This window comes from Muntiacus reevesi, chromosome 1, assembly GCF_963930625.1.
Source record: "Muntiacus reevesi chromosome 1, mMunRee1.1, whole genome shotgun sequence".
In the NCBI taxonomy this organism is placed as follows: Eukaryota; Metazoa; Chordata; class Mammalia; order Artiodactyla; family Cervidae; genus Muntiacus; species Muntiacus reevesi.
Window position 1 is genome coordinate 239,791,744 of NC_089249.1, and position 257,491 is coordinate 240,049,234.

The following is a 257,491-nucleotide window of genomic DNA, read 5'->3' on the forward strand; positions in this document are numbered from 1 at the left end:
CAAATTTATTAGGATCCATATCTGGGCTGGATGAAGCACAAGATGGATGAAGCGCAAGCTGGAATCAAGACTGCCAGGACAAATATCAATAACCTCAGATATGCAGATGACACCACCCTTATGGCAGAAAGCGAAGAAGAACTAAAAAGCCTCTTGACGAAAGTGAGAGAGAAGAATGAAAAAGCTGGCTTAAAACTCAGCATTCAGAAAACTAAGATCATGGCATCCGGTCCCATCACTTCATGGCAAATAGATAGGGACACAATGGAAACAGTGACAGACTTTATTTTGGGGAGCTCGAAAATCACTGCAGATGGTAACTGCAGCCATGAAATTAAAAGACGCTTGCTCCTTGGAAGAAAAGCTATGACAAACCTAGACAGCATATTAAAAAGCAGAGACATTACTTTACTAACAAAGGTACGTGTAGTTAAGGCTAAGGTTTTTCTAGTAGTCATGTATGAATGTAAGAGTTGGACTATAAAGTTGAGCACTGAAGAATTGATGCTTTTGAACTGTGGTGTTGGAGAAGACTCTTGAGGGTCCCTTAGACAGCAAGGAGATCCAACTAGTTCATCCTAAAGGAAATCAGTCCTGAATATTCATTGGAAAGACTGATGCTGAAGCTGTAACTCCAATACTTTGGCCACCTGATGCGAAGAACCAACTCCTTGGAAAAGACCCTGATGCTGGGAAAGATTGAAGGCGGGAGGAGAAGGGGACAACAGAGGATGAGATGGTTGGTTGGCATCATCAACGTGATGGACATGAGTTTGAATAGGCTCTGGGAATTGGTGGGGGACAAGGAAGCCTGGCATGCTGCAGTCCATGGGGTTGCAAAGAGTCAGACATGACTGAGTGACTGAACTGAACTGAAATTTACATTTTAATATAACTCAATGTGATCATCACAGTAAAATTATAAATGTAAGAAGTACACAAGAATTTCACTTGGGAAAGCACTGTCTAGCAGCATGCACAAAGATGACATATTGCCACATCGACAGGCACATAAATGAAACTGGTAATAATTGTTCATATGGCAAGTTCAAACAGTGACAGGGGAACAGTGAAGTGAATGGGTCCCAACTACTCTGAGACCTAGTGGTGGTACTCAGGCTGGGCCACAGTCAAATGATGCAGCAGGGGGCCAGGCTGAGGGCACAGCAGCTCCTCCTAGGGTTTCCACTGGGTGGTCACAGAGACGGTCTTTGCACACAGATGTAGCTGTCACATGTTATTTTTTGAGTTCTAGCTCTTTATTCCATTCAACTCTGGTAGTGTCTGTCAGGCGATCAGAGAAAAACTAAGCCACCCAATTCTGGGGGCTGCCCCCACGTTTCCTGTGGAGTTGATGTGAATTTCCTACATGAAGTTCTCAGGGACTTTCACACTAGAAAATAGCAAGCCTTTCTGTGGATCAATGATGTACTTGGTGCTCTCATGAAGCTAGGAGAGAGGCAGAGGCTCCTGAGTTTCAAGTTTTCAGTGAGATGAGTTACCAAGTTGCAAGAGGCACATGGCTTATGCACCTGTTGTGGCTGCTGTAGTCACGTGGTTCTTGCTGGGCTGGCGTTGCCACCTGGCGGCTCAGCTTGTGCTGGCCCTGCTGTCCCCTCACCACCTGGAGATCCCTTACCATCACCCCTTGGTGCCTAGAGTAGCTGAACCGGGCCATCTTACTCAAGGCGTGGCATCTCTGGCCTCTAAGAGACTGCAGCTGGAGCCCTGGCCCTGACTTTTCCTCCTGGAGGCATTTGTAGGCTGTACCCAGAGAAGTCACATTCATTGTTAACCTGCTCAGCTTGGCGGGCAGGGTTTTATCTATGTCAAACCAGTCAATAGATCCTCTTTCCTCATAGATCTGGTTGAGACAGCAGCATTCTTCCTGGGTTTCAGGCAGTTGGTCACAATTGGCTTTTGGGGCAAAACCACTTGTGTTGAGAGGGACATGGGTCTCTTTTTCTTCTTCCACAATGAACAAACACTTCTGCCCATTGGCCAGGAATTTCAAGTTTTTAGGCAGCACCATGAAGAGTGCTTGGCCTGGTTAACTCAGGGAAGTCTGAAATTCTGAACACAGGACAGAGCCGACAGCTTTGTTTTTTTATTCACATGTGATCCAAGAAAGCTAGACAAGAAACCTCTGCTACTAACCAAAGGAAAGAGACTAAGTTTCCACGTAAGTAGAAGTTCTAAAGAGGAGGAAATATCCAACAAATACAGATACTATAGCAGCTTTTCCAAATAACGCTTTATAATTAATTATGAAGATCATTTTCTAAGAGATCAGAACCTCAGAACACTATGAACTATTATTTGAAAATACAAAGAAGGTTGCACCTTTCATAGTCTGTTCTTCTAGTATAATAAGTTTCATTTCTAATGACAAATTTTTTAAATTTAGGATTTTTTTGTTGTATTGTTTCTTTCTTTGTGGTATAGTTCTTTTTTCCTTTGGCCGCACCATGCAGCATGTGGGATCTTAGTTCCCTGACAGGGATCAAAACTGTGGTCCCTGAGGTGGAAGCCCAGAGTTCTAACTATTGGACTGCCAGGGAGTTCCTCTTTTTGTGGTATAATTAACCCATACTGAAGTTCAGAGTGTTAAATGATATTGTTTGATGAGTTTTAAGAAATGCATAACCATATCAGAATACATGACATTTCCATCAAATGAGAAATTTCCTTTATGTTCCCTCCCAGCTAATCCACTCACTGAGACAAACGCTGATTTCTTACACCATAAAATTGTGTCTATTTCAGAACATTGCATAAATGAGGTCATCTAGATTTTACTAACACTAAGCAATACCACACTGTCTTGATACTGCAGCTTTACAAAAAAACATGAAATTATGTAGTAAGTTCTCCAAATTTATACTTCCTTTATAAGAATTTTTGGCTATTTTAGGTCTTTTGCATCATCATATGAATTTTAAAATCAGTCTGTCAAATTCTACCAAAAAAAAAAGTTGTCTACTGAGATACTGGCAGGGATTGTGTTGAATGTATAGACCAATTTAGAAAGAACTGATATCTTAACTATATTGAGTCTTCTAACCAACAAATCGGATTATATCTCCATTATTTTTGTCCTTTTTATTGCTCTCAGCAATGTTTTACAGATTTCAGTGTATAGGTACAATACTGTACACATTTTATTAGCTGTATTCATATTTCATATTTCTAATGCTATTGTAAGTACTGCTTTTTAAATTTCAATTTGTGTTTTTAGTATGTGGCTGTAATTTGATCTTGTATACGATGTCCTTGCTAAACTCACTTTTTAGTTTTAATAGCTCTTTTTGTAGATTACTTATGATTTTCTACATAGATGAGCATATGATGTATGAATAAGGAGAATTAAACTTCTTTCCCAAATAGGATGTCATTTTACTTTCTTGGCTTATAGTACCAGCTAGGGCCTCCAGTACATTACTGAATGAAAGTAATAGAAGAAATCATCCTTTTCTTGTTCTTGATGTTAGAGGAAAAATGGTTCATCCCTTTCCATTAAGTATGATGCTAGCTCTTGATTTTGCACTTACTATTATCAGAATAAGTAAATTTGTTTTCACAGATGTTGAACCTTGTCAAGTACTTTTTCTACATCTTCTGAGATACCATATTCTTTTTTAGTTTATTACTGTGGTGACTTCCATTGACTGAATTTCAAATGTTAATACAACCTGGCACTTCTGAAATGAAACCTACTTGCTGCTGCTGCTGCTGCTGCTAAGTCGCTTCAGTCGTGTCTGACTCTGTGCGACCCCATAGACGGCAGCCCAGGAGGCTCTCCTGTCTCTGGGATTCTCCAGGCAAGAACACTGGAGTGGGTTGCCATTTATTTCCTTTTCCAATGCATGAAAGTGAAAAGTGAAAGTGAAGTCGCTCAGTTGTGTCTAAGTCTTCGTGACCCCCATGGACTGCAGCCTACCAGCCTCCTCCATCCACGGGATTTTCCAGGCAAGAGTACTGTAGTAGGCTGCCATTGCCTTCTCCAAAAACCCACTTAGTCTTGATGTATTATCTCACTTATATAATGAAGGAATAATTTTGCTAAAATTTTGTTTAGAAATTCAAAATCTATTTTAGTGAGGAATATTGCTCTGTTTTATCTTCTATATCATCTCTGGTTTGTATCAGGGTAATGCTGGCCTTCTCAACTTTTATTTTTGTTTATTTTTTCTAATTCTTCCATTTAATCCTTGCTGAACTCAATTATTTCCTTTCTTCTGATTTATAATGGGTTTCACTTTTTTCCTTTTTCTAATTTCTTAAGGTGGAAACTGAGTCATTGATTTATGACCTTTCACCTTTTCCAATGTACACATTTAGCACTTTATAGTTCCCTCCAAGTATTGCTTCAGAGGCTTTTCAAAAATTTAGATCTATTGTGTTTAATTTTCATTCAGTTCAGAATACTGCATTTTCTTTCTAATTTTTTTTTAATGACCTCATAGTATGACTAACCTTGGTAAATGTTCTGTATGCAGATGTGTATTCTTCCATTGCTGGGTAAAATGTTCTACAAATGTTAGTTAAGTCAGGTTGGTTGATAGTGGTGTTCAATTCTATCTACTATATCCTTGCTAACTGTTTATTACCTTATTCTATTAATCATTAAGAGAGGGATTAAAAGCTCCAACTGCAACTGAATTTGCCTGAAATCAACAGTTAAAACAACAGTAGTGAGGGACTTTCACACCCCATTCATCAATGGACATATCAACCAGACAGAAAAACAATAAGGAAACACAGGCCTTAAATGACACGAGACTGGATGGGCTTCACTGATATTTATAGAGCATTCCTTCCAAAAGCAGCAGAATACACATTCTTTTCAAGTGCACATGACACATTTCGCAGGATTCAACACATGCTGGACCACAAAGCAAGCCTTGGTAAAATTAAGAAAACTGAAATCATATTAAGCCTCTGTTCTGACCACAATGCTATGAGATTAGAAATCAACTACAAGGGAAAAAAAACCCCAAAACACAAATACCTAGAGTCTAAACAATATACTATGAAACAACCAATGGATTGTTGAAGAAATGAAAGAGGAAATCAACAAATACCTAGAAACAAATAAAAACAAAAGCACAATGATCCAAAGCCTAGGAAATGCTGCAAAAGCAGTTCTAAGAGGGAAGTTTATAGCAATACAATCTTACCTCAGGAAACAAGAAAAAATCCCAAATAAACAACCTAATCTTCATACCTAAAGCAACCAGAGAAAGAAGAATAAACAAAACCCAAAGTTAGTAGAAGGAAAGAAATCATAAAGGTTAGAGCAGAAATAAATGAAATAGAGACAAAGAAAGCAATAGAAAAGATCAATGAAACTAAAAGCTGGTTCTTTGAAAAGATTAAAAATTGATAAACCTGTAGCCAGACTCATCAAGAGAAGAAGGGAGAGGGCTCAAATCAATAAAATTAGAAGTGAAAAACAAAAAATTACAACTGGCATTGCAGAAATATATAGTCTAATAAGAGACTACTACAAGCAACTATACATCAATAAAATGGACAATCAAGAAGCAATGGACACATTCTTAGAAAGGTACAATCTCCCAAGACTGAAGCAGGATGAAATAGAAAATATGAACAGACCAATAATAAGCACTGAAATTGAAACAGTGATTTAAAAACTTCCAACGAACAAAAGTCCAGGACCAGATGGCTTCACAGGCAAACACTATCAAACATTTAGTGAAGAATTAGCACCTATCTTTCTGAAACTCTTTCAAAAAATTACAGAAGAAGGACCACTCCCAAGCTTCTGCTCTTGAGGCCACCATTAACCTGATACCAAAATCAGACAAAGATACCATTAAAAAAATAAAATTACATTCCAACATAACTGATGAACACAGACACAAAAGTACTCAACGAAATACTAGCAAACCAAATCATACACCATGATCAAATGAAATTTATCATAGGGATACAAGGATTTTTCAATATCTACAATCAATCAGTGTGATACATCTCATCAACAAACTGAAAAATAAAAACCATAAAATCATCTCAATAGATCCAGAAAAATCTCTTCACAAAATTCAACACCAATTTATGCTTAAAAACTCTCTAGAAAGTGGGAATAGAGGGAACTTACCTCAACACAATAAAGGCCATATATGACAAACCTACAGCTAGCATTAATCTCAATGGTGAAAAGTTGAAAGCATTTCCACTAAATTCAGGAACAAGACAAGGATATCCATTCTTGCCACTTTTATTCAACATGGTTTTAGAAGTCCCAGCGATGGCAGTCAGAGAAAAAAAAAGAATCCAAATTGAAAAAGAAAAAGTTAAACTGTCACTGTTTGAAGATGACATGATATTATACATTGAAAACCCTAAAGATGCTACCAGAGCTCATCAAAAAATTCAGTAAAATTGCAAAGTATAAAATTAAAACACAAACATCTGTTGCAATAGTACACACTAACAATGAAAGAACAGAAATTAAAGAAATAATTTTATTTACCACTGCATCAAAAAGAATAAAATTCCATAGAGATAAACCTACCTAGGGAGGCATAAGAACTGTAGTTGAAAAACTCTGTAGTTGAAAAACTCTAAGAGGCAAATAAAGTAAATTGAAGATGACACAAACAGATGGAAAGATATACCATGCTTTTGGATTAGAAGAAAAAATATTTTTTAAAAGACTATACTTCCCAAGGCAATCTACAGATTTAATGCAAACTCTATCAAATTACCAATGGCATTTTTCATTGGTAATCTGATAGAACTAGAACAAAAAAAAATCTTAATTTGTATAGAGGCACAAAAGACCCCAAATAGTCAAAGAAATTTTGAGAAAGAAAAATGAAAGAAAAACAAAGCTGGAGGAATTATGCTTCCTGACTTCAGACTACATTACAAGGCTACAGTCATCAAAACACCATGGTACTGGCACAGAAACAGAAATACGTATCAGCAAAACAGGAAAGTCCAGAAGTAAACCCATACATCTATTGTCAATTAATCTATAATAAAAGAGGCAAGAATATACAATGGAGAAAAGACAGCCTCTTCAATAAGTGGTGCTGGGAAAACTGGACAGCTACATGTAAAAGAATGAAATTAGAACATTCTCTAACACTATATACAAAAATAAACTCAAAATGGATTAAAGACTTAAGTTTAAGACCAGATACTATGTAACTCTTAGAGGAAAACATAGGCAGGACACTCTCTGATATAAACTGCAGGAATATCTTTTTTGATCCATCTCCTAGAGTAATGGAAATAAAAATAAACAAATGGGACCGAATTAAACTCAAAAGCTTTTGGACAGCAAAGGAAACCATTAAAAAAAGAAGACAAGCCACAAAATAAGACAAAATATTTGCAAACACTTCAACTAACAAGAGATTAATCTCCAAAATTTACAAACAGCACAGGTGGCTCAAAATAAAAAAAATACTCTAATCAAAAAATGGGTAGATTCCTTAATAGACCTTTCTCCAAAGAAGACATAGAGATGGCCAAAAGTCACATGAAAAGATGCACAACATCACTAAATATTAGAGAAATACAAATCAAAAGTACAATGATATATTATCTCACACCAGTCAGAATGACCATCATTAAAAAGTCTACAAGTAAATGCTAGAGAAGGTGTGGAGAAAAGGGAACCCTCCTACACTGTTGGGAATGTAAATCTGGGCAGCTGCTATGGAGAACAGTATGGAGGTTCCTTAATAAACTAAAAAACAATACAAATGAACTTATACAAAAACAGACTCACAGATTTTGAAAACAAACCTATGATTACCAAAGGGGAAAGATGGGGGGAGAGGGATAAATTGGGAATTTGGGATGAACATATACACACTACTATACTTAAAATAGATAACCAACAAGGAGCTACAGGGAACTCTGTTCAATATTCTGTCATAACCTAGACAGTACAAGAATTTTAATAAGGATATATGTGTATGTATAACAGAATCACTTTGCTGTACACCTGAAACTATCACAACATTGCAAACCAACTGTAGTCCAATGTAAAATAGAAATTTAAAAACAAATATTTGTACAGGAAAAAAATAACCTATCCATGTCTCTAAAGTGTCCTTTTCATAGGCAGCATATCGTTAGGCTGGGTTGTTTTAGTCAATATAATAACTTTTATTTAATTGGTGTGTTTGGACTGTTACATGATAATTTATATTGTTAGATTAAGTCTATCATCTACATTTTATTTCCTATTTGTCCTATCTGCTCTTTTTTTCTGCCTTCTGTTGGATCAAGTGAATGTTTGTCCTGATTCCTTCTATCCCCTTTTGGATTATTAACTATAACTGTGTTTTGTTACTTTAGTGGTTTATTTAGCATTTGTAGTATATACCTTTAGCTTCTCCCAATCTACAGGCTTCAGCAATATGTGAACTGTGAACTTCCAGATGTTCAAGCTGGTTTTGGAAAAGGCAGAGGTACCAGAGATCAAATTGCCAACATCTGCTGGATCATCGAAAAAGCAAGAGAGTTCCAGAAAAAAACATATTTTCCTGCTTTATTGACTATGCCAAAGCCTTTGACTGTGTGGATCACAATAAACTGAGGAAAATTCTTAAAGAGATGGGAATACCAGACCACCTGACCTGTCTCTTGAGAAACCTGTATGCAGGTCAGGAAGCAACAGTTAGAACTGGACATGGAACAACAGACTGGTTCCAAATAGGAAAAGGAGGACGTCAAGGCTGTATACTGTTGCCCTGCTTATTTAACTTATATGCAGAGTACATCATGAGAAATGCTGGGCTGGAAGAAGCACAAGCTGGAATCAAGATTGCCGGGAGAAATATCAATAACCTCAGATATGCAGATGACACCACCCTTATGACAGAAAGTGAAGAGGAACTAAAAAGCCTCTTGATGAAAGCAAAGGAGGAGAGTGAAAAAATTGGCATAAAGCTTCACATTCAGAAAACTAAGATCATGGCATCTGGTCCCATCACTTCAAGGAAAATAGATGGGGAAACAGTGGGAACAGTGAGAGACTTTATTTTGGGGGGCCCCAAAATCACTGCAGATGGTGATTGCAGCCATTAAATTAAAAGACGCTTACTCCTTGGAAGGAAAATTATGACCAACCTAGACAGCATATTTAAAAGCAGAGACATTACTTTGCCAACAAAGGTCCGTCTAGTCAAGGCTATGGTTTCTCCAGTAGTCATGTATGGATGTGAGATTTGGACGGTAAAGAAAGCTGAGCACCAAAGAATTGATGCTTTTGAACTGTGGTGTTGGAAAAGACTCTTGATAGTCCCTTGGATTGCAAGGAGATCCAACCAGTCCATCCTAAAGGAGATCAGTCCTGGGTGTTCATTGGAAGGACTGATGTTGAGGTTGAAACTCCAATACTCTAGACAGCTCACGCAGAGTTCATTCATTGGAAAAGACCCTAGTGCTGGGAAGGAGTGGGGACAGGAGGAGAAGGAGACAACAGAGGATGAGATGGCTGGATGGCATCACCAACTCGATGGACATGGGTTTGGGTAGACTCCAGGAGTTGGTGATGGACAGGGAGGCCTGGCGTGCTTCGATTCATGGGGTTGCAAAGAATCGGACATGACTGAGCAACTGAACTGAACTGAATATACCACTTCATATATAGTATAAAAGTCTTACAGTAAGTACATGGTCATGTTTTGCCATTATATGAACATATGACCCCTCCAAAGATTGGCTTGGCCTACCTCTGGCAAGTACAATAGTGGATGTGACACTCTTCAGACAGCCATATCTGGGAGCTCTCCAAGAATCTCCTTACATAAGGAATCCCAAAGCAATATGAGGCATTGAATTTCCTGTTGATCATCTCAACAAAATCTGGAGCCAGTATCTGTTGGTACCACCTGCAATAGGGTATCAATCAGGACACAGTTCCTAAGGGACTATATTTCTAGATGTTTCAATTTTAGAGGGCCAGAGCTTAGGAGGGTCACTGAATGCATAGTATCAATGGCTTTACCTATGTTCTTCAGATTCTGATTCTCTGAGCTCTTTTAAAAATCCATGATTCAATTTCCATGTTTATCAACAAGCTATCTCATTTCTAGGATTTAGGAGAGCTCCTTTCTGAACATCAAAAATTAGAATTAAATCTTTATCAATTAAAAGTGACTTTTAAAGGAGATTTTTTTTCAATAATTAAATTTGGCTAAATAGAAGGGGAGTACCTTTGAGCAGGCATCAAAACCCATAAAATAATAATAGTTCAAGAAACAGTCTACAATGGAAAGAGGGGCAGTCTAACACAGTGGTTAAGTGTATAGACCCTGGCATCAGAATATCTGGGTTTGAATTATGATTTCTGATGAGTGGAAACCAAGTTACTCTTTGTTTTGCTTTTACTCTTAATATCTCGACTTTCTCTTCTATATAAAGGAACTAAAGACAGTTTTTCTGTTTTTCTTTTAAAGATGGAAAATGTGTGCTGATCTTTAAAGCAGTTTTCTGGCTTTAAAATATTGACACCAGCCTTTGCATAAAGATGCTCTTCTTCAGTTTGGTGACGATTCTGAGAGGAGGTTGTGGTGACAATGGCATGCACTGGTAAAAAGACAGGCAATGATGAGTGTGCTGCCTATTACCAACAAGGTGATGAAGCTTCAGGTGGTGAGAAAGTAGTTCAGTCCTTTAGGAGACTGGAGATGATCCTGGATAATCATCTCAAGGATTACCTGAGATCCCTCACAGCTCTAAATTCACAAAACTAGCTGCTGGACAGTAACAGTGACTTCCTAGAGAATTCTATGAATTTTCAATCTCCTTACCAAGTCAGAAATTCAGTATTTCCCTATCACAGAAACATATTAAAACCTCTGTAATTCAGTTAGAGGACCAGCCATAAGAATGCAGAACCCTCAAGTTGCATCATATGTTGTACCACTGAAAGTCCTCATCAAAAATGATTGAATGGGTTCCTCCGGGGCTACTGCAGATAAGGACTCAAACATTGAGAGACTTAACCAGCACAAGAGGAAGGTGAAATTCCTGGCTATAACTACATGAATAGAAATGATACTAACCTGGCTGTGCCTGGTGTGTAAGTATTATGATGTAGCGCTGGCAATAACAAAACAAAAATGATACCTAAAATATTAAGAATCAACGTGGGGAGGTAGGTCAAGAATTCATCTGCAAAGATAACATAAAGAGAATTTTATGGGTATTTCATGCTCGTGATTTTTTTCCAAATTGATTTTTATATGAGTATGAACTAGGAATCAAGGGGTTTTGTTATGTCTTTGCACATGGATTTCCAAATGTTCCAGCATTGCCTATTGAAAAGACTACCTTTTGTCCATTGAGTTACCTTGACAACTTTGTTAAAAATCTGTTGTATGTGTGGTTTGATTTCTAGATTATACTATTTCATTGACGTATCTATTCTTATGACAATACTATGTACTCGATTACTCTAACTTTATAATAAGCCTTGAAATCAGGTAATACGAGTTTTCTTTCTTCTCAAAGATATCTTGTTTATTCTAGGTCTTTTACATTTTCATATAAATTTTGGAGTCTGCTTGTCAAATTCTACACAAATGCCTGCGGAGATCTTTTCTGTGGGTGATTGCAATAAATATATAGATCAATTTGAGGAAAGTTCATACCTTATCAATATTGAATCTTTTCATCTGTAAATGTAGAGTATCTCCTTGTTTACTTAGATACTTTGTGAAGCCCATTTATCAGGTCTAGTAGATGCTTAAAAATTAACCTACTTTTCAGCCACCTCATGAGGCATGCAGGATCTAAGTTCCCCAACCAGGAATCAAACCTGTGCCCTCTGCATTGGGAGTGTGAGCACTGGCTCACCAGGGAAGTCCTTAGAATTTTAAATGGCTTTTGAAATCTTCTGTGTAGAAGGCTATGTTGTCTGCAAATAAAGACAATTTTATTTTCCTTTCCTGACTATACTCCACTCACCTATTCCACCTCACCCCCTGTCTTTTTGCTTTCCCTACTGCACTGGCTAAGATCACCAGTACAATATTCACCAAGGAAAGTAGAGCAGACATCTTTAACTTTTTACCAATCATGAGGCAAACAGTCTTTCACTATTAAATATACTAACTTTAGATGTTCTATAGATGTCCTTCAACTATTTGAGGAAGCTGGCCTTTATTCTGTTACTGGGTTTTATTCTAAATGGATATGTAATTTTTGTCAAATAATTTACCCCTATATATAGAAATGACCATATAGTTATACTTTCTAGGCTCTTGGTATATGGAAGTATACCAAAATCTTTTCTTTGTATACTGAACCAACTTTGCATTCTTGAATGAAACACTCCTTGGCCATGATGTACCTTTTTTAAAAAAATATTTCTAGATCTGATTTGCAAATAGTCTATTAAAAATGGCTATGGCTATGTTCAGGAAAAATACTGGTCACTTAGAATTTTCTTGTAATATCTCTGGCTTTAGCATCAAGATAATGGTAGTCTCATAAAGTATGTCATGGAGCCCTCCTCTTTTCTGGAATAGATAATATAGAATTGGCTTTTTTTCTTATTTAGTTGTATTCAAATCTTTTCAATAACTTAAAGTCTCTGAGGAACGTGAATATGCTTATGATTTCCTTTTCTTGCCTAACTGTACTGGCTAGCTCCTCTAGTAAAATGCTGGGGAGAAAAAGAACTGGTAAAGGTCAAACAAGAAGGCAAAGTGCTAAATCTGAAATGAAATTTTATAGAAATCTATTATCAGATCAGTGAGGCTGCCAGGGAGCTGTGACGGTGGAAGGATCAAACGGGAAGTCTATAAGGTGGGAACTGTGAAACTGTTCAAACCTACATAAGGTCCAAAGCTGTCACTATATAAAACACCCTCCTCACTAAATTTCCCTATATTCTCAATATGATCCCTAGTCTTTCTCATGCCTCCATAGGAGCAGTTAGGACATGTTTCAAGAGGAAATTTCAGAGTAGCTCAACCTTAGACCTTCTATCCAAGATATGAATGGTCAGTTATATCTGATGTCAGTGCTCTCAACTCAGTGTTCATAATGAGATCAGAAATTTGCCCACACAGGTTCCACATCCCTCTCTGTCAGGTATGCCTTCTCCCCCTGCAGAAATTCTCATTCAGTTTTATAATAGATAATTCAGCCATGCAGGAAACAGATAAGGTGGGCAAGAAATGTGAAGGAATCAAGTGGAAACTGAGGGATAAAAGATAAAAAGAACTCATGTTAACTGAAAATGTTCTCTACACTGTACCTCTATTTACCAGTAAGAAAAAATATTCAGATAGGTAAAACAGGCTTGCCTGAAGTCATACAATCTTTTGAGTAGTTGAGCCAGGATTAAAACCCAGACAATGTGGTTCAGTACCAAAGTCTTTCCACAATACCAAATTTTCAGTAAGGAAAAGTAAATAGACGTTTCAAGAGGAGTAGGAGAGATGGTCAAGAAGCAACAGTTTCAAAACGATCCTTCCAAAAATACACATCAACTTATATGCTTGAAATGGGAAAATGTGCAACTATCACCTTTGCTGAATCTGATCAACCTATCCTTCCATCTTTGTATAAGAATTTTACATGTATCTTTAGGGGTCATGCTAAGCCCCTCACCCCACTTTTTTTTTTTTGGTCGCACTGTGCAACTTGATCTTAGTTCCTTGACCAGGAATTGAACTTGGGCCACAGCTGCGAAATTGTTGAGTCCTATTATTAGGGAACTCCCAAGCCTTTCCTTGTTAATGCAGTTTCTTGGAATTGATTTTTTTAAATCAAGCATTCTTCATGTCCTTTATAGGGAATTAATGTATATGACCAAAATGATGCCAAGTTAATATTAGCAATCTCACAATGTTTATTGTTATGGGGCATAATAAGGAATATGTACTTTGACAACATTATATACATAATTTGTTCTACTAACCATTCAATTCATCACTTTCAAAGCTCTACATGCTATGGTGAAAATGGCCTTCATTAATGTAATAATTTTCCATCATGTCTGCTGAGTTAGGTATCACCACACTACAGATATGTATTCTTTTGTAAATTTTTCTCTATAAAGATGCTGTCAACAAAGTTATCAAATTAATCAAGTTCCTGTTATGTATTAAGCATTGAGCTAATACTGAAAGCTTGTCTGTGTTTTTAGTTCACTATGATTTTTACCACTGCTATGAATTCTCTGATGTACAGTGAGTTGTGATTTCTGGATGAAAGCTTTCCCACATACAGCACACCGATAGGGTCTTTCCCCAGTGTGAATTCTCCGATGTAAAACAAGATCTGACTTCTGAGAAAACGCCTTTCCACATTCAGCACATATGTATGGTTTCTCTCCTGTATGAATCCTCTGATGACCTGGGAGGTGAGACTTTTGAGAGAAGGCTTTCCCACATTCAGTACAAACATAAGGTTTTTCTCCTGTGTGTATCCTCTGATGTCCAATTAGATGTGATTTCTGACAGAAGGCTTTTCCACATTCATTGCATTTATAGGGTTTTTCTCCAGTATGCGTTCTCTGATGTATAATGAGCTGTGACTTTCGGGAGAAGGTCTTCCCACAAGCAGTACATTCATAAGGTTTCTCCCCAGTATGAATTAACTGGTGTGTAATGAGTTCTGTCTTTCTGCTGAAGGCTTCCTCACACTGAGCACATTTGTAGGGTTTCTCCCCGGTGTGAATTCTTTTATGTATAATGAGATGGGACTTCTCACAGAAGGCTTTCCCGCATTCAGTACACTCATAGGGCTTCTCTCCAGTATGAGCTCTATGATGTATAATCAGTTGTGACTTCTGGGAGAAGGCCTTACCACACTCTCTACATTCATAAGGTTTCTCTCCAGTGTGAATTCTCTGATGTATAATGAGGGGTGATTTCTGGGAGAAGGCTTTTCCACATTCACTACATTCATATGGTTTTTCTCCAGTATGAACTCTCTGATGTATAATAAGAGATGATTTTTGAGAGAAGGCTTTTCCACATTCAGAACATTCATAAGGTTTCTCCCCAGTATGAGTTCTCTGATGTACAATGAGGTGAAACTTCTCACTGAAGGCTTTCCCACATGCACCACAATCATATGGTTTTTTCCCAGTATGAATCCGTTGATGTACAATGAGCTGTGACTTCTTAGCAAAGGCTTTTCCACATGTAACACACACACAGGTTTTCTCCTTGGTTTCAACATTCTGATAATGAATAATGGATTGTTTCTTGCTGAAAACGTTTCCATGCTCAATATCATTACAGGGAATTACTCCATCGTGAATCTTCTCAAGGTTAGAATTGGCCACACTGTGGATGAATGATTTTCCACATCCAAAACTGTCATCAAGGTTTCTTCTTGAATTGTTCTTATTACAACTAGGTAGGTCAATATTAGACTTCAAATTCTTTTTACAGGCATCATAGTTATAGGGTCTTTGTCTTGAAGCATCTGACTCTATGCACTCTTGAAATATTTTCCTCAGTGCATCATATTTGTAGTCTGACTCTACAGTCATTGGTTTGTTGTTGATGACTGTTACTTTCGTGGAAAGTCTGTTTTCCTGACATCTCTGTAACTGGCCATCACTTTGACAGACTTTTAAAATGGAGTATAATGAACCATCCTTTGTGACTCCTTTCAATATCTTATTATGGAAGGAAACAGACCCCAAAATACATGATTGGGGGTTGTCAAGGTTACTCTTTCTGTCTAAAAGAAAGGAAAATTAAAAAGTCATAAAGGATAATTAACAGAACACAGAGGAGTATAAAAAATGATTGATCTAATAAAGGTGATGAACCCAAACAGGGATGAGATGCCATTTCAGAAGACAGTAAAACATACACTATGATCAGGGGAATGAATAGACAATGATGTTAAAGAGAAATATTCATGAAAAAATTAGACCTGAAGGAGACAGAAAACTATCTGAGTTATTATCACTCTAATCTTGGATTACTCTTTTAGAATCTTCCCATTTCTCCTGCTTTCAGAGTGTAAATGCTTTTCACCATTCAAATTCATTTATTTTATAAACCATCTGCTATACACTTGGCTAGTATTATCCTGCCACCTCTAGCTGAAGAAACAAGGTCTCTTCTGTACTCAAAATATTTTATCTCCTCTCATTCTACTTTCCTAATTAACAACTAATATAAACAAGAGAAAAACCCAAAATCATGTTGTGGATTCAGTATCAGAGTCACACCAAGAATCCAAGCTTGAATTGCACTGTTCCTTCTATATATTATCAAATAAAACTAGTAAAGTTCTCCCAGAAAAGCTGTATTTCCCTGTCTTCCAGGTTTTGTTCATATATTCTTCTCGCCCACCTTCATCAACAGTTTGCCTTTGCCACTCTTTCTCATCATCATCAATATTCAATTTATCGTTCAAAGCAGCTACAGATGCGTGCTCTGAAAAATGCCTTTCAAATTCTGTTGCATTTCTTTAGACTCTAATTTTCTCTGAAATTTTAAAAATAGTAGCAGTATTTGACATTTAATTTTGTAATGCAACCTGTGTTTTTAGAAGAAATTTGCCTTCTATTGCCTATTAAGCCTTTTCATAAAATGCATTAAATATATAAAAAAATATACATTTAATACAAAAGATATACATGTAGAATCAATAAGAAAAAGCTATCCCCTATGAAGGTTCACAATTATTTAATTGATTAATTATTTGTTCAGTGTCTACTAAATTTTCAGCACAGGAACAAAGAGTAAGAGAATTCACTAAGGATAGAAACATAAGCCTCAGACATCAATCAACCAAAATAAAAACAAAACAAGCAAACTGATATTTCACTTACCTAGTCGCCCATCTGTCTGAACTTCATATGGACAGATCCAATTTGGTATGTCTCTTTTAATGATCCATGGATCTTCTCCTTGCTCCAACTTGGAAATGACATCTGGTTTGGAAACTGGATGCCCTATTAAATAGAAATCAGAGGAATTGGGAGAAACTGCACAGAAGGCAAAAGAGAAGATGCAGTTTAAGCAGGCCTACAATGAAGAGGTTCATTTAACCTTCAGAAAGTAATGACCTCCATCGGGGAAGGTATTAAGATCATCAAAGTCATTATACACACGTCAGGAACCACCTAACTATAGTGACTGGTAAGGAAAGGTACTTGACTGGTCAAGTCTGAGTTATACAGGGAAGTCACTCTTACCCATTGAGACCAGGTGGCTATAGTTCTCCAGCATCACATCCCTGTACAGGGTCTTCTGAGCAGGGTCTAGCTGCTGCCACTCCTCCTGGGTGAAATCCACAGCTACATCCTTGAAAGATACTAATCCCTGTAACAGTAATATTCCTGTTCAATCTAAAGTCATCATTCTTATCATTTCACCTATAACATGCAAAACTATACCTACACTTAGTTTTGTATCAGAGTATTTGGGAGAATCAGTGTCAAATCCTGCCTTTAACAAGAGCCAGACAGGACAGGAAAACAAAAGAGGTAAATCATAAAATGCCTACCTAATACCAATGGTAATTTAGTAAGTGATAAAGCAGCATTAAAATAGCTGAAAGGAAGATGTATTAGCCAATGAATAGTACTGAAACAACTGGAAATCTCACAGGAAAAGAATAATGTTGAATCCATATGTGAGAAACTGAACTGTATACCCTGGAAATTCGTAAGTTGAAGTTCTAACCCCTAGAACCTCAGAATGTGACCTTATTTGGAAACAGGGCCATTGCAAATATTATTAGTTATATGAGGTCATTAGGGTGGACCCTAACCCAATATAACTGATATCCATAAAAAAAGGAGATGTTTGAACAGAGTCACACACACATAGAATGAAGGCAGTATGAAGACACTTGAGGAGAAGATAAGTTATCTATAAGCCAAACAGAGAGACTTAGAACAGATCCTTCCCTCAAGCCCTCAGAGGGAACCAACCCTGCTGATGAACTGAATTTTGATTTACAGCCTCTAGAACTCTGAGATAAAAAATTTCTGTCATTTAATCCATGCAGTTTGTGGTATTCGGCTAAGCCAGTTCTAGCTGTCATAACGAAGTATATCAATTACAATACAATGATATCTTATGCCTTGGAAAAGAGAAATATATATATATTCTGAATGAAGAAAAATTTTAATTTAAAAAATACCAAAAACTATAAAATAACAACAAAATCTGGCAGGATTTTCATTAATAATTATAGAGAAGGATTTTTAAAGTATAACACATAAAAAATTTTTGAGAAGAGTCACATTTAGAGAGTCAGAGAATGTCAGTTACTGAAGATTCTAACCGTATCTCCTCATTTCATAGGAAAGAAATCTTAAGCTTCTTCTAAATCTAACAATTCTCCTACATATATGCAATAGCTAGGAATATAACGAAATACATCAGTTAAAATAGCAATATTGAAAAAGAACACACTTAAGAAATATGCAGGAAACATTTATGAAAAAGCCAAAACAAAGTATTGACATGACACTGAAATAAAGGACTTGGGTAACTGTAGAGCCATAGACGTTTCTGGAGGGTAAACTAATGATTTTAATCATGTCACCATTATGTATGTTCACAATCAGTCAGTTCAGTTCAGTTCAGTCGCTCAGTCGTGTCCGACTCTTTGCGACCCCACCATGAATCGCAGCACGCCAGGCCTCCCTGTCCATCACCAACTCCCAGAGTTTACTCAAACTCACGCCCATCGAGTCGGTGATGCCATCCAGCCATCTCATCCTCTGTTGTCCCCTTCTCCTCCTGCCCCCAATCCCTCCCAGACATCAGGGTCTTTTCCAATGAGTCAACTCTTCGCATGAGGTGGCCAAAGTACTGGAGTTTCAGCTTCAACATCAGTCCTTCCAATGAACACCCAGGACTGATCTCCTTTAGGATGGACTGGTTGGATCTCCTTGCAGTCCAAGGAACTCTCAAGAGTCTTTTCCAACACCACAGTTCAAAAGCATCAATTTTTCAGCGCTCAGCTTTCTTCACAGTCCAACTCTCATATCCATACATGACCACTGGAAAACCACAGCCTTGACCAGACGGACCTTTGTTGGCAAAGTAATGTCTCTGCTTTTAAATACGCTATCTAGGTAACAAAATGTCTTTTTTAAATTTAATTTTATTTTTATATAATTTTTAAAAGTTACTTTCCATTTACAGCTATTACAATATATTGGCTGTTCTTCATGTTTTACCATATATCCTTAGGTCTATCTTACACCCATTAGTTTGTACCTCTCTCCCTCCCATCCCAGTAATGCAACCACCGCAGTTGGTAACTACATGTTTATTCTCTATATCTGTAAAGTTGTTTCTTTTTCATTTTATTCACTAGTTTATTGTACTTTTTAGATTCTACATAAAAATGATATCACACTGTAAAAAAAATATATATGCTATCTAGGTTGGTCATAACTTTCCTTCCAAGGAGTAAGTGTCTTTTAATTTCATGGCTGCTGTCACCATCCACAGTGATTTTGGAGTCCAAAAAAATAAAGTCTGACACTGTCTCCACTGTCTCCCCATCTATTTCCCATGAAGTGATGGGACCATATGCCATGATCTTAGTTTTCTGAATGTGAAGCTTTAAGCCAACTTTTTCACTCTCTTCTTTCACTTTCATCAAGAGACTTTTTAGTTCCTCTTCACTCTCTGCCATAAGGGTGGTGTCATCTGCATATCTGAGGTTATTGATATTTCTCCCGGCAATCTTGATTCTAGCTTGTGCTTCCTCCAGCCCAGAGTTTCTCATGATGTACTCTGTATATAAGTTAAATAAGCAGGGTGACAATATACAGCCTTGACGTACTCCTTTCCCGATTTGGAACCAGTCTGTTGTTCCATGTCCAGTTCTAACTGTTGCTTCCTGACCTGCATACAGGTTTCTCAAGAGGCAGGTCAGGTGGTCTGGTATTCCCATCTCTTTCAGGATTTTCCACAGTTTATTGTGATCCACACAGTCGAAGGCTTTGACATAGTCAATAAAGCAGAAAGAGATGTTTTTCTGGAACTCTCTTGCTTTTTCGATGATCCAGCGAATGTTGGCAATTTGATCTCTGGTTCCTCTGCCTTTTCTAAAACCAGCTTGAACATCTGGAAGTTCACGGTTCATGTATTGCTGAAGCCCGGCTTGGAGAATTTTGAGCATTACTTTACTAGGGTGTGAGATGAGTGCAACTGTGTGGTAGTTTGAGCATTCTTTGGGATTGCCTTTCTTAGGGATTGGAATGAAAACTGACCTATTCCAGTTCTGTGGCCACTGCTGAGTTTTCCAAATTTGCTGGCATATTGACTGCGACACTTTCACAGCATCATCTTTCAGGATTTGAAATAACTCAACTGGAATTCCATCACATCCACTAGCTTTGTTCGTAGTGATGCTTTCTAAGGCCCACTTGACTTCACATTTCACGATGTCTGGCTCTAGGTGGGTGATCACACCATTGTGATTATCTGGGTCGTGAAGATCTTTTTTGTACAGTTCTTCTGTGTATTCTTGCCACCCTTCTTAATATCTTCTGCTTCTGTTAGGTCCATACCATTTCTGTCCTTTATCGAACCCATCTTTGCCTGAAATGTTCCCTTGATATCTCTAATTTTCTTGAAGAGATCTTTAGTCTTTCCCATTCTGTTGTTTTCCTCTATTTCTTTGCATTGATCGCTGAGGAAGGCTTTCTTATCTCCCCTGGCTATTCTTTGGAACTCTGCATTCAAATGGGTATATCTTTGCTTTTCCCTTCTCTTCTTTTCACAGCTATTTGTAAGGCCTCCTCAGACAACCATTTTGCCTTTTTGCATTTCTTTTCAAGGGGACAGTCTTAATCCCTGTCTCCTGTACAATGTCACGAACCTCCGCCCATAGTTCATCAGGCACTCTATCAGATCTAGTCCCTTAAATCTATTTCTCATTTCCACTGTATAGTCATAAGAGATTTGATTTAGGTCATACCTGAACGGTCTAGTGGTTTTCCCTACTTTCTTCAGTTTAAGTCTGAATTTGGCAATAAGGAGTTCATGATCTGAGCCACAGTCAGCTCCTGGTCTTGTTTTTGCTGACTGTATAGAGCTTTTCCATCTTTGGCTGCAAAGAATATAATCAATCTGATTTCGGTGTTGACCATCTGGTGATGTCCATGTGTAGAATCTTCTCTTGTGCTGTTGGAAGAGGGTGTTTGCTATGACCAGCGCATTCTCTTGGCAAAACTCTATTAGCCTTTGCCCTGCTTCATTCTGTACTCCAATGCCAAATTTGCCTGTTACTCCAGGTGTTTCTTGACTTCCTACTTTTGCATTCCAGTCCCCTATAATGAAAAGGACATCTTTTTTGGGTGTTAGTTCTGAAAGGTCTTGTAGGTCTTCATAGAACCGTTCAACTTCACCTTCTTCAGCATTACTGGCTGGGGCATAGGCTTGGATTACCGTGATACTGAATGGTTTTTCTTGGAAATGAACGGAGATCATTCTGTCATTTTTGAAATTGCATCCAAGTACTGCATTTCAGACTCTTTTGTTGACTATGATGGCTACTCCATTTCATCTAAGGGCTTTCTGCCCACAGTAGTAGATATAATGGTCATCTGAGTTAAATTCACCCATTCCAATCCATTTTAGTTTGCTGATTCCTAGAATGTCGACATTCACTCTTGCCATCTCCTGTCTGACCACTTCCAATTTGCCTTGATTCATGGACCTAACATTCCAGGTTTCTATGCAATATTGCTCTTTACAGCATCGGACCTTGCTTCTATCACCAGTCACATCCACAACTGGGTATTGTTTTTGCTTTGACTCCATCCCTTCCTTCTTTCTGGAGTTACTTCTCCACTGATCTCCAGTAGCATATTGGGCACCTACCGACCTGGGGAGTTCCTCTTTCAGTATCCTATCATTTTGCCTTCTCATAGTGTTCATGGGGTTCTCAAGGCAAGAATACTGAAGTGGTTTCCCATTCCATTCTCCAGTGGACCACATTCTGTCAGACCTCTCCACCATGACTCGATCATCTTGGGTGGCCCCACATGGCATGGCTTAGTTTCATTGAGTTAGACAAGGCTGTGGTCCTGTGATCAGATTGGCTAGTTTTCCATGATTATGGTTTCAGTGTGTCTGCCCTCTGATGCCCTCTCGCAACACCTACCATCTTACTTAGGTTTCTCTTACCTCGGACGTAGGGTATCTCTTCACGGCTGCTCTGGAATCTAAATGATTTGTATTATTTAAAGCTATTTTTAAGGGTTTTTCCCTAATTATTCTCTTATTATCAAATACTGCTTTCAGAATGAAAAAAATTAAACATCAACATTCCCTGGTTAAAAAGATTCCTTTGGTTCCATCTATCTATCTATCTATCTATATATATATATATATAAAACTACTCTCATCTCAATCATCTCAATCTTAAGGTTTCTCTCATCCCACACCATCAACCTACCACACATTTAGTTTGTTCCCATAACAATCCCTTTAGTTTTCCCACTTTACATATGAGATAACTGAGGATTACTGTGGCTAAATCACTTTGTGCCAGAGGTTACACTAAATATATATGACTGATCAACTGTCAGATTTAAAAGCAGGTATCCTGACTCAATACTTTGGTTTTTTGGCCACTGTACTCCATAATACCTTCCTTGATACTGCAATTAAGACCTTTTATATTTTATTACACTAATACCTCCTTTAGACAAACTTTCCATGAAACGTCTCCACCTTTAGTTCAGTTCAGTTCAGCTGCTCCGTCATGTCTGACTCTTTGCGACAACATGAATCGCAGCACACCAGGCCTCCCTGTCCATCACCAACTTCCGGAGTTTACTCAAACTCATGCCCATCGAGTTGGTGATGCCATCCAGCCATCTCATCCTCTGTCGTCCCCTTCTCCTCCTGCCCCCAATCCCTCCCAGCATCAGGGTCTTTTCCAATGAGTCAAAATACTGGAGTTTCAATTTCAGCATCAGTCCTTCCAATGAACACCCAGGACTGATCTCCTTTAGGATGGACTGGTTGGATCTCCTTGCAGTCCAAGGGACTCTCAAGAGTCTTTTCCAACACCACAGTTCAAAAGCATCAACTTTTCGGCGCTCAACGTTCTTCACAGTTCAACTCTCACAACCATACATGACCACTGGAAAAATCATAGCCTTGACTAGATGGACCTTTGTTGGCAAAGTAATGTCTCTGCTTTTTAATATGCTATCTAGGTTGGTCATAACTTTCCTTCCAAGGAGTAAGTGTCTTTTAATTTCATGGCTGCAGTCACCATCCGCAGTGATTTTGGAGCCCAAAACAATAAAGTCTGACACTGTTTCTACTGTCTCCCCATCTATTTCCCATGAGGTGATAGGACCAGATGCCATGATCTTAATTTTCTGAATGTTAAGCTTTAAGCCAACTTTTAGTTTTCCTCAAATTCTCAGCCTTTTCTACTTTTGCAAATGCTGTTTCCCATCCTCATCCTACTGCCTTCATGATCCAAAGTTCAATCATTTTTTAAGCCTCTTATCCTTGCTTTCTCTATAAAGCCGGCTGCTCTTCCTTCTCCACTATAAAAGTTCCTTGCTCTCATGTCTATTATAGAGCTTTTATGTATTATTGTTAGTGTCCACATCTGTTTGCTCCATTTTTCTCTGTATTCTTCCCAAGAAAGAACCATGCCTAAATTTTGAGTTATTTCACAGCTAGCCAGCATCTGTGACATATACTGAATATTCAAGACATGTCTGCTAAAAAGGAATGAATGAAAATTATAGAGAATAAAGTTCATACTTAGTTAAAAATGGTTTTGCACACTTTGAATAATATTCTTATGATCTAAAGAACAGTAACATGAGAAAGATAATAAATGTAGAAAATAGAGGAAATCCATTCTGATAAGCAAATTCATAAATGTAATGCTAACATTCTAATTTTGCTTTATCAATAACACTAGAATGCTTTAATATACTACATATGTATAAATTTTGTTAATTTCAAGTAAAATACAGCACATAATCAGTGGAAATGTATCAGTGGAAAATTATATTTTTTGTATCAGTTACAAGCAATTTTTACAGTTTGAGTGACTGAGACAATGGAAGAGATGGAGGAGATGGAAGGGGAATAGGTGTTAGAGGGAGAAAAGATAGATGTGTGTGAAAATGATGATTTCTACTTCTGGACTATGTGGAAAAAATAGAAATCTTTAATCCTAAAGGAATAAGCAAGTTATTAGCCATGGTAGTTGAATCTATTGGGCCAATAAAAAATCCATACTCATCTTCAGAACATATTCAACTTCAGAACATCAGGGACCTCTGCTTTCCAAAGCTTTGAAAGACAATTATATATTTTAAAAAATCATTTATTTATTAATATTAATTGTTTAGATTCCATCTATTCATACAAGAAGGTAAACTTCATATAAAGTTATGATTATCTTTTTTATTGGAATATAATTGCTTTACAATGTTGTGTCACTTTCTGCTGTATAGTGAAGTTAATCAGCCATATGTACACATATATTCCCTCCCTCATGAATCTCTTTCCCACTTTCCCCCAGTCTGACCACTTTAGGTCATCACAGAGCACTGAGCTAAGCTCTCTGTGCTATACAGCAACTTCCCACTAGCTGTCTATTTTACACACAATTGTGTATACGTCAATCCTACTCTACCAATTTGTCTCACCCTCCCCTTCCCACCCCATGTCCATTTTCTACATCTGCATCTCTATTCCTGTCCTGCAAACAGGCTCATCTGTACCATCTTTCTATTAACAGATTCCACAGAGATACATTAATAAATGATATTTGTTTTTCTCTTTCTGACTTAGTTCTTCCTATGACAGACTCTAGGTCCATCCACATGACTACAAATGACTCAGTTGTGGATCTTAGTTCCTCAACCAGGGACTGAACCTGTGCCCCATTCAGTAGAAGCTCAGAGCTCTAACTACTGCAAGGGAATTCCTGACAATTATAAGAACTACTTTTTGAAAGAAATGAATATTTTGGAGACTGTTCAAAACATATCTACTCTGTATTATCTAGGCTTTGTTGATAGATAAAACTGGACAACAGGAAGCCTCTATACTCTATCTAGTCCTTTAAAGCAGAGGTCAACAAATTTTTTTAGCAAAGTAGATATTTTCAGCATTTCAGGCCATATGGTGCTTATCCAACTCTACCACTGTAGTACAAAAAAAGCCACAGACAATATGTAAACAAATGACATGGCTGTGCTGCCAGTAAAACTATTTACAAAACAGAAAACTGAATTTGCCCCACAGGCAACAGTCTGATGACTCCAGCTCTAAAGGATAAAGTTAGAGAGTTAAGCTATGATGCTATGATAACTTCCTTCTAAAAGAAATCACTCTATGATGCAGTTACAAATTTATTATTGCATTTACCACAGGAGTGTTGGTGAGAACACTGCATATCCCATTATTGAAAGGAAGACCCAAAACTGAAAGTTGTTTTAGTTTTATATGGCAAGAAATAATTTCTTCCTATGGGAAATGTATCTTCTTTCTCCTTAGAGGAGTGCAAATCATGTAACTGATAATGTCAGCAAAAAGATAAGAAAAACTGTACACCAACTTTTAAAGTGGTTTCAAGCCAAATTATCTGCATATTACCTAGCAATTCTTTCTAGGTCTGGATCTTTATTTTGGTTATCTTTCCCTGATCTAAATTTTAGCTCTCTTCACTTTCCATTTGATTGCTCTTAGAACCAAAAAAGGAAATTTAAAAAATTAAAAATTAAAGCAACTAACCTGGGACTTCATCTTTTTCTGCTCTCCTCTAAAATGGCAAATGCCTAAAAAGGCAAAATTGGTGATCAGAAGGGTATTTTCACAGATCGGCTGCAAAATGCAGCTTCTATATTCACCAATCTAGAAACAACAACCAAAGAAGTTAGGTAGATGATAACCAAACCTGTGGGAGAAGATAGTTTGGTCTTCACAGAAAAATCAGCAAGTATATGTAAAGTAAGCTCTCTTGTAACTACATACTTTGATCATACAGAACTTGAACAAGGTTTTTTAATTGTATGGATGTGAAGATATGTTTCTTTTTGATTTATTAACAACTTATCCGCCCCTCCCCCCGCTGCCATTAACTAGCAATTCCATTCACAGGAGTTCATAAGGCAACACACACACACACCAAGATAAACACACACACCCCCCTCCCAAGATAAGTTCCCCAGTAATGACCAAATCAAAAACTGAGAAATTTTTCCCTTATTCCCCAGAAAGGAATAAGCAGCTAACATCTAACCTCCCAAGAGCTCTTATATTTTCCTTGCAACTCAGCAGATACTCCTGCCAATCAATATGTTTAAACTTTTATTGTTGATTTCCAACAGTATGGATGTCTGCATATAAAAACGGCAGTAAGTTGGGACCACTGATACAAGGGAATATACCCTAATACAGGAAGGTACATACGTGGTAAATCCTTCTCAGTCCCACAAGGAGTTAGGTAGACAAGATTTAACTGGTTCAGAGAACCTGAGTACTCCTGCCACAGGGATACTGTTTTATATGGGGTATTCTAAGCTTTGTCAAAATAGATCTGTAAGGAAACAATTGGGAGAAATAGTCATACTTACCTCCAGGCACCCAGCAGGTGTTCAATAAATGTTTCCTGAATAAAATATAAAATTATTTCAATAAATTTAGATAAAGTAGGACAAAAATCGTAATTTTCATAATAATCCTATCCTTTCTGACTTGTTTGTTACTGTTTCAGAATGATCATTTTTGTTAGGGCTACCAGGTTAAGGGCATAGTGACAGGGTGAGAAGGGATGTGACCTGAAAAGTTGCCTATGACCTGTGGAAATTTTAATGTATGTAAACTAGGCTATCATCCAAAATACCCTGGTCATTACTTCTCCCTCCAAATCTCTGAATCCTGGGGCCTAGCAATCACAAACTCCACAAAACTCCCCCATGCCCACCACATCACTGACTGCCACACGGAAGCCCTAATCTTTTAGTCCACAGCCTCCCTCATCAATCACTGAGTCTTCAGAGTCCCCTAGATCCCTGACCCTGTCAACACCAGTCAGTCCCCCTACACACCATTTCTGATCCCACAGATAATCCCATAACTGACACACCGTTATCCAATTAATAATCTTACTGCTAACCCCATCCCTGACTCCCAAATAAACCCAACCCTAATCCTACATACACCTTCCCTAGTGACTTTGTCAGTCTCCAATCACTGACGCTCACGGACCCCTCTCATCCCATTACCAATCCAAAAGACACTCATCACCACACATGTCCGCCTTCTGACCTGCAGTTCCAGAAACGCCCAGCACGGCTCAACCCAAGACGGCTGTCACATCCACAGCGGTGAATTCTCTCGCTTCCTGTGCGGGGCTCCCCAGCGTGCACTGTTCCGTACAGCGGAGTTTTACCCCCTCTGCACCCTGGGCGGCTTTGTTCAGGAGGCAATATGGCCACTCCCGCGCTATGTGTCTCAGTGGGAGCCGCCATCTTGCTAGATTGGTCAGTTCCGTACAAGCAGAGGAATTCAGTTTACTCAGAGCGTTTGTCTGGGCTGTACCACAGAGGCAGCAAGGGGAGGGGGGAAAGATAACATAAAAGAGGATTATACAAACCTGTAACGTACAAAATTTTGCAGAGAGATCTTACAGGATTGGGTAAGAAGTGTGAGTGATAATGTCCTCCATTAGAAGGCTGCATTTGGTAAAAGACGAAAAACTTGGAATAGTAAAATATTCTCACTAGCGACTTCACTTAAAAGTGTTTGTAAATGGCGCAACCCTATACCAGGAGATTCTACTTGCTGAGAGGGGTGAAAATGTGGAATGGAAATTCCACTGTGGGGGAAACCCGCCAAAGTGGTGGAAGAGTTCACCGAGGAGCAAGGAAAGAGGATACACATTCATAATGAAATTTACGTTAAGAACGATTATAAGGAATTCTCTAGGGTACACTACTACTGCAGTAACAAGTTGCAGAGGCCGAGTGAAGAAAATAAAAATGAGAGAAGTTGAAGGGAAAGGAGGCCTCTGTCTTAATGAAAGAAATAAAAAAGTCACAGTGAGATATTATTTCTCTTCTATTACCTTGTTTTTTAAAAACAGTATTCTAAGTTTGGAAATACAGAGTGTTAGTAAGAATGCCATGGGAACTTGGAATTCTCATATATTACTGATGGGACAGAAAAAATGACATAGCCCTATTTAGTGCTGAGCTTCCCTTGTGGCTCAGCTGGTAAAGAATTTGCTTGCAGTGCTGGAGACCTAGGTTGGGAGGATCCCCTGGAGAAGGACAAGGCTAACCACTCCAGTATTCTGGTCTGGAGAATTCCATGGTCTGTATATTCTATGGGGTCGCAAAGAGTCGAACACAACTGAGGAGTTTCATTTTCACTATATAGAAGACTTGGCAATAGGGGCTTCCCAGGTAGCAGCAGTGGTAAAGAATCTGCCTGACAATGTAGGAGACCCCAGAGATGCAGGTTTGATTCCTAGGTCAGAAAGATTCCCTACTGTAGTAAATGGCAACCCAGTCCAGTATTCTTGCCTGGAAAATTCCACAGACAGAGGAGCCTGGTGGGCTACAGCCCATGAAGTGGCAAAGGGTCGGACTTGACTCATAACTATATGTATTTGTTACCTATTGCTGTGTAACAAGTTACTAGAAAGTAGCAATTTGAAACTATAAATGTTGTAGTTAACTGTTTCATTGCTTCTGTGAGTTGAGAATGTAGGAACAGCTGAGCTGGGTGGTTCAGATCTAGTCTGTCAAGAGGTTGCTGCACTCAAGCTGTCCTTAGCCAGGGCTGTAGTTATTTCAAGGCTAAATAACTGTAGTTATTTAAACTAAATTTCAAGGTTATGCTTCTAAACTCAACGAAGAAGCTGGTGATAAACCTCAGAATTTCAATTTCAAAAAAAAAAAAAAAAAATTTCAATTTCCAGGCTCAATTGCCCATCATGAGGGCATTTCCTTTAGCTACTCAATTATTGTCATGACATGGTGGGTCTTCCCTCTCTCAGGCCTGCCTCATAGTATATAAGCTGGCTTCTATGCAGACCAAATGAGTCAAGGGAAAGACAGTGAGAGAGCACACACAAGACAGACACCATAGTCTTCTTATTATAACCTATATTAGAAATGACATCTCAGTACTTCTGTATTCTATGTGCTGAAAGTGAATCATTAAGGGTGCCCGCAAACAAAGGAGTGGGAATTAAGCTCTACCTCTTAAGAGGAGGATTAACAAAGTCTAAAACCACAACACTACATGTAAGTTTCTGCACCTGAACTCAGAAACTCCATTCCAGGAATATATCCCAAATATACATTGCCCCCCCAAAAAAATAGGTTACTCATTGCAGCACTATTTTTAATACCTAAAAACAACAGTCAACCCAAACATTTGCCAACAAGTCCAGCTGTATAAATTACAGTATACACATAAAACAGTACTATTCAGCTGTGAGAGACAGAAATATCTCTATGTACTACTATGGAGGTAAAGAGGATATAATGCTCTATGAGGGGAAAAGGTAGAAAAAATGAGATTAGCTTGTTGTTATCATTTAGTTTCTAAAATGTGAATATGTATATAGTTAATTCTTCTTATTTATGGTAGCTATGTTCAATTAAGTTGCTGCAAACACGGAACTAGTGAATACCAAACCATATCTCCAGAGGGAAATAAATCAATATAAAACAGATTACAATCTTAAATTACAACTCTGTATAATTAAGATTATAATCTTAAAAACAACTCATGTTGGTGGATTCTATTGTCTTTATTTTACCAGAAAAGCAAAGTTCAAAAGAGTTAAGTAATTTGCCTGAGGTCCAATGACAAAGGCCAGAGTTATATTCAAACCCTGTCTGACTGGCCCCAGAGCTGGAGTTTCTTGCACTACATTGCATTGCCCCTACCATCCTCATCATCTGTTCACCTCTGTGTAAGACCTGGAACAAGAATGCAGAGCATTCCCTTGTTTAAACTCAGCTGGGAATGTGTGCACGGGGCAACTCAAATTTTTGGTACTCTGGGCATGTCTGCCTGTGACTGAAAAAGCACTAAGTTTGATTTTTGAGGTTACAAATACATTTTAGCAAGTAGGTGAATTTGTAGATACAGAATCTGTGAATAATGAAGATCAACTGTATATGTGCTTACCTTAAAAATAAAAAGCAAATAATGGAAAAATAAGTCACTGAATAAAATATAATCTACAAAAGGTATTATTAGTTATCTTTTGAAATATAGCAACTTACCCCAAAACTGAGTGATTTTAAACAACACACATCTATTGTTTCACAGTTTCTGTGAGTCAGAAATCTGGACATGGATTATCTGAATCCTCTGCTTTGAGGTGTTCTACAAATCTATAATCAAGGTATTGATCCAGGCTGGGGTCTCTCATCTGAAGACTCAAATGGGGTAATATTCATTTCCAAGCTCAATTACATGCTTGTTGGTAGAATTTAATGCCTCAAAGATTGCTGGACTAAGGGCATTCATGTCCTTGCTGATTGTTGCGAGGAAGCCACCCTCAATATCTTGCCATGTAGGACTCTCCAACTTGCAACTTGCTTATCTAGGGAGTCAAGAGAGGAGGCTGTAAGCAAGATGGAAGTCACAATCTTTTATAACCTTATTACATACATGACATTCCCTCAATGGTGCCATATGCCGTTGGTTAGAAGCTGCTTACTTATGCAGAGTATTTTATCAGGAGGTGGGACTCATTGGTGGCTATCTTAGACACTTCCTACCCCGGGGAGGAAAGAAATATGATAGAAGGGACACAGATCACATCTTATATTCTTTGAATATACATACCATCGTTCTGTTGACTTGACTATGTAACCACAAAAAATTTTACATATTTATAAAACAAAATTAAATTTGATAAACCAATTCCAAATTTCTGCTTCTGACCAAAGTGAAGTAAGAGGGAATGGATAGGAACGTTCACCTGAACCAATGGAAAAACCAGACAAGTGTATGAAACAATGATTTTAAAGGCATTAGACATCAGGCTGTGAAGGGCAGTGACCCTTGAGAGTTGGGAAACAAATTGAGGTGACACTTCTGATTGTCCAGTTTACTGCCTTGAGAACATTTCCAGGTATGACATGAAAAGCGAGTCCAGGCAGGGGCCAATAGACTTCCAGAATGGTAGAGAAAGAACTAACAGTACAGAGAGACCAAGGCAGCTATAGTCATAGAGTACAGATCAAAGAGGAGAAAGCTGCACATGATGAGAGCTCCAGAGACTTGCAGAGGGTCCACTTCAAGTATTCAGGAGAGTACTGGTCAGTGCATGTATATGAGGGAAATTAGCATCTGGGAAAAGAGACTCTGGAGGTGAAGGAGACAACAAGGAGTAACTGGAGTTCAAGATTAAGCCAACATTAATGCCTGTTCCCATCAGCCAGACTGGAAAATTTCACAATTCACTGGGAAGAATACACAGAAAGATCTTGCCTCAATAGTGGGAAATCATTAGTTCTACCTTTAACTCTTACTCTGACACCAGTTAACAACTGTTTCCAAGTTACTTAGCTGAAATACAGAAAAAAGCATCAAAATAGGTACTGGAACACTAAAGTACCTATCATCCAACACAGTAAAATTTACAATATCTGCCACCAAATCAAAAATTATCAGGCATGTATAGAAACTGGAAAATGATACTCATAATGAAGAGAAAAATAAACCAAAGGAAAAACAAAACAGTTCAGAATTTAAAAAGATGTTGGAAATTGTAGAACTATATATTAAGTTACTACAGATCTTACACTCATTAAAACAATAATGTGAGAATATTATGAACTTCAGCCTCATAAATTTGGCAAGGTAGATGAAATGGACCATTTCTTCAAACACCAAAACTCAACTAAGATTAAACAGATCTTTTGCATGACTCCATAACTAGAATTCTACCAAAATTTCAGTATTCCAAACCACTTTATCAGGAAATTGTTGCCAAAACCATACCAAGGCAGTACAATTAAAAAAAAAAAAAAAAACTACAGACCAATGTCTCCCATGAACTTAAAACATAAGAATACTCAATAAAATATTAACAAACCAAATCCAGTAATATAGCAAAAGAATTATACACTGTGACCAAGTATAATATATTTCAAGTATTCACAGCTAGCTAAAAAATGAAAATTAACCAACAAGATACAAAGAAAAAGTAAATGATTATGTCAGTTGACAGAGAACAGGCATTTGCTAAAAATCTAGTACACATGCATGATTAAAAAACACAAAACAAAAAACCTCTCAGCAAAATAGTAACAGACAAGAATTTTCATAATTTAATGAAGAGCATCTACCAAAAAAAACTCCACAGAAAATATAATACTTAATGATGAAAGACTGAATGATTCCACTCTTAGACCAGGAACAAGAGAATGAAGTTTGCTATCACCATTTTACTTCAACATAGTAGTGGAAATTCTACCCACTAAAATAACACAAGAAAGCAAAATTAAGTGTACAGATCAGAAAGTAAAGAAATTAAACTGTCCCTACATACAGATGACATAAATGATTGCTTATGTAGGCAATCCAAAGGAATTTACCAGTGTTATGTCTAAAACTAGTAAGTGAGTTCAGCAAAGGAACAGGATACATGATTCAAAAGTCAATCACATTTCTATATACTAATAATAAAAACATTAAAACAGAAAGGAAAACATTAACACCATTTTTAATCACTCCAAAGAAATAGAAACACTTAGACTTACACTTGTCAAACATGTAGGATCTTTGGGAATAAAATCACAAAATATCATTAAAAGAAATAAAATAAATAGACATACCATGGTCACTGATTTGAAGACTGTAGATAGTAAAGATATTAATTACTCTCAAATTGATCTATAGATTTAAAGCAATTTGTCTTAAAAATGACAGCAAGTTATTTTTTGTAGACTTAGACAAAACTATTTATATGGAATTCTTTAAAGAACTAAAAACAGTGGTCGCTTCAGCAGCACATATACTAAAATTAGAACTAAAAACAGAGTTACCATATGATCCAGCAATCCCACTCCTGGGCACACATCCAAAAAAGATGAAAACTCTAATTTGAAAAGCTATATGAACCCTAATGATCAGAGCAGCACTATTTACAATAGCCAATTCGCGGAAGCAACCTAAATGTCTGTCAACAGATGAATGGATAAAGAATATATGGCATGTATGTGTGTGTGTGCGTGCATGCGTAAAATGAATTGGAATATTGCTTATCCATAAAAAAGAATGAAATAATGCCACTTGCGGCAACAAGGATGGACCTGGAGATTATCAAGTGAAGTAAGTCAGAGACAAATATCATAGGACATCACTTTTATGTGGAATCTATAAAAAGATACAAATAAACTTATTTACAGAACAGAAAAAGACTCACAGACATAGAAAACAAACTTACAGTTACCAAGGGGAAAGAGAGGAAGGAATAAATTAAGAGTTTAGTATTAACAGATAGATACAACTATATATTAAACAGATAAACAAGGACCTACTGGGAACTAGGGAACTAGATTGTCACAGGGAACTAGATTCAATATCATGTCATAACCTATAATGGAAAAGAATCTGAAAAAGAATATATTTATATATACACATATATATAAATTAATCACTTTGCTGTACAACTGAAACTAACACAACACACAACACTCAACTACACTTCAATAAAAAGTTGGTTTTTGGGGGGGAAAAAAACTTACATGGACAGGAACAGGCCCTATTATAGCTAAAATAATCTTAAAAAGAATAAAGTGGAAGGAATTATTCCCACAACTTCTATTAAACATTGTGTTGGAGGTTCCAGTTAGCACAATAAGGCAAAAAATATATTAAAACTATTTAGTTTGGAAAGGAAAGAGTAAAACCACATTCATTTGTAAATAACATCTTTCATGTGGAAAATCTAATGCATTCTACAAAGAAAATGGTACTAGAACTAATCAGTAAACTTAGAAAGGTTGAAGTATACTAGATCAATATGCAATAATTAGTTTTACTTCCATATATAATCAATAAATAATCAGAAATTGTGGGTGGAGGAGAGGGTGAGATGTATGGGGAGAGTAACATGGACACTCACATTACCATATGTAAAATAGACAGCCAGTAGGAATCTGCTGTCTGGCTCAGGGACCTCAAACAGGGGCTCTGTGTCAACCTAGAGGGTGGATAGGGAGGGAGATGGAAGGAGGCTCAAGAAGGAGGGGACAGAGGTATACCTACAGCTGAGTTATGTTGATGTTTGACAGAAAACAATAAAATTCTGTAAAGTAATTATACTTCAATTAAAAAATAAACAAATTTTTTTTAAAAATGAGATAATAACATTTTAAACATCTAAGACAAATTTTTAAATATGAATGATTTGGGGGCAAATTTGACAAGAGATGTGAAACACCAATACACCGAAAACTATAAAACAATACTAACAGAAATTAAAGAAGACTTAAAAGAGCTATATGACATTCATGTGTCAGAGTCCCATTGTTATAATGTCAGACTCTGCAAATTGAGTTATAGCTTCAGTGCAACCTATTCAAAATGGCAGCAAGCTTTTGAGAAGAAACTGACAAGGAAAGAAATAAAACTGTCCCTATATAAAAAGGACAGTTTTATATTCATATGGAAAGGAACAGTACCAAGAATTGCCAAAACAGTTTTGAGGAAAAAATTAAGTTTACAGATTAACACTACCTGATCTCAAGACTTATTATATACATGCTACAATAACCAAGAAAGTGTGGTAAAATGTATAAATGAAACAGAATAGAATAGTTCAGAAATAGATCCAGCTGATATAATCACAAAGACAATTCCATGGGGGGGAAGAATAGCCTTTTCAACAAATAGTGCTTGAATAATTGAATATCTATAATTTAAATTGAATCTTACTCCATTCTTCATACTACATACAAAAAAAAAATTCAAAATGGCTTGCAGTCCTAAATATAAAATGCTGCAGTCCATGGGGTTGCAAAGAGTCGGACACAACTCAGCAACCGAACAACAAAAACTATAAAATTCCTAGAATCAAATATAGAAGAAATCCTTTGAGACCTAGATGGGGCAAAAATTACTTAGATAACACCAAAAGCATGAACCATAAAATAATAAAGGGTAAACTGGACCTCTGGTCTTCAAAAGACACAATTTAAGAGAGTGAAAAGACAAGCCACAGACTAGGAGAAAGTATTTCCAAATCATACATCTAATAAAGAACCATCAGCTAAAATATATGAAGACCTCTAACAAGGAAATTATTTAAGACTGAGCAAAGACTTAAATATGCACTTCACCAAAGACATACTGATGTCAAATAAGCACAAGAAAAGATGCCTAACATCATCACTTATCAGGGAAATGCTAATTTAAGAGAGTGAGATAGCATTAATTACTTACTAAAATGACTAAAATTTTAAAAACTAATTATTACCAAGTACTTGGAAGGATATAGAGAAATGAACTTTTACACACAGCCAGTGGGAATGTAAAATGCTGCAATCCCTTTGGAAAACAGGCACTTTCTCAGGTTAAATATTCACTGACTATATGGTGCAGCTATTCCATTTTTAATGTTTATCCAAGAGAATAAGTATTGGGCATGTACACATACAACATACAATACCCAAGACATAAGCGTGCAGACATCTGTAGAGGAATGCTCATAGCTTCATCTGTGAAAGCCAAAACCTAAAATTAATCAAATGTCCATCATAGGCAAATGGATAAACTATCCATACAGAAGAATACTAATCAGCAATAGAAAAGAATGAATTCTTGATATACACAGAAAATTAAAAATTAAATTCAAAATAAGTGTGCTGAAAGAAATCATAATAGTGCATACATTATGATTCTACTTACATCAGACTCTAGAAAATGCAAATGAATATATAGTGGCAGAAAAGAGGGTTAGTGGTTGCCTGGGGATGAGGCAGAGAGCCAGTCAGGGAGGAGGAATTTCCAAAGGATAAGAAGAAACTTTGGGGGATGATGAATGTTTTCATTATCTTGATTGTGGTGATGGTTTCACTGGTGTATGCATAAGCCAATGTTATCAAAACAAATGCAATTTATTATTTGTCCATTAAACCTCAAGAAATCTGCTCTTTTAAAAATGCTATAGCCTTAAAATGCCCTATATTATCTTCTTCAAATTTTTGGACATCATTATAAACCACTTCCCCTGATTCATTTAACATCAGACATTCTGTTCTTCCTCAATTCACTTTCACCTTAGGACTTTTGAGAATGCTCCTCTTACTAGTATATAGATTTGTCACTACTCTCACCAATTACTATAGCAAATAAGACATATTTAGATTATCTCACCAAAATGAAAACACCTTTTTCTTCTGGTCTTCTCACCTTTCTTACTCCCAGCTTACCCACACTTTAAAAGCTTTGTGATGTATGGAATTTTGGAATGTAATTTCACAAAGATTATTAAACCAGTAAAACTGTTCATTTACTCTATCATTTAGTTGTTCAGCAAGTACTCAAAAAACACCTATTTGTCATGTACTCTTCTAGAGCTTGAGCTGTATCATCTTAATACAGCTAAATATTCCTGACCCATTTGTGCCTAAATGATACCAAATTGAACAAACAATAAACAAAATAAGTTACAATATGATAAAAGTACCATTTAAAAAGTGAAATAATCAAGGAAAGTTGGGATTGCTTAGGAGACCATTGCTGTATCACACATGGAGGTCTGCTAATCTTAAGAGAATTCTGATATAATCAGTCATCTAAGAACATAGACTCATAACACACTGTAATTCTGCAGTGATAAAATACTATATAATGGAACTTCCCTGGTAGTCGGTGGTTGAGAATTCACCAGCCAATGCAAGGGACACAGGTTCAATCCCTGATCTGGGAAGATTCCAAATGCCACGGAGTAACTAAGCCTGTGGGCCGCAAGCACTGAGCCTGGACTCTAGAGCCCACGAGCCACAACTACTAAGCACACATGTCACAACTACTGAAACCCATGCACCCAAGACCCTGTGCTCAGCAACAGGAAGCCACCACAATGAGAAGCCCACACATTGCAACTAGATAGTTGAAACTCAAAGCAACTACAGAAAGTCCATGCACAACAATGAAGACCCAGTACAGACAAAAAACAAACAAACAAACAACAACTATACAGTGATAATTACAAGTGAATGTTCCCCAAGTCTACCAGAAGAAAGAATAATGAAGATTAGAGCAGAGATAAACAAAACAGACGATAAAAACCGATAGAGAAAATTAGTGAAACAAAGAGTTGGTTCTTCAAAAAGATCAAAAAGATTGTCATTTAACTAGAATGACTAAGAAAAAAGAGAAAAGATTCAAATAACTAAAATCAGAAATGAGAGGACATTACAAATGATTTTATAGAACTAAAAAGAGATTGTAGGAGAGAACCACTAATATGAACAACTGTACACTAACAAATAATCTGGATGAAATAGACAGATTCCTACACACTCAAAGCTTACCAATACTAAATTATGAAGAAAATCTGAATAAAGTTAAACCCATTAAGGAGACTGAATAAGTAATCAAAAACCCTGCAACAAATAACCCTGACTACAACTGTTGCTGACACTTTCCTCTACATTAGAAGTCAAGGAAACATGAATATCATACTTCACACTTGCTAGAGATGAAAGGTTCTGAAACCCAAAGAAAAGCAAGATCTAGACAAGCAAGAGTCTCAAAGATCAACATAGGCTAGAAGATCAACATAGTATAGACTGATCTTTAAGAAGCTGAAAAAAAAAAACAACAACACAATATGAGGAAGTCATTATACGCAAATCATGTGTGTGTGTGTGCTAAGTTGCTTCAGTCATGGCCAACTCTGCAACCCCATGGATTGTAGCCCAGCAGGTTCCTCTGTCCATGGGATGCTCCAGGTGAGAATACTGGAATGGGTTGCCATTCCCTCTCCCGGGGGATTTTTCTGACCCAGGAATCAAACCACATCTCTTATCTCTTCTGCATTGGCAGGCGGGTTCTTTACCACTAGCACACCTGGAAAGCCCCAAATCACAGAACAAGAAAATGAAGAAAAGGGGGGGGGGGGGAATAAAAGCAGAATAAAGAGAAGAAAGAAGAAAAGAAGAAAGCAGAAACATCTAGAGCAGATAAATATACACAAAAGTACTTCAGAACATGACAGATTTATCAGCCTTGTCTCCCAAGACAATAGAAATAAAAGCAAGAGCAAACAAATCCAACATAATCAAACTTATAAGCTTTTGCAGAGCAAAAGAAGCCATAAACAAAGTGGAAAGATTGGAAGAAAATATTTGCAAATGATGTGACTGACAAAGGCTTAATTTCCAAAAGATATATACTGCTCATATAATTCAATAACAAAAAAAAGAGACAACTGAATCAAAATATGGACCCAAGACCTAAACAGACATTTCTCCAGAGAAGACATACAGTTGGCCAACAGACACATGAAAAGATGCTCAACATCACTAATTATTAGAGAAATGCAAATCAAAACTACAACAAGGTACTACCTCACACCAGTCAGAATAGCCATTACTAAAAAGTCTACAAGCAATAAATGCTGGAGAGGGTATGGAGAAAAAGAAACCCTCTTACACTGTTGGTGGGAATGTAAATTGGTACAACCACTAAGGAAAACAGTATGGAGGTTCCTTTTAAAACTAGAGCAGAGTTGAAATATGATCCAGTGATCTCACTCTTAGGCACAAACCCAGACAAAACTATAATTTGAAAAGATTCATATGCTCATAACAGCACTACTCACAACAGTCAAGACAGGAAAACAACCTAAATGTCCACTGACAGATGAATGGATAAACAATACACACACACACACACACACACACACAATGAAATGCTCAGTTCAGTTCAGTCGCTCAGTCATGTCCGACTCTTTGTGACCCCATGAATCGCAGCACACCAGGCCTCCCCATCCATCACAAACTCCGAGAGTTTACTCAAACTCATGTCCATCGGTGATGCCATCCAACCATCTCATCCTCTGTCGTCCCCTTCTCCTCCTGCCCCCAGTCCCTCCCAGACATCAGGGTCTTTTCCAACGAGTCAACTCTTCGCATGAGGTGGCCAAAGTATTGGAGTTTCAGCTTCAACATCAGTCCTTCCAATGAACACCCAGGACTGATCTCCTTTAGGATGGACTGATTGGATCTCCCTGCTGTCCAAGGGATTCTCAAGAGTCTTCTCCAACACCATAGTTCAAAAGCATCAATTTTTCGACGCTCAGCTTCCTTCACAGTCCAACTCTCACATTCATACATGACCACTGGTAAAACCATAGCCTTGACTAGACAGACCTTTGTTGGCAAAGTAATGTCTTTGCTTTTTAATATGCTATCTAGGTTGGTCATAACTTTCCTTCCAAGGAGTAAGCGTTTTAATTTCATGGCTGCAGTCACCATCTGCAGTGATTTTGGAGCCCAAAAAAATAAAGCCTGACACTGTTTCCCCATCTATTTCCCATGAGGTGATAGGACTAGATGCCATGATCTTAGTTTTCTGAATGTTAAGCTTTAAGCCAACTTTTTCACTCTCTTCTTTCACTTTCATCAAGAGGCTTTTTAGTTCCTCTTCACTTTCTGCCATAAGGGTAGTGTCATCTGCATATCTGAGGTTATTGATATTTCTCCTGGCAATCTTGATTCCAGCTTGTGCTTCTTCCAGCCCAGCATTTCTCATGATGTACTCTGCATATAAATTAAATAAGCAAGGTGACAATATACAGCCTTGATGTACTCCTTTTCCTATTTGGGACCAGTCTGTTGTTCCATGTCCAGTTCTAACTGTTGCTTCCTGACCTGCATACAGGTTTCTCAAGAGGCAGGTCAGGTGGTCTGGTATTCCCATCTCTTTCAGAATTTTCCACAGTTTATTGTGATCCACACAGTTGAAGGCTTTGGCATAGTCAATAAAGCAGAAATAGATGTTTTTCTGAAACTCTCTTGCTTTTTCGATGATCCAGCAAATGTTGGCAATTTGATCTCTGGTTCCTCTGCCTTTTCTAAAACCAGCTTGAACATCTGGAAGTTCTCGGTTCACATATTGCTGAAGGCTGGCTTGGAGAATTTTGAGCATTACTTTACTAGCATGTGAGATGAGTGCAATTGTGAGGTAGTTTGAGCATGCTACTCAGCCATAAATGGAATGCTACTCAGTTATAAAAAAGAACGAAATAATGCCATTTGCAGAAACACAGACGCAACTAGTAAGTCAGAAAGACAAATACCATAAGATATCACTCATGTGGAATCTAAAATATGACACAAATGAACTTATCTAAGAAACAGAAAATTCTGCTTTGTGGAAAATTCTTCAAGAGATGGGAATACCTCATTTGCCTCCTGAGAAATCTGTATGCAGGTCAAGAAACAACAGTTAGAACCAGACATGGGACAACAGACCAGTTCCAAATTGGGAAAGGAGTACGTCAAGGCTGTATATTGTTACCCTGCTTATTTAACTTATATGCAGAGTACATCAAACAAAATCCAGTTTTGATGAAGCACAAGTTGGAATCAAGATTGCCAGGAGAAATATCAATCACCTGAGATATGCAGATGACACCACCCTTATGGCAGAACTAAAGAGCCTCTTGATGAAAGTGAAAGAGGAGAGTGAAAAAGCTGGCTTAAAACTCAACATTCAAAAAATGAAGATCATGGCATCTGGTCCCATCACTTCATGGCAAATAGATGGGGAAACAGTGGAAACAGTGACAGACTTTATTTTGGGGGGCTCCAAAATCACTGCAGATGGTGACTGCAGCCATGAAATTAAAAGATGCTTGCTCCTTGGAAGAAAAGCTATGATTGACCTAGACAGCATATTAAAAAGCAGAGACGTTACCTTGCCAACAAAGGTCCATCTAGTCAAGGCTATGGGTTTTCCAGTAGTCATGGATGGATGTGAGAGTTGGACTATAAAGAAAGCTGAGCACCGAAGAATTGATGCTTTTGAACTGTGGTGTTGGAGAAGACTCTTGAGAGTCTCTTGGACTGCAAGGAGATCAAACAAGTTCATCCTAAAGGAAATCAGTACTGAATATTCATTGGAAGGACTGATGCTGAAGCTGAAACTTCAATACTTTGGCCACCTGATGTGAAGAACTGACTCCTTGAAAAAGACCCTGATGCTGGGAAAGATTGAAGGCAAGAGGAGAAGGGGATGACAGAGGATGAGATGGTTGGATGGCATCACCAACTCGATGGACATGAGTTTGAGCAAGCTCCAAGAGTTGGTGAGGGACAGGGAACTGGCATGCTGCAGTCCATGGGCATGCTAAGAGTTGGAGTCGACTGAGTGACTAAACTGACTGAAGTGAAGAAACAGAAATAGACTTACTGTCATAGAGAACAGACTTGTGGTTGCTAAGGAGAGCTGGGGGTGGGGTAGGGAGGGATGGGTTGAGAGTTTGAGAACAGCAGATGTAAACTCTTATATATAGAATGGGTAAACAACAAGGTCCTACTGAAGTGCACAGTGAACTGTACTCAATATCCTGTAGTAAACCATAAAGAAAAAAAATATCAGCCTTACAAACCAGAATCAACTTCAACCATTCCATCCTGTTCACTTTCTACCATGAGCATTTAACTCTATGATTCAAGTCATCTAGACAGGTCAAACCACCTTGTAGGTATAACTTCTGCTTATTCCAAAAGATTAATAAAAGAAAATGAAAAAGAGGGAGAAAAGAGAGAAGAAGAAAAAGGAGAAAATAAATTAGAGACTAAATCAATCAGAGAACAGTGACAGAGAAAGAAAAGATGTATAGGAGTTTAATTTTGGACACAAGAGAGAAATTAAAATGAAAAAGAACAACATCCAGATACAGATTGGAGATCCAATAAGAAAGAAATTCAGATGAATTCCATTTCCAGATGTGAAACAAGTTCCATATCATCTAAGGATTGATATGATTCCTTGCTGAGTTGTTCTCGATCATACTGTTATTAGAAAAAAGAAAGACTTACAGTAGTAGGCTAGAAAAGGATGACTCAATTGAGTTTAAAAAGCTTTATGAAAAAATTATAACTAAATATGAAAAACTGAAAGCATAGCTACATGATACATATATGGAACTGATAGATCTTAAATTGCAGTTGGAAAAGGCCACGCAGAGACAATAAAGATTTCCATATAGGTCACTACTAGAAATTGGGAGAAACTGGGGACAAAGAGCTCTAAAAAGAATTGATATGGTGGTTTAGTTGCTAAGTTGTATCTGACTCTTGCAAACCCATGGACTGTAGCCTGCCAGGCTCCTCTGTTCATGGGATTCTCTATGCAAGAATACTGGAGTGAGATGCCATTTCCTTCTCCAGGAGATCTTCCTGACTCAGGAATCGAACCCGGGTCTTCTGCATTGCAAGCAGATTCTTTACCAACTGAGCTATCTGAAGTGAAAGAAGAGCTCAAAATGTTACCAGACCTAAAAGCATCCAACCAGAGGCTAAAAGATGAAAACAGGGTCTTAATTGGTCATAAGCAAAATTTCCAAACTAAATGAAAAGCAGCAAGTGATGGAATTACACATATTCAGAACCCAGTGGACCATAACTAAAAATCACTGGAAACTGGGAAGAATCCTTGAAGACTATCATTTTTTAGATATCCTGTCCAATTAGGTCACCACAGATCATTGAGTAGAGTTCCCCGTGATATACACAGGTTCTCATTAGCTGTCTATTTTATACATAGTAGTGTATGTATGTCCATCCCACACTCCCAGTATGTCCATCCCAACCTACCCACCCCTTCTCCCCTTGGTAACTATAAGTTTGTTCTCTATAGCTATGATTCAAAGACTCTTGTTTTAATATTTCAATATATAAAAATACATTCACATCTGGATTAGGGAAGTAAATAACTAAAACAGTGCAAACTGCAAAAGACAAAAAAAAGAATTTGGGATTGGATATGGTGGAGGAGAATGAAAGCACATACGAAAAATTAAACTTAAAATTCAAGAATGAGACAGGGAAATACTTCTAAGTAAATAAAAGGATTTTTGTTTTTTGGGTTTTGTTTGTTTGTTTTGGTCTCCCAAAAAGACACCAATGCTGAGTTGAAAATAGTAGCTGTTGAATTAGACAGATCACTCCTAAAGGTAACCCAGGCAGCAGTAAAGAAATCTGTCAACAGGCCCAAAGTGCTCTCAACATTAGACACACTTCTCACTTGGTTGAGGTTGCCTACCAGGTGTTTAATAACTGAGATATAGAGGGTTAAAGGGTTCGGAGGCAAATCCACCTACTAGTTGTGAGGCACAAAGTAGATGGGCCCCCTGCCCCCCAGGGTAAAGCAATTGGAGATTCATTCCCTATGGATTGAAACTCCAAAAGGAGAATAGCAGGACAATCAAGGGAGAAGGCTGGGCCCTGCTCAGATCAATTACTTTCATTCTTGAAGTCAGGAGATCTCCATGACCACACACGCACAGAAAGGCCCCTTGGAGGCCAAAGGGGAGTTATGTCAAGGGATGTTCTACCAGATGCCTTTCAGAAAAATCCATCTTGGTTAAGAGATGCATGCACACACATGGGAGGATCCTGAGATATACCAAATATGGACTGTAAACCAGGCAAATCAAAATGATTGGTCAAAGGAGACTGGAAGAAATGCCCCATAAATGTGATTCAAACTGTCACGAGGTCATAACTCAGCAACTTTCTCTCCCTGATTCTGGCTATGTGTCTATCCACACATACTGTACTCTTTTTCCTCCTAATAAATACTTCACTTGCTTTACTACATTCCATCTTTGTAGGAATTCTTTTCTGCAAGGCTGAAGGCCAGGGCCATTGTCACTGACCACTGATCTAGTGGTTAGGATCTGGTACTTTGACTGCTGCGACCCAGTTTCAATTTCCGGCTAGGAACCCAAGCCCCGCTCCAAGCCACTGCATGTCGAGGCCGCCTAAGTGATCGGATGTTGTTACCCTTCAGTGTTAACCAGGTGGGAAGGGAATCTGGACTAAGTGCCCATGGAGATTCTCAACATGGTGAGTAGCCCCCTCCGCCTCCATTAAGGGATAGAAAGTCAAGGAAACTAGTACATGATCAGTGCCACATGTAAACAAGAAGAACACTGGAAAGGAGAATGCCCTCAGCGCCCCCAAAGGGGGTTAGAAAGGGCAGATCCCAGCCACTACTCTCAAATGCAGATGGTCCAAATATATGAAGAATGATGGGGCCAGGGGCTCCTAAGTCGGCACTCCAACTGACCCCCTAGAAGCCCCATCTGAGACTGGTCATAGAGGGAAATTCTGTTGAGTTCTTAGTCCATACTGGTGCCACCAGTGTTCTCATTTTTAAATACCAGATAAGGCAAACTCAGTTACAAGAGTTGTAAAATTATTGGAGTATCAGGGAAGGCCCAAGAACAGGTTCTCACAGAGTTATTAAAATGCAAACTGGACAAATACAGTCTCACCCATTCCTTCCTATACATCCCCAAATGTCCTATATTCCTGATAGGAAGGGATATTCACCTACTGGGAGACAAACTGGAGACTGGCATTCCCCTAGACAATGGGCACAAAATGTAAATGTTAATGGCTGAGGACAAACTTCTCTGGACATATCTAAACAATTAGATCAAACTGCTAAGGGATGGTCTCTTTGCCTATAGGCAGTAGCAGCTACTGGCTAAGGCAGGTTGAGAATTTAAATGTTTTGACAGTCAATCATCATATGAAATGCACACCAGTTTCAAGCATTAATAAGCTCCAAGGGAACAGAATGGGTTTCCCAAGTGGCTCAGTGGTATAGAATCTGCCTGCCAATGCAGGAGACACCCCTGGATCAGGAAGATCCCCTGGAGGAGGAAGTGGTAACCCACTCCAGTATTCATGCTGGTAAAATCCTATGCACAGAGAAGCCTGGTGGGCTACAGTCCATGGGGTTGCAAAGAGTTGAACATGACTGAAATTGTTATTACCCAGAAGGTCAATTCAAGTTCAGGCTATATTTTTGGGCAAATCAGTGGTTACTATAAAACCTCAGGAATTCCCTGGCAATCCAGTGGTTAGGACTCAGCACTTTCACTGGGGCATGGTGTGGCAGAAACAAACAAAAATCTGTCAATTTTGCTGTACACTAAATCCTGTCACCTAACCACCTACAGAAATAGGGCCCTTGAACATGAGAGTATAGAAACAATAGAATCAGTCTATCCCAATTGCCTTAACCTAGGAAGTGAGTCTCTGAATGCTGAAGAGGATGGGTGAGGGGAAAAGGCTAGTGGGATATGCGGTAACCTCCCAGACCCAAATCATAAAACCAAGAGACCTATGCCCAGGGACTTTGGCCCAAAAGGTGGAGCTGATGACCCTTACCTAAAACTTAGAGCTCAGGACAAAGAAGATCTTAAATATTTACACAGATTCCTGATATGCATATGCCATCCTACCCAGACATGTAGCTATTTGGAGGGGAAGAGTAATGCTTACTGCAGAGAATAAACAGGCAGTACATGTCTCAAGCATATTGAAGCAGTGAAAAGTGAAAGTATAGTCACTCAGTTGTGTCCAAGTTTTTGTGACCCCCATCAACTGTAGCCTACCAGGCTCCTCTGTCCATGGGATTTTCCAGGCAAGAGTACTGGAGTGGGTTGCCATTTCCTTCTCCAGAGGATCTTCCCAACCCAAGGATTGAACCCAGGTCTCCCACATTGTAGGCAGACGCTTTACCGTTTAAGCCACCAGGGAAGTCCCTATTGAAGCAGTACAATTCTTATAAGTAAAACTGTCATAAGTAGTACAGCTTCCAAAAAAGGTAGCAATGATTCATTTTTGGAGTCCCCAAAAGGAGGATGCAGAGGTAATAATGGTGTACATAACAACATGGTGGACATAACTGCCAAAGTGAAAGTTGCTCAGTCATCTGACTCTTTGCGACCCCATGGACTACACAGTCCATGGAATTCTCCAAGCCAGAATACTAGAGCGGATAGCCTTTCCCTTTTCCAGAACTGCCAAAAAGGTTGGACCTAGAGCCAGTAACGTGGCAACTAACCCACATACTTTGAATGTCAGATTATTCCCCAATCTACACAAAAAAGAATTATACAAAGCCCCAAATGGGGCTTCAATAGGGATTTGGGGAGTCATGGGTGGCTAGTTAATGCCCTAAACTGTAGCTTGCCAAGCCATCAGGGAGGACCATTAAGGCTCGCACTATGGGAAGGAAGTCCTATATATCAATTATTAGCCGGTTGAAATCATGGAGACCCTAGCCATGAAAAACATAAATCGGTTGGGTAGTTGACACTTGCCCCACTGGCACAACAAATAACTCCAACACCAGAGGCCCCAGAGACCCCCAAAAAAGACCTATTCAAACCAGAGGGACATACCCTGGAGAACACTGACAGACTGATTTCATTGTCATGCTGAGAGTATCAGGCAATTTCAGATATAAGCGTTCCCATCTAGAACTGAAAGGAAAGCTGAAACGACTAAGGCATTACTAAAAGAAATAATCCCCAGGATTGGGCTCCTAGGAGCCCTACAAAATGATAACAATTCAGCATTTGTGTCTCAAGTGATGAAGGGGATAGTGTGATAGTGGACCTTATACTCATCAGAGAGATCCAATCAAACCTTGAAATGGTCCTTAGCAAGCAAACTATGCCAGCAAACTCAAGAAAACTGGATTAAGGCGCTTCTGATAGCTTTGCTCCACATATGGTTAGTTCCAGGTAGGGATGAGTTAAATGCATTTGAACTTATGTATGATAGATCCATTCCCCAAGTCCAAGAAGGGACACGTAACCCCCTTGGAACGAAACAACTCAAGTTCTCCAGGTAGGAGAAACCGTGAAAGGTCTCACAGAATATGGTAACCAGGAGGGCCACACACACTGACCTGGCCCTATACCCCTTTGGGCCAGGAAACTGGGTGTACCTAAACACATGGAAAACCAGCAGCCCAAAGAACAGCTCACTCCTAAGTGGAAGGGACCCCGGAGTGATCCTAACCATCCATTCTTTCTTGAAGTTGTAGGGGAGACACTCTGTGGGTACATCACACTTGAATGAAGAGGGATCCTGAGACCCAGCCTCCAGAGAAATAACCCAAGACAACAGAACCAACCTCCCCCACTCCCCCACCCCTGACAATGACCCTTGTGAACCACTCTCCAACCTGAAACTCCTTTTCTGAAAAATGGCAAAAGATAAGTTAATCCTATATGCCAAGCAGCAGGGATTTTAGGACAACTGGATTGCCCTTGATTATCAGTTAGCTAACCAAGAAGGAGTCTGTGAGAGGGTCAAAATGTCATGTTACTTTTACATCAATATAAGTGGCCTTATCGAAGAAAGTGTAGACAGGCTACTAGAAAACCAACTTGGTTTTTTAACAAAAGCCATGGGCTTCCTTGATGGTAAAGAATACACCTGCTAATGCAGGAGATGAGGGTTCAGTCCCTGGGTTAGGAAGACTTCCTGAAAAACAAAATGGCAATGCACTCCAGTATTCATATCCTGGAAAATCCCATGGACAGATGAGCTGGGGCGGGTTGGGGCTGCTGCGTGGCGGGAGCTACAGTCCATGGGGTGGCGGCAAAAGAGTCAGAGATGACTTAGTGACCAAACAACAGCAACAAAACAAGCCCTCACCTACATTTCCTGGGCCTCTTAATAAGTACTGTCCTCTTGCTGACATTTGGGCCATCTATTTTAAATTGTCTACTGTCCTCAGTCTCTAAAAGATTAGAATCTATAAAACTTCAACGGGCGGTCGCTCAGGAATATGGAGAGTCAGGACTGAAGCCCGTTAATATGACATATATATCTCAAGGCAGCACAGACGCCCTGCTCTTCCACACAGAAAACAACAGCCAAACTCAGCAACAGTTACAGAAATCAGACCATCCATCGCCCCTCAGTTCCCCTTAAGCATGAGGACAAAGTCAAAAGACAGAAAAGAGATCTGCCCTCAGTAAACGCCGCTAGGGTCCCTGGGAAAAATAAAAGGGAATCTAAGCTGTAAGGTCTAACCTCTTCTTTTGTGCTTAATCTAGTTTCACTTACCTGTATAGGACACTCTGCAGAGGCCTTGCACATGCAGCTCCCGGTGCAGAACCGCTATGCTGAACCCCAATTCTGCTTGTGGTGAGCAGAAGCCTGCACAGGCCCTGCAACCCAAGATGGCAGCGGCAGCGTTGGAACAGGCCTTCACCTGACCCGGGAGACTGCTCCAGACCCGCGAGAACTCACCTAGCCTCCGAGAACACCGCTGGGCCGCAGGCCACCCCTCCCACCACTGACAAGAGCCCTAGAAAGCAGCACCATTAACGGTCTTTCCTGGAGAACTGGGCTCCACGTGTGCCCCGCAATACCAGGCTGCACCTCTCATTCTCTCACCGAAAAATGGAGAGGTGCAACCAGGTGCTTCCTTTACTTCTGAAGTGGACCTTCTTGCTGCTGTCTCCAAAGGACTGGTAACACATCTTCATTAATATTGAACTGCTCTGAGGAGGAAAACGTTCCCCAAGCATTCTCAAATTTTTCTCTTTAAGTATTACTCATGGTCATCATATTTGTGTAATCAGTATAAATTTGTGTGTGTGTATGTTCCTAGGGATTATCCCACTCGCTCAGTACTAACTTCAATCATTGTTAGCTTCGATTTGCAGGCATTTTAAGGAAGCCTCTAAGATGTATCTCTCATTTTGTAACTTCATACTCACAGGCCCACAAGGAAAGGCCTTGGACTCAAACTCAAATTCCAGAGTTAAGTCCTTAAATTTCTAGTGAAATATGATCCTGCCGGGAGCATTCTTAAAATAGAGTAAGTCCTTAAGGTTGTCAGCGTATGGCGCCTGTGCCTCGTTCTCACGGAGGACACAGGCGCCGAAGCACGGTGAAATCAGACAGAACTAGCCGGGACCACACCTCAGGCGCACCTCGCCTCGCGTTGCGCATGTGCAGCATGGCAGCGCGGGCATTCTGGGAGATGTAGTTTGCAGTCGCAGGGAACCTGCTCTAGAGATCCCAGCGCGTGGCGGCGTCTTCTGTGCCTGTCTGTGTGCCCTCCAGGTCCTGATGATGGTGGTCCCCAGACAGGATTGAGTCAAGAGGGGTCAAGCCGCTCACTTAGCTGGCCTTCTTCGGGCTGCAGGTTGAGCTGTGTGGAGAAAGAAGGCATGGGTGTGAGGGAGCTGTGGTGAACAATGGGTCTCAGCCAGGCTTTGGGGTAGAGGCGTGGACCTGTTGCACGAAGGGGGACCCCTTCCAGGGCCTGAAACTGGGATCCTGTCTAACACTTGAAAATGAATTGTCCGAGGAGACACATATGCTGACAAAGTGAGAGATTTTATTAAGAAAGGGCACCTGGGTGGAGAGCGGTAGTTTAAGGGAACCCAGGAGAACAGCTCTGCCATGTGACTCTGCAGTCTCAGGTTGTATAGTGATGGGATTAGTTTCTGGGTTGTCTTTAGCCAATCATTCTGACTCAGAGTCCTTCCTGGTGGTGCAAGCCTTGTTTAGCCAAGATGGATGCCGGCGAGGATTCTGGGAGGTGGTTGGAACATATGTTGTCTCCTTTTGACCTTTCTTGAACTCTTCCGGTTGGTGGTGGCTTATTAGTTCAGTGTTCATTCCCAGGACCTCCTGTCGTTAAATAGCTCATGCAGATGGTTACTATGGTGCCTGGCTAGGGTGGGCGGTTTCAGTCAGTGCACCTCACCTAACAGACCGGCATGTGTCAAAAGCTACCGTGACCTTTCCCAGCCCGAGTTCATGAGTCCCAGGTGAGTGGGCTCCTGGGATTGGACAATATGGGGGCTCTGCTGGTGTGGCGCCCCAGAGAGCAGCCTGTTGTGGCCGGGGCATGCAAGTGTTTGACTCCACGTTGAGAAGCGCACTCAGGGATGTGAAAAGAAAACCAAGCTTTACTGAAGGTCTGAAATGTTGCTGGTGGAGTTGTTCAGTGAGTGAGTCCTGTTGGCAAATTTGTGAGTAAGTTAAGGCAAATTTGGCCTTGGAGTACAGAATGAAGCAGGGCAAAGGCTAATAGAGTTTTGCCAAAAGAACACACTGGTCATAGCAAACACCCTCTTCCAACAACACAAAAGAAGACTGTACACATGGACATCACCAGATGGTCAATATCAAAATCAGATTGATTATATTCTTTGCAGCCAAAGATGGAGAAGCTCTATACAGTTAACAAAAACAAGACCGGGAGCTAACTGTGGCTCAGATCTTGAACTCCTTATTGCCAAATTCAGACTTAAATTGAAGAAAGTAGGGAAAACTACTAGACCATTCAGGTATGACCTAAATCAAATCCCTTATAATTATACAGTGGAAGTGACAAATAGAGTCAAGGGATTAGATCTGATAGACACAGTGCCTGATGAACAATGGACGGAGATTTGTGACACTGTACAGGAGACAGGAATCAAGACCATCCCCAAGAAAAAGAAATGCAAAAAAGCAAAATGGCTGTCTGAGGAGGCCTTACAAATAGCTGTGAAAAGAAGAGAAGGGAAAAGGAAAGGAGAAAAGGGAAGATATACCCATTTGAATGCAGAGTTCCAAAGGATAGCAAGGAGAGATAAGAAAGACTTCCTCAGTGATCAGTGCAAAGAAATAGAGGAAAACAATAGAATGAGAAAGACTAGAGATCTTTTCAAGAAAATTAGAGATACCAACGGAATGTTTCATGCAAAGATGGTCTCAATAAAGGAAAGAAATGGTATGGACCTAACAGAAGCAGAAGATATTAAGAAGAGGTGGCAAGAATAACAGAAGAACTATACAAAAAAGATCTTCACAACCCAGACAATCACGATGGTATGATCACTCACCTAGAGCCAGACATCCTGGAATGCAAAGTCAAGTGGGCCTCAGGAAGCATCACTACGAACAAAGCTAGTGGGGAGGATGGAATTCCAGTTGAGCTATTTCAAAAGATGATGCTGTGAAAGTGCGGCACTCAATATGCCAGCACATTTGGAAAACTCAGCAGTGGCCACAGGACTGAAAAAGGTCAGTTTTCATTCCAGTCCCTAAGAAAGGTAATGCCAAAGAATGCTCAAACTACTACACAATTGCATTCACCTCACACCCTAGTAAAGTAATGCTCAAAATTCTCCAAGCCAGGCTTCAACAGTACGTGAACCATGGACTTTCAGATGTTCAAGCTGGTTTTTAAAAAGGCAGAGGAACCAGAGATCAAATTGTCAACATTCGCTGGAACATTGGAAAAGCAAGAGAGTTCCAGAAAAACATCTATTTCTGCTTTATTGACTATGCCAAAGCCTTTGACTGTGTGGATCACCACAAACTGTGGAAAATTCTTCAAGAGATGGGAATACCAGACCACCTGGCCTGCCTCTTGAGAAATCTGTGTACAGGTTAGAAAGCAACAGTTAGAACTGGACTTGGAATAACAGACTGTTTCCAAATCAGGAAAGGAGTACATCAAGGCTGTATATTGTCACCTTGCTCATTTAACTTATATGCAGAGTACATCATGAGAAACGCTGGGCTGGAAGAAGCACGAGCTGGAATCAAGATTGCTGGGAGAAATATCAATAACCTCAGATATGCAAATAACACCACCCTTATGGTAGAAAGCGAAGAAGAACTAAAGAGCCTCTTGATGAAAGTGAAGGAGGAGAGTGGAAAAGTTGGCTTAAAGCTCAACATCCAGAAAACTAAGATCATGGCATCTGATCCCAACACTTCATGGGAAATAGATGGGGAAACAGTGGAAACAGAGACAGACTTTATTTTTGGGGGGGGGGGCCTCCAAAATCACTACAGATGGTGATTGCAGCCATGAATTAAAAGACACTTCTTGGAAGAAAAGTTATGACCAATCTAGACAGCATACTAAAAAACAGAGACATTACTTTGCCAACAAAGGTCCATCTTGTCAAGGCTATGGTTTTCCCGGTAGTCATGTATGGAGTGAGAGTTAGACTATAAAGAAAGCTGAGCACCAAGAATTGATCCTTTTGAACTGTGATGTTGGAGAAGACTCTTGAGAGTCCCTTGGACTGCAAGGAGATCCAACCAGTCCATCCTAAAGGAAATCAGCCCTGAATATTCATTGGAAGGATGATGCTGAAGCTGAAACTCCAATGCGTTGGCCACCTGATGTGAAGAACTGACTCATTTGAAAAGCCCCTGATGCTGGGGAAGATTGAAGGCGGGAGGAGAAGGGGACAACAGAGGATGAGATGGTTGGATGGCATCACCGACTCAGTGGACCTGAGTTTGAGTAAATTCCGGGAGTTGGTGATGAACAGGGAGGCCTGGTTTGCTGCAGTCCATGAGTTAGCAAAGAATCAGACATGACTGAGAAACTGAACTGAACTGAAGTCCTGTTGGACTCTGGGACCCCATGGATGCCAAGCTTCCCTGTCCTTCACTATCTCCCAGAGTTTACTCAAACTCTTATCAATGATGAGTTAGTGATGTCATCCAACTGTCTCATCCTCTGTTGCCACCTTCTTCTCCTGCCCTCTATCTTTCCCAGCATCAGAGTCTTTTCCAATGAGTCGGCCCTCCCCATCCAGTGGCCAGAGTATTGGAGCTTCAGCTTCAGCATCAGTCTTTCCAGTTAATATTCAGGGTTGATTTCCTTTAGAATTGACTTATTTGATCTCCTTGCTGTGGAAGGGACTCCCAAGAGTCTTCTCCAGCACCACAATTCTATTCCATGCTCAGTCTTCTTTATGGTCCGACTCTCATCTGTACATGACCACTGGAAAACTATAATTTTGACTAGAGGGACGTTTGTTGGCAACATGATGTCTCTGCTTTTTAATATGCTGTCTAAGTTTGTCATACCTTTTCTTCCAAGGAGCAAGGGTATTTTAATTTTGTGGCTGCAGTCACAGTCCACAGTGATTTTGGAGCCCAGGAAAATACTGTTTCCATTTTTTACCCCATCTATTTGCCATGAAGTGATGGGACCAGATGCAGGTGGAGTGCTACCTGCCTTACCAAGGGTATCTAGCCTTAACTCCACAGCAACCCGTAAGTCAGTTTTTCAAACTATGGGTTGAAACCCAGTACAATAGTAAGTGGGATGAAATCTTTGTTAAGACTAATAGTTTTTTATTTGCCAGTTCTTTTTAAAAGTTGGGTTAAATTAAAAAAAATAAAAGTTGGGTTAAATTTTAAATAGAATAATTTGCATGTAAATCACAGAGAATAAAATATAAAATTTGTTGTATACCATGCCATCAAAATATAAGACATTTTAATATCCCCAGAAAATTCTGCCCCTTTCCAATCAATCCTTTCCCCTGCATGCTGAGAAACAACCTATTTTCCAATTTGTATCTTTATAGGTTAATTTTGCCTTTCTGGAACATTGTATAAATGGAATCTTGTATGTGACCATTTTAAAAAATAAAATACTGTAAAGTATTACATATGTATCCCTTGTGATAAGCATTGTTTTATGAAACATACTACAGCTACATATATATTTTTTTCAATGACTAGCATCTATGATGAAGAAGGCAATGGCACCCCACTCCAGTATGCTTGCCTGGAAAATCCCATGGATGGAGGAGCCTGGTAGGCTACGAGTCCGACAGGACTGAGCAACTTCACTTTCACTTTTCACTTTCATGCACTGTAGAAGGAAATGGCAACCAACTCCAGTGTTCTTGCCTGGAGAATCCCAGGGACGGGGGAGCCTGGTGGGCTGCCGTCTATGGGGTTGCACAGATTCGGACACGACTGAAGTGACTTAGCAGCAGCAGCAGCAGCAGCATCTATGAGCCAAGCCCTCTTCCTGGTTCTGGGAATACAATATTAATCAGACAAAAACCCTTACCTTTATGAAATTTTATTTTAGTAAGTAAAGATAGTCAATAAACAATAAGCACAATATATCAGTAAGTTACATAGTATAGTAGAGGTGATGTGTTGTACACAAAGAAAAAGTAGATGGGGTAAGGGAAATGGGGAGAGGATTAAGTTTAGATTGGTAGGCAGGGAGGCCTCCTTGATCTTTGAGGAAAGTCTTAATGAAATAGTGGAAGTATGCTGGGCAAAGGGAACAATTAGCATGCATGTGTGCACCCACATACATCCCTACTTTAAATTAGGTTGTTTTGTAAAATATATTTGTTTCCTTAATTTTTTAAAAGTGGGGGGGGGGGGGCCAGGGGGAGAGTAAAGTAACTAGTAGAACACAGTGATTATTTCCAGTTTTACTGAGGCTCATTAAGGTGAAGTGATTTGCTCAAGGTCAAATAGCCAGCAGGTAAATCCTAGCCCAGATATTTGTCTTCAAATCTCCTATTTCTTACAACATCTCCGAATCTAAAACACAGCATTTGACTGAACTCTGCTCCTCCTCAGCTGAAACCACAGGGACCTGCATCTCAGTTTTCCTGGGGAATATTCCAGAGAGAGTGCTGAATGAATCTCACCATGTGCACATTGTATTTCCAAGACTATTGATGTCCTTGCCGGTTCCTGGGTCCTGCTGAGAACCTGATATTGTGCATCCTACCTTCAAACTCTAGCCTGTCTCTATTCCTGTAGCCCTGGTTAGAGTCCACAGAAGGCGTGATTAGAGGGTCAGAGAAGGTGTACTGATGTTGAGGTATACTCAGCTACCATTTACATTTTGATAAATATCTGGCAACATTGTTTTTGATCATTACAAATTTATTTGGGATATATGTATCTATTTGTTTAATCAGTTCTTTAATTTGTTCCAACTTTCAGTTTGTTAAAAAGTGCTAGGACAAATATCCTTGTAGCTAAATCTTAGTGCAAATCTATGGTTTTCTCTCAGTGAGGTCTGGAGGACCCAGGGGACATTTTCCCTCAGTGGCTTCTTCAACCCCGTTGATCCAGCTGTGTGTGGGTTGCCATGGTCACCTGTGTCAGGGTTTATTTACTTATCTAGGACATGTTGCATGGCTTGCAGGATCTTAGTTCCCCAGCTAGAGATTGAACTTGGGCCACAGCAGTGAAAGTGTCAAGTCCTGACCATTGGACTGCCAGGGAATTCCCTATTTTTTTTTTTCTTTTTACGAAGTATGAATTATAATGAAACATAGGGCATCCTAAAGAACTCTGAAGTATAAAATAAACTTTTTTCCTGTTATTTTCTTTTGCATATATAAAGGACTTCTGCTACTTCTTGATCAATGAGAGAGTATGTAAATATATTGTTATTTACATAAAGTATATAAATATGAGATAGAGATCATGGGAGAGTGAGCAAAAGAAAACAGTCAGGGCCTCTTATAACACTCATTATAATTTAAATAGTTGTTTTGGGGGGCTAAATTACCTCCTCTTACAACTGTTAATTGCCCCCCCAATCCATATGTTGAAGCCCTAACCCCCCAGTGCCTCACAATGTGACTGCATATAAAGAACTCCCATTGAAAACAAAAATAACTCAGTTTAAAAATAGACATGGGATCTGAAGAGACATTATTTCATACAAAATATACAAATGACCAATAAGCACATGAAAAGATGCTGAACATCATTGGCCATCAGGGAAATACAAATCAAAACCCCAGTGAAATACCATCTCATACCCACAAAGACAGCTGTAATTGGAAAGATGGACAACAGTAGCTGTTGGAAAGGATGTCTAGACACTGGAAACACTCATACTCTACAATGCTGACAGAAATGCAAAATAGTGCAGCTGCTTTGGAAAACTTTGAAATGTACACTTTAAATAGGTGAATTAGATGTATGTGAATTAAATCTCAATAAAGCTGTTATATAAAAATGAAACCAAGATATGAACACTGGGTATACTTGCTGCTATTGGAGTGTCAGTTTCTGGCCCTCCCAGCTGAGAGAGCAAAGAAACATATATGTTTATATTAACCCATGCATGTAAGCATACCTATACATCTCTCTATATGTACTCATCTGAGTCTGCATGAAGCTAAACATCATTTCATACTGACATCTCCAAATCTAATCCAGTATCATGTAGGTCATTCTAGTCTTCCCCACTAGCTTAACAGTAATCTCTCACTCCAGGGTTTCACCATCTGCCCTTCATTTATTTAATTGTTCAGTTCCAGTATACATGTGTAGTAGCTTTAGGATTACTAACCTGAACCCCTGTGGAAAACAACTTTAGCGACCAGAGTACACGGCTTATATGTAGTTTACTTGACTCTAGTCTCACTTCACTCATTTCCCAAGATAATTGGGACAATACCTTTTCCTCTCACCCTATTTGGTGAGGTTATTGCATAAATATGTAATATATTTTATTTTATCAAAGTTTAAATTCCATTATGAGATTCCCCCTACTGCATAAATTATTTTTTAAAATTGAACATAATGTTCAAGGTTTTTGCTGTAAAGTTTCTATGGGTTTTGACAATTTCATAGTGCCATGCATATCCATAGTTATAGTGTCATGATATTAAGTATGGTATTAATATAATAATTAATATCATGATACAAAATAGTTCAACACCTTAAAAAACTACTGTGCTTCACCTATTCAACTCTCTCCTCCTCTCTCAACATCCCTGAAAACCACTGATGTTTTTACTCTCTGTGTAGTTTTTCCTTTTTCATAATGTCATGTCATACAAATGGAATCATGCGGCAGCATGTTGCCTTTTCAGACTGACTTATTTCATTTAATAATATGCATTTAAGAGTCATAAGCAATTATCCTTCAATTAAAAAATAAATTTTAAAAAGTCATAAGTTTTTGTGAAAACAAGCTCATTTCTTTTTGTCACTGAATAACACTCCATTGTATAGATGTGCCAGTCATTTTTAATAAACTTGATTCTTTAGAGCAACTTCAGGTTCACAGCAAAACTGAAAAGAAAGGACAGAGTTTCCCTACATAGGCACAGCATCCAATAGTCTTAACATCCTACCAGAGTGGTACATTTATTACAATTGGTAAACCTACATGAGCAGATTATATTCACTGAAAAGTCCATAGTTTCTATAATGGTTTACTCTTGCTGCCATATATTCTACAGGTTTCCACAAATGTATAATGACATGTATCTACCATTATGGTATCATAGAGAATATATTTACCCACCTGTAAAATCTTTTATTCTCTGCCATTGCTTCCCTCCCTCCCCCTAACCCCTTGCAACCACTGATCTTTATTACTGCTTCCATAGTTTCACCTTTTCCAGAATGTCATATAGTTGGAATCACACAGTATATAGCTTTTTCAGATTGGCTTCTTTCACTAAGCAATATACACTGAAGTTCCTTCCATTCTTTTCAAGACTTGACAGGTCATTTCTTTTTAGAGCTGAATAATATTCCATCATCTGGATGTGTCATTTCCCTTCAGTTCTTAGTTTATCATATATAGGTGTTGGATTTTGTTGAATACATTTTTTGCCTCATATCTTGATCTCATGGTTTTTCTGATTTAGTCTGTTAATAGGATGAATTACGTTGATTCATGAGTATTGGACCAGTCTTGCATTCTGGGAATGAGCTCCCAGGCTTGCAGATATTATGTTGGTTTCTCAGTGTTTTGAACATAAGCAAAGGGCAGGAGGACACTGTGTCATAAACTCTGGAAAGTAGCCTAACTCTGCTGCTTGTACAAGTCTATGATTTAGAACCCCGAGATCACACTTCCTGTTCAATGGGGAGTGAAGTTCTGTTTGCAATGAAGACAATCAAGCACCTACACTTCAGCTTGCCTCGTATTTTCATGACTCTCTAAATGGCTGTTCTCCTCCAATGCCCTGAATGTAACTGTCAGTTTTGACATTCATTTACCCTCTGGTACTATTGGAATCAGCTTTTGTCATTCAAGTTTAAAAGTTTCTGTCTCTGGACATCTGGGAAGGTAGTGTGGCTCAATGGTTAAGAGCACAAGTTTGGTCCCTGCTTCAAATTTTTTAGGTATATGTGTAAAAGTGGAATTTCTGGATCACGTGATAATTCTGTGTTCCATTTTTTTTTGGGAACCACCATACTGTTTTCCACAGTCACTGATGATCTACAGTTTTAAGTTCAGATTTTTCTAATATAGCAGAAAGAAAAAGAAAAGAGAACAACCAGAAGTAAAATTGACCTTCCCTCATGGAGCCAGATATATACACTTTGGTTGAAGACTAAAAGTAGTTTTGCCCTTTCACTGATATAAGAGTGTTACTTCTTATATTATTTAAATTTTAAGTACTAACTAACAAAAAGCTTAAAATGTACAGTCTTTGTATGTTCTGGTTATCCATCCATTAGGTGGTCCTTGGGTGCTGAATCATTGAAAACTCCTGGGTAAAATGCTGAACAAATGTGTATCCAACTTATTTGCAACCTCTTCCAGGAACCTTCCCTGCCCCTGAACTGCTGGGAGGTTCTTTCTGTCCCCGGAGTTCCAAAGGTACTCCTGGTATCCAACACATACCACATTGGTCCTCTTTCACGCTCCGGTGCTCCCCCAGTCTAGACTAGAGCCTCAGAGGATACACTTACTCACCAGTGTCTCCCGCAAAGCCTGGATGGCTTTGGCATTTTGCCTTTGGCTGCATGTCTGGCGGCTGCTGGGAACAAAGGGTCAGTTTCAGGACCTCAGATCGGCCTGGCCTAGAACAGTGGATACACAGCCCCCATCGGCCCACTTCTGAGAGGCTCCCAGAACTCCAGCCCAAGATCCTTTATTCCCCTTGGCTTTCCATTCCACCCTTTCCTGCCTGGGCTGTCTGCATGCAGCAGGCCCAGGGAGTGCATATTGATCTGTTTTCATTTATCTTGGGATTTCCTTATCAACGGGGTTCCCTGGTAGCTCAGCTAGTAAAGAACCTGCCTGCAATGTGGGAGACCTGGTTTGATGCCTGGGTTGGTAAGATCCCCTGGAGAAGGGATTGGCTACTCACTCCAGTATTCTGGCCAGGAGAATTCCATGGACTGTATAGTCCCATGGGGTCGCAGGATTTGGACTTTTACTGCCTCTCAACGGGATTCGCATACTTGGGTTTGACTCCAAGTGAACCCCAAGTGAAAAAAAACTGAATTTTACTATCCAAAATAAGCACTATTAACATTTAATGTATTATCCTTCCATATGTGTGTAGACACTTACAAAATTGTACAAAGTTTATATGTGTATCATTAGAGTTTTACTTAGAAGTACCCCTAGACACCTATTTCATTATATTCAAATGGCTCGATTATTTCCCTTTGCATGCTAAGTTGCTTCAGTCGTGTCCGACTCTTTGGCAGCCCTGTGGACTGTAGCCCGCCAGGCTCTTCTGTCTATGGGATTCTCTAGGCAATAATACTGGAGTGGGTTGCCATGTTCTTCTCCATGGGATCTTTCCAACCCAGGGGTCACATCTGGGTTTCTTACATCTCCTGCATTGGCAGGTGGGTTCTTTACCACCAGTGCCACCTCCTATTGGAAGGCCTGGTTGGTTTTCAGTTTTTCAGCGATATAAACAATGCTGAGATAAACTCCGGCTCCCAGATTATTTATAGACTCATAGAATGCAATCTGAATTTTTTCCACACGGGGGAGGCCAGCTACTGTGAGCAGGCAAACTAAGATTCAAAAAACAACTAGAAAGTTCTTATTATTTTGCTTTAGGGATGGGTTGGGGGATGTGTGGTTATGTGGCACACAGAAGCTCACCCCAACCTTGTAAAGCTGGTAGTAGTATTTTCCTCATTTTATAGATAAGGAAACTGGGGGACGTGTATGGATTCTCACCAACCAGTGAGTGCCAAGGTGGAATCCAAAGCTGTCTCCTGATTCTGTATAAGTGGCTGTCTTTCCTTCTCAGCACCTCCAAATGGAGAACGGTGTGTTATTCTCCCTACATTCAGTTCAGCTCTAGACACTGTGCTGGGGACACTCCGAGGCATGCAGAAATGAATTAGAGGATCCAAGACCCTCAGGAGGTCATTATCAAGTGTGAAGACAGACTTAGACATAAGAAATGGAATGGCTAAATGCCCACTAGAATAGAGAGCCCTGGAAGGTGGGAAAGTCCATTTGACAGTGAGACCAGGCACAGCTTTGTAAAAGAAGTGTGATGCCAATAAGAGCTAAGGTTTATTTAGTATTTACTCTGTAGGAGGCACTGTGCTTAGAGCTTCATATGTATCATTTAACCAGAAGTTCCTCATGGATCTGGACAGCATCAATGTGCTTTTTATAGGGAAGAAAATGGATGATTAGAGAGGCTAAGAAATTGGCTACTTGTGTCAGAGCCCTTCAACTCAAATTCTTAATGTGTATTTGGCAGGACCTAGAAGGATTGATAAACCCTTAATAGCCAGAGCTAGGAAAGAGACTTCTAGGAGAGGAAACAGAGAAACCAAGTCTTGGAGGCAAGAAATACAAGCACATTTTGGAATGCAAAAGGATCGGTGTGCCTAGAATGTGAAAGAGGAGGGATGTGAAAAGATAAAAATTAGAGGGAGAAAACAGCCAGGTTGGAGAAGTCTGTGAAGAGCAAACCAAGAAGATCCTACTGTGTTTAATATTGGTAGGAACCAACCAAAAGAGAATGACATCAACTGTGCTTTATTAAGATACATATGGTGTATTGCATAAGGGAACAAGGAGACTATTAGGAGATTTTTTAAATAATCGTGGCCAAAGGTAATCAGAGGAGAAATGAGAATCAGAAGACATTACTGAGATAAACTCCACAAGATCTGGCCTCTTATTAGACACTGGGGAGAGAGAGAACCCTGAACAGTTTCCACCCTTAGGCAACTGGGAGAATGTGGCGTGTACACCAGCAGGGGGTGCTGTGGGGAGGGACGGTCTCTTCATGTACAGGTTTGAGGAACCTCAGGGACCTCTGGGTAGAGGGGAGTTGGGAGCAGAAAGCTGGTGATTTAAATGTGGTACCCTTGGACCAAAAGAAATGACTGGGAGTGGCCAGGGAAAATCCATACTTAAGATTCAGCAGGCATTGTTCATACCCTGATAACCTGCATTTCTACTGTCAGATTTCTGCCGTAGAGATATAAAATCACATGCGCACAAGAAAGTGTATGAAGGATGTTCACAGCATCGTTGCTTGTAGCAGGGAAATGTGGAATGAGGGGAGGAATGAGCAAATAAGCCATAAAACAGCCACACTCTGCAGTGGTTAAAAATTAAGTAGATAAAAAATGCTAACATGGACAGATCTCTACAACATATAGTGGGTGAGAAAAGCAAGTTGTAGCACAATAATAACGTGTACATCTACTTATGAAAAAAAGAAGAAAAGAATCCAAACCAAAAAATGTTGTCACATATATTTTAAATGGTGTGTGGGTATGTGTGTGTACACAGAGAAAATTCTGGAAGGAGAAACATACTGTTAGTTAAGCTGTAGGAGAAGAGTCATGACAAAAATGAAGAGCAAGAGGAGTGAATGGGATTTTCAGCCTTAGTTGCCAAGTTTTAATTTTATAAGAAGAATGCAATCATAATTACATGAATAAAAATTCCCAAACTATTAAATATATATATTCAAACTATTAAATATATATATATATATTCAATGGGAATAAGAGAGAATGGAAGAAACAGGGACATAGTCCAAGGCTCTGGATAAGGCAATATTATTGTAAACACTGGGAGAAGTTTCTGAAAGTGCAAAGTGGAGAGGGGATCACGATTCTTACCGACTCTGCAGAGGCAACCAGCAGGATGAGACTTGTGAGCTCAGAGAGATTTCAACACCTCTCAATTATAACCACAAGCTCCTGTGTCCCTGAAAGGTCACCATGTCCCACCACTAGCCTTGGAATGAGATGGTGTTTGTTCTGTTCTTTCCGGAGTTGTAAATATCCTATGACTTCTCATCCAATTTTTGTGTTTGCACATGCCCTCCCTTTCCCAGAAATTCCAGCATTCTTGGTGTTGTCATTCCAGTCCTTCAAGCTGCCCGTAAAATCCACTTCCTCCCCTTCTGATCCTGGCCAATTCTTGCCTCATCTCTGGTCTCCCATTCAAAAATATTCCCACTCCTGTTTACTTATATGAACACTGTGGGAGGCCTTTTACAGAACTTAGAGTCACCTGGTGATAGATGAAGCTAATACTAATTGAGTATATAGAGGTCCTAAACATCATAGAAAGTATATCATTTAATTCCTCCAACAATCAAGTAGGTATATACGATTACAACCTCATTCCTTAGTGTGTGGTGGTAAGCATGTGGTGGGTGAGTGTTAAGACAAACTAGTTGAATGGGGGGCATAGAGTTTGGGGGGCTGGGGTGGAAGGGACTAGATGAGGGGATAACTTCTTAGGTGCTGGAGTGGGAGTTGGAGGAAGTTCAATTTACCAAGTGCCTTTCTAGCCATGATTTCATTTGGTGTCACCACAGTGATCTAATGATGGGGATCATTAGGGAAAATAATGAGTCAAGCTTTAATTCCTTAAAGTGGCAATCACTGGGTCAAAGGCTTTGGGGGCTTATTAACCCATCGTGCTGCCTTAAGTGTGTCTACAAGGGGGTGGACGCAGACCGGATGGGGGTTCTCCGTGGCCTCTTTTGGCCCGGCTCTTTAGTGATCATCAGATTTCTAGCAGCCACTCCTCCCAGTCTGGAAACTCTTGGCCAGGCACCCTCTGCTCTCCAAGCCCGCTCATCCCAGGAGATAACGCTAAGTGACAGAAGAGCCAGTTTCCTAGGGTTAATAAATAGGCTGTTTATATCTAGAGGCAGTCACGGGGTAGGCACAGACAGGCTGGGAGGTCACGCTCTGGCTCAATGTGGAGAATTCTGATAAACATTCTCCCAGTGAGCCTTCTGAGATGCAAGAACAGCTCTGGGGTCATTGCCCTTGCAGAGCACCAAGGTCCCCACACCTCACTCCCTCCTCCTTTCTCCCCTCTCCCTTCCTCTTTCCTGTCTTCTGTAATGGAGAGGGGATACATCTTCACTGTAGACACACCCCATAACTTGGGGCAGGTCATCCATCACTCTGAGTCCCAATTTTTTCCCTTATAATATGAGGGTAATGACAGAGCCTTCCTTGCAGGAGGTACGGGAAGGTCCCTAGCCCTGTGTCTGGCACACACAGTGAGTATTTTCCCCCTCCACCCCATCCTTTCCCCTAATCCTGGTCCCCGCCTTTTCCCTTTCTAATATATTCTCCTGATTTGGTCCCGCCCTCACCTCCACCGCAGGCACTTCCACCCCCTCTGACTGTGCTTCTGGGTGGATGGGAGAGGCAGCCAAGCTTCGCCCTGAGGAGGGCTGACCACTGTGGGGCCAGTCTGGCCAGGCCAGCCTTGGCACTTACCACAAGGCCACACCCCAGCCTCTCCACTTTTAGTACACAGCCCACAGGATTCGGGGGTGGAGGGAGTATGTAGAAAGGGAGAGGCCGAGATATTTTACTCTTCGGCTTATTACTTATTGCCCTCAGTATGACTCTTCCAGTGGCTTCATGGTCAGAGATCATTGAATAAGCTGCTGTGTGGCTCTGAAGTTCACTTTCACTCTCTGGACTCAGTGCAGCGTTGGGAGAAAAGAGGAGAGTACCAGGCCCTGGAGCCAGATTGTCTGAGCTGGACCCTCATCTCTACCACTTACTGGCTTGGGTTACTAACCTCTCTATCCCCCACTTTCCTTGATTTTAAAACCGAATTTATATTATATGTGTTTTATAGGGTTGTTATAAGGATTAAGTAAATTAATCTGTTTAAAACACTTAGAACAGAGCCTAGCCCATAGAAGGCACTCAGTTAATCTTAGTTCAGCCATTCTGTGTAAATGGGGAAGTAAAGCAGGGGGTGTGTGCACAAGGGAAAAGCAGGACACCCTCTCAGGGTATTCCAAAGTCCTGAAACCTCACAGCCTGCCTCCGTGTTGACCTCTGGATAAGAACATTTCAGGAGCTTGTACACAAAGTACTTAACTATCCCAGAGAGACCCTAGGAAACTGGACAAAGAATTTCAAAGCCAGATGGAGCCCTTAGAGGTCATGTGGTCCAGCTTCTAATGGTTCAGAAAGGGCAGGGAGCACCAGAGAGACTACAAGGACTGGTCTGAGATCACAGAGCAGTGCTGAGTTGTAGAAATGTGGGTGGTGATTTGAGGGGGCAATGGGGCAGTCAGATGCTGAGGGTCAGAGCCCCAGCCTCCATGCCCTCAAGGATGCTTGGTTCAGGAATGGACTGCATGGCTGGGATACTTGCGGTCATCACTGGCATCTTTAATAATAATGATAACCATGGGAATATATCCCACACTCTGCACCAAATGTTTTCTCATGTATTCTCTCATCCACATAAAATTTCCATTTTACAAATGAGGAAAGATGTCTTTCTCAAATAACTAGAAAAGGGCAGATCTGGGGTTTGAATACACATTTCTCTGATGCCCAAATCAGCAAGAGTCTTCTATGCTTCCCAGTGCCTAATTGGGAGCTTGAACACACAGCTCTCAGAAACAAGGATCTTTGGCTTGTCTGACAGAGCTGGCCAAGCAGATAACAGGAGTGGATGAGCCTGGACTACCAGCCATCTTTTCAGTCCTGTCTATTCTGATCCACAAGCCTCAAGGAGAGCCCAAACCCTGTGTGAGAGAGGTGGATCCTTTCTTTCAGGGGCCCTGCCTTGATGTTGTCTGTTCCCACTAATTTTTTTTTTTACAACTTTGAAAGATTATAATATATTCTCCAGAAAACACTCAGCAGTACAAAAGCCCTCCCTGAGCCCTCCTACCCTGTCATAGGTCCATCACTGGTGGAATGATCCAGAAATTCTTGAGCTCTGGAAAGGTCCCTGGTTGGTCCTGAGGGAACACAGGTAGTTATAGAAGAAAACCCTGCTCAAGTAAGGTTCCTGATGCCTGGAGAATTTTGAGGGCAGATCACTTCAAACTCAACTATGAGTTTCCCACATTTCTTGGACATTTTGGGGGAGGAAGAGCTCTTCTCTAGGAAGTTTCTGCTGCATGCCAGGCTTGACATCCTTGAACATGATGGATATGGTCCTGCTGTCTAGACTTGGGGGAGAAGCAGGAGCAGGTTTTTGGAAGAGGCGAGGAAATAGGGCTTAGAACATGGAGTGAAGCATCAGGACCTGACTTGCTCAGACTTCATTCAGGGCAGGATTACAAACAGACGGAAAGTGGGAGAAGAAGCAAGCAGGGGGTAGCCTGAAAAAGAACTTTACCTCTCAAAAACATAAAGTCTATACAGTAGCTGATATGAATTTGTCAATTTAACATTAAGAAGCACAAGAGCAGGGTAGGTGGTAGTGGGAACGTCTGTTAGTAGAGTCTAAGGACCTAAGACACTGGGAGTCCAAGGAACTAGGTGATCCCCAAGGACACTTCTGGGCTGATAGTCTCATGAGGTTGAGAGATCAAAGCCTGGGAAGTAGGACAAGACCTGATTCTGACCCAGATGCCCTAAAATCTTTTGGAGTTCATTGTGAAGGCCAGGTTATTTCCCATGGATCACAGAGCCTTAAGGAAAAGGAACTTGGTGTCCAGACCTCAGTTAGGCTTTCAGTTTCTGGGTCAGCTCACCCTGATCCTTCTCCCTGGCCCTTTTCTCACCCTCATCTGCACTTCACTTCCTGAAAAGACAAAACTTGTTGAGCTGCACCTCTCCCCTATGGAGGGTGGGGAGGGGAGGCTTTCCCCTCAATAAAGGCAAAGTACACTGGACACTCCCAAATCTATGTCTCTCCTTTCCTTTTTCTCATTAGTTCATTCATTCACTCTTAAGCAATTATTAATTAAATACCCTCTGTGTGTGCCTGGTACTTTTCTAGGGGTGAAGTTATAGTAGAGAATAAGACATAGTCTCTGACATCATGCTGTTTACATTCTAGGTGGAAAAAGAATGGGCTAGACCATAAGTAGGTAAATAAACCAGTGAGAGCATTTAAAATTGTGAAACGGAATAAAAGAATAGCAAAACATGATGCAGCGGGGAGCTTTCTTCTGTCTACTGTCCTCAAAATAAAGTCCAAAGCTGGAAATTCCACTCCATCTGCCCCTACTTACCTCTCTAGCCTTTTACCTCTTGTCTCTTTTCATCTTGAGCTCTCTGTTTTAGCCATGAAGAATCTGCGTATCAAAGTTGGAAGGGGCCAACAGCCCCTTGACCTGGTGGTTCTTTTAGCTTCAAACACTGTCTCTTTTCACTACCTCTCTCATGTCTCTCACCCAGCTAACTCCTGCTCCTTCTCGGCTTACTAGCTACTTCCAGCTGGAAGCCGGTCCTGCTCCCACGAATCCAGATGCAATGCCTTTCTCTGTGCTGCACTTTCTCCTTCGAGAGCATCCATCGTCCTCTGCAGCCAGTTTGCTGTTTTCTCCACACCAGACTGTGAGCTCCTAGAAGACAGGAATCATATTTTGCTCTCCCTGAATCATAGAGGCCTCAACAGTTGGCACAGTGCACAGAACATAGCAGATGATTAAGAAACACCTGTTGAATTAATTAACACTTCATTTAGTACATTTTGTTATTGTTATTTAGTTGCTAAGTTGTGTCTGAGTCTTTTGCAACCCCATGGACTATAGCTACCAGGCTCCTCTATCCATGGAATTTCCCAGGCAAGAATACTGGAGTGGATTGACATTTCCTTTGCCAGGGGATCTTTCTGACCCAGGGATTGAACCCAGATCTTCTGTATTGGCAGGCAGGATTCCTTACCACTGAGCCACCAGGGAAGCCCTTAGAATGTTTAAAAGCTCAGCAATACGATGAAAAGGCATCGATGAAGCATGGCTTTGGAGACAAAGAATTAACTGGGAAAAAATATAACCATTCCTCAGTCCTTTCTGGAGTTCATATTCCAGCATCTTTCAGCTCCAATACTTTACTAGAGCCTCCTAAAAGGCTGACCAAGCAGGCAGGACAGAAATTATTGACCCTACTTAACAGCTAGGGAAGGTCACGTCCAAGAAGGGTGAATGTACTTCATCAGAAGTTACTCAGCCAGGTGGTGGTAGAGTGTGTCTGGATAAGGTTGGGGCCCCAGAGACATCATACCCGATCTCTGCATCATGGAGGGAATGTGGATGGAGGTGCTCATAGGCCGACTCCGACCCAAGTGTCCTGGCTCATCTAAAACTCAAAATAACTGCTTCAGGGTGGCAATGATGGTTGCCACAAAGGAGAAGACATCGCAATTGACCCACAGTCTACCCTCACTCTGTAACACAACTCCGACTAGGCAGATTCTCCACGCCACCCTTCCACTTGTCCTTAGGGACTCCTCCCTGGGGTCAGTTCATGAGATACTGTATACTCATCGACTGACTAGGATGGAGAAAACCTCAAAGTCTAACTTCCTCATTTCATAGTTGGGAGAGTCAGGGCTCAGAGAGATGTGATTAGTCTCTGGCATGGATAAATGTAGGACCAGGAGTCCAGACTCTTGGTCCAAAACTTTCTCAAGTATCCCCTTGACATGACCCTCTGTGTTGGGAAAGGGGTGATGATGCTGTGGACCTAATCTAGCCATTTGTTAGCTGTGGTCATGGTGGGGAAAGAGAGGCAGGAGGGGTGATGGGCTACCCACCCCATCCAGTTGTGCTACTCTAGAGTTTATTCATTCCCCAGTCCTCATTGGTTTTATGCGTTGTCGGTTAACCATAGGAAGTAGAATATGGGTAGTCCACTGTTTAGTGACTGTTTATGAAGATCATTATTCCTCCGGGAAAGTCTCCCAGCCAAACAATAACAGAGCGGATGGAGGGCAGGAGGAATGAGGCCAGCAGATAACATAGGTAGGGCTCCCTGCTACTAAGAATCGGGGGAAAGGCTATATGTGTTAGGTTCCACTGACACATAAGAACTTCCCAAAGAAGGGAAGCGACACTTTGAAAGTTTCGGACTGTATCCAGCCCAGATGTGACTCTTTGTTTACTGTGGGATCCTGGACAAATCATTCGGCCTTTCAGAACCTCAGCCTCTCAAATGAGAAGGTTGAATGAGATGGTTTTTAGGGACTCTTTTCCATAACTCTCCCCACAAATGAAGTGAGTTTTAGAGGAAGTGAGAGTCAGTAACTCCATTTCGGATAAACTCAATAAACCTAGTATTTGCCAGGCCAGATCCTGTTGAAGTTTAATTGGGAGATCTGAGGAATAGAGTTAACACAGCAGGCCTAAGACTGCTATCCTTAGAAAGATCTGTTTGCACAATTTGCCCTGGGTTGACATTCCGGAACTTTGATTTCAAGGGATTCCCACAATTCCCAGAACTGATAACGGTGGCTCACTTAAGCCTAGACTATTTGGTTAAACAATGTGGTTCGTGCTGAACACCTGTTTTTCTTCTGGGAGTCTGGCACTTTGGTACATGCTAGTTGGAGGATGCCTACAAGGCCAGCCCCCAATAAAAACTGAGCACTGGCCTTCCCTGGCGGTCCAGTGGTTGGGTATCTGCCTGCTAATGCAGAGAACATGGGTTGCATCCCTAGTCTAGGAGGATTGCCCATGATGAGGGGCAACTGAGCCCACATGTCCCAACTACTGAGCCAGCACTCTAGAGCCCACGAGCTGCATCTACTGAAGCTCTGCACCTAGAGCCCATGCTCTGCAACAAGAAAGCCGCCACAATGAGAAGCCCACGCACTGCAACTTGAGAGTAGTCCCTGCTCACTGCAACTAGAGAAAGCCTGTGCACCGCAACCAAGACCCAGAGCCACCAAAAATAAATAAAAACCGATCACTGAATCTAATGGGGTTCCTCAGAGGACACTTTACATGTACTGTCACAGTCTACTGCTAGAGAATTAAGTACATCCTGTGTGATTCAACTGGGAGAGGCCTCTTGGAAGCTTGTGCCTGGTTTCCCTCAGTCTTTTCCCCATGGACTTCTTCCTTTTGCTGATTTATTCTGTAAACTTTTGCTGTAATCAATCATAGTGTGAGTATGATTATATGCTTAGTTCTGTGAGTCCTGATAGCAAATCATTGAGCTGGTAGGTGGTCTTGGGAACTTCAAACAGGGCATAAGCCTAGATTTCACAGAAACAACCATAATCCTAGCAATCTTTTAGGAATATACAGCTTAAACTAGCACTATCCAACAGAAATATAGTTTCAGTTGCATCATGTGTAATTCAAATTTTTCTATCAGTCACTTTTACTTAGTAAAAAGAAACAAGTGAAATTAATTTCAATATTACTTCTTTAACCCAAATATAAAAATATTAAATGTTACCATGTAATGATATAAAAATTTACTGAGATATTTTAATTTTTTTTCTTTTCTAACTAAGTCTTCAAAAACCAGTGTGTACTTTATACTCACAGCTCATCTCAGTTTGGACTAATCACATTCCGAGTGCTCACTAGCCACACCCAGCTAGTGGCTGACAAGTGGAATAGCACAGAGTTAGAGATTAGCATCTTGTCAGAATCTTGGTTTTGCCACCTACCAACTGGATGGCCTTAAGCAAAGTCATTTAACTAATATATTAGTTTCTTCATCTCTAAAATGGGGATAATAATGTTAGCTACCTCATTAAGTTACAGGAATTCCATAAGTATGGGGTCGCAAAGAGTCAGACACGACTGAGCGACTGAACTGAGTCCCTAGTAAGTATAGGATGTTGGGTGAATGTTGACTGTTACTCTTATCATCCAAAAGGTTGGCCTTTGAGATTAATTTGCTCAATTCTTAATTCCATAGATAAAGAAACTGAGGCCCAGAGTTTGGAAGGCACCGATTTCAAAAGCAGAGGCTCCAGCCACCTCTTTTCCTGTCCCCTGACTAGCTGTAAGATTGCATCCGTCAATTATTTAGGAATCCAGCAGCTTCGGGGCCCTACCTGGATTCTGCCATCCCTTCTTGATTATAAAAAATGGCCACCATTGGAGTTGGCATGAAGTGGTGGGGCCTGGGCCTCCCTTCTGCTACCTCCTGCCCTCCATCTGGGTTGAGCTGGCTGACCTCATCACTGAGTCCAACTCTTACTCAGCACTGATAGGGTTGGTTTCCATTGTTTTCACTTTTCACTGCCCTTCTTGTTTATTAACTCATGTTCTATCTCCTTCTAAGATACAGAGCATCAGCACTTTTTTTAAAACCTCCTTTTAATCATCTACAGTCCCTGTTCACCCACCAAGCAGGTAGGTAGTGAATGTGCCTAAAAAAGAGAATGTGAAGAGGGACTTGGTGCTCACTTATCTGAGATGCAGTAGAGCAGCTTCTCAGGCTGGAAACAAAACTGGCTTATGATTCCTCTGCAACATCTGTCTCCACCCTTCCTTTCCTGAAACCCAAATGCAAATCATCTACTCTCCTCTGACAAGCTCACTCAGCATAATTCATGGTGTCTCAAATCTTCCCGGCAGCTGGAATCAGACCAGTTTTGTGGGCTCAGAGCTAGACTAAAATTCTACTTATTCAATTTGCCAAAAAATGTTTATTTAGCATTCATTTATTTAATATTTACTGAGTATCTAAGGTGTATTAAGCCCTCTGCAAAGTGGTGAGAATGAGACCTTTGTGGACCTTATGATTTAGTGTGAAAAGGGGACAAATAAGAAATAACGGTAAAGTAAATGGTAAATAAAGGTTAATGTATAAAATGTCAAATGCTGTAGGAATTATAATAAATCAAGGGGACCCGAACAAAACTCTTTTCTTAAGAAATGACATCTGCACTGAGACCTGAAAATGGTAGGAGAGAACCAGTAAAAGAGAACCTAGAGAGTTCCAGGTAGAAGCAACAACATAACTGGAGATGAGAGAGAATGGCATGTTGGAACAATTGGAGAACAGTCCAGTACAGCTGGGTAGAGAGGGCAAGAGGAGTGTGGCAAAAGACAAGCAAGTGACCAGATTTGGAGGATATTGTCCTAAGGGCTAAGGAATTTGGACTTTAACCTGAAGGCCAGGGGAATCAGCCTGGTGCAGAATAACATCTTTCAAAACAGGATTCCAGGGAACAAATTAACCAAATGTGCTAAAAAGGCTGATGGTAAAAAAGCTAGCAAGCATGATATTCATCCTTGTCTTCATGATCTTTGTACTGAGGTTCGAAACTCCTTTGAAAGTAGTATACAACATGAAGGCCCAATCCAATGGCAGGCTATGCTCCCTAACCTCCCACCCACTGTTCATGAGATCAGTACTCCCGAGTCTGGTTTAGCCCAGGTTTTCCTTAGACCCTTGGAGCTGCAGAGCCCACCATGGAGAGATTGCCAAGGACCCCTGTTTAACAGATGGACCAGAGAAGGAAAGTCACTTGTCTGTGGCCCCACTGGAAGCCTAAGGCTCTGACTCCTTGTTTTCCCCAAAGATATTGAACACAAGGGCTAGGATTAGAGTGACGCAATTCAGGCACTCATGGTGCACCATTTAAGCAGGCATTCACTCACGGGTACCATCTCTGCACTAGCCTCACCCTAGTCCTGGCTCTGTTGGACTCACTTTGAAGACAGGGATTGTAACTTCCAGAAAACTCTCTGGCATCTTTCATGGTTTTTGTTTGTTTGTTTTAAGATTTTTTGTTTTGATGTGGACCAATTTTAAAGTCTTTATTGAACTTGTTACAGTACTACTTCTGATGTTTATGTTATGGCTTTTTGGCTGTGAGGCATGTGGGATCTTAGCTCCCTGACCAGGGATCGAACCCATGCCTTCTGCATTAGAAGGCGAAGTCTTAACTGGACCACCAGGGAAGTCCCCTCTTTCATGGTATTGACAAGGTGCTAGGCATATATTTCGAGGAATCCTAGATGCCTACTGATGCAAATGAATATTTCTGACAAACTATGTATACAGATGTTTGTATCTTTGGGTAAATATGACCTTAAAGATACAACAGAACAAAGTCCAGAGGGCCCAAGAATGTACTCTAGGCCTGGATTCTGGTCCCATCTCGGCCACCAATTTGCTGTGGGTAAATTGCTCCCCATCTCTAGGCTTCAGCAAAACAAGACCATTGAATAAATATTTGTTGACTACATACACTGTGTCAGACACTGTTCAAAAGCCTTTGTGCTTTAACTCACTTAAAGCTAAAGGACTTCAAGACTCCCTTCACTTCAACAGGCTGTGGTTTGAGGTAAGGAAGGCTTCACAGAGAATGTGGGATCAAGACAGCCCTTCCAAATTCCCACGGGGACCATACCATCTTAAATCATGATAAAGCCATGGTATCTCAAAGCACTTGTCCATCAGAAGACACAGAATCACCTGCCTCAGAGTCAGCTCTAGAACATGGCTGAAGGTGGAGTCTCAGTCTTTGCCCCTAGAAATTGTAATGCAGTGATTCTGAAGGGGGACTTAGGTATCTGTATGAAAAGCTTCTCAGATGACTCATTTAGTCTGATTTGGGAAGCACTGACTCCAACACATACCGTTGTCTATGGATAGAATCATGCATGGACCTCGAACTGCCTGACCTGGTCATCAGGATCTCAAAGCAGAGAAACAAATTCATTGATTTTTTTAAAATTTTTTTGGCATGTGGGATCTTAGTTCCCCGACCAGGGATTGAACCTGTGCCCCCTGGCACTGGACATACAGAGTTTAAACCACTGAAAAAGAAACTGTAGTCAGTCATGTCTGACTCTTTGCAACTCCATGCACTGTGGCCCGCCAGGCTCCTCTGTCCATGGAATTTTCCAAGCAAGAATACTGGAATGAGTTGCCATTTCCTTCGCCAGGGTATCTTTCCAACCCAGGATCGAACCTGGGTCTCCGGCATTGCAGGCAGATTCTTTACCATCTGAGCCACCAGGGAAGCCTTAAACCACTGAACTATCAGGGAAACCCCCAAATCTGTTGACTGATTAATGCCACAAATACTAAACACCTGATGTGTCCTAGGCCCTGTGCCAGCTGTTGATTATGGTCCCTACCTACTTTCAAGGGACTCTTGGTCTAGGTCTGTCACTTATTTTTAGGAGCAAGTCATCTAGCCAGAACCAGAAGCCTTAGACAGCATCAACCAATCCCATCATGCAGTTGGGGAAACTGAGACCCAGAGAGGGAAAGCAATATGCTCAAGACTACACAGAGAGTAAATGTATTTTCTGCTCTCAAACCAGCTGAGGAATCCCAATGTTTTTCTAGGGAAAGGGGCTGCATTCAAAAATTCTAGAGCAGTCGATTCGTTGCTGTTTAAGCACTAAGCCTGCATAGAGTAAATATTCCTGAAGGTCTCACTTCAGATCTTGCTGACATTTTAAGTCCTTGATATCCCATCTACCACAATGCAGGCAGGAGGAAACAGGGAACACCGAGGGAAGTTCCACCAATTCTTTGGTGCTTTTTAAAGCCCGTCCTCTGGCTGGGCTGAGGACACGGTGCTTGCCTCTTCCAGCACTTTGGAGTTGAAAGAAGAGGGGGCTGCCCCCACGGGTTCACAAGCACCTGGCTCCCATCTCTCAGCCCAGACTTGCTTATGTCACTGTCGCCCAGCGGGGGAAGCGGAGGGGCAGTCATGCCCGCCCCTGAAATGCCAGGCGCCTTGCGATTGGCTACAAAGACTCCGGCCCGGCCGCGGATTGGTCATCGCTGAGGGCTTGAAAGGTGGATGAGAGCAGACGACACCTCAGACGGACCGTGGCCCGGGATCAGACAGCGTCTGCGGCGAGCCGAGACGCGCCCCCAGCCCATCATGGCCCGGCTCTTCCGGGCATCCTGCCTTCTCTCCCTGCTCCTGGCCGGCTTCGTTCCGCCGAGCCAGGGACAGGAGAAGTCGAAGGTGAGTGAGCCTCGGGGTGGGGGGCCAGGGGAAAGAACACAGCCCGGAGGTGTCACCATCTCTCCGTGAGGGCTTCCCTCTAGAAGGGTGACACCTAGGTGCGAGAGACGCCCTTAACTCCCGTTGCCTCCCTCTTTGGCGCACTCAGACTGTCGTCAGACTCTTCGCAGTTTCATCTGCTGGAGACCTGGATGCCCCGGGTGGGCGGAATGAATGAGGGAGGAAGGTTTGTCTCTCCAGAGTTCACACTTTCTTCCCCACCGCTACCTCCGGGCCGCCTTGCTTCATCCAAACCACCGTATGTTTCTGAGACCCTTCCCTTCCAGTGGACCCTGAAGGGGGTTGGGGGGGGCCAGAAAATGGCCTGGAGACTTGGAGTCTGGGTGGCTGCAGAGTTCCCAGGGAGAACGGCAGGCAATGTGTGGTGCCCAAATAGCCCAAGCCCGGGTAGGATTCTGGGATACTGGTAAAAGAGGCTGACAGAACGGTCTCTGGGCTCGCAGCAAGAACGCCCAGGACACTGACTAGACCTCTCATCCTTTGTGGACCTCAGTTTCTCCATCCGCTGGAGGTGAGAGCACAGGGCACAGAGAGGCTGATGACTTCAGAGGGGATGCTTGGAGAAGCTGCAAAATCCACACACCGTTCTCTGAAGGGTTTCCTGTTTGGGGCAGCCTCAGTACCCTCCAGCCACAACCCTTATTGGCCTGCCAGCTCCATAGGAGAGGCAGAATTCTCTTGAGCTTGGGTCTACCCTCAGTAAAGCTTGTGGTCCTTAGCTAGAGTGGGGGTGCTGAGGTCAGGAGCAGGGGTGACCCGGCATGTTTAGACCTCTCCTCTTCCCCAGGGTGGGGAGTCAGGAGCCAGGCATAGACCCAAAGAGAGAGATTTCTGTTTCCAGCCTCCCAATACACACACACACACCCCTCATCTGCATAAAATCAAGAAGCTTTGAGCTTCTGTGTTTCTCAAATCTTCCATTCTAAGATCTTATGACTCCACAATTCTATTTCCTTAATCCTATCTATTGTTCAGGAAGCCCATTAAAAATGCAAGGTTACTTCTGCTTGTTTCTATCCCCAGTCCTGTTCTCAGCCTAAATTCTAATTGGTCTGCCTCTCCTGGGAGTCAGCCTAGAGACTGGATGGTTATGGGGCCACTTCCTCCTAGCCTCTGGCTTTGTATCCAGTCTTGTTCATAATCTCCAATTCAGAAGGTATTTTCCAGGGCAGGGATGGGTCTGAGTTTTGATATTAGGGTGTGGAACTAAAGTGAGGGCAGACCATGGGTAGGGCAGTATCATGGAGTCAGTCCTATAACCTCAGTTTGGGGAGAAGCAGAGATGGGAAGATGGGGCCCTGTTTCAAGAAAGTGGAGCTAAGAACATGGATCCCATGAATAGCTCATCATAACCATGTGTTCTCTGTAGAACTCTGGGGAATAGATGGATTTAGAGAAAACAGGATGGGTATGGTCTAGAAAAGCCTTAGGGTAGGGTGTGATCATATCAGATGCAACCAGCTAGGACTTGCTAGCCCATGACAGCCTGGTCCTGCCCCATCTTTCCTCCTAGGTCTTGAGAGGGTTGAAATGTCATAGCGTCTGGTTCTAGGACTCAATCACTACTTATCTTACCCCCAGTTCCAGGGCCAAGGCAGGGGGCCAGGGGCAAGTGGAGAAAAGGATGGACAAAGGGCGACAGCCCCAGAGGGATATTTGCCTCCACCCAATTCAAAGGGAGGGGCTGGGGAACAAAGCCGTTCCTCGCTGTCCCCTCTCCAGTCCATCTTAAGGCTGCCCAGGCTCCTGTCCTTCCCTTACAAAAGGACTTCACAGAGGCTAGAGAGAATAACAGCTGCTGACGTGCGTGGGCTCCTAGTAACCGCTGGTTTCTAGGTGACTAAATCAGGCAGATAAAATGAAGGAACCACCGGCTGACAGTCAGAGCTGAACAGCCCTCTAGACAGCCCTGAATCTGACCCCCATCTCATAATCAAGGAGCCAGAGCCCCAGAGAAGGGACAGGACTAGTCACATGTAGTCGCATGGGAGGCCCGGGCAGGCCTAGAACTCAGGTCTCCTGCCCCCAGTCCAGCTCTCCCCTCATACCTTCGCACTGTTGGGAGTGGTAAGAGGAGTGAGGAGAGAGACACAGGACCAGCAGTCCAAGCCAGCCGGGGTCCTGGCAGGGACTCCCCTCCCACTCTCAAGTCGTCTGAACTCTCCTGTCTTACGCAATTGTGGGAGGATTGGGGTAACCTCCCCACCCCCATCTCCTCTGACCTCCTGGTTAAGGTGCAGGGTTCTGGGACTCCAGGGACCCACTAGAGGAGGGGCGGGGCCTATAAGGAGGTGGGACGCATGCTCAGTACTGAGAGCAGGCTGTGGCTCTTTCCCTCACCATGGTCACTCTCCAAGCCCTCTCAGTCTGCACCCACGGCATCAGCATTGCAGCCCCAGTAGAAAGCAGGAGGCTTTGTCACAGGTCCCTTTTCCTGGACATACTCTGCCCAGTGCATCAGCTTCCTCATACCAGCTGGGGAATATCCAAGTCTTCTTCACAGTAACACAGCAACGTCAGGGCCCTTTACCCTACCCCTTGATGGGGGAATGGGGGCTGGGTTTCTTTCCAAGAGGCTTTCAAGATGGTTTTAATCAACTAGCAAATTCCCACAGCCATTTTGGGAGACAGGTGGTTTTTCCCTCACCCGTCAACAGATGAAAACTCAGATTGAAAGTGACTTGCTCAGGGACACACAGCCAGTAAGACTCAAATCTAATGAGAGGAGATTCCCCTTGCCCCACCCCACCCTGAAAATGGGCTTAGAAGCTGATCCTCCCACTGTTTTCAAGCTTCCCTTATTTAGACAACCTCTTGGCTTTTTTTTTTTCCCCTCCCTATTTCACAGATTGTTTTTGGGCCAGGGCGGAGTGGAGAGGCAGGCAGGAGGCCTGCCCTTCTGGCTGCTAGACCCCTGTGACCAGCTAGGGTGTGTTTGTTGTGTCTTGGCTGTTTGCATTTGGAGCTGGAGCTGACCCCAGCTGGGGCCCAAGAGGCCCAAGGGCTGGAGGAATGTCCAACTTAGGTCTGAGGCCTGCCTCTGGCACCCACCAGAAGTCACGGGGCATGGAATATTAGACTCACGTGAAGCAGGGAATTCGTACCTGAGCCAAGAAGAATGCTTGCAGCAGTCAGGGAATGGCCATGTGGAAGGAGTCCAGCTTCCCCAGCTCAGCAGGCCTACGGAGTCTCCAAGACAGAGTGGCTTTCTTATGCCCGCCCAGGGCTACACCCTACCAACCCAGACGGCTCTCTTCACTCGGTTGGGCCCAGGTGCACCTCACCTCAACAGCAAGTCTTCCAGGACTGGCCAGAACAGAGTGCGTGAATATGCTTCTCTTAACTCCAACCACCTGTCTCTGGTCTATAATGCTAGCTTGCATTCAATTTGTTTATTGTCTTCCCGCCTCTCCTCAGATGTCCAGGCCAAGACTGCCAGCCCACCTGCTAATTGTGGTAGTGACGCAATGATGCTCTCTCTAGAGTAAACCCAGATTTTTGTAGTCCGCATCAAAAAATGGTAGATGAGATGAGGCTAGAGTGGGGGGGTGGGGTGGGTGTAAATTCAGCATCCCACTTGCTGGCAGTAATCTATTCCCTCTTCTCCCATCGAGAGCGATGCTGTCAAGCCATTGTGGTTCAGAACAGCTGGTCCAGTTCAAGGTTCTCACTTTATAAATGAGGAAACTGAGGCCCAGAGAAGAGAAAGGGCAAGTCCAAGGCCACACAGGGAGTTAGAGGCAGAGCTGGTTCCCCAACTCACAGCCCATTGTACACTGACTCTACTAGTCTAGAGGCGGACTGTGGAGCAGCAACTAGGCAAAGAGGAATGCCTTAAGGTCATTGTCACACTGCTCAACACAGGGAACATTGGATCTATGCCAGGCACTGGGCTTTATCCTGACCATCCCATTTAATCCTCCCAGCAGGCCTGGCCCCATTCCTGGCCCCCCTCCTACTTCCCTGTTTTTGAACAACAGCCTCAGCTTTCCAGTTCTCCAGATTGGAAACGTCTAAATCACCATTTTCCACACTGTTGTTTCCTCATTTCTGTTCAGCTCTTCCTTCATGACGGTCTACTTCTGGCTGTCTTCACCACTTGCCTGCATTATTCTAACAGCTTCCCAGTCTCTACCATCCCATCCAATAACACTGGCATGAGGGTAGTCTCCCTCACAGCCTGCCTGGTGGCTGTCTAAACTGACAAGTGATGCAGAAATAATGACCATAGTTATTTCTCCAAGTTTCCATAGCACTCTCCAGCTTATTAAATGCTTTTAACATTATTATCTTATACAATGAATTAGGAGACTTCAGTTCTAGTCCAGTTTGAATTCTTGGGCAAGTCAAGACCACGTGGGCAAATGTGTTCCGCCACTCCTTGGTATCTTGAAAATGGTTGTGTCCGAGTTCCCTTCAGGGTCTAACCACTCCCTGGTACTGGTCTTGTCTTGCAGACGGACTGCCATGCTGGTGTGGGCGGCACCATCTATGAGTACGGGGCCCTCACCATCGATGGGGAGGAATATATCCCCTTTAAGCAGTACGCTGGCAAATACATCCTCTTCGTCAACGTGGCCAGCTACTGAGGCCTGACGGGCCAGTACGTTGGTAAGAGCCACCCCTTCTTCCCTTGCTGTGTTTGGGGCTGTTTCTGCCATTTGGGCACATTCCAATCACGGGAGCTTTTCTGTTGCAAGGAGAATGGGGGTGATGGTCATCATGAGATTTCAAACCCTGTACCTGAATTCTACTGTGTTCCGTGGTTCTGTGAAAATAATTATACAACCTGAGGTCTGATCCCCTACAAACATGTTCTAGAAGATTCTCAGTTATCCTTCATCCCTGGATATCTCAATTGCCCTAAAAGAAAAAGGATGGAGGAGGTTAGGTTTGTGCCTGGAACTTCTTTCATTGGAGTAAGAAACAGTGGCTTCCTCTTGCTGAGAAATTCTCCCGTCCTCAGCCCGTCTGCCTCAGTGCTTCTCTTGGCCCCTGGCCTGAGTCCCCAGAGTTTGCGTGTTAGTGACAGAACCAGGTTTCATGATCCCCAGATCCCCTACTTCTTTCTCCTTAGCTGGGTCAGAGTCAAAAGCCAGGGGACAGGCAAGCCAAAGGTATCTGACAGCACCCACCAGAAAAATGCTTTGGGGGTGTGGGAAGGAGGCAAGGGCAATCTAACATAGAATGTTCTGCCTGACAGTCATGGGCAAACTCCTGGAAGTGGAATGACAGTGAACTGGACGGCCCAGTGGGTAGTGAGCGCTCTGTCTAGAATGCTTCCATGACGTAGCCCTTGGAATAGAGCAGAGTGCATTTGGACAAGAGGTGGGCTGAGCCTAGATGCTGCACAAGAGGCCAGGAGGCACTGAGAGGAGTGAGAGCTGGGCCAGGATCTCCCCTGGGCCCCTAAATACCCAAAGTATAGGAGCGGTGTAAGGGCTCCATCCTACCCCAGGGAAGTCATCTGCCTTCTGCCCAGGGATGGATGATTCTCACTCCAGGAAACTCAGTCCTGAGAGTCCTAAAGGAGCCCACAGCCTACAGGCCCAGGTGGTGGGTTTAGGCAGTGGGTGACTGATTACTAATTTGAGGAAGCACATTGCTCTCTTCTCCCCCAAACCTCCAACCCATCCAGGTTGGACTCCGTAGGACAGGGCTTGAATGCCAGCAATGCCACACTCAATGGATTATCTTGGGCAAGTCCCTTCCCGTCAGGCCTCAGTGATTTCAGCTATACGATGGGATGGGTAGGTGGATGGTACATGGGAGGTGGGACTCCTCACCAGGCTATCCCCATCTCTGCTCTCTCCCTATTCCAGAACTGAATGCACTGCAGGAAGAGCTTGAACCATTTGGTCTGGTCATTCTGGGCTTCCCCTGCAATCAATTTGGAAAACAAGAACCAGGAGAGAACTCGGAGATCCTAGCCTCCCTCAAGTGAGTGCTGACTCAGTGTCCTGAGAAAGCTCCTCTAGCAAGCCCCTCCCACCCTGTGCCCCAGCCCAGGCTCCAGGCATCTTTTATGCTGGTCTCTACTCACGGTGGATATTTATCATCCACCAAGAACTACTCTCTCCCTCCAGGAACTCTGTTTAGTGGGACAAGCGGAAGGGGTACCAGGAGAGAGACAGGGTCAAGGATGATGGCTGTCAGCCACGTTGGGGGAAGGGGAGGACAGGTTGAGGGCAGGGGTTAATGAGAAGTTACCAAATTGGAGGAAGACTGCAGACCCACATTATACCTGTGCCCATTTAATAGTCATAGGTTCCCACTGCCCATTATAGCATAAAATCTAGATTCCCAACCCCCTTCCCCAGTTCTGTCCCCTCCTCTTATGTCTGAGCCCATGTCCCTGGGACCCATACAAAAACATTCCTCTTAGGTATGTTCGACCAGGTGGGGGCTTCATCCCCAATTTCCAATTGTTTGAGAAAGGCGATGTGAATGGGGAGAAAGAGCAGAAGTTCTACACGTTCCTGAAGGTGAGTACACAGCCAAGCCACATTCCTGAAGATGAGTTCACAGTCAAGCTCCACAGAGCCTCTCTCCCTGGGTGATGCTGGCTCCGGACGGGGCTGCAGCTGCTCCTGGCCCCAGGAGCCTGTGCCACCCTCCTTTGTTCCTGGGCTCTTGGGGAGTTTCCTGGCATCTGATTCTTATTCTAATAGAGGGCTTTGTAGGCCCTAAGGGCTCATCAACTCATTTTACAGATAGGCTCCAGAAGGGACAAGCTTAGGGTCTCACAATCTGCTAGAACCAAAGCTGGTGCTGGGATTCAGTTTTCTAACTCCCAACCTGGTGCTCTTTTCTCAATGCCAGGCTATTCTCCTTCCCCTGAGAAGTCCTGGGAAGGAGGAGGGAGAAGCGGGTGGAAAGGGCCCCAGGCAGAGTTAACACTTCTCTTGTCTCTGCTCCAGAACTCCTGTCCTCCTACTTCGGAGCTCCTAGGCTCACCTGACCGCCTTTTCTGGGAACCCATGAAGGTCCATGACATCCGGTGGAACTTTGAGAAATTCCTGGTGGGGCCAGATGGCATCCCCATCATGCGCTGGTACCACCGCACCACGGTCAACTCTGTCAAAATGGACATCCTGACCTACATGCGGCGGCGGGCAGTCATGGAAGTCAAGGGGAAGTAACTGAGGCCCATCCCACCCCCCACCCCCCATGTCCACCACACGGGCTAGGGAGGACTCTGTTCAGGAAGGAACCCATTTCTCCAACTACGCCATACTTCCATGCTAGACCCTTTACTGTTACACAAGGCCCCAGCCTGAGATGAACATTTGTGTCTGTACTGCTCTGCACATGGGCGTTTGCACACATGCCTACAGGCGTGTGTACACACGAGTACAGGGCCACATGTGTCAACCTGCACAAGTGTATAGGTGGCAACAGCAGTGTGCCGTGGAGAATGCCAGAGAGGAACTTCCCTTTCATTCCAGTTCTCTGTTCCAGTGATAACCATTCACTTTCAGCTGAGTCCAAATTGTAAAGCCAGCTCTAGATTCAATTGTTCTGCTTTAACCAGGACCTCACCCTACCAGGCTGGCATCTCTCACTGCCTCCAAACACCACCCAGAAGTGCCCAGAAGTTTCTGGGTCCTCCGCACTGCCTGACCCCCTCCTTCTCCACCACACAGCCTCCCTCCTTCCTGAGGGCCCTCCCCTGCCCCCCACCCCACCACCCCCCTCAGCGTTCCCTGAGAGTCGCCAAGGCAGCCGTGAGAGCAGGGGGCCACGTTCTCTGTGTCAGGGGGCGGCATCGCCATGAAGGAGGGGCCCGAAGCCCTTGTGGGCGGACCTCCCTTGAGCCTGTCTGAGGGGCCAGCCTTTAGTGCATTCAGGCTGAGGCCCCCGGCCAGGGATGCCACCCCACTCCCTCGGGGAGTGTGTCCTCTCCCCTCACCCTGACCCGCTGGCATTAGACTCACCCCTGTCTGCCTAGTAAAGATCTTTCTGCAGCAGCTGAGCCGACTGTTGTGCTTCTTCCATGGGGCCGCCCCAGCGTGGGGGCAGGAAAGCTGGAGGTGGGAGGAAGGAATGAACGGAGGGCTTTGGGTCCTTGCTTTTTGGTTTCTACCTAGGCCCACTCTGCTTCCTCACTCAGCATTTGAAGTCTATAAAACCAGCTCACATCTGCTGTCACCCCACAGTTCTCTCTAAGGCAGCTAGCACTGAGATGAGGTGTTCCATTTGACAGATGAGGAAACTAAGGCTCACAGAAGGGCCAGGCCTTGCCCAATGTCTCCTGACAAGTGAGGGGCAGGACTCAGGTCGCCTGACCCCCAGCCCCTGGATGCTCCACCCTCATAGAAGCTCTGAGCAGGATCCCAGGGGATACCTGCCAAGAGGAACGGTGGTGCTCTTGTGGGGGTGGGGGTGTGGGGTGCATCTGGGAGGAAGAGGGCAGAGGGAAGAGGGGCCAGGAAAGCAGCACTCTGGTTGACAAGGAGGAGCACATTAGCCAGGGCATAAAAGAAATCCGGTCACAAAATGCTGATCTCCAACTAGGATTTATGTCCAAGATTCGTGCAAACAGCTGTCCAGGGATCAAGAACCACCCCAGTCCAGGCCTCAATACCACGAGCCTCCAGTTGAAGGCCTGGCAGCTCCAGGCTGAGCCCCTCGGCCAACGGGGGTCTCGACTGCACCACCTGGAGATTGACATCTGCCAGCAGTGTCCGCAGAAGACGGCAGGTCCAGGCCAGATGACACCTCTCTCCACTCGGGGGCACAGTAGTGGGCTTTTCCCAGTCACTCCAAAGGAGAGGCCCAGATGGACACCTTCTGGATGGAGCCTCTCTAGTCTGCAGACCGTCCAGGTTGGGGCCAGGGCTCAAGCCGGCCATCCATCTCAGCCTCCCAAGTGGCTGCAGCTCTGGCCACACAGAGCCTGTGGCCTCTAGCTTTCCAGTAATCTGAAGTCGGCTGGCTCTGTGAGACGAAGGTGGAGTCAAGGGACTGGTTTCACTGAGGTCCTTCACGGTCATTTTTGGTGGACTCTAAATAAACAAATTTAGGACTTAAAGATGAGGTGGTACAGTAGGTTTCAAAGTCCTGTGGAAACAGATACAGTATGAATGGGGGAAAAAAACCAGGGCTGTTGGGTGTTAATGAGTGCCAGACCCTGGTCAAAGCACCTTAGGTACATTCGTCATTCAATCCTTGCCCAGACCTAGGAAGCAGGCAGATTATTACCCCTTTATGGGGGAAGGAAGTGGGGCACAGGGGAGTTTTTAAAAACTTGCTCAAGGTCCCAGGTCTAGGAAGTGCTGGCACCCAGTCAGTCTGGTTCCAGATCCCAGAAATGGAGTAGTTCTGGGCAAAGGGACAGTCCTGCCCATTTGACCACCCTCTGCCCTCATCAAAGCGGGCTCCTACGGCTCCACAGCACCACCAGGGCTCCAGGGGGAAACACGAGAAGTGACTGACCAGCCCAACACCTCCTCCTCCCAGCCACGAGAGCCTCCAAACCACACCCTCTCCGCGTTGCCCTGCAGCCTCTGCCTATGCTATTGCAGAGGGGCCCTCAACCACCAGGCATGGCAGGCTCCATTTCTGTACAGCTGTGACCTTTAGAAAACGCTTTCTGCCGAGATGGACTTGGCCTCCCCATGGCTCCCACTAGTTGCGATTCTGTTCCCAGAAGCCCCCACAGGCAAGGCCCCATAATAGCCTCGCAGAAAGTGAGGGAGAAACTAAGGGCCCAGAGTCCTTTCGCAACCAGCAAACAGGTGATTTAAAAATGTCCAAGGCCTGCAGGCTATCCTTAGGATAAAGACCAGCCCTCCTGCTGAGGCCTACAAGGCCCTTGAGGTGGGACCTACCAACCTCCCTCACCTCACCTTGCCTGCCTCCCTTCTCCATCTTGTTCCTGGCTCCAGCCAAGCCAGACTTCTGTTGATCCTCAAGTCAGCCACAGTTCTTCATTCCCTCCCACCAAGGCCTTTGCACTTGTCTTGGCCTCCCCAGCATCTTACACAGAGCATGGCATTTAGAACATTAAACTATAATCAATGGAAGGAATGGTTTCAACTCCTTCATGGTGCAGTCACCACCCCTTTCTTCTCAACACTATTTGAGAAACCTGGGCCTCTCCTCCACTGAGATCAGAAGGTAGCAAGACTGCCCCCAAATTGGGATGATCCTGGCAGATTAAAAAGTTATCTTTTTATAAACCAAGGCCCATTACCAGGGGCCACACTCACCTGGTTCCGTAGGCCTGGCCGTAGGTAAGTCCATCACTTGGGAGCTCTGATTACGTACCCCTCCACAGGGCAGCCGCCAGGTGTATTCTGGCTGCAACAAAATTGGTGCTTAGTAATCAATAACCATAGTAGCAGCTACTGTGCCAGAACAGTACTAAGTTCATATTAATCAACTCTAACTGAATCCTAACAACAACCCAGGTTACCACCCCCATTTTACAGGTTGGCAAACTGAGGCTCTAAGAGGTGGAGTAACTTGTCAAAGGTCATCCAGCTTGGCAAGTGGTCAAGCTTTGATTTGAACCCAAGGCTCACAGTCCCACAGTACACTCCAGGGTTTAAAGATGCATGTAAGGAATGGTCATGGGGGAGAAAAAGGGGGAGAAGCGGATGGGATGGGGGGCAGCTGGCACTGACCAGGTTGAGGGGGTGATGCCTGAGGGGCTGTGGCAGGGGCACCGAAGAGAATGAGAAAGGGGTCAGAAATTCTGGAGACAGAATGATAAGAAGAAAAAAAGCAAAAATTTTTTTAAAAAAAGGAAGAAAAGAGAAAAGGTAAAGAAACTGAGAAGGAAAAGAGAAGAAAAAGCAAAGGGAAAGAATGCATGGTGAAGACCTTATACCTGGTAACATGTGGAGGTCATGAAAAAGGTCAAACTCCTGGCCTGGCTGGCAGGAGAGAGCCCTCCTGCCGGCCCTGCTCCCTTACCCGGCCTTTTCTGTCCCATACCAGGGCCCTTGAGCCACCCTGAGCTGGAAGTCCTGCCCCGGGGATGGCAGGCTGCACACCAGTCTGTTCCCAAGGGGCCAAGGATGCAGCTTCTGACCCTCGCACTTGACCTTGCCCTTGGCCTGTGTCTGGCTGGCCCGTGTGTGCGTCCTGGAGTGAGGGAGGGGGGCACGGACTCACCAGACGGAAGAGGCGTGAGTTGGGAAGTGGGGGCGGGTGCTCCATGGCCGTGGGGGGTGGGGGGTAGCGGATCTGGGACCAGTCCTCAAAGCCGGGGTGCGGCCCAATGGGGGGCATGGGCGGGTAGGCGTAGGGGCAGGCCCCGCAGAGGTGCTCTGGGTGGGGCTCCAGGTGGTAGCGGTCTGCCGAGGTCTGCAAGAAAGGTGGCATCTGGCTCTGGTCTGTGACAGGCTGCATGGGCCACCCAGTGCCATTCATCCCATCTGCCATTCTCCACTTAGGGTCTCGATTCTCTGAAGACTGGCACGTGGCCAGGGAAGGTTGCGCATGGGCCCAGAATATCAACTATGATGACAGCTGGTATGTCCTGAGCACTTGTTCTTTACCATGTACTGTTCTAAATGTTCTAACTGCATTTTTTGTTTTGTTTGTAAAGCACTTAGCACCACAGTTTAAATAAAGGGACAGAGGACCTGACATGTAGTCGAGCTCATAATTCATTCTGTCATTTGCTGGGTGTGTGTGTGCTCAGTCACTCAATTGTGTCCGACTTTTTGTGACCCCATGGACTGTGGCCCTCCAGGCTCCTGTGCCCACGGAATTTTCCAGGCAAGAATACTGGATCAGGTTGCCATTTCTTTCTCCAGGGGATCTTCCCGACCCAGGGATCGAACCCGAGTCTCTTGTGTCTCCTGCACTGGCAGATGGATTCTTCCCCACTGTGCCACCTGGGGCCTCATTAGTTAGCTGGACACCTGAGCAACCAATGCCTCCCCCGTCAGATTGCGGCTCCCTGAAGGAGGTAAAAAGCAGTAAGTACTGCCTCCTCACCTTTGCTTTCCTCTTCTGCTGTCTCAGGGCATCTTTCGCCTTTTCCTCATCTTTGAAGGCTTTTAGCTGAAAGAAAGAGGGAGGGAGAGAAGTCTTGTCAGCAGAGGCGCTTCCTGGCCAGGCCTGGATCCGGGCCTAAGCACCCCCAGGGTGGACTGGCCCTGCCTGGCCCAGCGGCGGGAAAGGGCCCTGGGGGCAGAGCGCGGCCCAGGCTGGGCACTGCGGGTGAGGCCTGCTCACCACGGGCGGTCTGAACACAGGTCAGGACGGCTGCGTGAGCCTCACTGCAGCTGTGCTTCAGCATTCACGCCTTTCAGCTTCAGTGTGGGAAAGAGTGGATGGCTTAGAGCTAATTCCTGCTTTTGCTCTTTAAAGGCATCAAAACTGAGTGTGGAAAATCAGGGTTACAAGTGGAGAAGGGAAAGGACTTTCTGAGGGCCATAGAAATGTGTCAGCAGAGCTGGAAGGAGAATTGGTGAGTCTCCTGCCAACCAGTGTCGCCAGGGCCCTCCAACCCATGCCCCCTCCCCAAGGGCACAGCCAGCTGCCCCCTCCTGGGTCCCGCTCTTCTCACCTGGGCGTGGGACAGGGTGACCTGGGCTTGCAGTTTCTCCACCTGCTTCTTCAGCTCTTCCTTCTCCTCATTCATGCGCTCCCTGTCACTACGCTCCCTCTGGAAGTCCTCCTCAAAGATCTTCACCTAGAGGGGAGGTGGAGGGGAAGGGAGAAGGGGGTGAGGAAGGAGAAACCGTTCTGAGTGGGGGCTCAGACCTGCTCAGACCCAGAATCCTGGGCCTCTGATAGGAGTCAGACATCAGAGGTGGTTTTACCCTGTCTTGAAAATGCCTGTGGGGAGAGGAATAGGTGTACCTCTGGCCCCAACCCCAACTGCAGACAGAGTAGTTCTGGGTCCTTCAATCTTATATTTTGGGCTTCAACCTAGGGCTTTATTTGAAAAAAGGATCCATGGCTAAAAAACACAAAACTGGTTAACAGCCATCAAAACCAGTCCCATCCTTCCATTCTGCCAAGACCCGCAGAGAGGTGGAGACCACAGAAACATCTGAGCGGAGGACTGGAGTTCAGGACTCCTGGTGCCAAGAGCAGGGGGCCTACAGAACCCTCCCAAGGCTCTGGGGTGGGGACCAGTGACCTGGCAGGGAAGGGGCAGGCGGGACCCTGTCTCTGCAGTTTCACATCCTCACTGCAGATCAGTGAGAAGCTGACCAGGCTCGGGACGATTTAGAAAGACCTGAAGCATGACAGCAAATAGCACAGAAGCACATGCGAGAACCAGAGCCTTCTCAACTTTCTTCACTCCTCTGTGTCCCTCAATGAGAAGGTCTGCATTTTATGTGTTTAAGCACCTTTCTAGTATTTAATTTCCCTTAAATAAAGGGACAGAGGACTCCAGCACAAAGCCGTGATCAGGCAGAAGTATCTAGCTAGAGTTTAACAACACAGTTTTGCCTTTACTGTATTTATTGCTTATAGTTACTTTCTAATTATGACAAATAATAAATGGCTTTTCCATTTGCAGGAGAAATCTGAAGTTCCCTTTTAAATATATTTATTGAGTTTATTAAAACATTTGCTTTCATGACACACACACAACTATACATAAACAGATAACTAATAAGGTTCTATTGTACAGCACAGGGAACTCTACTCAATACTCCAAAATGACCCATGTGGGAAAAGACCTAAAATAGAGTGGATATATGTATACGTATAACTGATTCACTTTTCTGTACAACAGAAATTAACAGAACATAGTAAATCAAATATACTCCAATAACAGTTCATTTTTAAAACATACATTAAAAAAAATTTTGCTTTCAAAATATTAGGGAAATAATAGCGGAGCTGGGGCATAGAAATGTTTAAATCATGACAGTGGTAGAGGAATGACCTAGATAGGGATACACTGCTGGCAAGGATAAACCTATACCAGTCAGGAGTCCTGGCCGATGGCCAGTGGACTGCAGATTACAGCTTGCATGACTCAAGGTCCGTCCTAGGCCCTCAGGGATGCTCCAACTCCCACTGGGCACCAGCTACCTAACCTGTTCCCCTCAAACCCACCTGCTGTTTCAGCAATTCGTTCTGCGTGAGCAGCTCCTGTTTCCTCAGCAGGCCTCCAGCTCCTTCTGGGCTCCCGAATGCTGTTGGAGAGGACGGGGAGGCCTGAATGCTCAGTGCTTCCTCCAGGGCCTGGAATCAGGAAGAGAGGAGATGAGCCCGTCAGCAGAAGCCCCGGGAAGTCAGGTCCCATTGAAAGGGTCAGGCCCCACTGAAAGACCCCGATCATGATAAGGACAATAATAATAACCACCACTATTTAATAAATGTCATCTTATAGATGAACACTATACACACATCATTTTACGGAATCCTGTCCATAGTCCTATGAAGAAAAATTGTGACCTTCACCCTCATTTCACGGATGTGAAAACTGAGGTTCAGACACCTGAAGGGATTTGTCCAAAGTCAGACAGCTAGTAAGTGGCAAAGCAGGTATTCAAAGCCAGTATGTGCTCTTAACCAGCAGCCTAAACTGTGGTCTTCATGTAGAAGGGAGAAATCTCCCTTTCCCTGAGGATAAGTGGCTCAATTCTTAGTACCCAGATGTAGAAAAAACACGAAGTCCTTTGGAGGAAGAAGCTCAATCTCTTGGACATGCCCAGAGATTCTCCAGCTTCCGTAACCTATTCCCACCAAGCTAACCCCTCCATCCCCAGGTCTTCTGTAGTTAGATTAGCCTGGATTTTAATTTTGATGTAATTAATATTTTACCTTTCCAACCCGGAAAATGGGCTGGAACATCACCAAATAACATTTTGAGATTTTTTGTAAGAGCCCTGTTTTACTACCTTCACAGAATACTTTTCCTTGCATAAATAGTGTGCTCACATTCTCTTGAAAGTTATTCATTAACTGGTTTTCTCCTTCTACCCTGTTAACATGTTGCTTGAGAACTTTGGAACACCTCTCAAGACTGGCCATCCTCATCACAGCCTAGACTTTAGTGCCCTGGACAGCAGGGCCTCTGCTGGCCATGTGACAGCACTGCCCACAGTGCCTCCCTGGACCCTGGGGAAACCTTGGCCAACTTGAACTCAGGCCCCTCTTTGTCTCCTTGACTCCCCCCAGCAACAAGAGGAAACTGCAGAGCCAAGAGTAAATTCAAGGGACTTTCCTGGTCCAGCAGCTAAGACTCCAAGCTCCCAATGCAGGGCGCCTGGGTTCGATCCCTAGTCAGGAAACTAGATCCCATATGCTGCAACTCAGAGTTCATATGCCACAACTAAAGATCCCACATGCTGCAACTAGGACGTGGTGCAGACAAAGAAAACGTATGTACATATATTTAAAGCATAAATTCAGACTGCTCGAGGGAAGGCTATGCCTGCACCTCCCACTCCGTCTGTCCCATTTTTCTGATGAGCAGACTGAGGTCTAGGGACAGGGAGAGCCTTGTGTTAGTCATCCTTACAAGTTTCTGTCCCCAGCTACACCGCAGAAACCCGGACAGCAGAGATCCTGCCTGGGTCATCTCTACAACCAGCACCACATATAACATTCTGCCTGGATTTAGAGCCCCAAGTCCCCCAGCTTGGGACAGATCCTTCTTTTAACTGAGAACAAGCCCCAAGGCCCCACATTTGGCGTCATCAATGCTTACCCAACACCAAAACCAAGCAGAAAGAGTCACCCAAGTAGAGCTGGGACCCAAGGAATACAAACTCACGACAGAGTCTGCTGTGAGCCGAAAGAGCAGGCAGACAGAACAGGAGGAAAACCTGAGCCTTCGAGAAAGTTTCCTTTCAAAGCCTCTCCATCAGCTCACTCCTTCAACCCCTGCACTAGAAGGTGGGCAGGGCTAGCATGATTCCAGCCAGGGTTCAGATGGCAAAACTGAGGCCCGGATCGGTTACAGGGGCTATAACTGGGACTAGAACCATCCCCCAGCCCAGCCCACTGCCCCTCACCTTGGCTCAGAGCAGAGGGGTCCCTTTACCTGGGCGCCCCTAGCCCCAGCCCCAGCCCTGCCCCGGGCCGCATCTCCCTGGATCCCCCTTCTCAAGGGCAGAAACTCAGGCCAGAGCTCATCCACTCCCTTCAGTGAGTTTTTCCTGAACACATGTTTGGTACCAGGCGCTGGGGGTATGTGTCCTGGTGAAGACACATACCTCCCAACACTGGATGGGAGGACGGACTGTCAGTAAGTAATCACAAGAAAATGCCAGAAGGGTTTGAAAGAAGCTGCTGGTGCTTTAGCCATAGAACAGGGAAACTCAAAGGAGACTGGGAAGGCCTTCCTGGGAAGCGGTGTTAGAGCTAAGCCGGGCACTCAGCGTGCGGGGAGCGGGGCAGAGGCAGTGGAAACCCCGGGGCCACACCCAGGCCCTCAGCACCCTGACCCTGATCCAGGAGTCACCCCTCCTGAGCTGAGGGTTGGGGGTACTGGCCATGGGGCGGCCTCTGCAGCAGGGCTCAGGGAAGCCCTGCCCCTCCCCGGACCTTGGCCACACCCACCTTGTTGAGCCGCTGGATCTCCTTTTCCTGGTACTCCCGCTGCCGGGTGAGGGGGCTCAGCTGGTCCTGCAGGTATTTGACCTTCTGGCGCAGCTCCTTGGCCTCTGCGGTCAGGTGCTCCCTGTCGGTCTGCAGGGGACACGGGACTGGTGAGCAGGGAGCTTCCGCAGGAGGCCCGAACCCCACGACTGCCTGCCTCGGCTCCGGGTGACCGCACCTCCCCCCCTCGCTCTCACTCCGCAGCCGCACGATGCTCATGCACAAGGCCCCATGTAAGGCACCCGCGTGCGTAGTAATGTCCACATGGTCCTGTCCTCAAGGACAGGGCAGCTCAACTAAATGGAAGGCCCCGGGTTCCATCACCACCTCCTCCAACAGCTAGGTGAGCCCTCGGGCATTGTCACAGCCTTCTCTGGTCTAAGCTCATCTATCTGCCATGGATAAGGGGTTCCTAACAGGAGTTACAGATGGGCTTCAGGAGATCTGTGAGCCCCCACACCGAGTGCAAAATTTTGACTGCAATTTATAGAGAGAAAAGTCACAATTTCTACCAGGCTCACACAGGGGTCTTCTACGATGCACAGAAAGTGATGTCACTGAAAGTCTCCAAAGGACCTCTCAGCTCTTACAGTCTCCAGGTCTAGTGGAGAAAAGACCCTCAAAGAGATAAACACAGCATGAGGCAGAAAGGAGTCCTCCACAGAGGAACAAAGTCCTATGAGGTTAAAGTAAGAACACTCCTGCTGAAAAGAAACTGGGGAAGGCTTCAAGGTGGAAGCCCCGCTTCCATACGTACTATGGAACAATCCAGGTTCTTTACTGCTAACAGTCACAGCTGGAAAGGCCCTCAGAGAGCATCAAGTCCTAGCCCCTTTATAGGACTATCCAGAGGTGACTTATCTAAGACCACACAGTGAGCTAGAGCTAGACAAGAATCCAGGTCTCCTAATTCTGGTGTCCTCTGTCCCCTTGCAAGCCAAAGGGAGGGTTTAAAATAGAAGAGGGCAGTATGGTACAAGGGCCAGGCATACCCACACGAAACTACTTCCGTGTGTTTATGTGTGCTAAGAGGCCTGGAGAGATACACCAAATGGAAACAGTGATGACCAATGGGGAGGGCCTGGAACTGGGGGTGGGGCGGTAAGGAGAGATGGTCTGGGGAAACTCCCAACTTCAACTGTTGTGGGAACATGTCAATATTCTACAAACTAGCTGGTGAGATGCTTTCAGCTGGAGATGTCAGAGAGCAGCCTTAGTTGGATCATGTGGGAGTTGTTACAGGCTCCCATATAAGAGGCTCTGGTCTGCACGGCCTCTATGGCTCTGTGTTCCTATCCACGGGGCCACGCTTTGTTCTGAAATTCCACCTTTCCCCCAGCTGCCCGGGAAGGGCGTCAGGAATTTAGCCCACTCACTGACGGGAGCCAGGGTCATGCTGACTGCCCCAGCTGTGACTGCTCTCATGAGAAAAGACTGGCAGGGTCCCCCGTAATACACATCCCAGGGCAGGCTGACTGCTCGGAGAAGGCCCCTGCTGACGGGAGCGAACTCTGAAATGCAAACCATGTTGGAAATGGCCATTTCTAAGTCAGGCAAAAGCAGCCTCTGCCTAGTTCTCATGAAGGTGAACATATGGTGACACAAAATCTCCAGAGAGCCTGGGGGTCAAATGACCTTTCCTCTTGAAGCTGCCCCAGGATCAGGGCCTTGGCTGGTGTCAGTCACACACACGACAGGTCAGATGCTCCTTCAGGGACCTGTTCCTGCTCCCCCACCAGACCCCCTGAATGAATCTGACCTCCCTTCATGTTCTCTCCCTGTAACTTCTCCTGTGTTGTACCTAACACACATCTACTCATTTACTTCTGTCATTAGATGTTCTATGTCTCTTCCCCCAGGGGCGGGGATGGCTGTTCACTGCTGACTCCGTGTACCCAGCGCTGTGCCTAGTGCATCACTGTTGAACAGTGACCGGATGAAGGACCAAAGGAAGCTCTGTCTAATGCTGGAGCCCCTCCCTGACAATAGCCATCACCACTGTGCAGGTTCCACAGCACCCGCCCCCATCAAGTGTACTAGAGCAGGCCTGGGGAATCTTTTCACATTTTGTGCTTCCCTATACAGTTCCCTAGACCATGAGACTTTCAATTAACAAAAAGCTCTCCATTTGAAAAAAGAAAAAAATGAAAAATATACCTAATCCAACCTCGATTTTCAGGTGGGAAACTGAGGCAGAAGGCAGGAAAGTGCTTTTGCCTCAGGCCACACAGGCCTTGAGTCCCAGAGTCAGAGAGGGAACTGGGTCTCCCGACCCCCACCCCCAGCTCCCAGCTGATGGGGAGGAGAGAGCAGGCCTCCTGAGCTGAGTCTGCAAGACCCACAGTCACACTTGCCTCCTCCATTTCTATCTTGGACTTGGCCAGGAGCAGCTTGCGGTCAAAGTCGCGCTGCTTCTGCTCCCTCTCGGCCTCCAGGTCAGTCACTTGCTTCTGCAGGTCCGCCAGCTTCTGTCGCAGCTCCGTGATCTGGGTTCAGAGGCAGAGACAGAGAGTGTGTGAGGGCCGGGGCGGACACCCACCGTTCAAGGCTGAGGCAAGGGAAGCAGCATGCGTGGCGCTGAATGTCCTGAGAGCCCCGCGGAGAAGCAAGGGTGCGGCCTGGAGTTCCCATCACCCTCACAATACCTTCTGCTCGTACTGCTGCTTCATGGACCGGAAATGCTGGTCCCATTGCTTGTTCACTTCCAGCAGCTGCAAGGGAGAGACTGGGGTTAGCAGGAGATAAGCAGAGGAGACCAAAGAGAGCCAACACCACCACCACCAGCTCTGCAGGCACATTGTGCAGCACGTGTGGGTGGTGGGTCCACACGCTGCCTTGATCCCGTGCTTCTCACAACCTTTCCTCCAGTGAGTCACGTTTATCAACCGCCACATTTTACCCTCATCAGGAAAGCAAGACTAACACCAAGACACAGAAACAGTACATAATTCTGGTAAAGAATTATGGGACCCACACCCATGCAGAAGGGCAATTCAGGACTATGTATTAACTTCAAGTTCTCTTTAACCAAATAATTCCACTCTGAAAGATGGTAACCAAAAGAAGCACTTGCACAAGTGTGTAAAAAGTATGTGGAATAGTGATCATCCCAACAATGTTTATACTGCAAAAAGACCGAGGCAAACTTGAGCACTGGAAATAGGTTAAGAAAATGATAGTATTAAACAGAAAACGGAGCACTGCACAGCTACTCAGAAAGTTGGGCGCCTCATACATTGCCTCTGCTCTGAGATGACACTAATTACTTGCCATAATTTTGATGTATCGACAATTCTTCAGTGAAGGAAAACAATCCAATACCGTTAAATTAATAAAACAATGGAAAGGGCATCCTTTCCAATTCCAACAACATTAAAATATGATAAAAAGTACTCAGAATTAAAGAATAAAAAACAGAGTATGCTTTTATATACAAATATAATAAATACTCTCAAAGATACAGCTACTTTTAAGAAAAGAAAGGAAAAAAGCAATCTGCAATGTGGTATTTTGATATCATTTTTATAAATGTCATACTTTAGTAAGTACACAAACAAAATTCAGGAATATGCAAAGAACTGTTATCAACTGTGGTCATTTCCAGAAGGTGAGATGCTACATCTTTTTATAATGAATACTTTTTATAGTACTTTTGTAATAAAAAAAAAAAATCTGACAGCAATACAGAAAGAAAACCTACATGAATATGCACCTAAACAAAAGACCAATGGAGCCTAACTTTCAAATGTGCTGGAGGACCAGGGAGGGCAGAGAGCTCAGGGATTGGGACAAGGGCCTGAGCTGTGAGGAGAGGAGGGGCTTGATCAGTGGAGAAGATTGATTAGGTTCCCACCTCTGGTCCAGAAACATCAGGGGAGGAATATGCATGAGACACAAGGGAAGAGCCTCAATTTCTGGAGACTCTCGGCTGATTGGAGCAGTGCTACAGGCACGTATGGGGTCTCTCCTTCTGTGACAGACCCTTCCTGAACCAGCTGCGTGGTGACAGCTGAACCTCAGGCTCCCCTTTCCTGATGCTGCCTTTGCCTCCTATCACAACCTTTCACCACCATTCAGGGTTCGCCACAGGAGACTTTCTAAACTCCCCCCCTCAACAATTATAGGCCATGCCCGAATGCCATGTCCTCAGAGTGACTCCTATGGGCAGGGGGACTGATCAGGAGACAAGAGCCCAGGGCAAGGCAGCATGTCTCATCCTTGGGCAGGTGGTTCAGTGGTCACCATGACAGCTCATCATAGAGACCAGTCAGAGCCCGGGGCCAGGAAGGGCCTCTGCCCTGCTGGTCCCAGATGGGGGAAAGGATCTTCCCCGGCCCCCCCACCGCCTCCAGCCACCTACCTCTGCGCGCTGCTGCTCCAGCAGCCTCACCTTCTTCTCGGCCGCACCCAGGGCCCCCACCTCTGGGGTTTTACCTGTCGTCACACCAGCCTGAGGAGGAACAAAGAGGGGCCTTCAGCAGGGCCTCAGGCAGCACTTCTCTCACCCGCTCAGTGCTCCTCCAAGGCCACTCACCCCTCTCTCCTGCCTCTCTGCCCTCTCACCCACCAGTCCCAGCCATAACTGAGCCCCTTAGGGACGTCCACACAGACCGTTATTCCCCTTCCCTGATCCTCAGTGGCTCCGAGGCCCTTCTTACCCCTGCCCGCTCCCCACAGACACTTCTTTCCCTGTTCAGGCTCTATCTCTATGGCACTGCCGACTGCCCTCCCCTCCTCCACACATTAGCCAAAAGTCCTCTGAAGACAAGAGTTACCTACTTTTAAAAATATTTTATAAAGTGTTTATTTTTAAAATGTTTTATTAAAAGATATACAAATAAAGATGTGTGTGCATGTGTGATCAGTACATGTATTTCCTCGCTCTGGCCTCTGAGAGGGCCTAAAGCAGTGTCACTCAGGTAACAATAAGCATTCTCCAACAAAAAGAAACAGGGCTCCTTGGAGAAGTGGTTAATTTCATGGCTGGGGCAGGGAAAATATAAGGTGAGTATGGAGCAACTTGTGATGCTATAGAAAGTAAGGAAGTGTTCAATCATCATCATCATAAGAAAGGCATGTCAAATGGGCATAGGAGACAACTTAAAAGAACTTCCTATGACCAAAGCAGGAAGAATTTGAACAAGAAAATAAATCACGATGGTGTTGGGTTATAAGCCAAAGGATAAAATATCCTTAAGTCCATATTAATAGAAACAGATGAATAAAAAAATAAATGGGGGAGAAGGGACAAGAAGAATTCCAATTAATAAACAGAGAAAGAATGAGGGAAATCCAAAATCACCATTAGGAGGCTGTAGTGATAATCACGGCAGTCAAGATTGCCAGTGTTTACTAAAATAAGTATAAAGAAAAACAGCGCATCTGCAGTCTCAAGCACATCCTCGAAAATAAACACATTAATTACAAAAGAAAAATTAGCCCCTTTATTATGGAGAAACCTGACAGACAGACCCTTAGCCAAATGATCAAGATTGGGTGTAAATGGACATACTGACATCATGTACCCTTGACGTGTTACAAGATGTCACTCCTGTGGTCTTCTTGTCCAAATCCACAACATCAGTCTAATTATAAGAAAACACCAGAGGAACCCAAATTGAGGGACATTCTACAAAACAGCTAAAAGCCTTAAGTTCATGAAAGACAAGAACCACTGGAGCTGTCACAGGCAGAGACTAAAGAGACGGTACAACTAAATGCAATGTGGGATCCTGGATTTAATCCTGGTACAGAAAAACGGCATGAATGAGAAACAGGTGAAATCTGAACCAAGTCTGTAGTTTACTTAATAGTATCGTGGCAATGGTCATTTCCTGGTGTTGATCACTGAACCATGGTTATGTAAGATGTCAAGGCAATCGGGAAATGGGCACTCTCTGCACTATTCTGCTACTCTTCTACACATCGACAGTTATACTAAAATAAAAAGTTAAAAATTTTTTAAAAATATGAAGTGTTGAGGTGAAACAGCAGAAGGATGTCATCAATTCAGAAATTGAACACCAAAAAAAAGGAAAGGAAAGAAAAGTAACTGATCACCAGTTCTACCTCTAAGGACCTGAATGATGTAGGCCAAGGTCCATACCCTCAGTACAAGATTAAACAGGACAGGCCCCAACCTGACATCCTGCAGGCCTGACAGCATTTGCCCTGGAGTCACTGCTCACATTCTCTCCATTCCTTGCCTTCCCACTCCCCCGCACCACACATACACACACTCCCCTGTGACTTGGCCGGGTCGGGCTGAATGAACTTGTGAGGCTCAAATGCCCCTGCAGGCTAAGGTCTGTAAGTATACCACAGAACCCAGAAGTAAGGGGAGAGTGCTAGGGGAGTCCTCCAGGGACGCCAACTCCTTTAAGAAAAGTGAGAGATGGGCCTGCCCCTAGAAGCCTGATGCCTCTTGCAGAGGAGCTGTGCTTAACATTACTGGGGAAGGAGGAAGAGGGGGTGCTCCTGGAGGTGCACCCTTAAACTCCACAGAGAAGAGTGAGTGAGTGTGAATGAAAGAGGCTGAGTCATGTCTGACTCTTTGCGACCCCATGGACTGGACTCCAGGCCAGAATACTGTGTGGGTCCCCTTCTCCAGGGGATCTTCCCAACCCAGGGATCAAACCCAGGTCTCTGGCATTGCAGGTGGATTCTTTACTAGCTGAGTCACCAAGGAAGCCCCTGTCCACGGAGAAGAGAAACCAAATCTGTCATTGAAAGTGACAATCAATGTTCAGTTTACCACTTGCCAAGTGCTAAACCTACTTCGCAGGCATCACATCACTGAACTCTCCAATCACCTTCTGAGGTAGATGTTATTATCTCCATCTCACAGAGGAGGAAACTGAGGTCAGAAAGTTCATGTAACCTGTCCAAGGTGGCAGCGTTGACAAGAGGTGGGTTGAGCCTGCATTTAACCCACATGTAACTACAAGGCACAGACTTCACCATCACCTGCAATGCAAGCCTCTTATGGGACCTTCCTCCCGGGCAAGGCAGTAAGAGTATCTGGCCTTTCCAGACACCAGTGATGTCAAGGGCTTTGGAAAAGTGAAGAGGGCTGCCCATATACTGCCGTGAATCCAGAGGAGTTCAGGAAAATCCATAAGGCACTTCCACAAGAGGGCAGACAAGGCAGGCCCTGATGTGAGGTGTAAACAGAAGAAAGAGTGGCTTCATGAGCTGCGAATCAGAAGGCCGATCATCAGCATGTCGTCCTGACATGCTGGTCTGCCTGACAACAGCAGGTGGATATAGGAAACTGGACAATGTGATGTCACATGGCCTCTCCAAACCTCCTGCCATAAACAGCCATGTCAGTCTCATGGAGTAAGAGTCCCCGCCCTGCCTCCCTGACATGTAGAGAGGAAGCCAAACCAAATAATGAATTTGCAAATCCTGGGTAAACTCTACCTTGTCACATAGTAATAAGGAATTAAGTTATTAGGATAATTATTGCTATTACACAAGTGTGGGGCTTGTTAAAGACACTGATGGCTCGCTGTGCAGTCATTAAACCTCATTAAAGAGGAAAAATATGTCAGTAAAAAGCTGGGACTCAGCTCTACAGGAAGACAGAGACCAGGCGAGGGGCCAGTCAGCTCCCATGCAGGAACTGGATGCAAGCCAGCACTGGGAGCAGCAGTGGGGAGGAGGCAAGTGGGCCCAGGGCATTTGCAGGCCTTGCTGAGTCCACACCCTCTTCTCTGCATCTCAGAGGCTCCCGGAGCATGACCACAGGAGCTTAACACAATCCCCTCAGGGGCTCTCTCAAGCTAACATCCTAACTCCACTAGCAGTATTTGAGACATTAAACCGATTCTGGGAGCAACCCTGTAAGAGAGACTGACAAACTGGAATGAGTTAGGGGAGATGACCCGACAGCACAAATGACTCGCCACCGCCTTTATGAGCAATGACCGAAGGAGCTGCAGTTATTCAGCCTGGAGAAGGTGTGGGGACCCCACAGAGCCATGGTCACAGCCCAGAGGCTAAGAGTGTGTTCCAGGGAATGGGATGCTCCCTGTAGCTGGCAGCAGAATATGGGCTGAGAAGTGGAAGCTCCAGGGAGGTGGACTGTCAGAACAAGCCAAGGAAATGCTGTCTAACAACTGGAACCTTCCAGCAGTGGGACTGGCTCCCTGCCCCGAAGGCTGGACACTGGCCATCCGGATCTGGGGAAGGAGTTTCTGACCACATACCTGCTGCAGTGTCGCCGCCCCCTTCTTGCCTGCGCCTTCCATCTTTGGTGAGCCTGGCTGCCCAGAGGCACCGTCTTTACTGCTGCTCATCAACAACTTCCTAAGTTCCAGGTTTTCCTCCCTGGGTTGGAGGCAAACAGAAAGGTCATACTGCCGGCCCCGGGTAGAGGAGACAGGGGGTCTCAGACAGCTTACTCGTCTGAATTGCAGCTGAGTCCTGGGGAGTAAGGAGAGTCCCTGAGACCTGCGCTCAGGTGGAACCACAAGTGGCATCCCCACGCCACTCTGCACGACCTCTCTGGAATTCTCTGATCTTCACCAACAATCCATCCCCAACTATGGGATGTCTGTATATGTGAGATCTTCAGGATATATCCACACTGCATTAAATAACCATGGATTGGGACGTCCCTGGTGGTCCAGTGGTTAAGATTCCAGGCTTCCACTGGGGGGTGTGGGCTTGATCCCCAGTCAAGGAACTTACGATCCTGCATGCTGCATGGTGCAGCCAAATAAAGAAATATCCCTGGTTCACACTCTCTGAGAAAGTTCCACCCTTTCCAATTATCCTCAGACAACCTGCACGGGTAAGTCTGTTTGGGGCTCATAGGTCCTGGGTGCCTCTCTAGCGCTTCCAAGTGTCCCGTGTTGACTGAGAAAGAGCAGCCTTCAAGGCTCAGAGCCTTCAGTGGGCTATTCACCAGAATTAATCATCTTTCCATTTTTGTTGTATTTATTGTTGGAGGCATCTTCTATTTATTCCAAGTAATGCTGTTTTCCAGTTACTCTAGTGCAAGTTTTCTTTATAATAATCTTCAGTAAAAACATGATGCACATTAAATTCTTAAGTAAATAATAAAGTAGGTGACAAAAGATACAAGATAAATGGTGATGTGGATTCATGTATGACTGAAATATGGAAAATATTTCTTCATATTCTGTTTGCCAACTGGGTTCATTATGAAAATAGCCTCAGTTTCCCTCTGCAGGGTGAGGGGTTTGGCACACGTGATCTCAAAGGGCTGAGCTCTGATGGTCAAGACCAGTGTTTCTCTGGGGTGATCCTGGACACACACTGTAACCACAGAAAACGTGTTTATGGGCCCACTGGAAAATGCAGACACCTAGGTCTCGCCCCAGGCCCACTGAATCAGAATCTCAGCACAGGAGAGAGGGTGGTGAGTGCAAACTTGCAATGCCTTTCCTGACCCTCGGTGATTCTGACACACAGCTAAGTCTGAGGCCAGGAGCCAGCCCAGAAGAGCATTCCCTGACGGTTCTGCAGGACAGGATGGTGACCAGCAGAGGGCAGCAAAGTCCAGAGCTCCATCTCCAGCAGCCAGCGAGCTGTTGCTAACAGGCAGGTTCCAAAGGAAGGAGTGCACTTCGGTCCAGAACTTCTGAAGCTCTGAAGGCACTTTATACACAACACTCCACGGTATTAAATGGACCAGAGAGGAAATACTCGAGGAGAAGGACCAAGAGACCTGACATCCAAAGCAGAGATGGGCACAGGGCCCAGCGCTCTCAACCCAGAAATCAGTGCCACACAACACAGCCCTCCGCTTGCCCACCCGGCTCCTCACGCCTTCTCTGTGGAGCCTGGACTTACCGCAGCCTCTCAGCAGCCTGATCCCGCTGTTCCAGGCCCTTATCCAGCTTGGACTTCAGGGCCTCATTCTCTTTCCGAAGCTGCTCACAGAGTGTCTGCAAGGCAGAGAGAAGGAGATGGGGGCAAAGTAAGGGAAGGAGTGCACCCCAAATGCAGAATGATGCTGGAGGATGGGGGAGGCGCTATAACCACACCTCATCCCAACACGATATCCCCATTGCATGGCCTCACCCAATTCCTCTTGGGACAGAAGAGTCAAGCCAAAGTCCCACTCAGGCTCCTCTCTACATCAGCTCCCTCAGGAGCCAGCCATGAGGAGGCCTGACCAAGAGTCAGCCACAAGGCCTTCTGGTCCTCCAAGGTCATCCCTCCTCCTCTGTTCCCACAGCCTAAAATGCTCTTCCACGCCAGCTGTCCCCGACTGACTTCTACTCCTGCTTCCAGTCTAAGCCTAAATGTCAAACCTCCTCCAAGAAGTCCTCCCTGACTCCCACATCTCAGGTAAGCCAGGTCACCTCCATTATCCTTGCCCACAGGTCCCTGCTCTCACCCTCCTGGTACCTGTGACAATTACAGCTACAGAATCATCAGTGTCATTACTTTCTTTATGTCCACCCACCCCACCCCCTACTAGTCCACAAGCTTCCAGAAGGCTGGGATCCCCTCACCATTCTCTTGTCCCCTGCAGGACCCCCACCTAGCCCAGCGTCCAGCACAGCTCAACACTTAATTTCACTGAAGGAACGTATAACCGAATGACTGAAGTGCCAAATGAATGAAGGATCATGAAGACCTGAGTCCTAAGAGGCCTAGAGCTTAGGCGATTTGGAGAATGAATGAGGCATTGAAGCGGGGGTGGTCATGAGGTTGTCAGCTGGCAAGTGGGAAGATAGGGTATCTGGTCAAGATGTCACCAATTCCCAGTGTGGCTCAGGATTTCCTCACTTCTGAGGCACAATTCCCTCCCTCACAAAGCAGGGCAACTACTCCTCTTCTGCCTCCCTTATAGGGCTGCTATGAGGACCTACAAGGCCGGGAGAACACAAGGGCCTCGTCAGCTGCCAGGCCCTTGATAACCTTTGAGGATGTGTGTCTGAAGTGCTGTGAGGTGGGGGACATGGAAGATGAGCAGCCAGATTCAGGGCCTCACAGATGGAAGGAAGGGAGTGGCTAACTAGTAAAAGAGATGTACCAGGTCAGGACTAAACGACTCAATCTTTCAACAAATATCTAGTGAGCACCTAACCTGTGACCCATACACAGTGGGGTGCTCTTCCACTCACTGCCTCATTGGAGCCTCACGGCTTTTCCAAAGCTACACAATTCAGCTCACTTTTTAATGCTGGCCAGGGAATTCCCTGGTGGCCCAGTGGTTAGGACTCGGCGCTTCCACTGCCATGGCCCAAGGTTCAATCCCTGGTTAGGGAATTAAAATTCTGCAAGCTGAGGGGTATAGCCAAACGTAGGCGCTCTCTCTGTCTCTCTTTAGTCCCTAAGTTGTGTCTGACTCTTGCGACCCCATGGACTGTAGCCTGACAGGCTCTTCTGTGCATGGGATTCTCCAGGCAAGAACACTAGAGTGGGCTGCCATTTCTTTCCCCAAAACGTAGGCTAGTACAGATTTAAAAAAATGTGCATAAGGTTGCATAGCTCTTAAGAATCACCGCTGGGATTAAACACCATCTGGCAGACCCTAAATGGTGCCTCTTTCCCCTGTGATGAAAGAACAGAGAAGGGAGGTGGCACTCTGTGCGTCAGGCTGGAGACAGAAACAGTGAGTGATATCCACCGGACCTTTCACCCACTCCCTCCTGTTTCCCAGGCTTGTGATCATATGACCACTTGTGGCCAATGAAAGCTGAGTGCAAGTGACAAGTGTCACCTCTGAGCTGGCTCATGCACAATTCTCTGGTCTCTTTTTCCCTGTGGCTGCCTCATATTCCAAAGAGCACGAGACAGTGGGGGCCTTGTTTCTGCCACAAAGCAGAAACAAGCCCCTGCCGCGCAGAACAGGAGGGAAAATGTTTACAGTATGCGGGGAGATTTCAGAGCTGCTTGTTTTCACAGCAAAATCCAGCCCTCTCTGACACCCTGGAACTCGAGGGTGATCAGACATGAAGGAACAGAAAACCATTATGACTGACTGCAATGTCCAGCAGAGGCCTCATGCCATGCCTGGCCTTAGAAATGCTGAGGGAACCAAGAAACAAATCAATGAAAGAATGACAAGGGACTGGATTAATCTACCTCCACCCACAGGCTGGGAAAATACACAGGATGCCACGGCCCTGGGTGGGGCCTCCAGAGAACAGAACGTCCTGCTTTGGGCACTAAGAGAAGGCTAGGACAAGGCCTCACGTGCTATCCTTCTGGGCAAGAGGCAAATACCCTTGGCACAAACCAGATGAGAGAGGTCATCACAAAGGTCACTATCTTCCATCAAAGTGGCTAAGAGAGCTCATGTGTGAGACCATTTGTTCATTCATTCATTCATTTACCAAATGCGCATTCCATACCTATGAAGTGCCAGACACTGGCAGTGGTGAACATGTCAGACAAGGTACCTGCCCTTCTTGTGAGGCCTACATTCTAGCAGGGAGCATAAGGAAAAAAACAAATACAAAGAAACCACTTAATAAAATTATTACAAACTATGGTAAGAGCTAAGAAGGAAACAAATAGGAACGTGATAGGAAAATAGGGGTGGGACTTCCTGGAGGCCCAGTGAGTAAGACTCTGTGCTTCCAGTGCAGGGGGCATGGGTTCGATAACTGGTCGGGGAACTAAGATCCTGCATGCCGCACAGTGAGGCCAAAAAAAAAATCTGAAAAAGAATATATGTGTGTGTGTGTGACAATCACTCTGCTGTATGCCTTCCCTAGGAAGGAAATCTAACTTCATTCTCACAGCACAAGGAGGGTTATGAAGGCGAAGCCTCCTCCACTGGGGAGGCAGGCTGGGACTGTAGTTAAGAGCATGGACTTTGGAATAAGACTTAAGAGATTCAAATTCTAGCTGCACCATCTACTAACTGGGGGACTTTAGGCCAAAAAAAAAAAAAATCACCTCTTGAGGACTGTGACCCCCGCTGTGAAGTGGGGATAATGATGCTCCTGCCTCAGGGGGCAGGGCAGTAACATGCAAGGGGCCAGCCCCTGTCCCCTCCCTGTCCACACCTGTATGCGAAGAACAAAGACAAGGATGCTGCCAACCTGCTGCATCCACTACCTCCAGAGTCACCCCAACCATGAAATTTGCATCACCCACCCCATCATTTCCCAATTTCCTTCCTCGTCCCTTCCCACAAGTTCCTTACCCCGCTCACCACCTTGAACAAGAAGCCCGAGACGGGTCCCCAGCCACACCCTTGGAAATGCCTGTGGTCCCCTGGACTCCTCAGAAGAGCTGGAGGAAGCGGAGGGGGAAGCCACACGGCCAATCCTGGGCCACCCGCCCAGCCTCACCTGTAGGATGGAGGTACGCTGCTCGTTCTTGTGCACCTTGGAGGCCAGCCGGTTGAACTCGAGGGCCATGCGGCCCAGGTGCGTGAAGAGCTGGCTGTGGTCGGGCTCCTCGGCGCACACGCTCAGGGTGGTCTCCAGGCGCTGCAGGTGCAGCATCAGGTTGCTGTCCTCCTGGGGCAGGGGGCCCAGCTCCTGGGGGTGGAGGGTAGGGGCGGACCGCTCTTCAGCACAGCCTGAGCAGGTCTCTCCAGCCTTTCTCCCTCTGCTTCCCCATTCCTCATGACTCAGTTTCCCCCTCTGATCCCAGCTCAGCCTGGGGAAATTCTCCAGTTACCCAGGTTCCCTGTCTGGGGCTGACTCACAGTGCAGGCCCCAGGACTCCCAGGCCACGGGCTGTCTCACCAGTAGCGGAGCCGCCTTCCTCCCACACTCCGGGCCTCACCGAGGGCCTCTGGGTCAGTCACGTGTCTATGGGGCCTCAGAATCCTCATCTACTGCACGCACACACCCCCTTTCTTCCCTTCCACCCCACAGGGTTCCCCTGCAGGTGAACTGACACATGAAAGCAGCAAGCCCAGGAAAAAATATCAGTCTATCTACAGCGCTGCTTCTTCCCCTTAGCAAGGCCCTGCCCGCAGACATCGAAACTGTCTATCATGTCTGCTCCCGTGTCTTCTGGGGGATGGTCCAAGCATTCACCAACTTCTCAAAGGACCCAAGACTCAAAACACACTAAGACGCATAGCTCTAGAACTTCCCTGGTGGTCCAGGGGTTAGGAGTCCGTCTGCCTACAGAGGACTCAGGTTTGGTCCCTGGTCCGGGAAGATCCCACATATTGCAGGGCAACTAAATCCATGTTCCACAACTACTGAGCCCGCATCTATTGAAGACTGCATGCTAAGAGCCCATGCTCTGCAATGAGAAGCTACAGCAATAAGGAGTCTGTGCGCCACAACAAGCGCTTAGTTCCTGCTAGTCACAACTAGAGAAAGCCCGTGTGCAGCAATGAAGACCCAGCACAGCCAAAAATAATTCATTAATCTAAAAAGAAAGAATCATAGCTCCATATAGTTCAAAGATACCCAGTCTAGTAGAGAATTAAGATAGGAAGCAAACCATGGGCAAGATAGTCCAGTCTCGGAACCTGTCTCTCTCCTCTGTCTAGGACACAGACAGTGCCTTAGCTATGCCAAACATGTCCAAGGATTCACAGGGGTACCTGACAGCTGACCACCTTAAGCCCCTAGCTCCCCAGCCAGGTACCTGAGTGCCCACCTTCCCCTGCCTGAGCCCCCAGGCCTGACGTCTCCTCAGCCTTCATTCCCCTGGTGTCTCCTCTGTTCATCCTTCCTGGCTCTGCCCTCCTGTGAGCGGCTCTAGCAGGCCCTCCATCACTCTGATGCAAGTCACAGGACATCAGAGCTACATGAAGCCTCAAGGTTCGGGTCTAGAAACCAAAGTGTGGGGAGAAGAAGGCTGCCCAAAGTTGCTCCGTGAGTCAGTGGCAGAGCCAGGGCCAGACCCTGGGCTTCCCGATGCTCCATCTGTGGCGACTTCCCTCGTCTGAACTCCGCGGCAGTGGAAATGCCCTGAGGGCCACAGCCCGGTGTCCAGTGAATGGCTCCGTAACGCTGTCAGCTCCTTTTTCTAACAGGTGCTGCTGCCGCTTCAATTCTGCCTTCATCCCCCCACGGCCTCTTTCCACACAGGGTCTGAGGCGGCCAATGGTGCTCTTTTTTAAAGCTGGTGGCCTGTGTCATCTTTCTGACCTCTCCGACTGGCCTGCAAGCTCCCAGAGGACAGGGAGGCTGTCTTGTCTTTGCTCAGCACAGACTAAGCTCATGGTGGGGCGAAGGATGATCATCTGATGAGATGAAGTTCAGGGTCATAGAGTGAAATGCTTTCAGAGCAGGCAGTGGGGGGTGCAGAATCGTGCCTCCTTGGCCAGCTTCTCAGAACCCTCAGGGACACAACAGGACCAAGGGCAGACATTTCCAGGGGAGGAAACACAGAACCTTCCTGATACCCAGAGCTGCCCCATGTCCCCAAAGCCTCTCCAGTGTAAGCTGCGTGGCAGCCTGATGGAGACCTCACCCTGGGGACTGACTCACACAAGAGACAATCAGTGAACTAAAGAGCAACCTTTTTGTATCCTGCCTTGCTAATTCAATATTTTTAATTTTTATATGTTAATGTATTTTTCAGCTTTTAACTTGAAATTTTAACCTTTTAATCAACTGCTCATCACTTAAAGAGTCAAATTGTTCTCCAAGGTTTGCAATGGGAACCAGTAGTTTCTGCCTCACTTCCCTCCTCTCCCCAGTTCCCACTTCCCAAAGCCTTTCACTTTAAAGAACAACGTTCGTGCCCCAAATAAGGCAGTGGAAACCGAGGCATCAGTGAAGGGTTAGACAACCTACTGCCTGTATAACAATAAAAAATCTCCAAGGGATGAGGGAGAGAGAAGGAGGAGAGGGTAGGATGTGGAAGATTTCTGAAGAATGTTCCATGCCTTCCTCAATGGTTCTCCAGTAAGTATGCCATTTTAAGAGAGAGCAGGGTGACATAGCTGGAATAAAAGCAGCAACGTAAGGTAAAGTGGGGACCAGGTGGACACCTCAGAGCTGGTGGACTGTGTATGTTTTTGTGTGTGTGAGCGCAAGGTTTAACTTCCTACATACATGCCCCAAAGGGGAGTCTAGGAGAACCCAAGAGCCTGCACAGAATGCCAATCATCTGCCTCAAGCTGCTCTGGGTTCTTTTGACCCTTTCTACTCTACCCGGGCTACGAGCCCACAGGCCCAAAGGCTGAGTCATAGTGTGCAGAGGTGCTGGGTGCCTGGCGGAGGCTGTGGGACTGGCAACGTGCCTGGACTTTCACAATGGTCGGTACTCGTGTGGCCCACGGGGAAGTCACCAGTCACGGATTTGCATATGTGAGCGAGAAACACATACCCCCCCCCCGCCCCCCGGCGCTGGCCCCTCGAGCCTATCCCAAGTGACTCCGAGGTGCCCAGAGGATGTGAGCGCGTCCTGTGCCTCTCACCCGGGGCCAGGTGACTGAAACAGAGAGGAGATAGGGGGTGTGCCCAGGGACCTGCCGTCCACTCACCATCGTATTTCTGGTGTGGCCGCTGCTCTCCGGTGAAGAAGGCCCCTCGGCGGGGACCAGCTCAAATTCAGAGGAGGTGTTCTGTGCAGAAAAAGGGAGTCAGGGGACACCTGGGAGGAAACCCCTCGCCCCTCCTCTATGGACCCTATTGCTGAGAGTGTGGAGGGGGCACAGAAAGGAGGGGCCAAAAATCCCTTCTCACATCCAAGTCCTCTGGGCAGCCCCTCTGTGTGGGAGGCGCCAGCCCAGGCTGAGCTCACAAACCATGAAGCAGGAATAAATCCCAGCAAGTCTGCCGGCAGCCCACTGTGTGACTCGAGGTCACATTCTCCATGGTCAGTTTCCACATCTGTAAATCAGGGATACTGGGCTAGCTGACCTTCAAAGTATTTAGCATTTTAGGATCTTATCTTTTTTTAATGGCCTTGCACTTACAAGTACTTTCATGATGACTCCCCTGGTGGTCCAGGGGTCAGGACTCTGTGCAGGGCGCACAGGTTCTTGGGGAACTAATATCCCACATGCTGTGCAGCAGAGCCAAAAAAAGAATAAAAATAAAATGTTTTCATGAACTCCATTTTTTCTCCAAGCAACCCACAGGAGTAGTCAGAAGGTTACACCCCCACTGGACAGAGGAGGAAACTGAGGGCCTCTCACTAATAAATGTAAAAGTAGGACTGCATTTCAAGGACCACAAATCCAACATCCCTGTGATGGCACCTGAGCCATGTCCCAGACCTAGGAGTCTCCAACTGGTTATCTGGGAAAAACAGGCAGCAGTGAGTGTGGCCACAGCCATGGCGGTCCTGTGCCCGCCTTGCCAACCCACTCCCAGAGATCCCAGGGGAGTGGACTGATCTGGGGTAAGTCTCAATGAGAAACTGGCAAACTTACAGAGACTTTTTTAGGACACACACAAATCTAGGGTGAACCAGGACTCCAGACTTTGCCATGTCTCCCAGCCACTCCAAGTAGCAGATACTGGTTGTACAACCAGTTGGCCCCACTGGACCAACAACTGGCTCTGGGACTGCTGCTAAACCTGGTCGAACAGAGGTTAATTCAGCCTTCCCATGTCCCAGGAAAGGGCAGGGATTGAGGGATCTCTTGTGCTCAGCTTCTGCTGAGCCCCCCGGCCTCCAACTTTCTAGGCCTTGGCACTGCCCCAGAAAGTTTCCCTCTCCCCTCTACTCCTCCTCAGCTGTCCTACATGACCTCGAAAAACATTCTTCTCTCTCTGAACCTCATCTGTGAGATGGAGACTCTAAATGATATGACCACCCTGAGTCCCTTCCAGTCCTAGGATACCAAGTTGACCTTCTCAAGGCAAATCTGCAGAAGATAGTTTTGAAGCCCCTGCTGAGAAGGTGAGCTGCCTGTCTTGTCCGCCTACTTTCCGAGCACTGTGCAGTTGATATGTGGTGCTTAACATTACACAACCAGGCAGATGGGAGGAACTCCTTGTGCATATCAGGGTTTTCCTGGTGAGAATGAACTCTGACCTTCATATGAAAATGAGGAAACCGAGGCCCCAGAGAGACTGAGATTTACTCACCAATATCACCCAGCAAGTCAGAAACCAGGTTTCTGACCCCAAACATTTCTCTTCCCATTCTGCCAACGGGACCTTGAGATCTAGGCAACTTTTTGTCATGACTCCAAATGCAACTTACACTGGATGGAGGTTTGGGGACTGGCTCTGGCTTGTCACTTGGGTGTGCCGGGTCAGCAGGGGTTGCTGGGACAGCTGTGTCCTTTCCTGGAGAATTGACAAAACGTGTGTGAGAAGCAGAGAAAGAGGAAAAGCCCAGATGCCACCCCCTTAAGAATGGCCTTGGCCCAGAGAGTTCTCAGAGTTCCTTCCACGAGTCTGGGGAGATGGGAGATGGTCCCAGGATGACGGTCCTGGAACAACAGGGCAGAACCTGGGCAGAGACCATTTTCCCTGCTCTCACTGGGAAAATCCCAAGGTGATCATTGCTCCTTGCTACTTTGGACCTACCTCAATAATGACACGGATGACAATTTACAATTAACAAAGTGTTTTTATATTTACTATCCTGGCCAATTCTCAAAACAGCTTTGTATCCCCATTTTAAAGGTAAGAAAACAGCCACAGAAAGGTCACCCATTGACCCCGCTGGCAACTGCAGAACTGAGCTCTCCCTCCCTGAATTCCTGGGGCTATTGTTCCAGGGAGCCCCCTGAGGGTAGCTGCACTGTTCCTTCCTGAGGTGAGCCCGGCATCCATTCAGGACTCAGAAAATACTTTTGAAGATAGTAGAATGATATGTAACCTTGCTTTGTATTTTCCTAGTCTGTAAATGTGTTATCATACTTTCATAATTAAAAAAAAAAAAGAAAATACTATTGAATGGACACATGGAAGTTGGCAATGCCCGCTGCCTGCAGCACAGCAGACTCTGAGATCATCACTCTCCTCCATGCGTCCATTCAGTAAATGTCACCAGCAGCCGAATGGAAGCTTGGCACACTGGCCTGGGCTGAGGCTGCAGGTTACCTAACCTGCAGGAGCCATCTGAGTCCTTTTCTTCCCTAGTTTCAGACCTTGCCCTGGATGTGGAGACATGCCAGAGGAATGCATGTGATCACACACAGGACTTTAACCCTAAGTCACATTTGGCACTTTCCCTTAATAGGCAGTATAAGGACCTGACATCTGAAAGGTGCTGCTGCAGGCCTAGAGGCAAGCCCAGTTCTGCCATGGGCCTCAGCCTCCCCACCTGTAAAATGGAAGCAGGGCAGGGTAGATCAGACAGCTTCTGACTCAGATGCCAACTCTAGCAACCCAAAGGTGTTGCCTGGAGCACAATGCCTGGCACATAGTAACTGCTCATCAAATATGTACTGAGTAAGTTATATTGGTAAAGATCCTGAGCCCACATCCTGGAAGCAGTGGATTGTCGCAATCCATTTCTAACGTCTGTCAGGGTCTCAGGACTGCTGAGTCACCAGCCATTTCTGGACAAGATTATTTTGAGGTCCTTTCCAAATCTAACCTTCTGGGGGATGCTGTAGCCAGAATATGATTGGGAGGACAGTCTACAGCCTAAGGATAGACAAAGGAGAGGTGGGTTTCTGACTCAGAAGGGACTCCTTGGTTAAGGGCCTAGAGAGTGAGGGTATGGGCAGAGGACCGCCCGGGCTCCCCTCATACCTGCGAGCTCAGCCAGGTCACTGAAGGAGGCCAAAGAGGGAGATGGCGGTGGGAGTGGCTCACTGTCCTTGACCAGCTCCTCTGCCTTCTGCCGCAGCCTGGATGCTTCCATCTGGGACTCTTCCAAAAGTTCCCCTGGGGAGACAACGGGGGAAGGAGGAGCAAAATTACTCAGTTAAGCATGCTGGCTCTCCACCCTGACCCCTATGCCTATTCTGCCTGGGTTTGGTGCTCCAGGTCCTGGACTTCGCTCCCTGCATCACCTCGGGGGCTCCATGGGACACATCATTCCAGCCCACGGCCAGAAACAGCCTGATAAAGAAGAGGCCTTGAAACCAGAGGGAAAGGAGCAGAGGGAATCGGGAACAAACTTCTGGCCTCCAGCACCTTCTTCCTGCCCCATTCCTGCCACACCTGACTGAGGATTCCACAAAACCAGGGGCTCTTTCAGGCCCACCATCTTGGTCCCAAGGGGGGCTACCCACAGCCTACAGCCTGCAGTCAGGGGCTCCCTGAAGAGAGGAGACCTTCCATAACATCAATCACCCACCACCCCTCTGGGTCTTGTTTGCCTTCTTGTATAAGTAGAGACAGGGAAACACCATCCCTTCTTTGCCAATCTACCATTCCAAGGAGAGATCTGCCAAGCAGGGAGAAAGCATTTGGGAAATTGGGAGCTATATTCAACTCCCAAAGCCCAAGGCCAGAGAATGGGGCAGCGAGGTGAAGGAAGAGCTTTAAGAATCTGGAGGAAAGGGTCCCCTCTGCATGGGGAGATCAGTGAACACCTCGCATGGAGGAAGAGTCAGCATCTGAGCTGGGTGCTGACAGACGGGGACCGGTCAGCCATGTGGAGGGAAGCGGGCTGGTCCTGGGCAGTGGCGACAGCTTGGGTGAGAGCCAGGAATCAAGGGGTCTCCTCCTGCCCTGCTTCAGGCCAAGCTGGACTCCCTGCTCTAACACTTGGGGGCTGGACCCTGGTTGCCCTGGTGATGCCAGTTCTCCCCATTTTTGGTGCTTCTGGTAGATGGCCTATTCACGGCTACTCCCCAGGTCTGCCAACTGGGCCTGCCGGCTCCCTCTCCACCACCCCACACCTCCTTCTCAGTCCCTCACAGTGTTCTGAGTCTGATCATCAGGGTTCCGGGGTGCTGGGGACGCAGGGCTGGGAAGACTGCCACCTTGCTAGAGGAGTGCGCAGAGACGCAGCTGTTAAGGCAGGAGCCGATGCTGGGCCAGGAGGGAGAGAGGAGACCTGGGCAGAAGCGTGCGCCAGTCAGCACTGCAGGCTGAGGGCGGCACTCTGGAGGGAGAGGGAAGGGTCTGCTTTACCTAACATCTTTATCCCTTGCATTTTTTCCTTCAGTCGGGAATTCTCCTCCACTAGGCGCTCAAAAGCTGCGGACGCCTCTCCCAGAGGCACGCCGCCCCCAGGGTCGTAGATCCGGTATGGTCCTCTCCCTTCCATGAGGCTGGCTCAGCCCCTGCCGTGGTACCCGCCTGGCTGGAAGGACAACAGCAGTATGTCAGGGGGCTGGCCGAGCCACTGAAGCATCCTAGACAATCAATGCCCTGGAAGGCAGTCCCCAGAACCCAGACGAGGACACAGCACCACAGGCTGGTCTGCCCATGGCACGGCAGGGCAGGACAGTCGTTTCCTTTGATCTGTGTACTCTGTCTCTATTCAGGTGACCTAAGAACACCACCAGTGTCTTTTGGCAGCCTCACTGCACCCCCAGTTCACTTGGGAACAGCAGTCAACTGAGAGGTGCGATGTGGAGGATAAGAAAAAGCATTGGCCTGGGAGTCAAAACACGTGAGCTTCATGTCCTACTGACGGGGTCCAGAAGAAGCGGGACCCTGAATCACTGCATCCCCAGCGCCCAGCAGGGTATTAGCTCTGATGGGAATGTCCAGTAAACACTTATCAAATGAATAAATAGTCTAGCTATTAACTCACTGTGGGATCGTGGGCAGTCCCTTCCCCTCTCTGCAGAGGGGAAATGAAAGTCTTACACTAAATCAGTGATCTTTAAAGTGAAATGTTGTGCCCAAAGGGATAAGCAAGTCATCCAATCCGAAGTTCCATTTATATGTACACTAGCTTTTCTAAAAGAAAGAAGAAAAAGAAACCCCCCTGACTAATATTTAATATACAAATTGACACTGTCACCCTCCTCCTTCCAGTTCTAATGAACAGATGGATTTTCCATCATAGTACCATCTGCTTGTGCAGCAAGTGCTCTGCATTACTCTGTTCGATTTCACTGGCTTTATTTCATCTGAAACCTCTCTGCAAAGTGATTTCAGGAATCCGACTTCTGTGACAGTAGAGAAGCTTCTTTCTTGCATTCATTCACTCTGCAATTATTGATTGAGCATCTGTTCTGTGCTGGATGCTAGTCTAGGTGCTAGGTAGTTATCAGCAAACAAAATAGACAAAAAAAAAAATCCTTTTGGAGCTTACATGGTAGTGGTGGAAGAAGACAGACAATGAGAGAGATGAGCACAGTATTAGGGGTAATGGAAATATCTATAGACAGAAATTAAGCAGGAAGTATGAGGTAGGGCCTTAATTTTAAATGAAGGTGTCAGGAAAGGGCTCACAGGGAATGAGTGCTCGCCTTCAGGGCTCACCTGAAGGAGCTGAGGGAACTAGCCATGCAGATATCTGGGGGAATATTATTTCAGGCAGAAAGAACGGTAAGTGCAAAGGCCCTGAGGCTGAAAAACTGATTCAGCCTCCAGCCTTACAAAGAGCTTACCAACCACAGAAGAGTTCCAAAGGTTTCCACCACCAGGGGCTCCAGAAGGACTTGGAGCCCCAATACCCACCTCCCAATATCACCACCCCAAAGGCCAAAATGATCCTCAAAAGATCCTTTGAGCACCCACAATTGCTTTGCTAAAAGAAAAGAGTACAAAAAAAAAGACTAATAATAACAGCTCATTCATTAACCTACTTGCCAGGCACTGCATTAAATCCTTCAGCTGCATTATCTCAGCTAAACTGTACAATGGCCCGAAAATATATAGTATTATCCTCACTTTATAATGGAGGCTCAGTGAGGTTAGAAAACTCAGCCAGGATTACACAGCCAGCAAGTGAGGCAAGATGCAGATCCAGGTCCACCTAAGAAAGCTGAGTTGACCACCTGCTATTCTCACACAGCTCCCTCCAAGACTCAGGCCAGAGGGGCAACAGGCAAGTTCAAGCCTGTTTGCAAGATAACATGGAGCTACCTATCCAGTCACTCTGGGCTGTTTTCCTTGCACTATAGCACAAGAGATAACAAGGATTTTGGCCACAGGGTCCCCATTACCCTGGGATGACATGAGCCAGAAAGAAAAGTTCTGGTGAGTGGGACCCCCGTCCCCCAAAGACTGACAGACAAGAGAAACTCACACTTGCGAGCCACCGACACCCCACGGAGCCCCAGAGGCACAGGACAGCTGCCCACACACCCAACACAGAAGTCACCAGCTCACGGGGGACTTATTTTTAACTCAAAAGATCAACATTACACAGCAGAGCAAAGAAAGCTCCGAAGTGCTCACTGAATTAATTAGAAGACAGTGTGGGTGAGGCATCCGGCACAGTGACTGGCATGTGGCAAGGAGCTCCAAATGTTGGTAGATGTTGGGGGGGGTCATACCTCTGTGCTCCCCTTTCTCCTGTAAGCCTCTCCAGCAAGCCCTTACGCCCAGAATGGAATACGTATGACTGGGCTAAGTCTTTATGTATCTGACTGAAAATCTCCTGGAGGCAGGAGCATGCTCTCCTCATCTGTGGTGCCAGGGCAGGCCTGGCACTTGGAAAGTGAGAGGTGACTGACAGCTGAATGGAGTCCACAGATGGGGAGCTCACGACCTGCAAGGAACCCTAAGCACCTCTGGTGATAAGTGACAGCAGGTGTCTGGGTTCCTGCTCACCACTCCACACTCACCCTACATGGAACTCACAGTTGACAATATGTGATAATTTGGGAATATTTTTGCTCCACACTTGGCTTGCCCAATAGATTCAAAACTCCAGGAGAGCAGCCACCAAGTCCATCTGGTCTACCAAGGTATCGTCAGCGTGGTCCAGAACAGAGCCCCAGTAAATCTCTAATCAGAGCAAAGAGACGGAAAGGACCAGAGGAGCCCTTGATCCCACACTTGCCTCCTGAGAAGCCATGTGCAAACATCCTGAGAGTCTAACTGTGATCACTGACCAGAGACACCGGGACAGCCACACACTTTTGGATCGAGCCTGGCACAGCCAAGCTCCCTCAGAGATGCCCAGATGTCACACCAAGCAACAGAGCAGGAGGCAGGACCCAGGAACTGAAATCCCACCTTCACATTCTCCAAACCATGCGTGCTCTCCCTCAGCACTGGGAAGCCTCCAGGGAAGGGGGCTCAGGGGAAGCAGCTGCGGGGCAGGAAGGCTATTCTCTCGACTCCAGCCTGGGTGGGCAGAGCTGGGGGCAGGGGGAGAGAACAAGCTGCAGGCAGAGGGAGCCCAGAGCAAATAGCCTACTGTGAAAAAGTCTTCTCTGGAGACCAGAAGAGCTACCCAAAGGACAGCTTGGACTTCTGGAGGCAAGAAACACAAAGAGGGGAACAGGGAATTTCCACATCCCACTGACCTCATGCCCAGATGGTCAGCGCAGTTTCAGGATGACTTCCGGGCATATGGGAATTCTCCTCCCGGGCTGTGTGGTTCTGAGATCTTTCCTAGAGAGGGGACTTATTCCCAGGATGACAGAGCTGGACAGGAATTTCCAAGGACAACGAGGCCAAGTCCATTACCAGGCGCCCCAAGGCTCCTGGAATGAGGGCCTGCGTCATCATCCTGTCTCCCACGCTGACGGGACATTTCCCTCTGTCACAGACCGAGGGATGGGTGTAGACAGGGGAAAGGAGGTGCTGACCCCACCCCCCCATGCCTCGCTTGGGGCAGTACTGGAGCTCAGCGCCTAGGCATCCTGGGACATGAGCTCATCTGACCCTCACTCAGGGTGTGAGGGCAGCAGTCAGGCTCCGGAGCATGAAGACCAAGGTCACACACAACGTCAGGATGGAGTTGGAAGGGCCCTGCTCTCTCTCCAGTCTGCCTCTGCCCCATCTCCATTTCTGCTCCTGTACTCACTCATTGCACTGCAGATCCCCCTCTCTGGGTTCTTGCCAAGTCAGCATGGACTCTGTGTCCACCTGGGCCTGGGTCTAGCAGCTACAGATCAGGTAACCCACCAGCAGGAGACACCAAAACATGTGGTTCAAGGTTGGAGGGCGGGGTCCCCACAGCCCACCCTGAAAAACCTGGGGGTGCCCACTGGAACCAGAAAGGCCTAGTTTGGGGGCAGAAAAGGGCCCAGACAGATGGCTGGTCAAGCAGTGACCACAGAGTGTAGAAATGGAGATGATGCTATTAAAACTGAAGGAGCCAGAAAAGGAGGAGGAGATAGCAGCTGGGGGGATGGAGGTGGAGTGAGGAGGAAGGGGTGAGTAGGGGTCGGAGGGTGGGGATGGGGAAGATGGGAAGGAGTCAGGGTGGGGGGTGGGGAGGAGAGGTGGTGGAGCATGGGCCCAAATCGCAACCTCCACCCAAGGCAAAGGTTGTAAAAGGCTAGGTTCAAAATGAAGTCTTCATTCCAGCTTCGGCGCTGAGACACTTCAACCCATCAGAGGCTGTCTTTCAATTAGCTGTGTGCTGGTGCCAGGAGTAGGGGCTCCCAGAGTCCCTAAATGATATGAATTTGTTTAGTAACATTTGCAAAATCACTATTTCTCAAGCATGTTTTTCCACTAGATTGTCAAGAGAGCCATGGGAAGGAGGCAGCACTGACATCTGTTCCACAGGTGAGGAAACTAAGGCCCACTTGGCAGCTTAGCCTGATCTAATGCCACTGGGCACTGGCTGCATCCTGAGGCCAGCCAGACCCTGCGGCTCTGGGGGAAGTGAAGTTCTCGCTAGCCCAGGGAGGACAGCCTGAGTAGATCTCTGGCACTGGGAACTGGGAGGACACAGCGGCCAGCAGCGACCTCCCCAGGGAACGGCGGGGGCTGCCAGGGATGCTGGTGGGCGGGGGTGACAGTGTGGCGAAGGGAAGGGTCTCCAGAAAGAAGGCAAGGACAGAAAGTCAGAAGTCCTGGCATCTACTCTACTGCACACTCTGACGGCCACAGGCAAGCTGTCCATTCTGTGCACCTCAACTCCCTCATAGGCACAGAGGGAGGAGCCTGGACTAGACAGAAACTGAGTGATATCTTCATGCTGGCCTAAGGATCCATGGAGACCCAAACTCTGGGAGCCAGCCACAAGGCAAGAAAGAGGAGGGGACCCAGCACACACGCAGCAGATAGTACAGCCCCAGATCAGGAAGAAAGGGTCCCGACAGGGCAGGATCAGAGACGAAAGCAGATGGAGAACGCGGGGTGCAACAAAGAACGGGGAGCCCAAGTGCACGATGAGACCCTGAGCCGGAACCCTTCTCACACGCTGCCCCAGGGTCTTGCCCTGGTCCCCACTTTGCCCATCCCTACAGGCTGGGTGACACTGACCAGCTCCTCATCTTTTCTGAGCCTCATCTGCAAAACAGAAAAAATAAGAGAATCCACGGATGTCAGATTAAAGAAACTAAATGTAACAATATGTGTACAATTAGAAGGGAGTTCTTACTTATTTCCTGATTATTTGATTTATTTAATAAAGAAATGTATTCATTTTATAATAAGATTTTCTAAATGATAATAATTATAATAACTCACGAAGTACCTGGCACTTAGTAGGTTCTTACTAAAAGGCTGAGGCAGCCCCTAACTGCCCAGCTGATGGGTTGTGGCATCTACTTAGTTCTTGTGAATTGCAAATAACTGTAAGCAGGAACACTGGAACAACACCACAGCTGGTGAAACTGAAGCGATGAGAAGCTCTTGGACCAAGGCCACATTCACAAAAGATCAGGAATCATCTGAGCCTCAATTTCCTCAATGGTAAATGGGAATATCCTGCAAGTCCCCCAAGGGCTGACGGGAAGTGAGGCATTATGAAACATCTCGCAAACTAAAACAAAAGTCTTCCCACTTCCACACTTCACGATGACCTCCAGACCACTCCACCCATTTCACAATCAGGGAAACTGTGGCTCCAGGTCCATCCGTCAAAGAGCGGGCTGAGTCCTCTTGATGACTGTCAGAAGAGATACGGTACCTACTTTAGATGGTGTGTACCCAAGAAGCCCACCCTGGCATCTCACTAGTGAGAAGCCAAGGATTTAATCAGTCTTTCCAAACAATTCAGTAAGAAAGAGGCTGCAGGCACGGAGTGTAATATGAGGAATGGGCGGGGCTCAGGAATCATGGGATCTAGTGGAGGTTGTTGTTGTAGTCACTAAGTCATGTCTGACTCTTTGTGAACCCATGGACTATAGCCCGCCAGGCTCCTCTGTCCATGGGATTTCCCAGGCAAGAATACTGGAGTGGGTTGTCATTTCCTCCTCCAAGGGATCTTCCGGACCCGGGGATCGAACCCATGTCTCCTGCATTGGCAGGCAGATTCTTTACCACTGACCCATCAGGGAAGCCCTCTAGTCTAGATACACCATGGCAAACATCTTTCATCACCTGGCCTCAGTTTTCTAAAAGGAGCAGTTGTTGACAATAGCAATAACAATATTAGGGGGCAGACTAGACAATTTTTAAGACCTCTTCTAGTTCTAACATTTTAGAACTTGCAATATATTGCCATCCGTTTCTAAAATCTTCTGATCTTGAAAAGGCTACTCTCCCCAGTTCAGAAGCTTCCCAGGAGGTTCTGTGGTAAAGAATCCACCTGTCAATGCAGGAGACAGGGATTCGATCCCTGGGTCAGGACGATCCCTGGAGTAGGAAATGGCAATCCATTTCAGTATTCTTGCCTGGAAAATCCCATGGACAGAGGAGCCTGATGGGTTACAGCCCATGGGGTTGCAAAGAGTAGGGCATGACTGAGCACGCACACGCATGCACCCTAGCTCCCATCCTTCCCAACGCCCAAGTGGATGTCCTGCCTCACGAACCCCCCTGCAGTGCTCTCAGGGGTGTGTCGCCTTCCCAAGAGCAGTTGGAAACCCCCGGATGATATCTGCAGCCCTTCCCCGGGTCCTGCCCTCCTCCTGGTCTGCATCTAGGCTCCAGGTCAGCCTGAGTGCCATGTCTCTCAAGCACAGCTGGCATCTCCCATGTCCTTCCTCCCCCCTCCTATCCACTGACTCACCCACAGAGACAGCCCCACTGCCCCTACTTAGCCTCCAAGATTCAAGGTCTACACTACCAGCCTAGGCACAGTGGGGAGGACTGGGTTGTTAGTTGGCTGAAAACTCTGCATAAGAGGACTAAGGAGCATCTAACTAAAGCTGGGATAGGCCCTGACAGCTCTGTGCTCCCATAGGCCAGGCACTGTGCTGCGTCATCATGCACAGTATTCCCTCATTTTCTTCTTACAACACAGAAATGAAAATTCTTATCCCTATTTTCCAGCAAGGAAACCAATCCTCTTGGCTGGATGGCATCATCTCTATTTTTCAGATGAGGAGGCATACTCAGACAGGTTAAGTCATCTGCCTGAGGAAACACAGCTGGTTAGTGGCAGAACAAAGAATCCAGCCTCATTCTATCAGACCCCAACACCAGTGCCCTTTCCACTGGCCGGCACTGACGGAGAGGCACAGGCTGAAGCTCAGGGGGAGGCACCAGTCCTGCTGTCCCACGACCTGGAATATGCCCCCAGTTCCCGGCCGCTGCCTCTACGTGTCACTAACTCTGCGTGAGATCAGGTGTCTGCTCTTGACTGCCAGCAGTCACCAGGGCTTAGAGTGTCAGGTTGAAAGGAAGCTCAAGGGAGATTCAGACCCACGCTCATCCAGTCCCCAGGAGAGCAGGGGACTCTGGGTGACCATCTTTAGTGACCCAGACCAACTCCCCCCGCCAAGGAGCACCCCCGGGCAGCCAGCACTAACAGGAGTGAAGTTGCTCCCAGTTCTGCTTCCACTGCCCCTGCTGTGCCCTCTGGGGTCCCTGAGAATAAGGAACAAGATGCCCCTCTTCTCCATCTCAGCCCTGAGCAGATTTGGAACCTGCAGCACGTTAGACGCAGACTAGCCCTTGTTCCCTGCACTGTTCTCTGCAGGGACAGGCTTCCGGACCCCTCCCCACCCAGCTCCCTCCACTCCCACCCTATCTGTAGCTGACCTTGAAAATGGACAACACTCCAGATGTGGCTTGCCTGACCAAACAGAGGAACTTTCATCTCCACTCTTTTAGGTATTATGTTTCTACTGATGTAGCTGTGTAGACATTTGCTTTTCTTTTTTTTTTTTTTAATATTATTTTATTAGTTGGAGGCCAATCACTTTACAACATTTCAGTGGGTTTTGTCATACATTGACATGAATCAGCCATATAGTTACATGTATTCCCCATCCCGATCCCCCCTCCCACCTCCCTCCCCACCCGACTCCTCAGGGTCCTCCCAGTGCACCAGGCCCGAGCACCTGACTCATGTATCCCACCTGGGCTGGTGGTCCGTTTCACCATAGATAATATACATGCTGTTCTTTCAAAACATCCCACCCTCACGTTCTCCCCCAGAGTTCAAAAGTCTGTTCTGTATTTCTGTGTCTCTTTTTCTGTTTTGCATATAGGGTTATCGCCACCATCTATCTAAATTCCGTATATATGTGTTAGTATACTGTAATGTTCTTTATCTTTCTGACTTACTTCACTCTGTATAATGGGCTCCAGTTTCATCCATCTCATTAGAACTGATTCAAATGAATTCTTTTTAACGGCTGAGTAATATTCCATGGTGTATATGTACCACAGCTTCCTTATCCATTCATCTGCTGATGGGCATCTAGGTTGCTTCCATGTCCTGGCTATTATAAACAGTGCTGCGATGAACATTGGGGTGCACGTGTCTCTTTCAGATCTGGATTCCTCAGTGTGTATGCCCAGAAGTGGTATTGCTGGGTCATATGACAGTTCTATTTCCAGTTTTTTAAGAAATCTCCACACTGTTTTCCATAGTGGCTGTACTAGTTTGCATTCCCACCAACAGTGTAAGAGGGTTCCCTTTTCTCCACACCCTCTCCAGCATTTATTGCTTGTAGACTTTTGGATAGCAGCCATCCTGACTGGCGTGTAATGGTACCTCATTGTGGTTTTGATTTGCATTTCTCTGATGATGAGTGATGTTGAGCATCTTTTCATGTGTTTGTTAGCCATCTGTATGTCTTCTTTGGAGAAATGTCTGTTTAGTTCTTTGGCCCATTTTTTGATTGGGTCGTTTATTTTTCTGGAATTGAGCTTCAGGAGTTGCTTGTATATTTTTGAGATTAATCCTTTGTCTGTTTCCTCATTTGTTATTATTTTCTCCCAATCTGAGGGCTGTCTTTTCACCTTACTTATAGTTTCCTTTGTTGTGCAAAAGCTTTTAATTTTCATTAAGTCCCATTTGTTTATTTTTGCTTTTATTTCCAATATTCTGGGAGGTGGGTCATAGAAGATCTTGCTGTGATTTATGTCGGAGAGTGTTTTGCCTATGTTCTCCTCTAGGAGTTTTATAGTTTCTGGTCTTACATTTAGATCTTTAATCCATTTTGAGTTTATTTTTGTGTATGGTGTTAGGAAGTGTTCTAGTTTCATTCTTTTACAAGTGGTTAACCAGTTTTCCCAGCACCACTTGTTAAAGAGATTGTCTTTTTTCCATTGTATATCCTTGCCTGACATTTGCTTTTCTTATACCTGGGTCACCCACGGTAAAGAATGTCCGTTCGCAATTATGTCAACAATCAGGCTTGGTAAAGCAACTATACTTCAATAAAAATTAATTTTAAAAAAATCAGGTTTGTATGGCTGAGATGAAAGTTATCTTGTAAAAAAGTATGCTTGAGGAAGTTTCAATTATTTAAAGAGCCAGAGGTAACTCATTCAGTAACCACCTATTTAAGAAGCTAGAAATCTCTGTATCACTGTACACAGAGACTGGACAAAGATGTATGCTGACACAAGGTTTGCAATAGCAAAAATGTCCCGAATGTTCATCAAGAGGGGACTAGTTTAATAAACTGCGGTGCATTCATTCAATGGACTAGTACACAGACATCAAAAAGAATGGGCAGACTGCTTTGCAATGACAGAAAGGTGCCCATAAAATACTGTTAAGGACGAAAGCAAAGTATTGATGTCTAATAAGATATTTATCCTGTTACACGCATTTATACACACACAACTGTATGTGTGAGTGTGTATGTGTGCATGTGTGTTAGTGTTAGCTGTTCAGTCATGTCCGACTCTTTGCAAAGCCATGGACTGTAGCCCGCCAGGCTCCTCTGTCTATGGGACTTCCCAGGCAAGAAGAATAGAGTGGGTAGCTATTCCCTTCTCCGGGGGATCTTCCCGACTCAGGGAGAACAGTGTGGAGATTCCTTAAAAAACTGGAAATAGAACTGCCATATGACCCAGCAATCCCACTCCTGGGCATACACACCGAGGAAACCAGATCTGAAAGAGACACGTGCACCCCAATGTTCATCGCAGCACTGTTTATAATAGCCAGGACATGGAAGCAACCTAGATGCCCATCAGCAGATGAATGGATAAGGAAGCTGTGGTACATATACACCATGGAATATTACTCAGCCATTAAAAAAGAATTCATTTGAATCAGTTCTAATGAGATGGATGAAACTGGAGCCCATTATACAGAGTGAAGTAAGCCAGAAAGATAAATACCAATACAGTATACTAATGCATATATATGGAATTTAGAAAGATGGTAACGATAACCCAATATGCAAAATAGAAAAAGAGACACAGATGTATAGAATAGACTTTTGGACTCTGTGGGAGAAGGCGAGGGTGGGATGTTCTGAGAGAATAGCATTGAAACAAGTATACCATCAAGGGTGAAACAGACCACCGGCCCAGGTTGGATGCATGAGACAAGTGCTCAGGGCTGGTGCACTGGGAAGACCCAGAGGGATGGGATGGAGAGGGAGGCGGAAGGAGGAATCGGGATGGGGAACACATGTAAATCCATGGCTGATTCATGACAATGTATGGCAAAAACCACTACAATATTGTAAAGTAATTAGTCTCCAACTAATAAAAATAAATGAAAAAAAAAATCAGGTTGCCTGCATTGCAGCCAGAGAGTTTCACCATTTGAGCCACCAAGGGAAGCCCTGTATGTGTGCATAAACATATACATATACTATAAAATCTTACATATGCATAAGAAAAGGTCTGGAAAGATACACACCAAACCACTGCTAGTAGTCAGCTCTAGAGAAGGACTTGGGCTAGGGGATTGGAATCAAAGGAAACTTTTATTTTAAAACTGAAATCTTTTTTAACTCTTTACAAGGGTAATCTAGCCTGTTCTATTTTTAAAATTGATTTTAAAAAACAGGCAGAAGAGAAGAAAGAGAAAAAAAGACAACTTTCATTTTCTACTTTATACCTTTAGCTTCCCTTGAGTTTTTGGAGTTTTTTTCCTCCAATGAGCACATGTTACTTTGTAACTCATTTAAAGGGAGAGTTGACTTTGTTTTTAAGTTGCTTGACAAAGTCAGAACAATAAGGAAGGGCCATTGTTCCAGCACCAAATGAGGCTGGTTGGCGGAGGGCAGGGATGAGAGCCTCCTTATTATGAATCTGCTTCCTATGTACAGACAGGCTATAGGGACTAGTTCACAACTCAGGAGGGACTTCATCACCTGAACCAAAGAATTTACTCATTAGTAAAATCAATATTTCTATGGTCTTTCTCAATTCTAACAGTCTGTGATGTACATTGTTTCATGATAAATAGTTTACATATATGCAGGAAATTCCTGTCCTCTAATTTCATTCTGGGAAATATTTGACCAAAGTGAAATTAATAGAGAAAAAAAAAATGTAGATGACTAGTTATCATATAAAGACTAGTTATCATATAAAGAGCTAACAGAATGTTTAAAAAAAAATCAAGAGGTAAAGTCCAGGGTTGAGTTTTCTAGTCAAGGAATTTGGCAGATGGAGAGTTGGCAACTGTAGATTGTTTCAACGTGGAACCTTCCAGAAAGGATCTAGCTTCAGGAAGGTCAAGGCTGAGTCTGAGGCGACAAAGGTGGGAAGAAAAGCAAGACTCTGGTGTGGAAGCAAAGGTGAAGCTTCTGTCCACTGCCCGTGGGCCCTCACATGGGGCCTTACTACACCTGCTTTGCTGGAGAGGAAGCCGAGTCCAGACAGGTGCAGAGCTGGGCTCAAGGTGGCCCAGTTCCCAAGGACCAAGCAGAATGCCCCCCACTTGATCATCAGTCCCCAGCCTGGACTCCCCACTGCCAACAGCCCCCTAAGAAGGGCTGAGAATGCAGCTCAAGCAACTCCAGCCTGCTAGCCTTTGCCTCCTCACAGCTCCTGGGATCCACTGATGCACCTACTCCGTGCCTAGAAACCTGGCTTCCCCACCCACCCACCCCCTAACCCAGCAGCTGGCACTGCTGACCCAGGAGGAGCCCCTCGCCTACCAGCTATAGGGTCAAAGGGCACTAGGCCAACCCTGGGCCTAAAGGGAAGGGAGACTCAACTGTCTCCCTGTGTACTTGTGCCCAAAATGCCCAAAGCTGCTTCCAACAAAAGCTTTCTCCAGCCCTTCTCCATGGGGGAAAATGACAACTTTTGAGAATTCCCCTCATACCAAATATGGTGAAAAGAGGGTTTCTGTGAAACCAGGGTTCAGATCCTGGTTCCGCTCCCTCACCAAGTGACCCTGAGCAGAACTCACTTTCCTGGTTTCCTCTCCCCAAGGAAATGCTATGAGGACCAACTAGAAACCGCAGAACTCCCTGTAGACCTTGAAGCGCTAATCCAACAAGGAGCCATAATGGCTAGGAAGAGAACAGCTTTCAGGGACTACCAACCAGATAAAAGCCATAGACATCCTGTTTTAACAGTGAAGATTGGAAATAAGCTAATGAAGAAGAAAATGAATAAAGACATCGGGGCCGTTCCATACCAGCAAATGTTAATACTATGCTGTTTAGTCACTAAGTCATGTTCGACTCTTTGTGACCTCATGGACTCTAGTCTTCCAGGCTCCTCTGTCCATGAGACTTTTCAGGCAAGAATGCTGGAATGGGTTGCCATTTCCTTCTCCTGGGTATCGTCCCGACCCAGGGATCAAATCCGCATCTCCTGTTTGACAGGCAGATTCTTTACCACTGAGCCACTAGGGAAGCCTCTATACAGCTGTGAAAAACAGGCCAGAACCAGAGATCCAAACAGGGATGAAATTCTCAAACATAACAAGCAAAACAAGCAGGCTGCAGAAGAACACAGTTCGAAACATTTAAGTAACATCTTAAAACATATAAAACAATATTACATATTGTTTAGGGATTTATAATACTTGTTACTTCTGGAAGAGTGGGGAAGGAGATGATCAGTGAGAAATTCCAACTGAACAGAAAATAGGTTATTTCTTAAGCTGAATGGTGGCTCTCCCAAGTGTCTGCATGTTACCCTCTGTGTCTAAAGATTCCTTTGCATTTTCTAAAAGTCAAAGCTGCCATCCTTAGACTCCTGTTCCTCTTCCCAGAGATTGGGATCGGGGTGCAGGGGGTGCTGCATCCCAGAGGCAGAAGTGGGGCTGTGGCAAGACCAGGGTTCCTCAGACCACAGAGATGAAGCTGACCAGTATCATGGTCTGCCAGCCAGCCGAGAGTGGTGTAAGCCTCCTCCACTGTGGGTGGAGACCAAACCAAGGGCCCCTGACTCATGGGACACCCCCACGCCCGCCCTAAAAATACCAGCTCTGACCGCTGAGTAGGAAGCCTTGGTGACATGGCTCCCGTAGCATCCCCAGCCCTCCCCGACTGCCCCCACCGCCCACACACATCCCTGCCTGGGCCACCGGCCTGTCCACCAGCAGGTGCTTAAGGACAGGAGGAACAGCCCCAGGGTGAGGTCCCTGGGGAGACAAGAGCTCAGCGCTGCCTGGGGACGGCCCCTGGACAAAGAGCCACTGCCTCTCAACCCAGTCATCCGTTCCTATCAGAAGAGGGGCTGACTGTCCTGGGCTGGTCAGAGGGCGAGTGCAGATAAAAACTTCCTGCCAGTGGCCAGGCCGTGGTGGCTGTACCTTCCTTCTGGCAACGCTTCATGGATCTGCTGACACTCTCCAAAGAGGAGTAGGATAAAGGAGGGGCAGGCAGAGGGGCACAGCAAGAAGCCAGGAGGTGGGGGCAGATAAAGGCCTGGCCCAGCAGAACTCAGAAACCGCCGGGGCCAGAGAAGGCAGCCCAGTCACTGGGCTACAGTTTTCTGGAAGAGACGGCCTTGAGACATCTGCAAGGCTGCAGGGGACAGTGGAGACAGAGAGGCGAGGAAACCTGGATCCTCTGTTGGCCAGCTGTCCACTCTTTTTACCATACCTCCTATCGTCCTCCCTCTCCTTCCTCCCTCCCTCCCTCCAAAGGGTCAAGTGAGCCATGAGCAGAGGGGAAAAAAGGGGGCAAGAGAGGAGGTGGGCCCACCGCAGCGAGCCACCTGTAACAGCACTGGAAGGGGCTGCCCACAGAGCACTCCCTGACGCTGTGGTGGGGACCAGCGGAGGCTGGCTCATCACCTGTGGGGTGCTGGGTGCTGTTGAGGAAATTTGGGCCAGATGTCCTCTGCAGCCCTCCCACATATATACTTCCACTGTTCCAAAGAGGGATGGAAGGACGTCTGAGATACTACAAAGGACGATCCATCCAGAGAGGACACAGCATGGTCCAGAGGTGGCAGAGGATGAAAGGCAAGTTATGTTGAAGCCTGGAACATCTGACCTTCCTCATCACCTCCTCCTGAAATCCCTTCAACATCCTCAAGATCAGCATTGTTAGTAAGACTGATGTTCAGCAGCTGGCAGCAACGGATCACTTACACTGTGCCAGCCCTGCACTGAGTTCTTGACAGGCACTGTCTCATTCATGTGCACCCCTCTGGAGGCAGCACTTACATCACAGAATCTTACAGATGAGGAAGCAGGCGCAGCCCCCGTCCAGGTGTGCTAACTCTAAATCAGGCACGCCACATTGCGGGTTCTCAAAGAGCAGCTGGTCTGGCAGCCCCAGCATCACTGCCACCAGCTGGCTGAGCCGCTCTGGGGATGTGGCCCTGCAGTCTGTCTAACAAGCCACCCAGGGGATTCTGATGCATGCTCAGGTTTACCAACCAACTGCTCTGATCACTTCCCAGTGCTGCCGACGGAGTGGGGAAAAACGGACACTTCTCTGCCTGGCAGTCAAGACTTTAGGGTTTTTCCTAGCCCAGCTGGTCAGCTCCCCCAACCCAGGAGAGCCTTACCCCAAGTCCTCTGCCCAGTTTCCTAAGTTCCAGAAGGAACTCTGTACCTCATCATCTTGGTTGGGCCTGGCCTTGAAGTCACTGCCCTACAGAAGCCCCCTGACCACCTGGCACCCCCCAAACTGCATCACACCCCACTCAGACTCAGTGCCAGGCAACTGCTGGGCCACTCTGCCTTCCAGCTAGCACTCAGGGCACATTTCTGCCCAGTCCACAACATGTTCCTGGAGGACGGAGAACCATGAGCACCATGCCACTCCACACAGCACCACGCCAGAGGACTGTCAGGACCTGTTTTCTGACTCTCCGGAGGAAAAAATAATGTCTTGGGAAGCAACTTCTGGCTCTCATCCCAACTCTGCCACTAATTCTCTAGGACAAGGGCCTTCCCATCTCTAGGTCTCAATTTTCTTATCTGTGAAATGCACCATTATTCCAGTTTCTTCTACTCTACTCATCCTTTGAACAAACCCAGCAGTCTTACCCCAGACACTCTTATCTAGTGACAGGAATGCACATGTGAAGACTAAAGAGGTCGTTGCTCCCACCCTTCCACTCCAGGAAAAGAGAAAGACAAAAACCAAGCAAACACTAAAAATTACTGTTTCCCAGACACATACAGTGTCTCTACACACACATTCTCATTTGCAAATAAGCACGGTCATTTCAAGGCATGATGAATGTATTAAATATATATATAATAGTAAAATGACAGAAAGTGAAAAAATGAGTTACTTTGCATAGAAAGGTCAGGGAAGGCCCCTCTGAGAAGGTGACATTTGAGCTGAGACTTGACAGATAAGGAAGAACCAGCGTGGAAAGAGCTGGGGAAAGGTGTTCCAGGCAGAAGCAACAATATCCACAAAGGCCTCAAGCAAGAATAAACTTGCCATGTTGAACAGGGGGAAAAGCAGGCTGCTGTGGTTAAATCACAGTGAGTGTGAGACTAAAGCAGTACCCAGGAGAACCCAGAGAGGGAGGCCAATAGCCAACCTCTTACAATTCTGAGGTGTTCAAATCAGGTCGGCCAACCCAACCCAGGACATCCGGGGCCCAAGTCACAGGCAGGACTCGGGGGTGAGGGTATGAGTCAGACCCCATGGCTTCCTGGGGCCCCAAAGGCCCTGGTGTGGGAATAGGGGCAGGCAGCCACCCTCAGCAGGAGTGCCATGCCATGCCCACAGATGCCCATGGGTGGGGAGAACAGATTCACCTAAGTATGTAGAACACAGGACACTCAGGCCTGTTGCCCCCAGAGGGACATGATCAGGTGCTTCCATGAAGTGCCAGGCCCTGATCACATTATTTTTCCAGGACACAGCCAGGATAGGGGAAAGGAAATAGTGCTCAGGGTTCAAGGCTTACTAGTCTTGGGCAAGTCTTAACCTTCTGGGGACTCCGTTTCCTCATCTGAAAATTGAGGCTACTAATCGTGACTCTCTCCTAGGGTTGTTGAAAGTTTAAAAGAGATACTAAACATAAAGCACTGTGACTGGCACACAGTAAGTGCTGACAAATGTAAGCTGTTACCATTAACTTTATTGGTTTTTGACTACTTCAGTTCTCTCTGCTGTAAAACAAGGATGTTAATACATCATAGGATTGCTATGAGCCTGAGCTAATAAATATTCTAGCCTCCTAATGCAGTATCCATTGTCACAAATGAAAAAAAAAAAGACAGTCCTCTTTCCGGATCTCTCATCAGGTGCTGAATTCCCCTCTACCATACCACATTGTTTGGAAAATGAGTAAGAGCTGATTAAATTACATTTTGACAATACTGTGAAATAAAAATGATGCATTAGGAATCCACAGATTTCTCTGCACTGTCATTCTGCAAGGGGGTGGGGATAAACATTGCTGATTCTTCTGCATCACACACAAAAGTTCCCCCCCCAACCAAAATAGTCTCACCCTTCGCACAAAATTCCCACCCACAAAATTCCCATACAATTAATGAATGTACAATACAATCACTTTCATGTACACACAACCTTGCACTCTCCTGCAGATAAATATTCTACAGTGGAAAACACACACGTGTAGAAACTCCACACCCAAAATCGCTCCCCCAAACTCACTACAAATGCACCCAAATGTTGCCTCCAACAGAGGGCAAAATATTTTCAACAGAAACAGTAACTACAGAACGAAATCTGGAATTAAACGCTAGAGTTCAAATCCTAACTGTGCAACTCTCTAACTATATGACTCCAAATGCCTCAGTTTCCTAAACTGCAAAATACGGATAATAATAATCAAATTCGTTTTGAGGGTGACAGTGACAAATGAGTTTAACACATGTGACGAGTTAAGATCAGCACTTGGAAAGCGCCCAATAAGCTATTTCCCTCTTCATTACAGTGTGCACACTGCTTCCAAAACTGGTCTCCCACACTGTAAACAGATCCACGCCCGCACACACACACACCCACCCCGCCGGTCTGCACGCCTTGCACATCCACTGCACATCCCAGACGCGCTCGCCCACTCAGTGCGCACGCGCGCCCACCACCCTCCGCGCGGGTCAGGGATTCCCCACTCAGCCGGACCTCGCCACCCTCGGAGGCGCCGCGTGCCTCGAGGCTAGCCCTTGAGCCAAAAAGCCAGGCCACCAGGCCGGGCCTGACCTCCTCGCGCCACGCCCGGTCACTGCCGAGACTCGGAACGGCCCAGTCTCGGGTTCCCTTCCGTTCCATCCCCGCTCCGCCCAGCCGGCTTACCTGAGCGTGGGGGGCCTGGGAGACAGCGCCCCGCTCTCCGCGTCCAGTCCCGAGTCCAGGGACAGGGTAGAGGCCCGCGCCAGGCTCTGGTCTCACAGCACTCAGCAGGATCCCAGCTCCGGGCTGGGGGACCTGACCAGGGACTAGGAAGTGCTGGGGGCCGGGCCGCCCCACCCCTGGGAAAGTCCCCAGCGATTGACATGCCGCTTGCCCAATCACGCGGCGCCGTCTGGGCTGGCCGGCAGCCGCCGGGGTGGGACCCAGCGAAGTAAACAGCAGCCACCGGAGGTCAGGGGGCAGGAGAGAGTCTGCAGATTGGCCGCCAGAGTCCGTCCCGCAGACCGGCCCCTAGGTAGCCTCCGGGCCACCCCTCGAGGCACTCCCAGCTGCGGAAACTCCGGGCGCCAGAAAGGGGCCACCCCGAAAGCGGAATTTCAGAGCAGAGACGAGCCTCAGAGATCACCCACCCCTTCCTTGGGCCGAGGGGCACGCGGACTGGAGCGCGGGGAGGGGATTTGCCAAAAAAGCAGTAAGCATTTGTAGCTGAGCCAAAGCTAGAGCTCCGGGTCCCAGAGTTCGGTCCTAAGACTTCTTACAGAGCTCATGGAAATTCTGAGCTGAAAGTACCCTTAAAGAATCTTATTGTCACAGCTGACGTTTTTTGTGCCCTTACTGCTTCAGACTTGGTAAGCTTCATTTAATTTGCTCAGCCACCCTAGTGAGACGGTTTTCTATCCCCACCCCACCCCCACTTTTATTTTAAGCCATAAATTAAAATACAAGGGACAGGCAGATTAGAAGACCTCAGTAAGTGGCTGAACCAAAATTCAAACCCAAGTGGGCAAATCCGGAGTCCACCTCCTACCGTCTACCTTTACCTGGGTCAGATCATGCAAACAGGCTGTGGGAGTCCCCAGACCTGGCAGGAGCAGTAACATGGTGAAGGTTGGGAACACTTGTTTTTTTAAGCCCATCATTTTACTTAAAAGAGGGTAAATTTTAGCTTCATAAAGTGGAAGGGCCTGGACTTCCCTGGCAGTCCAATGGTTAAGACTCAGAGCTTCCATTGCAGGGGGCACAGATTCCATCCCTGGTAGGGGAATTGAGATCTCACACACCGATTGGCCAAAAAAAAAAAAATTTTTTTTAAGTAAAATTAAATTTAAAAAAAAGTGGAAAGGCCTTGTAATAAAGAATAGCTTGTATAAAGAACAGCTTTATAACAGGAATACAGAACAGCTCTTTAAATTGAGGTAATATGGCTTTATGAAAAACTTATTCTAAAAGATTCATTTCACTGGAACTGTGGAAAATTTAGTGATTGACAGGCCCTCATCCTCAGAAAGGATCTGGGGACCTATCCTATATAGGCCCTCATTTTACAGGAAAGCTCTGTAAATTAACTGTGACTGTATGTGAAAACACACACATACACCCCTACCCAAGTATTTTCAGGCTTTATGACATCCTATGATGCTTTTAGTTAGTTCAAAGGGGTTATCAAATTCTCAAAACAATATTAATTCTAGTTCATCTTAATTGTGAAAATAAATTGAAGAGAGGGAGGGAGAGAGGGGTGTGAACCCCAAACAAAGCACCACTGAGTGAAACCAATTCAGAAGGGTACCAGGAGATTACAATCTTGGGCTGATTCATATTGCAGCTCTCAGGCATCCCCTCACCCATTAGGGTCCCCCAGTCTAGTTTTTGTTCTGCTCTTGTCTGTAATTCCCAATTTGCCTTTTCCTAGAATGCCCAACCCAAGTCTTCTCATGAACCCTGAAATTTAGTTTAAAAAATGAAGAGTCTCCAATTATTTGCGTCTTGTTTCCAAACTACTTCAGCTGTTTTTCTAAATGTCTGACCTTAGAGAATTAGGTGAATTCTTTCATTCCACAAAGTGCAGAATGACTCCCAGAGGTGGGCTTGTTAGACAGTGGTCTAGAATGGCATAAAAAGGTCACATAGTCATCTTTTTGCCCGATTCCCTACTTTCGGATTATTTTTCTTAACATTTACAATGTGTGAGAAGAGTCATCTCTTCCAAGTGATGACTCCACTCACTGCTTTCGCCCTTTCCAGTCTGTTTGACTTTCAAACATTCCACCATGCTAAAGGCCATAGGAATATTGATCACAATCCCCTATTTGGCAGATCAGTAAACTGAGTCTTCAGTGTAATAAAAGCAGGGGTCCCGAACCTTCAGAATCTAATGCCTAATGATCTGAGGTGGAGCTGATGTAATAATAATAGAAACAAAGGTAACACTGTTGAATCATCCCAAAACCATCACTTTCACCCCAGTCCATGGAAAAACAGTTTTCCACGAATCCCGTTCTTGGTGCCAAAGAGGTTGAGGACTGATGTAGTAAGGATTTACTTAAGGCCACACACATTGAGTAATAGAACCAGGGTTGGAACCCAGGACCTTGGCTCCAAGTCATATTTACTCTTTCCACTGCATTATGTGTCCTAATTTTTCTTACTTTCTTACAGAAACTCAACATTCATGATGATCACAGGCTATGGACCTAACTAGTGGGCTTCTAACCACTCAAACACTGATTTCCTGGTTCTCCTCTCTAAGCCTCTGTTCCTCTCTAAAAAGTGGAGATATGATTACCTACCCTTAGGCGATCATGATAAATGAGATCATGTAAGTCAAGCCCAGAACTTGGCACACAGTAGGCATTCAAGAAAAGATAGTGGCTAAACCACTATAAAAGATGTGAATCACATGCATTGAGTAGAACTTTAGTGTTAAACCCAGGAATGCAGCCTCCCTAGGTTCCATCCCACTATTCACACACTCTATGGGACCCTCAACTCTGGGGGCTCGGCAGGGTGGGAGACAGACCCCCTAGATTGGCACCCTCTGCTCCCTCCAGACCTGAAAGGAACTTGCCAAACTGGGAAGCTGAGTCTGACACTGAGAACTGAGTGACTCAGGCCACTGGGAACCTCTTGCTCTTCCAGAGTGAGGACAGGCACCTATGCAAATCCCCACCTGGGAGGAGAATCAAAAGACCTGTGTGTGGTTTCATTTTGTTTTGTTTTAAGGCATACAGTTACCCAGTCTCCTTTCTACTGCCAGCCCCCTTCTACCACCTCCACCAAGGCTGCTCCAAAGTCACACCTAAATCCATGTTTGAGAGAAATAAAATGCATACCAAAAACTCTCAACCTGTAAGTGGTTAAGCTCTAAATCAAGTGCCTAAAGAGGAGTGAAGGCTGCGTATTAAAGACATGAGGAGGTAACATCAATGGAATATTTGCTGTGTGCTAGGTCTGCAGTTCCACATAATGTATCTCCCAACCAGCCTCTGAGGTCAGAACCATTATAGCCCCCACTTCACAGATGAAACTGGGGCTCTGAGGTGTTAGGTGGCTTCCACTGCCACAAGTCACTAGAACATGAAGATCCTGGCTCTTAAACTCTTTAACACTCTTGAGCATTAGGCTGTAGAGTTTTGCCAGCTTGCAGGGCACAGAACTCAACATGCCAGTCCTTAAAGGGTCCTGAGAAAGGGCCCTTTTCTATAGGGATGAAACCACTGAGGGCCAGCATGGGCCAGGGACTTGGCAGAAGTCCTACAGCAAGTTTGGAATAGTACTTAAGTCTCCTGCTGCCAGAGTGATGCTATTTCCACACCTCAGTGATGGCAACAGAGCTTCTAAAGCAAACAGCACCTTCCTCACTCCTGCAGGTTAATTAGTGAGTCAGAGCCTTGGATAGGAGTGATGAGCAACCAATGAGCTAAGAAAAGATCATTCCTGGGTCCGGGTACCTCCTTAGATCCAGTTCCACGTCTCCATAGCCTGGGGGCAATCTCAGGAGTGGAAAACCCTGTGATAGATTCTAGGTGCTTTTTGGTGTTGGGTGTGTGCGTATGAGAGGGAGATTTCAGTGATAAGTGAGAAATGCATGTCAAGCGCATGGTGTCAGCTGTAGTCAGTCGTTCGAGGTGATCATATTTGGGAGTAAAGACTAAATCAGTGAGCAGTCTATGGTCCCTGCTTCCCACCCTCAGCCTGAAAAGATGTTTTTAATTCTATTTATTTCCCAAATAACCACACAAGAGGATGGATACAACGGTACTAAGAAAGCCATAACTTTTCACATACATTCAGCACTTTAAGATGAGTTAACCCATTTCATAGTCACAGTTTGCCCCACTTTCAAGAGGCATGTCACGCAAGGGTGAGAAGGTGGGTGCTGGAGTCAGACAGACCTGGCACTTACACCTCATGAGGACTCTCCCCCAGGGTCCTCATCAGTAACAGGAGGGTTAGAACAGTGCATGGAGTAGAAAGAATGGAAAACCATGGAGCCTGACATCAGTGAGAGGTGACAATGATAATCATGACCCAGTCCACAGGGCGGGCAGGGATCATTTATCTCCTTCCAGTGAGGACCTCAGAGCCCAGAGCTGTGGAGGAACTTGCTGTAGACCTCACGAAATTTTCTCGGAAACATCAGGCCTTAGAAGGCATTTCTCCTGACTGTTCCTCCAGTGTCTTTCCTATTTTTCTTTTTTCTTTTTTGTTCCAGCTGTTTCCACTGCATCCCTGGGCCTGCCTTTTACTCTAGGTTTTCTGGGGCACTGCTGGAGGAGAGGCAAGGGCAAAGTGACACGGGGGAATTCCCAGCCGTGGCCTGTAGCAGACGTGGCCAACCCAGGCCCCTGCTACAGTTCCGAGGAGCCCCAGGCCTCCCTTCCTCCAGCCCCTCTCCCTCTGGCCTCCAGGATCTGCAGCTCAGAATGTCAAGTGGATCTGGGTTTGGAGCCAAGCTTGCCCCTTGTCATCCTCCTGGAAGTGGGAAAAGGTCAACCAGGCTCCTCCCAGCCCCTGAAGGAAGCAGACCTGAGGGACCCAGAGCATTTCCTAATCCTGGGACGCCCTGACAGGGCCCTGAGAACAATCCTCCTTCAGCCTCACCCCAAGGCCTCTGCTCTGCACCCTCTTCTGGGCCACTCCCACTTCTCCCTTCATGCTTCTCCAGCCCAGAAGCCACTGTGACGGTGACTTGGCCTCCGCTCCTTGCCCCTCCTAGCCAGGGACTTCCCTGGGCTGGCCTCTGACCGGCTCTGGAAAATCTGGACTGTCTGTGATCAAAGAGGAGGCCGCGTCAGCACTGTCTGCCAGCCGTCACCCACTCCTAGCGCCTTGAGCTCTCTCTGTTACGAGCTCAACCATAGAAGGGCCAGCTGCCCTGGAGGAGAGCCTGTGGGGGAGCCCTCTGCAGGCCCTTTTGCCCCCTGTTAAGGAGGGCAGCAGCCTGCCACCGTGTTCCCAAGGGAGGCAGGGCAGACTCCCACCTGGTCTCTTCCTGTCTAGCTTTAGATCACTGAAGTGCCTCACACACGCCCACATACCCTCAAACACTCACTGACACACACTCACATAATGACCCAGACACTCAGAGACACACTCACACTAATACATAAACATGCTCACACGCGCTGCCTCACACGGTCATCCACATAAGCATCTTGGGAGATCTGACACGCGCTCATGAACACAGATACACATTCTCACCCCTGCTCGAGCATGCGTGCACACACACACACACGCACACACACACACACACACACACACCTGCCTTCACGCTTACGAACCTGCTCCCTTCTCTTGGGAAAAGGATAAGACTAAAGCAGATCTTTCTTTTCCTTCCCTTTGGAAAAACTGCTGGCGACCAGAGAGAAAACGACGGGCTGAGGAGGCAAGGAGAGGAGGGCAGGAAGAGGAAATAAGAAATGGATGGAGAGCAGCAAGAAGAGAATGAGGGCAGGCCGGGGGTAGAGGTGCAGAGCCCAGGCCCTTGGGGGGGTGGGCGAGGGAGCTGGTCCAGGGCAGCCGCAGACACTGGCTGGCAGGAAAACTGGGGGCCAGGTGGCTCGTGGCCCAGAGCCAGAGGGTCTGTGGCCCCACAGTCTTGTGCGGTGAGCCTTGGCCCGTCCTGGCTTACCACCCCGGGCAGCTCACTCACCTGGGAAGGGCAGGAGAAGACGACGGGGTCTACGCAGCGGGGGCTGCCGCCTGAGAAGGCGCCTCGGCTCGCTGTGCTTCTGCAGGAAGAAGAGCTGGGCCGGGCTGACTTTTAGGCAGGAGGGGAATTCCCCGAGATGGAGGCGCAGGCAGCCCCACAAACTCAGCCGAGGCCCCATCCCGCCCCCTGGCAGAGCGCAGGGCCCTCCTCTGTCAATTCCCCACCTGTCACTTCCCAGACTGGCTGTCACTCGCTGTGAATTCCAGGGCGGGGAGGGGGCTCCGGGGGAGCGCCAGAAGGCTGGTGATTCTGTGGCTGGGCCAGGAACAGACACGGGGGCAGAGGCCACCCGGCCGGCCCACCCTGCCCCACCCCTGGGTTCTCCCAAGGACCTCTGTCTCTTCCTTTGCCTAAAATGGGGGATTCCAGTGCCCAGGGTCCTGAGGAAATCACCAGACACCCAGCCCACATCCTCCTACCCACCCCCCACCTCCCATCATCCCATCTGTTTCCACTTAGTTTCTGTGGCTTCTCCACAGGGAAGGGAAAAGCCCACTCCTTCCCTCTGGGCCAGATCTTACTAGGATGCTAAGTGGGGCCTTAGAGATCTACCCACCAATGAGCAGCCCAGCTCTGCACTCAATCTTGAGACTCACTTCCCCATCCTGAGCCTCAGTGATTCCCCTGCTGTAAAACAAGATAATGAGTCCTGCTTTGCCAGCCTCCTGCGATGGTAATTAAAATGAGAGTTTACAGACATTCTTTGTAATGTCTTTACAAACACCACCCTTATGGCAGAAAGCGAAGAAGAACTAAAGAGCCTCTTGATGAAAGTGAAAGAGGAGAGTGAAAAAGTTGGCTTAAAACTCAACATGCAGAAAACTAAGATCATGGCATCCGGTCCCATCACTTCATGGCAAATAGATGGAGAAACAATGGAAACGGTGGAGACTTTATATTGGGGGGCTCCAAAATCACTGCAGATGGTGACTGCAGCCATGAAATTAAAAGATGCTTGCTCCTTGGAAGAAAAGCTATGACCAACCTAGACAGCATATTAAAAAGCAGAGACAACAAAGGTCTGTCTAGTCAAAGCTATGGTTTTTCCAGTAGTCATGTATGGATGTGAGAGTTGGACTATAAAGAAAGCTGAGCACCGAAGAATTGATGCTTTTGAACTGTGGTTTGGAGAAGACTCTTGAGAGTCTCTTGGACTACAAGGAGATCCAACCAGTCAATCCTAAAGGAAACCAGTCCTGAATATTCATTGGAAGGACTGATGCTGAAGCTGAAACTGCAATACTTTGGCCACCTGATGTGAAAAACTGACTCATTGGAAAAGACCCTGATGCTGGGAAAGATTGAAGGCGGGAGGGGAAGGGGATGACAGAGGATGAGATGGTTGGATGGCATCACTGACTCGATGGACATGATTTTGAGTAAGCTCCAGGAGTTGGTGATGGACAGGGAAGCCTGGTGTGCTGCAGTCCATGGGGTCTCAAAGAATTGGACACAACTGAGTGACTGAACTGAACTGAACTGAACTTTACAAACAGAATGTCTCAGCTCATTATCTACTGAAAAGACGCCTGAGTGGGGGGATATTTGGGGACTGTCTGGATGAACTGACCTTTCTCCCAGTTCTGGAGTTTCTTCATTCTTACACAACATTCTAGACCACTGAAGAGATAGGAATGGACAAGTCAGACCCACTTCCTACCCACTCAGAGCTCACAGACTCTGGGCTGCCCTGTCTAGTACAATCGCCACTAACCATGCATGGCTGTTTAAATATAAATTAGGTGAAATTAATAAAATTAATAATTCAGTTCCTACAATGTAGCACCAGCCACATTGCAGGTGCTCAGTAGCCATATGTGGCTCCCATCTTAGACTGCACACGTATAGAACGTTTCCATCATCATACAAAGTTCTACTGGATAGCATTGCTCTGGGGGCTGTAGGCAAAGTAATAGGTAACTACAGTCAAGTGTGGTAGAGATGTATGTTGACAGGAGAAATACAGGGAGCTATAGGAGCCTGGACAAGGGAGCATCTGGTCAGGATTTGGGATCTGGGAGGTCTTCTCAAAGGAAGGGACACCTTGGCTGAGACTTAGAAGTAGCCAAGCAAGAGTATAAGGAAGGGTGTTCTCAGCAAAGGGAACAGAATATGCAAAGAGAAGAAAGAGAGTACATTCAGGGAACTGAAAATTGTTCACTGTCAGTGGAGTGAACCACTGTTGAACCATGGAGTCTGAAGCATGCAAGGGGGATGTCACAGAGGTGGGTCTGGAGAAACACACACGGCTGGATATCAAGGGGCAGGGCACTGGGACTTGGGGGGACAGGGGGTGATGGAGTGGAGAGTCCGCTGACTCTGATCCGCTGCTGCTCCATGCCATTCAGACTGGCGCTGCCCAGGGAATGCCAGAGAGAACTCTGCCCAACAGCCTCACTTGACGGATGTGGAAGTAAAGAACAGACGGGGAAGTGAATTTCCATGTGAGTAAATCGAGGGACTTCCTGACTCCTAGTCCAGGGCTCTTTCCCACACCACACTCAGGCCCCCACTTGCACAAGCCACGTTTTAAATATTTCAATAGCCACAGGTGGCAAGCAGTTACACTGAAAAACCTCACAGAAAGTTCTGTAGAATGAATGACACCAGTCCTTGAGCTAGGCCAGGCACAAAGTATAATACGCTTCTTTGAACATGAACTCTTTTCTCTTCGGGGAATAAAAATATACCTTCTCACACCCTCGCTATCAGATGCTCCATCTTTTCCTTTTGATACCAGATGGCAAGGCCTCCCTTATGTCCCCAACAGCTCAGGAACAGGCATTTGGGATGATGGCAGGACTCAGCATCAGGGAGAGAGATCTCCCTCCTGGCCCCCGTTATGAAGCCTGCAAGCAGGCCCGCCTAAGCCCCCTGAGTCAGCCAGAGCCTTCTGGGAACTTAAAAAATGTCCCTTCATCAAGGAAACGGAGTTTCAGATTCCTCATCAGGAGATTGTGTAATCCAGTCCTGATTCCTGGATTCTGAAACTCCCCCCGATACATGGGATGTCCTCTCCCGAGGCCACAAAAATCATAGATCCTCTATGAATTCGCCCACCCAGAACTGGTTGGAGGGAACTTAAAGAGCTAACAAGGCTCAAGGAGCGAAACCCACCTGAGCTGGAATCTCCAATTTGAACACTTGGTTTGCACACCCTGTGGGAAGATTAGCTCTCGGCTTTCCCTGCCGAAATGCTGAAAGCAATCAGCTCCTCTCACCTCCTCTTCCCCATCTTCCTTCTTCCAGCTGTAGATGTCTTGAAATTGCCTTCTCTATTTGGGTCAAGGGATAGACATTAAGGAAGAAGAAACCCTGGGACTGGGCATCAGAAAGACTTGAGTTTGAGTCCTGGCTCCGCTGTGTGGCCTTGGGCAAATTCCATCACCTCTCTGGTCCTCAGCTTCCCCTTTCATAACAGGAAGGAATCAGATAGATGATCACTAAGGGATCTTCCATTCTGATACTGTAAGGAAAGCTAAAAGTTCAGAGGAAGAAGAAATCAGAGCAGGTCAAGATGGTCAGGAAATAATAACACTAATTGCTAATACTTCAGATTAATGTGTACAGGCATGGTACTAAGTGTCCTTAAATGCATTCCTCATCAGAACCCCGTGAGATTGGTACTGCTGTTTTACAAATGAGGAAACTGAGGTTTACAGTGGTCTAAGCCAACAGCTACTACGTGGCATAGCTGGAGTTCAAACTCAGGTAATGAACGTCTCCAGAGCTCACCTGAGGGAAATGAGACCTTTGCTGAACTTCCAAAGATGAATGAAATGTGGATATACAGGGGGAAGCTCTCACAGAATAGGACGAATGACTTCGCTACTTCATTATCCCGTGCCTCCCTCCTTAATTTCCTCTCCCATCCTGACGTCTCTGGTCTTGTTGCTGATGTTGTAGGAATAGCATTGAGTCAGCCTCATACTAGTCAGTCAGTATTTATTTATCGAATGAATGAATTTGACTCTGTGGGTTTCCTGATTCACCAATTCTGTTGAAAGCTACCCCAGTGCCATTGGAACCAGTTCAGGACTTGGGGCAGATTTCTAGATCCCACCATGGACCTAAGATATCAGCCTCTCTGGGGGCTAGGGACCTAGAGATGGCACTTTAAATAATCTTTCAGGGGTGATCTTGGAACTTAGTGGAGTTTGAGAAGCCCAAGTTTCCTAAACTGGATCTTCCAACTCTGAAATGAGAATCACCTGCTCAGATACAGGCAGCCAAGCAGAGCTCACTGTCACAAACTAGTGGGAGGTACCCAGTGTGTGAGCACTTCTCTGGGTCACCCAGATGTCAAATCCATGACTTCTGCAAAAATGCTTTGAGTCCAGGGGTGCTAGGCATGGGCCTAGGATGCCAGGGGTGCTCGGCCTCCACTAGGTGCTAGGCCCATTGCTGTTGCTGACTCACGGTGTGACCTCAGCAGACATTTCCTCTCTATTTCTCACCTTCCTCATTTGTGAAAAGGAATCAATTCTCTTTGTCCACCTGTAACCCTGGGAAGAGCTATGTGTGTAGAAGGGGTGTCCATTAGGAGAATTTCATAAAGAATATCATAGGTCAAGGGTTCATCAACTTGAGTGTCCGTCAGAACTATTTGATCCATTTGGTCGTGGGTGGGGGGCCTCAGATCAGTGACTCTCAATCCAGACAGTACATCAGAATTACCTTAGGAGCTTTGTGGAAATACAGATGTCCAGGCCCCACTTCATAGTAATAATAATAGAATTTCAGGGGGCAGGGTATGGCCTGGAATTGGTATTTTAAAAGCTCCCCAGGTTAATCAAAGTCACAAGTTTGCCCACTGCTTTCAAGGGTCTTTTTTAAAAAATACTCACTTATGTGGTGTTGCCTTTTTTTTTTTTTTTAATATTCGTTTATTTGGCTGCCCCAGGTCTTAGTTGCAGCAGGCAGGATCTCTGATCTTTGTTGCAGCTTGTGAGATCTTGTTCCCTTGACCAGGGATCAAAACCAGGCCCCTTGCATTGGGAGCATGGAGTCTCAGCCACTGGACCCCCAGGGAAGTCCCTCAAAGTTCTTTTCTAACGGTTGGTTCTCATGCAGGTGCTCACAGGACCTCACTGTTCCCCTTTCATGTATCAGGGAAGGTGTCTTTTAAAGTGCCAGGGGCAGAGACCACAAGGAGGACGGATCTGGAAGATCTATTCCACTTTTGTGGGTCACAGGACATCATACATGGTGAATGTGAAAGGGAACATTAAAACTCAAGCCAAGTCGAGGGAAGGAGGTGCGTAGAATTCTGTAAACGTCTGAAAAATGGAATTTAGGGGTGTGTTTTGCAAAATTGTGTTTCCCAAGGAAACAGATACAGGGCAGAGTGTTGCAAGATTCAGGTCAAAGGAGGAAGATCCAAGGACAAATGTTGCAAGACTGTGCTGCTAAAGGAAGTGGCTTCTTAGCCTATCAGGTCTCGAACAAAGCTTTGAGATTATTCAGACCAACCCCCTGGCTGGAGAGAAGGAGAAACTAAGGCCCAGGTAGGGGAAGGCTTATGCCCATAGTCACCTTAGCATTACAGTCCAGGTTTCCAGAATACCTCCTGCCTTTTGCCTTTTCCTGTATCGCTTGTAACTTGTTTACATTCCAGATTCCCAGCCCACCCTCTACCCTCACACCCTCTTGGACACCACCCAGGATGAAAGGATGGGGCTAAATCTGTGAGCCTGGATCTACAGCAGCCAGATGGAAGGGACCAAAGCCAGCAGGAGGCTGGGGAGAGCCGGAGAGGAAGGAGCAGGGTCTGATGATGCGGCCTGACCTCAGAAAGGAAGCCTGGTCACCAGGGGAATTTCCCCGGTGTGAGGTCTCATGTCTATGCAAATGTTGCACTCCCATTAACCTGGACCCCAGATGGGAGAAGACCAGGGGGAGAGAAGGGGCCCTGGGAGAGGCAGGGAATTGGGAAGGCAGGTAATAGGGCCTGACCGTCCTGGGTACCTAGGCATTGTGCTAGGATCTGCGTGTGCTTAATCTCATTTAGTTCCTGAAACATCCTCCTGAGTAGGAAGGTCAGGAGCCTGAGACCCAGGAGGGGAAGTCACAAGTGCACATTCCAGCCCCAGGAGGAGAGCAGGCTTCAGGCAGAGGGCACGATCATAATGGATCTGGTACTGCAGCTGCTGACAAGGGTGACAGTAATGGAGCCCCAGGCCGGGAAGTCTGGCAAGGTTTCATTTTAGGTTTCCATCTCACTCACCTGGGGAGTTTTACCCTGGGAACAGCGAAAAGGCATCAGGGCAAATCCCAGTGCTCAGGTTTTCCCAGGCCCAAGAGGAGGTTGGGGAAGGGGGCGTGGGGCAGGTGGTGCTGTTAACCCTTTCACTACCAGCTTCTTCTAGAGCAGGCTGAGAAAAGTGAAGAACAGGATGGAGACTTTTAAAGGAAAATCTCTCTTTCTTCCTCCTGCAACTTTATATTTCACTCACCTTGAGCCTCATTTCCTCTGGGAAACCTTCCCTGGGGATTCTCCTCCATTGCAAGGCTGATCCCCCTCCTCCAGGGAGCTCATCTTGCGTCCCCAGAGCACAAGGCAGGGCACGCTTAGGCCCAAAGTCTGTCCCCCAGACAGCCTGGTTGTTTTTCCTCCTATGGAGGAACAGAACAAAGGACATACACAGGAACGAGCAGGTCACAGGTTCCTGGTGCTCCACAGCCAGGCTGGGTGCCAAGAAAAGTGTGAACTCACCTGTGCCCTAGCGAGTGTGTGTGAAAAGCAAGTGTGCCTGCGTGTGTGAGGCCCTTCCCATGTGGCCACCAGTGCATCTATGGGCAGCGATGTCTGTCTTTCTGTTCGTGACCCTCTGTGTATTTGAGACCTAATCATTTTTCTCTCTGTGGTCAAGAATATGAATTTCTGAGTCTGGGTATACAGAGTGTGTATATCATGCGGCTATGCGTGGCTGTGGTTTGGAATTGTGTGTGGGGTGGTTAGTAGTACTTAATGAGCTTTGAGTAGATGCCAGATGTCAGGGCAAGTGGAAATGTAGATGGTTGGCCCAGCACTGGCTTGAGATTTCGGTGTCAGCCCCCATCCTCCTTGCTCTCCTATCAGGCCCTCCCCTCCTCGCCCATGGCTATCTCCAGGTCAAGGTCCATGGCCATCCCAGTGGAGTAGCCCCTGAGGGTTCTGGTTACAGCGGGCAGCGTTAAGGGCAGGTGGTCATTGGAGGAAGGAGTGGGACTATCCCATAGATGGGAGGAAGGTCCCGTTCCCAGATGGCTCTGTTTGAGGGCCTCCTTGGGCCTCACCAAGCTGAGCAGAGGGTGAAGGGATGACCTGCACCAGAGGCCTTGGTTTCTTCTTGCCTTTTAAACACTTTCTGCTGCCTCTGGCTCCCAGGCAATGATGTCTGGCTTCATCTTGGCCTCCCTCTCTTGGTCCCCAAGCAGTTCGGGCAATTTCCTTGGTTTCTTGCTCCCCCGTGCATCCTTCTTCTTTTTTCTCCATCTCTGCTTCCCCCACCCTGGCTTGCATCCTCATCCCTCCACATCTGGGGAATAATTGCAAGCCTGTCCAATGGTCTCCCAGCTGCTGGGCTGGTCTCCTCCTCCATGCTGATCCCCAGAAACAGTTTTCTAAGGACGTCTCTGATCTTACTACTCCCATCCCCAGCGCCTTCAGGGGCTGGCCAGGGCCCAGAGGGTAAAGGCCAGATTCCAACCTGGAATCTCCATGATCCTCCTGAATGGTGTCCTCGTGCTGGGTGTGGGGCCCAGGGCCCTCAGGAGCACACCCCACTGCCTCCACTTCCCACCTCCATATCTTACCTCAAAGGACTCTCTCCCTCCTTCAATATCTTTTCTACCCATCTCTCCCCACCCCCCTACCCCCAGCCATGCTACTTGGCTTTCAGGATGTTAGTTCCTTGATCAGGGATCAAAGCTGCACCCCTTGCCGTGAAAGCTCAGCTTCTGATTCACTGAACAGCCAGGGAATTCCCTCTCTACCCATCTTTTGAGGTGCTTCTCACATATCCACTTTCCAGGGAGTCTTTTTCTGGCCTGTCTGTGGTTCATCTGTGGTCCGTTGCTACCGTGTGCCTGGTTGAATTCTTCTTATAACGTTTTCCCACTTAGCCTTCTCTGAGAGTAAGGAGCACAGTTGCAGGGACTCAGTGAATCATCAGAGGCTCTTGAAAGAGACTCCTTCTCTTTCTCTGTTCTGAAATGGAATCCAGCCTATTGATTAATAACAAAGAGCTGGTATTTATTGAGTCCTTGCTGTGTCCCAGACAGTGTGTTCAGAGATAGACATGCATTGCCTTATTTCATTTTCACAACATCGCTGTGAGATAGAAATCTTGGTCGTTCCCATTTTACAGATGAGGACGTCAAGGAATAGAGAGGCCAAGTGACCTATCTACTTCCCAGCGGTTGGCTGGCATTCAGATCCAGGCCCATCTGCCTGCCTCCCTCCATAGATCTGACTACTGAGCGGTGGACTCGGTACAGAACCAGCATTTCGCACTCGTCTGGGTGCTGCTGTGAAGTAGGGGAAGTCTGCCTGGGAAACCTGAGGTCTGAAGGATGCGGAGAGACCCGCTGGAGTGGTGATTTACCGCTCTGGGTCCTGAACTGTGGGCCAGTCAACTCGATATTTCTCCCTCTTGTTCTCAGCTCTGCTGTCAGCAGAGAGAAGAGCCGGAATCAGGACAGCTGAGCGCTGGTCACAGGGGTCACACCAGGGCCACAGTCCAGCTCTGGGGCCTCCATTTCCCAACTTGAGAGATAGAGGAGGGTTGGTTCAGATGATCTCTCAGATCATTTCCGGTTCAGTCCATCCATGACGGGCTGCCTCAGCACTTGGACTCCCGGTTAGTCGTGGTAACAGCAGAGGAGGACGACCGAGGAGGGGCTTCTCCAGTGGGACACTCTGGCAGTGACTTGGCTCTCAGCAAAGCCGGCCACAGCAAATATCGGGGTCTTGTAAATAGCCCACACTTCCCACGGAGCTCTCCAAAGCAGGAAATAGGACGGTGGCAATCCCCAAGTCGTCACTCTCGGCTCAGGTCGAAAGGGCAATCTCCTACCAACCAGCCACTTCCTTCACACACTTCCTCGTGGCCGTAAAGACCCGAGCGCACCGCAGACCAGAGCTGCTGGGAAGTGTTTTTCTTGAGGGAAAAGGCAGGGCTCAGGGCTGGAGGGGACCAGTTGGGAGCTGGAGGAAGGCTGACTTTGGGCTGAAGCCCTCTAGGGAAGACAGAAGGAAGTGGAAGGACCTGCGGGGGTGTTGATAAGTGCTGGACTGGGGTCAGGACCGCATGGTTCCGGTTGTGTCTGCCACCGAAAGGCTCTGTGACCCTGGGCCTGTGAGGTGTCAGCTGTCTGTCTGGCTGAAAGGGAGGTGAGAATTTCCGAGGGCCCCTCTCACACTTAGGATGTCATGACCATCCTCCCGTGCTCCCACTTTGAGACAGCAGTGGTCTGGGTTCCGCTTTCTCTTTCCTTTCATTTTTAATTTAGACCCCACCACTTCTCTCTGTTGAACTTTGGCCACAGAAACAAGCTCCCGTGTTGTATGATACTATGTTTTGGAGAGAGGTGGGTGGGAGGGACACTTGCACAGAATCTCTTAAGGATGAGGAACACGAAGGTCTAACTTTTTTTATATCTTTAGCATCTTGCACGTGGCATGGCACATAGGAGGCATTCAGTAAGGACAAGCTGCATGAGTGGATGATTGGATGGACGAGGTGTCTTGGATTCAGAACAGCGGTGACTCCTTCCTCTGTCACAGCTTCAAAGAAAAGGCATGGTTTCTTCTGCAGGCACCTGGGACTTAGTGGGACTATTTTAATAGCCTTCCAACTGGTCTCTCTTCCTTCATAGCCTCTCCTTTTTAAAAAAAAAAAAAAAAAATTTTTTTTTTTTGGCATGCTGCATGGCACGTGGGACCTTAGTTTCCTGAGCAGGGATCGAACCCCTGCCCCCGACAGTGGAAGCACGGAGTCTTAACCACTGGACCGCCAGAGAAGTCTCCCATAGGTTTTCCAAAGAACCTCCAAAGGCCACCCCTGGGTTATGATATAATCCTGACTCACAAGCTCCTCTAATTAGATGCCAATTCCCATTTCTAATCTTGTCTACCTCCCCTCAAAACTCTGAGAGGGGACTTTACTGATGGTCCAGTGGCTATGACTCCAAAATCCCAATGCAGGGGGCCCGGGTTCTATTCCTGATCAGGGAACTAGCTCCCACATGCTGCCAACTGAGACGCATTGCAACTAAATAAATAAAACAAAAGCAGATGAGGGTCTCCCTCCTACTGCCGACCAATCTCAGAAGGCAACATCCTTTAACTGAGAAAACTGCCTGTCGAGGGTTTAGAGTGGTGTACACAGGCAGGACTCCGTGTGAGCTCTCCTTCTTCCTGGTTTCTAGGAATTCTAGAAATTCCTGGTTTCTCTGCTTCTGTGTTCCCCAGGGCCTATGAGGCCTTCCGACATCTATTCCCTCAGATTCCATCACTCTTCCCCTTCCACCCCCAACCTATTCTTCCCTCAGTGCGTATTTTTAGGACACTGTTGTATTTGTTTGGGGATGCCTCTTTTGTCCACTGCTGACAACTTCCTGAAAGCAAAGCTCAAGGAAACATCTTGGGAGCCACCTCTCAGCTCCGGCAGTGGCGCCTGGCTCAGGGAGGGTGGTCCCAGCCCCTCACTCTGGGCCAGGCAGCCCTGAACTTCCACAAACTATCTCATTTACCCCACAAAGGCGGTGCCAGAGGTGGGACTGGGCCCTGTCTTAGAGACGAGGAAACTGAGGCCCAGAGAGATAACATGCTCGCAGTTAGTCAGTGGCAAAGGTCTGACTCCACAGCTCTGAATCGCCATGTTAATTCATCTATGGTAACAATTAAGTTGGGCAGATACCCAAACAAGTCTCAGCTGACCCTCACAGAGTTTGGGCTCACAGCCTGGTGGAGGGAAGGAAGTGGGGAAGACACAAGGTAACTGCCTGACTTTCAGACTCATTACGTTCAGATGGAGAGAGGGCTCTTCAAAACTGTTAGGGCCAACCCCTCACGGCACACATGAAGACAGAGACCCAGAGAAGGCAGGGGCTGGTCCAAGGTCACACACGACCAGACGTGGGGCTTCCCTGGTGGTCCAGGGGTTAAGACTCTGAGCTTCTGCTGCTTGGGGCACAGGTTCAATCCCTGACCACTGCACTAAGATTCCCCCACGCCACACACAGTGCAGCTAGGAAAAAAGACCAGACCAGCATGTTTCCCAACACCCCTCACCCTGTTCCCTGATCAGTGAATAAACACACACTGAACTGCAGGAGGAGGGGGCAGGTCAGCTGGGACAGGGAGCAGAGCCCTCCAGCCCCCAGGCACCCACATGCTGCAGTGCTGGGCAATGTGAGATCTGAGTCCCAGAGCAGAACTAGAGCTGAGGTCAGGGAGATGGAGAAAGTGCAGCTGACCTGTTGATCACTGATCTTCACAAAGTGGAAGCTTTCCACAGGCCTCCCCAGATCACGATCACATCTGGTGCCCCTGAAGAGTTCAAAAGAGGAAGTCTGGGCTCAGAGGTTAACAGATGAAGAGCTCACAGAGCAACATCCAGGCAGCAGAGGAGAAAGAAGCGCCCTGAAACCTAGAGCCAGCAGGGCCAGCCTTCTCAGTCTGGACCCAAGCTCTGACCCTTGTTTGGGATTCCCAGGAAAGGGTGGAAAGACAGAAGCCACTCCTGGGCAGCTTAACACCTTGGCTTCAATGGCGACAACTCAGGCTGCAGGTTCTACATCAAAATCACAGATCCCCCTTGGAAATGCATTTATGTACCTGTATATCTCTATTTAAAGAGAGAAGAAATGGAACGATTTGGAGGCACATCCTAGAATGTCAATGTAGAAGAATAAGCCAAGATCTTATTGTCGAACCCATATTTTGTGGATAAGAAGATAGAGACTCGGGGAGGGAAAGAGACTGGCGTAAGGTCACAAAGCAGGTGTGAGGCGGCTGCAAACTTAAACCCAGGTCTCTCTGCTCCTGGTTCAGTGTTCTAACACAACAATCGGGATGAGGTGGCAGTGAAACAGTGGGAGGACTGTCAGCTGGCTCAACACATTTCCTCCTCCCTCCCCTCCCCTAGAACTGGCACCTGCCACCACACCCCACCATAAGAGCACACACACATCACTCACTTCACAGACAGAGGCTCAGTATGTTTTTGGCTTCGATAAAGCCCAGACCAGGGCAGGGGCTGTGACAAGGGATGGAAGCTGGGAAGGCGTGAGGAGGAGGAGGATGGGGAGTGGAGGTGGATGCGATCGGCGGCTCCGGTTCTTCGGCTGCTCAGATGTGAGCAGGGGTGACTGTGCGGGGCCCTCAGTGGTTCATGGGAGTGGGAGTTTTCCCTAAACCCCAGCTGAAGACAAGCGCCCACCCTGACCCCTCCCCCCACCCTGTCCCTTCTTTAGTCTCTGAAGCTGGAGCAGCAGGCTGGGTCGTGGCAGGCGGTGCTGCTGACCATCTCTCAGCAGAGGTGCCCGTGAACACCAGTGGCCTCAGTCCTCGCCTCCGCAGATGGCCAGCAAGGCCTTCAGGAAGTCCCCGGAGGTGTCACCCTGTCAGGGTCAGAGGGAGAGCAGAGTGAGTGGAACAAGTCGATGACCTCAAGGCCCCCTCCTCCCAGCTGCTCTCAGCCTGGATGTCACCCCCGACACATAAATGCCCCCATGTCCCTTCTGTGGCTCCCCCTTAGCCTCAGGGAAGATGTCCAAGCTCTGAGCCTGGCCTCAAGGCCTTGTGTGGCCTGACCCTCATGAAGCTCTGTGGCTTCACCTCCCTCCTTTCCTTCTGGAAGCATCTTGAGCATCTTACTACCTAAACGCCTACCACTCCTGCATCCAGCATGCCCTCTGCACTGCCCCCAAACCCTGTCTGAAATCAGGTGCCCCCTCTGCTGTGAAGCCCTCTATTCTGGTCTCTTCCCTTATACTCTGCTAATACTCTCCCCCCAAGATCACTAATACATGTGTTATGGGATCCCTTATTTGAGCAAACATTATTGAGCACTTGCTGGGTACCAGCCCTTGCAGAAATTTATGTGAACATCATTAGGTTTATATTAGGGAAACAGAAATGGAGGTAGCCTTATTTAGGCTTCAGAAGCAGGCCTCTGACTGACTCTGACCTTGCCTAGACTACGTGCCTGCCTGCAAGCACATAAGCAGAACTTTGTGTAAGAAAGGGGGTAGGTCTCAGAGGTTCTTGAGGCCCCGGAGGCCTGGCCAGCCCCCTAGTATCGAAGAAGTCTTATGATTCACAAAGTGAAACAAACAGCATTATAAAAGTTATAGGAAAACCAGAGCTGCATTTCTGTGTACAAACTGATGATGATACCAGTCTGTAGCCTGGGATTATAATCGGGAACACCCAGAGCTCACCTGTGGGGTGGATGCACCACCAGAGACGTTTTTCCCATTGAGACACCAGATTGCTTTTACTTGGAACTTCCCAGCACTATTCAAGTCTGAATGTGGGTTTCAGCTCAGTGTGGTGATGTATGTGCTATTACCTTTCTCGATTGTTTCTATTTCTTTTCTTTAAATGACTGTACATGAAATTAAGTCAAATAATCCTCTATTAAATATTAAAATTGTTTATTGTGCATGTAATGAGTGGTTTCTTTTGTTAATGAGTCCTTCAGACCTAAAATGAAAGTAAAACTTTCAGCCAAACAGGCCACTATGGAAAAAGTATGGAGATTCCTCAAAAAATTAAAAATAGAACGACCATATGTTTCAGCAATTTCACTCCTGGGTGTTTATCCAAAGAAAACAAACATTACTTAGAAAAGATATTTGCACCCCTATGTTCACAGCAGCATTATTTACAATAGCTAAGGTGTGGAGGCAGCCCAAGTGCCCATCAACTGGTGAACAGATGAAAAAGATGTAGTATATACATGCAATGGAATATCACTCAGCCATAAAGATGAAAGCTCGCCATTTCTAAGAACATAGATGGCCCTAGAGATTATTGTGCTATGTGAAATAAGTCAGAAAAATACTGTATAGTTTCATTTATACTCAGAATCTAACAAAAAAGAAAGAGCTATAGATACAGAGAGCAAATAGCAATTGGCAGAGGAGAGGGGAGAGAGGGAAGAAAGAAAAAGGTGAGGGAGATTGGAGGTACAAACTTCTAGTTGCCAATTAAAATGAAAGTCACGGGTATGAAATGTACAGTGTGGTAAATACAGTCAATAACTAATACTTTTGTACGGTGACACATTTTAAGTAGACTTACTGTGGTGATCATTTTGAAATGTATAGAAAAAAAATCACTACATTGTATAATAGGAAATAACTGAGGATTATAGATCAATTATAACTCAAAAACAAATAAACTCAAAGGAATCAGTTCAGATTTGTAGGTGGCAGGAGGAGGAACTGGATGATGTAGTCAAGAAGTACAAACTTCCAGTTATAAGCACTAGGGATGCAATGTACAACATGAAACATATAATTAACACTGCTGTAATATATAATATATAAAAATTATATAATAATATACAAAAGTTGGGAGTAAATCCTAAAAGTTCTCATTACACACAAAAAACACTTTGCTACTTCTTTAATTTTGTTTCTATATAACATGATGGATGTTCACTAAAGTTATTGTGATAAGCATTTCATGATATATACAAGTCAAATCTTTATATTGTACCCTTAAACTTATATAGTGTTATCTGTCAATTACATCTCAATAAAACTGGAAGAAAAAATAATAAACATGTTCTACCAATTCACATCTCCACCAAGTCTGTCTGAGACTGCCTGTGAGCTTCGCCATGGTCTTGTCAACCAAGTACAGCACCAAGCTTTAAGATCTCGGTCAATCTCAACATCAAAGAAACGGGCTTCATAAACAAAAAAGCTAGACATATTATACCTGATTCCATTGACATGAGATAATCAGAAAAGGCAAGTTTTTAGAGACAGAAAGTCACTTGAAAGTTGCCTAGAGCGGGCAGTGGAAGCAGGTACAAGGGATGACAGTGGGGTGATGAAAACACTGAACTGTGGAGGAGACATTACTGACTCATGCCCTTAAAACAGGTGAATTTTGTGGTCTGTAAATTATGATTCAATAAAATTGCTTTTAAAAAGCAAGAAAAGGGGCTCTTGTTTTATTTGGGAAATCCTAAATTATAAGCCTTTGGTCCATCTGGAATTTATTTTGGTATGGACAGTAGGGCAGATCTCCTCTCATTTAGCAACGTCTTGGTTGTTCTAAGAGGTGACACTCTGGGAACAATAAGAACTTCTATGTTGGAGCATCTGACACTCCCCCGTACCCCCTGACCTCTCATCCCGCCTGCCCCTCACCTCAATGGCTTGGTGGAGAGACTTGTCGTATTTCTCGATGAACTCCCGCCGGATGTTGAGCAGGTCGATCTCACTCCGCGAGACCATGATCCTGGTGAGGGTCTTCTCATCCGTGCCAGCACCCTGGTGGAGTCAGGTGCCAGGGAGACAGGGCAGGAGGAGGAAGGGGGCTAGGTCAGGCAGGAGCTCGTGGGTGTCCATCTGCTCCTGTCCATTTCCCCTGCAACCTGGGGTGGGACATCCTGCCTCTGTCTTCCATAAACAGCCCTGACTCCAACTCCCCTGTGCCTAGGACTGGCCAGACAGAGGCAACAATTGCCTATATGAGGTGAATAGCATGCTCCCCAAATTCATGTCCACCTGGAGCTGTACAAGGTGACCTACTTTGGAAATAGCGTCTTTGCACATGAAATTAGCAGAGGACATACTGCATTGGGGTGAGCCCAAGATCCAGTGACTGGTGTCCTTACGTGAAGGACACGTGGACATACACACAGATAAAGGCAGAGACTGGAGGGACTCAGCCACAAGCCAGGAAACACGAGGGTTCCAGGCAACCATCGGAAGCTGAGGGAGAGGCATGGGAGAGCTTTTCTCCCTCAGGGCCTCCAGGAGGAACCCATCCTGCCAACACCTTCATTTTGGGCTTCCGGCCTCCAAAATTGTGAAAGAATACACTGTTGTCACTCAATTTGTGACAGCAGTCCTGGGAAACTAATACAGGGCATCCAAGGAGCAGACACAGAACACGGAATATATGGGCAGCCAAGGCCCACCTCTGACCCCCAGGGAGCTCAGAACACCAGCTGAGGAGCCAGGGCTGCACATGGCCAGGGCTCAAGAGATGGTTGTCATGTTTGGGGACAGAAGACTAAGAGGGGTCCCAGGCTCACTCCCACTAAACAGAATGTCCAGGCTCTGTCAGCAGCTGGGACTCCACTGTTGGGTTGGGAGGCTGGCCAGAGTGGCCTGGGTTTTCAGAAAGCCAGAGCTAGTCCCAGAGCTGAGCACTCGCTTTCTTTTGTGATCATTTGTCATAGGAGACACTGTTTCACCTGCTAGAATGGGAGTGCCAGGGGGGCAGAGACTGTCCTTTTCAAGTTCCCAGAATACGCTTGTCAACCTTGGCATCTGGGACCAGACCATTCTCTGCTGTGGGGGTTGTGTGTGTGCATTGGAGGCTGTTTAGCAGCATTCCTGCTCTCTACCCACCGGATGCAAAAAGCAACACTCCCCCAGCTGTGACACCCAGATGCACCTGAACATTGCCCAGGGGTTCCCCAGGGGGCAACGTGACCCCTGGTGGAGAACTGCTCACCTAGAACCAGGCCTGGGACAGGGGCTGAGAAACATCAATCAGGCGGAAGCCACCCACTCCTAGCCCGGCAGGTGGCGCCCACCTGTGCTGATGGGGGTGGAGGTGCTCAAGAGGAAAGGAACACACGAGTAAGTTTTCTTACCTTCATGGATTTGTAAAGTTTGTCGGCAAAGAAGAGAGGCTTGTTCTTGACACTTTGAACTGGTAGGAAGAGGAAAGAGATGCAGGGCACTTGGTCAGAGGAGGTGTGGCCCGACCACGGGCTGCTGATGCTGCTACTGAAGGGGCATATCCTCTCCCGGCAATCTGTGCCCAAGGTCGTGGCCAAGCCAGGGTCACCCCCAGGCCTGACACCTTCACCCCCCTCCTGACACCTCCTCCTCTGTCTCATCCATGGACCTGGCTCTCACTCAGCTGCCTCTCGTTTCCTGCTGAGGTGCTTGTAGTTAACCAAGGCTCGCAGAGCACTCAAAGGGAAGAAACCACTCGCGAAGCCACGGTACACGGCCTCAGAATTCTAAGTGCAACAGAATCAAAGAAGAACTTGAGTAAAACTCAGGTTTTAGGCTCCACCCTAGAGACTCAGATTCAAGAAATATTTCAAGCAGAAGTTCTCAAAGTTTAGTTCCTGGAAGTTGTCTGCATCATCTGAGAACCTGGTAGAAATGTACATTCTTGTTTCCCACCCCCGGGATGTGCTGAATCTGGACCTTGGAAGGTGGGTGACCAGCTCACCCCACTTTGCCTGGGGCATTCCTGGTGTTAGCACAAACCTGGCTGGTTGCACACCTCACTGTGGTACAGCCTAATGTTTGAAAACTCCTGATGGAGAGAAACACTACGCCAAAGAAAGACCGTCAGTGTGATTTAGGGCACTGCCTATCCCTGGGGCTGAGGATTGCCCCAGAGTCTGCACATGTTTGCATCAATCTACCTAGCGCCACCCCAAATACTGCTTGCCTGATGTAACAACCTCCCACCCTCCAAGCCTGGGGGTGGCGGGTGGGTCTCTAGCCCTCAGCAGCTGCTGGATTCCAAGGCCCCAGAGCTCATAGGGATCAGAAGGGGTGTCTCAGGTAGCTTAAGGAGGAGGTTTCAGATGCCAGAGCTAGAACGCTAGAAAGACTCTGGATGTAAAAGTATCTCTATGAGGAGGGCAAGGGCCAAGAGGCTGGAGCCGTGCATCCCAAGGGCACACTCATGCAGGAGACAGGCATGTACCCGCCCCTGCAGCAGGCTCAGGACCCTGTGGGAAAGACCACATTATATACTGACCTTCCTGGGTCCGTATGTAGTTTCCCACCACCTCCTAAACAAAACCCAAGCTCCTCGACCTGAAAATCAAAGTTCCTGTCTCCCTTTGTTCTCTCATCTCCTGTTTCCCCCAGGTAAGGAGAAGTTTCCTGTCTGCCCTCCACTACTCTACCTCCCCAAATCCACATCCCCAGTCCTGTCACCTTCTCCAAGGAGCCTGCCCTGACTGCAAGCGTGGGCTCAGTCAGTGTGGTTAAGGAGACTGGGCAGAAACTTCCATCCTCTGCAACCAACCCGGAAAGCCTTCCCTGGAACCTGAAGCCCACCCACCTGCTTCAAAGGACCCCAGGGCCTGCCATGGGATGGAGTGAAGTGGAGCGGAATGTCTATGCACACACATGTACATACACGTATTCTAGGTGGGCAAAGAGGAAAGCGGGAGCAACACGAGGAGAGCAAGGTCTAGATGTGTCTCCACAGACCAATTACTCTGGGATTAATACGAGCCTGTGCTTTGGGCTCAGATGGCCTCTGGTTCCAGTCCTGCCTCCACTACTGATATGCAACCTTGCTGAAGCCCAGCATCCCACTTTGTAAAACAAGCAGATAAAAGCACTTTGTGAGGATTCAAACAAAGCTGTGTGCAACTAACTTCACATAGGGCCTGGCAGGAAATAACAACAGAAGCTAATATTTATCCAGTGTCTTTTATGTGCCAGGAGGCTGTTTTTTAAGTGTCGTATAATTAGCTCCTTTAAATCTGGTACTATTATCACATCCACTTTTCAGAGGACAACTGAGGCACAGGGTTTTCATGACCTGCTAAAGGATATAACTGCACAGCTAATAAGTGGCACAGATGGGACTCTACCTGGATTTACTCTGCTATTCTGTCTCCTAAGTGTTGTTCCCAGCTGGTAAAGATCCACTATAAATTAAACAATCACATCATGACAATAACACCTCTGCTTCCTATGTTCTAAAATAATTTTTCCTCCCATTTGAAGTCCCTAAAATCAAGAGGCATCCTGTAATTGATGGCAATTATGTGAAACCTTCCACTGATACCTCAAGGTAAGGTTAAAAAAAAAAAGTGCATCAATACAACGCATTGTATTGTAGTCATAAAATAAGATACTGCTAATCACTAATGCTAATAAAAACAAATCTGACCTTTGCTTGTATCTACTCAGTCATTTGTATACATGGAGAATTGAGATCCAAAAGGGGAAAGACTTTTCAAAGGCAAGAACTAATATTACGCAATAAGAGAGTAGCCAAAGGGATCCAGGTGCTGGGAGGAGGAAAAGCTGTGTGTGCCCACACACACCCTAGACCTGCTGGACGCTGCACCCCAGCCCAGCCGTCACCCTCCCAGCCACGTCCCCAGAGAGAGCTCTTTCCTTAACCTGCCCTGCCGCCTAGAGCGAGTCCTCATGTTACCCCGCCAATCACACACCGACAGACCCCAAGAAGTGGCAGTGCTTATTTTCTGGAACTAGTAGTTAAAGAAGTTGCAAAGGCCACACTCATCCAGGGTCTCTGGACATGCTTCCTGTCCCTCCCCAGCCCTTGCCCTTGGTCCCCGCCAGTTACCAATGGCCACAAACACGTCTCGGACATCCCCGGACATCTCCTTCTTGATGGTGTGCTCCACATCATAGTTGGTCATCTTGACGAACTCCTGGAAGACTGGCCCCAAGAGAAGCCCCCGAGGTGGGAGGTGAGCTCTGATGCGGGGTTTAGGGGGACATTATCCTTTCCCCCACCACCCAGCAGAAGCTGGCGTGGCTGCTGCCCAGATCTAAATCCACTGCTGTGGAAGCAACATTCTGACCTTAAGGCTGCCTTGAGCTCTGAGTCAAGCCTGTATCAAGTCAGACACTGCCCCAGAGCTTCAGGCAAGTTTCAGGAACTCAGGTTGGGGTATTTGAAGGAGCATACATGCTATTCACAGCTGTCCCCCAAGCTCATCAAAGGACCTTGGGTGAACCCCTCCCCCTTTCTGGGCCCCCCTTTCCTCCTGAGTCAAGTTGGGATAGAGATTAATGCAAGTAATCACAATGATAACACTAAGGAAGTTATCAGGTACCAAGCGCTTTGGGGCATTATTATTTTTTGCATCCTCATAACAGTCATGTGAGGTAGAATTAAAATCCCATATTTATAGGTAAGGGAATGAAGGCACAGATATTCAGTAACTTGCCCAGGGTCACATGACTGATAAGTGGGAGATTCGAATCAAGCCAGTCCAGCTCCCAAGTCCATTCTTTCAGTCACTGTGCTAAAGCCCCTTAAGTATTTCACTGGCAAGTACCAGTCACGTGCACGTTAAAATGTCACTGTCTTAGTAGCAAGGGCACCTCACAACCGCCTAATGTCAGGGTCGCTGCACAGGGGTGCATGTGGCAGCCTGAGTGTGTCTCTAAGACATGCATGTGGTCTCTGTCATCACCACCCTTCACTGCCTTGCTCCTGGCAGATGTCACCAAAGAGCCGTGACACAGAACCTTCAAATCCTTCTCAACCAGCATTCTAGGCAGCCACTACGAACCCCGTAGAGTTGGCCTTGGAGGCAAAAGCCAACTGCCATCCTTTATTCCAGACATCACACGTGTTTCCCTAAGGAGGTGAGGAGAGTTGGCCCAAGGCTCAATGATGCTGTTAGCGGCACAGCCAGGACCAGACCCTGGGGTTCCTGAGTCCCCGTCAGCCAACAAACTCGCTTGCTGGGGTAAGGGGTGGGTGGGTGGGCAGCTGGCTCCTCCTGTCAAGGGTTAGGGATCTTCCCGCTGCCTTGGGAGGGAGGGAGTTGGGCCTCACCTCTCCGGAGGTGCGGATAGCTCCGCGTGCAGAGGATCATCATGAATCGTGTCTCCAGGGAAGATTTGTCTCCACTGGTCGTGTCTGCTATTTCCTGCAGAGCCCAGGTGGGGGCAAGAATGGGGAGGGGAGACACAAGAAAGCCTTGGTTGTTTTTCACTTCCATGTCTGTCTGGGTCGAGGGCGGTGAGAAGCTGGGCTAACCCAGCCACCCAAGGAGGCCCTTCCTCAGTCTCCACATCCCCTCTCCGGCTCCCAGGGACCACGTGGACTCACCCCGAGCACAGAGCACCCCCACCTCAGCCTTGGGGACACAGGACTGGGCCTGGGGGAAAGGCAAGCAGGGACTGGGCATGGAGACTCAGATTCTTCTTCCATCTTTAAACCCCTCTGAAAGCCTCTCTGGGAAAGTGTGTGTGTGCAAGGAAAAATGGCCTAGCCAGTGTTTCCCCAAGTGTGGTAAACAGGCAAACGTGTTTACACACCACTTATTTATTTCCACAGTGATCTTCGGGTCAGTTCTATTTACATCAATATGAAATTTCCTTTAAAATAACTCAATTTGGGAACTTCCCTGGTGGTTCAGCAACCAAGACTCTGTGCTCCCACTGCAGGGGGCGAGGGTTTGATCCCTGGCCAGGGAACTGGGACCCCACAGGCCACAGGGCGCATTCAGAAAGTAAAAAATAAAACAACTCTTTTGGGGCTATAATGAGAGTCCATTTAAAGCACTATTCACAGCTGGTGGTATATAGCACCATTCTGGTGGGTGGTTGAGTGGTGAAGGTTGGGAAACACTTGCCCAGCCCATTTTTCATGCAGTGGGGTTCTCTGGAGGTCCTGAAGGGGAGAGAGAGAACCTGGGGGGCAGGCCCCCAAATCGTGCCTGACTCTGCCCGCTCAGCCCCACCCAGAGGCACAGCCAGACTCAGACCATTAAAACGCACGTGAAGAACAGGACACTCACCAAGATCTCAGCAGCCACCTGAGGGCAGGGAGGAGAGAGAAGGGAGAGAGGGGAAGGCGAGAGTCAGAGGAGGCCCGGAGAGGGGCCCTGGGGTGCAGGTGAGGGAGCCCGGCTCGGCATGCGGCGCGGGCAAGGAGGGGCTGGGGGGACACCTTCCCCTGATCGTTGAGATGGACTCAAAACGAGGACAGGTCTGAGAATTAACGATGGACGTGCTTACTGGAGGGATAACCGGAGGGATAACCGGAGGACACAGGGCAGGACACCCTGCCCCTCTCGCCTGCCACCGAGAAGTTCCACGTGAGAAGTGCCCTGTTCCCTACACCCTTCACCACATCGGGGTTGAAGGGTCCTCCAGAGACCTGTCACACACCCTCTCATGTTACAGACAGGACACAGGAAAGCTGAGGCCTGGGGGGTGGGGACATGCAGCTGATCAGGTGGGAAAATGCCAGCTGCCCCAGTCATCTCACAAGGGTGAACCTCCATCACTGCATCATGCTGAGCACAAAGTTCTGAGGTTAGGACACTGTTTTGTTAGGCAAATGGCTGTGACTCGCAGGGCCTGGGAATGAAATACAGTCAGCCCTCTGCACCCCCCGGGGGGAGTTTTGTTTTTGCCTGTTTACCCAAAACTCTGCTGACTACTTTATTCTGTTGAGCAGACTGAAATCATCCTCTTCATAAACTTCTCAATAGCCTTACTCTTTAGAAACCATTTTTGCCACATAAATTTGTAATGTCTATCAAAATTCAAAATGCACATGTCTTTGATCAAGCAACTATGTTGCTAGGAATTTCTCTTGCAAATAAACTAGCCAACTATATCTTTGGAGATATACTATAAGGGTGCTCACTGGTAATAGAGAAAAACTGGAAACCATTACTAGATTGCTTGTTAATGGAGTTATGGTTCATTTAGCAATGGAAATCCACTCGGCTAGTAAAAAGAATGGGACTGGTCTACAGGACTGCTAGGAGAGAGCTTCCATTTAAATTAAGCAAGAAAGTAAAGTACACCATGTTGCATATAAGTGTTTCTTTTACCTTAATAAGAAAAGATAAAGTTTACTCACTCTTACATATTTACTGGGAAGTTGTGCTAGAGGGATAGTCAAGATACTGTTGACAGTGATTACCTTTAAAGAGAAGGACTGGGGGAAGAACTTTGGCATTGTATTTTTCCTGAAATTTTATGTTCGTATTTTCTCAACATGCAAATACATTATTTTAATTTTTTAGAAAAAAGTCAAATAGGAGCTATCAGAGCCACTAGGATTATGGGATGTTTCTGGGTTTGCTGTTGTTGCTTTGTTTGCTTTTTTTATTTATTTAGCTGCACCATATCTTAGTTGTGGCGTGTGGGATCTAGTTCCTTGACCAGGGATGGAACCCTGGCCCCCTGCATTGGGATCATGGAGTGTTAGCCACTGGACCACCAGGGAAGCCCCTGCTCTCAGTTTTATTTACACTTTCCCATATTAAAAACAACCTGGTTGGGACTTCCCTGACAGTCCAGTGGTTAGGACTCCTCGCTTCTACTGGAAGGAGCATGGGTTTGATCCCTAGTTGGGGAACTAGATCCTACATGTGGAGCAGTACAGCCAAAATAAATACATAAATAAAAGCTCTTAAAGAAAAAGATCTATTAAAAAAAAAAAACCTGGTTGAACCCTGAAGACACTATGCTAAGTGAAATTAGTTAGAAAAGGACAAATACTATATGATTTCAAATATGTGAGGTACCTAGTCAATTTCATGGAGATAAAAAGAACAGAGCCTGCGGGGACTGGGGGAGAGAGGTGGGTGGTTACTGTTTAATGACTATAGACTTTTAGTTTTGTAGGATGAAGAGGTCAGTGGATGGACGGTGGAGATGGCTGCACAACAGCATGAATGTACTTAACACCGATGAACTACACTTTGAAAAGGTTAAGACGGTAAATCGTAAGATGTGCTAAATGTATTTTACCACAGTTTTCTCAAACGTTATGCTAAAAAGTCTAGGATTGCTATTTTAAAAAGAGGGAGATGTTTAAAAAAATTAAACAAAAAGGAACCTAAAGTACCAAAGTTTCTTCACTTTAGATCAGAGAACCCCCAGATATATTTGTTTTTGCAAAGCATATTTAAGATCATAATATTTGTAATATGAAAAACGCAGTGAGTTACTATAATAATTTTCCAGATAGTCAACACAAGAACTTTTCCTTATTAGCTCAGCTACTTCATGCCAAAATTAATCTGGGCAAGTCCTCCAAAAGCTAAACAAAGAGTTATCACATGATCCAGCAATGCTACTCCTATATAACCAAGGGACATGAAAATATTCATGCACATAAAAACACAAATGTTTATAGCAGTATTCATAATCATGAAAAAAGTAGAAACAACCCAAATATATATATTAGCTAATGGAGGTAAAATATATATATATATATCCATGAAATGAAATATTATTTGGCAATGGAAAGGAATGAAGTACTGATATATGATATGATATGGATGAAAATGTATAAAAATATTATAATAAAGTAAAAGAAGCTAGTCACAAAAGCCACATATTGTAGGATTCCACTTATATGAAATGTCTAGAATAGGCAAATCTATATAAACAGACAGTAGATTAGTGGTTGCATAGGGTTGGGGGGTTGGGAGGAAATGAAAAGGAACGCAATTTGTACAGGGTTTTTTTTTAGGGTGATGAAATGTTCTAAAATTACCATAGTGATGACTCCACAAGTCTGTGGAGATACAACCACTTAACTGTATACTTCAAATGGGTCAGTAGTATGGTATGCAAATTATATTTCAATACAGCTGTTGTATTAAAAAATAAACCGGAGATTGAATTATCTAAAAATGGTCACAACTCTTTATTTCACTCTGGGTCTATAATACTGAGATCATTTACATGATTTATTGCTCACATGGGAACATAAGTAAAGAGGAAGCTATGTGCAATACCGTGGGGCATCAGGTAAATACCGGACATATGTCACCTGATCATAACAGACCCAGACTCCAAGAGCTTAGGGTGGGAAGGAAGAGGTATAAAACCATCAAGCACTAATGTCATTATTCTTCTGGGGAACCCTGGCTCTGCATATCAAATGCCTTCAAGTTTTGTACACTTTGTAGTATTCCCAACTCACCTCTAGAAATCTATTCTAAGGAAAAAAAATCATGAACATGATGAGAGTTGGTTACTAGGGAAAGGGCTGGTTAAACAGTTTGGTAGATTCTTAGATGGAATAGTATTTAGCCATTAAATGATGCTGTTGATTTTTAAAAAATGATACATGGGATTTCCCTGACAGTCCAGTGGCTAAGATTCTGAATGTCTACTGCACAGGGCACAGATTTGATCCCTGGTTGAGAAACCAAGATCCCACATGCTGTGTGGTGCAGCCAAAAAATAAAATTAAAAAAAAATGTAACCATATTCACAAAATATTCATTTTTAACTGTTATAAACCAGGAATCTATTTCTAGAAATACATAAAGACAACTAGAATGATATATTCCATTAACAATAGTTATTACTAGTAGCAGGTTATGGGGTTTTGTTTTGATATTTTCTAAAGCTTCTACAAAATATGTATCACTTGAGAAACCAATGTTTCTAGCTGTCAGACAATGAGTCCACACTAAGATCAGGGTCTAGCATTGCGAATCTGGAGAAGCAGCTGAGCTGGACAGGGCCTGGCTCTGGCTCCCTCAGTTGACACCACCCAGGTTCTCTCTCCCGGCTTCTCTCCTGAAGAGTGGCGGCCAGCAAGGCCCACTATTGCCCCCTGCTGGCAGCAACTAGAAGCACAGCTTCCTAGGAAGACCCAAACACCAAGCGGAACTCCCTGGAGGATGGATTTTGGGATGGAGGATGGATTTGGGGTGAGTTTTAAGGAGGAAGGCTTCCCTGGCGGCTCAGGTAGTAAAGAATTTGCTTGCAATGCAGAAGATCTTGGTTGACCTCAATGAACTCCCTTTCGAGGGCTCCCAGGACATTCCCTTCGACCTGGATCCCATTTCAAAAATAATGACCTTTAGCACTCAGGCCCCCTTCCCAGTAAGCTCCAAGACCTGCTCAATCAGTGGCCCAACTCCACCTGGGCCACTGATTTGTTGTGTGAGTTTCAGGGGTCATTCACCCTCTTTGGGCCTCCATCTTCCAGTCATAATATGAGGAGTCTGACTCAGACAATCCTTAAGTCCCTTTCAGATCTGAGGATCTAGGGCTTGAGTCCTACTCTTCACACAGGAAATGTCAGTAGAATCAGCACCACCCTCCCAAGTCTCTCTCTGAAAGTTCTGGAAACTGTCACAGTCTCACTTTTAAGGGTGGAGAGTTGCAAGGGGCCGAAAGTCTCAGTGTCAAAAAGTCACACCAGCCCTGCCCCGCCAGGCACCTTCCTCACTCCCAGACAGCCAGGGCCGGCATGGACAGAAGTCAGCTGGAGTCACTGGGCAGGGGGCAGCGGGTGGTGGGATGGGGTGTCTCACCTGGGCATCTTCCCGGGCCCGTTCCCGATCTTCTCCTCCCTCCTCGCGGTTCCCCTGCAGCAGGACCAGAAGGAAAGGTCAGCCTCCAAACATCCACCCTCTCCGTCCCTCAGCAGCCAGAGGGCGGTACTCAGCCGCTCACCTCTCTGAACGCTCTCCCGCATCTGTAACATGGGGACAGGGATCCTGCCTTCCAGGGTGGCGGTCTTGAGCATGAACATGAACACTCGGAAGGCACTTGGCCCAAGGCCGGAGTCGCACAGTGAGCTTGCTATAACTGTGCCTCAGGGTGTGGTACCCGGGTTGCGAGAATTCAGGAGCTGGTAACAGCTGTTATTTTTCCCCCGTGTTTATTTACTTTAATTTTTATTGGAGTATGGTTGCTTAGTCCCTACTGTACAGCAAACTGCATCAGCTCCACGTATGCATGTATCCCTTCTTTTTTGGATTTCCTTCCCATTTAGGTCACCACAGAGCACCAAGTAGAGTTCCCTGAGCTACACAGTAGGTCCTTGGTAACAGAAGCTTGTGGATGATGACACAGGGAAAGGTCACCCACAATGGCTCTGTCCTGTCAGCTGGGAGTCCAACAAGCCAGGCTGAGAGCAATCAGGGAGGGCTGCCTGGAGAAGGGGGCACTAAGTCAGCTTTGAAAAGAGAACAATGGAGAAGGCGTTGCACAAGCAGCAACTGCCTCGGTGGTAAGAATCTTAGGAGGCAGCAGGTGAAGACATTCTCTCTTCATCAGGAGTAAACCCCCTGCCTCTTGCTGTAGCAACCCTTCCCCCACCGAGGGCCCCAGAGGGCCAAGCAGGTCTGGAACTGTGAATTCACCCACCGTGGCCAGAGAGATGAGGATCCTCTTGAAGTGACCGGACGTGTCTGAGCTCAGAGCATCCTCCAGGGACTTGTGATAGTCTGAGACAGGAAAAGGAGGTGTGAGCGGCTGCCGGCCAAGAGTGGGGGAGGGGTCCAAGAAGCACCGATTTAAGCCAGAGCAATGTTGGCGGGGTGGTGGGGATGAAGCAGTCTCCTTGGCTCCTAGGGGCCACCAGCCACCCTGCTATTGATTTGCCATGGGTCCATCACCTCACTCTGCCCCTGACCCTGCTGGGTGCTCAGCGCATCTCCCCTCCCCCAGACAACAGCCTCCCTGTCTTCACTCTCTCCTACCTTCCCCCGCCATGGCAGCGGCTGAACCCAAAGGCACAGCTCTGATCACGTCACTGCCCTGCTCAGAGATTCTACCATTTTAAAGCTGCTTAGAAGACAAAAACCTTAAACATTTCTGATACTCAAGGTTCTTCAGAATAATACAGAATCACTTATTAAAAAGTTATGAAGAATTGCAATATGGTGATAGTAAAGCATGCAGACACCGGGCCTTCTGAACACGGGGTATGTGTGAGTGCACAGACCATATACCCGTGAAGCCACCCTCCCCTTTCCAGGGGCCTGCGTGCTCTCTCTCCCATTCCCAGTCAAAACCCTCCTCGACCTCCAGGCCTTCGTCCTGCTGGGACTCTCTCGGGGGCACCTTCCCCCAGACACAGGGCTGGGTGCACCCAGGGGCTCATCACAGCCTTGTGGCCTGAGCTGGGGAGATGGGGGGCCTGGCTCTTCCCCGGGGCCTCCCCGCAGCACTGGGCCACAGGTCTCCCGCACTCACCCTCCTTGTAGGCCTCATTGATGGCCTGGATTTCAGCATTGGTCCGAGTGGCCAGGATCTCGATGAGAGCCTTTTCATCTGTGCCGGCTCCCTAGAAGGCAAGGCAAAGAGGATCTGAAGCACAGCCCTGACCCCTGTGCAGAGGCCCAAGGGGCCCAGGTCAAGGAGACTCCTGTTCCAGGACACTGCGCAGAAGGTCAACACTCAGATCAAGCCTCCCTCATTTTCTCTTTACCCCTTGACCAGACCTTCGCACAATCAAAGGACTACACCAGCTTGTAAAGATTTCCAGAACCTCCCATGAGAATTGCTTTGGACCAAAAATTTTAAAAAGCGAAGAATATAGCATATGCAGGTGTGTATGTATAAAAACGCTTATATGCACATATCTCAATATAAATATTTATATATAAATACATAAAAAGGACAGAGGACATGCACCAGTGTAACAGTGACCGTGGTCTCTGAGTGGGCAAGGGAATCACAGATGATATCAATATTCCTTTTTGTTCTGCTATGTTTTCTCAAGTTTTCATGGTAAACACATATTTGTCAGAAAAAAAAAAAGATGTTCTGTGCTTTAAAGAAAACAACAAGCTATGTTTGTTTACATCTGGGTTGGATGGGTGATACACGGACTGAGGCAGCTGGGGAGCCCACTATGCTAAGGTCCTCACGTCGGGGGAGAGGAGGAACCAGACAAGACAGGTTGACTGACTGATGAGTTCAAATATCTGTTAAACACCCATTATGTGCCAGTCACTGTGTAAGCTGCTGGGGCAATGACTATAAAAAAGGTAAGACAAGTCTCTGTCTTGGGAGGTTACTGCCCAGGGGTTAACCGATCCCTGAGTCCTCTGACCTGAAGGGTATCTTCATCAGTCTATTAAAAATTGGTGTGGGGATTCCCCTGGCTGTTAAGACTCCACACTTCCAAGACAAAGGACATGGGTTCGATCCCTGGTTGGGAAAGTAAGATCCTACACGCTCTTATGGTGTGGCCAAAAAGTTAAGAAATAATGAAAATAAAAACTGATATGTGGTGAGGACAGCCTGATCCTCAAGAGTGTCCTAAGATCCATGGTCTAGCCCTATCCTTCTCCTCATTTTGTGTTTGTAAGTCATCCACTTTTCTATCCAGGAATTTTCAAGATAATAATCTTAATTGGCTTTGCCCAGGTAAAGTTTGTTCTTCTCTTAATCTTTAAGGAGCCTGAAACTCTAGTGGATTGATTCACACGGTTGTCAAATCAGGCTCTTGAGACAGACAGATGTGATCTGAATTCCAGCTCTGCTACTTTCTAGTGCTTTGACTTTGACCAAGGAACTTAAGCTCTGAGCCTTAGCATCCTCATCTATAAAGTGGGGACAAAAGCAAAGCCTCGCCTTGTGGGTTGACAAGACAAGGAACTACTAGCTAAGACACTGAGCCCAGGACAGGTGTGGGAGGGGCTCCCAAGGAGCTACACCCAACCCACCTGGGCTCAGGAGGAGCACTGGTGTCCCCCAGCACCCACAGAGACTGGACCCCACCCCTCTGGTGCCCACACTTTACCTCCATGGCTTTCTTCAACTGCTTGGCATCATAATGGGCCGGTGGCATCATGAGCCCCAGAATGAGCCTTGCCAGGTCTCCAGAGAGTTCAGACTTCAGGTCAGCCATCAAGTCCTGCAGAGGGCAGAGCCAAGGTCACGTCAACATCAGCAATGGCCCACACGTGACTCGGGACAGGAAGGAGACACGGAGGGAGGAGGTGGGGCTCCACGAGATGTAGGAATCGTGGGCATCTGTGTCTGCCTTGGCTGATACTGGGTTTAAAACCACCGCCACCAGCACCACAAAGCGGGTGGAGAAAACACCATGCAGGAGGGGGACCTGCCCACTCTCCTTGGAGGCAGGAGACAGAAAAGGAAAGGGGGCGGTACCATTTCCATCCTGGGAGAATCCAGTTAAAGCTAGATGCCGCTAATAGCTATATCCCTGATCGCAGCCCTAAGGGGAGCCAGTCACACACATATCGCTGATCACAGGGAACACGGGGTGCAGCGAGGAGAGGCATGTGTGCACGCCGAGCTCCATCAGAAGGAGAAGCACAGATGCAGGGCCTGGGGTCCAGGCTGAGGCCCTTACCCGGCCAAAGTGAGACTTGAAGGTCTGCCGGATCTGCTGCCGCTGGGCATTGCTGCGGTGGGTGATGATGTCGATGATGGTGTCCTCGTCAGTTCCTGAAATCCCAAAGCCACAGATCAGAGGAAGACCTTGGCCCAGCTCCCCCACCTCCCCCAGCGATGGGCCCCATCTGTCTTTGCCAGGGGAGAGGCCAGGCTAGCCAGCTTTATGCCCCTGCAGGAGCCTTGCTTCTGGCCCAGTCACTAACTTCCCCTGGATTCCTTCTGCACTTTTCTGCTGGATCACAAGTCAAGAAAAAAAGAGAGCCCTGGGTTGACAGTCAGAACTTCTGAGTTCTATTCCTTGTCTGGCCATGGTTGACCCCTTGGGCAGGTCCCCTCCCCTTCTGGACCTGACTTCCACACCTGCATCATGAAGAGCTAGAGAGATTACTAAGGGATCCTTCCAACTGACAACCGGAGTCCTGCTGGGGACCCTATGTCCTTTCCTTGGACTCCCTGAAAGCTGGACCCCAAGTCCCTCCAACTGTAGCAAGCTGACTCAGGAAGGCATCAGGGTACCGCTTCCTGCCTCTCAGACCAATTCCATCAACCTCAGACCCTGCACAGGACTCTGTCTTTCAAGAGCATTTTTAGCCCTGTCATCTTCCTCGGTATTATTCTCATGAGACAAATGAAAATGGGGCCCAGAAGGTAAAAGGCTTAGCCCAAGGCCCCCTGGAAGGTTCTGTTAGACAGATGGGGGAGAGAGGGCAATGGAAGACAAACCCTGATGCTCTGTCCCTGTTGGCCTTCCTGAGGACCCGCCACCCACCCACAGGTGCTTCCTCCCATTGGGACCAAACGGAGGCCTGCACATGGGTGACCAGCAGAGGGCGTCCCTACCCCAGAACTGGCCTCAGGTTGCAGGGTCCACATTGCTTATTTTATGCATGGGATCCTGACACCCCTAGGTGGGTTATGGGACTTGCTCAAAGTCACATGGTGAATAAGCAAAGAAGCCAGAGCAAAAACCCAAGCTCATCACCTAGCACTTCTATACCAGGACCTGGGAGCACCTTGGTCTCTGGGAAGGTTCCTGACAAACCCCCTCACTACCCTTCTCTTTATACTTACGGAAGCTGGAGGCTCCAGGGGGGTGGAGACTCAAGGCAAATAAAGTCCTTATTATCCTGCAGACTCCAGTCTGAAGCCTCAGCTTTTGCCCCTGCCAGTCCCATTGCAGACCTGCCACCCTCCACTGCCCCAGAGGCAAACACGACCCCTTTCAGGTGCCCCTTACCAAGCCCCTTCATGGCTTTCCGCAAGGCTTTGGCATCTGCATCAGGGTTGAAGTCACCAGCTGGGTGCACGGTTCCTTTCAGCTACAAGAGGCAGAAAGTGAGTCAGCAGGTGTCTGGAGGCCCCCCAGGGGCCAGGCCAGGAGAGGAGCATGCGAAGGAGGGGAGGCTTTCCCCAAGAGCCCCAAACCAAGCAGCTTGGGGGAAAAAGGCGGGGGTGGAGGCACAGCAGACAGACCCCTGCCCTAGAGCTGAGAGAGGGAGGAGGAGAGAGACAGACCCAGGCTTGGGAGCAGGGCAAATGCTGTCAAGGGCAGAGGGGCTGGGCTCCTGCCCCAGGAGCCAGCTCTGGCCCCCCCCAGGCTCTCACAACACAGCCCTGCTCCCAGGGTCTTCTCATTTCACAGGGCAAAGCTCTCCCCGAAAAGGTAACTGCAATGTTCGCAAATACTGGAACAGAGCTGCCCAGATTTCATTTCCCCCGAATGACCTTCACAATGTTTTCTGTATCTGCCCACGCCCTATGCTATTTCTTAACATTTTAACTTAATTCAGCTACTTTTCTGTTTTACTTAAATGCATTCTTTTGAAGTGCACTGAATCCTTAAGGGCAAGGGTTTTGGTCCATTTCGTTCTTTGATATAACGCAAGTACCTGACACAAGGGTAAGCACTCGGAAAATATCTGCTCAATGAGTGAATGAATGAAAGCAATTTTATATCACGATTATGAATAGAAAGTTGGTGTCATGTGTCATAATCAGGTAACCCGCAAAAATAAAGGCCATAAAAACAAAAGTATATGCTTTCAAATATCACCAAATTTAACAAGATACCATGGCTCGCCAAGAGCTCTGGACCTGAAGCTAGCTCTCTCAGCTCTTCATGAAAAGGGAACATCAGCGACTGTGGCAAGGATGTGGCACCAAACTGAGACTTCCTCCTTGGCATTAATAATGATTGATTACTGATTTAAATACTGATTAAGCTAAAGTGGAGTAGCTTTCACACTGCATGAGGGTCAGTGTTATTTAATGCCATGCAGGTCTCTCCTCCACACACACAAAAAAAACTCAATTCATTTCTCATATGACTTAAGATCATCTTCAATGAAAGCTCTTTCCTTACAGTTTGGGAAACACTGTCCTAGAGCATCAGTGCCCAGGAGCCCTTGGAGGGCACCCGGACCGCCATGTCCAACAGCCTCTTTGGAGAGGGAGACAGAGAGAGGTGGGGGCCTGCTAAAGGTAGCTAGCAAGTGAGCAAAAGACTCCAAGGTTCCAAATATTTTTTAGGGGCCAAGTGCTACCTTGGGGCTGGTTTGCCCTGAGGACTTCAGTGAAACTTGTTTTTCTTGCCCTGTGTAGACCCTGGGTCTGAGGATGCTCAGGACAACCAAGAATCCTCTAGTACCCCCAGGGATGCCCATCTGTTCTCAGCTTCCACGCCTCCAAAACCCAACTATTGGACCCAGGATGGGATAGGCTCCTCCAAAGAACCAACCAAATCTCCATTCGGCAAGATCTGTACATAGTTAGTGGGCCAGAAGGCTCCCCAGCGTGTTAGAGGTGAATGCAGGAATCAGATGCCAACACCAGAGTGCCCGCCCACCAATCCATCACTCTGCAGAAAACAGGAAGCTTCAAGACGTGAGACTCAGTGTCTCTGGTTGGCCACCAGGGGGCAGCTGGGTGCCAACCAGAGCAGCAGGAAGGTGCGCGCAGAGCAGTGGTCAAGAGTCAAGCAGGAGGCGGGGAGGGTCTGACCTCTACTCGGGCCACTGCACTAAGCTCCCACATCTGATAGGCCACCTGCGCTGCCTCCGGGAAGAACTGGCCAGCAGCACTGGAATGGAGGGTGTTAGGGAGAGGACAGGAGGGAAGGTCATCGTGGGCACACTTCACACATACAACACGCACACACACACTTCAGGTAAACCCATCTGGCTTTACCCTCTCTCCAGCCTGGCCTCACACACTCACCAGAGCCCTCCCTCCACTTCTGAGAACCTTCTACCCTGTTTCAACTCCCGACAATGCTAGCTCTGACCGGCAGCCTTCCTGGCCCCCAGCCCCAGACGGGAGAAGGTTTCTTGAATCCCTCATCCTCCCCTTTCCTAAGTCTCCCCTCTCAAACATGTCCACGACCAGCTTCGAGCCATGTCATCTCTACCTCTCCTTCTGCCAAGCACCTTGGTTTATCAGCTGCCAGGTAAATACCTGCTGAACTGAACTAGCTCCTAAGGCACCTACCAAAGGTAAACAGGAGGCTCCTGTATTCCCTGTTTAACTGGATCCTTAGAAGTCCCGGAGAAGGGAAATCAGAGAACCTGTAGTTCCCTTCCCAGCAACCCAAATCTGGTCAAGTCATGCCCCAGTTTAATCCTCCTCCAGTGGCTGGTTCTCTGCTCTCCTTAGGGGAGATTCATGTGCCAGGAAGAAGTCCCAGGCCCTGCCCCCCTCTCAGTCTCATATCTCCCCAGCGCGACACAAAAGTGTGACCTCAGCTACACAAATGAGCCAGGCAGCACCTTCTTATCTCCAGGCTCTCTCTCCACCCCAAACACTCTCCCTCCAGGCCCTGTCTTCGCCTCATCACCTTTCTCCTTGGATCTCAGCCTCATTATCTCAGGATCCTCCCCACTCCCACCTGGAGAGTGCACATAGACACGTACACTTCCCCACCATGTACACATGCCCAGGTCTGTGTGCCTTTCTAGGCTGGAGGCTTCATCAATGCTTCCCCTCAAAGCCTGCAGGTGGAGAGTGCTTAATGCATAGATGCTGAATAAACGAGTAGCCAGGGCAGGCACCTGTCCTTTTTCCATTTAACAGATGATGAACCAGAGAAGCAGCTGAGAAGTTAGTAGCAGGGCCTAGACCTTCATATTATGATTGTTGATCCACATCCCTAGACTGCTTTCCAAGTTCACACGAGCAGACGTCTCCATGTAAGAGAGACCACACTCATGTGCGCGTACATGGACACTCAGACGTCTTTTCACCTGTGCAGTGTTCTGACCTTCAGGGAATTCCCAAGTCTATCTAATCTATCCATCCATCCATCTATCCATCCATCCATCCATCAGGATGAGGCCAGGAGAATCCTGACCGGCCACACCTGAGGCCACGCCCTCCAGCCTGGGGCCAGGAGGCCACTTACTCATCATCTCCCCCACACAGCTTCAGCAGAGCCTTCTTGTATTCGCCAGAGGTGTCATTCTGGGGAGAAAGACAGAGAGAACGGCCTCAACTAAAGATCCTACACACCACAACAAAGACCTGGAGTGCTGCAGCTAAGACCTGGTGCAGCCAAATAAGTAAATATTTTTAAAAATTAGAAAAAGAAGAAGAGATGCTTCCCAAGCCAGTGTGAGCCGGCCCCAACACACCCCTGCCACCAGATAACCCTAGCCCAGCCCTCCTATGTAAAATAGTCCATAAAATGGACTGAGCAAAAACACTGGGAAATGCCAAAACCAAACAAATGTACATTTGATAGACACGGCATATTCTACATCCCTCTTGGGGCCTCATAGTGAACAAACTATAATGAAGGCTGTGAGAAGTTCTTTGGTAAAGAAGCAGACTTATTTTGCTTATTCTAGTTTTTCCTAGACATTTCCCATGAGCTATTTTTGCACACAAAGCCTATGTAATTCTTTAGTTAGGGAGCACAGCTTAAACTCAGAAAGCTTTATCCCACTCACCCAAAACAAGGGGAAACCATCCAGCTTTACATCTGTCTCTTGAACAAGTCTCATGGCTGGACAGCCCAGAGTCATCACCTGGCCCAGGGGCTGCGAGTCCCAAATGAACCCCGCTCTGTGTTTACCTGGGACACCTGCCTCTGTCCTTCCGCCTTGTGCTGCCTCTAGGAGGTAGGCGTGCCGTAGTGATGGAGCCTTCACCCCAGATTCAGCTTTGCCCCCATCATGACCCAGTCCTGCCTTCCTCTAAAGAGGTGCCTCACGTCTTACAAACACCTTGCTTCTAAGCTGACACTTGCTTCTCTGCAGTTGCCTTCAACTCGCTGAAGGTGGCACAGGCAGGGCTCCTGCAATTCCCACAAGACTCCACCTTTCTAGGACGACACCTTTGGTCCTGGGAGAGCGCCCCAGCCCTCTCTGGAGCCCCGTGAGCACCTCACCTTGATCATGCTGTACAGAGACTTCTCGTACTTGGTCCGGAATATCTCCCGGATGTCGAGCATGTCCAGCTCGCTGCGGGAGACCATGATGCGGATCAGGGTGTTGTCCCGAGTCCCCAGGCCCTGCAAGACGAGTGGGTTGGGGGATGGGGAACAGAGAAGAGGCTAGCCTGCTAAGAGTCCCCTGCTCAACTGAAAATACAATGTTTGTAATAAAACCTTAAAATTAAGAAGGAAAGAAGCCGAATGTTGCCATTCCCTCTGAAGCTCCCTGATGTCCCTCCTGCTTTTATTGTCTTCTTACCCCACTTCATGTCATTCCCGTCTTTGATTTCCTCATAACTCTAAGCAAGGTATGGTTTAGATTTGCATATTTTGGAGCTCTGTAAATACACCACTATGCATTTATTTGTCCATCTACTCCTGATAGGCATTGGGTTGTTTCTAGTTTTTTCATGACATGGACCATACTGCTATGAATGATTTTATGAACACATCATACAGGCGAACGTCTCTGGATAGCTGAACCCAGCTGGTCTCTGGACCCAGCTGGGTCCAGTCTGGCGCTGGAAGACAGAGAATGGGCCACTTGCAGGGACTTTGGGCCTGTGGCCTCTGACAACAAATGACTGGGTTCATTCACCCTGGTGCACTATGAAGATGTCACCACCTTCTGTGTTGTGTGTGTAAAGCCCTGGGAAAATCTGTTCTCAGTACTCGCCAGGAGCAGAATCCCTGAGTCCCTGGGATGAACATCACAAGTCTTGGCAGGCAATGCCAAAATGTCTTTCACTTCCTATGTACATTATATATAAACATTTTAGTTAATTAGCATTTAGAAATAAAGCATGGGCTTCCAACCCAGCTAGTTGGCTGGAACTGCACCCCCTGAACAATCATGAGAACAGGGTAGGTATCTGGGTGGGTAGATGTATGATAGGCAGCAGCCCAGGTTCTGGAGCTCACCTGGGACAAAGTGCCATCACTCGGTTTTATGGCCAAAGCCCTGAATGCTCTCTTTGGCCAATGGACTCCCAAGGATTTGCCAGAGTCCCGACAATCTTGTGGGGGTACACAGAGCCCCTCTCCCCAACCTCGGGTGCATCAACCCCACCACTCACCTTCATGGCCTTGAATAGCCTCTCAGCAAAATACTCTGCGGTGCTCCGGATACACTTCACTGAGAAGAGGAAGGAAGAGGTAGTTATTCTGGCTGCCTCGGAAGGGCAATGGGGTGGCCTGGGCCTTTCTTTATTTCCATTCCTTGGGAGCCACCAAATTCAAACCTGAGAAGAATCCTGATTCCTGATAATCTGAAATCCCTGAGGACCCCAGACCCACCACTTTTATCACAAACCCAGGGGATGGAGAAATCAGAACATGGGCCTGTTGTAATGTCGGAAGTGCAAAGACCCCTTTCATCTTTCTGGTCCTTTGGTGTTTCAAGGAACTGGGTCGGGTGGGAAGGACCTGAGGTGGGGCTAGGCAAGGTGGTTCTTTAGAGTCTACTATGATAGAACATTACTGGCCCAGCCTCTGGATCTTGCTGGCAGAGCGGGCCACAACCCGACTATCTGAGATAGGGTTGGTGGGGGACAGCTCTGGGCAAGAGGATGAGTGCTGGGCCTTAGCTCATTCCCAAGAAACACACTCATGCAACCTATCCCAGGCTCAGACACAGTGACTTTTGGAACGTCTGGCTGGCAAACTGACATTCTGGTTTTCTCCTTCCCACCTCCATAGCATACAGTTCTCCTTTCCATTCTCAGCCCCGTGTTCCTGGGCCAGAATCCCAGAATGCCCTGGGAATGCGATGTCAGGACGTGCCCACAGCCTCTGGGTCAGGAGGCTCACTCCCCATCCCCATTTACCAGATGAGGAAACTGAGGCCCACTTAGCATAAATGACTTTCTCCAAGTCAACAGCAGACTGAGAAGAAGCCTGAGTTTTGAATCTTGACTCCACCACTGACTGGTCAGCTCCTGGCTTCCCGCATGCCAAGAGTACCCCGATTCATTACAATACTACCCCTTGGCAAGAGACACAGCCTCTGTGAGCTGCGGTTTTCTCATCCGTGAAATGGAGATGATGACAGTGTCCACTCCTGGGTCATTTGTAACGAGTAAACACTCAGCGGAGCACCAGGCACACAGCAGATGCTCCACAAAACCCACTTTCCTGGTCATGACTTCCTGACCCCTGACCCCATGTGCTTTTCGGCCCCATCACAAACATGGGAGTAGGGAGCAGGAGGCAGCAGTGTCCAAGCAGTCTCCTAGCCCCCAGGCCTCGGCCACACAGCCCTAGCTAAACCTTCAGAATTCACCACCTGTCTGGTTTTCTCCTTCCCATCTCCATACCATACAATCCCCATGTCCCTGGGTCAGAGTCCCTGAATCTCTCAAAGGCCCTGGGAATGTAACCTTGGACATACCCACAGCCAGCATCAGCTTCTCAAAGTCCCCGGACAGCTCCCCTCGGATGCTGGCTTCAATCGGCTTCCCTGTGGTCTTCAGATACTCATCAAACACTGAGTCAGACAGAGAGACAGGGTGTCAAAGGCACCCTCATAGCACTGGAAGCGACAGGGACTTCAGGAGGGGAGACGCAGTGGTCAGGACCACAGCGCCGCTGTGAAGGCAGGGCTGGCACTTAGGGAGGTGGCAGGAAGGTCGTGAATGTCACCGGCCACCACGCAGCCTCACCGTGTCGCTGTGAGGGACTGTGTACACCTCCTGCTCCAACATGAAGACAGGGACTGTACTGAGACGGAGGGGCTGAACACCCTGTTAAGACCTCTCATGAGGGACCATAGAAGCCACGGTCTTAAAATCAGGACTAGTGTTTGGGTTGTGGGTGAAGCACTATCATGCTCCTTAGCAGAAAAGGAAATGAGAAAGGAAATCTTGGTACAACCCCCAGGGGACAGCTGTAGGTCTTCTCTGGAGCTCACCCAACCGAAGATGCTGCTTGCTGCGATTTCCCAAAATGTAAATGAACTGGGCTTCATCTGTTCCCCATTTCAGTTCCCCTGCCTCATACAGGTCCTGGAGGGGAGAAGTGGGACTTAACTAACAGAAGAGACCCCAGGAAACAGAACTTACCAGCCAAGCCACTCAGAACCACTGCCAGATCCTTGAACATGCTAGTAATTGCATACACCTCTTAGCTTCCTTCCTTTCTTTCTGGGGAAACTCCTATTCAACTTTCAGAGCCCAGATTAAACATCTCATTTGTTTGCAAAGCACTTCCTGATGTCCCAGGCAGAGTTCTCTTTCCCTCACTCCCTTTTCTAGACTTTTGTGTCTTTATAGCTTTGATTTACTGTATAATATATAATATTTATATGCCTGGCTTCCCACTAGAGCATCGACTCCTGAAGAATAGGAATTATGTCCTACATTCTCTGTATCTACCTACAGTATTACTGGCATATAGTGGGAATTCAAAACACCTGGAGTATATGGTATAAACAAAGAGAATGTGATTGTGTGATTAATATATGTCTGACTCCCCAGTACTGTTTGACTTTGCTCATTTGTGATTCCCCAATGCTTGGCATTCAGAATGATTGGCATATAGGAAGTGTTCAATAAATATTAATTAACTGAATGAAAAAATGAACAAATGATAAAAGCTCCAAAATACATCTCACCAGCTTTACATATGCTATGTACCTTTGAACGCTAACTTCAACCCTTCCTTCAGCAAAGCGCTATATAATGATGGCTGTGAGTCAGTTATTTCTGGTGTCTGATGCAAATTACTGCGCCTCCATCCCTCCCCCTTCTCGGGCTGCCCGGCCATGCCCAGCAATCTCCACCGGTGCTTATTTACCTGAACGTCCTGCTGCACCAAGTCCTCGCTCACTACGTCATCCTCCTCCCTGGTACCCTGGGAAGAAAGACAAGGGACACTGGTTCAAATACCAGAGCTGGGAGAAAGCCTAGAGGCCAGTGGTGGAGACAGGGAGGACTAGGAAAACCGTGCTGGCCCAGGGTGTCCAGGAGAAGAGACTGACAGCTGCCACTGGAACAAGACCGCAGCACCTGGGAATTCCCTGCTGGTTCAGTGATGAGGACTCTGCACTCTCACTGCCTCAGGCCCGGGTTCAATCCTTGGTCAGGGGACAAAAATCCCACAAGCTGCAGGGGGCGGCCACACACACACATAGAGGACCACAGCATCTATTTCACAGGGAATCACAGGGTCCCTAGCCATTGGATTCTTCCTTTATCCTTGGAGTGTGGACCAAACAGGGCAGTCCTGAGAATAAGCAGGCCTGCTGTTCCCATAACTTTTCGATTATTCAAAAGAATCCAGAGATCTGATTTCGGAGCAAAATCTCCCTAGTTTTAAAAATGGTAGCAACTAACTCAACGTGTAAAAAAAAACACACGCGAAGGAAAATGAACAAAGGAAAAAACACAGTTTGAGCAGATAGAATTCAGCTGCGACAGCACTGTGCACCTCTTTATGCTCTTTGTTATGTTTTTATGTCAACCTTGCTTGGGAGGGAGCAGCAGGGCTGGTCTGTGGGGGATGCCACTCAGGCAGCCCCAGAGAGGCCCTGCTGGTGCCCCTGCTGGGGAAACCATGGCAAGAGGGAGACTGGCGCATAGAGGAGGGGGTACTTGTGGAGAGAAAAAGGACAGAGAAGCGCAAGAGAGACAGGGTGTGTGAAAAGAGATGCAGGTCACCTGCCTGTGCAAACCGCAGGGGACAGAAAACAGACCATGGACGCTCAGCTTCTATACCCGGGCAAGCCCAAGAGACCATCTCAAGTTTGAGGATAAGATGGGGAGAGGGGGAGAGGTGGCCAGGAAACACGAGGAGGATTTTACACCTGAGGAGCCACCAAGCAGCCTCTCTCGAACCACTGTGTCTAGGGGAACGGGGACAAGGTGCTCCAAGCCCTCTGTACCCTGGGGGAGAGCTCAGAGGGCCCAAGCTAGACCAACCTGCAGCAGGACAACGAGCATCTTCCGGAAGTGGCCAGAGGTGTCTCCAGTGATGTCAGCCTCCAGGTCTCGCTCGTAGGCTGCCAGGAAGGAACACAAGCTCTAATCCCATCCCCAGGACATCCCAGGGAACCAGGACAGAGGTCCCCGCTGCCCCTAAAACACTCAGATATTTGTTACAAACCCCCAAATCCAGTCTCCACGCTGGTCGCGCAAGACTCAGGCTGTATTTTCACAATTCTTTGTACTGACTCATGACACGGTGAGATGGAATTTGCACACATCTCTCTATCTTCACCTGTGGTGTCCTACTCCAGACAGCGCTGTCCTCTGGACAGCGGCTGCAGCCTTCTAACTGTTCTTTCTGCTTCTCTGATCCATGGCAACATGGGTGACTGTCTTAAGACCCACACTCATCACGGGCTCATCTGCTTCCCACTAGGTTTGGAATAAACACCGTCTCCTTCCCTTGGCCTACATGGCCCTGTGTGATCCTGTCCCGCTCTCTGCTGTTCCAGCCTCACACTGGACACCAGGCTTATTCTGCTTGGGGGCCTTCGGACTTGTCATTCCCTCTCCCGCCAGGGTCTTCTCCCCACTCTGTGTACAACTGACTCCTGCTCATCTCCTCCCAAGACAGGCTTCCCCAACCACCTATCTGAAGCATGTCCTCTCCAGTTAAAGTTGGATGCTTGTTTTCTGCTTGCGTCCTTCATAACTCTTTACCACATGTCATCATCCCATTTGTTTACCTGTTTATTATCTATATCCCTCATTATCTCATTAATACATTAGCTCTCAGGCAGGAATGGTATGGATGCCCACCACCATATGCTGAGAACCCAGCAAAAAGCGGGTACTAACTAAATGGATAGATGGATGGACAGACAGATCAGAGGGAAGGAGGAAAAAAGGTGGACGGGTAGAGTTTTAGGGTCCCTACTCTCGTGAGCACCTTCATTACACATCTGAAAAACCCTGAATGGCCCCTCTTGCCCATCTCACCATCTTTATATGCTGCCACCAGCTGGTGGATCTGCTCATTGGTCCGAGAAGCCAAGATCTCAATGAGGCACTTCTCATCGGTCCCAATGCCCTGGGAGAAGAGAAGGGGCATGTGAGTCAAGGGCTGAGATGGGAGGCCACCAGCCCCGAGTTGGGAACCTGGGGTGATCAGAGCTGGGAAACCCCCCAGCACTCAGGGTCTTAGGCACTGATCCTGAGCTGTGGCCCTGAGAATCTAAAGATGGGGGTTCTAGTGCCGCCTCTGCAGGCAGCTTGCTTCGTGATGGCTCATTAAAAAAGCTCCATCTTCCTGGGCCTTACTTTTCTCATCTTTAAAATGGAAATGATACTAGTTGCTCTGCTGAGCTCACAGAAAGTATGAGAAGGTGATCATCTCTAACACTGCTAAGTTTATTAGCTTATGAAAACAAGTTCTTATAGCTCATCTGAGGCAAAGGTCACAGCACTTTATAAATGTAAAGTGCCGAGTACACTCGAGGGCCTTTGAGCTCTTCCTGCTTTGTAGGGAGAAACCCTCCACCTCCACTAGACTGGCCTGCCCCTCATATCCTGAACACACTTTCACAACTACTTCCTCTCCAGCCTGGAATGATCTGCCCATTCTGGTCAACCAAACCCTCTCCAGACTTCATGTCCAACTTGATCCCCTCATCCTCTGGGATGACCTCATCCACCCCAAGCCCAGGGCCTGTCCTCCTGATCTCCTTTATGATGCCCTTGGCTTTTGGGTGTTGGACACAATCTGTTTCCACATCCCCATGTCCTGCTTCCTCAGGTAAGCGACTGGGGTGGGGTGTGGGCCCAGGGCCCCCTTTCACAGGGTGGGCCTCACACCAACATCTATGCTACCTCCATCCATCTGGAGGGACCGCGGCACCCTCTGGAGCAGGACTTGGGCTGCTGCCTCAAAGCAGGGCATATGTGTGGGGTGGGTGTAGGGCTCACTGAATTTCTGCTGTAGAAGCTGCAATCTCCCATGAACCACACCCCCAACCCTCATACATACACAGACCCTGCTTCTTACCGAGATGGCATCTTTAATTTCTTTGGCATCACCATAGGCAGGTGGCCTCATAAGACCCACAATCAGTCGTTCAAACTTCCCCGTCAACTCATACTTCAAGTCTGCAATGAGGTCCTGGTTGGGAGGTGTGGAGGGAGGAGGAGATGGAAGAAGATGGGGAAGAGCAGTTATAATGATAAGAATTACACTGAATGAGCAGTTACTCTGTACAGGCACTGGGCGGAGTAATCCAACTTAATTGTCACTCTGGGGGTACATACTATCATCAGCCTTCAGAAAGGGGCTTAGAGACATCAGGCAACCTGCCCAGAGGCACGCAGCTAGCAGACGGCAGGATTCTAGTCCGCAGCACATGCCTCCTCCCTGCAGTGAACCATGCGTTTACTTGTTCACTGTGTCTCTCCCACTGTGAACCCACAGGTTGACACCCTAGGGTCTTATTTATCTGGGTAGCCCTAGCCCCTAGCACAGTGCACAGCAGGTGCTCTAGATGCAATTGTGGTTGAATGATCCCTGCCTGAAAAAGGAGGGCAGAAGTGCCAGCATGGAAGCTGAGCTGGAGTAAGATACTCAGGAAAGGCCCCGGATGAATCAGAGCATGCCTCCTCCGCCCCAGCCCTCTGGTTGTCATGGTTACCTTGCCATAGAGGGACTTGTAGCTCTGGCAGATCTCCTGCCTCTGCCTGTTGCTCCGGGAAGTAATCAACTCCAGGATGGCCTCCTTGTCACTGCCTAGAAGAGGGAAGGCAGCAGTCACCTTGCCCAACCTGCCTCCAGGAAGCCCAATAGAGGTGCTTCCTGCAGTCCTCGGTATCAGCCTTCTGCTCACAAGAGGCAGTGGCATCAGAGGGGGGCTCTGTGGGGACCTGACGAGCCCCCCTGAGAGATGCTAGCACATGAAGTATTTGAGTTCAGACAGTCCATGATCTAGCACCTCATCACACACACAAGGAAACTGGGGCCCAGAGAGGAGCATGGAGTCCCCCCACGGTCTCCCAGTGAGCTTAGCTTAGAAAAACCCAGGTGTCTTAATGTCCAGGATAGGTTCTTTCAATGACAGGAAAAGTAAAGGAAAATAATAAGGTGCAAATTGAGGGCAGTGCTTACTCCCAAGACAAAAGGCAAAGTGATGCTATCAGGAGGCAGACATACCATGATGTTTCAGCTACATAAGCAAGCAAGTGCCAGTTCTCAAACTGGGTGGCAGGTCTACTGGTAAAGCTTCTTCTAATTATTAGACCGTTTTATTGGCCTGGAATGTATGTGTGCTAAGTCGCTTAAGTCATATCCGACTCTTTGCGACCCTGTGGACTGTAGCCTGCCAGGCTCCTCTGTCCATGGGATTCTCCAGGCAAGAATACTGGAGTGGGTTGCCATGTCCTTCTCTAGGGGATCTTCCTGGGCCAGGGATTAAACCTGCATCTCTTCTGTCTCCTGCATTGGCAGGCGGGTTCTTTACCACTAGCACCATGGGAAGAGTCCATTATAATAAAAAATAATAAAAAGAAGAGACAAAGAATGCTCTGGAAGTCCAGTGGTTAGGATTCTGCACTTCCACTGCAGGGGCCCAGGTTCAATCGCTGGTTGGGGAACTTAGATCCCGCATGCCATGTATCATGGCCAAAAAAAAAAAAAAAAGAGAGAGACAAAAAAATGACTGAATAACCAAAAGATGGGGACACCCTCAAGCCTAGGTGAATCCTGCTTCCTTTCCTGCGGGTCCCCTTCGCAGTGGCTGAGCACCCACCAAAGCCCTTCATGGCATTGTACAGAGTCTCGGCATCCTGGCTGGGGTCGAAGTTGGGGAAGTCACGAACGGAGCCCCGGTACTTGGCACCCTGTGGAAACAAGAGCAGAGCGTGAGCTGCTGACCTGGCCTGAACGAGGCTCCCAGCCCCAACCCCAGCTTACCTCCCAACCCTGGCCATGGGATAAAAGTCTCTGCTGCTCAGATATTTGTTACAAATCCCCAAACTCAGTCTCCATAACAGCCATGGCAAGAGCCGGAGTGTATTTTCACAGTCTTTGGACTAAACAAAGACGATGAGACAGAATCTGCCACGTGTCTCCATCTTCACCTGCACTGCCTCACCCCAGACCGCAACCGCTCACCTGGACAGTGGCTGAGGTCCCTACCCCTAAAGTGGAGCACCGGCTACAGAAAGCCACAGCAAGAGTAGGGAGGACTCTCCCCATACCTCCTGCCACCACCAGCCCCAAGGACGGTGCCTCTTCCCCTTGGCAGGAAGGCTCAGCCAAGCCCCTAGCTCTGCACCACTTTCCCAGAACCTGGGAGAGATAAGAACCAGACTGAAGTAGGGGATGGGAGTGGTTTCTGCAAAACAAAGAGCCCCTCATGTGTTTATGTCTCTCTGCGGTGTACAAAGCCCTTTCACCTTTATAAATGTGACCATTAGAGCATTTTGTAGAAGCACTTAAGATGATCTGTCACAGAAACAAAGAAACCGAGCCCCACAAAGGGAAGCCACTTGCTGGGGTCACACAGAACCCACATCTCTGTCCAGTGAACATTTGGTTCTCCAGCTCCAGAAACTTTGCAGCTGCCAGCTTCTGTGGGGAGAGGGGTGCCTTGGCCCAGAGTCACCCTCAGAATCTGCCCAGACGAGGTGCCGCTCCTCTGGGCCCAGTAAGCTGAGCCGTGAGCTGGCATCTGAGGACAAGCTGGCTGGGTTGTTGAGGCAAAGGTGGGGAGAGAATCTTAGATGTTAAACCTGAATGCACAAAGGGCTGTTCACAGAGAAGTCAGACGTGGGTCAGACACACAGCCCTGAGAACCACGGGGCCTGGAGAGCAACCAAGAGCTGAGAGGGTGGAGGATGCCAGAGCCCAGGGCGCTAACCACACTGCGTGGTGACAGGCACTTAGCCTGTGCCAGGCGCGACATGAAGGGTTGAAGATTATGGGAGAAAGAAGACCCAAGACTGACTTTCATGAGCTTCCAACCCAGCAGAGGAGAGAGACTAGCCTACAAATTAGCATAGAGCTAGTAATAAACACTCCACTACAGAGGCAAAGGAATGCGGGAAAACAGTGGAGGGCAATTCAAGCTGGGGAGGGGACCAGGACGGGTGGGGTGGCTCACACAATCCTGCCTGAAAAAACAAGAAGTGCGTGGGAGCCAGTGAGCCTCCGGACCGTCTCCTGTGTCTCCCGCTGCCCGCACTGCAGGGCCTGGCCAAGCGTTCAGGGGCCCTGTGGTTCATGTCTGCCATTGCTGGCTCCTCCGAGGTATGCACGCGTGGGCACAGGAGTGCTATTTAAAGTTCTGGCAGGACGGACAACAGAAAGGGACACGGCTCCCTTCCCGCCACCCATGAATCCCCTGCAACCTAATCGCACTGCTGGGCAGAGAAGGATAGAGTAACACAGGCCAACTACCCGGACCAGAAAAGAGACACTCCCTTTAGAAAGCTCCAAGACAGTCAGTCTGTCTTGCCCACTTATATCACCCCAGCACGTAGCTCAGGGCTTAGCACAACTAGGCACTCTCTACTGGCTTCTTAGGTAGACAGGTGTGCGGGCGGACATGTGACTGTGAATACACCCAGAGCAGATCAAAGACTTCCTGGAAGGGAAGTCTAAGCCGAGCAGAGCGCTAAAGGATGAGCAACAGCTGGCCCCAGGGGTGGGGGAGGGAAGGAAAGGCTCCACACAGGGAGGCGGCATGGCGGAGGTCCGGAGCTAAGAGCAGGAGAGAGCACTCACGGAGGCGGGCCCAGATTCTTCAGTACTTATGCGGACGTCCAAAGCTGCCAAGATGGTGGGATTGTAAGTGGCCAGGAAGGAAGGAGAAGAGGGCAAGATGGCAGCGGAGCCCCTAGGAGGAAGGGCAGAGGTCCTGGCAGCAAGCTGCCACCTCCCCTCCGGCCCCTGCCCCTCCTCACCCCCGGGTGGGGTTGAGGCGGCGTTTGGGGCAGAGGCTGCAGCTGAAAGACGAGGCTGTATGGAGCAGAGGAAGTCTAACTGCAGACACAAGGCCCGATCAAAAGGCTCCCTCAGCGGCGCGCTTGGCCTGCAGCATGGCAGTCTTTCTCCCTCTGTGGGTCTTTGCACAATGATAATAAATAGCCTGCCAGCAGGATCACAGCCACTGGGAGAGGGGGACTCCAGGGATGCCAGCACTGGTCACATTTAGACACGCAGGAACAGTCCTTCCAATCGCCCAGGTTTCCCACCGCGAGTCATTCTCACACCAACCTGGTGAATCTGCCATTTCCGAGCACCACCTGTGTGGCCAACACCGCTCCTTCACCTCACCCTGACTGCCTGCCGCTCCCCCAGCAGACAGTTTCCTGGCCCTGTACCCCACAAAGGGAGGGGAGAGAGGAGGAGAAAGGACTTTCCACCCTGAAATATTCAGCAGGCCCTGAGGCCAGCTGGTGAGCAGCTGGGACCCTGGGCTGCACGCAGGCTGCTCTCGAGGAGGCGTCCTGAGGCCTCTCGGGAGCTGAAGCGACGTGACTCAGAGAGATGGCTGCGTGGCGGGGACTCTGCCTGAGAGCCGCCTGGACTGGGCCTGCCCCAGGCCTCCCTCTGCAGCTCTGGAGTTGCAGACACCAGCCCCCTTGCCCCGTCCTCAGACTGCTCTTATTGCCACTTTTATGTTCAAACCACTGCAAAACAGAGGCCACAGGACCATGCTTCTGGGACTCTGTAACATCAACCTGTTTCTTCATGAGTTTGGGCCTTAAGGTCCGCCCTTCTGGAAGGAAAGATGGGGGCATGGCACCAGGATCACAGCAGAAGTAACTGGGAGTGACCTGAACCAGAGAAAAGGTGGAGTGGCTTGTTCTGTACCTGTGTGTGCACAAGTGTGAGCACGCACGTGTGTTGGGAAAGGGGCACAGTAGGAGCAGAGTTGGGGTGCTAAGAGTTAGGAGCATTGGACACAAAATACAGCTCAGTGGAGGGAAGATCATTCTCACTATCACAGGAAGTTCCTGACTAATTTGACTTCGATTTTTCAAAAAGTGTTTCAGTAGAAACTGTTATTTCTAATTAGAGATCTTGACCTTTTCCTGGGTAGGGGCCTTTCCTGTGATTCTGAGCAGGGCAGCTCCCAGTTAGCCTCGTAACCACAACGGTGAACAACTAACACACTGACAGCCATTCTACACCTACACGACCGTTCTGCTTTTCACTTTCAGTATTCAATATGTGACATGAGACATTCAACACTTGATTATGAAATAGCCTGTGTGTTAGATGATTTAGCCCAACAGCAGCCTTATGTAAGTGTTCTGAGCACAGTTAAGGCGGGCGAGGCTAAGCACTGATGTTCAGTGGGGTAGGTGAGTTAGATGCATTTTCAACTTATGACATTTTCAACTCACCATGGGTTTATTGGGAGGTAACCCCACTGCAAGTCAAGGAGGATCTGTCCTGTCTTCAGCTCCCTCCTCCCTCCTCCCTCCCCCAGCCCTCACACTCCAAGCATCCAAATTGCTTTTACTGCCCTGCACACACTGCATTCTCTCCCCTCTGGTCCAGGATCCCCTCTATTCTCAGCCCCCTTGCTCTTCCCAAGTAGCTCTCTCCAGTTCCTAGTTCCTCAACCTGCGTGCCCCCAAGGCACCATCAGAGCATCAGTACCATGCATGAACACAGGGGGGCTTCAACTCTTCCCACAGGACAAGGGACTCCTAGAGCTCTGCCCTCCTGGAATTCTTGCTTGCAGGATGTCTGTGGCTGCTGGTCCATGATGACAAGAAAGCACAGGTCAGCCAGGCAGACAGTAGGGTTTTGGAGCACTGGACCAAGAGTCCAAAAATGCGTGTCCTAGGTCCTGGCCACTCGGCTCCCAGGGCCTGATCTGTCCACTAGGGTCATCTGGCATCCTGCAATTCAAGTATCTCTCTGGAAATAACTCTGGGATGATTTGGGAAACAGGGAGCAGCAAGAATTATGCCTCGGATGTAGTCTATAACCACCAGCTCCCTCTCCGGGTCACAGAGGCCACTGGGGCAAGGTGTGCTGCTCAGGCCGACAGGGAGGCCATGGCTAAGACTCTTTTGAGCACTGGTCTCACATCATATAACACACTGTGCTCTTCAAGAATTGTGAACAGATATCCTTAAGACATCCGTGCATTGGGTGGCAAGTCATGAAGATGGGGACAATGTTTAGTTATCACTTAGGGGCTTCCCTGGTGGCTCAGATGGTAAAGCGTCTGCCTGCAATGCAGGAGACCTGGGTTCAATCCCTGGGTCGGGAAGATCCCCTGGAGAAGGAAATGGCAACCCACTCTAGTACTCTTGCCTGGAAAATTCCATGGACAGAGGAGCCTGGTAGGCTACAGTCCATGGGGTCACAGAGAGTCGGACACGACTGAGCGACTTCACTTTCACTTAGCTCAATCACCTCATAACGGAAACTGGGCCCCCAAGAAGGTAAAGAACTCACCCAAGATTGCGCAGCTCCTGTATTATGTCTGTGGCCAATCTATGATCAACGTGAAGGACTACAGGGGTCAAGTCAGGGGTCTCTTTGTTTTTTATTCTTCCTTTTCAACCCCATCGTTACAGTGACCATGTCTTTTTCTCTAAGGCCAGCCAACAGGATCACTTTCAGCAAACCCTGGCACAGAGCAATACCTTTGACCAGGGCAGGAACGTAATCTTGGCTACACACAGGAGTAACATCTCTGATACACCTCAAATTCTACAGCCCAGCAAAGCGCTCAGATGGCATGAAAGACTGTGGCCTCCCAAGCCAGGGAAACTTCATCCCAAATGCCAGTGACAGGGAACACTTTCACCTCCAGAGCAGAGAGCATCATCTAATGTTTTTGCCCTCCCTGCCAGGGGGAACCACTCTTGGGCCATGCAGTTCAGGAAGGAGCAACTCCAGCACCCAGATCCAAGTTACCCAGGCCCAGCCAACGAAAACCACACCCCGGACTTCCCCTGGAATCATGTGGTATAAATTATGTTGTTTCCTGCATGTTGCCCAGGAAGCAGAAGGGAAGCCTAGAGCCTCTGGTAGCTAGTATGAGAAATCAAGGAAGAATCTGTCCAAGAATGAAGCCACCCAGATGAGACCCAGTTCATGGAGGCAGAATCCTGACAATATCAGCTGGGCCCCTGCATCCAGCCAGACCTGAAGCCCCGAGCTTCTCGGTCATGTGAGCCGATACACATACTTTGTGTTTAGGATGTTGTGTGTTCTCATCGGTCACTTGCATCCAATGAGCTGCGACTTGTAATAGGAGGAAACAAAGCCTGAGACCCTCTTCAGCTCCTTTAAAACTGATGGTACTGGGGGTCTGTATTGAAGGCCCAGTGACTCCAAGAAAAGCCCAGGCCCAGGGGAAGTGCTACAGAAAGGGGAGACGCTCCTTACCTGTGCTGGTTTGGCCATGGTCTCAGGTTCTGCAGCAGAAAACACTGTGGAGAAAAAAGAAATGCCATGAGATGCCTCTGCACTTTGACTCCCTCTATTCTTTCCCCCAGATTTCCCCACCTTTCCTTCCTCCCAAGGGAGAATGTGCTCCGCCTGCTTTTTTTCAACTGCATCCAGCCCTTCAGGTTAAATCACACCCAAAGATGCAGCTCAGGGACAGGCACATTCTTGGGAGGATAATAGACGGACTCTTCAGGGTCCAGGTGATTACACCATGATGGGAAAGACTCCCGGAACTGGGAGAATTTGGAAGAGGAAGAGAGGATATGGCCACTGACCAGAACAATTCCTCCAGGCCATGCTGGGCACTTTCCCAGATGTCATCTCACCGAATCCTTTCAGCAATCCTTTCTGGCACCAAATTCCCTTTTCTCATAGAGGAAACTGAGGAAGGGGACGTTAAACAATTTGTCCAAGCTCATACAGGTTAAAACTGAATCACTACATACAAAATAGATAAACAACAAGGACCTACTATATAGTTAATATCTTGTGATAACACATAATGGGAAAGAATCTGAAAAAGAATATATACATATGTAATGCAATCACTTTGCTATACAGCTGAAACTAACATAACATTGTAAATCAACTCTACTACAAAAAAAACCAAAAAACCTGAATCCAACAAAGTTAGATCCCAGGGTCCATGCCATCTGCACCATGCATGCTCTCCTCCCAAGTCACCAAGAATAGTCCAGAATACAGGGCTTAACAGGCTGCAGATGAGCACACTCAAGGGGCACTGGGTCACCTGCTGCGAATTTCTGGGGGGCTCTGGTTTCTTTAGCTTCTACTCTGATTAGGCACTGCTGTAGACGCGGAGTATGCAGCAGTAAACAAGAGAGTTTCTAAAGCCCGTGCTTTTCGGGAGCCCCCTCTATAATGGGGAAGAATAATAAATGCACATGATAAAAACTAACGAGAAAAGCTGAAACTTGATCGGGAGAGAGTGACAAGGGGTGTGATCCCAGGTGGGGTGTTTGGAGGTATCATGAACCATATTGCTACCTGAGGGCAGTGAGGACAAGGAGCTCAGCGTGGCTAGTATGGTGGCAGGGAGTGCGGTGGGGCCACTGGTAGGACGTGGCATCAAGGGACCAGTGCTTGAGGCTGTAAAGACTTTGGGTTTTTCTCTGATGGGACAGATCATGGGTGAGGGTGGAGACCGAACAAACAGGACAGACAATCTCATTGAAAAGGGTGTCGGGACACAGAATCTACAGTGGAGGAATAAGAAACAAACATATCTCACCCAAAAAGAAATGCAAAAAGGAATGTTAACTGCTTTGGAAAGGGGAAGAGAAGGGTGGAGGGGCTGGGCTATGAAGCCTCTCTTGGCAGATGGGCAGAGATGGACGAGATGAAATCTTGGGATTAGAGAAGAAAGGACTAGTGCTTTCCATTTAATCAGGACTGTACAATTTGATCTTTTTAAACCAGGTGTAAGTATTACTTTTTAAAAGTAAAAGTAACAAACTCTTATCAGACTTAAATTCAGTAAGACCCCCACAGGGAGCTGAACCAGAACAGAGGGTATAAACGAAGGAGATGCTTAACCTGCATGCTTTCCAGGTCTTTGCATACCATCTCCCCCATCCTACACCCCCACACACTAAGGGGGAAGCAGCCCCTGATCTCAGCGCATAATCCTGCTGTCACTCTGGGGCCACTGGAGACCTGCAACAGAGTGGGAACACAGGTTTGGAGTCAGACAGACAGACCTGGACTCAAGTCCGTTTTGTCACTTACTCGCTATGTGACCTTGGGCACATGGCTCATCTCTGAATTCAAGGTTATCTTAAGTACAAAACTGGGGCTTTCCCCTTCCTGCCTTGGAGAGGTGGAGGAGGAGACTCAACTTAGGTCAAGGCCAGGCAGAGATGTGTTCTCAGTAAGTGGTGGCCTTCAGTGTGCTGGGTGATATTCTAAGGACAGGACTCTGTCGTGTTTATCTATGTGTCCCTACTGCCTGAATTCAAGTCCGGCAAACCGCAGGCAGTCAGCAGACAGACCTGAGTGAAGACAGAGGGCAGCGATTTGCCTGTAACCGCAGAGCTCAGAGTGGAGCTTGAGGAAACCCTGCTGTTTCCCTGACAACCAGGGGCCCTCTGGTACAAACTTGAGCTCGCCTCAGGAAATGGCAACTCCCCCGGTGGGTAGGGAGCCCACATCTACCCGCGAGGTTCGACCAAGAGCCAGCTCTGGGTTTCCCCAGGCCAGGGGGACGGTGTGGGCAAAGGTGAGGCAGCAGCAAGGCCAGCACAGTAAAGGGGTCGCAGGAGGGGCCGGAAGTCACCTGCATCTCCGGCTTCAAAGCATTTTCCTTTGGCCTTGTTGCTGGAAACTTTAGCAGCTGGCGGCAGCCCAGGCCCATCTGGATGGCTCAGAGGAGGGGCCTCCAAGTCTTTGGGAAAATGCTCTGGGTTTTGAGAGCAGTTTGTGTGTGCCTCCTGTGAGAGCATGTCGTGTGTATACATAGAAAACAAACATCGCCCAGAACTGCATGTTCTGAGTGCAGTTCAAGAGAACTGAGCCTAGATAGCCCCTCCTTTGAGGGCTGGGGGAAGCTCTGGAGCTAATCACAGAGGCACCATCGAGGCTTTAGGAGGGGCTCTGATCCCTTTCAGGGTGACCCAGAAAGTTGCCTGAATAAATGTTTTACATACAGTGTTTCAGAATCCCACATGTAACAACCCACTGTATCAAGTCCCTCACTTTCTAGATAAAGATAAAGGCACATCAGGCCCAGACAAGGGCCAACATCTCCGCCTCCCACACTCAGGTCATCACAAGCCTCCACACAGCAATGAGCCCTCGCTGCAATAGGACGTGAGGAAGAGGCCAAAGGAAAAGACCCAGGTTCGGTTCCCAGCCTGGCCCTCTGTTCAGACAAGCTCAGACAAGCCAGGTTGCCTCTCTCAACCTCAGTTTCTTCATCAGCAAAATGTGGATAATGTTACTCCATCTTTGGAAACCCAAAGAGGGTGTGAGAGACTTTTGCAGATACCAACCAGGGATTCTCACAGCAAAATCTCAGAACATCAGTCCTAGGAGAGTTCTCCCCCAAGGCCACAGGTTTCCTCTCTATCCCCTTCCTACCCCCAATATGCAAGTTTCATCATCTTGGTTGAAATAGCTTATCAAGACTGGCAGATATGGCCACTCTACACTGGTGCCTCTCTCCTCCCAGAAACTCTGAATCTCTTCAGACATGGATTTCCATGAAGGTTCATCAGGATAGATCATTCCAGAAACCCATTCAAGGCAGAGTGGCCTTCTGGCCTTGTGCTGCTGTGACTACCTCCTGCCTTAGTCCTTCAGGCTGTCAGCAAACAGGACTGACTCCGGGAGGAACACTCCAGGGTACAGAATACCAGGGCTGACCCGACCATCAATGCCCAACTTTAGCACTGCGGAAACCGAGAACCAGACAGGTCTCGTCCAAGTCCTGCAAAGGCACAGGCTTGGAGGCCAGACTCAGTCACAGCTTTACCCCCTAGCAATTTGTAATTTTCTAAGTTACCTAAACATGAATCTCAATTTCCACATCTACAAAATAAAATCCCAAACATTTACAAAGGACACAGCGTGGCATTTTGTAATTAAGACTGCAGGCTTTGCAGTCACAGCCTAAATGCAAATTCTAACTGCTCATGGCCATGGGTGAATTGCATCTTTTCTCTCTTACTCAGTTTCTTCACCTCTAAAATGACAATCTCATAAGGTTTTCGTGAATATTCAATAAAGTAAGGCAAGTAAAATACTTAGCATGGTGAAGTGCAGAGTAAATGTTGAATTAGTGGTGCTAGCTTCTGTTAAAACAATCACTGTCATTAGAGCAGTGGTCTCCAAAGTGGGGTACCAGACACAATGATCCATTGGGGTGCAGGATGAGAGTACTACAACTTACAACTTTCTAAATTGATCTTGGGACTTCCCTGGTGGTTCAGTGGCTAAGAATCTGAGCTCCCAATGCAGGGGGCCCAGGTTTAATCCCTGGTCAGGGAACTAGATTCCATTTGCTACAACTGAGAGTTCATATGATGCAACTAAAGATCCCGAACGCCTCGTCTAAGACCTGGCACAACTAAATAGATAGATAAAAATAATAAATTGATCTTGTCCTTTCATGTTCCATTTTTATGTCTGCTATACATATATAAAGTTAAAGATGCATATTAGGGGTTCAGGCTGACAGAAGTACACAATCAAGAATATGGACTCAATGGAATGAAGCAAAAGAAGGAGAAGAAAGAGGGGAGAAGAAGCATCAGCATAAGAAAAAGCACTTCTGTCTTCAAAACGCAGCCTGCTGGCTTTAGAGGAATTGAGTGCACTACCTTTGGGAGGAGAGAGATGTTGAGTATTAGGGTATGAGATCAGGTGCAGCGGGTAAGGGCAATTTTATAAATAATCTGGAAAATCATGCAAAAAAAATCACCCAAACCTCTGTGCCCCAGGAGTGCCCAAGGGACTGCCCACTCATCTCCAAAGACCTCCTTCAACGTAGGCCCTCTGAGCTCGGCATTCAAGGCCCTTAACATCCTTCCTGATTTGCTTCCCTCTTCTTCTTCACCCACCACCACACCCTCTTTCCCCCTAAACCAGGAATCTCTTCCATTAGCACTTTCTAACCAGTCTTCTAGCATCAAAATCAGTGCTTTTTCAATTCTGACTTCATTAATAACCACCTGGGGAATTTTTCAAACTTAGCAAAGCTTAAGGCCACCTCCAGAGACTCAACAGGCCACAGATGAGGCCTGGGCTTTCGAAATCTTTGAAAACTCTCCCAAGTGACTCTAACTCTTCTAGGAAGTCAGGAGGGACTTCTCCCACCTTTGAACCACAGCGCGACTCTGAAACCATCTACCCGTGAGATGCTTGGGTCAACCACTGTGGATTTATCATTACTCAATTAGATGGAGGCTGTTTGTCTTCAAGGTATTACAAGGGGAAAGAAAAATCTATAAAAACACAGCTCTTAGAGACATGCTAATTCTGTCCTAGCTGATAAAAAGTTGGGTGGATTTCCCTCCCTTTCCCCTCCCCCTCTGGTGGAAAAACCAGTTTGCCTCCATTTGTACATTCCTTTCAATATAAAAGTAACTAATTATTCTCTTCTGAGCTGGTTCTAACATCTGCCTGGTCCAGTCACTGATTATTGACTAGAACAAAATCTTTAGCACACGATCATTTTTATATCTGTGTGAGTGATATAAAGGTAGAATCACTTTACCTTTTTACCTTTTCCTGAAAATCATTGTGTATGTTTCCTTAACGCACCCCCTACTACCAAGCATGGTTTATAAGGATTGTTAAGTGAAAGATACTGAGTAATTTTCAAGCTTTCTTTAGTGACTCCTTTGAAAAAAATCATAGAATAAAAAGAAATCATCTTGCCAACCAGTTTTCAAACTCATTATACAGTCAGGAGAGGAAATTACTTGAAGGGTTAAGCAACTTTCCCCGCTCATACAAAACATTAGTGATTAAGCAGGGCCTCATTTTTCAAAACCCACAGGAGCTGGGGGTAGAAAAGATGATAGGACAGCTGAATCTCCCACCTCAAAGAAGTTGACAAATTTTTCTGCAGTGACCTGCATTTTTTTTTTTATCCCATATACCACCAGTAACAAAAGAAAAAATAAAGATCATTCATTACGATAAACAAACATACTTTTTAAGCATGAGATTAAAAGCATATATAGTAAGAGGTCTAACAGCTTCTTCTGGCATCCCAGTAAATCATCTTCAGTGCTTCCCAGGGTGTGTGCACCCCTCTTTGGAGGCCCCTGGGCTACAAAATCTAGCTCCTCCCCTTTCTCCTTTCCAGACGGCTCCTCCCCATCACAGTCCGCAGGAAGACACCAAAGGCCAGCGCCCCCCCCCCCCCCCCCCCCCCCGCCAGGACCTGCCTTAATGAAGCCAGAGTCAATGCCTTTCCTGGCCCTGTGCCCGGGCACACCCCCTAGCTCACAGCACTCGGGTTTCTTAGAGAGCAGTGTCTTCCCCTCTTCTGACCCAGAACCATTGATCCTCAGGCAGGATAAGGCCCCAGGAGACAATCTGGGATGCCCCAGGTTTGGGTTGGACTGGCCTGGGTTTGAATCCCAGTTCAGGCCACTTCTGTGAGCACAGCGTCCTCGGCACACAGGCGGGAGCCAGGCTGCCCGAGACTGGAGCCCGATCTGCGGTTTAGGAGCTGAGTGGCCTTGGGCACATACTTCATATGTAAAATAGGGGATAAAATTGTGCCTACCTCAGAGGAGCTGTGGTCAGCGTGAAAAAAATTAAGACTTATCTAGTGCTTAGAAGGGGGCTTCCCAGGCGGCTCAGAGGTAAAGAATCCACTGCTAACGCAGGAGACAGACACGGGTTTGACCCCTGGATCGGGAAGTCCTCTGGAGAAGGGAATGGCTACCCGCTGCAGTATTCCTGCCTGGGAAACCCAATGGACAGAGGAGCCTGGTGGGCTACAGTCCATAGGGTCACAAAAGAGTCGGACACAACTTAGTGATAAAGAGCAAGAGGGCTTAGAAGACGTCCTGGAGCACAGGACACCTTATGTAAGTGTTAGTTAGTGTTCTTTCTACCCTAAACATCTGATAACTGAGTTTCCACATTTGCAGAAAGGGCATGATAACAGCATTCAACATATCAAGGGTTCAGCCAAGACCTGGTGAGTTAGAAGGTTCAATAAATAATAGAAGTTACTATTTTATTATTATTTACAAAGATGCCCGTTTTGGAGATGAGGAACCCGAGCCTCAGGTCATCTGCTTCCTCAAGCACCACACCCTTCTGAGATTCTAGCAGTAGCACCTGCTTCTCTGGGCAGGGTGTTCTCAAAACACTTTCACATCTGCCATTTTATAATTGGAGAAGGAAAGGGCAACCCACTCCAGTGTTCTTGCCTGGAGAATCCCAGGGATGGGAGAGCCTGGTGGGCTGCCGTCTATGGGGTCGCACAGAGTCAGACACGACTGAAGTGACTTAGCAGCAGCAGCAGCCATCTTATAATCTCGTAAGGGTGAATATCAACCTCATCCTCATTTTACAGACGGGGGATCTGAGGCTCAGAGAACCTAAGGACAGGCAGTCCTTCTTGGCTAGTCTCTGGGGAGAGTTTCTCAACTTCAGAAGGAAAGGGAGTGTGGCTGGATTCCAAACCAACACGTTTTAAAGGATGAATAAAGGCACCCTGACCCAAGACTTCCTCTCCTCTTTTGAGATGGAGCTAGAGCAACAGACAAGTTGAAAATCAGGGTCGAGACCACACCCTGTGTTTTGTCCCCACCCAGGAAGTATCTTGGAGGGGTTGGGTGGGGTGAGGTTGGGGACATGACTGGACCTCCATGGAAAATTCTAGAAAGGTGCATGAAGAGCCAGCAGCCCCAAACCATTTGACCAGCTGGGTCCCCTGGGCACAGCCCTTATCCCTCTAAAGAGGAGGGCACTACGGCCCAGAGGGGTAGTAGTGTGCCTGGGCCGGCTGGCTAGTGCAAGGCAGAGGCGGGGGGCTGGGTGTGGCCGGAGCTCCTCTGGGTGCTGCAGTGCAGATGTTCCAGACGCTGGCGGGTACCCAACACCGCAGAGCTCCCCGACCCCGTCTCAGGAATGAGCCCAACAGGCCAGCTCCCTGGCTTCTCAGGGGCAGCCCCCTCCTCTGCACACTCCAAGACAGAGTCTGCTCCAGTGGCCCTTACCCAGAAACCACAAATATTTTCTGTATCCCAGCAGCCTGGGCCTCAGGAACAAAGAGTGGAAGGCAAAGAAAGATGGATGAGTGACTGTCACAGCTGCCCAGGGGGATGGGTGCCTCTGCCCCACCCTATTCCCCACAATCCTAAGTCTCCGAACAGTTGACTCCTAGACCACCAGCACAGCAAGAGGCAGTCAGTCAGTTCAGCAGACTTTCAAGGCACAGAGCAGGAAGGGGTTTGCCCAAGGACCCCCGCACCTGGAACTGTGACCCAGCTTTTCACTGACCCCCAGGCCAGTGCCCTCTGCGTTGGTGCAGAGCTTGCCAGCCAGAAGGGCAGGGTCCAAGACAACCAAAACTAGGCGGCCATTCACCTCCAAAGCGGGGGCTGAGCAGATCACGACGACAGGTTGGGTCAGTGGGGCCGGCAATTTAAGGTGTGCTTTGGGTAGGGGAAGGAGGGGAAGGGAGAGGAAAGGGCGGACCCGGGAAACCAGAGCTCTTTTACAAACTCGCAGGCCTTTGTCCAAATTTGGAATTGTCGGTGAAAACCCACCAAGGTTGAGAGGAAAGGAAGGGGAGGGAGGAAGCAAAGGACCACCCCGCCCCTTCCCCTTCCAAGGCCGGGCTGGGTAGGCCAGGCTTCCCAAGCCTGTAATCCAGACTTCCCAAATCTGCCATCATTCTCTGCAGCTGACAAATAAATCAATTTTCACAGCCATTGCTTCTTTTTGAGGGGCTGGGTTTATCAGTTCTGGACTTGGAGAAGGAAACTGAGGCTCAGAAAGGGAACGCTAGGGATTCAAGGTCACACTGCATGCTGCTGGTGGAGCCCTGATTGGACTCAGGGAATATCACACCCAAGCTAGTATCTGAGGTGTCATCTGAGGCCCCCAAGCTTTGGAAAGGCCGACCCTGGACTGAGGGGATCAAGAGGAAGGGTGGGGCCTCCATACCATCACAAGGCCCCTGGAGCCCAGCTGGGAGTCTCCTTTAAAAGAGAGGAGTGGTCCCTAGAGGGCGGGAGGGCCCATGGGGCCCGGAATTGTGGACAGCCGGCCCCACGTCGGTCAGCACACAAAGGGCCCTCCCTCGGGTACACACACAAGCCATTTCAGGTGCAGCCCCAGGGTCGGATTCTCTTTGCCCAGTCTTCGGTTCCAGCCACACCCTTCCCTGAGGGCCCTTAAACCCCATTCAGGTGAATCCAACCCGGGGCCTTCAAAGTCTCTCAAGCCCCGCACCGCAGGGATCCCAGGGGCCCCCCGCCCCTCCTCCACACCCTCTGCAGAGCAGCACCCCCATCCCCTCCCTCCTCCTCTCCTTTTCTCCTCTCCAAACCGCAGTCCGCGCGCCCTCCGCCTCCGCACCCGCGGCGATGGATTTGCTCCGCTGCGCTGCCCCAGACGCGCGCTGCCCGCGACCCTCTCGGGTTACCGCGCCCTCGAGTTCCCGGTCCCCGCGCCCCTCCCGGAGCCGGCGGCAGGCGTGGGTCAGCGATGACTGGGCGTTTACGGGTCTCCCTTCAGGTCCCTACAACGCCCCCCGCCCCGAGTCGGGTGGGGGGCTCCCCTGGAGCGATCCCGTCTCCAGCCTCAACCTACTCACCGCGCGGCGGAAGCCTCCCGTAGCGGACGGACAGAGGGGCAGACCGACACGCGGACGCGGAGCTCGCTGGGTCAGAGCCCGTTAGCAGAGCTAGCAGCCGCAGCGCAGGGGCGGGCCAGGAGGACAGTCTTCGGCTCCCGGGCCGGACACGTGGCGCGCGGGGGCCAATCGGGCTCGCCCCGCCTCCCCCACCCCCACCCTTCCCCCATCCCCAAACTCTTTCTCTCCTGGAATCTTAGACTGTCACCAGCCGGGAGGGGCCTCTCCGGGAGAACCTCCGTCCCAGCTCAGTCCCCGGACCCGCGCGACCTGGGGAGGCGGACTTGGCCAAGGTCACTCGGCCGTTCAGGGCCAAAAGTCAGAGCTCCCGACTCCAGTTCTGTACGCTTTCCCCCAAATTCCTACTGCTCGCCCTAGCTTTGTTGAGAAACAGGACCTTGACGTTTAACAAATTAAAGCCCAGCATTTAATCTGCCTGCTCAGATTCTATCCCTCAGCAGCCCCATCAGGTCTGTGACATGACTTAGCCACTTTCCAGAGGAGAGCCCAGAGAAACCCAGTTTTTGAACGAAGGTCACACAGCTAGTAAGTTGTGGAGCGCGGATTCCAACCTGGGCCAGGTGGTTCCGGAGGGGCGCTTGCTCCAGCTTTGCTCTGGGGAGCGCACAGCCCCACGGAAAGGGAGACAGACCAGCAGCTATAATTCGGGGCTGTGGGGGGAAACCATAGAATACTTATAAAGGGATAAACTTTGGGAATCCAGAGGAACTGAGAATGACTGTCCCCCAGGGGATTTGTAAAGACTTCCTACAGGAGGTGATGCTGCAGTAAAATCAGAAGTACTTCCCACCCTCCACTCACCCCTTGGAAATTCTGCTTTGATGGAAAGATGGCAACCCTGGGCTGCTGAGTCTTCACAGGCAAGACTCTTAGATGCTCTGATTTTCAATTTGCTCAACCAAAAGATAGGGATCATCAAAACTTCTTCCAAATGTTGTCTTCAATCTGTCACTTGTTTAGAGAACTCTAAGCCTCTAGCAAGGGGTATGTTCATCTATTGATTCCCCCAACATTTATTGAGCACCTGCTTCATGCTGGGCACTGAGCTGGGAGACCAGTGTGCAAATAGTAAATGAAGCCCAGACCGGCCCTCAGGGAGTTTCTACTCTTATGGAAGACAGATAGTTAGGTCTTTGTTAAAATAAAGATTATATAGTTATAATCTGGCAACAATAAAAGATACTTTAATGGCAGATGGATCCCGCCTAACCTACATCTTTGAATGAGAGTGGTGTTAAATTGTGACCAAAAGATGAATGGAATCTAGTAGGAGACTAAGAAGAAATTAAAATAATTAATGGTTTAAATAAGTAAATTAATTACATGATTAACTTAAGATGACATCTGCTGTTAGCCGAAGTGTTGCCGGACACGAGTTCCTGCAGAATAACTCAAAGGTATTGCTACGTATATTCATTCAGGAGGACCAGGACCCTGCCTCGAGACTGCTATTTTCTCTACACTGCTCCTCCTTTGTTTCCACATCCCCTCCCTTCCCTGATTAGCAATTGTTTGAACTTACTTACCGCCTTGGAACTCAGGGATGGTCGCGGAGGCTAAAGCCTGTTTTTCTGCAAACAAGAAATGGGGATGCAGAAAGGATTTATATGTGGGAGCCCCACAGGGTCCTGCTTGGCTTCGGAAGCAACACCTACTGAGATAGACTGTGAGGAGGCTGGCCCAAGCAAGGATGGAGGTGAGGTCTCCTCAAGCATCATAACAGTATCTGCTATTTATTGAGAATTTTGTATGAGCCAGGCACCATTATAAATGCTTTACTTGCAATGCCACATTGAATCCTCACAATTCATTAGTAAATATTTATTCAGCACCTCCTCTGTACCAGGCACTATTTTAGAAACTTTATCAGCAAACACAATGATCTCTGCCCTCATGGAATCTGCATTCCAGCAGAGGGAAGATAGATACACAATAAGTAAACATGACAGCATGCTAGAAGGTGATAAGTGCTTTGGACAAAAAGAAGAAAAAGCAGATGAAGTGTCCCAGGCTGATGGGAGAAGTTGCAATGTTACATAGGGTTTTCAGCAGAGAAAACAGCTGGAACAAATGCTCCAGAGCTGGAGCAAACCTGGAATGTTGAAGGAACAGCAAGGAGGCCAGTGGAGTGGAGTGAGCCAGAGGGAGGGAGGGGGTGGGAAGGTAGGGACAGGGATGGGCAGGGAGATAAGAAGATATAGCTTCTGATGTCAATAAAGGCAGGAACAGAGAGATTTTCCAGCTCAAGAAGAGACAGTGAATTTGCCCTTCATTTGCCTTTTGTTCCATTAGGTCCCTCAATGGATTGGATGATTTCTACCCTATTGCTGAGGGCAAGCCTCTGCACTCAGTCTACTGAATCAAACACTTATCTCTTAGCTTACCAAATATTAACCCCCAAATAATGTTTTACTTAGCTCTCTGGGCAGCCCTCTTGTGAAAGGAAAATCCAAATGGACTTGGTATTTGTTAGAGCTCTCTAAATATGGAGCCTGGATGGCATTGAGGAAGTGTGACTTATGCTTGTCTTAGCCTAGATGGAATCTGATGGAATTTGTTGTTGTCCAGAACATCTGTTTTCACCCAGAGGCTAATACTCAGGTACTCATCAAACCCTTACCCTAAAAGAACTTAAAACAGCCATCCCTTAAGGACAAATACTTACTTTCTTACAATAGAGTCCAGCCTCATGGCTTTTTAACACAACTGCAGTTTTTAATTTTTTTTTCTTTTTCTCCACACTGCACAGCTTGGAGGATCTTAGTTCCCTAACCAGGGATTGATCTTGGCAGTGAAAGCACACAGTCCTAACCACTGGACTACCAGGGAATTCCCAGCTTCTTGGCTTTTGCCTATAATTATAAGCCCTTGACTCTTTCTCTTCTTTGGAACACTATTTCAGTTTTACTGGAATCTGTGTCTCCCAAATCGCAATTCTTAAGACCAAATAAACTCTTTTCTTATTTGCAGCCTTCTGCACTTCTTTCTTTGACCTGGTCCGACAAATGGGATACAGAGTGACCTTCCTCTTCCCTCACTCCAGCATCATCATGGACTGGAATAAAGCACCTACCAGAGTCCACTGTGCTCTGCTGTTTTCTTAGGTGATCCTGGCTTGTGGTGCTAAGTCCTGTACCTGAACCTCCCACCTTAGAAGTTCTGTTCTATTTGAGTGTCCTCTGTGCCAGTTTTCAGGACTTTGTTTCCCATTTTGGTGTGGTGAGTAATCACTCTTGGAAAAATGAAAATTTTCCTCTCTAAAGGTAAGGCTCCAGTATTCTTGCATAGAGAATCCCATGACAGAGGAGCTACAGCCCGTGGGGTCGCAAGAGTCGGACATAACTTAGCGACTAAACCACCACCACCAAAGGTAAGGCTGTAGAGCAGCCCCTGGAACTCCTGTGTAAACACTATGTACTCTAGTCCTGCAAGTGTTTATCTTGCTGGACTATAATTACTTGGGATGATTTACAATTAAATTGACCAACTTGGGGCTTTGGGGAAATTCCCAAATTAGTTTATCTACATAGTTAATTAGAAAAAGGATGTAAGACAACAAATAACAGGAAGCCTATTTCAATTGGTGTTGGGAGCCTCCAAATATAATGAACCCACAACCGCTTCCCTGGGAGAAACACAATTATTTCAGAGCATTTCCACATTGGAAAAATCCTCTGAGGCTCCTGAGAGTGCTCTCTCTAGCTCCCTCTGCTCCTTCCTGTTCCTCTGAATGTCCACCACAATGATCTCCTACCTGCTATCCATCTATCTCTGAACTTCCTTTCTGTAACACTGCAGAAGACTATCCATACTGCCCTTTCTGTTATGACAACCCCCTTTAAAACCAGATATTATGCAGCTGGATGCGTAGATCAACCTGCAATATCATTTAAGTTACATCTTAACAAATTTTTGCACAATTGTAAATGCAGCTCTAGAGGCAGTTCACATTCTACCCACTCCTTTTCATGGATCCCAAAACCATCCCTATTTATCTCAAAAGGCTTATAACCTCTCTGGGAACTCTTACCTAAGCCATCTCCAATTCCCAAGACTGGAGAAGAAAAAATTTTAAAAAGGAAAAGAGGTATTTTAAAACTCAAATTACCTAAAAGACTCTGTTCAAATTACCTCCTTAAAATTGCTTGTCAAAGGCATATATACCTATGGCTGATTCATGTTGAGGTTTGACAGAAAACAACAAAATTCTGTAAAGCAATTATCCTTCAATTAAAAAAAAAAATTTAAAAAAATTGCTTGTCAAGGGCAAATACAGGTCTTAAAGATATTCTTCACAAATAATGAAAGACTTTTATTTAGTCATCTGAGTGACTAGACAATTTATTCCAACTGTTATTTATAAACTAGTGAGGGTTTTTTTGTCTTTTTATTGACATAATAGTTGATTTACCATTAGTTTCAAGTATATAGCAAATTTTCAGATTCTTTTCCTTGATAGGTTATTACAAGTTATTGAATATAGTCCCTGTGCTATACAGTAGGTTCTTGTTGCTTATTTGTACCCATCTACCTACCTATCATTTGACTGTGCTAAACGTGTGGGATCTTAGATCCCTGACCAAGGATCGAAAGTCTTAACCGCTGGATTGCCAGGGAAGTGCCACTTATCAATTTTGTATATAGTAGTGTGTATATGTTAATCTACAGCTCCTAATTTATCTCCCCCCTCTTCCCTTTGGTAACAATAGGATTATTTTCTATGTTTGTGAGTCTCTTTCTGTTTTGTAAATAAGTTCATTTGTATCCTTTTTTTAGATTCTGCAAATAAGCAATATCATATATTTGTCTTCCTCTGTCTGACTTACTTCACTTGGTATAATAATTTCTATAAACTAGTGAGTTTTGTATTATACCTGATTAAGGACTAAAGTTTTAAAATGAAAACTGTGAGATCTTTGTGTCTATTTGTATAGATATGGTATTTTTTTCTATGTTCAGATGATGTTGCTACAACTAATTTGTAAAAGAGCTCTATTTAATTGGCTTAAAACAAAAAAGCACTATGTAAATTGAGTATATTCCCCAAATTATAATAGAAACTAAGCCAAATGCTTTTCAGGTTCACATGATCTAGGATTAATCCACAGTAAATAAAGCCAGTTTGTTTATTGGCTTATTCCTATTGGTCTCCTCTTGATAATAAGTGACTATAAAAGGTAGAGCTTGTTTTTCCAAAATTACACCTTATTTTCTACATTGTCTTTATCAAGTCTTTAGTCCTCCGGATATTATTAAAAAAGCTAAATTTTGCTCCGAATTACATAACCTTCTGTTTGCCTATGAAGTCGTTGTTATTAATATTTAAATGGATAACTAAGTGTATTTTCGCAGTGACCTATGATCCTGTTTGACCAAGTGTTTTGAAAACTTTTGATATTTTTGACAAACTTTCCAAAATGAAATTCTCAACAAAGTCTTTTTGACTTAAAACTAACTCTGAGATTTGAAATATTTCATAGGGTCTCTCAAATGTACCAAAGATTTGTCTTCTCTCCTTGTAAAAAGGGAGATGTTAAACTAATTAGGCTTATTTGATATGTTACAGTACATGGGAGGCCCTGTTTCCCATGCTGTGAAGAGCAGACTGGATGGATTGTTGTGGGTGCAGACTTGCTTGATTGGAATGGGCTGAGGATTAGAAACATCAGCTACTTATTCCAGGAGCTTTGCTGTAAAGGCCAGCAAAGATACGTGGCAGTTTCTGGCAGGAGGATGGGGTCAAGAGGAGGGTTTTGGTTCTTTTTTTTAATGATTGGAAGCATCACAGCATATTCACGTGCTGATGCAAATGATCAGATAAAGAGGGACAGCACAGATGATGGACAAAGAGTGGGAACTAGTGGACTTCCATAGTGGTTCAGTAGTTAAGACTTCAAGCTCCCAACGCAGGGGGCCTGGGTTTGATCCCTGGTCAGGGAATTAGAGCCCACATGCTGTAACTATGATTTTGCATGCTGCAACTAAAGTTCCCACATGCAACAACTAAGACCTTTATTTACTTGGTGCAGTCAAATTAATAATTTTTTAAAAAGAGTGGAATCTAGTGTACAAGTGTAGGGATTTGCAGTAAGGTTAACTGAAGTTCAGAGAAATTATGGCCTTTGCCCAAAGTCAGCCCAAGGAACCGAGGGCAGGAGGGAAAGCCAGGTCCCCTTAACTGCAGAGCCCAGGGCCTTATTCGTGGAGCTACAGAAAAAAGTCTAATATATCACTCAGTCTTTTTGAGCCTATCATCTCATTTCTGGGAATTAATCCTAAGAAATTTTAGTACAAAGAAAATAGTTTGAAATACAGAGAAAGCTTTTTTAGGCCCAACAGTGTATTTCTTAATTGCAAAAAATGAAACAGCCTAAACATCCGGGGACCGTGGAACAGCATATGTCACACAGCCTCACTGGCTGGTGGAGACAAAGCCTGAAAGGAGACAGACAAAGGATGTCTGTGTTAGGAAGAGAGGGCAGGCTAAGATGACTTCATCTCTTTGGCACTGCCCCAAGCCCCCTCCTCCACGGAGTGGCCCTTCCCAAAGTGTTAAGAGATGGTGTGGTGCTGTGACACGGGTCAGAACGAGGGACTGGGATTCCAGACTTTTTCACTTCCCTTCGCTGGACTGTGGTTTCTCTGATTTAAGATGAGAGAAGTTCAGGATCTGGTTGGTGACGCTAGGGGTAAAGAACCCGCCTGCCAATGCAGGAGAGGTAAGAGATGCAGGTTCAGTCCCTGGGTGGTGAAGACCCCCTGTAGGAGGGCGTGGCCACCCACTCCAGACTCCGACCGAAGGAACACAGGCATGCACGCCCCCTGGGGAAGCTGGAGACGGTCAGATACTGCCACCTACTGGCAGTTCCTAGTTCTGCCGGCCTGCGTCCAAAGAGGTGACCCACTGTTGGGTGGTCGCAGAGATGGGTCTCAATTTATTTTTAAAAAACATTTTTGGCCGTACTACATAGCTTGTGGAATCCTAGTTCCCCGACCAGGGATTTGGCTTGGGTCCTCAGCAGCGAAAGTGTGGAGTCCTGATACTAGATCACCAGGGAATTTCTGGGTCTATTTTATTTTATTATTTTGTATTTATATTTTTAGGTCACACTGCACTGCATGTGGGGTCTGTTTCCTGACCAGGGATTAAATACAAGCCCCCTGCATTGGAACCACAGAGTCTTAACCACTGGACCAACAGGGACGTCCCCTCAGATCTCACTTTAAATTCATTTGAGAAAGGCGCCCCAGACTGATCACATGGCCACCAGGAAGAACCTTTTCCTCCACCAGTTCTCGTAAGGCCTGTTTCAGTGCCTGACATTTCTCCGTAACACTTGAGGGTCACTTCTGTCCAAGGAAGAGCACATAAGGAGTTTCACTTGGCAAAAAGCAGATTGTTTTCTGCTCTGGGGTCTTACGAGGACACCTAGTTTTGGCCAGGCAGGTCACTTAGAGGATAAAGAGATGGGGAATCAGTGTACTAAAGGAAGACAGGCTTAAAAATCACAGACCCACTTTTTTCATTGTTTTGTTTCTCATTATAAAAATAATGGGTGTTCATTATAGATAATCAAAAGATGAAAAAAAATTAAAGTCATGATTTTACAATCCAAAGATAGCCTACATCATCGCATAATTATTTATCATAACAACAACAGCAATAATAGCAACATTTATGGGGAACTTACATGCCACTGGAGAAGGGAATGGAAAACCACTTCAGTATTCTTGCCTTGAGAACCCCATAAACAGTGAAAAGGCAAAAAGATAGGAGACTGAAAGATGAACTCCCCAGGTCAGTAGGTGCCCAGTATGCTACTGGAGATCTGTGGAGAAATAACTCCAGAAAGAATGAAGAGACGGAGCCAAAGCAAAAACAACACCCAGTTATCAATGTGACTACTGATGGAAGCAAGGTCCGATGCTGTAAAGAGCAATACTGCACAGGAACCTGGAATGTTAGGTCCATGAATCAAGGCAAATTGAAAGTGGTCAAACAGGAAATGGTAAGAGTGAACATCGACATTTTAGGAATCAGCGAGCTAAAATGGACTGGAATGGGTGAATTTAACTCAGATGACCATTATATCTACTACTGTGGGCAAGAATCTCTTAGAAGAAATGGAGTAGCCTTCATGGTCAACAAAAGAGTCTGAAATGCAGTACTTGGATGCAGTCTCAAAAACAACAGAATAATCTCTGTTCATTTTCAAGGCAAACCATTCAATATCATGGTAATCCAAGTCTATGCCTTGACCAGTAATGCTGAAGAAACTGAAGTTGAATGGTTCTACGAAGACCCACAAGACCTTTTAGGACTAAAACAAACAAACAAAAATGTCCTTTTCATTGTAGGGGACTGGAATGCAAAAGTAGGAAGTAAAGAAACACCTGGAGTAACAGGCAAATTTGGCGTTGGAGTACAGAATGAAGCAGGGCAAAGGCTAATAGAATTTTGCCAAGAGAACTGATCATAGCAAACACCCTTTCCCAACAACATAAGAGAAGACTCTACACATGGACATCATGAGATGCTCTACACCAAAATCAGATTGATTATATTCTTTGCAGCCAAAGATGGAGAAGCTCTATACAGTCAGCAAAAACAAGACTGGAAGCCGACTGTGGCTCAGATCATGAATTCCTTATTGCCAAATTCAGACTTAAACTGAAGAAAGTAGGGAAAACCACTAGACCATTCAGGTATGACCTAAATCAAGTCCCTTACAGTTATACAGTGGAAGTGAGAAATAGATTTAAGGGACTAGATCTGATAGAGTGTCTGAAAAACTATGGACAGAGGTTTGTGACATTATATAGGAGACAGGGATCAAGACTATCCCCAAGAAAAAGAAATGCAAAAAAGCAAAATGGCTGTCTGAGGAGGCCTTACAAATAGCTGTGAAAAGAAGAGAAGGGAAAAGCAAAGGAGGAAAGGAAAGATATACCCATTTGAATGTAGAGTTCCAAAGAATAGCAAGGAGAGATAAGAAAGCCTTCCTCAGTGATCAGTGCAAAGAAATAGAAGAAAACAATAGAATGGGAAAGACTAGAGATCTCTTCAAGAAAATTAGAGATAGCAAGGGAACGTTTCATGCAAAGGTGGGCTCAATAAAGGATAGAAATGGTATGAACCTAACAGAAGCAGAAGATATTAAGAAGAGGTGGCAAGAATAACAGAAGAACTGTACAAAAAAGATCCTCATGACCCAGATAATCACGATGGTGTGATCACTCACCTAGAGCCAGACATCCTGGAATGTGAAGTCAAGTGGGTCTTAGGAGGCATCACTATGAATAAAGCTAGTGGATGTGATGGAATTCCAGTTGAGCTATTTCAAATCCTAAAAGATGATGCTGTGAAAGTGCTGCACTCAATATGCCAGCACATTTGGAAAACTCAGCAGTGGCCACAGGACTGGAAAATGTCAATTTTCATCCCAATGCCAAAGAAAGGCAATGCCAAAGAATGCTCAAACTACCGCACAACTGCACACATCTCACATGCTAGCAAAGTAATACTCAACAGCCAGGCTTCAGCAATACATGAACCATGAACTTCCAGTTGTTCAAGCTGGTTTTAGAAAAGGTAGAGGAACCAGAGATCAAATTGCCAACTGGATCATTGAAAAAGCAAGAGAGTTCCAGAAAAACATCTATTTCTGCTTTGTTGACTATGCCAAAGTCTTGACTGTGTGGATCACAATAAACTGTGGAAAATTCTTTAAGAGATGGGAATACCAGACCACCTGACCTGCCTTTTGAGAAATCTGTATGCAGGTCACAAGCAACAGTTAGAACTGGATATGGAAAAACAGACTGGTTCCAAATAGGAAAAGGAGTACATCAAGGCTGTATATTGTCACCTGGCTCATTTAACTCATATGCAGAGTACATCATGAGAATGCTGGGCTAGATGAAGCACAAGTTGGAATCAAGATTGCAGGGAGAAATATAAAAAACCTCAGATATGCAGATGACACCACTCTTATGGCAGAAAGCAAAGAAGAACTAAAGAGCCTCTTGATGAAAGTGAAAGAGGAGAGTGAAAAAGTTGGCAAGATCATGGCATCTGGTCCCATCACTTCATGGCAAATAGATGGAGAAACAGTGGCAGACATTTTTGGGCCCCAAAATCACTGCAGATGGTGACTGCAGCCATGAAATTAAAAGACACTTACTCCTTGGAAGGAAAGTTGTGATCAACTTAGACAGCATTGTTTAAAAGCAGAGACATTACTTTGTCAACAAAGGTCCCTCTAGTCAAGGCCATGGTTTTTCCAGTGGTCATGTATGGATGTGAGAATCGGACTATAAATAAAGCTGAGTGTCGAAGAATTGATGCTATTGAACTGTTGTGTTGGGGAAGACTCTTGAGAGTCCCTTGGACAGCAGGGAGATCCAACAAATCCATCCTAAAGGAAATCAGTCCTGAATATTCATTGGAAGGACTGATGCTAAAGCTAAAACTCCAATACTTTGGCCACCTGATGTGAAGAGCTGACTCATTTGAAAAGACCCTGATGCTGGGAAAGATTGAAGGCGGGAGGAGAAGGGGACGACAGAGGATGAAATGGTTGGATGGCATCACCGACTCAATGGACATGAGTTTGAGTAAACTCTGGGAGTTGGTGATGGACATGGAGGCCTGGTGTGCTGCCGTCCATGGAGTCTCAAAGAGTCGGACCCTACTGGGCGACTGAACTGAAGTGAACTATGTACCACACACAGACTTTTCTTTGGAAAAAAAAGTTAACATATCTAAAACATTATTATTTTTTAATAAGTTGATTTTTATTTTTTTCACAAATGACTTATTTTTAAAAGTTGTATTTATTTATTTATTTTTGACTGTGCCATGAAGCCTATGGGATCTTATTTCCTTGACCAGGGATCGAACCCGAACACTCTGCAAAGTCTTAATTGGTGGACCACCAGGGAAGTTTTGCAAATATTAGTTTATCCTCCATAAATCTTTATTTAAAAATTTTTTTCATGTGATTGAATATTGTTATTTAAAACATTTAAGTAGCTGGATCAAATCCTTTCCATGATAACAGTATAATTTACTTATCTAATTGCCTAGTGTTGAATGTTTAGGTTGATTCTGTTTTTTTCAGCAAACTTTCGAGATTACTTTCTAAAACCTGAATTCCAAATAAAAACAGTAGTGAATATTTTTTGAGGCTTCTGGTAAATATTACCATTTAGAGGAAATCAGTGTACGCTGTCAAAGAGAAACTTCTGAGCTTTAGAATCTCTACCTGTATTTCATACATCAGGAAACTTGCTGGCCTCCATGATCTCAGCACAGCTGAGGCAGAGAGAGCAGGCGCTATAATCCACCTAAAGGACACGGAGCCTGAGGCCCCAGGAAGCTGCATTACTCAGTCACATCACACAGCTGGTCAGTGCCCAAGACTCGAACTCGGGTTCTCTCACTGTGTCTCTCGAGTCTCATAAGCAAACTCACTTCTTCTAGGTTTGACACCACATCTAGGTCTTCAGTTTCATTCCCCTCCCCCATCTATTTGCCATGAAGTGATGGGCCCGGATGCCATGACATTCATTTTTTGAATGCTGAGTTTTCAGCCAGCCTTTTTTTAAGCCAGCTTTTCGACCAAGTGACTGAACAACAGCAACTACGTCTTCGGAAGGCTTCTTTGACTGGAGGGTGTACTGTGGACCCTCCAGACCGCTCATCACCCCACAGCAAAGCTGAACTAAGAGATTCCCTTGACCCCTAAGGAAAAAGTCACAGCAAAGCTGGGATCATGGTGAAAAGGGCAGGCTTGAAAGCCACCGTAATTAGAAAAGGAGGCACAGTACAGTGCTTTTAGAGTACTTTTTTTTTTTTTTAAGTTGCCCTGAAGCATGTGAGATCAGGGGTTGAACCAGGGATTGAACCCTTGTCCCCTGCACTGGAAGGCAGATTTTTAACCACTGGGCCACCAGGGAAGTCTCTAGAGCATAGTCTTTAAATTAAAAAGCAAATAAGCATAAAAGCTGTAGGGGTCTGGTTCCACCACATCTAGCAGAGTAACCGTGAACCATTTATTTTTCTGAGATTCTGTTTTTTCAGTTACAATGCATGGATATTATAAAAGTATTTACCTCGCAAGTTTGCTGTTGGAATTTACTGATATGATATAAATCCTTTAGCAGAAATTAGTACTTAGTAGAGATTATCAATTTAAACATCATTATAGCTCAGTCAGTAAAGAATCTGCCTGCAGTACAGGAGATCCGGGTTCGATTCCTGGGTAGGGAAGATCCGCTGGAGAAGGAAATGGCAATCCACCCCAGTGTTCTTGCCTGGAAAATCCCATGGACAGGGGAACCTGGCAGGCTACAGTCCATGGGGTCACAAGAGTCGGACTTGACTTATTGACTAAACCACCACCACCATTATTATTATTTATTAAATGGATAGTGTCCTGGTCCGTAATAGTAAGAGGCAAGAGCTACTCTGGCTGGGTTATATGACCTTGTGGTGTAGTTTTTGTTTTGTTACTATCTGTACATTATTAGAGAGGAGGGGATGGGAAATAAATGATCTCAAGATTGCCTTTCTTCTTGTCTGTGAATATTCTTAGTCTGTAACATTCTAAGACTCCACTTGCTGTTGAGGAATCTGTGGTTCTTTCAAGATTCTGTGATACTAAGGCTCTGTAACTTTAAGGTCATCTTTCCGGGATCCGAAATCCCAGGCCTCACTCAAAATTCTATTGAAAGAGTCCATTTGCATGAAATGAGAGCTTTTCTTCAAAGCTTGCCTGACTAGCTCTTACTATTGTTGTGGGTTTCTCCTTAAATAGCACTTCTTCAGAAATTCCTTTCAGCCCTTCCTCCAGGGCACTTTATACACCCTTCTCCATGGCCTGTCATGGAATTCTATCCTTTTTCATCATAACTTGGGCCCCAGTTGGTATTTATATATTTGTGTGTTTGGTTAATGCCTGTCTTCATGTCTCCACTGATTGTAGACTTTCAATAAATATTTGATGAATGAAAAATAAATTGGTAGTGCAGTGGCTAGGGATCCACCTGCCAGTGAAGGGGACGTGGATTCGGTTTCTGGTCTGGGAAGACTCCACATGCCAAGCAGAAGCTAGGCCTATGTGTCACAAGTTCTGAGCCCAAGAGCAGCAACTACTGAAGTCTGCATTGTGCTCTGCAGAAAGAGAAGCCACCAAAATGAGAAGCCCGCACACCACAGCAGAGGAGTAGCTCCTGCTTCATGCAACTGGAGAAAGGCCACACAAGCAGCCATAGATAAATAAATTCTGCAGTTTTAAGAGTGTTTAGTCCCACCCTAATCCCATCTGAGGGCTGACACTCAGGAAGGCAGTGACCTTTCCAATTCCACAATGTTTCCTCAACCATTTGTGTCCTGCCCCCCTCTATTCCCCACCTTTCTGTTACTTGCCTCTTTGGGAGCCCTTGGATTAGACAGAAGGCTGGGCTATGTCTCTCTGTTGAAACCAGCCTGGAGCAGTTCATTCATTCATTGAGCAAATGTTTGTCTAGTGCCCACAAAGTGCCAGCAGTGCGCAGGAGGCTGGAACAAAGCGGGAACCAAGCAGACTTGGTCCCAGCTTCACACAGCTCACACCCTCGAGCGTTGGAGGTGAACAATCAAAAATTATCATAAAATTGCAAACTGAGTTATGTGCTGTGGGACAAAGAGGGACAGGGGTCTCTGAGACTGTGTAATGACCTGCAGCCTAGACCCAGATCCTTGAGTGGATCCCCCACGCTCATTATCTGGGACACATGGCTGCTCTTCTTGTGAAATTGCTCCCCTAGGGAATGAAGGAGTCTTTTGGGCCTAGAAAAGAGAACAACAGTCTCAAAGGCCCCTTGCTGAATCATCTAACTTCGGAGAAAACAAAGCATAACTTTAGTTCCATCCTGATGCTCCAGGCCAGTTGCATCTATCTGGGACTTATCACCCCTGTCTGGAAACCTTCCACCCCCTACACCCGCCCAGAAGACTTATCACCCCCTGCCCAACTACAAGTGTCATCTCAACAAAAGAATACTCAAAATATCCCGCCTGATTGACGTTTCCCTTATCGCTTCCACAAACCTCCCTATAAGTATGAAGCTTCCCTGATCCCTTTCTGCGCTCAGCCTGGTCGTTAGGCCGACTGTCGCCCCTCCTTGCCTGAATAAAGGTAACCTACTTCTGTTGAGGTCGTCTTGTCTTTTCTGCCTCGCCGGAACTATGCCTTACAGCTACTGCTCATTGTTGAGTTAAAAAAAAGAAAAAGCAAGTTTAAGAAAAATATCTATAGTGTAAAACCACATACAGAAAACAAAAGAACTCATGAAACAACCCTGTATCTTTCTGTGGATACGCATGTGCTTATATAAATGCAGAAATAAAATCTGGAAAAACACACACCAAGTTAATAAATAACCTCAGAGGCAAGGGGAAGGGGCCATGTATTGGGGGAAGAGGCTATGTATTAGGGGAGGGGCTGGTCAAATGGAACCTCATCAGAAAAAGAGACACAGATGTATAGAACAGTCTTTTGGACTCTGTGGGAGAGGGCAAGGGAGGGATGATTTGGGGGAATGACGTTGAAACATGTGTATTATAATATGTGAAACGAATCGCCAGTCCAGGTTCGATGCATGAGACAGGGTGCTCAGGGCTGGTGCACTGGGATGACCCAGAGGGATAGGATGGGGAGGGAGGTGGGAGGGGGGCTCAGGATGGGGAACACATGTACATCCGTGGCGGATTCATGTCAATGTATGGCAAAACTGTTAGGGAAGCACACTGATTGAAACCGCCCACCCTGGCCAGGCACCATAGTAACCATTTGCATGAGTTGTTTTATGACAGGAGATCCTGATAAGGAATATGGAACTAATAAGCCACCACCGACCGAAAGAGTTTGGGAAAGGTCAAAAGGAGACACTGCGTGTCTGTCCACCTCCCAGAATCCCTCTTGCTAGCATCCATCTTGGCTGAGCGATGCGTGCGCCACCAGGAAAGACTGTGAATTAGAATGATTGGCCAAAGACCACCTGGAAACCAATCCCATCACCATAAAACCCAAGACTGTGAGCCATGCGGCAGAGCAGTTCTCCTGGGTTCCCTTACCTACTGCTCTCCACCTGGGTGCCCTTTCTCAATAAAATCTCTTGCTTTGTCAGCATGTGTCTCCTTGGACAATTCATTTCCGAGTGTTAGACAAGAGCCCAGTTAGACAAGAGCCCTGGAAGGGGTCCCCCTTCCTGCAACAAAACCACTACAATATTGTAAAGTAATTAGCCTCCAATTAAAATAAATAAATTTATTTTAAAAATGAATAGACAAGAAAAAAAAAGAATAAATTTTATTTGCATATTATTTACTTAAACTATTTTAAATTATTTATTTATCTATTTATCAACATTTATTTTTTGGCCATGCTGTGTGGCATGTGGGATCTTAGTTTCCCAACAAGGGATCAAAGCTGTGTCCACTGCAATGGAAATGCAGAGTCTTAACCACTGGACTACCAGGGAAGTCCCAAGTTACACTAGTTTATAGAAATACTATACTTTTTTTTACATTGGAGTATAGTTGATTTACAATGCTGTATAGTTTCAGGTGTATAGCAAAGTGACTCAGTTATACATATTCATATACTATTCTTCTACAGATTCTTTTCCCATTTAGGTTATTACAAAATATTATATATTGAGTAGAATTCCCCGTGCAATGGGCTTCCCAGTGGTTCAAGTGGTAAAGAATTTGCCTGCCAATGCAGGAAGGAGCTGCAGGAGATGTGGATTCGATCCCTGAATCGGGGAAGTCCCCTGAAGGAGGAAATGGCAACCTACTCCAATATTCTTGCTGGGAAATCCCATGGACAGAGGAGGAGCCTGGTGGGCTACAGTCCAGGAGTCAGAGAGTCAGACATGACTGAGCAACTGAGCATACATGCGCCCTGCGCTAAACAGTAGGTCCCTGATGGTTATCCATTGTATATACAGTACACTGTGCGGTGTGTATGCTAATCCCAAACTCCCAATTTATGCCTCGCCCCACCTTTGCCCTTTGGTAACCGTAAATTTATTTTCTAAGTCTGTGAGTCTGTTTCTGCTTTGTAAATAAATTCATTTGTATTGTGTGTGTGTGGTTTTTTTTTGGTTTCACATATAAGTGATATCATATGATATTTGTCTTTCTCTGTCTGACTTACTTCACTTAGTATGATAATCTCTAGTTCTATCCATGTTGCTGCAAATGGCATGAAAAATACCTTTAGAGCAAGGGCTGACAAAGTTTTCCTGTCCGTGAAGTGAAGTGAAAGTCTCTCAGTCGCGTCTGACTCGTTGCAACCCATGGACTGTAGCCTGCCAGGCTCCTCTGTCCATGGAATTCTCCAGGCCAGAATACTGGAGTGTGTAGCTGTTCCCTTCTCCAGGGGATCTTCCCAACCCAGGGGTCAAACCCAGGTCTCCCGCATTCCAGGTGAATTCTTTCACTGTTGGAGCTACCAGAGGAGCCCAGAGCTAGCAGTAAATATTTTAGGCTCTGTGGGCTATAGTCTGCTGCTATAAGTGCAAATGCAACCTGGACAGTACATACAAGAATGCGTGTGGCCGTTTTCAAATATAGACTTTATTTACGGGCACCGAAATTTGAATTTCACATATTTTCATTTGTCATCAAATGTTTTCTATAGCCATTTTCAAACGTTAAGACTATTCTCAGGTCACTGGCTCTCTTGAAGCAGGCAACAGGAGATCTGGCCCCAAGGCAGTAGCCAAACCCTGCTCTAAATCCAGTCAAACCCCTCCCTGCTAGCCACACACATTTTTTTTGTCCTCAAGTATTCCTGTCCTTCAGGCCCCCTCATGGCCCCCCAGTGACCTGCAGTGGCCCCTCCAGCTGCCTCCTAGGTCCACCTGTCTGCCTTGGGGACCCACCTTGCAGAGTCGCAGGGCTGTTTTTCACTGAGCTAGGCTCAAATGGCTCCATTCACCTTAGCAGGGGGAACGCAGAGAAAATAATTGTGTGTGGAGCCTACTGGAGGAACCAGAACTTTGATTTGCCTTTGAAACTAGCCCTTTCCTCCCCTCCTGTTCCCAGGGATCCCTCCCACTTCCCTAATCACACCTTGCTGGTACCATCTCTCCCCTGCAGGCCCACGGCTGCAGCAGCATCTCAGTTCCAGCTGGCTCCACCATGGACCCCAGAACCTCTTTCTTCCTGGCCTGTTGTCTGCTCATCTGAGTCATGCCAGGTATGGATGACTTCTTCCATCTCAGCAGATCTTTTCCCTCCCCAGGGACTCTTGAGGATTCCCTGCTTCCCCCAACCTTGCCTCTTCTTTCCCAGGAGTGTCTGTTGACAGCACTGGAGTGATGCTGGAACAGAGCGCTCAGCCCAGCTCCTTCCTCACTATCTGTGTCCCCCTGTCTGTGCTGGGTCCTGTCACCTTTTTGAGCTCAGCTTCCTTATTTCATACTGACAAGGATGGACCAGGTGCATTATCTCCCATGTCTCTTCCAGACCCAACAAGCCTATGTGGTCTGAAAGTCAGAAACTATGAAGTCTAGAAATCGGTGGTTCACCCGTGGTTCAGTGTGTGGAATTCTGAAATCTGACAGAATAAAACTTGGCTCCTGTGATCACTGGCAAGATTTAACAAAACAAAGGCTCAGTTTATTTGGGAGTAGAGGGGGGATAACAGTTAATCATAAAATTATAGGGTAGTTTCAATGATTAATTGATGTAATGTACATAAACATGTTTCTTTGGTGCTCAGCTTTCTTTATAGTCCAACTCTCACATCCATATGTGACTGCTGGAAAACCAAAGCTTTGACTAGACAGACCTTTGTTGGCAAAGTAATGTCTCTGCTTTTAAATATGCTGTCTAGGTTGGTCATATGAAGAAAGCTGAGCACTGAAGAATTGATGCTTTTGAACTGTGGTGTTGGAGAAGATTTTTGAGAGTTCCTTGGACAGCAAGGAAATCCAACCAGTCCATCCTAAAGGAAATCAGTCCTGAATATTCATTGGAAGAACTGATGCTGAAGCTGAAACTCCAATGCCTTGGCCATCATTTGCAAAGAACTGACTCATTGGAAAAGACCCTGATGCTGGGAATGATTGATGGCGGGAAGAGAAGGGGCCGACAGAGCATGAGATGGTTGGATGGCATCACTGACTCAATGGAGCCTGAGTAAGCTCCAGGAGTTGGTGATGGACAGGGAAGTGTGGGGTGCTGCAGTTCATGGCATGGCAGAGTCAGACATGACTGAATGAACTGAACTGAACTGAACTGATATAAACATCTGGCTTGGAGCCTAACACACAAACACTCGATAAGTGGTAGCAGTATTAATTTAAAGGAACCTGATTATATTTGATCATAGCAAGATTACATAATTCTAAGAGTCTAGAAGTATTTATTTCTGGATAAAATAAGTGTTTATTTCTACATCTCTGACTCTGTTAGTTGCTCAGTCATATCCAACTCTTTGTGACTCCATGGACTATAGCCTGCCAGGCTCCTCTGTCCATGGAATTCTCCAGGCAAGAACACTGGAATGGGTGGCCATTCTCTTCTCCAGGGGATCTTCCTAACCCAGGGGTTGAACCTGGGTCTCCTGCATTGCAGGCAGATTCTTTACCATCTGAGCCACCAAGGAAGCCCCTCTCTAAGAATCTATGATTTTTCTCACAAAGATCAACAGTTGTAGGGCTCCATCAGGGGTACAGCCTGAAGGATTTCTAGCTCAGAACCTGACAGTCAGTAAATCCTCAGGGGAGGCTGAGTCCCCAGGGAGATATTCCTCTATCTCTCTGCTTCCAGCCATCCCAGGAAGATGCTGGAGCCATAACAATCTCTGCGAGGGAATAGCTGTAACTAAAATAGGATTTAGAGAGCTGGCATCATCCCAGATGTCCTCTCCCAGATCTGTCTGGTCATTGGCACTAGGTATTCCCATGTGGTGCTATCAGATGCTTTTTAGAGAGCCTCAGATGGAAGGGAAGGGCAGGCACCCTCTTGATAAGAAGGCAGCAGTTTAAGAAAGGGTTAATGGTTGATACTGGAGGGTTTATTTGAAGGAGAAGGAATTGGACAATGGGGATACTGGAGGTGATGTGGTCATACATTTAGAGAATGGACACTGAGAATGGTCCTTGAGAGCTCATCCAGACCAGAAATTTAAAAACTATGCTCAAAGTAATTCATTCTATTGCCTTACTGCCTACTTTAAGGTTGGGACAAGAGACAGGGAGAGTAGTGTTTGAAAAGCTGGTTGGGTGAGTCCGTGAGTCCACAGCTCCCCCCCCGCCCCCCAAATTCTTCAATCAGAAGAATCCCTTTTTTTTTCTTTCTTAACATGTCTAAAGAGGGTTCTGTTATCTAGAGTATGTCTGTTCATTGGTTTGTTTTTTAAACTTGAAAATGTTGGTTTAGTCCAACCTCTTCATTTTATAAGTACAAAAACTGAGGTCCAGAGACAGCAAGATGAGAAATACAAAGAGGTAGTATCTAAGAATCTTCATCCTGGGAGGTGGGACGTCTGCTAGTGAAGTGTTTGCATCCATCCTGTAAACAGGGCTTGCTCTGGATCCTGGCTGAATCTGGCCAGGACAGCCCCAGCTTTGCGAGCTGCTCTAACCCAACCAGTGGTCAGATTTCAGTCAGTTCAGTTGCTCAGTTGTGTCCGACTCTTTGCAACCCTAAGCACTGCAGAAGGCCAAGCCTCCCTGTCCATCACCAACTCCCGGAGTTTACTCAAACTCATGCCCACTGAGTCAGTGATGCCATCCAACCATCTCACCCTCTGTTGTCCCCTTCTCCTCTCGCCTTCAATCTTTCTCAGCATCAGGGTCTTTTCAAATGGGTCAGATTTGAAAAGGGTCAGATTTCAACTCCAGAACAAATAGGGTTTCAGACCCAAGTCCCAAAGATACCCCCAGCTGGTTGCTCTGACAAGATCTTCTCAATTCGGGCAATCAAAGAACCAGCCAGTGTTCCTGACCCCTCTTTTATCCTGTCCACTGATTCATTACTTCTGTTTCACTGAAGGCTCCTATCCATAGAGATTTGGCTATTAAAACATTAGCTTTAGTTTTAAAAAATATACTATGGACTCCCCAAGATGTCCACATCTTCATCTCCAAATGGCAGAGGCATTAAGCCCACAGATAGAGTTAAGGTTGCTAATCAACTGACTTAAAAAAAGCAGAGTATGCTCGGTTATTCATTCAGGTGGGCCCAGTATAATCACAAGGATCCTTAAACATGGAAGAAATGAAACTTTGGGTTAAATCCGGTTCACCTACCTTCACTAATCCAGGTCGTTTTAAGACTTGCATGTCCTCCAAGTAGCATGGAACCTGAAGGATAAGATGTTTGCCCAAGTTATTTTCCAGGACTTGGAATCAGCCATGTCTCATTTGCGCTGAGCTGGTGAAGACTGGGTGGGAACATAGACCTTTCAACTGGGCAAGCGCTAGTGACTTTTGGACATCAGAGGGTGGAAAACGCCACTTTCAGAATGTGTGGCCTAGTTACACCTGCTCAGAATAACACTTACTGAACCTTTTTTGAATCGCCTTTCCCCACGCCTCAGACCAAGCTGCTGCTTTATTTTTCATCCTGTAGACACTCTGAGTCCCTTGCCTTTGGGGATGCGAATTTGAGACTCGATTTTCCTGTTCACAAACTCCAGTGGCGTCACAGTGTTTTGACTGTTTATTCACTGAAAAAAAGAAACTGGTTCTGTAACAAAGGGACTCACATGAGAGAATCAGGGAGGTGGCACCATGATGCAGACCTGGTCCAACGAGGCTGGCTTTGGAGACAGAGAAAAGGGGAACGTAAGCCAAGGAATATGGGCAGCCTCTAGAAATTGGAAAAGACAAAGAAACATCTTCCAAGAGGCCCTGCTGACCCCTCAGTTTTAGCCCCATGAGAACCATTTCAGGTTTTTGACCTCCAGAACTATAAGATAATAAATTTACATCATTCTAAGCTGCTGAGTTTGTTACAGCACCAACAGGAAATGAATAAACTATTCATGCTAACTGTTTATTGAACATCTATCATATTTCAGGCACTGTCCTAAGTGTTTCACATTTATTACTTAATACATATAATAGTTTTATAAAGCAGGGGTTCTTGTTTCCATTTTCTAAATTTATAAAATGGTACTCAGGGAAATTTAGTGACTTGGCCAAGGTCACACAGCTAGTGTGTAGCAGAGCAAAGATTCAAAGCCCAGTACCTCTAGCTCTAAAATGCCATGTGCCATCAGCTTGTCCAGGCTCACTTCTGCTTATCTGGAGTGGCTTAAAGAATACCTCCTCAGGGAATCTTTTTTTTTTCAGATGCCAGACCTTAGTGTTCTAGGCCAGGGGTCCCCAGCCTCTGGGCTGAGGATCAGTACCTCCTGTCAGATCAGCAGCAGCATTAGATTAAAGTACACTATAAATGTAATGTGCTTGAATCACCCTGAAACCATCCCCCACCACTTCGCAGCCTGTGAAAAAATTGTCTTCCACGAAACTGGTCACTAGGTCAAAAAGGCTGAGGACCACTGTTCTCGGCCGCCTCTTCAGGATTCTGAGTCCAGCTGTGCTCTCAGAGGCTTAGTTTCTTGTAAAAAGAGGGTTATAATGCTCATTGGGTGCTCTTTTGGGCTATGGCAAGATTTAAACCAGAATGTGGGTGGTAAAATTCTCTGAACTGTTAAGTGTTCTCCATGTAAGAAATTCAGAATAAATCTCTTCAAACTACCAAGACTTCCCCAAACCATTGGAACATCCTTTCCCTCCAAGGCTAGGCGCAGCTGCCAGGATACTTAACCCCACCAGGGACACCAGGGAGACCTTTTATACTGTAGTGAAATAACAGATAAAAGATATACATCGGTCCTCAGTTCCTGACACCAGTTCCTAAAAACCCTTGGAATTTCCTAAGTGATAGGTGCACTTGAAGCATCTTAAAATGTTTGGTCTTTGACCCCAGTTCCCAACACAGAGCTCCTAGAGCTCTTTGGATTTCCCAGGTGACAGGAGTGTCTTTTGTTCTAATGAGGCGATCTAATGAGGTGACTCTTGTGAGCTCCTGGATGAGGGCTGGTCACCAGAAAGAGGGCTGGTTACCGTGGTTAGAAGCTTGGAACTTTCAGCTCTACCCGTGTCCTCTGGGAAGGAGAGAGGGGCTGGAGATTGAGTTGATGGAGGACGTCTACATGAAGAAGCCTCCATAAAAAATTTTTAAATTGAAGTATAGTTGATTTACAATGTTGTGTAGTTTCAGGTGTACACCAAAGTGACACTGTTATACAAATACATGTATCCACTCTTTTTCAGACTCTTTTCCCATATAGGTCATCATAGAGTATTAAGTAGAGTTCCTCGTGCCGTCAGTAGGTCCTCAATAGTTATCTATTTTTATATAGTAGCGTGTATGTGTCAATCCCAATCTTACAATTTATCCTTCCCAACCCCCGGTAACAATAAGCTTATTTTCTGCATCTACAATTTTATTTCGGTTTTGTAGATAAGTTCATTTGTATCCTTCCTTTTAGATTCCACATATAAGCACTATCATATGATATTTGTCTTTATCTGACTTACTTCACCTAGTGTGATAATCTCCAGATCCATCCATGTTGTACAAATGGCATTATTTCATTCCTTTTATTGACTGAGTAATATTCCACTGCCTCTCACATCTTCTTTATCCATTGCTCTGTCCATGGTCACTTAGGTGCTTCCACATCTTGGCTATTGAAATATTGCTCCTATGAGTGTTGAGGGTACATGTATCTTTTTGGATTAGAGTTTTGTCTAAATGTATGCTCAAGAGTGGGATTGCTGGATCATATGGTAGCTCTATTTTTAGTTTTTTTAAGGAACATCCATACTGTTTTCCATAGTGGCTGCACCAATTTACCTTCCCACCAACACCGTAGAAGGGTTCTCCTTTCTTCACACCCTCTCCAGCATTTATTTGTAGACTTTTTGATGATGGTCATTCTGACTGGGTATGAGGTGATTTCTCATTATAGTTTTGATTTGCATTTCTCTAATTATTAGTGATGTTGAGCATCTTTTCATGTGCTCTTTGGCCATTTATGTCTTCTTTGGAGAAATGTCTGTTTACATCTTCTACCCATTTTTTAATTTTTTAAAAAATATAACATTACTGAGTTGCATGAGCTGTTTGTAAATTTTGGAGATTAATCCCTTGTTGGCCCTATTGTTTGCAAATATTTTCTCCCATCTTGTGTGTTGTCTTTGCATTTTTTAAAAAAATTAATTAATTTATTTTTTTGTCTTTGCATTTTGTTTATGGTTTCCTTTGCTGTTCAAAAGCTTTTGAGTTTAATTAGGTCCTGTTTGTTTTTGTTTTTCTGTGACTCTAGGAGACAGATCAAAAAAGATCTTACTGTGATTTATCTCAAAGAGTGTTCTGCCTATATTTTCCTCAAAGAGTTTTTTTATAGTTTTGATCTTATATTTAGGTCTTTAATCCATTTGAGTTTATTTTTGTGTATGGTGTTAGAGAATGTCCTAATTTCATCCTTTTACATGAAGCTGTCCAGTGCAACCACCAGCACTTAGTGAAGTGACTATCTTTTCTTCATTGTATAACCTTACCTCCTTTGTCATGGATTATTTGACCATAGGTGCGTGGGCTTCTTTTGAGGCTTTATATCCCGCAAGGGCTTTTTTCTAGTTCCAGAGAGCTGGGGTTACTCTTTAGTTTCTCTGTGCACATGGAAATTCCACCAGCAGCGTATCTGCTGGAGGCAGCAAATACTGCCTGTAGGGAGAAATGTGGCAGTGGTAAGGCCAAGAAGAATGACCTGTCGGTGCTTGGATGCCAGGCTGGAGACATCCTTATGTCAAGGACTTCATCACAGGGAAGGCAGGAATAAAGGTAAAATTGGTCCCACAGCATTGCCCCTTTGAGTCCAGGAGAAAATTGGGCAGAGGCTGGGATATAAAAACTGAGTTCAGATTTGTCCTCTTTGAGTCTCTTAAAATAAGATTTCCTGGGACTCTGCCTCTTTTGGCAGATGGAGGTATTCAGAGGGCATTTGCTGGCTTGAACAAAGGGACACAAGCAAGAAGCCAAGAAGGGCAAAGGGATTTGTGAGATTCCGTTTGTAAAGTGTGGGCAAGGTCAATGATGGTGGTGGGGAGGGGAGTGGTAGATGGGCTAATTAGAAGTTGCACTTGAGGTCAGTGAGATAGGAGAGCCGATCAAACTGTGGGTGGGGGGAATTCCCTGGCCGTCCAGTGGTTAAGACACCACGTGTGTTGGGTTCAATCTCTGGCCAGGAAATTAACGTCTCGCAAGCCATGGTGGGTAGGGCCAGGGACCAATACAAATCCCGACAGCCTGACTGGGGACAAGGGGAAGACTGGGTGGGTGGGGTGATAAAAGCTGGGGAAGGGGACTGTCAGCTGAACAAATGCTGCTCACTAGGTGTCTCAGCTCTTGCCCATCTCCTGTCCACCCCAGCTGGCACCCCAGAATGAAGCCAGCAGTCAGTTCAGCTGAGAGTATTCGTGGGTGCAGACACAGGGAAATATGCAGACACAGGGAAATGCTGGGCTCGGCATGGCCAGGACAGCATGAGTGCATGAGGAGAGGACCAACAGGGAAAGACCTGCATCTTCACAGGTGCCCTGGAGTCAGGGTCTCCAAGAGCCTCAACTCAGGAAGTCCTTCAAACCTGCCTTAAGTATCTCTTCTTAGACCCACATGTAAAATGAAGGAACTGCACTAGTGGTTCTTTAAGATCCTTCTTGTGACATTCTGGGATTTTACGGCTAGTTCCACGTAGAATGGGGGGGTCAGAGTTCATCTCAAGAAAGAGATGACTCTTCTTGACTCAGCAGTGTCTCTGCCTTACTCAATTCCAACCGTAACAGTAATGATGATCCAATTTAGAAGGTCTTGGCCATGACTGTCAGCATCACTTGGGATGCTGACTTGGATGCCTGTTAAAAACAGATTCTTAGACCCCCCCTTGCCATTAAGTCTGGACAGATTCTAGAAGTCTAACAAGTCCTATAGGTGATTTCAATCTTCAGGAAGACTTGACAAGCAGTGTGTCTCAACTATAGCTGCACATTAGGGTCACTGGGGGAGGTTTTTTTTTTTTTTTTAATATTTTTTATTGATTTATTATCTTGCTGTGCCAGGTCCTAGTTGCGGCACACAGGCTCTTCTATATTCATTGCTGCTTGTCAGCTCTTAGTTGTAGCATCAAATCTTAGTTGCAGTTCAGGGATCTAGTTCCCTGAACAGAGATCGAACCTGGGCTCCGGCATTGGAAGCATGGAGTCTTAGCCAGTGGACCACTAGGAAAGCCCCCAACTGGGGAACTTTAAAAGTACTGGCACTAAATCCTCACCTCAAACCATGTTCCAATGGGTTTGGTCTGGGGGTGGGGCCCAGGAATTGGTTATCTTACAAGCACCTCAGTGACTCTACTGTGTAGGCAAAGTTAAGAAATCTATGAGTTTGTCTACCTCTGAGCTGCTTCACCCAACACAGAAGGCTTTTAACAGATGTGGCTATTTAAATCCAAATTAACTAAAAGCTTAAAATTCTGTTCCCAAGTTGCACTAGCTACATTTGAAGAGCCGTATAGCTACATGTGACTAGTGGTTACATATTCAGCAACACAGATGCCAGTACAGAAAGTTCTATTGGTAGCACTGCTCTAGAAAACTGGTCTCCAGATATTCATAATTCCTACTCACTGTACCATGATGTACCGAAGAATCTGATTTGAGATTGTGTTGCTCAAAGTACCATGAAAGAGTCTGATGAACGTTTGCCTCCCACAGGCCTGCGTCTCATATCCAGTATCTCATTTGCTTCTTATCAGTTCTGCAAAATAGGCCAGAGGAGGATTATTGCTTCCACTTGATAAACAAGCAAGGCTCACAGGAAGAAAGGGATTTGTTTAAGGTCCCACAGCTAGCAGGTGGCAAGGTTAGGAATCAAATCAGAAACCTGGACTCCTAGTTCAGTACTTCCAGTGGTGTTTTCCACAAAAGGCCCTTTAGAGACCAACTGGTGTGACACCGTCATTGTACAAATGAAGACACTGAGATCAGACAGGGAGAGAAAGAGATTGCAGATGCACAGCAAACTGATGACAAGCTGAAACTAGCAAACTGGTTTTTAGTCCTCAGTGCAGAACCCTGTATAAGAGAGCAAGGAGCACGGAGAACGGGGATGGGGAGAAAAAGTGGGATTTCAAGTCCCCACCAGGGACCTCCTGCTTGTAGCTAGTGGTAGAACACCAGGAAGCTAGAAGTCAGGGAACTCATTCTCTCCTTCCAGACCCAGAGGAGCTGCTTTTTGTCCTCAGGGAGGATTGTATGAGATGGTACAGCTGTGCGGCTATCGGCCAGTTCTGCTTCCCTGTCAGATGACCAACCCCCTGGCCTAGGGGACACTGCACTGGGAGTTCCCCACTGAAGAGGTTCCAGTGGATGGGACCGTCTCCCTCTTTTAAAGTTTCATTTTTATAATTTTTAATTGAAGTATAGTTAGTATACGATATGTTAGAAGTGTACAACATAGTGAATCAAAACTTTTACATATTATACTCCATTTACAGCTATTATAAAATACTGTGGTGCTGTTAGAGCAAGTGCCACCAATGGCCACTGCTGCCCCACCTGGACCACACACCCCCCAGGCCCCCAGGTCACCTCTGCATCCCTAGACACTCTGATTCCAGGTCCTGGCTGTCCTGGACCCAGTACCAGGCTGTGGTGTGGACTGAGTGGGCTGGGCGTCCGCTCAGAGTGGGGATTGTGGTGAGGTGGCTGTTGCTAGGGCAGACCTCTCTACCCTGTCTGTTGACAGGCCAGCACCCGTGTACTCCTCATGAGTGGAGTCTAGGCTCTGCCAGCATTTCTGTCGGTCCCACTGGTTCTCCAGGCAGCCACAAGGGCTTGTCCCTTCTGTGTGGGACCCCAGGGTTGGAACGTCCAGTCTGTGGCTCCACCCGCTCACTTCCCAGGACGAGTGTCCACTCGTGTGAACAGATTTCCTTCTCAGTCCCCTCCCAGGGTCACAGGTGCTCACCCAGTGTTTTTCTTCCCATCCTACCTGATTCTGTGGGAATCTTTTCGTACCCTTGGTTACATAGGAACTCTTCCAGTTTCCGGATAGTATTCTGAGAGACTTGTTGCACACGCAGATGTGTTTTTGGTGTGTTTGTGGGGGGAGGTGGGCTCCACATCCTCATACTCAGCCATTTAGTTCAGGCTCCAACTCAGATCTTTATTCCAACCATTCTAACAATCAGCTCAACATGTGTGTACCCATGTCTCTCCCCTTCTCTCCATGGCAGACCCTTCTTTCTCCCCTAAACCCACCATCTAAGCTTCAGCGACCTTGGTACAGAAGATTGCGACAAGACCCATTCCAGACAGTACCGAGTTACCTTATGCCTCTCCTCCAGCCCGGGAGGAGCCCTCAGCTTCTCTCCAGAGACCTGAACAGCTTCTCTTTGTCCACAAAACCTGGGCTTTCAGGCGCTCTGAGGCTGACGTGTGACTGTGGCCAAGTCACTCTTCTTTCACTGTGCCTCTTACCTGCCTACCGAGCCCCATTCAGAGATAGCACCCGGGGCAGCTGATAGACAGTAAAATTTTGTCCCTGCAGCTGGGTCCGCCCCCTGATGTCAGCACCAGGCCCACAGCGACGTGAACACGACGTGCTAGCAGAGCCAGGTAGGCTGCAGGGAACACCCTCTGTGTGGAAAAGACCTGGGCCAGGGATGCTGCCATTGATACCTGCCAGGCCAGGAACCTTCAGGGTGTGGGGACAGCTACCACCCTTGTCCTTGTGCCCCCCTGCACCCTAACTCCTGGCATCCAGGTGTAGAGCAGCAGATATAAGCAGGGGTAGGTAACTGTGTGAACCTTGGTTTTGATGCCAAGGAGGTGCCCCCTAAACAGCAGAAAGAACCTTCACCATCACCCTTACCCTCTGCCAGCCCATCAGTCCTTTCACGTCTTGTTTGAGCCTCAGGGCCTCACTCCAAGCCTTGGCCTATTCTGACAGGCAGCATTTGAGCCAGGCTTTACTCCAGCCCCAGCCCCCACGCCAAGTCTGGGCAAGGCCAGGGCCCGTGGGACACCAGTTTCTGAGAAGTCCAGAACTGCTGGTGAGTCCCTCAGCTCCTAGGACTTACTCCGCAAGGAACCCTGCCCCCAGCAGAGGCCTTCTTCCCACTTCCTCTCTCTCCCAGGAAAGCGGAGGTCAAATGAATGCAGTATCAGGTGTTCTTTTTATTTTCCATAGCTTGCCTGCCCCAGGGTGAAGGTATGATCACAGTTCACCTCTTCACAGCCACCACAGGCTACAGGAGGGAAACCCCACCTCCCTCAACCAACCCCTTCTCCTGCCCGGCCCTTCTCAATTAGAACAATGTTTTGTAATTTGCATTCTGCAGCCTGAAGTGCTCAGGTTGGGGGAGAAACTTGGTTAAAGATGTTTAAGATGTTTAAGAGACGCTGGACTCTTTGCTCCGTCCCTGTGAGTTTGCAATGCACATTAGCATATTAAAGGCTCTGAGAAGTCCTGCAATTTGCAGAGCTGTGTAACTTGAGTGAACCTGTGTGGTTAGTTGCCCAGTCACGTCTGACTCTTTGCGACCCCATGGACTCTAGCCTGCCAGGCTACTCTCTATGGGATTCTCCAGGCAAGAATACTGGAGTGGGTTGCCATGCCCTCCTCCAGGGGATCTTCCCAGCCCAAGGATTGAACCCAGGTCTCCCGCATTGCAGGTGGATTCTTTACCGTCTGAGTCAACAGCAGAGCTGTGTAACTTGAGTGAACTTAGTTTCCCAAATTACTTGGCCACCCCTTCTTTTCTCGGTTGTGACCATTCACATCCAGAGCTGTCCCCAAGGCTCCTGGATAATGTGTTTGCATAGGTTTGGAGAAGCAGAGTCACATCTGAACACCTAGAAGGAGAAATGGATGAAGCCCAGATCGAGGGGAATGAAGAAAGTGGTCTGGGTTGATGGAGGAAACCTCTGTTCCCATGAGTTGACCTTTCCTACACGCTGGCCCCCCGGGGCTGGGGGATCTCAGGCAAGGCCACTGGATCTTGTGATTGCAGTGTACTCTCTGCTAACGCTTGAAAAGAAGCTGCTTTGAGAATCTTTCACAGATGGGGAGTGAGGTGTATGTGAAGGCATTTAATCAAAATGCTTATACAGAGACGGGATTGTTACTGTCTCCAGATGACCCAACGCTTCCTGAGAAGAATCTTGAATCCACAGATGGTCAGGCCTGGACAGGCCTGCTGAGGTTAGTTACTCCAGCTACCCCTCTGCGCTGATGGGGAGGCTGAGGGCTAGGGTCTACAGGCCGGGGTTGGGCTGCTAGAAGGGGCTGAGTGGAGAGGACTGAGAGGCTGGACAGGGCGGGGCAGAAAGAGCAAGGAGAAAGGCCACATCTCATACACGGCCTCCTAGACTTCAGGGAGGGAGACAGTACGCTCCGATGACAGATGAGCCCCAGGCCTGGCTCTGGGTCCCTCTCCCCGCCTCGGTTTCCTCATCTGCACGAGGATGAGGTTCCAGCTCTGGCTGTTGAGGGTACTTAGATCCACTAGGGGGCACCCGAGTCCTGATGGTGCTGAGGCTGAGAGAGCAGGAGGGTGGCGGGTGAACCCTGCCTGGTCCAGGAGGAGTAGCTCTGGCCTTAGCCCTTGGATGGACCAGACTCTGGGCCTGGCGCTGGTGGTGTGCCCGATGCTCTGCTCAGTGGGCAAGGGACTCCAGTGCCTCCCCACCTTGATTCACAGCGTGTGGCCCCCATCCTCCCCTGCTGACCCCCAGCCCCTGGTCTGACCTTCAGACAAGTCTAGAATGGAACAGTGAGTGATTCAAGGGTGGTCTGTTCAGTTGCCCTAACTGGTTTAGAGGCTGAGGAAAGGCCAGGTGGGGTGAGGTGGCTGGGGCAAGTTAGGTCACTGAGGAGCCGGCAGCAAAGCTGACAAGTTAGGACCAGGGGCGTGTTCCCTCTTGGTCGGATGCCCAGTGTGGCATGGTTGCCCCTGGGGAAAGCCTCAGCGCTCCCTGACCTGAACAGAGAGAAGGGTGGGGGTGGGGGAACAAAAGGGTTCCTCTCGCTTGTCCCCCGGCTCAAGGGAGGGAGCTGCTCGGGGCCTAGGCAGGCCCCAGGTGATTCTGTGTGGCCCAAGCCCCCAGGGCTCGCTGGGCACACATCCTGGTTCCCCGTCTCACTCCCGCCCTCATCCCCTCCTGGGAAAAGGACAAGCAACCCCTGCTGCCTCTCTACCAGGTCTTTAGAGGAAGCTGTGACCGCAGGCATCCTGGTGGTCCAGGCCCTATGTGGCCAGGAAGGAGACCTCGGTGGGGGTGACAGAGGCCAGGGAGAAGGCAGGGGCAGCGTCAGTCCCGAGGAGCCGGTACAGCAGCTCCTCCTTCTCCTGCTGGAGCTGGTGCCGTGATTGCGACTCCTTCTCCAGGGCCTCACGGGCAAGAAGCAGGTCCTCCGAGAGCTGCCTGTGGACACACAGCCAGCGCTGCCTGAGGGGACCGCCTCTCGGGGCCTCCAGCAACTGCAAAGACCAGCCCATTCCTCCAGCAAGCCTGCCCGGTGGCCCCACTTGAAAAGGCAACTCCAGCTGTTGACCAAGGTGGCCCTCAGCTTTGGGTTCAGATCTGCTCCACTACTAAGAAGTGTAATTCTGACCAGGTATTCACTCTGCACAAATTTGCAAAATGGGGATGCTAACAGGACCGGCTCTTAGAGTCATTATAATGATTAGGATTAGATGAGATAATATGTTGTCAACAAATTACATCTGACACATGATCTCAGCTCTCATTGACCGACCCCTTACCACTGATTCATTCATTCTTTTGGCCTCTTGAACCCTAAGCTTCCTGTTCCTTCTTCCTGAACTGGGCTTTCCCATGGAGCCCACTCAGCTGGGATGGGGATAAACAGATATTAATCAGCCCTGCTACTTCTGTTTCCGGGCAGAGCTGGTCCCTTGGGATTCCTGACCCCCAAGCAAAGAGGAGCCAACCTCCTCCCCCAGACAGGCTTGGATCTCCTGGAGACTCTCCCAACTGGAGATTCACAAAAAGTAAGCGGTGGGGAGGGGAGGAGCAGGGCGTGGGAGCAGCTACCTTGACACAACCATCTGGTTGCGGCCTCGGGCGTGGAGGTCCTCGTTCTCTTGCTGTAGGGTGGTGATCTTCTCCTCCAACAGCAGATTTTTTTCTTTCTGTAACAGATCAGAGTGAGCTCAGAAAGCCCCCAGCACAACTTGTGCTATCACCTCCCTCTTATCCGTGGCCACCCAAAACACTGATTCACTCTAGACCAAATGTTACATTTCATGAGGCAGTAAGATTACTTGGAACAACACAACTAAGGCGTGAACACAGGACTGCCAACTTTTCACTTCGCCAGATGAGTATTAAAAAAAGAAGACAGCCACTACCATCTAAAATCTCCGTCAGTTCCCAAGAGGAAAAAAAATTGTTTAGTTCTCCAAAAGACAGAAGTATAAAATGTATATAAATGTAAGTGTGTCTGTTATGCTATTCCACGAAAAATGGTTGAACAAAATGGATATGGAACCACTGAAATGGTCTGGCTTAAAATTTAGGTTGTGTGGCACACAAGAGGCCAGGGAACTTCTTCCAGGGCAATGTAACATAATCTGTTTGGATTCAATCCGAAGTTCCCCAAGGCCTTCCTTCTGGAGACAAGCCACTGGTGTCCCCAACACCCACCACTGCCCAGGCCTGTCCTTGCTGACTCTGGTATCCTATATCTGTCTGATTTTTTTTCTTTTCCAGCATTGACTCCTTCCTCAACCCCTGCCTGACCTGTGACATCTGCCAGCCCCTCCTGGTTAGCCAGGATACTTGCCCTGGTGTCACTCAAGTGACAGCAATACGCTAGTCAAAAGTACAGGGCCAGTTAGGAGGAGCCACTGCGGGGCCCAGACCAGCCTCAGTGACTCAAGGGTCAGCACGGGCGGCAGGTCAAAGCTGACACGGACCAGGCTGGGCCCCCCTCAGGTATAATTAATACCTGCCCTCTGCACACACGACAGAGGAAATGCCCAGAAAGTGGAAGTGTGAGGCTGCCTCCTCCCAGCCCCCCTTCCCCATCCCTCCATTCCAGCCGCTGCCAGTCACGGACCACTGTCTCCATGAGGATCAGCCGCTTGTCCAGCTCATGGATTCGCTCATTCTTCATCTCGATGACAAAGTGTAAGCTCTCCAGCTCCTGCTCCCAGAACGGGCTGAGGCTCCCGTGCTCCTAGATAGGAACAACAGAGGGAACTTAGACCAGCTGGAGCGGGGAGTGGGAGGGGGATGGGGAGAGTGGGCTACCTCCCGCCATCCCATTCTGCCCCCAACTGTGTTTGACAAGTCACCTCCCCTTCTTGGCCCATGGCAAGTGCTTAATGTGCTGTATCTTACTCTCTTCCAACAGTGCGTGCTGCGCTCGCACCATCATGGACGAGGAAACCATGGTTCACAGAGGTTAAGCTGCTTCTGCTAAGTGGTGGGTCTGCTCTTGGCACTTCATTCTGAGTCCAGAGCATGAGCACTTGACCACCCATGTGCCTCTCTCTGATCTTTACGTTCCCCCTCAGTGACACTGGGACACTGTTTCTTCCAGACCCTCATTAAGGTAAGAGCGTCAGTTCTAGCCCCAACCTTGAAGAGGGACTGGCCTTTCCTGTTGCCCAGACCTGGACCTTCCTGCAGGCTGAAGGAGGACAGGCTGTGGGGACCACCACCTACCTGGATGTGCTTCTTGTAGTCTCGGCTCAGGATGGACTCCTCTGCCCTCTTCATCTTGGCCTGGAAGGCCTCCAGCTGTGCAGTCAGTCTGTCAATGGTCTCCTGGAGGGGGGAGCAGGCAGGAGATGATGCAAGCCTGGCTCATAAGGCTGGAGGTGGACTTCTCCACCCCCTGGGGAGGGGTCAGCATTGGCTTCTTCAGTCTCTCTTTGCTCTGCCTAGCACTGCAGGCTTAAGCTATTTCAACCACTGTTCAAAACACACAGCCCCACCTCTCCATACCCTTGGGGACGATGTCAGGGTACTCCAGGCTGGTGGCAGACTGGCATTCAAAGTACATGCAAACCAGGCTCAGGGACCTTACCCTGTCTTTTCTCTCCCTGCTGCTTCTACATGCAGCCAACATCACATTACTCTTGCAGCTGCCAGGTACATGCCTGTCTCCATACTGCTCCCCATCAAGGATTTTGCTCCACCTAAACTCTGTCCATTGCCTCTAGGATAGGGCACCCCCTTACTAGGGCTCATAGATTCCTATTGTTTGGTCCCTGCCTGCCTCTCTGGCCTCCACTGTGTCCCCCTCATGCTCTATACTCAGGCCTGCTGGACTTGTTTCAGTTCTACAGGCACTCTGTATTTCCCCCCTTTCCTCCATGTGTTTAAACACGTGTTTTTTGTTTGTTTGTTTGTTCTGCTAAGGCACTCTTCCTAGCCTTCTTCATCTGAAAAATTCCAACCCACCCTCAGATTCCAGCTTAGACCTCACCCTCTCTAGGAAATCCCTAACCAGTCAATCTGGGTCAGAGGTCTTCCTTCATGCTTCCACGGCTCTAATCACACCATGGCCTCAGGCCCACGATGTCTCCAAGATGCTCCCAACCATCCCTGAAAGAGGCCAACCCTCATCTCAGACCAAGACCTCCTGAGCTGACAGTAGGGTCGCCACATCACAGAGACTCACACAGCCCAACCTTTCTCACCTGCAGGGCCGCCTTGGTCTCCTGGAAGGAGTGGGTAAGGGCTTCCTTGTCCTGCTCATAGGAGGCCTGGAGGGCTGGAGTGAAAGGAGATGCAGTGAGCTCAGACCCCTGACACTTCACCCCACGAGGGCCAGAGAGCCCAGGTGACCCCTTGGGACCACAGGGGTCAGGAGTCTGAGAATGCTTTTATTCATCCTTCTATCTCACGGGCTTGGGGCTGAACCAGAATTATAGTAGATATTTAATAGAAGCTCATGGAAAGGGAAACAAATGAGATCCTGGGAAGATCTTGCATCCTGCCTCCTCTACAAAGTTCCTTTCGGAAAATTCCAACCTTGTCTCAATTGAAAGAAGACGAGAGGGAAATGACCAGTCACTGGGTGGGATGGGAAACAGAACAGAGAACAGGAAAGTGTAATATAGCCAAAAGCCCAGGTATGCAAGGGGCCTGTGTCATAGGGGCAGTGACACAAGGAAGAGAATACTCAGTAATATAAATGTGATAGAGCTGTCAAAATGGATAAGGTCAGCTCTATAAAAACTATATAAATTGTTATAAAAACTAATTTAAAACTTTTTGATAAATTATGGGACAGATAAATTATCAACACAGGTTTGGTTCCAAGTAAGATGGAGGAAGCACATGCCATCCAGTCTCCTGAATTTAGCTATAAAACCAGGACAGAATGAATGGCACAACTATTTTCAGACTCTGAACAGTAAATGGTGGCAGGCAGACTGGGCAAGAAGATCAGAATTCAAAGTGCTGCTCAACCAATGTATTTATTTAAACAAGACCCAGAATCTGATGTATTCAAATATTCAAAATGTTCAGAATGCAATACAAAACTGCTAAGCATATAAATCCAAAATTCCTCAGGTGACAAGTCTAAATACTCAGCACACAAAGAGGGAAAATCTCATCTGTCCTGAGAAAAGACGTTCAACAGATGCCAACACTGAGGTGCCACAGATTTCATTCTCCAGGGAATCTCCCTGACCTAGGAATCAAACCCAGGTCTCCTGCATTGCAGGCAGATTCTTTACTGTCTGAGCTACAAGGGAAGCCCGTTGGAATTATGAAGGGATCTTAAGGAAACTGCTATAGCGCTCTGAAATAAAGGTTAATGCTTTTCCAAAGAATGAAAATCAGAAAGTGTAACCAAACATTAAAACCAGGAGGGAATTTTAGAACAAAAAAAAATGAAGTAAAAACTCACTTGGTGGGGTCAATAGAGGAACAGAGATGACGTAAAAAAGAGTCTGTTGGTGATGAATTCTTTTAGTGTTTCTTCATCTAGAATGTCTCTATATCACCTTCTTTCCTGAAGAACATTTTTTTTTCTGAAGATAGGATTCTTGATTTACAGTTCTTTTATTTTAGTAGTTTTAAAATGTTCTTATTCCTTCTAGCCTCCAAACATTCTAATGAGAAATCCACAATTCATTCAAACTTATTTCCTCTATGTAATGCACAATTTTTCTTTGGTTCTGTTCCAGATTTTTTTTTTGTCATTAGTTTAAAAAAAGAGATATGTTTGAGTGTGGATTTTGGTGGGGTTGCTTTGGGGTTCAATAAGCATCTTTCATCTGTAGGATTATTTTTTGCCAAATTTAGGAAGCATTCAACCATTCCTTCTTCAAATAGTTTTTCTTCACTGCATCCTTTCTGAGTCTTTGACACAAATGTCAGACATCCTAGGATTATTTTATGGATACCTGAGGCTCTGTCCATTTTTTCCCAATATTTGTTTGGCTTTTGTTCAGATTTATGGTAATTTCTATGGATCTTCAAAAGTTCACTAGCTCTTTTTAATACCTACAAGATACCTACATTAAATATGTCACAAGTAGGTTAAAAGTAAAAGAATGAAAAAGCAACATTTAAGAATAAGGAAGATTCTCAGGAATGAAGAAGTACATTACATCATGATAAAGGGGTCCATTCTCCAGGAAGACATAACAATCTTAAATATCTATACAAGTATAGTCATTCTTCAAATTACATGAAGCAAAAACTGACAGAACTGAAAGGAGAAACAGACAAATATACAATTACAGTTGAAGGCGTTAACATTCCTCAATATTCGATAGAAAACATAGGTAGACAATCAGTAAGAATATAGACCTGAACAATACTGCCAACTTGTTTTAACTGATTAATTTATAAAGTACGCAGAATACACATTCTTTCTGAGTGCACATGAAGCATTCATAAGATAGACCACATCTTGAATCATAAAATAAGCTGTAACAAGTTAAAAAAGGAATGAACTATAAACTATGTTCTCTGACTGCAAAGGAATCAAACTGGATACCGGTAACAAAAAGAGAACTGGAAAATGTCCGAACACCTAGAAGGAAATACCCTTCTAAATTGTCAGTGAGCTAAAGAGGAAATCCTGAGGGAGATTAGAAGATATTTTGAACTGAACAAAAAATATAAAACATCAATTTCTAGGATGCAGATAATGCAGGGCTTAGGGTGAAATTTTTAGCATTAAGGGCTTACGTTAGAAAAGAAAGTGAAAGTCGCTCAGTCACGTCCAACTCTTTGTAACCTCATGGACTATACAATCCATGGAATTCTCCAGGCCAGAATACTGGAGTGGGTAGCCTTTCCATTCTCCAGGGGATCTTCCCAACCCAGGGATCGAACCCAGGTCTCCTGCATTGCAGGCAGATTTTTAACCAGCTGAGCCACCAGGGAAGCCCATTGAAGTTAAATTTGTACTTAAATACTGCCTGGAAAAGAAATGGCAGAAATGGCATGTCTTTTCTTGTGTTTATCTGGTATCTGTGTATCCTCCATGGTCAAATATCTGTTTAAATCTTTAGATTTCTCTGAAAAATTCTACTGAATATTTTAAAATGATATAGTACAACTCTTTACAATCTCTTCCAGAGGTAGAAGAGGAAGGGACATTTCCAGCTTATTCCATGAGGCAAGCTTTGCCCTGATACTACAACCAGATAGATGGTACAAGAAAACTATAGACCAGTAGCCCTTATAAACACAGACAAAAATCTTCAATAAAATATTAGCAAATCAAGTTCAGCAACATATAAAAAGACCAAGAGAGGTTTTGTTAATGTAAGTTCAAAAACTGAAAGCTCAAATTAATGTAATCTACCATGTTAATAGTATAAAAAAGGGAAATCACATGATTATATGGATCATAGATATAAATGTAAAACTTAAAGCCATGTAATTTTTGGAAGAAAAGAGAGAAGATCTTTGTTACCTAGAGTTCAGCAAAGAGTTCTTAGACATGACACCAACAGCATAATTGATAAAAGAAAAAATAACCTAGAATTTATTAAAATTAAAAGCTTTGCTTTGTGAAAACCATTAATGAGAGAATGAAAAAAAAACAAACCCACAAACAAACCTTAAATGCACACACACAGACTAGGAGAAAATATTTGTAAATACAAAGGACCTGTATCCAAAATATATAAAGATCTCTTAAAACCCAATAGTACAAACAAAAGAAGCTAATTAGATACAAAGGACTTGAACAGACATTCTGCCAAAGAGGTTACACAGACAGCAAATAAACCCAAGAAAAGATGTTCAGCACGATTAGTCATTATCAAGATGCAAACTACACCCACAATGAGATGTCACTACCTATTTATTAGAGCAGCAAAAAAATAAAGTCTTGACAAGTGTTAGTGAAAAGGAACAGTGGAATTCATTCATCACTGATGGGAATGTAAAATGATGATCCCTTAGGAAAGCAGTTTAGTCAATTCTCACAAAGCTGAATATACATGTACCATGTGACCTATCCACCCCACTCCTAGATATTTACCCAGGAAACTTAAGAACACATAGAAACCTTACACGAATGTTGAGAAGAGCACTATTCATAATTACCCTAAGTTGGAAATGACCCACTTGGACAAGGGGATGAGTGAACAATGGATCACAATTCAGCCATGAAAGAGAAGGCACTCCTGATATACCCAGCCACTTAGATGACTCTCAAATGCACCATGATGAGGGAAAGAAGCCAATGTTAAATATTATATTGTGTTATTTTGTTTCTGTAATAATCTTAAAAAGACAAAACCATGTGTGGAGAACAGATCAGTGTTTTCCAGGGGTTGGGGTGGGAGAGGATGTGGATACAAATGGGCAGCCTGAGAGAGTGTTTTGGGGGTGATGGGATTGTTTTATATTGGATTATGGTGGTGGCTGCATGAATCTATACATGTGTTAAAGTTTATGAAGCTACATTAGAAAGTCCATTTTAATGTATAATAACTAAAAAACAAAAATAGAAAATAAAAGACAATAAAGTGTCATCAAGCATTAAAAAAAAAATCACTGGCCTCTCCCAGTCATACTTCCCCCGTGATATATTTCTAGTCATTTATTTAATGTGCACTTTGTTGTCATTTAGTCACTAAGTTGTGTCTGACTCTTTTGCGACCCCATGGACTATGGCCCACCAGGCTCCTGTGTCTGTGGAATTTCCCAGGGAAGAATATTGGAGTGGACTGCCATTTCCTTCTCCAGGGGAATCCTTCCAATCCAGGGATCGAACCACATCTCCCTCATTGGCAGGAGTATTCTCTACCACTGAGCCACCAGGCAAACCTTAGGCAGCACCTAACAGGTGCCAAGCAACTGAAAAATAACTATGAAAGAATTCTGACTGTTGGGAAGAACTCAAGACAGGCAATCCCTTCCCCTCTGGGTTTTTACAATAGGAAAACTGTCTTATTAATATCTTTGTAACGTTAAAACTAGTATCAAATCAGTGCTCTGCGTGGAGAAGAAAGCTGTTTTACCATAACAGCTTTGAGAGGGAGGAAAAGATTTTAGAGACATAGATACTGAAATGAGATTCAAGGTAAGTTTCAGAGATTCTGTAGAAAGTGAACCAAGGTCAACCGATAGGCCCAGTTTCACAGGGTACATTAGTACCCTTCAAATTCCCAGGGCAAAGGCTTCAATGCTATTTCAAAATGTTTTATGCTAATGTTGCAATATGTTTCAAGATTCTTAAAATTGTTCAGACCTCTGTTCTAGTTATTCCATTTCTGGAAATCTAAGGATATAATGTAAAACATGGGCACATCTTTAGGCAAAACACATTTAGTGCAGTATTACTTAAACAGTAGTTTAAAAATCTTTATGTCTAGACTCACAGGAAATAAGGAAAACCGTGTGTGCAGTGGTTTAGACTTTACAACATTTTAGCAGCAGAGGAATTTTACTTGCAAACATGTTTGACACAATGTTAAATAAAAAGAACAGTATATAAAATTTTACATATAAAAATAATCTTAACTGTGTTTTTAAAAGATAAAAAATTCTGGGAGAAAGTCATAAAAATACTGATGATGAAAAAAAAAATTGGTATCACTTTTTTGATGTCAATTTCAATAGCATAAAAAAATCTAGATAATCTTCCCCAAAGAAGCTATACAAATAACCAACATGCACATGAAAAGATGCTCAGCAAAATTAGTCATTAGGGAAATACAAGTCAAAACCACAGTGAGATATCACTTTGCATTCACTAGGATGGCAATAATAAGAACAACAATGGCAGAAACTAACCAGTATTGGCAAGGATGTGGTACAACTGGAACTCTTGTGTATTGCTGTTGGAAGTGAAAAACGATACAGCTACTATGGAAAACAGTTTGGCAGATTCTCAAAAAGTTAAGCACAGAATTACCAAATGACCCAGCAGTTCTGCTCCTGGGGGTAACACCCAGGGGAACTGAAAGCAGATGATCAACCAGGTGCTTGTGCCGATGGCACTTGTTCACAGCCCATCCACCAACAGGTGAATGGATAAAAAGAGGGTGTGGGGTGCCTAGGCGATGGAATGTTACACACCACAAAAAGGAATGGAATAACTTTTTAAATGGGCTTGGGGAAAGGAGTGGAGTGCCCATGCACACTGCAAAATGGATGAGCTTTATGCTGGGTGAAGGAAGTCAGCTGTGGGGGTTGTGGGATTCCACTTACATGAGTGTCTACAGTGGACAAAGTCATGAGACTCAGAGCAGATTGGTAGTTGCTGGGGGACTGGAAGCGTGAGCGTGGGGTTGGGGACTGACTGCTTAGTGGGTATGGAGTTTGCTTTTAGGATGAGAGAGTTCTGGAAGGGTACAGTGGTGATGGTTTCTGGGGACTGTGACTAGACAAAATGTCACTAATGGTAAATTTTATGTTTATTTTGCCAAAATAAAAGATATATGTGCTTAAACTTTGTCATACCAACTCTACTAGAATGTGTTTCTAATGATAAAATTATGAATGTGGCAAAGATTTTACAAAATGGTGTTCACTGTGTATCATTGATGTTATAAACAATGGTAAAAGTTTGAACTTGCTGAAATGCCTAACCCAAGGGGATAGTTAAAAGAACAAGGGAACACACTGGAATGCTATGTAGTTACTAAAAGTTGTGCTATAGGAGTTTAATGACAAGATGTTAATACAGTGCAAAGTGAAAAATCAATTTATCTCCTCCCCCCAAAGTAGGTGTGTGTATAGATGTATATTCTTGGTAAATACACATCAAAGAAGTACAAGGGATCTATATCAAAGGGGTAGGAGTGACTAGTTCTGGGTGGAATTATACACAATTTTAATTTTCTCAGTAATAAAATAATAAATGCTAATAAATACTTACTAAGTATCTTGCAAAATATCAGGGACTATTCTAGATTCCTTCATCTGTCTGCCTGCCTGTCTATCTATCTATCCATCTGTAAATTAAATTGCTTGACTCTCTAAAAGACCCTATGAATAAGAGTTAACTGACTTCTTCAAGGTTACACAGGTGATAAGTGGTGAAGCTGGGATTCAAACCCTGAGATCATGGCTGCAGAGCCTAAGCTCCAACCATTATAAGATCATTTTTTTAATCCATACATTCTAAATTTTCTATGATAAGCATTATCACATATAAAAGGAAAGAAAGGTATTTGAAAAAAATAATCAACCTAAGCATAGAGTTGTTGTCATTGTGGGAAAGAAAAATGGGTATTTAAATATTCTCCTATTTCTCTAGGTTTTCCAAATTTCCTATAATGAATACAGATTGTTTTTTAAAATGGAAAGGAAAAACACCTCTCAGCTAAGCATGGGGTCAAATATTATATGCCCAAAAGGACAAGTCTTAGGACCCTGCAGACTCCAGTCCTGAAGTGACAACTGCTTAGGGACCAGGAGTGGGTGGGAAGGGGAATGGGAGTCCCACATGAGCTCAGCAGGTGGAACAGAAGGAGTCTGGTCCACAGTCTTCCAAGTGCATCTCGTCCTTACCTCGCAGGGCCTCCGCATGCTCTCCCTCCAGGACTCTTCGCTGTTCATTCAGTTTCTCTTCAAGTTCTAGCTCCCTCTCCTTCTCCACCTGGGGGCAGAGGGTCCCGAGCAGAATGAGATTCATTAGGTTCAGGGCAGCCTCACTTATCCACTCACCAACCCTGGAGCCTTTTGGAGGTTGGTGATCAGAGTCCCACCTGCTGACGGGTGCAAGGCCTCCAAGACATAGCTGATGTGACTGACTTCTCCCTCTTTAGGGCTTAAGAGGGGGCTTCCAGAGATTTACCACATGGAAAGAGATTTTGGAGTCTTCTAATTCTGATGCCATTGAAGGCAGAAAGCCCTTTGCTATGTTGGTGGTTCCCCACTTTTATTGCATAGAATAAATGAAACGAATTATATGCCCACAGTTACAAATATTTGTTCAACAGATACAGGACTCTTTTCTGGGCAAAAGGAGTAAGAGATACTTGCAAAAACGATAAAACCAAAAGTTGGCCTTGCTCTGGAATTTAATGAGGTTAGTGGAGCAGGAGGAAAAGAAAGGGGTTGGGACTTACCTGCTGTGCCCATTTCTTCTTGTCCTCTTCATGTTGCTGGAGGATTCTGGTGATAGCCTTCTGGTGCTGCTCAGCCTCCTCAGATGCACATACATGGTCAGTTGTGGCTATAGGTGAGGGAGAAAAAAATCACAGAGTGGAGGTTGGGTCCAGGCCCAATAGAGAGGGCATGGGAGGCTGGAACTACAGCGTGGGGAGTCTGGTCTCCCCCTCAAAAATGGTTTCAGTTGGGGGATCAACTTCTAGAGGCAGTTCCTTAAATCTCCCTGCCTTTGGAGACCCTCCTTCATGAAGTAGAGGAGCCAGAGGCCTCATTTTTCCCCTAAGATCTAAGGAGAGCAGGTGACTCACAGAACACATTCAGCCTATAAAGGTGCTGTTTGCTCTATCCAGTGTCTAAATTGAAAAAACAGTGGCCGACTTAATAACTGGGCAGCTTTGACTTAATACTACAGATTTCCAACTTTTTTTAAAAGTCCTGATTTAAGCTTCTATTTATTTATTTATTGTCTTTATCGCTGTGTGGGCTTTCTCTAGTTGTGGCGAGTAGGGCTAATGTCTAGTTGCAGTGCATGGGCCTCACACCGTGGTGGCGTCTCTTGTTGTGGAGCAGGGGCTCTAGGGCACACGGGTTTCAGCAGTTGTGGCAAGAGGGATCTTAGTTCCCAGACCAGGGATCAAACCCGTGTCCCCTATACTGGCAGGTTGATTATTAACCGCTGGACCAACAGGGAAGTCCTCCAACTCTCCTGAAGAAGCCAAAGAAGTAGCAGAGTGTGATTCAGGGTCCAGCAGGAGCTGGCCTGAGGAACGGCGGCCTCCCCCCATGCAGGATGTGGTTCTGCCATTCACCACTGTCCTCACCTCTCCCCTCCTCACCAAGGGGCCAGGTGGTCACACGCTTTATCTGTTGGGCTCTGTGTCTGAGTGTGACTCCTCACAGCACAGAAGGGCTGCTGTGAACAGGAAGGAGACCTCACAAACAGGAAACCTGGCCGTTGCTGAGGGAAACTGCAAAACAGGCCTGGTGATGTCACTCTGAGTCCAACAGGTTCTGGGTCTCACCTAAGGTGGGGACCAACCCTTTCCAGGCCTCTGTTACCTAATACATCAAATCAGGATAATAATGATACCTACCTCATAGGGCTATTGAGATGATTAAGTCAGAAAACAACGGCAATGAAAATAACAACAGCATGTAAAGAATATGGAGACTAAACAACAACAACAATACCAACAGCTTACTATGTTCAGAAACATGCTCAGCTCTGATCCAAGTGTCTCACAGGTATTACTCACTGAAAGTAGAGTGGTGGTTACTATGATTATTCCCATTTCACAGATGAGGAAGCTGAGGGACAAAGAAATTATGCAACCTGTCCAAGATTACCCAGTTCACAACTGGAGTAAGGGGCTGTGAACCTACACAAGTTGATTCCACAGCAAACACTCCAAACTACCACATTGTTCTGTCTGCTCATGCATAGAAAGCAGTGAGTGTACCAACACATGGAAGCAATCTAAGTATCTGACATATGAATGAAAAAATAAGATGTACAATAGCAAAAGTCTACACATACAAAGGAGCATTATTCAGCCATAAAAAAAGAATTACAGTCTGCTATTTGCAACAACATGGATGGACCTAGAGGGTACTATGCTTAGCGCACTAAGTCAGAGAAAGACCAATACTGTAGGTAATCACCTATTCGTGGAATCTAAAAAATACAACAAACAAATGAATTAAAAAAAGCAGTAGGTGTAGTGCCAGGCATTTGGAGGTGTTCAACAAATGCTCTTTAGGACTTCCCTGGTGATCCAGTGGTTAAGCTTCCACTAGTCAGGGAACTAAGATCCTGTGTGCTGCGGCAAAAAAAATGCCAATAGTTCACTAAATGTTCTCTAAATGTTCCTCAGGGCTCATGACAGCATTGGAAGCTTATATTAGCATTGTTAGCATTGTTGTAAATGTAGCAATAATATTATTACAGAATTCCACAGGCCAGGTTGGGTACAAGGTATAATGAGAAGTGTGAGGAAAGAGGCTATGGTCAGTCCATCAGATAGGAGCCCTAGGTCTGGGGGAGAGGGGTGAGAGGAGGCAGTGGTCATGATCATAGAGTTCCAGGCTCGCGTAGATCATTTGGCTCAAGATCTCAAATGTTGGTAAGCAGTACCAAACTGGTCCCAACTTGTGTGTGTGTGTGTGTGGGGGGGTGCTACTTATTACAGAGATTTACTATCATTAACAATGCAGACTGTGGCTCAGACCATGAACTCCTTATTGCCAAATTCAGACCTAAACTGAAGAAAGTAGGGAAAACCACTAGACCATTCAGGTATGACCTAAATCAAATCCCTTATGACCATACAGTGGAAGTGAGAAATAGATTTAAGAGACTACATCTGATAGAGTACCTGAGGAACTATGGACAGAGGTTCATGACATTGTACAGGAGACAGGGAGCAAGACCATCCCTACGGAAAAGAAATGCAAAAAAGCAAACTGGCTGTCTGAGGAGGCCTTACAAATAGCTGTGAAAAGAAGAGAAGTGAAAAGCAAAGGAGAAAAGGAAAGATATACCCATTTGAATGCAGAGTTCCAAAGAATAGCAAGGAGAGAGAAGAAAGCCTTCCTCAGCGATCAATGCAAAGAAATAGAAGAAAACAATAGAATGGTAAAGACTAGAGATCTCTTCAAGAAAATTAGAGATACCAAGGGAGCATTTCATGCAAAGATGGGCCCAATAAAGGACAGAAATGGTATGGGCCTAACAGAAGCAGAAGATACTAAGAAGAGGTGGCAAGGATACATAGAACTGTACAAAAAAGATCTTCATGACCCAGATAATCACGATGGTGTGATCACTCACCTAGAGCCAGACATCCTAGAATGTGAAGTCAAGTGGGCCTTAGGAAGTATCACTACGAACAAAGCTAGTGGTGATGGAATTCCAGTTGAGCTATTTCAAATTCTAAAAGATGATGCTGTGAAAGTGCTGCACTCAATATGCCAGCAAATTTGGAAAACTCAGCAGTGGCCACAGGACTGGAACAGGTCAGTTTTCATTCCAATCCCAAAGAAAGGCAATGGCAAAGAATGCTCAAACCACTGCACATTTGCACTCACCTCACACTAGTAAAGTAATGCTCAAAATTCTCCAAGCCAGGCTTCAACAATATGTGAACCATGAACTTCCAGATGTTCAAGCTGGTTTTAGAAAAGGCAGAGGAACCAGAGACCAAATTGCCAACATCTGCTGGGTCATTGAAAAAGCAAGAGAGTTTCAGAAAAATGTCTATTTCTGCTTTATTGACTATGCCAAAACTTTTGACTGTGTGGATCACAATAAACTGTGGAAAATTCTTTAAGAGATGGGAATACCAGGCCACCTGACCTGCCTCCTGAGAAATCTGTATGCAGGTCAGGAAGCAACAGTTAGAACTGGACATGGAACAACAGACTGGTTCTAAATAGGAAAAGGAGTATGTTAAGGCTGTATATTGTCACCCTGCTTATTTAACTCATATGCAGAGTACATCATGAGAAATGCTGGGCTGGATGAAGCACAAGCTGGAATCAAGTTTGCAGGGAGAAATATAAAAAACCTCAGATATGCAGATGACACCACCCCTATGGCAGAAAGTGAAGAAGAACTAAACAGTTTCTTGATGAAAGTAAAAGAGGAGAGTGAAAAAGTTGATTTAAAGTTCAACATTCAGAAAACTAAGATCATGGCATCCAGTCCCATCACTTCATGGCAAATAGATGGGGAAACAGTGGAAACAGTGACAGACTTTACTTTCTTGGGCTCCAAAATCACTGCAGATGGTGACTGCAGCCATGAAATTAAAAGACGCTTACTCCTTGGAAGGAAAGTTGTGACCAACTTATACAGCATATTAAAAAGCAGAGACATTACTTTGTCAACAAAGGTCCCTCTAGTCAAGGCTATGGTTTTTCCAGTAGTCATGTATGTATGTGAGAGTTGGTCTATAAAGAAAGTTGAGTGCCAAAGAATTGATGCTTTTGAACTGTGTTGGAGAAGACTCTTGAGAGTCCCTTGGACTCCAAGGAGATCTAACCAGTCCATCCTAAAGGAAATCAGCCCTGAATATACATCGGAAGGACTGATTTTGAAGCTGAAACTTTGGCCACCTGATGCAAAGAGCTGACTCATTTGAAAAGATCCTGATGCTGGGAAAGATTGAAGGTGGGAGGAGAAGGGGATGACAGAGGATGAGATGGTTGGATGGCATCACCGATTCAATGGACCTGAGTTTGAGGAAACCCCGGAAGTTGGTGATAGACAGGGAGGCCTGGCATGCTGCAATCCATGGGGTTGCAAAGAGTTGGACATGACTGAGTGACTGAACTAACTACCTAACAATGCAGAGTCTTCAGACCCACTCCTAGAAATCCCTGTGTAGTTGGTTTGTGGTGGGGCCTCAGAATCTGTATTTTTCAAAATCCACCCCAGGTAATTCTTATGTACAGTCAGATTAGAGAACATCTAAATTCTGACCCAGTTGCTTATCTGGTATTTTAAGTTCATCTACAATATCCTGATAGTCTCCAGGTGGTAATTAAACACTTTCAGAGATTGAGAGCTCATTCTATCAGTAGCTCTGATTAATTTAAACCAGCAGCCAGAGAAAAAATTCCTTTGAGACTGAACTGAATTCTGCAAGTCTGTTTTGGCTACATTCAGGCCCTGGTACTGATCTCTGGGTCACACTGAACAAGGCTCATCTTTCTTCTCTGTGAAGGCACTTTAGTCACTTGGAGAGAATTGCTGTGTTTTATTGCAACATCTTCTGTTTCTTTAACTGTTCCTTAAAGGATATGGTTTCCAGATTCCTCACCAACCTGATTCTTCTCCTCTGTATTCTGTCCATTTTTTTCTGGATTTCTCTGAAAATGTGCTTTTCAGAAATAAACTCGGCACTCCAGGTGTGGTAGCAATAGCTAGGACCAGGGAAGAACTATCGCCCCCCTGATTTTAGAAATGATACTCCTATTAAAGTAACCTAACTAAAATCTCAGGAGATAATTAAATAGCCATATCGTGTTTGTTGATTATAACGTAGGAAACCTCACAGATGTCAGAGAGGGCATTTATAGGGCTGACTACTCACCTGTGTCACCATTGAGGGGACCCAGTTCCTGAGGCTCTGGTTTGGGAGGCTGATCTGGTCTTTGGCGCCTCTGGAAGAAATGAGATAAAAGTGAGGATGAAGGTAGGAGGTTAATGTGAGGATAGATGCTATGGTAACTCTTCCAAAGGCAAGATAGGAATTCCAGCTGTGCCAACCCCTGCACTACGCCCAGTTCCCTTAGGCTTTCTTCCTCAGAGTCCCAGGGCAGCACCCGCCCTGTGGGGAAGGGGTCCTCAGATAGGATTTCACCTTGGCCGGGGAAACCCTCAGCAGGGAGCCTGACACTGGATGACGTCTCCTTAGATTCCTGTTCTTTGGCTCGGCTACCAACCGTGGGCCCCTCCCTGCCCTTATCTTCCTTCTCCATGGACTTGGTCAGACCTTATGCTATTACCCTCATCCCAGTTATGGCCTTTAAGTGTCTTAAAACTTCCCAACACTCGGTTTAGAGACAATTCCCCTTCCTCCTCAGGGCCCTTGGCTAGCACAACTTTCAGCAAATGCCCTGTATTGAAGGCAGAGCATCAAACTTCAAGCCACAGTTTTACTATGTTTCTTCTCTGCTAGAAGGGCTGTTTCCCCAACTCTGTGGAGGTGGCAGTATATAATCTGACAGTTGGAGGTGAAATACTGCAGCCAGGTCACACCAGGCACTATCTCAGCTAATCTTCAGGACAACCTGGGAAATATGCATGTCCCCCAATTTAAAAATGAGAAGTCTGAGGCAAAAGAGGATTCCATCAAGGCAGATCAGGGGACATCGGGCAGAGTCAAGTATTTGACCCATACCTAGTAGGCACTTTAACTAACCTTGGTCAGTGGGGGTTGAATCAGAGGAGATAACTGATGCAAAAGGACTTTCTATAATAACTTTTAAAAAATATTTGTTTATTTAATATTCATTTACTTGACTATGCTGAGTCTTAGTTACAGCACACAGGATCTTTAATTGTGGCATGTGAACTCTTAGTTGTGGCATGTGGGATCTAGTTCTCCGACCAGCAATCAAACCTGGGACCCCTGCACTGGGAACACAGAGTCTTAGCCACTGGCCACCTGGGAAGTCCCAAAAGGGTTTTCTATACCACAGAACAGTGTTAGTGGCTCTAAGATTTCGGTTTTCATAAATAATATTTTCAAATAGAAGATTTGTTATGGGTTGACAAGCAGGGATGCTAAAAAAAAATAATTTGCAGACTACCACTATCATTTCATAAAATAGAAGACATTTTAACCTTTCAAAATATACTAAGGAAAACTCGAGATAGTTCTTTCAGGAAAGGAGAAATAACATCTTACTCAAAGTTACACACAATGAACACCTTTAATTTTCTCATTTCACCCCAGAGAGGTGAAAAGTTGGTCAAAGTCTAGCACTCGCCACTGGACCAAGATGTGGGGTAGAAAAAAAAATTTAAGCCGTTTTGTATATTTTTCAAAATGTTCTAAAATGTTAGCTAGACTTACTGTGATCATTTCACAATGTGTACAAATATTGAATCATTCGGTTGTACATCTGAAATTAGCATGTTATTTTTCAATTGTACCTCAAAAAAGTTTTCTGATTTTAAAAAAAGATAGTCTAAGCTCCATTTTAGAAAACCCTTAAATAAGTCAGCTCATGAAAAACCTATGAAAGTGTTCAATTGTGAATTATCACTGTAAAAGAAAAACTTTACTTTTTACTGTGATAATAGATTAAGTGATTAATAGAATAAAAATTATTAACAATTTCCTGAACTCGAGAATGAATGAAATGCTGCTGGAAAGCATAGTTCTGACTGGGGAAGGATGAGAAGGGCAGGCTTCTAGAACCTTCTGCTCCTGCCCACAGTGCCCAGCACAGAGCTTGGTGCAAACTGAGCAAGAAACAGTGTCTCCCCAGGTCCTGGTCCCCACGATCTGCCCAGTGGCTGGCACGCCAGCCACCCTCCTCCACCCACCCTGTGAAGTCTTGTCCCTTTCTGCCCAGGGGAGAGGGGACGCTTGGCCCAGGAACAAGCTGTCAACACAGGATTCTGGGGCAATGACAGGAGCCAGCCTCTTCCCCTGGGCTGGAGGAAGGAGACAGACAAACACCAACGGTTGATTGTCTTGTCCCTGTTGCCACCCCTGGTTACACTTAACCTAGTCAACGTTTTATGGGAGGGAGATTTCCAGAATTCCAGTCTCAGCTCTTCTACAAACTCGGACAAATCTCTTCCCTCCTCTGGGCTCCCGCTTTCTCCTTTGTGGAGGAAGTGGAGGTGTGAGATGTTCTTACTTTCACTCAACGATGCCCATGGCGTTCAAACTCCGAGTGTCTGATCTCAGCTATTCTCAACTGCACTGAGAGATAAGGGTTATCACGAGGGAGGAAACTGGAGCTCAGGGAGGTAAGACCCAGTCATATGCAGCCTGGATGTCAAAATCAGCATGAGAACCAGGTCTCAGGAGTGGAGGCCAGAACAGTATTGTTAAGAACTCTGGATTCTAGGGACTTCCCTGGTGGCCCAGTGGTTAAGACTCCATGTTTCCAATGCAGGGGGCATGGGTTTCATTCCTTGTTGGAGAACTAAGATCCCACATGCCACACAACACAGCCAAGGAAAAGACAAAAACAACTCTTGGATTCTAAAATCACCCAAGATCTGGATTCAAACCCTAAATCCAACTCTGTGTGACCACATTGCCTCTCCAAGCCTTGATTTCCTCACAAGGTTATTTTAAGGATTAACTGAGATAAAGCACCTATAACTCCATAATTCTAACAGCTCAAACACGGCATGATTTAAACATGATTTAAACACATCACTTTATATCTGAAAAAGCATGGCAGAAGCTAAGACCACAGTGCTTTGCTAGACGGCTCAGGCTGCCATTGGCCTCAGGTTGCCTGAAATAAGATCATAAAGCTCATGAGAAACTATCTTCTCCCAAACAACCACCATGGAAGGTCAAAAACTCTTCTCCACTAACAACTTTCAGACCTTAGACAGGACATGGCCTTGTGCTTGAGTTTGCAGATCCTGATAGCATCTCTGCCCCCAGGATAACTCTCCAAAATCAAGGTAGTCAAGACTCATCTTAGGACATCCCTGGGGATCCAAGTCCCTGCAATGTGAGGGACGTGGAACGCCTCAGCTGGAGAGCTCAAGCCCCAGGATGATTCCACAGGCCACACCTAGGGCCCAACTCCACCGAATAAATAACTATTTGAAAAATAAAATTAATATTTTTAAAATAATTTAAAAAAAAGACTCATTATAATAGTCCTCATGCTACTACTGTTCTATTAACATTTAAATATTGGTAAACATATTTTTCCAAATATAGTGGTAATAAAGAATATACATTTATTCACTTTTGAAATTTATATATATTCCCTTACATCTCACTTTTTCAAATATAAGCATTTACTACATGGCATTAAATATTCTGTAATTAATTTTAATGACTTCAGCATGACATCTTATAGATGAGTTTAATCATTTAATCAATAATCCATTGTTGAATGGACTTCCCTGGTGGCTCAGACAATAAAGAATCCGTCTGCAATGTAGGAGAACTGGAAGATACCCTGGAGAAGGGCACGGCAACCCAATCCAGTATTCTTGCCTGGAGAATCTCATGGACAGAGGAGCCTGTGGAGTCTGTGGGGTTGCAAAGAGTTGGACACGACTGAGCAACTAACACTTTCACTTTCCACTGTTGAATATTTACATTATTTCCATTTTTAAATTTTCAAATCATGTCTTAGGGAACATAATGCTTGTAAGACTTTTACACATCTAAAGTTACTGTCTCTATAATTCAGAAAGGCTCTACCAATTAACTAACCCACTAGTAGCAAACAGAAGGCCAGTTTTACTGCAACTCTGCCAACATGGACTAGTGTCTTTTTTTTTTTTTTAATGTTGATCAATTTGCTAGACCAAAACCAAACCAGAAACAACCTACTGTACTTCTGGCCCCAATACATACAACCATGTGTTCAGCATCATCCCAGGTTGTTCAAGACCATCCTAGCATGACATATACTCGATAATTTCTCAGGCCTCCAGGCCCAGTTCATATATAATTTCTACTTGGTCTCTCCCCAGGGCTGAGTTAGTTTCTATCAGCAGGCCTGTTGAAACATCCACGCAATTAGTTCCCCAGTTACCCATGCTTCTCCTGTTAATCCAAGGGGGCTCCTTGAGGACAGAGACCAATTTTGAAATTGACTTTGGATTTGATGCCTGTTGTGATGCCCAGACAGTATTTCTAGGGATTTCGAGGCCTAATAGAAGGTCTCCTGTTTCAGGACCACCTGAAGCACTTGCTTAACATAGCTCCCAGGCCCAGTTCTGGACCTACAGAATCTGAGGGTGATATGTGCAGTCTGGGAAGCTCCGATCTACCACCACATCCAGGTGATTCTGAGGCTCCTGAAGACACACAGTCCAGAACTGAGCAGGATTCAATAAGCAACCATTGCATGGAAAATTCCCATGGCAGGGCCTTGGCTGCTTTCTCCTCAGAGGTCATGGAGCAGAGTTCACTCTACAGTGGGCGAGGATGGGCGCTGGGAGGGGGCCACAAGGATTTCCCCTTCCAAAAGCAGAGCGGGGCAGGCCTCGGGCTGGGAGGGTCATTCAGCTGAGCTCTGGAAGACGGCTGGAGGCTTTCTGTGTCAATGGAAACTTGGGAGAAGAACACTATGAGGTGGCTGCTAGCAGCACAGAATGGAGGGAGAACCCAGTACCTGGGAGGAGGGGGAAGGCCAGTACACCCAAGTCCCAGCTTCACTGTGTGACTTTAGGGAAGTGTTGTCCCCTCTCTGGACCCTCTTTGATGGGTCAGGGTTGGAACAGAGGTTCTCCTCACTCCTTATGGGCTCCAGGGCAGCCCTTTGACCAGGAGGTCTGGAAACAGGGCCTCTCCATCTTGGGAACATGCACAGTTCTGGGGCCCAGCTCCTTGCTGTCAAGCAGACCAGAGCCCTGATCTGGGTCAACAGGAAGTAAACCTGGTCTGTGGCAGAACATGATTTCAAACAGAGTCCAGGCAGAGCAAAGAGACAGCACCCAGAGTGGCGGGGAGAGCAGCAAGACTGGACTGGTCCTGGCAAGACCCCCTCAAATTTGCTTGTATTTTGGAGGGTAAATTGACAGGAGGGACTAGTAATGGTTGATTAGCCTTGAAAAATAAAAAACGGGAAATACAAAGACTCTGGACTCTGGCTTCAAATCTCTGCAGGACCACCATGAGGTAAAGGCTGCTAGTGTGTGGTCCACAACCCCAGAGGACAGGATGGTGACCAAGGACTAGAAGTTTGAGAAGTTTTAGTGCAACATGAAGAATCTCAGAATGGTCCCAGAGATAGGCTGCCATCTTGGAGGGTGGAATGGACTGGTGATAGTGAGCTCTCCATCACTGGCAGCATGCAAGAAGCAAATGTCATTTTACAGGTTGGACTGACTGATTTTAGAGGTGCCTAAACTCAAACAATCAACTCCAACAATCCAATTCTGTAAGATATCCTTGACGTTTAAGAAGTAAATATCTCTTAAACAAAGTGTTTAGCTAGTGCAGGTGGTGTGAAAAACCCACCAACAGTAACAGAGTCTCAGTGGGATCTGTTGAGTATTATTCAAGTTGAATTCAGGGTGAATTTTCATAGTCTTATACTAAAAGCATCAGGGATAGACTCCTCAACTTCCCTCAAACTTGAGCTGGGAATTTCTTTCACCATGAAAGACTGAGGAAGGCAGAAGCAACTTGGATAGAAGCTGCCCAGCTATTCTCTTCCTCCGGGATCCTACGAGGATGGAAGTCGAACCCTGAGGATGGCACAGCCTTTCCTGAAGACACTTGGTCTCACCTTGCTTTAGGGACCATCATGCCATCCTTTTCATGGCCCTTTAGGCATTGTGAGTTTCTGATTGAGTGGTGTGATTTACGACCTCATTATCCCTGACTAGTTTAGAGAATTTAGTAATCCAAGGACCCTTGAGAGTTCACCAACTCCTCCACTGTCCCCATAAACTGCAGACCTGGCTTCCCTTGGCCGTGTAGTTCTGTCACACCCTCCTTGGCTGTGGAAGGCTTACTGGGACCCAAAGGACAGGGTTGGAAGGGACCCTGGAAACTGATTATCCAATCCCCACCTTCTATTTCCAGATGGAAAAACTGAGGCCCAGAGGTGGAGTGGGCAGGGCCTGTCAGAAGCCATAAAGCAGGATCAGAGCCTCCTGGAAGTCCAGACTCAAGGCAGAGCCCTTCCCCTTCCTTCGTGCATATGCCAGATTGATCCAAGCAGTCCAACATTTAGGGAATTCTGAGGCTCAAGGGACTCAGGACACACTCCTTTGCAACATCAGAGCTGCCTTTCCGGTGTCAGGACTCGTGCATGGGTGGGGCCCTGGCACCACTGGTTTAGGGATCTGAACAACCACAGGCAGAGCCCATTGGCTGAGGGTAGAGGCAGGAAGGAGGTGGGGCGGAGACCCAAGGGGCTCCCTCCAGGGCCTGGGGTGGAGGAAAGGCGGGGCCTAAATGTTCAGAGCTGTTGAGAAATGTTAGCCTTCACACCCAGACTACAGAGGCTCAGAGGTAAGAAAACCACAATCACTGGCCTCAGCTTCCGCATCTCTAAGATGGACAGAAGTATTTTGCCAACGTGATTTCATTTTCACACAGCCAGGACAACTAAAGATTGACTTTGACTCGTTCATTTTACATTTTGACATTACAGTGTCAAGCATCACCCAGTGCCTGCCTGGGGACACACCAACATGATCACACAGCCCAGTGAAAGGCAGGAGCAACAGCAGGTTCCTCCCGCTGTGTCAGGAGGCCCTCCCTATTCTCCGAACACCTGCAATGCCCCCAGAACACCCCGAGTCAGGGGCGGATGTGGTCTCCATCCCTCCTGTCTGACCAGTTGATGAAAGGTCTCAGGGGAGGACAGACCACTTCCCCCCAAGCACCTGCTGAGACCGCCCACGCCAGACAGTGTGCGCGGGGCCCAGCCCTCCGGCACAGATGAGAGGCTGAGGCCTAGGGAAGGGTTTCCGATACGCCATAGTCCTTTCTTCCTCCCTATAGCCCACCTTCTCCCGTCCTGTATCAGCCTCCCATGGGTCTGCCTGCTCTGATCGCCTGAGAGGGGCCAGAGCTGGCAGAAGCACTCAGCACCATTTCTGGCATTTGGGTCAGCCAATCAGGGAGAAGGACCCTGAAGGAGCAGGACAGAAAATGGTGTTAGTGGCCACCATGGGAGGAGACAGGCTGAGGACACAGACAGAGCCGGATACCCACCTGTCTCGCCAACCCAGAGGCAAACCCTGCGGTGGGAGTCCAGGGTCAGGGCTCTGGCTTGGTGCTTGCTTGCTGTGTGACCTTGGGGGAGCGCCCTCCCCTCTCTGGGCTTCTGTTTCCTCCTCTCTGGCATGGAGTTGGGCAATGGGATACATCATGGCCCTTCTGGCCTTGATGTGCTTTGGACGCAAAAGAAGCGGCAGAGCGAGGTCATTCTGACACCTCACCTCTATCAGTCCTGTCACACTTGCTGGTTCCCAGCACAGCAGGGCTGGTGGCTGCACACACTCAGCGGTCAGCCCCCTCATGCAGAGGGCTTCTCTGCAGGACAAGGCAGAAGCGGGACTTGCTCAGGAGGGCTTGCGGGGTGGAGTGTCCTGAACCCTTCAGACCACCCTCTGTTCTTGAGCAGCCCCTGTGGGGAAGCTGTAAAAGGGGGGACTGGAGTGCCTTGAGAACAGGATGACATAGCCCAGCAGCCACCACGCAAAGTACAGGCAGCAAGCGCCCTGCTGCAGAACTGCCAGCAGAGAGAGGCACCCATTAGTGAGGTCGATGGCCCCTGCAGGGTGCTTGCGGCAGGGTCACTTGTAACAGGGAAACACTGGAAACCAGCCTCACATCCACAATGGGGCATTGACTCCATGACACTATGCAATGCCACGCATCTGTTTAAAAAAACAAAGAAGGTATTTACCAACAAAGGTGGAAAGTCACTTGGTAGAATATCAATAGCAAAAGAAACTATTACTGTACGAACACGCACAGGAAAAACTACCTAGAAAAGTATACACCAAGGGCAGTCAGTCATCATCTCTGGAGAACAGACTAGAATTATTGTGGTCAAGGAGGGGGAGCTGCAGTTTTGCCTCAGTTCTTAGAATTTTTTAAATGGTGTATTCAAGTTTGACTCATATACAAAGAAATGAGCAGCAGACAGAATTAATACCTCTCTTGGAACCTAAAAGCAGCCAAGGGGGTAATTTTACAGGTGGGGAGATCAAGGCCTGGGTAGTGATCACATGGCAAGTTAGTGAAACAGGAAGGACTAGGACCCAGTCTTGACCCCCGGCCCAGTGTTCTTTCCTCTGCAGATGCTGCAGCTGGTGTCCGAAAGCACTGGGGCCGTGTCCAAGCACCTCCTTGTGCGCAATTCTCCCCACTCTGCTGCCAAAGAGGGGACACTGGGTCTCCCCTGCCCATTTCAGCTGGTGGCCTGGTCAGGGAGGGGTGAGAGAGGGTGGGGAATCAACAAAATATATACATCTCCTAGGGCTGCTGTAACAAATTACCATGCAGTTGGTGACTTGAAACAACAGAAATTTCTTCTCTTCCAGTTCTGGAGGCGAGAAGTCCAGAGTCAAGTTGTCAGGTGGATTGGGTCAGTCTGGAGGCTCTGAGGGAATTTCTGCTCCATCCATCCTTCCTAGCTTCTGGTGGTCGCAGCAACCCTTGGCGTTCCCTGGCCTGCAGACGCATGACTACCATCTCTGCTTCTGTCAGCACACGGCCTTCTCCCTATGCTTCTCTGCCCACATTCCCTTCTTCTCACAAGGACATCAGTCCTTGGACTGAAGCCCACCATGCCCCAGTATGACCTCATCTTGACAGATTACATCTGCAAAAGCCCTGTTTCTAATAATGTCATACTCACAGGTCTTGGGTGTACATGAGTTTTGGTGGGTGGAGGGGGGACACTATTTAGCCCATGACAGGTAACTTCTCTGATGTCACAGCTGTTTCCTCAAGGAGTGGCCAGGAGTTAGGGTTGCACAGGGTGGAGGAGGAATGACAGAGTTCGTTGTACACTCTGAAAAAGAACTTCACTCCCGGGGAGGAAGGAGAACTGGAAGTAGGTCAGTCTGTACATTGCTTATCTGGGGGAAAGCATGGGGTGTGGGATGTGTGGGATGGATGTATTGTGAGGCGTTTGGCCTAGATGTTCTGGAAGATTCAGTCTTGAAAATAAAGTGACACAAGATAAATGATTTTTAGGGATTCACATTTACCTGGTGAGAGAAGTCGGATGGCTTGTCTGCAGGTGATGGATAGATTTAGTTCTATCTACACTAAAGATGGATGGATTTTCTCATTTTCTCTCACTCTTTCTGCCTGCGGTGGAGTCCTGGTTGATCCCTCTGTCAGACCTATATATGTCACAGTACATATGTATGGAAGCTTGTATTGGCTTTAACTGGGATGAGAGGGCATTATATTGTGGGTTGGGCAAAAGCCAGTGCTTCCCTGGTGGCTCAGCTGGTAAAGAATCTGCCTGCAATGAGGGAGACCTGGATTGGATTCCTGCGCTGGGAAGATCCTTTGGAGAAGGGAAAGTCTACCCACTCCAGTATTCTAGCCTGGAGAATTCCATGAACTGTATAACCCACGGGGTAGCAAAGAGTTAGACACAACTGAGCGACTTTCACTTCACTTCATGCCTAGACAAAGGTCTAAATTACTGAAGTTACACAAAAGAGCATGGCATCTGGTCCCATGACTTCATGGCAAATAGATGGGGAAACAGGGGAAACGATGACAGACTATTTTTTTGGGCTCCAAAGTCACTGCAGATGGTGACTGCAACCATGAAACTGAAAGGCACTTGCTCCTTGGAAGAAAAGCTATGACAAACCTAGACAGCATATTATAAAGAGGAAACATTACTTTTCCAACAAAGGTCCATCTAGTCAAGGGTATGGTTTTTCCAGTAGTCATGTATGGATGTGAGAGTCAGACTATAAAGAAAGCTGAGCACTGAAGAATTGATACTTCTGAACTGTGGTGTTGGAGAAGACTATTGAGAGTCCCTTGGACTGCAAGGGGTCATTCCTAAAGGAAATCAGTCCTGAATATTCATTGGAAGGACTGATGCTGAAGCTGAAACTCCAATACTTTGGCCACCTGATGCAAAGAGCTGACTCATTGGAAAAGGCCCTGATGCTGGGAAAGACTGAAGGCAGGAGGAGAAGTGGACGACAGAGGATGAGATGGTTGGATGGTATCACCAACTCAATGGACATGAGTTTGAGTAAGCTCCAAGAGTTGGTGATGGACAGGGAAGCCTGGCACACTGCAGTCCATGGTGTTGCAAAGAGTCGGACACAACTGAGCGACTGAACTGAACTGGGCAAAATCCACTAACTCAGAAGCCACATACACACCAGTGTCCCCACAGTGTTTGGGACAGTGGGCTCAGTGCCTGGCAAAGCCCACTTCCTTTCACAGACCCTCTGTCCAAAATGAGTTAAAAAGTCAAGTTTGCCCTACTCCTATGGATCAGGTGTCAGGGACCCTGCATCTTATGTACCCCAGTCACCCTGACACAAGTGTTTGGCTTCCACCTACCTTCAGAACCCAGCCAAGATGCCATCTCTTCTCTAGAGGCCTTCTCTCCCCTCACCTCTTCCCTCCAACAAAAAGGCACACTCTCCCAGGATTAGGATGAAACACAAGGATGCTCATGAATAACAAGGATAGGAGTGGAGAGTGTAAATAACCAAGTGTCCAAACTGGGTAAAAAAGCCACAGAACATCCATAGAACCTTAGATGGCCATTAAAAATCACATTTCCACAGAATTTTAACATGCGAGAATGCCCCAGCAAAATACTAAGTATGCTGCTGCTGCTAAGTCACTTTAGTCCTGCCTGACTCTGTGCGACCCCATAGACGGCAGCCCACCAGGCTCCTCTGTCCCTGGGGTAGGGTTGGTCAAAAAGTTTGTTTAGGTTCTCTGTAAGATATTAAAAACCTTTTTAGGCACCCCAATAACTATTAGTAGAATATAATCATTTAAAATATATCCCTAATTCTGCAAAAATAGTCACACTCACGTATAGCATATGAGTGAGGAAAAGAGAAGAAAGAATCAAGTGTACACAGAGGCGATCTCTTCATGGTGGGATTAAAAACTATTTTAAAATTTCTTTATATTTTACCAAATTCTAAATTTTGCCTCAAACATTATGAATAATCACAATAATTAGGTGTCGAGTGGAATCTTAGTATTTCCTAGCCCTGGGTTTGCAATACCTCTTCTACTCCCCGCCCCCGCCCTTCTATTTCTGTCACAATCATATCTGACCTCTGCTTGAACTCCTCCAGGATGGGGAACTCACTACCCTTCTTCCTGGTGAGAAGTAGAATCTGGCTCCCCTTAGCGTCCCCTCACTGGCCACAATCAGCATTTTGGGGTCAACAGAGAGCCAGGTTGCACTCCATGCCGCTTGACAACACTTCAGAGGCTGGAAGGCAGTGGCCAGGCTCCAAGCTTTATCTTTGCAACCCCAGTGGCCTTCCAAGTACATTCATGGCCCCCTTTTCCCGCATCCCTGTTTGCTTTCCTTGGGTACAATCCAGGTGGTGAAGTCCCTCACCTACATTCCCTGCTAACCAGTCAGTGTATCAGGGACTATATCACATGCATTCTTTCATCTAATCTCAGAACCCTATGACTCAGGAGCTACATCACATGAGGAAATTGAGGCATGGAAAACCCAAATTCCTTCCAGGGTCACTTAATGGATCCACAATGGTGCTAGAGCTGAAGTGGCACCTGGCCCAGAGTCTGGAGAGCAGAGTTAATAAATGAATGTGCTCAGTTGTGTCCAACTCTTGGCAATCCTATGGACTGTGGCCCCCCAGACTCCTCTGTCCATGGCATTTTTCAGGCAAGAATACTGGAACGGGTTGCCATTTCCTTCTCCAGGGGATCTTCCTGACCCAGGGACTGAACCTGCGTCTCCTGCACTGGCAGGCATTCTTTACCACTGAGCTACCAGGATGCTCCAATAAATGAATATGTGGACCCAGTTCTAAAGCCCATGCCCTAGTGTCTATGGTTTTGTTTTAGCATTAGTTGTGCCCATGCCAGACTCTTCCATGCTTTTCACTTCTGTATCTCTGCCTCTCTCACCTGGCCTGCTACCTGGAAGCACTCATGAAGGGATACTGACCCCAGAGAACCTGTTGCCCGAGGCCCTGCTGTGGGAGCAGTACTGAGCCAGGGTCTCGGGTGTGGTGCTCAGGGCTGTGGCATGGGGGCCAGAGCCAAAGCTCTGAACCCTGGGTCACACGAGGCACACACTCAGAGGGTTGACCATGAGGCGCTAGGGCTCCCTTCCCACCTTGGCCCAGATGGGGCTGGTAACTTTTGGGAGATGGAAGGGCCCTAAAAACCCCCGTGTCATCCTATAGGCAAGTCCACGGAGGGCTTGTTTCCTTGGCCCCGCCCCTCTCTGTCTGGCCTTCTCCCACATCCTCCTGACGTGGCCACAACAGCCATAGTCTTTGTCAAAAAGGATGTAGGAAGGACCACATCATGCAGATGATTCTTCAGTATCTACACCCAGCCTGCTAGGGATCTCCACTCATTTTTTTCACCAGGATTTCAACTTGTCACCAAAAGTCCCAGTAACACTTGGCCCCAGGTCAGGCCTCTCAGTGGGGTCTAGGACAGCTTGCCAGCTAAGGCTACTGGCACTGCCAACCACAGGACTCAGCAAACCCTTAGGTCTGGCCCCTGGGAGGGACCTTGAGAAGTCCTAGAGGTAAAGCCCCATCCCTAGCCCCTGAAAGTCCTGGCCTCATTCCTCACGGCTGGCCACTCCCACTCTCCACAACCAGCACCATCACTCTGCTTCTTCGGCTCAGCCTCCACTCAGGCTGTCCTCTCAGCCTCAACCAGGTCATTCCTACCAAACCTTCATCACCCAGCCAAGGCATGCCCAGCACTCAGCCAAGAAGCCGTCCTGTATCTCTCAAGGCTAGACGAGATACTCCTGCGGCACTCTGGGTTAACTTCCAGGCCAGCTCTGGTGTGGCCCTCACTTGCACTCAAATATTTAGGAGGCACCAGCTCTAGGCTCTGTGCATGGCAGTAAGTACCAACGGGGAGGGCAGGAAAACCAGGCCCCACTGCATGGTTTGGCCAGCAACCTACTGAATGACATCACTCCTCCCTGAACCTCAGTCTCCTCATCTATAAAGTGGAGAAGATCCCACAGCTCAGCCTGACTTGCAGGCTTTAGTGAGGTCGGCAGCATGTGAAAGTACTCTGTAAACTGCCATGCACGGTGAGTCATTGGTGTCGTGACCTGAGCCTCCTGGGGTCTGAGCTCATTGTTGTACATCCCATCCTCAGAGGTTCCCTCTCTCCTAGGGGGCTGACAGCCTGCTGGGGGTGAGCTTGGAAGTTCAGCCCATTTTGGGGTTGGCACCTGGATGAGAAATCGGGCAGGAGCATAGCACAGAGGGATGGAAACTAGAATGAACTTTAAACAAAATCAGCTTATAAATCCTGCCACTCAGGGGCAGGAGCCTGGCACTGCCGGGGCAGAAAGGCAAGCCAGGCTGCTCTGAGGCAACAGGGCAAAGGCTTTAATGCCAAAGGGCTTTGGAATCAACAAGAAGCCACTGAAAGCACCGAGGAGGGGCAGAGACAAAGGACACTGGGCTTGGGGACTGGGCATCTGGGTTCTGCTCTAAGTTGTTCTCTGACCTCAGTCAAGACCCTTCCCCCTCCAGCCTTTAACCTCCCAGCTGCATGTTGCGTGCATCGGCACAGGTGGTACCCAAGGTACCCACTGGGATGGTCTCTGCTGACTGCACTTGCCCTTCCTTCACAGCCTGGGACAGGGGGTCCAGTTCAGGCTGTGCCAGGGATGGACAGGGACAGCTGGCAAGGCTCTCAGACAGGCAGGGGAATCCTTGCTCGCTGTGGGCTCCTTTACCAGACTACGGAAGACCCAAGGCCTGGAACAGGGCCACTCCAGTCTCTTCCCGCCACCGAGTAGATGGAATTTACCCTCGGCAGACTTTGCAAGCTGAGCAGCTAACACAGGTGCAGAGAACACAGGCTCTCTGACTCCTAGAAATCATCCTGCTCAAAGCCCTCCCTGTCCATATAGAGGGAGAAACTGAGGCACAGACACAGCACTTCGGGCATGTTTGTGGCAGAGCCAGGATTAACACTGAGTTGATCACCAGCTTTGTTTTAAGTCTCAGGCAGGTCTCAGGCTTATCTGTTCATTATCCCATCAGCCAGACTTCTGCTTCCACGGGTAGAGGCAAGCCTCAGTTTCCACCTTGGAACCAGGAAGACAGGAAGGTTTCTGAGTCAGAGCTCTATGAGGTATTTTGAACTGGGAATTAAGGAGGAGCAAGGATAGGGGGGAAGGCACTGTACTTAGGAGAAAAGTCCTTCTCCCTGGACTAGGCACAGAGCAGAAATAGAATCATCCAGGTTCGGGACAGTATTGCATGCTCAACAGGCAGAAAAGCCTGTGCTCAGGCGCAAGCAAAGCGGCAGAGGCTCAAATTAAGTGAAAAATTACTGAATAGTGTCACAGTGTGGGGCCTTTTGGGGCCTCAGGGGACTGATCATCAAGTTCATAGGACCACCTCTTCCCACCTGACTGGAGGGCGGGCAGTAGTAGGAAGGAGGCTCAGGACTTGAGGGTCTGCCCTTGGCTCTCTGTGCCTCAGGTTGTCCTCTGGCTCCAGGCTCTGACCTTCTGGGTTTGTCAGAACCCAAGGGGCAGCTGGTCCCACTGCCAGAAACCGGAGTAGTGTCTCCTGGGCCCTAACCCAGCTCGGAGGCCCCTGGGGGGAGCGACAGGAAGGGAGGGAAAGCCAGCAGAAGGCCGTGAATCTCCTCCCTGGTTGGCCCCTCCCAGCTCCCCCGAGGACAGCCCACATGCACCGGCTCTAGGGCCTGAAGAGGCTCTAGACCAGCGCTTCTCAAACTTTACAGCGTATTGTAGTCACCTGGGCATCTTATTAAGAGACAAGTTCTATTTTAGCACGTCTGGAACACAGCCCGAGATTCTGCAAGTCCTAGGTGATGCCCATGATGTAAATCTGTGGGCCATTCTGCCGTGCAAGTAGCGGCCCTAGAGAGAATCTGCCTCTTAATGGTAGGAAAGCCAAAGGCCCAGAGAGGTCAAGTCACACGTCCATGGCCACACAGCGAGCAGCCTCTGACCAACGGAAAAGGGCACCTGCTACAGCTACTACTAGACATTTCCCACCTCCGCCAGCTGGAATCAGTTGCCTGTCCCGGCCCCGGGGCTGTGTTTGTAAACTCGGCTGCCCCGCGTGGCTCAGCCCTGGGTCAGGGAGAGAGAGCCGCCCGGCCGAGCCTTACCCGCCTCCCTGCCTGCCGGCCTCTAAGCGTGCACCGCCCGGCATCCCCAGTAGACCCGGGGCGCCCTAGGTCCCCAGCGGCGGAGCGGTTCCGCACCCGCCTTCCTTTCCGAAGTCAAACTTCTCCGTCGGCGCCCTTTACCTTTTTGGGGGGTTTGCAGCAGCTCAGTCTGCTGTGTCCGCAGCCCATCCTCCTCCGGGGGCTCCCGGACTCCGCCTCCCAACTCTGGGGCCCCCAGAGATCCCTGCCGTCCGAGCCCCGCTGCCCGCTCGGCGCCCGCCGGCCGGGGCAGCCGGCGAGACCCTGAAACTGAACCTGGAAGCGCAGACTTGAGCCAGAGCTGGGGCGGCCGCGTGCCGTAAATAACCGAAAAGCAGGGCCTCAGGGAAACCCGTGGGGCTCGCCGCGCTGCCGCCTGAGACAGGTGATCAGAAACTTAGTAAATGACAGAAAACTCGGGTCAGGGCCGAAAAGGTCCCAATGAACAATGGATTTCTTTCCAGACTCGCAGCAGAGAAAAGGCTAGGAAAAAAATTAAAACAACTATTTAGTAAACACAACAGCTATCATTTATCAAGAGTTGTTTCTGTCCTGGCTTCCTTGCACATATTATTTCTATTTCTTGCCATCTCCTTGCCACAAAGGTATTATTAGTTCCTCCACTTTACAGGTGAGGAAAACGAGTCTCAGTTATGTGATCTGCTTATGTGCATGTAGCTAGTCAGGACCAAAGCCCAGATAAAAACCAGTTCTAACTCCAGAACCTAAGCTTTCAGCCATTTCCCTGCAAATACATAATAATATGAAAATTAATTGTAATGATCTTTCACTCTGGGTCCATAACTCTTTCCAGCTCACACTCATCTGTAATATTCTACTGTATCCATTTTGAATAGAGGTTACCAATCACAACAACTCTGTGAGGTAGATAGGCGGATGCAGGGAGAATA

The 257,491-nt window shown here is 46.3% G+C and overlaps 5 protein-coding genes, 1 long non-coding RNA gene and 1 other non-coding gene across 20 annotated transcripts; 3 read left to right on the forward strand and 4 right to left on the reverse strand.

Moving 5' to 3' along the window:
• Positions 1-13,846: 13,846 nt before the first annotated feature.
• On the reverse strand, positions 13,847-63,250 carry ZNF300 (zinc finger protein 300). Of its 7 annotated transcripts, none has more exons than XM_065918939.1 (9): positions 63,169-63,250; positions 58,514-58,581; positions 30,248-30,570; positions 27,270-27,536; positions 26,576-26,610; positions 25,734-25,777; positions 17,174-17,300; positions 16,808-16,930; positions 13,847-15,702 (listed from the first exon to the last, which is right to left on the reverse strand). In XM_065918939.1, the coding sequence occupies exons 4-9, from the start codon at positions 27,470-27,472 to the stop codon at positions 14,123-14,125; spliced, it is 2,112 nt and encodes a 703-aa protein (XP_065775011.1). In that variant the 5' UTR covers positions 27,473-27,536; positions 30,248-30,570; positions 58,514-58,581; positions 63,169-63,250; the 3' UTR covers positions 13,847-14,122. The 7 variants fall into 7 exon arrangements, with proteins under 7 accessions (XP_065775011.1, XP_065775012.1, XP_065775009.1 ...); XM_065918940.1 differs by having other exon boundaries at positions 58,514-58,578; positions 63,169-63,234; XM_065918937.1 differs by lacking the exon at positions 63,169-63,250 and adding an exon at positions 61,667-61,808 and having other exon boundaries at positions 58,514-58,578.
• A 10,280-nt stretch (positions 63,251-73,530) lies between these two features.
• GPX3 (glutathione peroxidase 3) lies at positions 73,531-80,929 on the forward strand. Its single transcript, XM_065918948.1, has 5 exons — positions 73,531-73,691; positions 78,209-78,362; positions 79,574-79,691; positions 80,137-80,236; positions 80,672-80,929. The coding sequence occupies exons 1-5, from the start codon at positions 73,605-73,607 to the stop codon at positions 80,891-80,893; spliced, it is 681 nt and encodes a 226-aa protein (XP_065775020.1). The 5' UTR covers positions 73,531-73,604; the 3' UTR covers positions 80,894-80,929.
• A 1,648-nt stretch (positions 80,930-82,577) lies between these two features.
• Positions 82,578-135,012, reverse strand: TNIP1 (TNFAIP3 interacting protein 1). Of its 5 annotated transcripts, none has more exons than XM_065918944.1 (18): positions 134,939-135,012; positions 111,197-111,368; positions 109,865-109,999; positions 108,360-108,445; positions 106,687-106,767; positions 103,574-103,765; positions 100,110-100,204; positions 98,498-98,618; positions 94,645-94,734; positions 92,930-92,995; positions 92,639-92,770; positions 90,246-90,374; positions 87,792-87,920; positions 86,281-86,406; positions 85,707-85,772; positions 84,876-85,067; positions 83,966-84,056; positions 82,578-82,759 (listed from the first exon to the last, which is right to left on the reverse strand). In XM_065918944.1, exons 2-18 carry the CDS (start codon positions 111,330-111,332, stop codon positions 82,725-82,727), a joined length of 1,902 nt encoding a protein of 633 aa, XP_065775016.1. In that variant the 5' UTR covers positions 111,333-111,368; positions 134,939-135,012; the 3' UTR covers positions 82,578-82,724. The 5 variants fall into 5 exon arrangements, with proteins under 5 accessions (XP_065775016.1, XP_065775015.1, XP_065775019.1 ...); XM_065918943.1 differs by lacking the exon at positions 134,939-135,012 and adding an exon at positions 128,947-129,112; XM_065918945.1 differs by lacking the exon at positions 134,939-135,012 and adding an exon at positions 128,947-129,112 and having other exon boundaries at positions 82,620-82,759; positions 83,966-84,052.
• LOC136156296 (uncharacterized) lies at positions 84,067-92,628 on the forward strand. 3 transcript variants are annotated; one of them, XR_010660930.1, is made up of 6 exons: positions 84,067-84,315; positions 84,699-84,889; positions 85,157-85,235; positions 85,523-85,687; positions 86,082-86,181; positions 86,650-87,785. It is a non-coding gene; the product is annotated as an uncharacterized lncRNA (long non-coding RNA). The 3 variants fall into 3 exon arrangements; XR_010660929.1 differs by lacking the exon at positions 86,650-87,785 and adding an exon at positions 92,144-92,628 and having other exon boundaries at positions 84,067-84,889; XR_010660928.1 differs by having other exon boundaries at positions 84,067-84,889.
• On the forward strand, positions 101,465-101,537 carry TRNAG-UCC (transfer RNA glycine (anticodon UCC)). Its single transcript has one exon. It is a non-coding gene; the product is annotated as a tRNA-Gly (tRNA).
• A 12,172-nt stretch (positions 135,013-147,184) lies between the features above and the next one.
• On the reverse strand, positions 147,185-194,341 carry ANXA6 (annexin A6). 2 transcript variants are annotated; one of them, XM_065918951.1, is made up of 26 exons: positions 194,215-194,341; positions 184,842-184,885; positions 179,227-179,317; positions 178,117-178,211; positions 177,480-177,593; positions 176,435-176,525; positions 175,430-175,509; positions 174,306-174,362; positions 173,422-173,515; positions 172,903-172,998; positions 171,590-171,648; positions 170,469-170,591; positions 169,482-169,540; positions 168,086-168,164; positions 166,323-166,404; positions 165,042-165,136; positions 164,466-164,579; positions 162,911-163,001; positions 162,080-162,159; positions 161,242-161,295; positions 156,739-156,756; positions 155,772-155,865; positions 154,545-154,640; positions 151,837-151,895; positions 150,377-150,499; positions 147,185-147,607 (listed from the first exon to the last, which is right to left on the reverse strand). In XM_065918951.1, exons 2-26 carry the CDS (start codon positions 184,857-184,859, stop codon positions 147,548-147,550), a joined length of 2,022 nt encoding a protein of 673 aa, XP_065775023.1. In that variant the 5' UTR covers positions 184,860-184,885; positions 194,215-194,341; the 3' UTR covers positions 147,185-147,547. The 2 variants fall into 2 exon arrangements, with proteins under 2 accessions (XP_065775023.1, XP_065775022.1); XM_065918950.1 differs by lacking the exons at positions 156,739-156,756; positions 194,215-194,341.
• Positions 194,342-222,571: 28,230 nt separating this feature from the next.
• Positions 222,572-256,845, reverse strand: CCDC69 (coiled-coil domain containing 69). Its single transcript, XM_065918952.1, has 9 exons — positions 256,683-256,845; positions 241,092-241,161; positions 235,953-236,059; positions 235,393-235,480; positions 228,093-228,166; positions 227,113-227,214; positions 226,502-226,621; positions 225,475-225,572; positions 222,572-224,841 (listed from the first exon to the last, which is right to left on the reverse strand). The coding sequence occupies exons 1-9, from the start codon at positions 256,728-256,730 to the stop codon at positions 224,664-224,666; spliced, it is 885 nt and encodes a 294-aa protein (XP_065775024.1). The 5' UTR covers positions 256,731-256,845; the 3' UTR covers positions 222,572-224,663.
• Between the last annotated feature and the right edge of the window lie 646 nt (positions 256,846-257,491).

Excerpts from the sequence above, each read along its gene's own strand:
- ZNF300 (XM_065918939.1), bottom strand. The coding sequence starts at position 27,472 with ATGGCGGCTCCCACTGAGACACATAGCGCGGGAGTGGCCATATTGCCT. Across the intron at positions 26,611-27,269 it reads GGGCGTTTCTGGAACTGCAG|GAAACATTTATTGAACACCT; the intron begins GTCAGAAGGCGG and ends TATTTTATTCAG. Across the intron at positions 25,778-26,575 it reads CACCTGCTGGGTGCCTGGAG|GCATTTGCCATTTTAGAGGA; the intron begins GTAAGTATGACT and ends TTGCCTTTTTAG.
- TNIP1 (XM_065918944.1), bottom strand. The coding sequence starts at position 111,332 with ATGGAAGGGAGAGGACCATACCGGATCTACGACCCTGGGGGCGGCGTG. Across the intron at positions 92,996-94,644 it reads TGGAGCAGCAGCGCGCAGAG|CTGCTGGAAGTGAACAAGCA; the intron begins GTAGGTGGCTGG and ends TCTCCCTTGCAG. Across the intron at positions 87,921-90,245 it reads AGATCCAGCGGCTCAACAAG|GCCCTGGAGGAAGCACTGAG; the intron begins GTGGGTGTGGCC and ends TCCTGATTCCAG.
- ANXA6 (XM_065918951.1), bottom strand. Across the intron at positions 177,594-178,116 it reads ACAAGTCCCTCTATGGCAAG|GACCTCATTGCAGACTTGAA; the intron begins GTAACCATGACA and ends CCTCCCAACCAG. Across the intron at positions 154,641-155,771 it reads CTATCCGCACCTCCGGAGAG|TCTTCCAGGAGTTCGTCAAG; the intron begins GTGAGGCCCAAC and ends TCTTGGGGCCAG.
- CCDC69 (XM_065918952.1), bottom strand. The coding sequence starts at position 256,730 with ATGGGCTGCGGACACAGCAGACTGAGCTGCTGCAAACCCCCCAAAAAG. Across the intron at positions 241,162-256,682 it reads GCTGCAAACCCCCCAAAAAG|AGGCGCCAAAGACCAGATCA; the intron begins GTAAAGGGCGCC and ends CATTTCTTCCAG. Across the intron at positions 228,167-235,392 it reads GCATGCGGAGGCCCTGCGAG|CCCTCCAGGCCTCCTATGAG; the intron begins GTAAGGACGAGA and ends CTTTCACTCCAG.